The sequence below is a fragment of the Onychomys torridus genome, chromosome 5 (assembly GCF_903995425.1).
Source record: "Onychomys torridus chromosome 5, mOncTor1.1, whole genome shotgun sequence".
Taxonomy (NCBI): domain Eukaryota; kingdom Metazoa; phylum Chordata; class Mammalia; order Rodentia; family Cricetidae; genus Onychomys; species Onychomys torridus.
In genome coordinates, this window is record NC_050447.1 from 92,618,027 (window position 1) to 92,845,743 (window position 227,717).

Here is a 227,717-nt window from a genome sequence, read left to right on the forward strand (position 1 = left end):
TGACTACAAGAGACCATGGATGTCAGCCAAGACTAATATATCCAGCAAAACTGTCAAACACTGTAGGTGGAAAAAATAATGTGTTTCATAACAAAAATCAAATTTAAACAATATCTATCCACAAACCAAGCCATATAGAAGGTACTAGAAGGAAAACTCCAACTCCAGGAAGTTAACTACACCCATAAAAACACAGGCAATAGATAATCTCACACCAAAAAACCTAAAGAAGAGAAACACACAGACATACACAGATGCACAAACACACACACACACACACACACACACACACACACACACACACACACTACACCTACCAACAAAATAACAGGAATTAACAATCATTGGTCATTAATATCCCTCAACATCAATGGACTCAATTCACCAATAAAACAGCATCCAACATTCTGCTGCATACAAGAAGCACACTTCAACATCTAAGATAGACATTACCTCTGAGTAAAGGGTTGGGGTTAGAAAAAGATTTTCCAATCAAATGGACCCAAGAAGAAAGCTGGTGTAGCATCCTAATATCTAACAAAATAGACTTTCAAACAAAATTAATTGAAAGAGATAGAGAATGGCATATCTTATATCATTTTCATATCATCAAAGAAAAAATCCACCAAGATGATGTCTCAATTATGAACAACTATGCCCCAAATGTAAAGGCACCCACATTTGTAAAACAAATAATACTAAAGCATTAAATCACTCATAGAGCCTCACAGAACAATAGTGGGAGACTCAACACCCCACTCTCACCAATGGACTGATTATCCAGACAAAAACTAAACAGACAAATAATGAAAATAACAAACATTATAACTCAATGCACCTAACAGATATCTACATGTTGGGCACCATAAGGCCCAGGCTTGGTGACAGGCCTGTGTGAAACACAGTGTAACTTTCCAAGCCTAGCTCAAGTTTGGCGACCTGTCCTCATACATGACTTTCACATATGAGTGACTCAGCACTACCTGACCTAAAACTGCCCCTGCCTAGTAACTGCTGAGATGGCATCATCTCATTGGTCCGCTATCCTTAGCCATTCCCCCATCACCCCAACCTATATAAGTCCACTTCTGATACAATAACGAGAGTTCCTGCTTTAAACAGACTCCCGGCCCAGTGTACTTCTCTCCGGTGGAATGGGGAGGTCTGGGCCGTGGATACCCATCATCCTGTTCAGCCCCAGGGAGAGAGTGGCTGGACTGATCCTGCCTTCACTCTACCTATCTGTCGGTCAGACCAACATCTACAGAACATTTCACCCAAACTCTGAACAACTCTCTACTGAGTTACCACTGGGTCAAGGAAGAAATAAAGAAGTTAAAGACTACCTAGAAGTCAATGAAAATTATGCACAACATACCCAACCTTATGGGACTTAATGAAAGCTGAGCTATGAGAAAATTTCATAGCACTAAGTGCCTTCATGAAAAATGTGAAGAGATCCCATACTAAAGACTTAACATCACACCTGAGAGCTCTAGAACAAAAAGAAGCAGACACACCTAAGAGAAGCAACCAACTTGAGGGCTGAAAACAATAAAATAGGAACAAAATATCCCAGACCAGGGGAAGGCCAGCTCCCAGATCTGCTCCAGGGCTAATAAAAAGAAAGCCTCAGAGTACCAAGGGTTTAATAAAAATTCTTATCTGAAGGTTAGACTGTTTCTTTTTGAGGGGAAAAATTAAAGAAACACAGACACTTTCTGATGGTAGATTTCTCTTTACTTCATCTTAAACATTTCTCTCTAAAGAATCTCTCTTCACAGTCTCCTAATGGGCTCTTCACCCCTTCTCATTCCCTGCTCGGCAGCTTCACTACTTCCCTTTCCACTCCCTCCACATGTACCCTTCTACACCTTCCCTCGGCTCTCTCTCTCTCTCTCTCTCTCTCTCTCTCTCTCTCTCTCTCTCTCCTGCCACTGCCCTGCTCATCGCTGCTCTTCTCCTTCGCTCCTCCCTCAGCCAAACTTGGGGCAATTATAAGGTACATTTTTGAGGGTCCAATCCATCCTCATAACACAAGTAAAGTCCCATGGATTCTCTTAGGCTAGGAATGTCACATAAACCAGGCAGTGAGCAAGTGCATGTAGCTCTAGTTGGTGAGGGTTCTCAGGCAGTAACTGACTGAACCTTGAATTACTAAGAATGTTGTGTCTAATAAAGTTGCTTCAGTTTTGACCTTGAATTAACAATCAACAACACCGGGGAAAATGACCTCATGTATATGTCCTAGCGGCAACCAGATATTCATCTCCAGGGGCAACCGGCCTGCTTTGAATCTGCCCTGAAGTCCAAAGTTAGCTGTCTTTGTAAAAGACTGTCTTTGTGACTGAGAATGCTGTTACTTTCCTGTGTCAGTTAAGACAAATATTCTGGTATTATTTCTATCACCAGAATCATACAGCTTGAGCAGAAATAATCTTCCTGACTGTCCATAACTATAAATATGACCAAAGATGTAAAACACACTACCAATGGACAGTGGAAGGAACCCCACAGCTGTTCTTTTTAGGGAGTTAAGGTAGAGGCACATGAGAGAGTTACAGACAGAAAAAAAAAAAACAACTGGTATTCATAGCCAGTCACCCCATGGACTTTGCCAAGTGGGGCCACCCCAAAGACTTCCTCACAGACTGTGCCTAGTGGGGCTGGATGTTGTTTAGTGGAGCTGCTACATTGACCTTGCTAGTGGGGCCCTCCAACACAGGGCTACACATCTGGTGGGTCAACCTGTCAAACACTAGCTGTCACCTGCTGTGTATTCTCAGTATCCTTCACAACAAGAACAATACAAAGAAGCAATAAAGAGTTGGTTCTTTGAAAAAAAAATCAACAAAATAGATAAAACCTCATCCAAGCTAACTAGAAGGCAGAGAGAAAATAGCCAATTCAACAAAATCAGAAATGAAAAGGGGTACATGACAACAGACTCCAGGGAAATACAGAGAAAATTAGCACATTTGCATCTCATCTCTATAACAATTCTTACTACAAAAAGCTTGGTATTTAATTATTCTCCTTCACATGCTAAAAAATGAACATTAGAAAAATCCTCTGAAGGTGATAGCTTTCACTAGATTCTGTGTTCTTTTTCCCCTTCATTTTCTACCTACCTGTATTGTAGACAAGATGCTGCAGCTCTCACATCCATCTGAGAAATTAGAGTGCAGCAAGGATTAAAATCAGAAAATTAGATGGGAGAAAGAAGTGCATTGACATAGCCTCAGCCTATAATTACATGCTGTTCGGACTCATACAACACTGACAGTAGGAGTCCTTTATAAATGTATAATCCTTTAACCACTTTATCGTACTCATTCACTTAGCACTATGTCCTCTTGAGGGCCTAGGTCTGTCCTCAACAAGTAAAAATTTAGGTTATTTTTATATTTAGGCCATCATAAATATAACCACCATGAGCATGAAAATTCTGATATTTCTTAATACGAATTTTAATTGTATGAAAAATATATCAAGAAGACTGCAGGGATCCATGGCAATTCTGTCATTTTATAAGAACTCTGTATACTGTAGACACACATGAGCACATGGATAGAAAAAATGTCTGGAGAACATGGTTTATTCTTTTTTTGTCATAGTAGTGGGGTTGTTTGGGCATAGGTAATATGTCCAAAGGCATCAGAATACTTACATGAAATATATGCAGTTTTATATCAACTATTACAATGAAACATCTTTTAACTAATTTTATTTGATATTTGCAGAAAATCCCAACCTGCCACTATCAGAAATTATTCTGCATGCTGCCACAAAACCCCACATCACATTCAGATTCATTGTTAAATTCTGGAAGATGTTTCATTTTCACTCTTTTTGCTTTCTCAATTAAACAGTACTTAGTAGGATATCTTTGTGTGAATGTAACAATGTATTTTGTGTCATTAAACTATACTGCAATCCTCTTTCTATGTTTTTGTACATTATTTCAAATCAGTTTCAGTTTCACACATTTACTGTAGTTTGTAAAACAATTATTATATGGAATGGTATTTTTTTACCCTTTTATACTTGGACAAACATCACTATTAAAATTAAGTATTTTCAACAACAAGAAGATGTTGGGTTTGTTTAATTTACAACATAAATACAATATAATCCACAGAAAATTCCCAACAAATTATAATAGGAAAGCTGATTCCAAAGCTATATGCCATGTTTTCTTTAAAAACAAACAAACAAACAAACAAACAAAAAAACAAAAAACAAAAAACACAAAAAACAGAATTCACAATAGGATTAAGAAAGAATGGTGCACACAATGACATAATGTGACTTTTGTACTTAATACAATTCTACAATGAAGAATGTGGATAATATTTGTGAAAGAATAAGGGAATAGTGAGAGAAAGACAAGAAAGGCCTACAACTGACTAGCTCTTACATTTAAACTCAGCCCATTTTGGTTAATCTACATGTTGCCACATGTTCCATGGCTTTATCTGTGTGTCATTACATGCTGTTCCCTAGATGGCAGGCTGGAGTCTGCTGACTCAGCCTTCCAGCCTTTCCAAATTTTTCCTTGTTTGTTTATTCCACCTATACTTTCTGTCTGGCTACTGGCCAATCAGCATTTTATTTATCAACCAATCAGAGCAACACATTTACAGCATACAGAGCATCTCACAGAACCTCCCCTTTTCTGTCTAATCAAAAAGGAAGGGGTTTAACTTTAACATAGTAAAATTACATATAACAAAACAGTAATCAAGCAAGAATTACAGTTATAATATCTAGTCTATTTGTATTTGACAAAATTAAGGAAAATATTAAATATATCCTATATTTGTGAGCCTAAAATTTTATATCTAATTTATCTTTTATCATAACCAAGCATAATTATAACTATCTAGTCTTCAACTACATCAAAGACCTCAGAAGGATATAATACTACCTAAGTAAATAGGAAGAGCATTGTAAGCAACTTCCAAAACTCTAGAATGACAGAGACAGCTGGCTGCCTGGACAGTTACCCAAAGTTCCTCTGTAATGTTTGGGCACCCATCTTCAGCTTATAGTCCTAAAGTCTCTCAGTCGCTTCTCTGTGTTCTGTAGAATGTCTGGCAGTTTCTGCAAAGTAGGAACCTGAAGGACCATCTAGCCTTGCAAAGTTCAGTGGTCACCTTCCCTTGGGTCCTCCATGTCCAGTCGACATAACTAATTTGTCAAGCAGTCCAGGCAAGAACAGTTTCTCTCCTTAAAGGATGTCTTTGCCAAGAAGAAGATAAACTCCACATGGAGTGTCCTTAATGCCCATCCTCCTCTCTGAAGTAAATCAGCCCTGCCAGGAGCAGATGTGTCTCACTGTCCAGAAAGTCCAAGTTTTTAAAACATTTTAAATGTCATATTCTGTAGGTCTTTGAAGTGTTTGAAGATTACCTATCTATCTGAAATGTATCTATGTATACCTAGAAAACTTAACTAAAATGACTACAAGTTTGATTATCATAGATGATTAACTATTAATCTGTATATCCTAATTATACATTACAATTTAAATGAGTTACATAAACATAATACCTTAAACTAGAGTAGAAATATATACACACACACATATATATTATATATACATATATATAATAACAAAATTAACTTTAAATTTGTATCAATAAATTAAAATCCATAGCAATGCAAAATATTTTTAACAATTTTAAACAAGTTGTTGCTCTTTAAAAGTAGGTTCCTTAATCTACCCTCTCATCCTATCCTATCTATAGATACCCATTTACTGGTCTCTTTTTCCTTTCTATTGACCAGTTAAGGCCTGGCCTTGAAGCAGTTGCAGGACTTTCTTCCCAGCACAGGGCAGCAGAAGCAGGATTAGGTGTTAAAGCAATTCTCAACTCCATATTGTGAGGCAAGCCTAAACCACAGGAGACTTTACTCTAAACAGAAATGATCAAAAACACTTAAGAAATTATTTTTATTAAGAAAAGTTTTTCATTCATTTTACATACCAATCAAAGATCCCCCTCTTCCCTCCTTCTATGCCACAGCCTTCCCCTCCCAACCCACCGCCATCCCCCCAACAAGAAGGCAAGGGCCTCCCATGGGGAGGCATATTCAGTAGAGGCAAGTCGAAGCCCTTCCCCCTGCCTTAAGGCTGCATGAAGTGTCCCATCATAGGTTGTGGGCTCTGAGAAGCCCACTCATGTACTAGGGATGGATTCTAATCCTACTGGCAAGTATCCCCCCCACCCCCCGCCCAAGCAGATCAAGCTACACAATTGTCTCACCATGCAGAGGGCCTAGTCCAGTCCCATGCAGGCTCCACAGCAATTGATGCAACTTTCATGAGTTCCCACTAGTTTGGTTTGGTCATCTCTGCAGGTTTCCCCATTGTAATCCTGATGCACTTGCTCATAGAATCCCTCTTCTCTCTCTTTGACTGAACACCTGCAGCTCTGCCTCATGTTTTGCTATGGATCTCTTCATTTGCTTCCATCAGTCATTGGAGAAAAGCTCTGTGATGAAGGGTATTCACTGGTCTGATCACTGGAGTAAGCCAGTTCAGTTCAGGCACCCTCTACACTATTTGTAGTAGTCCAAGTTGGGGTTATCCTTGGGGATTCCTGGCAGCTTCCTTAGCACCAGGTTTCTCTCTATCCCCATGATATCTCCCTCTGTCTTGGTATCTCTTTCATTGCTTTCCCACTCCATCCCTGTTGCAGCTTGATCATCCCATTCCCTTATGTTCTCATCTCCTATCCTCCATTGCCCACTGCTCATACCCAGTTTACTCATGGAAATCTCATCTTTTTCCCTTTCCCAGGGCAATCCATGCATCCCTCTTTGGGTCTTCCTTATTAGCTAGCTTCTCTGGAATTGTGAGTTGTTGTCTGGTTATCCTTTGCTTTACAACTAGTATCCACTTATGAATTGGTACATACCATGTCTGTCTTTCTGAGTCTGGGTTACCTACCTCAGGATGATATTTTCTAGTTCCATCCATTTGCCTGCAAATTTCATGATGTCATTGTTTTTCTCTGCTGAGTAGTACTCCATTGTGTATATGTACCACATTTTCTTAATCCATTCTTCAGTTGAGGGGCATCTAGGTTGTTTCTAGGTTTTGGCTATCATGAATAATGCTGCTGTGAACAAAGTTGAGCATGTGTTCCTGTGGTATGATTGAGCATTCCTTGGATATATGCCCAAGAGTGGTATAGCTGAGTCTTGAGGAAGATTGATTCCCAATCTTCTGAGAAACCACAATACTGATTTCCAAAGATGCTGTACAAATCTGTATTCCCACCAATAGTGGAGGAGTGTTCCATTACTCCCTCTCTAACATAAGCTGTCTGCAGTGCTTTTGATCTTAGCCATTCTGACAGGTATAAGATGGTATCTCAGAGTCGTTTTGATTTGCATCTTCTTGATGACTAAGGATGCTAAGCAATTCCTTAAATGTCTTTCACCCACTTGAAATTCTTCCTTTGAAAATTCTCTGTTTAGCACTATAGCCCATTTACTAATTGGATTGTTCATTATTTTGATGTCTATTTTCTTGAGTTCTTCATATATTTTGGAGATCAGCCCTCTGTCAGATGTGGGGTTGATGAAAATCTTTACCCATTCTGTAGGCTGTTGCTTTGTCTTCTTGACCATGTCCTTTACCTCACAGAAGCTTCTCAGTTTCAGGAGGACCCATTTATTAATTGTTGCTCTCAATGTCTGAGCTACTGGTGTTATAGTTAGGAAATGGTCTCCTGTGCCAATGCATTCAAGTGTAACTGGTTTTATATTGAGGTCCTTGATCCACTTGGACTTGAATTGTGTGCATGGCAATAGATATGGATCTATTTTCAATCTTCTACATGTTGACGTCCAGTTATGTCAGCACCATTTGTTGAAGATGCTTTCTCTTTTCCATTGTACATTTTTGGCTTCTTTGTCAAAAGGTAGGTGTTCGTAGTTGTGTCAATTAATGTCAGGGTCTTCAATTCAATCCCATTGGTCCACATGTCGGTTTTTATGCCAGGACCAAGCTGTTTTTATTACTATAGCTCAATAGTAGAGTTTGATGTCAGGGATTGTGATGCCTCCAGAGGTGGCTTTGTTGTACAGGCTTCTTTTAGCTATCCTCTGTTTTCTGTTTTTCGAAATAAAGTTGTGCAGACATGAAGAGATTCTTAATGACCTGGAAACAATGGGAAATAGAAACAAATAAAAGACTAGGGTAATGATGCATTTAAAGAAATTCAAATTTAAAAAGTGAAACTAATAATTGTCTTTTTAAAAAGATAAATATAATTGAAAAAACTCATAGCTATACTGACTTTGAAAAACAGAAAATCATTCCATGATAGAGGAAATGGCATTAATAAGGTATTATTTTACCATGCCCCTATGTGCAATGTTAGCTAAGTCCAATGACCTGGCACACACAGCTACAGCTAATGGATATAATTTGTTACAAGCAGGATTGAACATATCTGCATAGAATTTCCCTTGTTGAAAATTCAATATTCCTTGGCTCAAGCCAACCTTCCCAAATTGTACATTAGCAATCTGGCCTGCCTTTGTTCACATGACATGGATCAGTACATGCTGGGAAATTACAAAATCTCTGATCCTGCCACAATCAGGTCCTATTTCATGATGGCGACTCCAGCAGCTGTTTGCCTATCCTGCTTCTCCCTACAGTGTACACAATAAACTATTTCTCCTATTCTGGTCTGAAGGCAGAAGCCATGTTCCACACACACAAATCCTTTTCCTGTTACTAAACTGGACAGTTTACTACATGACTCAAAATTGTAATTTTAAAACTCAGTGGCAGTTGAGTTCTTTAATCTAAGAATTTCATTGGTTTAATCACAAGAACAACAAGGGACTTCTTGGGAAGCAATAGGGGAGCAATAAAGTGGGATCAAGCCTACCTGATTCAACATTAAAAGAAGTTTGTTTCAGAAACATTTTTCTACAAGGCTGAAGATCCTGCTGTTCTAGAAATAATATGCCTTCCCAGGGAGAAATCATCCCACACACTTAAAAGTTTAATAAACAAAAAATCTCCTTAATAACAGCATGCTTCCAGAAGTGGCTAATGTTAAAAGAGGAGCCAGCTTGGCACAGATTTTGCATAAAACATATACTGTCATCCCTAAGACTATTTTAAGCTCAGGCCCAAGGTTATACTTTGAACAATTTAAATAGGTTTAGGAGAAAGTAAGTCTAGACACTTAGGCAGATGGAGATTTACAAAGCAAAACTATCTTTTAGAGTATGCATTATGATCGAAATATAAATATATAACAATGTATGGTTTAAAAGATAAATAGATCATAATGTATGATCTAAAAGATACAGTTAAAAGAAGCATCAATGCCACAATCTTCACACATACAAAGGACATAGAACACAAATACAAAAAATGGAAAAGTAACCTATCCACACTGTAAATGATGTTCTTTAATAAACACATATTCTGAACTATTCTAACCTCAGAATAATGCTTCTTTTTCCTCTGAGTAAGCTGGCTCAGAGGAACAACACAGCTACTTCTATGAAGGACTGAAAAGAGTTCATTTTAACTAGCCATGACTGCTGTTTGTCTCAAGGCTGTGACATTACTGTACAGAATTTCATTTTTAAGCTTTATTTTATGTATGTGGGTGTATGCCAGCATATGTCTGTGTGCAGTACCTGTAGAGGCCAGAAGAGGGATTCAGATCCCTTGGAACTGGAATTACAGAAGATGGTTAGCAACCATGGTTCTGGAAATGTAACCTGTGTCTTCTGCAAGAACATCCAGTGCTCTTAATTGCTAAGCTATCTCTCAAGCCACATATTTTACTTAAAATTTATTTTGATACATTTTAATTAAAGGATATTACATCAATTTCCCCCTTCCTTGTCCTCTTGCCACCCTTCCCAAATCTTTTTTTTTTTTTCCAATTTCTTCCTTGTGAATAAATAAGTAGGTGCAAATATTTGGATAAAACCTGATGGGTTCATTTCTGTTGGTTGTGATTTATGCTTTCAGGAATGAACATGCTGTTTTGGATACACAAATCAGAAACTCATCCCTACCTGAGGCTAATTCACCCAATTACAGGAGAATTTTACTCTTTACAGAGCAATATGAGTCTGATCCTAAAGTGACCTAGGCTACCTTGCAAGAAAACATTACCAACAATAGAAAACTTGGAATGGTAAATACCTCATATAACACTTGCTGTTGCCATGACCCTGAAGTTCTAGAGCTGCAGGGAAGATTGTGGACAGTGGTCTGAGCCAATCACAGTATCCCTGGTTTTCATGGTCCTGTGACCATAGCACATTGACCATTCTTATCTTGGATCACTTTTAAATCCTGAAATTCCTCCCTCCACTTTCTAAGTACCAGGATTAAAGGTTTATGCCACCATACCAGGATTAGGTAGCTTCCACTTCGTTTAGTGAATCATTACAATGCAATGATGGGATGAGTAAGATGAGCAGTCACACTTAAGTATATTCAAAGACCACTTCTCTGTGTGTGCCTCTGTTTCACCATCTGTAGGATAAGGACAGGATTCTGCCCTTGATGAATTGTAGTTGACTCAGGATAAAGAAGAATAATATTGGTTATAGTTGCAAGACAGTGGACTTTTTGGGGGGGAGGCTGCATTTGATGTGAGCTATCTTCTGTTACTGCAAATAGAACCAGAGCCTGTGTCCTGGCTATCCTAACCAACCAGGGTCAGGCCTCACCCTTATTAAACCAATTAAAAGAACCAAATTATACTAGGTGGTGGGGATACAGGACTTTAATCCTGACACCAGGGAGGCAGAAACAACTGGATCTCTGTGGTGGTATTGTGTTCCCCAAAATATTGTGCACCCTAATAAACTTATCTGGGGTCAGAGACAGAACAGCCACAATATTAAACATAGAGGTTAGGCAGTGGTAGCACACACCTTTAATCCTAACATTCCAGAGACATAAATCCCTCTGGATCTCTATGAGTTCAAAGTCACATTGGAAAGAGCCAGGCATAGTGACACACACCTTTACTCCCAAGAAGTGAGCCTTTAATCCCAGGGAGTGATGGCAAAATCAGAAAGATTTATAAGGCGTGAAGACCAGAAACTAGAAGCTTTTGGCTGGTTAAGCTTTTAGGCTTTTGAGCAATCTCAGCTGAGATTCATTCTGGATGAGGACTCAGAGGCTTCCAGTCTGAGGAAACAGGATCAGCTGAGGAACTGGCAAGGTGAGGTAGCTGTGGCTTGTTCTGCTTGCTCTGCTTCTCTGATCTTCCAGCATTCACCCCAATAACTGGCCTCAGGTTTGATTTTGTTAATAAGACTCTTTAAGATTCCTGCTACAGATCTCAGTAAATTCAAGGCCAGTCTGCTCTACAGAGCTAGTTCCAGGACAGCCAAGGTTACAGACAGAATCCCTGTACTAAAAGCCCACCCTCCAAAAGAACCACGTTAGTTGTCTGTGATGTGTCCACCTATAATTCAGGTACACTGGAGACAAGGTGGGCAAATCCCTCTGATGTTCTAGAAGAGCCTTGTCTATATAGTGAGTTGCAGGCCAGCCAGAGATTCATACTGAGACTATTTTTAAAATAAAAAGAAACAATAGAAAAGAGAAGAGAAAATCACTAATAAAAGTTGTAAACATGACATTTTTTCAGTGTGACTTATTTGCAACAGTAATGAAGATATAAGATAACTAATCCATCCTTGGGTCCCAACAGGTTTAGATGATGGCAAGTAATATGGACAACTATGTAATATAACTAAGGCATATAGTGAAAATTTTCTCATCTACAAAACACTTCTGCGACCTCAACCCAAGTCTCCCCTGCACGATGGTCAGATAAGGAGTAAATCTTTTTTCAGTAGAGACAGTCTCATCAGGAGTCAGACTTTTCCCAGGAAAATGAGAATTTCATGGTGTCTACTGTTTCACTATTTGTTAGACAAAGGAAAAGATATTAATGTCTTTTCAAATATCCTTATTTTTGTGGAAAAAGGCAGGTACCAGGGATTGATGGATGCACATTGAGGTGTGTTAAGGTCTCAATGGGGATTGCAAAGTGGGGGCTGCAGGGTACTGTCACTAACAGCTACATGAGTTGCCATAAATGCCAAGAGAGGAAGGCCTGGAGGGGGGCTGATTCACCACAGCGCAATGGATACAGAGTACAGTTCATGCCAGCTTGTCCTCAGCTACACCCCATGCACTGCTCAGTAACATTTGATCCTAGGGCTTTCACACCCAAGGCTCTCTCACTAACAATTCTTTCAGACTCTACAGATCATTGTAAATGCCTGATTGCCTTAGCCTTAGAGTGACTTCAGTTTAAGTCTCAGGATCTCCTGACAACCTGGATGTCATCTAGAGTCACCACCATTCAGAGGTCTTAACTGAAGGTTTTGCAGGCATCAGGGAAGCAGAATATGATCCCATTCAGACAAGTCAGACTTCATGTCTGCAAGTTCCTTTTCTCTCTTATAGGAGGTATTAACTCAGGCAGGCATACACCTGACATGTGAGCTTCTGGAATCCCATTGCTTCCAATTTACCAAATGGGAGATAAACTCACTCTGTGGCTTTGGTTAAATGGTCAACCACCATTCAAAGACTTTTATTGTGAATTTCTGTCCTGATTATTTTTTGTTCTTTTCCCTCATTTTGTGGAGATTTGGGCTTGGAAAATTCTTTAAGTACCAATTCTAACTTTCTGATGTTATCAATCTTATGTTTCTTCTGGGTCATCAGGGCTGAGGTAAAGATGAACTTAGGTCAGTCATTCACAACTTAGTGTTATTAATGACATGTTCATGGAGCTGAATAGAAGGCTCAGCACTTAGAACACTGGCTGCTCATCCACAGGGCCTGACTTTAATTCCCAGTTCCCCAAGACAGCTCACAACTGCCTGTACCTCCAGTCACAGGGATCAGACACTGTCTTCTTGTCACCACAGGTACACTGGCAATACTTATACACCTAAATTATATTTCATTCTTTAAGACTCATGAAGAAAACCCTTTTTACAATATGGAATTACATCTATATCTGTCTTTTCACCATTTGTATATCTGGTGCCCTAGGAGGCCAGAAGAATGCACCAGATATCCAGGACCTGCTAATACAGAGAGTTCAGACCAATCCGATGTGGGTACTAGGACTCCAACTGGGGTACCCAAGAAAAGCAGCACTAGTGAGCCAACTTTCCATGTCCCAAAAATGTCATTATAAAGCCAAAGATGAAGACGTCCCACTGCTCCTATCACTTGAAGGTGATGAAAGTACTCTCTAGATAGTTGTCAAAGCATTCAATGGATTTCTATACCTCTGTGAATGGACTCTCTATATTGCTTGTTTTCAATGTTAACACATTTCTCTTGATGTGAGTAAAAATAACAAAAAAAAATTTGTGGAACCAAGTCAGAGTCCCGCCAGATAATATTAGGAAAAGTTCCATAATTTGAGATATACCTTTATTTTGGGAATATTCATGAGACAGGATATATCCACACAGACATGGCTGCCCTAGAATTTACTGTGGGGACCAAGCTGGCCTAAAACTCAGAAAGATTGGCCCAACACAGTCTGCACATGCTGGGATTAAAGTTTTGCCCCTTGAAGTCCAGCTAAGAAATGTATTTTTAAGTCACCTCTCTTTGAATCTGAGAATGAAAGAACAAAAGAAGATTTAAAAAGGGACCAGCGTTGTTTAGATGAACGGTCCTAATTCTTCAAATTCTACAATTTAAATGGGCAAATAACTTCACAAGTTCTCAATAATTGGGTTATTTTCTTCACTTTTTAAATTTCATCCATTTAAAAATGTTTGAATTGTGTTGTGTGCACACCTGTGCCATGATGTGTATGCAGCACCAGGAGGACAGCTTACAAGTATCTATGATCTACTTTCCCTGCGTGAGTTCTAGATGACACCCAGGGAGCCATTTGGCTGCAAGTGACCTCAATGGCATTTATATGGCTTTTAAAATTATTTATGTATTTACTGACATAGAAATGTGCATATGCCACTGCCCAGGTGTAGAAATAAGAGAAAATGTGTAGAAGTAATGTACATCACCCAGAGATAGAACTCAGGTCATCAGGATTAGCAGCAATGAACTTTACTGAATGAGGCAATTATCTGGCATTCAATTATGGTTCCGAAAGAGGATTATGAACAAATGCTTAGTCTTCAGAATAAACACATTAAAATGAATGGTTATATATATATATGCAAAGAGGATTTATTATTAAATTGTCTCGTGTTCTTCTATCCTTGTATGAAATTATGTTTACAATCTGAAAAGAAGACAATAGTTTACTCATGTAATATTTCTACTAATCGTATTTGAGCACCAGTGAGAAAGCTCAGTTGGAAAGGTCTGTGGTGTGCAAGGCTAGAAACATGACCTTGATCAGCATATAAAAAGGATGAAAAGTAGACAACACAAAGCTGTCTTCTGATCATCACATATCTGTCATGGACTACAAATCCATAATTACAGTATATATGCACCATAAATATTTGTTACAAAGTAATTTTTATTGGTATAAATAGGGTTTTTCTTTTGTATGAATTTGCCCCTATTTCCTGGTTTCAAAATTATATAAATAGGCTTTAAAATATTTACAGAGCTAGAGAAATGGCTGGACAGTTAAGAAAAGTTCATTCACGGGACCAAGTTCTGATTTTTGACAATTTCCTGTAATTCATCCTAAAAGAGATCCAAGGGTCTAAACATTCTTAGGAACCAGTATACACATTCACATACACACACAAACACACATCATATCACATAATTAAAATTAAAACAACTCTTTAAACAATTTTTCACTGATAAAAGTTTTTCTCTTCTAAGCATTCATTACTATAAAACAGGTGTTGAGGCATCCAACAGCTTACTTATAGAATTTTTCAACATCATGAATTGGATCATGTAACAGAAAACAAACATGTAGACTTGAAGTCAGAGAAATCAACCCTTCTAAGTTGATGGTATCATTTGGGAAGATTTCAAAAATGCTGCCCTGCTGAAGGAAATATGTCACTGAGCATAGGCTTTGAGAATTTATGTCCACACACCATTTCCAGTTCCCACTCTCTGCTTCACGCTGCAGCTTTAAAAATGTGAGTTCTTAGACTCCCGTTTTAGCTGTCATGTGTGACATGTGTTCCCATGGCACTTTCATGGTCATCTTGTATCCCTCTGGAACCAAGAGACAAATTTAGTTCTTTTATAAGTTGATGGAGAAATTATATCACAACAGAAAAAGGAACTGATCCAAATTGACATGCCTGGATTAATTATTTCATGTAATTAGTGAAAGTATAAAATCTAAAAGCGTTACATTATCATTTAAATTTATAGTGCAAAAGCTAAATCTCTGAAGAGAAAGGTACCATGACTGCTGGAAGTCAGGCTGTACCTACAGCTGTGAGTAATAGCAATCCTGGACATCTACAACTTCGTGGAGAAAGGCATCCCGAGTTTTGGGAAGTCAGGCTACACCTGAAGCTGTAGAGGGAAGATATCCTGGATACAGCTCTGAAGACAAAGGTAGACTGTCACAAGTCAGGCTGTACCTACAACTGTGAAGGTAAGGTATTGTGGATACCTCCAGCTGTGAGGAAAAAGAAATACTGATGTTTGGGAAGTCAGCCTGTAGCTTAGCTGTGTTCTGGTGGGGGATGGTCTCCCTCCAGGACATGGTAATACTGCTCTTCTCTGAGAGAGATCCATTACACTTGGCCTCTGCTTCACTCTGGTAAGAGAGATGCCCAGGAGAGATGCCAATGGCTGCTCTGCTCCACTCTCCTAAGGGAGTTTCTCAACACAGGTGTCTACTGCTTCACTGCTCTGTTCCACTAGGGAATTTCCCAGCAGAGTTGTCCATTTCTTGTCAGCTGTCAACTTCTCTGCCTCACTCAACTGATGGGGAACTCTTATAGAAATGTAGAAGTCTGCTCTGGCTCTGGTGAAAAGTTGCCACATCTGCTCTGCTCCCCTAATCTAGTTTTCCAGAAGAAGTGCCCCTTGTTTCACTGTCCCACTACACTAGGGAGTTTCTCATCAGAGATGTCCATTGCTTCTCTGCTCTGTTTTAGTAGGGAGATTCCCAGCAGAGACACTGCTCTGCTCTGGTGAAAGGTCTTCACCAAAATCTATTTATTTAGGAGGGTGGAATCCAGAAGAGTGGCTGCCTCTGGCGGAGTAGAAAAGGGCAGCTGCCAACTGAAGAGGCACAGGGTGTATATGAGGCTTCTTAGGGGCTGAATTTTTACAGAGAGAAGATTCTAAGGGTGGGAATTGATCAGATTTCAATTGCTGAGATTGGCTAAATTCACAGATTGGCTGGATTTTGTGCTCAGTGATAGGTTGGTTTTCCTGATCAGGGATTTGTTTGTTTTGTGCACATTTGGTCAGGTATACAGTGTGTTTCTTTGGCTCTGGGTTCAGGCCAAAGTGTATGTTTTTTCACTGACTCTGCTTTCAGGCTCCCATGGGTTCCTTTGGGTGGTCCTTTTAGCCAACTCATAGGGCTTCATAATTCCCTAAATTGATCTCTTCCATGAGTTTGCAGGGGGAAACAATATAAAAAGGGACATCATATAATCTAATAGATTGCTAACACTGTCAAATTTTTTCTACAGAATAAAGACTCGCGTGTAACTGAATGCAATTGTGTTGGATAAAGATCTTACCAAATACCTTATAATAATAATCCCTCAATATTTTTACAGGTACTCAAGGACTATTATAATATACAAAGCCTTTAACATATTGATTGCACACAAAGTTTTACTCCTGCATAAAATGTAGATCATTACCACACTGTCTATATTTTCAGGGTTTCTGTAGTGGATAGCCATCCCAGCATTGGCCTGGAAGTTCCAACCTCCACTGAGGCTTCAGTAATGATCACGCCCACAAGGCGGGGCAGAGGAGGGAGCGGAAGACCGAGGAGCAGGAGGAGGTGGCTCTCTTGGTTCCGGGACGCGGGACACAGGACGCAGGAAGAGACCGAGCAGAGTTCTCCAGAGAACACCGCCGGACTGCCCTATACCTTTGCCAGACCCTGCAACCTACCCCTGCATTTGTAAGTTACCCCACAAAATAAACCTCCCTTTTAACTACGTGGAGTGGCCTTAATAATTTCACCAATAGGTTTCTCTGCAGTATGACTTTTTCTTATGATTTTGAAGATTATTGGTATATGCAAAGGCTTTACCATATTAATTACATTCATAGGGTTTCCCTCCAGGATGTGTTCTTTTATGTATTTGAAGATCATTGTTACAAGCAAAGGCTTTACCACACTGATTACACTTATAAGGTTTCTCTCCAAAATGTGTTCTTTTATGCATTTTGAGATACCTGTGATTAGAAAAGGCTTTACTACAAAGATTACATTCATAGGGTTTCTCTCCAGTATGCATTGTTTTATGCATTTGAAGAGTATCTTGCTTTGCAAAGGCTTTACCACATTCAATACACTCATAGGGTTTCTCTCCAGTATGTGTTCTTTTACATATTTGAAGAGCACCTTGTTTTGCAAAGGTTTTACAACATTGAATACTTTCATAGGATTTCTCTCCAGTATATGTTCTTCTATGATCTTGGAGATGACTGTATTTTGCACAGGCTTCATTACATTGAATATATTTATACGGTTTCTCTCCTCTCCAGTATGTGTTCTTGTATGCCTTTGAAGCTTACTGTTATGTGCAAAGGCTTTACCACACTGATTACTTTCATAGTGTTTCTCTCTAGTATGTGTTCTTTCATGCCTTTGAATATGACTGTCACATGCAAAAGCTTTAGCACAATGAGTATATACAGAAGAATTCTCTCCAGTATCACTTCTTTTGTGCCTGCAAAGAGAATTGGCATTTGTTAAAGCTTTACAAAATTCAATACATGGTTGAATCTTTTCATATATATGAATTAATATTTCAATTTGGTCTAATTGTAAAGACTAAGGTTTTATCTCCATGTTTACACTCATGTTGTTCCCTCTCATTAAGGGTTGTTTTTTTATCTTTGAAGATGTCTGTGATGGTAAGATCCTTTATTATATGTGGCACATTCACAGAACTTTTTCTATATGACATTTCTCACAATTTGAAGAGAAATGGAAAAACTCAGAGCTTTATCACCTTTATTGCACTTATGAATTTTATTATACTTTAAATCATACTACATTTGCAAAGTGGACTGGACAACCAGAAGGATTTACAGAGTCGTAGTACTCACAGGGCTTTTCTGCATTTTGAGTTTGTTGATATATTAACAATGAAGCTGCAAAATGAATTACTTGTATACTTGAATCAAGTTCAACAAGTATGCTCAACATGGGGACTGCTACATATCTTCTAATTATTCTGAGAGAGGTATGTTATGTCTCTCCATATCCCTATACTCATATACCTTGTATCCAGAGGGACATATGATATACTTAGTAAAGGAAGAATAACAAATAAAAGATTTCCCCATTGAATGAACAGTTTGACTTTCTGTTCCTCATAGACTTGTAGTATAGTGATTAAGGTTTCTCCACAAAAAAATTCCCTTGGACTCTTCACTCTAAGAGCTAATCTCACTGAACTTGGCCCAGTCACAACAAATATATGAGTAACACTAGCTTTACTATGGACTATTTGCTTATTAAAGTGTTTTAGAAATATACTTAGCACCTCTTCAGTATGTATACCTTTTCTAATATGAGTGGTATGAAATAAATAGATTGACAGTTCTACAGCATAGCTCTCATAGAGCAATGATTCAAATGGTGATATCTGTTAAGGCATTGCTTCCTTGTCTTCTTTCTTAAAAGAATGCCTTGCAAATGCAATTCACCTACCTGAAATTGAGGTATATGGTTTAGGGAGAATTTAATAAGCATCAATAAACATGAAGCTTATTTACACTGACGTTTTTGCTTAAAACTTCCAGGACACTCTTTAATCCCAGCACTCAGGAGGCAGGGGCAGGCAGATTTCTGTGAGTTTGAGGCCAGCCTGGTCTACAAAGTGAGTTCCAGGATAGATGCAAAGCTACACAGAGAAACCCTGTCTCAAAAAACCAAAGGAAAAAAAACCAAACAAACAAAAAACAAAACAAAAAACTTCCAGGACACATTAAAATTCCTTCAGGGGCACATTTGTATCAGCTGGCACTTGATAATTACCTTTCATGTCTTCTAGAACTCTGAAAATGTTCTTAAATATTATGATCTTCCCAACTGTATCCTAAAATAAAGTACCAGAAAATGTATGTTATATTGTCGAAAACTGTGCAAAATTGAAGTTACTATCTTCAGTGAACCTCAGAACCATGCCTAAATTATTCAACTCATTCTTCTTTCTCAATCAAATTATAGAAAAGCATCTAAAACCAGGGAACAGTTGTCTCCTTATTTGAAAACTTGAAGAAAATTCCCTCTTAACTATGGTAGTGAGGTTCCTATAGGTCTTCAGCATCACATCTTTGTAGAGATTCTTCTGGGAAGGATCCAGCAAAGCCCACTCTTCCCAAGTGAAGTCAACATGTACATCATTATAGGTCACTGCATTCTAAAATATCTGATACATGTGTATAACAGAAAGCATGATACTGACAACATTGTAAATATATACTTTTTTTTGGCAGTAAAGTCATATAACTCTGGTGTTTCCCACACTGATCCCATAACATAGACATTATAACATAATCACCAAGTTACTTTGGAAGGAAACTGAATAAGAGATTCACCTCTTGTTATTTCTGTATCCCATGAATAGGATATCATCTTGCAAGAGCAATACCTATTAAAAAGATTAATAAACAGATCTATAGTACAAAGTACATACAAGAGCAATTTTAGGAACAATTGCTAACTACAAAAATAGAAAAATAATTTGAACAAGCTGGGTCTATTGGCTCACACATATAACCCCTGCACTCAGAAAACAGACACAGGTAAATCTGCCTTGGAGTTGAATGTCAGATTAGTCTATGCAGTCAGTTCCAGGACAGCCTGAAGTACATATTAAGACCCTGTATCCTACGGGGCGGGGGGGGGGGGGGGAAAAGAGTCACACAAAACCAAAAAAAAAAAAAAAAAAAAAAAAAGACAGAAGGAACTCAGAGGTTTTTACTGATATTTCTACAAAGAGTCCTGTATTCATCTTCCAGAAACCTGAAGTACCCCAATTTAAACTATAGCATCAATAAGATGTAGTAAAAGGCACTGCATGTTTAAACAGTTACTTATAGAGAGATGAACACATTAACAACATAAATGTTAATCATAAATATTCAACACAGGGCAGAAGAGATGGCTCATTAGTAAAGAGCTCTAACTTGGGGGATCTCAACTCTCCATTATTCCAAATGCAGGGTTTCTGAGACCATCTTTTGATCACTGTGAGGACCAGATACTCATGTGGTACATATCCTTGTATTCGGGTAAAATATACATTCTCATTGCAATCCAATGACTCATAAGACTTGGGCAGTATTAATATCATAATTACATGTTGGTGATATGTAATACATATTGGAAAACAGAATGGTAGCTGCTGCCAAATTTTAAAATTACAGATATTACTGAAGCTATGTACAACAGCATGTGCTTAACATGGACAAAAAACCTACAGTCCAGGTACATCACACAATAATATAAAAACAAAAAAAAAATGCAGGAGGCCCCAGTCATATAATATTATTTTAAGAATTGACCTACTTGCTTCTGCTGTGGAACATTTGTTTAATGATGCAAAGATGTACTGTGGGATGTCATTCTTTATGCTGTGAATAAGTGTAAGAGCTAGTCAGTAATAAGTCGGAGCTAATGGCTGAGCAGTAATAATATAAGCCTGTATTTACTTGGGGGATGCAAGTGGGAGAGATTTTTCCTGACTGCTGGCCCACTGGGACACAGGAAAACTTCCAATTACACTTGGCTACCCAACATGGGGCAAGAGTTTCCATCTAAAACCTGCGATAGCTTTTAAAAAATAGATTTAAAATGGAGCTAAAACCAGCTTCCTAGTTGTGTTTCTCAGGCAAGCTATGAGTTACAGTATGTCAGGTTTGCAGCTGCATGTGGGCTTGACCTGCATCATGGCAGATTCTTGCTGGAGTACACAGAGGCATCTCCAAGCCGTGCAGTAGGCTGCCTGGTGGATTTAGCATTGGCTAGTAGAGACAAATAAAAAATGGTTTCTGGGCCACATACTTCTTTGATGGAGGCATAGACCCATTGCTTCCAAGAGCTGGTGGTAAATATACATATTGGGAAGCTGAAGTGGGCGGAGTCATCAGCCAAGGCTTCTTTTTCAGTACTAGCCACTGTAGTTTAAATCAATAGATTCACAAAAGCAGATTCAGATGCACTAAGACTTCAAATGGTTTGCATTATATGTAAAAATATACATAGGCTTGAAAGAGAGAAAAAGGAATATATTAATATATTAAAAAGTTTTTAAAAATAAAGTCTTTAAAGACACAATAAGAAAAATATAGAAGTTAAGCAACATAAGGATGAAAACTACACAAAGAATCTGGATACTGCATATTATTATATTGTCTTTGGGATTCTTAGCCAGAAAAAGACATTTGATTTTAAAGGCTGATGAGTTAAATCAGTATGTATATTTTAATGGTATCTTGACTTCTAAGGATATTTCATTGTGGAAAGGAGGCTCTGCTGTTGTTTCCATTGGAAGCAAGAGGCTATGGGTTTGTTCCAGGTTAAGATGGATCAGATTTGATCAAGCCAGACCTCTTGAATCTTAACAGATGGTACCTATCAACAAAGGTTATAGCCAGTGTTCCCAGGACTTGACCATTATCTCAAATTTTCTTGGGATCCCTATAAGACTACCAGTTCCCCCTATGGTGCATATCAGTACAGTGATATTTTATTTGTACTGAAATGTGATTTTATTTGTATGTTAATACATAAAGTTGCCTGGGGGTCAGAGCTAATAGCAAGCCATAGCAGAAGCTGTGCAGTGGTAGTGCACACCTTTAATCCCAGCACTTAGGAGGCAGAGCTAGGCAGATCTCTGGGTGTTCAAGGATACAGCCAGCAGGGAGACACACACCTTTAATCTCAATACCAACCATAGAAGACCTGGAGGTTAGTGACGAGGAGGTCATGTGGTTGGGTTTACAACCAATGAGAAAGCAGAACAGAAAGTCAATAAAAAGACAGATAGACAGGAAGTAGGTCTCTTGCTGAGGAAAGGACAGCAGTGGCAGTGAAGGGTAAGGTTTTTAGCTTTTAGCTATTGCTCTGACCTCTTGGGCTCTCAACTCTGCATTTGGCTCTGTGTTTCTATTTTAATAAGATGGTTACATCTACATATCAGCAGACAGTAACCTAAAAAAACTAGGTCCACATCCCCAAAAATCTAGATTGTGGATGTTTGTCTTTGTTTAGGTTGTTGGTTACAAATTGTTATTGGTCATAGTCAATATCTTTCTTAAAAAATGGAGATAGAATATTTATATGATAGGATGAAAGGGTAGACTATTTAATCTACTTTTAAGGAGCAAAAACTGTGGGGGCCCATTTTTAGGTTCCTTGTGACTTTACCCAGCAGGTCCGCATAGAGAGGATGATTAGGACCACGGGCCTGAGTGCAGGTGTCTGAGATGGTCTGCACTTGGCTGTGCTAGGGGAGGTCTTTTGTTCCACCCCTTGGCATCTCTATAAATACTCTGGTGCAGAGACAGGGCAGGTTGGAATAGGTTCCAGGCCCTCTCGAGGCTCTCCTGTATTTTCTATCTGTTTATCTCCACACTATAAATCCTTCTATCTAATATTTCCTGCTGCTCGCACTCAAGAAAACTCTGGGGAGCTGTGGAGTTGTTGGGTAAATGCCCTGCAAAAAAACTTGTTTAAAATGTTTTACATTGCTATGGATTTTAGTTTATTGATACAAATTTAAAGTTAATTTTGTTATTCTATATATATTTCTACTCTTGTTTAAGGTACTATATTTGGGCACTTCATCTGAAGTTGTAATTTATAATTAATAAACACAGATTAATAATTAGTCATCTATAATAATCAAATTTATAGTCATGTTAGTTAAGTTTTCTAGGTATACATAGATATATTTCAATTAGTTAGGTAATCTTCAGACACTTTAAGACCTGCAGAATATGGCACTTAAGATGCTTTAAAAACTTAAGATTTCTGGACAGTGAGACACATCTGCTCCTAGCAGCACCGATTTACTTCAAAAAGGAAGATGGATGATGAAGACACTCCATATGAAATTTATCTTCTTCTTGGCAAAAATCACCATTTTGGTAAGAAACTGTTCTTGCCTGGACTGGTTTACAAAATGTTGTATCATCTGGACATGCAGAACCCATAGGAAAGTGACCACTGAACTTTCTTTGCAAGGCAAAATGGTTCTTCAGGTGTCTACTTTGCAAAGGGAACTGCTAAATATTCTACAGGATACAGGGAGAAGAGACTAAAAAACTCTAGACCTATTGACTGAAGATGCATGCCCCAATGTTACTGAGGAACTTTAGATGACTGTTCAGGCAGGCAGCTGTCTCTGTCATTTCCAGAATTTTGGAAGTTCCTTACAATGCATTTACTGTTAGGTAATATTATATCCTTCTGGGGTCTTTGATGTAGTTGAAGACTAGATAGTTATAATTATAATTTTTCTTTGTCATGATAAAAGATAAAATAGATATTAAACTTTAGATTTACAAATATTGGATAGGTAAAATATGTTCTTTAATTTTGCCAAATACAAATAGACTAGATATTATAACTAATGCTTGCTTGATAACAGTTTGTTACATATAATTTTACTATGTTAAAGTTAAAACCTTCCTTTTTTTGATTAGACAGAAAAGGGGAAGTGCTGAGGGATGTCATTCTATATGCTGAGAACATGTGTTGCTCTGATAGGTTGATAAATACAACACTGATTGGCCAGTAGCCAGGCAGAAAATATAGGCAGGATGAGCAGATGAGGAAAATTCTGGGAACAGGAAGGGCTGAGTCAGGAGTTGCCAGCAGACACAGAGGAAGCAAGATGGCAAAGCAGAAATGAGAAAAGGTACTTAGCAACATGGTTAAACACAGATAAGAATTATGGGTTAACTTAAGTGTAAGAGCTAGTCAGTAATAAGCCTGAGCTAATGGCTGATCAGTTATAATTAATATAAGCTTCTGTGTGTTTACTTGGGGGATCCAAGTGGGAGAGATTTGTCCCAATCACTGGCTGGCCACAACACTGGAAAACTTCCAACTAAAAGGATGTGCTGCATTCTTTAATATTGCATTTGTCTGAAAAGCTGTGTTACTTTGCCTGTCTACAACACTCAAATCACTGAATGGCCAATAGCAATGCAGGAGAAAGGATAGGAAGGGTAATAGGAATTCCAGCCATGCCCCCATGGCCACACATGCCCTGGCAGGACACTTAGTCATTTCCGCCTAGTCATTTCCAGGTCATACGTCCTACGCAACCCATGTGCTGCATGGTCATGTAATCATGCATTGTGTGACCATGTGATCTATGGGCATGCATGGAGTAGCCACATGGGCCTGTGTGCACATGCGCAGGATGGCCCTTAAAAAGGCAGGCCCCATGTCCCCCTACTCCATTCTCCCACACATGTCCTTTCAGCAGGCCTGATCACATCTATCCCTTTCTCGTTGTCTTAATAAAACTCTTGTTAGTGGATTCTGTTGTGTTTTGTGGCTTTTCCTTTTAGGGTAAGAATGCCACTAAAAATCATCATTGATGCCATGCATAACAGGCACTCCTAGCACTTTGCACCTGGGAACCTATATCGGGGGAGTCTGCTCCATCCATGACACCCACTGTCCATTTGCCTGGCCACCGGATCCTGCACACCCCACCAGCTACTTTGATTGGTAAGTCCCCCACTTTTCAGTAAGCATAAACAGTCTCCTGGGTCTGTGATGATGACTGTTGACTGTCCAACATCCCACTGGTATCCCTGAGACTGGGGTTAACCCTGGCCACGGTCATCACAGGCTAAAATTTCTAGCTATCTCCCATATCTGAAGTTTTGAGATATAGTTCTCATGGTCAGACCCCTTTCTTCAGGTGTGTCTTCAGGCCGTGTAAGGCCAACACAATTTTCTGGCTTGACAAAGCAGTAAATGCTGTTGGATTCCAGGGAGTCCTTGCTTTCACACACCTTAGGCCCCCACCTTACGTCTGATGAGACATCTGGTGACCTGTGCCTAGTACAGATCCATCCTTGGCCTTAGGGACACCTGGGGCCTTGGCTTGGGATCACACTTTTATTTATTTGGTTGGTTGGTTGGCTGGTTGGTTGGTTGGTTGGTTGGTTGGTTTTACCTCTCTGCTGCAGACATGGGATAATAAGACTTGTAATCCTATCAGCCTCACCTCTCCCCTAGGATGCCTCTGGAAGCTTTAAAACCTCTCAGCTTAATGGCTTGCTTAAAGATTCCTATGCTTGTCCACCTCTGTAATGAGATGGCCCAAATATGCCTTACAAAATAGCAAAAAAAAAAAAAGAAAAGAAAAGAAAAAAAAGGAAAAAATGGCCACCAAGCGGTTCCTTAGACCCCAATATTTTATGGGAATTATCTAACTTCTGCCAGCGAACAGGCAAATGGAAGGAGTTGCCTTATACTGTAGCTATTTTTCTGTCTAAGTTCTAAACCTCTTCTTGATTCCTTCTCTCCTGCCCATATGCTCTTAGCTGTGTCTAAACCAGATGAATGTCTGACTCCGGAACCTCTAACTCTAGATTCTGCAAATGAACCTCTACCTATCTGACCTCCCACTTCTGCCCCCAGGGCACCTGTCTCTTCAGCTCCTCCTCTGGCTTCCTCCTCCTGTTCAACAGCAGGCATTTCCAAAGGCTCATCTCTGCCTCCAACCTTTACATCTCTTGCTCCCTACTCTCAGACTGCTAAATGGTCTGACCCCAGCCATTTAAACCCACCAACCATTCTCCCTTTGTGAGAGGTGGCAGGAGTGGATGGACTGGTTAAGGTCCATGTCCCATTCTCTCTCACAGAACTCTCTCAGATAGAAAAGAAACTGGGTTCTTATATCTCTAATTCTGCTTCCTTTATTAAACAATTTTAATATATTACCCAATCTTATAGTCTCACCCTTCATGATGTATATATGATACTTGCTAATAATCTACTTCCTGAGGAGTGCAGGCAGGTTTGAGAGCAGGCTAAAACACATGCAGATGAAGTTCACCAAACTAACCCTGCATACCGTCCAAGGGTTGAGGTGGTTCCTGATCAGGATCCACATTGGAATTATAACACCAAGGGTGGGTCTCTAGCCAGGGATAGGTTTATTACCTTCCTTCTGGTAGGCTTCTATAAGGCTGCTCTAAAACCAGTAAACTGAAAAACTAAAAATGATAATTCAAGATAAGGACGAAAATCTGTCTCATTTCTTAGAACAGCTTAAGATACTAGCCTAGATCCTGAAAGCCCAGAGGGCAGGCAGCTTTTTTATGACCCACTTTGTCTCACAGAGCTTCCCTGACACAAGGGTGAAACTTAAACGCTTTGAGAAAAACCCTCTGACCCCACAGGTAGAAGTGTTAGTGTTGGCATTTAAGGTGTACCATGGAAGAGATGAAAAAGCCCCCAAAAAAGGAACTGAACTGCCACATGCTGGCACATGCTGTCTGACTGGCTCCCAAAAGCCACCAGGTCCCTGTTTCAAGTGCAGCAAAATGGCCATTGGGCCCGGGCTTGCACCACCACCCCACGGGGTCACCAGTAGGGCCTTGCCCAAAATGCTGACAAAAGGGCTACTGGTCAGCTGCCTGTCCTAATGCACCTAGCAGTTCGGGAATGCCAGATCAGGACCACCCTCCAGCTGACTTCCTAGGCTCAGCTTTCAGCAAAGACACACTGCCCAGGTTCCACCCTGGCCACTCCCATCTCATACAGGGAACCCAGGGTAGCAATAATATCTGAGCAACCCATCTCCTTTCTTCTGGACACCAGAGCTACCTACTCTGTCCTGAGGGAGTATTGGGGCTCTACTTCTCCTTCTTGTCTCCCTATTGTCAGGGTGGGGGGAGAGCCTTACCTACCCCATCAGACCCCACCACTTAATTGTATTTTCAGAGGCATCCCTCTTATGCACACATTCTTAGTGGTGCCAACATGCCCTGTACCTCTAATGGGAAGGGATCGTCTAGCTAAGGTAGGAGCACCCATTTCTTTTGCTCCCCACATTCGCCTCACCCCAAACTCGCCAGCAACCCCTCTTCTTCTTCTCCTAGCCACCTACGCTACTCACTCTAACAGTTTCTTTCCCTTGCCAGCCTCTCAGGTAGACCCAAAAGTCCTAGACACCCAGAACATTTCTACCACTAGGCACTTTCTACCTATTACTATCCAGTTACAGGACCCTACCAGATAATTACCCAAGCTCAGTACCCTCTCACTCCAGAGCCTAAGAGGACTTAAGCCTGTCATTTCTGACCTTCTCAAGAAAAAGCTATTCTGCCCAACCTCTTTGCCTTTTAACACCCCCATACTTGCAGTTTAAAAGTCTAATGGAACCTACCACCTGGTTCAAGACCTTGGCTCATTAATTCTTCAGCGGTCCCTCTCTATCCAATAGTGCCTAACCCTTATACTCTCCTGTCCACTGTCCCTTCAGGAAACTCTCACTTCTCAGTTCTAAACACAAGGATGCCTTCTTTTTCTATTCTTCTCAGTCGTCGTCAATCTCAAAATATCTTTGCTTTCACCTGGACTGACTTGACACTCATCTGTCCACACAGTTGGCATGGACTGTTCTGCCCCAAGGATTCAGGGACAGTCATACCTATTTGGTCAGGCTCTGGCCTCTGACCTGCTCTCTCTGTCTCTGCCTGGCTCCAAACTAATACAGCAAGTAGATGACATTCTACTCTGCAGCCCCTTCTTACAAGTTAGCCAAACTAACACCTCTGTCCTCCTAAATTTCTTATCCAGTCGAGGTTACAGGGTCTCCCCTTCTAAAGCTCAGCTGTCTACCCCCCAGGTCACCTATTTGGGTCTAACCACTACTCCAACCCACAAGGCTATTACTGGAGATAAAAAGAATCTAACCCAGTCTCTTGCAGTCCCTTCTACTAAATAGGAGATCCTGTCTTTCCTAGGAATAGCTGGTTTCCTACGGTCTTGGGTTCCATCTGTTTCTCTCCTTGCTTGCCCCTTATATGAGGCAGCTCAGGGCTCCCCATATGAGCCCCTTCTTCACCCCATTACTAAACCTTTCCAGAAGCCCCAACAGGCTCTTCTTCAGGCCCCAGCGCTTCACCTCCCAGACCTAACCTGTCTCTTCTCTTTCTATGTAGCAGAGAAAGAAGGATTTGCCCTTGGAACTCTAGGGCGTCAGCTGGGACCCTCCTTTGCACCTTTAGCATATCTGTCAAAGAAGTTAGACCTAACCAGTCAGGGCTGGGCACCCTGTATTTGTGCTTTAGCGGCCGCTGAGCTCCTTATTCGGGAATCAAAGAAGCTAACCTTTGGGTCACCTATTACTGTCTTCTCTCACCATAACCTGTCCCATCTCTTAACTTATAAAGGCCTACAAACATAACCTCCCTCCTGGGTTCTTTCTCTCCAGGTGGCATTACTAGAAGATGCCACACTTACTTTCCAGACCTGTTCACCTCGTAATATTTCAAGCCTCCTCCCTCAACCTAATGCTAGCTATTCTCCTTCTCAATCCTGCACTGAAACCTTGGAGGAACTGTTACCTCAACCTTCACACATACAGGTGGGCACATTGTCTAAGGCTACTTATACCTGGTCAAAATTTTTCCCAAGCTCCAGAAACTAGCTTAAATCCATCTGGACTGGTCATATATTCTTCAGTTAAGTGCCAAACCCAAACTTTCCTGGTCTGGGAACACTCCAAAGAGAATAAAAATAATAATGATTATTTTTTCCTAAGCTTTGTCTGTCTCACCAGTCAGCAAAATAGTTCCAAGCCAGAAAAGATAAAAAGCTCCAGGGCCACAGACAACAGCCCATCATCCCAGGACACCTGTCTACTTAAGAAGGCCCCTTCCTTATTCTCTCTAAGAGCCAAGTGATGCCCACCAAGTCAGCTGGAAGCAGTTTTCAGGAGAAACAATGCCCTATACCCATTCATTCACCATCTTTTATAAAAACAAAGAGTTCAGGATAATAGGAATTCCAGCCATGCCCCATGGTCACGCATGCACCAACGGGACACTTAGTCATTTCCAGTTCATACATTCTATGTAACTTGTGCACTGTGTGGTCACATAATTGTGTGTGGCATGACTACATGATCTATGTGCATGTGTGGTGTAGCCATGTGGGCCTGTGTGCACATGTGAGGGGTGGCCCTTAAAAAGGCAGGCCCCATGTCCCCCCTGCCCCCTTCTCCCACACATGTCCTTTCACATCTGTCCCTTTCTCCTTGTCTTAATAAATCTCTTGTTGGTGGATTCTGTCATGTTTCATGACTTTTCCTCGTAGGGTAAGAGTGCCACTAAAAACCATCAAAGGGCTGGCAGGCAGAGAGAATAAATAGCAGGACAGAAAAAGGTGCGAGATGCAGGAGCAAGGAAGCAGGGGCCAGCGACCCAGCCACACAGGCAGCCACAGAATAAGAGTAAAAGTAAGATTACAGAAGTAAGAAAGGGGAAAAGCTCAGAGGCAAAAGTAAGATGGGATAATGTAAGGAAAACTGGCTAGAAACAAGACTAGCTAAGCATAGGTAAGTAAAAATAAGCCTCCATGTGTTATTTATTTGGGAGCTGAATGGCAAGTCTCCAAAAGAGCCAAAAGAGAAAAGAATAAAAACAACCAACATCAGGCCCCATGCTCTAGAGCTTTCTTGGCAAATGGAGGTATCCTACCATGCTTCTGCAAACTCTCATGGTCCCCTGTAGTTCAGATAAACCCAGCCCCATGATGTTCAATCATAAAACAGTGTGGAAGAATAATTTAATGCCTATATCCTGCCATATGGATTATGGCACATGATGTGAAATCTGCCCTATACACCTGCCCAACAATAGGCAAACCTGAAATGTCTCTATGGCTCAGAAACTTCTTTCTTTCCTAAAATGGAACTCCCCCGAATCAAGTCAAGCCTGGTATCAGAATTTTAAAATATTCTAATCGTGTATTGCTGAAGGATATTCCCCATCGTTTGTTCCTTTCAGTTTCTAAATTATTTGTAACATTTCATAAGACAAACCTGAAAGTTCAGAACTTCTAGAAACCAGACCTTCACTTTTCTAATCTGTCTTCCCACTTCCCACTAAAAGCAATGCCTATGTGTGCACACTGGACATGCATACTAAAAGCATCACATCCTCCCATAGCCAGAGCAGCAGAGTCTCCAACTTTTCAGGGAATCCGCTCAGGAAGTTTCAGAGGAGAAAGGCCACAGCCTACATCACAACATGAACCAACAAAACCACATGATACATCTCAGGCACAGCAGCTCTGACAGCTCAGCAGAACTGCTTCTTTTCTTCTGGGGACAGTTGTCCCCACACTCACCATGGCATGGTTTGTGGTTTCCCTCACAGCTGCCTACAGCAGAGGCAGAGAAGAATCCTGGAAAGAATCTGCAAGCTATCTCCCACTGGGACTCCTAGTTGCTATGCCTTCCCAGGGTCCCACATTAGCTAAGGTCACCCAGCTGGAACTCAGGACATGGAGATCCCACAAAGGTTTTCTAGTTATAGTTGAGCTTGCTTTGCACAGAAGGGCTGCATTAGGGGATGGCTGGACCTTGTGCAAGGTCATCAGGTGAATGGGTTGGTCTATATTTGGCTGGGATGGAGGAGGTCTTTTGCCACACCTCTTGGCATTCCTTTATAAAGCCCTTTATTAGAGAGAGAAGGGGCTGGTGGGTTGAGACCCAGGCTCTCCCAAAGCTATCCTATGTTTTCTATCTGTCTCTCTCTATATCCCTCTATCTACAGGTTCCGCATTTCTCCCTGCTCAAGAGTATCCTAAAGTAATAGGAGGGAACTGGTCTCCCTCAAGGACTGTAGCAGTACTCCTACTGGGTGATCAGAGATCAAACGACACAGAGAGCAGAGGGTTGCCCAGCTTTGCTCTTCCACCCTAGGGGAAGGTAGGGCCCTAATCTTTGAAATTTATATTTTAGGAGAAATTCTTCCAGTCTCCTAGAGCGCTTCCTGTCCCTTTTTCAAGGTACACAGTCGTTTGTGTACAAATTCCATTGCATACAGATTTCCAGTGCTGCCAACTCTTTGCTTCATAGCTGGGAAGTCCTGCAGCCAAAAACAGGTCACATTCAAACAGTAACTGTTGTTACTGTGCAACTGTTGTGAAAGAAAAACAGGCCATGAAATAGAAAACTGTAGGTGGTCAATAACAGGGCTTGAAGGAAGGAAAGAGACTGTGGACATGATGTACTTATAATCTCAAAGAATTATTTTGAAAAGTTAAAACAGAATTTTTGGCCACACGTTCCAGAGACTAGGGATTTATATGAGAGCAAATCAAGGATTACTCATATCTTTTTTTATCAGAGGCTATTCATCTTAAACCAGGAAAATAACAGTTGTGTTAGGCAAAACCACATCATTTTACCCAGATCTATTTTGGCTGCACTAATACAATGACAGTAATTTGATTTCATGAAAGTTCAGTCCTTTTTTTTCTTTTCTTTTTTTTTAAATTATATTTGTGTTTTAATTTTACATATAATATTAATTTTACCCCCTGTCCTCCCCCCTCCCACTCCCATCCCCGCCTTCCCCCTAGCCCCTCTCCTCCATTCCCATCTCCTCCAGGGTCAAGACTCCCCTAGGAATTCAGGTCAACCTGGTAGATTCAGTACAGACCCTAATGGTTGTGCTGGAACTCTCATCCAATAACTGATGGAAGTGGATGCAGAGATCCTCTGCCAGGCCCCAGGTAGAGCTCCAGGAGTCCAATTATTGAGAAAGAGGAGGGACTGTAAGAGTGTGAATTATTGAGACCAAGATTGGAAAAAGCACAGGGACAAATAGCCAAACTGATGGAAACACATGAATTATGAACCAAAAGCTGTGGGGCCCCCAACTGGACCAGGCCCTCTGGATAAGTGAGACAATTGAATAGCTTGAACTGTTTGGGAGGCATCCAGGCTGTGGGACCAGGACTTGTCCTTAGTGCATGAGCTGGCTGTTTGGAACCTTGGGCTTATGCAGGGACTCTTTGCTCAGCCTGGAAGGAGGGGACTGGACCTAAAATTTCAGTCCTTTACCCAGATTCTTGATTGTTCTGGTCTATGGGCACTAAGAAGTGGCCAGTCAGGACATTTATGGATCATCTAAAATTGATTACAAGACTCTACATTGCTAATCTCAATTACTGTTGAAGTAGGAAAGCTCTCACCTTCCTTCCTGCCCCTCCCTTTCTGTACTGTCAGTACACCAGCTTCACAGTCAGTCAGTGAACTGAATTCTTGCACGGGCCCCTCTTCAGTTTTAAGTCCCCCCCCCAAAAGGCCAGAGAGACTTGTGGACACTCATTAACTGGTCCAATTTTCCTTCTCAGTGACCAGTCAAGGCACAGCCTGGAAGGAGTTGCTGGACTGTCTTCCCAACACTAGGCTGCAGAAGCAGGATTAGGTCTTCAATACAATTCTGAATTATTTAACATGAGTCAAGCCAGAGCCCCATGTGGTAGGAAGAATTGGGTTCTCAGGATTTGAAGCAAGCCCCACCATAAAGCCCTGGGCCCACACCATTACCAGCTGTGGTGATATTTTATTTGTGCTGAAATGTGGTGATATTTTATTTGTATGTTAATACATAAAGCATGACTAGAGATCAAGGGGGAAAAGGCCAGCCATTTTTAAGTGGACATGGAAGTCAGGCAGTGTTAGCACATGCCCTTAATCGGATCAGGTGGCAGGGAGGGTCTCTGTGAGTTCTAGGGAACAGCCAAGTGTGGGGACACACACATTTAATCCCAGTACCAACCTTAGAGACCTGGAGGTCTGTACAGACAGGCAGTGACAAGGAAGTGAGGTAGCTGGGCTAGGAGCCAATGAGAGGGCAGAAAAGCAAGGCAATAAAGGTGCAGGTTAGACAGGAATTAGCTTGTATTTTGGTAGATGCAGAGATGGAGAGGTAAGGTTCGTGGCTATCACTATTTCACTGATCTCTAAAGCTTTCACCCCTATATTTGGCTCTGTGCTTTTTATTTAATAAGACCACATAGAAATTTGGCTACAACCAGTTCTCCTAAACCTATTTCTGGTTTAGACAAAAGCTCCTTTTCTCTCCTAAAACACCAAGCGCTTAGCAACACCTCCCAAGGCCTGGGTCTCTGGTCATTTTTGGCTCTGCCAAGCACGTTCCTTCCCGCTGTGTGAGACCTAAAGGGAAAGTCTGGATGGTCAAGCCAACACTCAATTTAACACTGACTTCTTTTTCAAATAGTTGTCACCTTTCCCGTCTGTCAGAACTATGCTATTCTTAAGAAGAAGACTGGACCTTAATGGCACACCTGGCCTGAATGTTGGTTGTGACCCTGTCATGCTCCCTTGAGCAGGTTGTTCAGGCCTGTTCTTTGATAGGGGCATGGGCCTAATGGCTGCTTGTGAATCAGGGTGGTCTCCTGTGTCACGACTTGGAGGCAAATGTCTGTCCTGCCAGTCCTGGTGAACAAATGTGTACCCTAGCATCCTAATAACTAACAGGCCTGGATGGCATATAGTTATATAGGAACATTATAGAATCAACCCTCCCTTAGTTAAATTCTACATTCTCTGACTTACTATCTCCTAAGCATTGGTAAACCCTTTATATCAACAATTCTACTCTTGAGTATATGGCTACTCAACATAAGAGATGCCATTTACAACATCCACAAAATCAAATGCAAATGCACCTTTCATCCAAATGTTAAATATGAAGTGCAGAACTTCCAGAAGAAACTAGAGAAACTAGACATCTCTGAATTTAGTGACTTGCTTCCATGGATATACCAAAGTGTGTTGACCTTGACTATAAAGATGTTTCTACACACAGCTCCCTGCTCCCCATGCTCTGCACAGAGGTAGATCAAGAAGTAAAGTTTTTCAGAGGCAGACATCTGGGGCCAGGGAGTTTCAAGGACCACATGGGACTTCACAGGACACTGAATCTGGCAGCAGGTTCCCAACAAATACCAGGGAGGACCACTACACTGGCTCCCTAGGCTCACGATCCACTCCTCCCGATCTGGGGAATAACCTTTTGCTCACCACATCAAGGGATCTCAGATTGTCTATGCTCCCCACTCAGCCCCCTGCAGCAGCAGTCACAACAGCACACAAAATCACAGGCGCCCACTCTCATACATAGCCAATCCAGCATCCTGGCCCCAGGAAGAGCCCTGCAACACATTTGACTGTCAGGTCAGAACAGAGGCACACACTAGCCAGTGAGGACTGAGCATCAAGAGTGAATCCCCTAAGGTCACAGTGTGCTTAAATGCACTGCACAATGGCTCCTGTCTGTGCTTTCCACTCCAGACCCATACTTTTCCAGATCTATGGAGATAAGCATTTCAATAGCACTAGCCCTGGCTCCATGCTATCTTCCTCCTGTACACAATGTGTCTAGTTAGCACAGCCCATTACACAGGTCAAAAGGTGCCAAAATTTGACAACTGAAGATAAATTTTAGGACAGGAAAGGAGATGTTTGTTCTGAGGCTTCAAGCTAAGCTCAGGTGAACTGAAGGTCCCTTTCATCTGGTTGTCATGGGGACTTCAGACAACCAGAAAAAAAAAAAAAACAGGAACCAGATCACAATCAAGATGAATGATAGGTCTTTCTGCCAACAGAAGGCTGGATGATGGTGCCATTATTTAAGAGTTTTCTTCTGAAATTCATTTCAATCTCTTGCCAATTTAACAATGATAAAAAATGTAGTCTTTACAATTGGTTGAATAGTTAAGAGAGAAATGGAGCAAGGAAGAATGCCTTTATTTAATGAACATTATTGGTAGCTAACACAACTTCCTCAGTGCGCAGGTAGGAAAAAAGACACAGAAGTATTAGTCAAGGTTCTCTGCTTGAACAGAACTGGTAGAATAAATCTCTCCATGATAAAAAGTGGATTTATTAGACTGTCTCACAGGCTTGAGTCCAGCTAGTCCAACATTGGCTGTCTACCAATGGAAAGTTGAAGAATTCTGTAGTGCTTCAATCCATGTGCCCAGATGTCTGAGATGGTCTTCAGCATATACCAGAATTCCAAAGAACTGGGATCTAAACAAAGTAACAGAATGGTCTTCTAGCCACAGCAAGGGTAAGCAGGCAAAGAGAAAGAACTTCCTTCTTCAGTATCCTTTATGTATGTAGGCTGCTACCTGAAGGTTTGACCTAGATTAAAGGTGGATCTTATTACCTCAAAAGATCTAGATTAGTGAAGGGTCTTCCCATTTCAAAACATTTAAATAAGTAAAATCCCTCAAAGGCATATCCTAGTCTTTGTGTGTTAGTTAATTCCAGAGATAGTCAGTTTGAGTACCAAGAATAGCCATCACAACAACCAAGACAGAAGAAATGAAAAAGATTTCTTGCCTGCAGGAGTCAAGGAAATCATGGGAGTTATTTCCAAAGCAATGTTTTTCCTAAACAAAGGAAGCATGGGGATTTTATTTAGGAAGTATGGACATGATCATGGAGAGTTCTCCTTTTTCCTAAGCGTGTTCAGGTAGGAAATCCACTTCTGAACATGATCACTACAGAAAAGTAGAGAAATTGGAGGACATTTCTTTCTTTCTTTCTTTTTCTTTCTTTCTTTCTTTCTTTCTTTCTTCCTTCCTTCCTTCCTTCCTTCCTTCCTTCCTCCCTCCCTCCCTCTTTCTTTCTTTCTTTCTTTCTTTCAACTAGAACCCTGAATCCAATCTCCTTTGTTCAGCATTTTTTCCTGACCATTACCAATCCAACTTGTAACCAACAACTCTAAACAATGACAAATATTCATTACCCATTGAATGACCAAAAACCACCCACCCCATCTCTTGGGAATGTGGACATAATGTTCTTATATTAACTTTCTGCTGTGTAGGGGTGATGACATCTTTAGGGGATCACAAAAAGAAAAATTTGGGTTAATTGTCAAGTCCTGGGAGAGGTAGCTGAATCATTTGTTGTCCAGTTTCTGCATAATTTGAAAGTGCAGGGCTTGTGCCAAGTCCTGGCTAGAGTAGTCTGTGAGGCTGGATCATCTCAGCTAGCCACCTCAAAACTGTCCTGAACATTTTGTATTCAAAGACAATCCTTGGGTGGTGGTTGTCCATTATTATATTCCAACTGAATTTATCATTGTTGGTTCCCATCACCTTTTTGGAGACCTCACAGATCACATTAGGTTCTTTAATTGCTCTGAGCTTCCTCCATAATAACAGGAAATGACTAAAATTTGATTTGGGGGCCTGTGAGAGGCCCCCCAAGGCATTTCCCAATGGCAAAGACTTACCTTGTCTGTTTCTTGTTGCTGTGAAATGATCTTACCATATGCTGTGAATGTTTTGCTATGACTGGTTAATAACAAAGCTGCTCCAGCCAATAGCAAGCCACATTATTGCTAGGCAGGAAATCCAAAGGCAGAGACAGGAGAGACACCAGCTCATCTCCAAGGAGCACCATGCCAGCAGACTGGTAACACCATAGCCATGAGGCAAAACATAGATTAATAGAAATGGGTTAATTTAAGATGATACATATAGCTAACAAGAAACTTAAGCCATTGGCCATACAGTTTATAATTAATATAAGCCTCTGAGTGATTATTTTGTATATGGCTGTGGGTCCACAGGCCTGGTAGGAATGGAGAAACTTCCAGACACATTTGGCTACCCAATGTGTTGGCTCAAGTTTCCACCTAAAACCTAAGAGAACATAAGAGATTCTAAAATGGAGCCCAAAACAGCTTCCTACTTCATGTTTCATGCAGGCCGCAAGATGCCACAGCACTTGGGCTTGAGTGCAGCATGGCAGATTTCCCCATTCAGTACTCAGAGTTCTCTCCAAATGGCGTAGCACAATACATGGTGGATTGAGCCTTTAACTCATATAGACAAAGGGGGTTTATGGGCCATGTGCATGCTACCTAAAGGCAGCATGGACCCTGGAGTTGGCAAGGTAAGCATGACTCTCCTGAGAAACTCTGCCATGTTGAAAAGCTGAAGTGGGCTGAGTCAGCACCAGGACTTCTTCTTTAATCTTAGCCATGTTTGCAATGATCAGAAAAGGATTATAGATACACCAAAGACAGATTCAGATGGAATAAACCTCTAAATAGTTTATATTATGTGTAAAAAATGTGCATAAGCTAGGAAGAGAGAGGAAAAGGAGGATAAACATTTATATAAAGAAAGTCTTTAAAGAGGATAAACATTTATATAAAGAAAGTCTTTAAAGAGACAGTAAAAGTAATATAAAAATAAGCCATAAAGATGGAAATCACACAGAAACTCTGGATTATATTGTCTTTGGGATTTTAGACTGCAGAAAAGCATTTGATCATAAAGGCTACACAGTTCAACCAATATATTTTAAAGGTAGCTTGACTTCAAAAATCATGTCTAAGGATACGTTGCTTTGGAAAAGAGGTTCTGCTTTTGCTTCCACAGAAGATGAGAACTTGTGGATTCCTTCCAGATTAATATGGTTCCATCAAGGGAGACCCCATTAGAGGTTTCCAGATGATACAATATCCAGAAGAGCTTCAAGGCAACTGGCTCAGAGAATACTGCCTCACAGACTACTCTAGTCAGGACTTGACCATAATCCTAAAATTTTCCTTGTGTCTCCATAAGAATACCAGTGCCCTAAATCAGCAGGAAGTAGCCTAAATCACTACCCTCACATTCTAAAAAAAATGGATTATGGATGTTTGTCATTATTTATGGGTTGGTTACAAATTGTTATTGGTCACAGTTAATCTCTTTCTAAAAGAAAAAAAGAGAATATAACATAGATGTGATAGAATAAAAGAGTAGATTATTGAATGTACTTTTAAAGAGCAAAAACTTGTTTAAAATGTTTTAGATTGCTATGGATTTTAGTTTATTGATACAAATTTAAAGTTAATTTTGTTATACTACATATATATTTCTACTGTTGTTTAAGGTATTATGTTTATGCAACTCATTTAAATTATAATGTATAATTAAGAAATACAGATTAACAATTAGTCATCTATGATAATCACACTTATAACCCTGTTATTTAAGTTCCCTAGGAATACATATGTAAATTTCAATTAGGTAGGTAATCTTCAAACATTTCAAAGACCTACATAATATAGCATTTAAAATGTTTTAAAATTTTAGACTTTCACCAGGCAGTGGTGGTGCATGCCTTTAATCCCAGCACTTGAGAGGCAGAGCCAGGCAGATCTCTGTGGGTTCAAGGCCAGCCTGGGCTACCAAGTGAGCTCCAGGAAAAGGCACAAAGCTACACAGGGAAACCCTGTCTCCAAAAACAAAAACAAAAACAAAATAAAATTTAGACTTTCCTGGATAATGAGACACATCTAGACCTGTCAGCACTGCTTTACTTTAAAGATGATGATGAGCATTGAAGAAAATCCATATGGAGTGTGCTTTCCTTATGGCAAAAGTTAGCCATTTGGGCATGAAATTGTTCTTGCCTGGATGGCTTGACAAAATGTTGTATTGACTAGACATGCAGGATCCATGTAAAAATGACCACTAAATTTTGCCAAAACAAGGCGAGATGGTCCTTCAGGTGCCTGATTCACAGAGGAAACTGACAGGCATTCTGCACGACACAGTGGGAGAAGTGACTGAGAGATTCTAGGCTGATAGGCTGAAGATGGATGCCCCAGAATTGCAGAGAAACTTTAGGAGACTGTTCAGGCAGCCAGCTGTCTCTGTCATTTCCAGAATTTTGGAAGTTGCTTGCAATGCATTTCCTGTTTACTTAAGTAATATTATATATATATATCCTTCTGGGGTCCTTGATGTAACTGAAGACTAAATATAATTATAATTTTCCTTTGTTATGATAAAAGATCAATTAGATATGAAGTGTTAGACTCACAAATAAGATAGATGATAGAGAATTTTCTTTATTTTGCCAAATACAAATGCACTAGATATTGTAACTGTAATTCTTGCTTGGTAACTGCTCTATTATATGTAATTTTACAATGTTAAAGTTAATATATCCTTTTTGATTAGACAGAAAAGAAAAAGTGCCTTGGGATTGTCTTTCTGTATGTTGTGAATATGTGTTGCTATGACTGGTTAATAAAGAAGCTGCTCTGGCCTATGGATAGTCAGGTTATAGGTAAGCAGGCAATCCAAGAAAGAGACTGGAAGAAGGAAGGCAGAGGCTGGAAACATGCCAGCCTGCTGCTCAAGGAGCAACATGCCTGCAGACTGGTAACACTATACCCATGTGGCAAAACATAGATCAATAATAATGGGTTAATTTAAGATGATAGAGCTAGCTAGCAAGAAACTTAAGCCATAAAGTTTACAATTAATATAAGCCTCTGAGTGACTATTTTGTAAGTGGCTGCAGGACTGTAGGGCTGAGGGGACCAAAGAAACTTCTGGCTACAATTTGTTGATCTACATTTATTAGTCCAATGCCTGCCTTTGCCTCATGGTCTGCATACTCCAGAAGGGAGGGGCATTCTTTTGGAATTATTCTCAGAAAAAAAAAAAAAAAAACATTGTTTCTAGGAACACACTGTCTACAAGGCATTTTTAGGTAACCTTGTTTACCAAAATTGAAACAGTTAACATTTTTATTTTTCTTCAGGCTTCTGGAAATCACATCTATCCAAGAATGACTATGAGATTGAATATTGATTGATTCCTCTAAGGGTGCTGACCTTGCCTTTAATGTCATAATTACCTTTTTTCATTGTGAATTAGCATTTTCAAAAGCCAGTGATTCAATTATCATTTTTCTAGCTTCTGAATTTGGTATTAATTTATTTACTGTTAAAGTCAATCTTTGTAAGAAATCAATAAAGGTTTCTTTTGGTCCCTGTTTGACTTTAGTAAATGAATCAATTTTCTTTCCTACTTCTTCAATTCTGTCCTAAGCATCCACAGATGCTGCACAGCATAAAGCCAGGTTTGGTTATCATATAGAGATTGCCTTTCTACATTATCATAATCTTCCTCTCCAAGAAAAAGATCTTAGGAGATTTCCATACCTCTATCCCTACTTTGTTCTTCCACCAGGTCCTCCATTATAATTGAGGACCAGCTTCCAAACTGATGTAACCAAATGTCTTTAGTCTTGAGGGATAATTCTATTACAAGTTGACCATGAGTTTAGTATCTTCTGCACAAAAGGTAAAGGAATGCCATATGAGACTATCACTTCCTTGAATCTCCTCAAATCTAACATTTGTACAGTAGTTCATTCAGCTCTTACCCAGTCTGGGGAATATGTATCATTTGGCAGTTCCTGTAGGTTACTGCAAAGGTTAAGGTTGACTGTTTGAAACTTTAGGCTGTTTCTCTCTAACTTTATAATGCAATGCTGAGATTGGTTTTCCTTCAAATTCCTGTGTCTGGGTCTGATTATCTCTGTGATCTGTTTTTATCAAAGTTACCTAAAACTTTTATTTTGGCATTCATATTAACCAACTTTTTTAATGATAAAACAAAAATGATCAAACAAATAATATTAATAATTGACATTATATAAATCCCATCTAAATTAAATATCCTGTCATTTAATGGCCACATTTTCAAACTGTCCAGAGTACTATCAAATGTATATCTAACTCTCTCCATTGTAATACTGTTTCCCATTTTTTAATGGGAAAAAACTCTCTCTTAAATAATTCCTCCATTTAAGGATTTCCAATTGACTCACTAAATCTGCTGACAATGATGATCCAGATGATGGTGTGGTAGCAGTCCAAGGACAGGGTCTAGGTAAACCACACCATGTACTGGAAGAGAAAAACTCAGAGCCAGCCATCTGCACATGGGCATGAAAGAAAGTGACTAAGTCCTGTAATTTTTGAAGCCCAAAACACTATGGAGTCTGCTGCAGAAACAGCTAAAACTGAGAAAAATCCAGACTCCCTCAGAGGGCTTGGGGGAGAAAAGGAAAATATAGCTGGCATGGTAGTGATTACAGCAGCCAGTAGTTCCACCTTGAGTTGGTAGCTGCAAAGCCACAGGCAAGTTGTTTTTACATGAATTTGTGCCCCAAAAGTTGGGCACCAAGTGTTACACAAATCCCAATTGGTCTTAAAAAAAAAAAGAAAGAAAGAAAGAAAGAAAAACCCAGAGTCACAAATTGGGGTTAATTCTGAAAAATCAAATAGACAAAGGAACAAGCCACAGCCACCTCTAACCTCACCAGCTCCTCATCTGAAAGGACTGAGCTCCTCTCTACTTTTGTCATACATTCCTTACTCCACCGAGCCATATCATTTCCTGTCACAACCTCCCTAGTGCTGCAGTTAGAGGTGTGTTTGCCTCCCAAGTACTCAGAGCAAAGGCATGAGATCCCTAGAGCTGGGATTAAATGTGTGTGCCACCAGTGCCTGGCCTCTATAGCTAACTAGTGGCTGGCTTTGCCCTCTGATCTTCAGGCAAGCATTATTTGTTAGAGCATAGATAAAATAAAACCACACCAACCACACAAAGCTTTCCTACTAACCCAGCTCTACTCCACACCTGCAGCTGTCTTTATTTTCCTGTGGCTCTAGCTAGAATCTACCACACTTTCAGGTGCCCACTGAAAAAAGCAGTGGCCTCTCAGGGCCTCTCTGCAGGTGTTTCAAATCTGTTACATGGCCAACACATCTCCATGAGCCCTTCAGTCTTGGATAGGTAGTCCAGACAGCAAGGCAAAAGATACCCAGCAAATTCCCAGTCTGAGCTCTAGCCAGACAGCAAGCGAGCACAGTTTCTATTCCTTCAGCCTACCGTATGTTGATCCTAGTATTAACCTGACAAATTACTGAATTTGAGGAGACACACAGGAGGAAAGAGGAGACCCAGCAGACAGGAGATCTGAAGGAGATGGGAGAGACAGGAGGAGACAGGAGAGGATGAGTGGCCCCAGAGCACTGGAGCTGCTGGCAGGTCTCTGAATCCCAGTATCTGCTTTCTGGAAACTCTACTGTCTAGGCCACCTAGTCATGACCTCCTGGAGATGGTGCACTGGGTGAAGCCTGATGAACTGTTCCTCGTAATACTGTGTGTGCCTCAACCAGCATGGACTGCCCTCAGTGAAGCAGCAAGGACACTGAGATGTGAGCAGGAAAGGGGCAGAAAGATTAGCCCCATCCAATGAGCTGCCTGGAAAAGTCTCCTCCCCATCCCCTGCCCCACACATCCTGAGACCCTGCCAATATAGAAATGTTGTGAGCTTGGATTTCAAGGCAACTGGGACTCACATCTCCCACAGCTCAGACCTTGGGATTTACATGACTCATGTAAGAAGACACCTTAACCCTAGGGCATGAGATAGTTCAGAGGCCCACAGGCTTGCTCTCCTCTGGGGAAGAAAGCAAGGGACAGTTCTCTGAAACCACCATAGTCACATATGTTTCTGGGGGGCTGCTTCCATACCTCATTGTACACTCAGTCCTTGGTGATGTTCAAACTTTTAAACTTCTCTCTCTGCCTCCTAAGTTTTGTAATCACAGGGTTGGGGAATCATGTTTAGCTTTGGGGACTTCTTATTCAACTTTACTTAGGATCATTGCATGAACATGTGGACAGTCAAAGAGTCAAATTTTAAAAGTGAGTAAAAAGAACAATTATAGAAAGTAGCCATGGTGGCACGTTACACTTGTGGATCACACTGTATCCATAGTCAGGAGCCAGAGATGATAAATATGGTGCACTGTTACATAACCCTCTACCAAACCCACAGAATGGATTGTTGCTATCTCTTCTGGGAGTGAAAATAGTTTTCTCATCTCAATGAATTTAATAAACAAGCTAATCTTTCATAAGCACACCCCAGAGAATAACATGTTCTAGATAAGCCCTCAAGGTATGCCTGAAGGGGAGTCCCTTGGTTAATTTTAGATCTTATCAAGTTGAAAATCAGTACTAACCATCATGCAAAATTAATAAAATTTGCTGTGTAGACAGAGAAAACATTCCTTTTTTTAGTGATACCTCAATTCCAGTGATCCATGTTTGAGGACAATGTATATAAAACATTTTGACTATGGACTTACTCCTTTCCCAAATGTAAGCAGCAATTTTCAGGGGATCTCTAGGTCACAATTATGAATCTCCTATAGTATAAGACACAGTGCAGAACTCTTCGGACACATGATTTTACCATATGAAATCTGAATCCTACCCAAGCCTCCTCAGTAACTGACCTATGATCTTATTACCAAAGAGGAGAAAGAAAAACAGAGAGAGAGAGAGAGACAGAGAGAGAGAGAGAGAGAGAGAGAGAGAGAGAGAGACCCTAAGAAACCATTGAAATGGAACTTACAAAGTCACCAAAACTATAACATGGCTTTGTATCAATTCTTAATCATGGCTCTCCCTCACAAGACCACACATTCCCAAAGTCCTTTTTTTCCTACTAATATCTGTGCTAAATCTATGATAAACATCTCTTTTTAGTCAGGTGTGGCCAAGTGAGCCAGAGGCAGATGGATCTCTGCAAGTTCCAGGTCTAGCCTATCTACTACATAATGAGTTTGAGGCCAAAGAGGGTTAGAAAGAGACACTGTCTCGAAACAAACTCACTTCAAAAATCTCTACTTAATAAACTTTAGGGCTTAGAAAATGGTTTAACAGATAATGTACTCACCTTGCAACTATCTTTTTACTTCTGCATCATAAAGCCAGTTGTGACCAGTGAATGCCTATAATCCAATGCTTTTAAGGCAAGATAAAAGGCAAACAGTAGCCAGGCGGTGGTGGCGCACGCCTTTAATCCCAGCACTTGGGAGGCAGAGCCAGGCAGATCTCTGTGAGTTAGAGGCCAGCCTGGGCTACCAAGTGAGTTCCAGGAAAAGGCACAAAGCTACACAGAGAAACCCTGTCTCAAAAAACAAAAACAAAAACAACAACAACAAAAACAGGCAGACAGTAGAAATTCTGAAAGCCTATGGATAGGTAATAGCAAACTGGAGACCCTGTCTCAAACATGCTGAAGGGAAAGGACCAACACCTAAGGCTGTACTCTGACTTCTACATCCATACTATGATACACATGCACACCTTTCCACACATAAATGAACACACATATACAAACAGCCTCAAGTAAATATGTAATAAAATTGCAAGTTGGCTAATGTGGCACACACCTTTTATTCCAATAATTGGGAGGTAGAGGCAGCCAGAATTCTGAGTATTTAGGGCCAATCTCATCTGCATTCTGAGTCAAAGAACATCCAGAAATACACAGAGAGACCTGTCTCAAAATAAAATTCTGACTTTTACTTCTATTGACTCATCTTGAATCCTTTTCCAAAGCACACTGAGGAATCCCAGCTTAACAACACTATAAATCAATTTCCTACAACACAGCATGAAGATGTTTCTCTGACTCTTTTACCTTTCCACAAACACACACTCATAAATATAGTTGAATATAATTTTGCGTTGTTGTTTGAAAAAAGATCTCATTAGAAAGGTCAAGGTGGCCTAGAACTCATAATGTATAGTTTAATTGATAATTATATATTGAATGTTTTAAATCAAATTCCATAGACATTTCATTCTATACCATTGGCACATTATTCAAAGCATGGCAGGTTTCTATACAAGAGAATTTTCTTTATATTTTGTAGTGGGTAGCCATCCCAGCATTGGCCTGGAAGTTCCAACCCCCATTGAGGCTTCAGTAATGGTCACGCCCACAAGGCGGGGTGGAGGGAGGAAGCTGAAGACCGAGGATGGAGAGGAGAGGTCCGTCTTGGTTCTGGGACCCTGGACGCTGGAGGTAGACCAAGCAGAGTTCTCCAGAGAACACCGCCAGACTGAGCCATACCTTTGCCAGACCCTACAACCTATCCCTTCATTTGTAAGTTACCCCACAAAATAAACACATGGGGGAACCATGGCTGATGTGTAAAATTTAAAAAAAGAAAGAAAGAAAAAAATACTATATAGCTAACATAAAAAAAAAAAGACACAGCCCAATGGTTGCTGACCCTGCCTTTCACCCCAGACCCAGACCTTTTCCAGAGATATGCATTTCAATAGCACTTGCCCTGGCTCCAGTTCCTGACCTGCTATCTTCCTGCACTCCATAGGCACTTCCCCTTCTTCCTCCTGGACACAATATGATTAATTTGCACAACCATTTTCTCAGTGTGGAGTGGAGTGATTCCCTGTCCTACAGGTGGAAGGGTGCCCAGAATATCTACATTTTTTTTTTTTTTTTTTTGGTTTTTTGAGACAGGGTTTCTCTGTGTAGCTTTGCACCTTTCCTGGATCTCAATCTGTAGACCAGGCTGGCCTCAAACTCACAGAGATCTTCCTGCCTCTGCCTCCTAAGTGCTGGGACTAAAGGTATGAGCCATGCACCGCCCAGAATATTCACAATTTTAAAGAGAGATTTAGGGCACAAAAAGAGATGTTTGTTCAGTGGCTTCACACTGAGGTCAGGTGAACTGAAGGTACTTTTTACCTGTTAGTCACAGGCACTTCAGAGAACAAGGAGAGAAATGCAGGGACCAGATTTTTTAAAAGATGATAGGTTTGTCTCCCGCCGGAAGGCTGAATGATGGCTCATTTGCTGTCGAAGTTTTCTTCCAGAATTCAGGGCAAAGTCTTGACAATGAATAATAATAAAAAGAGTAGTCTTCAAGGTAAGTTGAAAACTTAGAGAATAATGGAGCTAGGAAGAATGTCTTTATGAGAACTATTGTTATCCAGCACATCTTCAGTGGGCAAGTGAAAAAAAAAAAAGGCTGTATTATTCAAGGTTCTCTATAGGAGCAAGACTGGTAGAGATCAGTCTCTCCACATATGTAGGAAGAGGATTTATTGGAGTGTCTCACAAGCTGTGGTCCAGCCAGTCCTACAATGGCTTCTACCAATGGAAAGTTGAAGAATCCAGTAGTTGTTCAGTCCATGAGGCTGGATGCCTCAGCTGGTCTTCAGTATACACCAAAATTCCATAGATGTAGACTCTAATGCTAGTAAAGGATTGGACTTGGTAGCCAGGGCTAGGGCAAGCAGGCAAAGAGAGAGAGGGAGAGCTTCCTTCTTCAATAGCCTTATATATGTAGGTGGCTACCAGAAGGTGTGATCGACATTAAAGATGGATCTTTGTTTGAAGGTTTTTTGCTGTTTTTGAGACAGGGTTTATCTGAGTATCCTTGAAACTCATTTTGTAGATCAGGCTGGCCTCAAACTTAGAAAAGTTGACTGCCTCTGCTATTGTACCCATTTCTCAAAACCCCCAAAGACCACCAAGGAGCTGGTTTGTGATGCAAGCACATAAGAGTCCTTTTATTCAGGTTAATCCTGGACCACTATAAAGCAGAGGGAAGGAAATGCGGCAGTGGCCCAGTAGAGAGTTTGACAGGGAAAAACCATAAACTGGGAATTGGCGACCTGGGATTGGGTAGAAGGATATGGGGCAAGGTGATTTTTTGAAACTATTGGTCTAGACTTTGGGTGTGAAACCACATTTGAAAGCAGTGGGTTAGACTTTTGGTGGGGAACCACAACCCACTGAACAGGATTATCTGGATTGTTATCTAGATATCTCCAAGGGCCATAAACCAGACAGGATGTCTGCAGGAGAATACTGCTCCGTATCAGTTCAAGTTGTCATGGCACATTCCTGAGCCTGTAGTGTTAAGTCTGGGCCTTCACAGTCAACTACCATGTCAGTTCTGGGAATGGAACGTGGATCCTCTGTAACAACACACAGTGCTCTTAACTGCTGGGCCATCTCTTTAGCCCCTCCTTTTTATTAATTTTTTTTTTCTGTTAGAACATATTACATCAATTTCCCCTTCTTCTCTCTCCATTTCTTTCCACATACTTCCCTTCCAACTTCCTCCTTGTTAAGTATGTATGAATAAGTACACTGAAATATATGAATACATACTATCTAGTCCATTTTTGTTACTTGTATGTTTATGGTTTAAGTCTGACCATGTTGTACTTAGGGAGCTCATCCCTGCCTGAGGGTAATTCTCTCACCTGATGGAGAATTCAATTTTTAATCAGCATCAGGTGTCTGACTCTGACTAGGCTGCCTTGTACAGGAAACATAATCAAGAACAGAAAATTTGGATTGGAAAATAATTGAGTAGTTAAGAGTACTGAAGAATCTTCCAGAGCACTCAGCTTCCATTCCCAGTACATATGGAGGCTCACCACTATCTTTAACTCCAGTTCCAGGGGTTCTGACAGCATCTCCTGGCCTCCATAGTCACCAAGAATGAATGGGGTACAAAGACATGCATAGAGGGAAAGAAGCCATACATACAAAATAATGACTGAAATTAGATTTATTTTTAAAAATAAAACTAAAATAGAAAGAGTTCAAGAAGAGATTGTTATTGATTTCATACAATGATCAGATGAAAGAAAACAACCTATAGGCATGTACACAATGTAAAATTTCCCCCACTTCCAGTTCTCTTCAAATATAAGTAAATGTGAAGTAAAAATTGCTTGGAAACTCCCTCTTGTATAGAAAACTGTCATGCTTTGAATAATGAGCCAATGCTATAGAATGAATATTTACCAGAATTTGTTTTTTTTTTTTAAGATTCAATGTATATACTGTTCATTAAACTATACATAAGGAGTTCCAGGTCAGCTGGAGCTTTCTAATGAGATCCTGTCTGAAACAACAAAACAAAATTATATTCACACACACACACACACACACACACACACACACACACACATATATACACACACACACACATATATGTGTTATTGTATGCTATTTAGATATGTGTTAATCTCATACTCACTATGCAGGCTAAGCAGTCTTGAATTCCTGGAGATTGCCTGGCTCTGTTACTATGCTCCAATATGTTAATTTCTGAGAATGATTTAACAAGGGCTGGCAGCTGAAATGACTTTAAGAGATGTTGTCCCAAACCTCCTGTGCTCTTTATTATTCAATTTTTTTTAACATTGTGTGCATGGTGTATGTGTGTTTTGAAGTTCTCTATGTAGCACATGCTTTAAAACTCCAGTTATCTTCCTGCCTCTGTGTCTGGAGTTCTGTATTAAAAGAGTTCACCACCACACACAGTTTGAAAATTAAGTTTTATGATGCAAGTCATCTCTTCTTATGGTTTTTGTTGTTGTGGCTTTTTAAAAATAAATCTAATTTCAGTCATTATTTTATATGTATGGCTTCTTTCCCTCTATGCATGTCTTTGTACCCCATTCATTCTTGGTGACTATGGAGGCCAGGAGATGCTGTCAGAACCCCTGGAACTGGAATTACAGATAGTAGTGAGCCTCCATATGTGCTGGGAATGGAAGCTGAGTGCTCTGGAAGATTCTTCAGTACTCTTAACTACTCAATTATTTTCCAATCCAAATTTTCTGTTCTTGATTATGTTTCCTGTACAAGGCAACCTAGTTAGAGTCAGACACCTGATGCTGATTAAAAATTGAATTCTCCATCAGGTGAGAGAATTACCCTCAGGCAGGGATGAGCTCCCTAAGTACAACATGGTCAGACTTAAACCATAAACATACAAATAACAAAAATGGACTGGGTAGTGTGTGTTCATATATTTCAGTGTACTTACTCAGACATACTTAACAAGGAGGAAGTTGGAAGGGAAGTATGTGGAACGAAATGGAGGGAGGAGAAAAAGGGGAAATTGATGTAATATGTTCTACAGAAAAATTTAATAAAAAAAAGGAGGGGCTAGAGAGATGGCCCAGCAGTTAATAGCACTGGGTGTTGTTACAGAGGAACCAGGTTCCATTCCCAGAACCCACATGGTAGTTAACCAGTTGCTGTAACTCCAGTTCAAGGCATCTCCTGCCTTCTTCTGGCTTCTGTAGGTACTGTGCACAGACACATTCAGGAAAAAGAGCATATAACTAAATTTTTTTAAAAAGTTAGGAAAAGCTAAAAATGGAATTTCTATAGTGGTGTCACAGCTCTGAGACAGACAGCAACCAGGACTACGTAAAATGAACTGCTCTGGTCTTGCATAGAAGCAGCTGTGGCATTCCTCTGAGCCAGCCTGCTCAGAGGCAAAAGCAGCTTTGTTCTGAGGTTAACAGAGCCCATCATAACCACTCATCTAAGAGCAGAGTACACCATGCTGCTAGGTGACATTCCTTGATGTTGTCTGTATCTGTGTTCTCTGTCTTCTGTATCTGTGAGAATTGTGGCATTGGTACAGCTATCTTTCAGGTCAAACATCAAGGTTGACTTGTAGCATAGGCTCCAAAGCAATCTACTTTCATAGTGTCATTTACAAAATTTTCAGCTAGGACCTTGTGGTACAAGATGAACATACCAAAAGTCATTTCTTTCCATTATTTTGACAATTTATATATGTTCCGGCATGGCTTTGAGCTAAGAATGTCCCTAAATGTCCCTTGCATTTCCATTGTGATTATGTTCAGAAGTGGATTAGCTAACTGAGCATGCTTAGGAATAGGCAGAACTCTCCATGAACATGTGCAGACTCCCTAAGTAAGTCCCCATGCTTCCTTTGTTTACCTTACGAAAAGCACTGCTTTGGAAATGACTCCCATGCCCTCCTTCCCTCCTGCAGGTAAGAAATCTTTCTCAGTCCTCTAATATGTTGTAATGGCTATTCTTGGTAGTCAAACTGATTACCTCTGGAATAACTAAAACCCAAAGTGTTGGGTACACCTGTAAGAGAATTTTCTTCAAAGTTTTGAACTTAAAGACCCATCTTCAATCTGGATCATTTGAGATGATGAGATCTGCCTTCAGCATCTTGATGGCAGTGCACAGCTTTAACCCCAGCTCTCAGAAGGACACAGAGGCAGTCAACTTTTCTAAGTTTGAAGCCAGCCTGGTCTACAGAAACTGTTTCAGGGATACACAGATTATCCCTGTCTCAAAAACAGAAAAAAAAAAAAAAAACAAAAAACAAAAAACCTTCAGACAAAGAATAATATCCATCTTTAATGTCGATCACACCTTCTGGTAGCCACCTACATATATAAGGCTATTGAAGAAGGAAGCTCTCCCTCTCTCTCTTTGCCTGCTTGCCCTAGCCCTGGCTACCAAGTCCAATCCTTTACTAGCATTAGAGTCTACATCTATGGAATTTTGGAGTATACTGAAGACCAGCTGAGGCATCCAGCCTCATGGACTGAACAACTACTGGATTCTTCAACTTTCCATTGGTAGAAGCCATTGTAGGACTGGCTGGACCACAGCTTGTGAGACACTCCAATAAATCCTCTTCCTACATATGTGGAGAGACTGATCTCTACCAGTCTTGCTCATATAGAGAACTTTGAATAATGCAGCCTTTTTTTTTTTTCACTTGCCCACTGAAGATGTGCTGGATAACAATAGTTCTCATAAAGACATTCTTCCTAGCTCCATTATTCTCTAAGTTTTCAACTTACCTTGAAGACTACTCTTTTTATTATTATTCATTGTCAAGACTTTGCCCTGAATTCCAGAAGAAAACTTCCATAGCAAATGAGCCATCATTCAGCCTTCTGGTGGGAGACAAATCCATCATCTTTTAAAAAATCTGGTCCCTGCATTTCTCTCCTTGTTCTCTGAAGTGCCTGTGACTAACAGGTAAAAAGTACCTTCAGTTCTCCTCACCTCAGCGTGAAGCCACTGAACAAACATCTCCTTTTGTGCCCTTAAATCTCTCTTTAAAATTGTGAATATTCTGGGCACCCTTCCACCTGTGGGACAGGGAATCACTCCATTCCACATTGAGGAAATGGTTGTGCAAATTAGTCACATTGTTTCCAGGAGGAAGAAGGGGAAGTGCCTATGGAGTGCAGGAAGATAGCAGGTCAGGAATTGGAGCCAGGGCAAGTGCTATTGAAATGCATATCTCTACAGATCTGGAAAAGGTCTGGGTCTGGGGTGAAAGGCAGGGTCAGCAACCATTGTGCTGTGTCTTTAAGCACACTGTAACCCTAGGGGAGGTGCTCTGTCACTCAGGCCTTACTAGCCAATCAGGGCCTCCAAGCCAAACTGCCAGTCAGAGTGGTGCAGGGTCTTTCCGGAAGGCTGCTGATGCCAGTGCCTTTGTGTGCTGTGCTGTGAGTGCTGCTTCAGGAAACTGTGAGGGTGCAATGGGCGAACTGGGAAGCCACGACATGGTGAGTGAGGAGCTGCTGTCCCCAGATGAGGATGAGCAGATGGGGAGGTGCAGGAGCCAGTTTGGCGGGTCCTCCTCAGGGCTGGGTAGGAATCTGCAGCCAGATTCCCTGTCCTGTGCATCCCCACATGGTCCCTGCAATTCCCGGGATCCTGGCACAGGCCTCAGGATACCTTTGCTCTGTAGGCTGTATCTTTGCAGAGCATTGGAGCAGGGAGGTGTGTGTAGAAACATATTTGTAGTCAACAACACCAATCTTTTGGCACATCCATGGAGGGCAGGGTGCCAAACATGGAGAGGTCTACTTTCTCCAGTGTTTTCTAGACATTCAGCACTTAGCATCTAACCTTTACCTGTAAGGTCCATTACAGTTAATTTTGTGCAGGTTGTAAAAGGCATCTCTCGTGTTGTGTAGCACTCCACTACTTAGCTGTGGTGAAGAAGAGGAGAACTGGTGATATAAATGTTCTACAAATCTTGGTAGATAGTTTCACAATGTAGCATGTAGCTAAGGGAGGGCTGCCTCTTCAATACTCCAAAGATGAATCTATGCTACCCAGGCCTGGTAGAGGTAAGGACGCTATGATACACATTTTTTTTCACCAGGATTGTCCAGACATTTGGCTCCAAACCATCACAAAGGAGACACCCCTGACTGACCACCAGCCACTAGGCCCATCCCTACATCAAAGAACAGGCCTCTAACAGGCTGCTCAAGGAGGCATCACAGGGTCACAACCTCCCGTAAGGCCTGGAGGGCCTTCAAGTTCCACTTTTCTTGAGTAAAGCATAGTTCTGAGAGATGAGCAATATGACACCAGGTGACAACTATTTGAAAAGTCAAACACTGTTGTGTTAAGGACTGGCCTGGTCAAGCAAGGCTTTCATTTAGCCCTCAGGCAGGGAGGAAGAACATTCTTGGGAGAGGGAGTAACAGCTTGGGGCCTAGTCCATGGGAGCTTGGCCTAAGGCCTTGATATACTGAGAATCAAACAGCTCCTTCTCTAAGACCAGGACTGTAGCGCTGGTAATGGTCTGGGGCCAGGGCTGTTGTGGAGGGCTTGCTTCAGATCCTGAGACCCCAGCTCTTCCCACCACATGCAGCTGTGGTTGTCAGTCCCAGGGCCACTGTCGGCTGAGTCAGCGATGTCCTTAAGATACTGTGTCCCCTTGTGCAATACTGTTTGATTAGACTCCTCCTGAATTTGTCCCCTTGTATGACAGTTTCTGCTGACTTCATAGAAGTTCCCCATTTCCTTCCGTTTCCCCCTGGAAGTGTGTACAAGATGCTATTCTCATGAAGCTTACTTGGCATGAGACATAGCTTGTGCAAGACCTCCCCACCCCAGCTTTTATGTTTTCTACCTTCTACTTTTCCTGTCTTTCTCATTCCCACTTTCACCTCAGGACCCTGTCACTGAAGAATGACCTGCTGTGTCAGGTCACTGGTGTACTTCAGAAATAATTCTGATAATGTCTTTGCTGTGTGAGCATCCCATCTGCCTAAGTGTCCAGACTTGCTGTCCCCCGTCCCTATATAAGTTGTTCAAAGTGTAACCTGGAGCATGAACCTAAAGCAAACAAGGATGACAGCATAAGGGAAGTGCAGACTCTGTCCAGGCTGGCTCCTCTGTGAGCATTAGATATGATAGATGCATGCTATCATTAAAGAGACTTTTCTTTATTAATCTCCTACGTGTGTGGAGTGATTTCTCCCTGGGAAGGCATAGTATTTCCAGAGCAGCTGCATTTCCAGCCTTTAGCAAAATGTTTCTGAGACAAGGTCCCTTCTATTGACGCCTTGATTTCTGACTGTTGCACTCCAAGTAGTATCTTGTTGTCCTATATTACACCTCCAAAATTCTTAAATTAAATGACTACCACCTCAGAGTTTTAAAGTTCTCCATTTGAGTCATGTAATCAACTGTCCATTTCAGTTATAGGAAAAGGATTTGCTTGTGGAGCATGGCTTCTGCCTTCAGACCAGAATAGGAGGAATAGTTTATTGTGTACACTGCAGGGGGAAACAGGGTAGGCAGTCAGCTGCTGGAGTCACCATTATGACAAAGGTCCTGATTGTTGCAGGAGGAGTTAATTTGCAATTTGCTGGCATATATTCATTCATGTCATGTGAATGAAGACAGACCAGATTGGATGGGTGTACAATTTGAGAAAGTTATCTTGAGATAGTGAATACTGAATTTGCATTAGAGGACTCTCCTGTGCAGATATATTCAGTCCTGATTCACATTGTTTAAGTCAGCTGAGAGGTTTGAGAAACAAGCCACTGTCTGTAACTCTGTCAGGTTACAGATCTCAGCAGCTAACATGTACTTACAGGCAAGATCAATAAGTCCCTCATTAATGGCCTTCCCTCTACTAGGGAAGGACCTATTCTTTTTCCAAGTCAATATAGCTAAGTTTTTAACCATAAAAATACATTATTTAAAAAAATACATTATTTTTATCATTTTAAAAAGTTACTTATTAGTATCATTTTTTAACATTTTCTTCATGTGCATTATTGCTCTTATCTTTGTTTGTGTTGTCTAATGTTTCTTGATTATTAACAATGTCATTTCTTCTTTCTCAAGTACTGTTGATTTATTTATTTCTCTTTAGAGCAATATCTCCTGTATCCCAGGCTTGCCTGGATCTATGAAGTTGAGAATTGCTTTGAATACCTAATCCTGCCTCTGCTGCCCAGTGCTGGGAAGGCAGTCCTGCAATATCTTCCAGGCTGGGCCTTGACTGGTCAGTGAGAAGGATAAGAGACCAGTGAATGAGTGTCCTCAATCTCTCTGACTTACTGGGGGGTTACAAATGAAGAAGGACCTGTACAAGAGTTGAGTTCACTGGCCAACTTTGAGGCTGATGTAGTCACAGCCCAGAGAAGGAATGCAGGAAGGAGGGCGAGAGCTTTCCTGCTTTGGCAGTAGCTGATTTTAGCAATGTGGAGTCAGGTAATCAATTTTAGATGCTCCATAGATGACCTGACTGGCCATTTCTTGAGGTCCACAGACCATAGCAATCAAGAATCTGGGCAAAAGGACTGACCTTATCAAGTAACTAAATTCCTGCAGTTATAAAATCGAGGATCTTTGTAAAACGTTGTGGCCCTGCCTAACAGGACTGTTATTTTCCTGGTGTAAGATGTACAGGCTAAAGGGCAAGATGTGAGCAACCCTTGCAGTGCTCTCATATAAATCCCTAGCCTCTGGAGCATAAGGCCCTGAAGTCTGTTTGAACTTTTCAAAGTAACTATTTGAGAGAAAAACTACATCACATCCAGAGTTTTTTTGTTGCCTCCAAGCCCTACATTGACCCCTCATTGTTAACTTATTCATGGCCTCTTTTTGCTTTATCAATAGTCACTGTTTGAATGTGACCTGTGTTTGGCTGCAGGACTTCCCAACTAAGAAGCAAAGAGTTGGCAGCACTGGACATTGAGTGTGTAGTGGAATATGCACATAAAGGACCCTGTGCCTTGGGGGAGGAATGAGAAGTGCTGGGAACACCTGTGCTGCCTGAGTCATTTGATCTCTGCTCATCCATTCTGAGGCCCAGCTTGGTTGCCATAGCTACTGAGGGACTCTGGCAAGGCTTAGCAATAGCAGTACTAGTTTGCAGGTTCTTTCTAGGATTCTTCTCTGCTTCTGCTGTAGGGAGTTGTAAGGAAGATCAGAAGCAATGCCATTGTGAGTGTGGGGTGTTCAGAGCAGGTCTGCTGTGCTGTCGTTTCTGCTGGGACTTGAATGGACCATGAGTCAGTCTGTGGTTCTGTTGGTCCATGTGATGACCTTGGCAGTGGTCCTTGTCCTCTGAGCCTCCCTGTGTGGTATTTCCTGGGGATGGAGTGGCTGTTTAACTTTGACATTGGAGGATGTGATGCTTGTGATATCACTATCCAGTGTGCACCCACAAGCATTGCTTGTGTTGTTTGGTAGGAAAAGAAATTGGAAAAAGTGAAGGTCTGGTTTCTAGAAGTTCTGAATATTGCATTCCACTTTCAGGTTTGTCTTCTAAATGTCACAAATAGTTTAGGAAGGGTTTGAAAGAGGTGATGTGCATTATCCTTCAGCAATACATGATTAGAATGCTTCTAACTTTCTGCTACCACCAGCCACCATGGTGTGATTCAGTGAAGTTCTGTTCCAGGGGACAAAGGGAGTTTCTTATCTTTAGAGATTTCTCAGGTGTCCATGGTTTTGAGCATGTGGATAGGGCAGATTCCACATCCAGTGCCATGATCCATGTCGCAGGAGCAGATTTTAAATTATTTTTCTGTGTTGTTTTGGGATTGGGCATCAGTGGGGCTGGGTTTACCTGAACCACAAGGAGCCATAATGGGCTGCAGAGCCACAGCAGGAGATCACCTCCATTTACAGAGAGCGTTAGAGCATGGGGTTTCTGTCTTTGGTAGAAATACCAGTAGCTGGAGGTCAGAAACAGAACAACTTGAGGATCACTTTGAGTTAATATTGTGGAAGTATTGAAATCTGTGTTTATTTAATTTTTATACCCTTAGACTCATAGGGAGATGGGTAACATTAGTCAAGATTACATGTTTCCTGGGTGAGTTTCCTTTGGTTTTTTGATTAAAAGTTGACAATTTTCCTGCCTTTGTTCTTGGCTCTTTTTCTCCCTCCCCTCTGTTCTTTCACAAACATTGTACACGTTCTTGATTATTGTAGCTTTGTCGTAAGTATTGAAGTCATATTGTGTTTATCTGCGTACTATTTTTTCATAATCCCATTGGGCATTCTGAGTGTTTCTACTGTGAATGTAGCTTTGTAATCAGCTTTTCTGTTATAAATTGTTTGGCATTGTTGTTGGATCGTATTCATTTTATAGTGCAAATATACCATACACAGCATCTTATATTGATGCCTTATGTTCCCAAGGATCATTTATTTACTTCTTTGTTTATTTAGGTTTTGATGTTCTTCTTGTTAATCTGTGAAGAACTTTTAGTTTATTGGATAAAAGTATTATGTGTGTGGGCAGGTGGCTCCGCACATATTCCTCTTGGAGATGACCTGAGTTCAGATACCAATACTCAAGTTGGGAGGCTCATAAACTATCTACTATTCAAGATACAGTTGATCTGACACCCTCTCTTTTTATGTCACTTATATACATATAGAAGACATCCTCTCTCATGCACAAACATACACACAAAATAGTAATAAACTTGTTTTCAAAAGTACTTATGACTTATAAAGCAATTAAAGCAAAACAAGTTGCTTTAGACGTACACTGATTCTTTAAAAAATTGGTTATCTTGCATTTTGTGTTAAAAAGTTTTGATTTCCTCATTCTGATGCAGGCTTACAGGCCAATCACATACCACAGAAAACCAAATGATGTGCAAGTGATCCAAACAGGCATCCTTTTCTTTATCATAAGAGAATGAGGTCCTGTTAGTAGTCAAAACTATTTTCTATAAAATTAAAATATCAGAATGCTTCAAGTGAATCTCTTCAATTTTGGTGGAACAACTTCCTTGTCCAACCAATTTTCTATGATTGGCAAAGGAGAGAACTGAGTGTATAGGATGAATGGTGGCCAGTGATTTCTTGGAGTTTGATTTTGATTAGAATCTTGTAGTTCTTGTTTAAGGGACCATAATATTTATTTGTAGGTCTGTCTTTGTGTCCTGTTTTCTTAGTAGTGCCATCTATGTTGTTGATTTTATTCATTGTAATCAAATTATAGTTTATTTTCTGGAAAATGATAGACCTTCACCAATTTTTTATTTATAAAATTTCTTGCAGCCGGGTGTTGGCGGCGCACGCCTTTAATCCCAGCACTTGCAAGGCAGAGGCACGCAGATCTCTGTGTGTTCGAGGCCAACCTGGTAGCCAAAGCGAGTTCCAGGAAAGGCACAAAGCTACACAGAGAAACCCTATCTCAAAAAAAAAAAAAAAAAAAAAAAAAAAAAAATTCTTGTTATGAGTTCCTTGAGTTTTTGTTGGTTTGGGAACTTTCTGTGGAGAGATAGTTTTTGTTTTTTCTTCTGGATCTCAGAGGCTTGCCTCTTCCCATTTCCTGGCATATCTATGTTTTTTAGTTGTTGCTATGTTTATGTTTGGGTTTTTGCTGCTTAAGTGATTGGTATGATTAATATATGGGCTTTGGATCTTTAAAACTGTCTTGTATATTATTGTCTCTTTTCCTAATTAGTCCTAGCCCTCAACATGACATAGCCTAGGGTCATCTGAGGGAGCATCAATTGAGAGCATGCCAAATCAGAATATCAGGTTACTGTATCTGAGAGAGATTGTGTTGATTGTGATTGATGTGGGAAGACTCTTGCACTGAGTTGGCAGTGTCTCTAAGCAAGTGGGCCTGGGCTGGATAAGATAGCTAGCTGAACATAAGAAAGTGAGGAAGCAAGAGAGAAAGCCAGGAAACAATGTTTCCCCATGTTTTGCCTTCAGTTCTTAGCTTGAGTTTCTATCCTTAGCTTGCACAGGAGGGACTGACTAGGTGTATCAACCAAATAAACCTGGGTGACTTTTGTTTGGTTAGAGAATTTAATGACAACAACAGAGAAGAAAGTTGGAACAAAAAAATGGTACCTCAAATATGATTTTGTTGCTGCAAAGGACCTGAAATGCTGACTTGGGAGGAATATTGAAAATATTAGGACTTTAGATGGCAAAAGCCATAGAAAGCTGTGCACAGAACTTAATCAGCTGTTCTGGTAGGACCCGGGAGATTGGAATGTTGAGATAATGGAAGACAGTGGAGTTCAAGGTCAGGGTTTTAGTGGGTAATACAGGGAACTATGGAGTTGGCCTCACCTACCTGCCTTGAAAGACATGTGTCAGATTTTTCAAGTTAAAGTCCATGGCTCCTGGGGCACAATGTACCTTCCAATTTCTGAGAGACTGATGTACCCACCCAGGCAGTGAAGCATTCAGGCTGCTTTGTGTTTCTCTGCATGATCCATTAATATTCAAGGAAGCATAGAAGCTTAATAGGAAAATTGGTCTTAAATGTTAATCTCAGGTACCCTATACAACTTGCAAATGTCCTGTGTCATGGCAACTACAATTGTAATTATCCTGGAAATTGCCATTATCTTCTGTTTCTGATAAAGGCATAAAAGATCTGATTACTGTCAGTAAAATAGTTACAGCCTCATTTTGCTGTGGCCCCACTAACCAAAGCCTGGTTTTATGCCCAGATCATGGGGACTTCCAAAAAACCACCACAGAGACTGAATTCCATATGTAAAAGCAAAGAGCCTTTATTTTCAAGCTTGGAGCTTAGACTCCATCCCAAAGCAGGGGTGAGAGCAGAGAGCCCCAAGCATGGGTAGCGTGGGGTTTTTATCATAGCAGAGGTTGGGGTGAGAGGATTTCCAGGATTCAAGACTCTGATTGGCTAACATTTGTCTAGGGGTTGCTGGGAATGTTTGGAATATCAGGTATTTCCCCTTAGATGCAAGCCCTCCCTGGGTTGGGTCAGCTCATAGCTTCTCCTGGATCTGGGTGTTGCCTGCCAGTAAGCCTGTCACAGAAATTGTGTCTGGGTCTCCAGGCCTGTCATGTGAAAAACAAGTGGGCTTAGAAAGAAATGAAAAATCTGTTTTATAGAGAAAAACAGCGGTAGGTAGTTTCATATGACAGTCAAGTGGTGGAAAAGAGGCAGGAATTTTCAAGGAGTTTAACACCATTAAAGAAAAGGCCCTAGCTCTGCATTGGAGACCTAGGAATGTGCCCCAAGACTAAGACTCCATCCAGCCGAGCCTTTAATTTATGGAAGGAGTAAACAAAGTGATTCCTAGTCCCAGGAAGCAACTTCATACAGAATCTGTCCCAACTGTGGTCCAACCTTGGCAGGGTCCATCAAAACTTGGCGGGATCACGCATGTTGTACTGATTCTGGAAGCAAGAAAGATGCAAAATTTAAAGGTCATAGATTCCTCTTCTGTGGTCAGTTCATCACTATTGTGCCCATCTATGTTTGACAGATTCAGAGCCTCAGTGAAGAGTGGGAGAGTTCATTGCCTGAAGTGGTAAAGATGAAGGTGGGTTGCTTTTGAGACCATATGATGTTCTGCTGCATAAGGGATTGGAAGTAGCAAACAAGAAAGAGAGATGGGAATTTGCATGCCTGGAGCCATTTATACCCGTGGAAAATGAAGCTCCATTTGTCTGAGACAGAGTCACAGGATTTGGCATTTGCCCCATTAAGTTTTAGTTCTTCCTGGGTCCAATCTTCCCTCACTTGTCCACATAACTCTTTCATTTATTTTTCATTTAATCTTCTCTCATCCCAACTGCAGTGTCTCCTCACTCCACTCCTCTCCGCCCTCTACCTCTCTCCCACCCACTCCCACTTCTTCCATTTCCCTTTAGAAAAGAGGAAGTCTCTCAGATATCAACTAGACACGGTGTCTCAGTTAGGGTTTCTTGTTGTGATGAGACACCATGACCAAAAAGCAAGATGGGAAGAAAAGGTTTATTTGGGTTTCACTTCCAGATTGATGTTGACTATTAAAGGAAGTTAGGGCAGAAACTCAAACAGGGCAAGATCCTGGAAGCAAGAGATGATACCAATGCCACGAAGCAGTGCTACTTATTGACTTGCTTCAAATGACTTGCCCAGCTTCCCTTCTTATAGAACCCAGGACTACTAGCACAGAGATAACACCACTCTTAATGGGCTGGACTCTGCTCCATTGATCAGTAATTGAGAAAATGCCTCACTGATAGATTTTATGGAGGCATTTCGTCAACTGAGGCTTCCTCCTCTCTGATGTTTCTAGCTTGGTGTAGCCTGTATACATGGTATAACAAGTTACAATAAGACTGGGCACAAACCATCATATCAAGGCTGGATAAGGCAACCCAGTGTAAGGACCAGGGTACCAAGAGCAGATAAATGAGGCAGACACCCCCCCCCCACACACACACACACACTCCTCCTTTTAGGAGTTCTACAAAAACACCAAGGTATGTAATCACAGCATCTATGCAGAGAAGTAAGCACAGACCCCTCAGGATCCACGATTGCTGCTTCAGTCTGTGTGAGTCCCGATGACACCCGGTTATTTGATTCTGTGGGCTGTGTTCTCCCTACATCCCTCTGGATGCCACAATTCTTCCTCCCTCCTATCTGCAGGGTTTCCTGATGTTTGGCTGTGCATTTCTGCATCTGCTCCCATCAGTTTCTGGGTTAAGCATGTCTGAATACAACTGGGCTAGGTACCATTCTATGAGTATAGCAGAATGTCATCAGGAATCATTTCATTGATTTTTTTCCCCCACTAGACTTGTTTGGTCCTATGCTAGATCTCTGGACTATTGAGTTTCAGGTTCTTGGACATAGAAGCAGTGTTTGGCATGGGCTCTTTCACATGGAATGGGTCATTGGTTGTCCACTCCTACAAGTTTTGAGTCACCAATAATGCAGCATCTTGCAAGTAGGACTAATTGTAGGTTGAAGGTTTTGTGGCTGGGTTGGTGTTCTGGTCCCAGTACTGAAAGCCTTGCCTGGTTAGAGAAAGCTCCTCATCCCCCATTCCCAGGAGTCCTCTATAGGGTCATTTTCATAGCATCCAAGTTGCATCCAAAGAGCTAGGTTTACTTCTTCTTTTGGAGTTAGAAAGGAAAGTGGTTCCGCCAATGAGAGCTATATAACTGAGGCTGCAGAGACTGAGGGCATTTGTTCACATCCATTGAGCCATTCACACATTTGCAGGGGTTGATATGGAAGATTTAAAAACAAAAGCTCAACATGTGTGGAGTAATGGTAACTAAATCTAGCTGCTTGTCAGGATTCCAAGAAGATCTCACTACAGCTTACTCAACACCATCTGAGTTACTCTGAAGCATAGCAGTTAGGAGATGGAGCCTAGAAAATGGAATTTTAAGTAAAACTCGTTTAATGTAGGTATTTCTAATCTGCAGCTCTAGAGAGTTTCACAGAAGGAGGAACTCTCAGCTTGGCATCATGTGGAATCTTCACACTAGAGGGATTGTTTGCTCCTTACAGGTATTCTGTATGTTTTAAAGTTTAAGGACCTCCCTGTCACTTTCCTATACCAATGGATGATATTATAATTTGTATGCATCTTAAATTGCCAACTTTGTTCTGTGGCAAAGGCATCTAGCTAATGTTTAGCACGTAAGAAGTTTCAAACTGGTGTTAGCAACTGCATAAACAACTGGATATGGTGAATTTGGGTAATTGAGCCACTGTTGCTGTAGATAAAATTATTTTAAGCACTAAAATCTCCCAATTAATGAAGTTGACCCAGGATGGTTCAGCAGTAAACTTGAGTTAGTTCTTGTATGTTTGAAAAACAATCACATAAGACAGTATATTTTTCACTGACTTTAGATGCCAGCAATTATTTTATAAAGTTTATTTACATGTATTTGTGAGATCTTGAGATGACTCATCAGATCAAAGCACATTGCTATACAACCACAATAAGCTTGTTCCTGGGAACCAAGTCCTGAAAGTTTTCCAATTGTCAGTATATATGAGGTATAGCATGTATCTACACCCACACATCAAACAGACACCCACATCTCACACACATACACACACACACACACACACACACACACACACACACACATCTCTCTCACATACAAACACACACAAATACACAACATACACACAAATGCACACATTTCACACACATAAACACACACACCACACACACAAATACACACACACACACACACTCAAACACACACACACACACACACACAAATACAAATGGAAACATAAAGACACTCACAAACATAAATAGACACACATCACACAAACACATACACATAACACATACCCAGACATACACACCACACACACGAATACACACACCAACACATACGTCCACAAAGGAATGTTCAAAAACAGTATTGGTATTTAAAGAACACTTAGGATATATGTGGTGAATAAATTTACACAGGACTGAATTCTTTGTTCAGTTTGTTATTCTTTATTTGTATGACATAGCAACATGTTCTGAAAAGCTATGACCTCACAGAACTAGTGTGTTCTGGTAGCCATAATAGAAATATTTGCAAAGTATGATACTTGGAATACTTTGGCTACTATGAGGAGATGATGCATAAAATATTTTTGTATTTATTAGTGGTTTAGAAGAATCATTTTGAATCTTCATCAGTAACATAAAAGGCTGTGCCTGTTGGAGACACTCAAATTTTAAAGACCCTTGAGGGTTAAGTAATAAAGAAATTTTGATGTAATGATATGTAAGACCTTGTTTTGGTTTTTTTTTGACACATTCTTTCTATGTAGCCCTGGCTATCCTGGAACTTGCTATGTAGACCAGGCCGGCTTTGAACTCACAGGCATCCTCCTGCCTCTGATTCCCAAGTGCTGGGAATGAAGGCTTACACCAGCATGCCTTGCTGACTTTGGCTTTGGGTTCTTTGAAACAGTCTCAATATGTATCCTTGGTGGGCCTGGAGTTGCTGAGTAGAGCAGGCTGGCTACCAGCTCAGAGATATGCTTGCTCCTGACTCTGGAGCCCTGGGATTAAAGTATGTGCCACCACACCTGGCTGAGATCTTTCTTATATGACCACTAAATGCCAGTGTTGATTGTGCTTTGCAGAAGTAGAATAATATATGTGGCCCACAAATTCAGGCCAGACTTACCTATTTTGCAAACTGGTCTCTAGTAGTCCAGGGTGGCCTTGAATTCTACATTCACCTGAGGATGGCCTTGTCTTGATGCTCTTACCCCACACAACCCACTGTCCAGCCTATGATTAAACAAGTAAAACGTGAAAATGTTGCTCCTTTGTTCATCCTGCAGGGTTTGATTCAGAGTTGAAGAATAATCTTGTTTGTCATGCAGACCTGTGTGATTTCTGTTTACTTTTTGCCCTTTTAGGCCCAAGTCTTGACATATTACTTCTAAATCATGATTATCACTCAGCTTTCCTTCTGAAAAGTTTATTTGCAATTACAATTGTGTTTTGTTTTTTTTTTTTGCATATCTCAGATTCTCCATTATTCTAGATAATTTTCATGTTTTCTGTGAAACCCAGGCAGGTGTCATACTAGGCAGGAGTTCTAACACTGAGCTACTTCCTTCCTTAGAAATACTTGTCTGAGGTTTGAAAATATTTTTTCTTAGGTGTGATTTCAGTAAATAGATCAATCCCATTGCTTAACATCTCTTTTATATTAATTTTTACTTCTTCTGTGGGTTTTCTTGCAGTAGGATAATCGTACTCTTAGATGACTTCATTTCTTCATTTTTAAAGATTTATATATTTATTATGTATACCGCATGTATCATTGCAGGCCAGAAGAGGGCACCAGATCTCATTATAGATGGTTGTGACACCATGTGATTGCTGGGAATTGAACTCAGGACCTCTAGAAGAGCAGTCAGTGCTCTTAACCTCTGAGCCATCTCTCCAGCCCCATTTCTTCATTTTTAAGGCTTTTTTGTTTCATGTCTCCTATCTTTGAATAAAGACTTAGGCTTTTTTTGTGGAAAGTATTGAGATTGAGTGTAAGGAAGTGTCTTTCTTTTTGTCACAAAGCCTAAAAAAATAGTTTAGCTAAATTAATTTATACTGTTTTACAATTTTTAATTATTGAATTAATTGATATATTTGAGATAATTTGATGGATAGCTTTTCTGGAATTCATCTATGTAAACCATGCTGGTTTCACACTTGGGATAAACCTGCTGCATTCCAAGAGCTGGGATGACAGGTGTGTGCCCAGTAAAATATCATTTATCTTACAGTTTTTTTCTCTCCTAATATATATCTAAATTAATGATTGTGTATTGCAGCAAATGTGAAATCTGCTAACAAATGTGTAGCTCCTGCTTGCAAGTAGACAATCATTGGGATGGACATTTCTCCTTTTTCATTTGAAAGGATTTTTTAGTTCAGATTACTTAAATGCAGGATACATTTTCAGGCCTATGGAAGTATGGAGACATTATGTGTGTTTATGTTAAGAGAAGCTATTATTACTTTTCTGTAACAGTAACAATGTACCAGGAAGGTCCAGACAAATTCAAATAAAGAATAAAGTGTCCTGCAGTCCCAGTCTGTGTTCTCTTAGGCCCCTGAGAACAGGTTGTGCTTCTTGTAGGGAAAGCTGTTTTCTGGGTTTAAGAGTCAGGTTATTTTATCAGTTTCAAATGAGATTACTCCACCATCCTTGCTAACAGACATATCCAAGGATCACCTGTTAACTGCAATCTGCTCTAAACAACCAGGAGCTCTGGACTTGCTAAAGGCTGATGTAGACTAGCCTAGCCAATGTGATTGTTCAGTGTTGATACAGCTGAGTCAGATAACCACATGCTTCTGACAGATGCCCCATTGCCTAAATTCCCTCCTTACCTTTGACTAGCCTTTCAGTCTTTGTGGGTCCTGACCATGTGTGCCCTATTTCAGCTTAAGGTGTCTATAGAAATGAGTACATTGTCCCTTCCCCCTAAACAGGCTAAAAAGGGTAAGTCAAAGTAAAACTCCCTGGTATAGGGGACAAAATGTCTACCTATATTGCCCATTGACATATTAGAAAACTGAGCCTGCAGCTGTCAATTGATAGATTTATTAGCTAAAATGGTTCTGCTATAAGATAAGACACTTGACCTTCTTTATGCAGAACCAAAAAGGTATTATATGGCCTTAAGAAATCATTATTTCAGGAGTTGGAGATTTAGCTCAGTGGTAGAGTGCTTGCCTAGCAAGTGCAGGGCCCGGGGTTCGATCCTCAACTAAAAAAAAAAAAAAAAAAAAAAAAAAAAAGAATCGAGAAATCATTATTTCTAAACAAATTATTCAGGATTATAATCTGGCTCTACTCAAAAATCAGAACTACAGGACCTTAAAAATGACAGTAGATGCAGATGTTGCTGCCCTAGAAAATCTGTTACACATTTAGAGGAATTGCTTTCCTCTCTCTTGATTAAATAGTTTTCCAGGATAGAAGGGGCCTTGACCTAAAATTGTTCAATTGGTTCCTCTGATTATCATTTCTTCAACAAGAGGCCTATGCAAGGCCTTAGAAGAACAATGCTATTTTTGTGTACTGCTCGGGGCTTATTAGAAACTTCATGACAGAGAAAAGCAGTGGCAACAAGGAAACCACCTTGGTATCTTGTAGTTAGAGTTTTCCTGCCTGGCCCAGTCAGGACAAATCTCTCTTACCCGCCAGTCCCACAGTCACTCAGACCCAACCAAGAAAGCACACAGAAACTTACATTGTTTAGAAACTGTATGGCCGCGGCAGGCTTCTTGTTATCTACTTCTTCTATCTTAAATTAACCCATTTCTGTTAGTCTATACTTTGCCACATGGCTTGTGGCTTACCAGTGTCTTTACATGTTGCTTTTCATGGCGGCGGTAGGCGGTCTCTCCCTCCAGTCTTCTACTTCCCAGAATTCTCTACTCTCTTGTCCCGCCTACACTTCCTGCCTGGCCACTGGCCAATCAGAACTTTATTTACACAGAGCAATATCCACAGCAGTATCTGCCTAAGTAAGCCCCTTAATAATCTTGCTTCTTTTGAACCTTCTTATAAACGGAGCCTAGGACTACCTGCATCTTAGATGTTTGCATTAAGAGTCACAATAATGACAAAACTGCAATTATGAAATAGCAACAAGCCTCAAATATCTTGGATTGGTATGGACTTTTTGTATAATGATAGAAATGTAAACTATATTTGATTAAACTCTGGTTTATAATATGCTCTGTATGATAATAGAAATTAAATATTATAGAGATCTGTTCAGATTAACAAAAGCTAACTCAGAGATTTACACCTATGTCTTTGCCAAGTATTCCACACCAAGCTTCTGGAGAATTTACATAAATGATGGCCTAGGTTTGCTAAATCACATGTTTGATAAGCAAGATATATATTCTATAATGGAGTTTCTGGTCCCCTGAGATAAAAGGATTCCTTTCCCAGTGTTGGGCCAGACCCCAGTGTTGGGCCTAAGCCCCTTTTCTTAGTCTTATGAAAGCTGCTAACATATTGAAGATTTTTAGGGAACATAAGCTGATAGTCATTCATACCTAATAGACAGTCCTCAAATGCTCAGAGATCTGCAGAATATGGCATTTAAAATGTTTAATTAAAAACCTTTTTATGATAGAGAGACATGCTGGATCCTGGTAACACCTTTATGTCCTCCAAAGATGGGTGGTCACAGAAGAACTTCCACCCAGAACTTGCTCCAGAGTGGAAGCACCAGCCACTGAATAAAACTGCCTATTAGCTGTGGGGTGGTGGCACACGCCTTTAATCCCAGCACTCAGGAGGCAGAGGCAAATGGATCTCTGAGTTCAAGGCCTGCCCGGTCTACAAAGTGAGTTCAAGGACAGTCTCCAAAGCTACACAGAGAAACCCTGTCTTGAAAAACAAAACTAAAAACAAACAAACAAACAAACACACAAACAAAAACTTGCCTATCACCTCAACTACTGCCTTTTGCCTCAACTGCTAATAGGGCCTTCTTCAGAACATGGACAACAGGACTCAGAAATTTATTGCCTCACTTTTACCTAGACAAGGTAGGCTGGGCCTCTCCACAAGCACCTACACCATGACTGTCAGATCTTCTGAGGCCTGGCAGATCTAGGTCTGGCAGCTGAAGACTGATGTTGTTGCCCTGAGACCTCTGCTCTCAATGACCATGGAGGACCCTGAGGTGCTGTCTACATGGTCAGTAAGTAAGTCTCTGTCATGTTCAATCACTAACTTAGGTAAAATGTATCCTTCTCAGATCTCTGATGTCACTTGACAGTTCAACAGCAGCAACCAAGACTTCAGCTGCCTTCTCAGTTCTCTGTATAAAATCCACGGGTCTCACTCTCTTATAGCTAGTACTAAGTCTAGACACAGGTCACCTTGCTACTGGACTCAAAAAATGGATAAACTCACTTTGCAGTGACTGCTCTCAGTATCTCCTGGTGAATTAAATTTTAAAAAGGTGCTATGCCGTGGAGAGCTGCATGCAGGAGATGGAAGTAGGAGAGAAGAGACATGTATGGAAATTTTCAGGGATAGAGTTATCTGAGCCCTTTGAGAATGAAGCCCTACCTGTCTGAGACAGAGCTACAGGATTTGTTGTTTGCCCTGCTGAGTTTTAGTCTTGCCTTGGTCCAATCTTCCTTCACTGTGTCCACATTCCTTTTTCAAAATTTATTCTTCTCTCATTCAATATATTGTGACTGAAATTTCCCCTCCTTCCACTCCTTCCAGTCCACTGTTCCCTTCATCACCAGATCCACTCCTTCTCTATTTCCCTTCAGACTAGAGCAGATACCCCAGGGATATCAGCAAAACCCTGCATAACAAGTTACAGTAAGACTAGGCACAAATCCTCATATCAAGGCTGGACAAAGCTACCTAGTAGGAGAAAAGGGGTTCCAAGAGCAGGCAAAAGAGTCAGAGACACCCCTCATCCTACTGTTAAAAAACCCACAAAAACACCAAGCTACAACACCATAACCTATATGCAGAGAACCTGGTGCAGACCCCTGCAGGCTCTGGGATTGCTGTTTCAGTCTCTGTGAGTTCCTACAAGCCCTTCTTAGTTGATTCTGTGGACTGTGTTCTCCTGTGTCTTTTGTTTTTTTTTAAGTTAAACTTTATTTAAATTAACTTTAAATTTTCAATTTTTTTCCAAATATTTTCTGGGCCTTTGAGCTGAGATTTTTCTCCTTCTATTCCTATTATTCTTAGGTTTGATCTTTTCACAGTGTCCCAGATTGCCTGGATGCTTACGTTTCAGGAAATTTTTAGATTTAACATTTTCTTTGGTCAATATATTTATTTCTTTTATCATATCTTCAAAGCCTAAAATTCTCTGTTCCATGTCTGGTATTCTTTTGGTAAAGCTTACCTCTGTAGGTCTTGCATGATTGTGTAGATTTTCTTTTCCATAATTCCTTCAGTTTGCATTTTTTAATTGCTTCTCTTTACATTTTCAGGTCTTGAACAGATTCATTAATTTCCTTCACATTTTTTTGGGGGGGCTTTCTTTAAGGGATTTATTCATTTTCTCCAATATTTTATTTTTCCTTTTCTGATTTCTTTAAGTGATTCATTCACTTCCTTTTTAAGGACTTCTATTATCTTCATAAAGTTGGTCTTAAGGTCTCTTAATTGTGATTCAACTGTGTTGGAAAATTCTGGGCTTGCTATAGTAGGATAGCTGGAATCTGATAGGGACATTGGTCTGGCTGTTATTGATTGTGTTCTTATCCTGGTGTCCACATATCTGGTTTTGAAGTGATTGTGGGTCTAGGTGCCAATTTCTGAGTTTGTCTTTCGTGAATGGGTGTTTTGTTCCCTGGTTTCTATTTGCTCTCTGGTCTTCTGCTCTGTATGGCCTATGGTTAAATATGGCTTCTCACTGAAAGTTGAGGGCTGGAAATCTTGCAGTAGGTGTGGCCTTTTCCAGCAAGGAATATCTGCCCAAGTTTGAGGCTAAAAAAAGGGAAGTGGGGAAAGAGCTTGGGGATAGTGTTGAGGATGCACTGAGAGAATGGAGGAGATCTGTGGGCTTGTAGCCTACATGGACTTCTGGCAGATGGGTGTCCTTTGTTTGAGCAAGTGGTCTCTACCCAAGTTGGAAGCTGCAACACAGAGATGAGGGGGGAAGTGGGATTGGGGATAGTGTTGGGGGATTATTAAAAGAATGAAGGAGTTTGATAGGTGAGCAGCATACATGGATTTCTGATGGCTGGCATGGCCTCTGATCCAGCAGGGAGTCTTTGCCTCAGTTTGCTTACCTGTTCATCTGGCTGGTGTGGCCTGAACTTGAGCAGATGATATCCACCTGATTAGGGGGAGAAGATAAGGCTTTGGAGGTGACAGCTGTGGGGTTCATGGGGATTGTGTCAGAGGGAATGTAGGGAGAGTGAAAATTTCATGAACTGGTGGCCTGCTTACCTATTCATGTGCTGATGTGACATGCATCTGAGCAGGGGATGTCTGCCTGAGTTTGGAGCTGGAACATAGCCATATTCCTCTTTTTTCTGAATGGGAATATATCCTGTGCCGTTGTATGGTGGAAATCTTCAATTTGTTTCTTGATTTTACAATATGTGACAGTCAAAAGATTGTCTTGATTGTCAGAAGAGACTTTGGGCATTTGCATTATTTGGGCTGTTATAGATTATGAGGATTATTGAAGTTAGACTAACTGCCTTTTCATTTTTTTTTCCTTTTTTCCTTATATTTATTCTTCTCTCATAAAATACATCCTGATTGCAGCCTCCCCTTCCTCTATTCCTTCCAGCCGCCCCCAATCCACATTTCCCCAGATCCACTGCTACTCTCTTTCCCTTCAAAAAAGAGAAGGCCTTCTAAGCTATCAACCAAACACATCATAACAAGGTGCAATAAGACTAGGCACAAACTCTCATATCGAGGCTGGACAAGGTAACCCAATCAGAAGAAAAGAGTCTCAAGAGCAGGCAAAAGTCAGAGACACCTCAACTCCTACAGTTAGGAGTCTCACAAATACCCCAAGCTAAACAACCATAGCATGTATGCAGAGGAATGGCACAGAGCCATGCAGGCTCCATGATTGCCACTTCAGTTTCTCTGAGCCTCTATGAGCCCTGCTTAGTTGATTCTGTGGGCCATATTCTCCTGGTTTGCTCAAACCCTCTGGCTTCTACAATCTTCACCCCCCTCCTTCCACAGGATTCCTAGAGCTCAAGCTGGAAGAAGCCTCTCTGATGGCAGTTGGGCTAGGTACCAATATATGACTATAGCAGAATATTAGTTATGAATCATTTCATTGATTTTTTTTTCTTGGTGAGTAGTGTTTGGTTCTACCCTGGTTCTCTGGTCCATCCAAGTTCCAGTTCCTAGCCACCCAGGCAGTGTCAGGCATGGGATTCTTCTCACTACTTGGGCTTCAAGTTAGCTCAGTCATTGGTTGCCCAATGTTGCCCCAGCATAACTTACAGGCAGGAAAAGTGTGAGTCTAATGTTTTGTGGCTGGCTTGGTATCCCAGTCCCATCACTGGGAGCCTTACAGAAGATGGCTGGTTCAGCTCCATACTGTTGATGACTAGGAGTCCTCACCAGTGTCACCCTTATAGGTTCCAGGATGTTTGCACTGCACTGTTACCATATCCTGCACTTAAAGGTCCCCTATTCCAGTCATCTCTCCCTGTATTCACCCCCTCTGTTCCTTCCTTACTCACCTGATCCCTCCAATTCCCATCCCCACCTGCCTCCAGTGTGGCCACAGATTCTACTTGCTCTTCCCCGGAAGATCCATGTATCTCCCCTAAAGCCATTCTTGTTACTTACTTAGCCTCTCTGCATCTATGGATTGTACTGTGATTAACTGTGATTATTGTGATTGTACTTTACTTAACCGCTACTATCCACTTACCTATAAGTGAGTACACACCATTTGTCTATGTGCTTCTGGGTTGCCTCACTCAGGATAATGAGAACTCAAGAAACTAGATAACAACAAACCAAGTAATCCATTTATAATGGGGTATACCTCTAAACAAGTCTCAGTAGAGGAATCTAAAATGACTGAGAAATACTTGAAGAAATGTTCAACATCCTTGGCCATCAGGGAAATGCATATCAAAACTATTTTGAGATATCACCTTACACCTGTCAGAATGGTTAAGACCAATAACACAAGTGACAGCTAATGCTGTCAAGGACACAGAGCAAAGGGATTCATTGACTGCTGTTGCAAGTGCAAACTTGTACAGCCACAGTGGACATCAATATACAATTGTCAGAAAGTTAGGTATCAATCTATCTCAAGACCCAGCTATACCATTCTTGTACATATACCCAAAAGATGCTCCTCCATCCTACCACAAGGACACTTGCTCAACTATGTTCTTAGTGAATTTATTCATAATAGCCTGAAACTGATATGTCTATGAGATATTGTGTTGATTGATGATTGATGTGGGAAGGCTCCTTCACTGAGGGTGGCAATATCCCTAAGAAAGTGGGCCTGGGATGGAAAAGGGAGCTATCTGAGCATGAGATGATGACTAGGCAAGAGAGAACACCAGGAAACAATCTTTGCTCATGGATTTTGCCTTCAGTTGCTAGCTTGAGTTTCTATCCCAACCTTCCAAAATAGTGGGACTTTAACTTGACAGAATCAGCCAAATAATCCTGTTCTTTACCTAAGAATCTTTTGGTTAATGGATTTAATCACAGCAACAGAGAAGCAAATTAGAACAAAACTGGGATACCAAAAGTGATTTTGTTGCTAGGTCAAACCAGGGAATGTTGTCTTTTGGAAGAATGTACAAAATAGCAAGACTTTAGGTAGCAAAAAAAACGATAGAAACTTGTACACAGAACTTAATTGTCTATTCTTGTAGGACCAGGAAGATGGGGATGTTTAGAGTAATGGCAGGAAGTAGACATTGGGATCATAGGATTTCAGTCAAAAATAGATAGACTCCATAAAAAAATTGAGCTAGAGGTTATTTGTGTAATGCTTTGACTCCAACATCTTTCTTATTCTGTCTATGCCCTGGAAATTTAGTAAGGCAGAATTAAAATTTTCTTAAATGGAATACTGAATTTGTTGGATGGTCATTATCGATTACTCATTCAGGTCTACAGTGAAAAAAAAGACAAGTAGGGCAGAAATAAATGAAAATGAAAAGGTAGTTTCAGTTATCATATCTATATCTTTTTTTCAGAGTAGATTCAATAATCTACCCTTTTTCCCTATCATATCCATATCCCCATTTCTTTCTTCCTTTCTTTTTTTTTCAAACTAGAACCCTGAATCTAATCTCCTTTGTTCAGCTTTTTTCCTTACCATTACCAATACAACTTGTAACCAACCACCCTAAACAATGACAAATATCCATAACCCATTGAATGACCAAAACCCACTCACCCTACCTCTTGGGAGCATGAGTGTCATGTTCTTAAATTTACTTCCTGCTGTCTGAGGGTGATGGCATCTTTAGGGGATCCTGAAGAGAAAATTTTGAGTTAATTGTCAAGTTCTGGAAGAGGTAGCTGTATCATTTGTCTCTTTGTAATGGGAAAGTGTAGTACTCATCTCAAGTCCTGCCTAGAGTAGTCTGTGAGACTGGATCATCTCAGCTAGTCACCTTGAAATTGTCCTGAGAAGTTTGTAGTCTAAAGTCAATCTTTGGGTGGTGTTTGTTAGTTTAGTGGAATTATCATAGTCCTGGTGGAATCATAGTAGTGTGGCCTCATCATCTTTTTGGAGACCAGAGATTATATTAGGTCAGATTATTCCTTTTCTTGATAATTTTTTAAAAGTAGTTCATACTTCTTCTTTGGATGTTTATTTGTCCAAAAATCTTTAAGTTCCTCAAGATGGTTGTTTTTATTTTCCTAGAAAGACAAAAACAAAACCCTCTCCAACCCTAACTTTGGGGAGGCTCCCTTTTGGCAAGTTATATCTGATGAAATGAGAAGCGTTTGTTAATCTTATCAGTTAGTTTAGATTGAATGGCCATGCTGTTTGATGAACTATCACCTCTTCTAATCAAGAGGTCTCTTCTTGTTCAAATCTAATCTTTATCAGTTTTAATTTATGGTTTCTCTTGAAATTTTTGCTTTATCTTCTAAAGCTCTTCTATCATCCAGAACTATATGGTTTTTTACAATAGGCATTAGGTTCTTTAATTGCTCTGGGAAGGAATTTCCTCCATGATGTCAGGAAACAACTTAATCAAATTTGGCATGGGGCCTCTTGCAGATTTTTGACATGGGCAAAGGGTTGCCTTTCTGTCATTTGTACATCTACATTCATTGGTTCAATGTCTGCTTTGCCAAACCTTCTGCATACTTCAGAAGGGAGGGGTATTCTGTTAGGATCATTCTTAGAAAAAAACATTGTTTCTAAGAATGCCCTGTTTACAATCCTTTTTTAGGTGACCTTGTGTACCACAATTGAAACACCCAACATTTCAATTTTTCTTCAAACCTCTTGAAATCACCTCTCCTATCCAAGCATCATCGTGGTTATGAGATTCAATATTGATTGTATTGGGCAGTCATAGTGCACACCTTTAATCCCAGCACTCTGGGAGGCAGAACCAGGCAGATCTTTGTGAGTTCGAGGCCATCCTGATCTACAGAGTGAATTCCAGGACAGGTACCAAAACTACATAGAGAAACCCTATCTCAGATTCATTCCTCCAAGGGTGTTGATCTTGCCTCTAACAGCCTAATTACCCTTTTGTATTGTGCATTAGTATTTTCAAAAGCCAGAGATTCAATTATTTGTCTAGCTTCTGAATTTGGTATCATTCTATTTACTACTGAAGTCAATCTTTGTAAGAAATCAGTCAAGGTTTCTTTTAAGCCCTGTATAACTTTAGTCAATGACTCAGTTTTCTCTCCTACTTCTTCAATTCTGTCCCAAGCATTCAAGGCTGCTGCTTGGCATAAAGCCAGTGTGTGGCCATTATATAGAGATTACCTTTCTATATTAGAATAATCTCCCTCTCCAAGAAATTGGCCTTGGGAGATTATTCTACTTCATTGTTCAATGGTCTTAGCCTCATCTTTCCACCAGGTTCTACATTGTAATTGAGGACCAGGCTTCAAGACTACTGTAACAAGTCTCTCCAGTCTTGAGAAATAATTATATTACTAGTTGACCATGAGTTTAACATCTGCTTCACAAAAGATGAATGCATGCCATATGAGACTATCACTTCCTTGAATCTCTTAAATCTAACATTTGTACAGGAATCCATTCAGCTCTTACACAGCCCTGAGGATTTCTATCATTTGGCAGTCCCTGTAAGATTACTGGATAAATAAAGGTTGGCTATTTGAAAACTTCAGGCTGTTCCTCTCTAACCTTATAATGCAATCCTGAGCTTGGTTCTCCTTTAAATTTCTCTGTCTGGGTCTGAATATCTCTGTGATCTGTTTTAATAAGTTTTTCTAAAACTTGTATCTTGGCACTCATATTAACCAACTTTTTTAGTGATAAAACAAAAATGATAAAGCATATTTATAATTGACATTACATAAATCTCATCTAAGTTAATTATCCTCTCATTTAATTGCTCCATTTTGAAACTGTCAAGTATTACACAGAGACCTAATTCCCTCCATTGTAATAGTTTCCCAGTTTTTAATGTGGGGAAAAAACTCTTAACTAAGTCCTTCCTTTAAGAATTCCCAATTGTCTCACCAAATCTGCCAATGATGACAGTGAAGATGTGAGGCTGACTGCTCTGTGTAGTACAGTAGAAGCCCAAGCAGTTTTCAAGGCAGCTACCTAGTGTGGCAGCAGCTTGATGAGGGTGTCCAGGAAAACCCCACAATCTACTGGGAGAGGGGAGCCAAAGATCCAGCTGTCCACATGGAGGAATGTGCAAATGTGGCTAACTCCTGCAGTTTTTGGAGCCCCAAAGCCTAAGGAATTTGCTGCAAATAGGCTACAACAGAAAAATTCCAACTCACTCACAGGCTTGTGGAAAAGAAGGGAAAACCTTAGCCTGGGGGCTAGTGACTCCAGGTACATGTAGCTCCAGCCTGTGCCAGTGGCCGCAAAGCCACAAGCAAGCAACTTTTTCCTGCATTTGTGCCCCACATTGGGTGTCACATGTAGCTCAAATTCTAATTGGTCTTAATAATAAAAACCCAGAGTCATGGGCGGTGGTGGTGCACGCCTTTAATCCTAGCACTGGGGAAGCAGAGGCAGGTGGATCTCTGTGAGTTCAATGCCAACCTGGGCAACAGAGTGAGTTCCAGGAAAGGTTAAAAAAAAAAACCCAGAGTCAGATATAGGGGTAAATTCTGAAAGATCAGAGGGAAAAAGGAACAAGCCACAGCCACTTCTTACCTCAATAACTCTTCAATCTGAAAGCAGGCTGAGCTCCTTTCTCTTCCCACTTTATATTCCTCTTTCTGCCCAGCTATATCAGTTCCTGTCTCCACCTCCCTAGTGTTGGGATTAAAGGCCTGTGCCTCCCAAGTACTGGGATCAAAGGCAAGAGATCCTAAGTGCTGAGATCAAAGGTGTGAGCCTCTACTACCTGGGTCTTTTTCTCTTTTAGACTGCACCAGTCTGGTATAGCCCGGGGTGGCCTGGAACTCCTAACCTTCCTGCTTCCTCCTCCCAATTGTTGGGATTAAAGGTGTTTGCCCCCACTGCCTGGAGTCTATGGTTAACTAGTGGCTTGCTTTGCTCTCTGATCTTGAGGCAAGCTTTATTTGTTAGAACACAGACAAAATATCACCAAGTAGGGATTGTTGCAAACTGTGAGGATCATTGACATGACTAAATGCTTTTTCTTCATGGATAACCATTATTCTATAGTGACCTGGGTCTGAATGTAGTTGATTGAATGTAAAACCTCCCAGATAATATGATGTATTTGAACATGTGTCTCTCTTTGGTGACTTTCTTTTGATTGCTTGTGAAACCTTTAGTAGAAGAACACTTTCAGGATGACATTCATCATTGTGCATGTGATATGAGTCTCTATGCCCTCAGCCCATTTCCTGTTCTTTGTGTCTACTGTGTAGTGGTTGAAACTAATCACCCAGCTTTCTTCTTCTGCCTTCACCACCATTATAGACTCCTTCCCTAAATCACAAATTTAGAATTGCTATTGCAATTGCTATTCAGTGCTAAACAAGTTTGCTAGTCTGATTTTTTTTATTTGTTTATTTTTTAAGACAAGGATTGTCTCTGTAGCCTAGGTTATCCTGAAAGTAGCTCAAACTCAGAGATCCCTTTGATTCTGACTTCCAAGTACTGGGATTAAAGGTGGGCCAACATTCCTGCTTTTTTGTTTTTGTATTCTGTGATGGGCCTGGAATGTAAATTTTTTTCCCATGGCAAGCATATGCTGTTGTACTGAGCTTCACTCATATCTTGAATTTTAAAATTTGGCAGATCGTGTCATTCTGTTTTCCAGGATGGCATGTATTCATGACATTAATACTGCCTGAGCCTTCTGAGTAATTGGATTGCAGGTATATCATCTTCTTCCTGCCTGTTGTATCTATCTTTCTTTCTTTCTTTCTTTCTTTCTTTCTTTCTTTCTTTCTTAAATGAAATTGAGTATTTTACCCATATTCATGGATATGAACCACATGGGGACCCGGTCCTCACAGTGATCAAAAGATGGTCTCAGAAACCTGGAACTTGGAATATGAATAGTTGTGATCCCCTGAGTAAGTACTGGCAATTGATCCCACCTAGATGTAAGATCAGCAAGAGCTCTTTACTATTGAGCCAACTCTTCTGCCCTATGTTGATTATGATTAACATTTATATTGCTAATGTTTTTATCTGTCCATTTGTAACTGTTTAAACATGCAGTGCCTTTTAGTAAAATAGTTACACTTTAAAGTGGCCATTCAGTTTTCTGGAAGATGAATATAGAACTGCAGTGAATGCATAACTTTTTCCAGAAATGTCACTAAAAACCTCTGAGTTCTTTCTATCTTTTTTGTTTGTTTGATTTTGTGCATGGGAGACAGGATCTTAATATGTAGTTCTGGCTGTTCTGGAACTGACTGCATAGACTAGGCTGGTATTCAACTCCAAGGCAGATATACCTGCCTTTGACTTCTGAATGCAAGGTTTAAGGGTATGAACCAATATACCCAGCTTGTCCATCTTTTTTTTTTTTTTGTATTTAGTAATTGTTCATACAATTTTTCTCATGTGTACTCTGTACTGTTGATCTCTTTACTTGTTTCTATATGTTTTTTAATGGCATTTCTCTTGCAAAATGATATCCCATTCCCAAGGTATAAAAGTGATGAAGGTGAACCTTCTATTTGGTTTCCTTTTAAAGTGACTTGCTGATTATATTATAGTGTCTACATCATGGAATCAGTGTGGGGAGCACCAGAGCTATATGACCATACTGTCAAATAAGTATATATTTACATTGTTGTCAGTGTCATGATTTCTGTTGTACACATGTATTGGATATTTTAGAATGCAGTGACCTATGATGATGTGCATGTCGGCTTCACTTGGGAAGAATGGACTTTGCTGGATCATTCCCAGAAGAATCTCTACAAAGATGTGATGCTAGAAACCTACAGGAACCTCGCTACCATAGGTAAGAGTGAATTTTCTTCAAGTTTTCAAGTAAGGAGACAAATTTGATTGAGAAAGAAGAGTGAAGTGAATAAATCAGGCATGGTTCTAAGGTTCACTGATGATAGTAACTTAAATTTTGCACAATTTTTAATAATATACCATACATTTTCTGGTACTATATTTTAGGATACAGTTGGGATGACCATAACATTGAAGAACACTGTCAAAGTTCTAGAAGACATGAAAGGTAATAATCACCTGCAAGCTAAGAGAAATGTGCCTCTGAAGAAATTGTAATATGTCCTGGAAGTTTTAAACAAAAGCAACAGTGTAAATAAGCATAGCTTAATGTGCATTGATAATTGTTAAATTCTCACAAAACCATATACCTCAATTTCAGGTAGGTGAATTGCATTTGCAAGGCATTCTTTTAGGAAAGAAGACAAGGAAACAATGCCTTAATAGATATCACCATTTGAATCATAGCTGCATGAGAGCTATGCTATAGAATTGTCAGTCTATTTAGTTTCATAGCACTCATAATGCAAAAGGTATGCACATTGAAAAGGTGATAAGTATATCCTCCAAAACCTTTTAATAAACAAATGGTTCATAGTAAAGATAGTGTTACTCATATCCTTGTTGTGACTGTGATAAGTGACTGTGAGAAGGGCAATTATAGTGAAGAGTCAAGGGATAGTTGTTGTAAAGAAACCTTAATCATACCACATGTCTATGAGAAACAGAAAATCAAACTGTGAATTCAGTGTGGAAAACTTTTAGTTTTTATTCTTTCTTTACTAGGTATATTGTATGTCACTCTAGATATAAGCTTTATGAGCATAGGGATATAGCAGGTGTAATATACCTCTCTCTCAGCACAATTAGAAGATATGTAGTAGTTCCCATGTTGAGTATACTTGTTGAATTTGATTCAAGTATGCAAGTAATTGGTTTTCCAGCTTCATTGTTAGTACATCAACAAACTCACACTGCAGAAAGCCCTATGAGTACTAGGATTGTGTAAAGACTTATGTTTGTCCTAGTTTACTTAGTAAATATAGGATGACCCACAGTATAGGAAAATTTATAAATTCAGTAGGGTAGTAAAGCTCTGAGTGTTTCCAGTTCTCTTCAGATATGTGAAAAATCTCATATAGAAATATATTCTGTAAATGTGAAACCCATAATAAAGGATCTTACAATCACAGGTGTCTTCAGACATTTAAAAAAAAAACACCTTAATGAAGGGGAACATGAGTATTAACACAATGATAAAACCTTAAGATCTGATTCCTCTTTACAATTGGACCAAATTGTAAAATTAATTTAGATGCAATGATTCATCATTGTATTGAATGTGGTAAAGCTTTTACATGTGCCAATTATCCTTGCAGACATGAAAGAAGCGATAATGCAGAGAAAACTTCTGTATATACTCAGTGTGTTAAAGCCTTTGCATATGACAGTCATCTTCAAAGACATGAAAGAACACATGCTGGAGAGAAACCCTATGAATGTAATCAGTGTGGTAAAGCATTTGCTTATGACAGTGCTCTTCAAAGGCATAAAAGAACACATACTGGAGAGAAACCCTATGAATGTAATCAATGTGGTAAAGCCTATGGAAGTAACAGTAATCTTCAAATGCATACAAGAACACATACTGGAGAGAAACCATATGAATGTAATCAATGTGATAAAGCCTTTACATATGACAGTCATCTTCAAATTCATAAAAGAACACATACTGGAGAGAAACCTTATGAATGTAATCAATGTGGTAAAACCTTTGTACGTCACAGTAATCTTCAAATGCATAAAAGAACACATACTGGAGAGAAACCGTATGAATGTAATCATTGTGGCAAAGCCTTTGTACACCATAGCAATCTCCAAATGCATAAAAGAACACATACTGGAGAGAAACCCTATGAATGTGATCAGTGTGGTAAAACCTTTGCTCATCAGAGTATTCTCCAAATACATAAAAGAACACATACTGGAGAAAAACCCTATGAATGTAATCAATGTGGTAAAGCCTTTGCTCATCACAATGCTCTTCAAATGCATACAAGAACACATACTGGAGAGAAACCCTATCAATGTGACCAATGTTCTAAAGCCTTTGCAAGTTACAGTAATCTTCAAATGCATAAAAGAACACATACTGGAGAGAAACCCTATAAGTGTAATCAATGTGGTAAAGCCTTTGTACATCACAGTAATCTCCAAACTCATAAAACAACTCATACCGGAGAGAAACCTTATGAATGTGACCAATGTGGTAAAGCTTTTGCACATCGCAGTATTCTCCGAATACATAAAAGAACACATACTGGAGAGAAACCCTATGAATGTAGTCAATGTGGTAAAGCCTATGCCCAATATGGTAGTCTTCAAATGCATAAAAGAACACATACTGGAGAGAAACCTTATGTATGTAATCATTGTGGTAAAGCCTTTGCTTTTCAAAGTGCTTTTCAAAGGCATGAAAGAACACATACTGGAGAGAAACCATATGAATGTAATCAATGTGGTAAAGCCTTTGCTCATCATAGTGCTCTTCAAATGCATACAAGAATACATACTGGAGAGAAACCTTATGAATGTAGTCAATGTGGTAAAGCCTTTGCACGTCCCAGTCATCTTCACTTGCATAAAAGAACACATACTGGAGAGAAACCCTATGAATGTCATCATTGTGGTAAAGCCTTTTTACATCATGGTAATCTCCAAATACATAAAAGAACACATACAGGAGAGAAACCCTATGATTGTAAACAATGTGGTAAAGCCTTTGCACTTCACAATGCTCTTCAAATGCATGAAAGAACACATACTGGAGAGAAACCCTATGAATGTGATCAATGTGGTAAAACCTTTACACAGCATGGGAATCTTCAAATGCATAAAAGAACACATACTGGAGAGAAACCCTATGAGTGTAATCAGTGTGGTAAAGCCTTTAAACTCAGCCGTAGTCTTCGAAATCATGGGAAAATTCATACTGCAGAGAAACTCTAAAAATAATCATTGTGATAAAGTTTTGCACTTTATACAGGAATAAAACTTTTTGTGCTCAATCTGCTCAAGCCTTTACATATTAAAATATTCTTTGAATACCTGTAAAAAATACCGGGGTATTATTATTATAAAGTATTTGGTAATGTCTTTATCCAACACACTTGCATTCAGTTACACAAAGGTATTTATTCTGTAGAAAAAAGTTGGCAGTGTCAACAATCTGTTCAATCTTTATTTTGTCTATTTTTACATTGTTTTCCCCTGCAAACTCATGGAAAAATGAATTTATCAATTTATGAAGCCTTATTTGTACAGTAAAAGGCCAGCCAAAGAAATGCACCCTGATCCTGAAACCAGAGCCAGTGAAAGACACACACTTTGGCCCTGAAACCAGAGCCAAAAGAACATACTCTAGCTCTGAACAACTAACTGAGCATGAAACCAACAAATCCCTGATCAGGAAAACCAACCAATGCTTGAGCAGAAAACAACCAATCACTAAGCTGAAATCTGGCCAATCTCTGAGCTTATTCAAGCTCAGGGATTGAAAATCAACCAATTCCCACCCCGAAAACCTTATCCTAATAAAAACTAAGCCCCTAAGAAGTCCCATGTAAACCCCTCAGCCTGTTCAGTTTGGAGCTGCCCTTTTCCACTCTGACAGAGGCATCCACTCTCCTGGATTTTTCACTCCCAAATAAATCTCTTGAATGAGTTTTGGGTGAAGACCTTTTACCAGAGCTGAGCAGAAACTTTTCCAGGAACTCCCTATTGGAGTGGAGCAGAGAAGCAATGGACACTTCTGCTAGGAAACTCCATTATGGGAGTGGGGCAGAAGTAGCAACTTGTCACCAGAGTGGGAGCAGACTGCCTCATTTCTGCAAGGGTTTCCCCCTTAGTAGAATGAAGTAGAGAATTACCAACTTGGTCTGAAGCTGAGAAGAAATGGATATCTCTGCTGGGAAACTCTCTTAACAGGGTGGAGCAGGGTTGCCACATCCTGAAGGGGGACCATCCCACACTGGAACACAGGTATGGCCTGACTTCCTAATAGTATTCCTTTCTCCTCACAGCTTTAGGAATCCAGGGTACCTTCCCTTCACAGGTGCACATATAGCCTGACTTCCAACAATCAGGGTACTTTTCTCTGCAGAGCTGTAGGTTCCCAGTATACCTAACCTCCACAGCTTCAAATCTGTCCTTCTTGGCTCTGGCCAACTTCCAATATCTTCTCCATTCTTGTTCCACCTTTATTTTTCTTGAGTATAACATTTGATGGTCAGCTGTTTAATAGCTTCCCATAGCTTTGGGTCATATCTTGGTGTGCCTTTTCTTTTTTTTTTTTTCTCCTCATAGCTTGTCTTAACACACCATATGTGTCTATATCTTAGGCATTCTTTATCCATTTTTATCCTTGAATGTATCACATTTCTTTCTTGTCTCAGGACCTTTATGTGTGCTGTTTGTTCTTCCTGGGGTGTTTGGCTCCTTGTTTTCTTTACCCACTGTCCTTCCAAAGCATTTGAGGATGTCAGGAAGCCCAGTGGTGTGGGCTGTTTTTTGGTAGTTCATCAAATTGCAAACATCCTGGCTTTGGATGTAAGTTATAGGTGGATCCCTGAGCTTGGGGACAGAATTCCTCTTCACATCAGCTCTGCAATGAACCCTAATGAACAGAGTCTAGACCAGATTAACCTCAGGTGCTTCTGGAGTTCCAAGGCTGGCTCCCACCCTCAGTCTTCCATTTCTGATATGAATCAGGACTGTAGCATATAAAGTTTCAAGTTTCTCTTTTTCTACATAAGCAAATGATTTCAGTATATGGTGATGTTTAATTGATTGATGGATAGGTAAGCATAACCAGAAATCCTTGAGACCAGGTTTTCCATATAGCTTAGTCTTCTCAGCTAAGGCCACTGTCTAGGTTTTCTGGTTGGTCCTCAAGTTGTATTTTTCGTGTTTTCTCCTTTCTTTTTGGTGTACAAGGATGTGTGTGTGTGTGTGTGTGTGCTTCATGATGCATCTTTATGCTATTGAAATGTACTGAGATGTGTGCTAACATTCCTTTCCAGTCCATAGACCTTGCCCAGGTGAGCTGCCCTGGTAACCCAGACAGCATAGAGCATGCCACATATACTGCAGCCTCTTGCCTCAATGGGTGTGAAGTTGTTTCCATAGCTTTGTTAGTACCCCCCCCCGAGGGTGCCCAAGTTGTGATCTTCACAGCATTTCCTGAAACAAGGTTGAACTACACAGAGTTCTGCACCATTCAGCACCCTCAGGATGGTCCTGACCTCTGTTCTGAATGACTGTTGATATTAGCCTGAGGGAAGCTAAGACACCTTTGTGACATAGCTACTGTGTCTAACAATTTCTTTATTAAGCTCTTATAATCATGTGGTACCATAACCTGCTATGTTTCTTAGCTGAACTTGCAAAATGAACAGGCAGTTAATGGAGAGGCATTTTTGCCATTCTTTGGCTGCAAAAACTCAAGTTCAGTGTTACTTGCACGTGGTTCTGTGTGTTGCTGGATGTAAACGTGAAGGTACATGGACTTGTTTATGGCCTTTCCTGCCCACATCAAAATCCAGACTGGCTGGGACCGTGTTGGTTGTGTATGGAGCCACCTAAGAGCTCTTCCCCTGGTCACCTGTAGGGCTTGTCTAGCTTTGTCAAGGAGCATAGGCCCAAGGCCTAGAAAAACAGCGGTGTGGGTGTGCAAGAATCACAGAGACATTGCAAGTAGGTCCTAATTGCCTCTCCAAGGTGGCCTTGATTTTGACAAGGTGATGACTGGCAGGTTTAAGAAAACAAACATAGCACCAGGCTGAGTGCTGACTTGGAGCCTTGTTGTCTGCTCACATCCTTCTGCACTTCTTGCTCCTGGGGTCTGGAGCTATTTTAGTACCTTTCTTTGGCTTAGAGCAGATTGCAGGTACCTCAATGTAAAGGCCTGGTCTTACTTCTTTTGAGAACTTCTTGGACTCTAGACATTTTCTTTGCTTAGCAGGCATTTTTAAGGAGCCTGACTTAAAATAGACACAAATAGGATGATGCCTCTACCTACCTGTCTGCAGGCGGAATTACTCTCCCGTCTATCAGCTCGGGCTTATGAGAAAAGTGAAAGGTTTCTGGTGCTGCTCATGGAATGCCAGCTTGAAAGAGCTTATGGATGTTTTTGTTCGTTTTTTATGTATTGCAATCCACCCCTTGGCTTTCAGTGAAGAGACTAGGGCTTTTCCAAGCAAAACTTGAAAGTAAAATGAAAACAAAGACCACTAACCTCATCTGGAACAGTAAAATTTATTTAAAAATAACATTTCACAAGGAGCAGCCTTCTACAACATTTGGGAGTTTTTGCAAATTAGTGTGGCCAGCAATACGTTAGGAACATTAGCAAACAACACAGAACACTAGAACAAATACGAACGGTCACTGTTGCTGAAGGCTAGTTAAAACAGACACCATTTTATCTAGTGGACAGAGATAAGACTATATGGTACTGTGGCTGGTATAGCTCTTTATGCTGCTGAAAGACAGACCTGCAATGATTTGCTGGCAGGTAGTTAGGAAATCATCTGTGGGTGGAGTGTGTTGTTTGTATGCATACTCTGAATCTACACTAATGTTCTTAGAATATTTCTTGCTGCTGGCCCCACATTCACGGGTGGATGTATTCAACATGCTTGTTGCAGCTTTGAAAAGCAACAAGCTAACTCTTAATGACTTGAGTGCCTATAGATCAGGGATTAAGTGCATTGATTTAATAGTATTTCCAGGCATATATATATATATATATATATATATATATATATATATATATATATATATATATGTGTGTGTGTGTGTGTGTGTGTGTGTGTGTGTGTGTGTGTGTGTGTGTGAAGCACCTGGCAATGAGTTTAAGTGATGAATTGGCATACAAGGAAGACAGTACAGCTTTTTCCTTAACTGTCTGATTTTTGTACTGTGTGTATTTGTTTCTAGTCTGAAAGTAGCCAAAATGCTCAGAGCAGAAGATGCTAATGAGAATATTAATGAGTTTTTCTTTTTCTTTCTTTCTTTTTTTTTTTTTGCCTCTAGAACCTGATAGTATAATTGAAAAGGCCTCCCACTCAAGCATGATAAACCTCAGCTAGCAATGGCAGACACTGAAACAAAATTCACAGATTGCCCATTTTGAGTATCAGATCCGAGTGACCTGTGATATCCACTGCTATGACTTCCATTGCAATAAGTTCTGTCAGCCTAGAGATGACTCTTGGACATTATGCCTGTGACCAGAATGGCAACAAAAACCTGCCAGGAGACTGGATGGGTCCAGAGTGTAACAAAGGTATGTGTACATGCAGCTGGGTGGATTGACAAATGCTATTGGCCTGTCACTTTTGATGCCAGGTTCTCACCTGACAGCAGTCAGGTGGCAAGATGGGATAATAAATACTGTTATTTTGGACCAAAGCATGAAGATGCTGTGTATAGAAGATTCTGTTGGTGCCTGTCCAGATCTCCTCTACCAGTTGGTGTTCCCATTCCCCAGCTGCTGTGAATTTTGGCCGCTAACAGCTTGCAGCTGCTCCTTCTCCACGGAGTTGTCCTCGGCCAAGCAGGAGCCACTTTTCCCATCCCTGCAGCAAGCAGTTACTAAGTGACCAACACAGGGAGAGGGTGCTTTAACACTGTGGAATAAGATTCACACTCCAGAGGTTCCCCTGGGATCTGGCTGAAGTCAGACCTCAGCTGAGACCACATCCTTGCTCAACTCCTCCTTCAGCCTCATCTGCTTCTCCGTTCCTTTATCCTGTTACCACATCTCCTCAGACTCTGCTTCTAAGGAGCCTGATGCCAAACAGGAACAGACAATGCCATGAGGAGTAACTACCCTGAACTCATGTGTCACTGCCGCAAGTTTCACTGGGCATCTTTGAGGTTGTGGCATTAAAGGGGAGAGGTGGTTACCTTGTACTTTCATATTCCTTATAACTGAACCCATCAAAGGAGTCTAAGTTTTTTGAGTCCCTGCTGTCCTTTGTCCCTTATACTACTAAAATTAATAATTTTGGTTCCTAGCAATAGACTTGGGGATCCCAGCTCATACGCTATCCCCTCATGGACATATAATGTCCCTTGCTGATTTGCACAATAATTAGATAAACTCTTTTTTCTTTGAATTGTGAGGGATGGGGCATGAGAGGGCGTGTGGTCTCCTGAGCAGTATTCCTTTCTTCAGTAGCTAATGTGACAGTAGTTTGTTTAAAGGATGGAATTGAGGACAGCAGGAATTTCTCTGACTATTTTAAATAATTGTATTTTAAAATTAAAAAGAAATTACATAAATTCTCTAATGTCAGTGTTTTGTTTTATCCTAAGCGTCTACTTGATTTCTTTCTTCCTTTCTTATGAGCAAGTATAGATTGCTTTGTGAGGCTACTTGGCTACAAGATTAGCCTGCCTTGTTCTTTAGCCCTGGGGGATTGTTGAAACTAGGCATTTAGTGGGAGGCTCACCTGAAGATCCTGTGGTGGGATGGTGTTTGAGTAGGGAAGGCAGGATGTCCTTATCTGTTTCCTGGTGAGGGGAACATGGTCCAGGCAAGGGTCAAGGAATAGACATGATAAGGGATTTCCCCCATCATGTATCTTCATTTTGTTCCTAAACAGTTCTGTATTTTGAAGATCTGCTAACATGGCCTTGAAATTTAAACCTGGATTTGTTATTTGGGTCCCCAGTTTTATGTACTAGGCCATTCTCATGACAGTGGCCTGCAAGGTATACACAGTGTTGTGTACTAGTGAAACTTTATGTTTCTTACAGCTATATGCAGCCCTGTCAGCATATAGCTGTAAAATCCCAAGCATAGTTCTTGCAAGCTCCCAGGTGACTGTAGGTAAATGACCAATGGATCTACAACAACTTCTTCCTTTTTTCTTTTTTTCCTCTTTGATGCAACACAGAGACTGACTTCATTGTGAATGTGTCTCTTTCTTTGGAGGATGAATAATGGGGGGGGGGGCAAAATAGGCATATCCAAAGGTTATTAAATCATACCAGCTATCTGATGGAATGCACACTTTCCCTTTAGTGAAAAAAAATCCAAACCAAAAAAACTTCACGGTCATAGCTGGCATCTTCATGTATTAACTGTTCTGTAATTGATAGGATACGTTTGTAATCTTTCATAAGTGCTGGTGGACTGAACTGGGATGTAGCTTTGTTTCCTTGTCTCCTCCTCCACCCTGGCTTTTCCTCTGTCACCCTCCCCCACTTTTCCCATCAGTAGGCGAAAGTCCAGCGTTCTTTAGAATTGGATCAGTACAATCTCCTGGCCCCTTTGCAGGCAGGAGCTGGGTCTGTGCTGAGAGGTTCATGACTTTGCTGGAATCTGCTCAGTTGAGTCTGATGAATGTAGACTTTGCTGCTGGCATTTGAAGTCTGTTCTTTATGCTCCAGGACAATACTGAAACCAAATGGAAACCTAGCTTGCCTGTTTCCCCTTCTGATGCTGGTTTTGGAGGCTTTTTGAAATGTACATTATGCCAATTTGGAAAGGCCTTGTTTCAGGAAATACTTTTGGTGTTTGTGGCATTTTGACTGGCCGCACGCTTTATTCTCCCCAAGCCTTTAAGAATTAGCAGATCCAATGAGACACTAAGTAGACCCTTCAGTCCTGTTGCCTTTGCTCTGGAAGGCTGTGCTGACTTGAGCTAAGGACAGTTTTTAAACAGTCAAAAGGCACATGAGTGCTTTTACTGGTGCTCTTACTGAAATGTGGTAATTTTTTATTTTTATTTTTGAGGGTCTGTGGTGGACCCTAGTGAGTTGTATTGTCCTAAACTATAGAATTAACAGAGAACTGTTAGAACTATACATTCCTGGTGCCACTCAACTGTCACTGACTTCCCAGCACTTGGTTGGGCCTAGGAGTGTGCATTTAACAACCATACTGAGTGATTTCTCCCTTAGTCAACACTAGGGCTGCTGCTTTAACAGGGTCACCTGTAGGCTTGACCTCGATGACTCTTAACTGCAGCCTGTGTTCTCTTCCAGAGCCATGGGAGGGCTGACTTGAGGCTGAAGAAAGATTCGAGGCAGCTAGTAAACTAAGAGCATGTTGTCCTGGAGTTGTTTCTTCCTGCTTTCTGAAAGGTGTTTTGCAAGAAGCCTGAACAGGATTTGCCCTCTACAGACATGCCTGGTTGCAGTTGACTGTGGCATCTAACATCATCTTTGTCCAAGACCAAGCAGAAACCCACCTACAGTGACTCTGTAAAGAAGGCTGTTCTGGAAAGTAAGAATGCCAGTTATAATAGAGCCTTGGAGCATGCTCCCTGCTCAGATGAGTATCAAAGAGGTCAACTGTCATCAGAATAAACACACTGCTGGAAAGGAGAGGTCCCTCGGAGCAAGAACAACAGGCTTTGTTTCCAGAATTGAGTCCTTTTCTCTTTCAAAGCCTCACCTCTCACTTCCTGCCAAGACACTCACCAGTGCCCTTGTCTACTTAGGGCGCAACTTTCCCACATGCCCATTTGTGTAGTCTCCCAGCCCAGTTCCTTCTCTCTGCCTTGAAAGAATATCAAAACAGGACCTTCCAGCTATGGAAGTTCAGATTGAGTCTGAAAACCTCACTGGTTTTGTTGGGCCCAGGTAGACTTGGCTTGCCCCTTCCTGGGTGTACAGGCTGGGTTAGCCAGCCTGTCAATAATATGAAACTTAATTATGAGGGTTGGGGATTTAGCTCAGTGGTAGAGCACTTGCCTAGCAAGCGCAAGGCCCTGGGTTCGGTCCTCAGCTCAAAAAAAAAAAAAAAAAAAAAACTTAATTATGAATCTTCATCTCAGGAAAGTCATTTTCTCATGAGAATGCTAATCATCTGTCATTACACTGGGATAGCTTGGTAGATGTCTCCATTAGGGTCAGGATTTTTATTTGTTTTCGTTTGAAGTCATGGACTTCCGTGGTTGCTTTTTTTTATGCTTGGTATTTGAACCTCATTAATTAGAAGGTTAGGTTTGGTCCTCAGCTGTTCTGCTTGGTTTGTTTTTTTTGGTTTTTTGGGTTTTTTTGTTTGTTTGTTTGTTTTTGTTTTTGTTTTTGTTTTTTTCAAGACAGGGTTTCCCTATGTAGCTTTGTGCCTTTCCTGAAACTCACTTGGTAGCCCAGGCTGGCCTCGAACTCACAGAGATACACCCGCCTCTGCCTCCCAAGTGCTGGGATTAAAGGCGTGCGCCACCACTGCCCGGCTTGGTTTGTTTTTTTAAGATTTATTTATTATGTATACAGTGTTCTGCCTGCATGTATGCCTGCATGCCAGAAGAGGGCACCAGATCTTATTATAGATGGTTGTGAGCCAGTGTGTGGTTACAGGGAATTGAACTCAGGAACTCTGGAAGAGTAGCCTGTGCTCTTAACCTCTGAGCCTCAAACTGCTTGGTTTTATTAGGCAAACTGAAGAAGCATAACCATCCTTCACTTGGGACATTGATGGAAGACAGTTTTGCTGTGGCCCCCATTAGTTCCCTTATGTCTTCTAAGCCAAGAATAGTAATCTAGCAGAATGGCTCCCTACCCTCCTGCCTCCCATTAACTTGGTTGTCTGCTTCTGAAGGAAATTATCCCCACCAAATGACATACCTGTTCTTATGTCAGTCTTTTAAGCAGTCATTTGTCATTCAACTGATGGTCCAGTTTTCAGACACCGGAAGCCTGTGTCTGATAAATTTAAAGCCCCACATTCTAGTGGCTGTTGGTGTTTCTCAAGGGTTCAGTGGCTTCTCACCAGGGTGATTAGCTAATAGCTAGATTTCTGTAATTTTCCCATGGCCAGGATTTGCTTTTTGCCTCCAGCTCTCTGGAATTGAAAGCTACTCCTTCTGGTTGAGGAGGGAAGACCACCAGGGGGTGGTTTTGCTTTGTTTTGTTTTGTTTTGTTTGTTTGTTTTTTCCCCCAGAGTCACAGCTGAGGCTTAGAGAGAGTTGGATCTGACCCTGCATTTCCTCAGGCTCTGCTCTAGGCTGATCCTGCAGGCCCTACATTTGCTCCATCTTCATGTGCACCCTTGGCTACTCAGAAGGCTAAGGGAGAGTTATGCTATCTGTATGCAGGTGCCAGTATGGTTGGCAGGGCCTGTACTGTGATAAGTGCATCCTGCACCCAGAATGTGTCCACGGCATGTGCAATGAACCCTGGCAATGCCTCTGCGAGACCAACTGGGGTGGACAGCTCTGTGACAAAGGTACAACCACTGAGGAGCCTTGGGGTGGTATGAGGATTTGGCAGGGGTTGGGGGACAGGTTATTCAGTAGAACAACACTAAGACCACGTCTATTTCTTGGGTGTTGCTGGAGCTAAACCCAGGGTCTTGTGAATGCTAGTGCTCTACTACAGCTCACCCCTGGCCCGAGTTAATGTTTTGCAGGGGCTTTTATGAGGACTGTTTGAATTTACCCTCAGTGTTGTGGGTTGATTGGTTTATTTGGGGATAAGCCATATTTTTAAAACAGGCATGGCCTGGAACTGGGACCAGTTTACAGTTTTTTCTTTTTTCATAATTGTGGAGTCTTTGGGCAGATCTGAGTTACTACAGACTCATCAGCCTTGTCTCAACCTGGTAACTTATAGCAACACTGGTCCTGACACACACCAATATTCCTGCCCTGAGGATGACTCAGGACCCAACTGGTAAGCGGCTATAGCTGGGTGGGACCCCTCTGCCTTCATTTTCTGTACACTTCGTTTGAAAATCAAATTGGCTTTTGTTTCATTCTTTTTTCAAGTTATTTATTTATTTATTTGTTTGTTTGTTTGTTTGTTTGTTTTTTGTTATCAGCTTGATACAGTATAAATTCTTATCTTAATAGTGAAATGTTTCATTGAGGCTTGCTCAGTAATTGAATAAAACCAAAACTTATAAGCCACGGTCATCCTAGGGTCCCCCCTACTATATATAGTCTCCATGGTTCTGTGTGTTGCAGTCTGATTGTTCTTTGCTTTCTATCTAGAATCCACTTATGAGTGAGTACATACCATGTTTGTCCTTTTGGGTTTGGGCTACCTCACTCAGGATGATTTTTTCTAGTTCCATCCGTTTGCCTGCAAATTTCATGCTGTCATTGTTTTTCTCTGCTGAGTAGTACTCCATTGTGTATATGTACCACATTTTATTTATCCATTCTTCAGTTGACGGGCATCTAGGTTGTTTCCAGGTTCTGGCTATTACAAATAGTGCTGCTATGAACATAGTTAAGCATGTATCTTTGTGGTATGATTGAGCATTCCTTGGGTATATGCCCAGGAGTGGTATGGCTGGGTCTTGAGGTAGATCGATTCCCAATTTTCTCAGAAAATTGGGAATCCATCTACCTCAGTGGTTCCACAGTGGTTGTACAAGTTTGCATTACCACCAACAGTGGGAGGAGTGTTCCCTTTGCTTCGCATCCTCTCATTGGATTGTCTGTCATTGACTGTCATTGGTGTTTTTGATCATAGCCATTCTGACAGGTGTAAGGTGGTATCTCAGAGTCATTTTGATTTGCATTTCTGTGATGATTAAGGATGTTGAATATCCTTGTAGCAACACTGGTCCTAACACACACCAATGTTCCTGCCCTGAGGGTGACTCAGGACCCAACTGTGAAATTAGTAAGTGGCCCAAGTTGGGTGGGACCCCTTTGCCTTCATATTCTGTACACTTCGTTTGAAAATCAAATTGATTTTTGTTTGTTTCATTCTTTTTAAGACACAAAATTGGGTGGGTAGGAAAAGGGGGTTGGATTTTGGAGGATTTGGGGGTACAGGTGAATATGATCAAAAATATATGGTAGGAAATTCTCAAAAAACTTAAAAGATAAAATTTGGAGCTGGGAAGTGGGAGCTAGAGGACACCTACTCTTTCTTATTTAGCCAGCTTTTTAAAATGTCTCCTATTTCAGACCAACTCTATGGTGTTTCTTTTCAAGGGGACTAGAGGGGAAAGGGGGCAAACCCCCGTTTGTCACTGCTCATCCTTGCTTTACAGACGCAAATGAATGCGAGGCCAAATCTTGTGTAAATGCCAGATCCTGTAAGAATCTGATTGCCAGCTACTACTGTGACGGCCTTCCTGGTGGCTGGGCCAGAATTGTGAGATAAGTGAGGGACTTGGTGTCTGTTTTGATTTTTGTGAAACTTGGATGTTGATGGCTCTTATCTATTCACCCCCCTGCTCCATTTCTGAGACTTCTGCTTCTCTCGCTTTGTGGTGCTGGGGTTGGAATCCACTGTTTTGTATGAGCTGTTTAGGCACTCTCTGGCTGAATAGAAGGAAAACCTTATATTATAGTGGGCACTGATTGTTTTTGGAGAGGGAGTGGTCAGGCTAGCACAGCAAGGAAAACATACAATTTATCAGGCTTGTTAGTGTTGTTGATAGGAAATTACAACATGTCCACATAGTTGGGCTTGCCTGGCGGACCGCCTAATTATTTCCGGTTCAAAATAGCCATTTCCAGGTCAGAATATCTCGCGTGGCTAGGACTCCGTGGCTTTACATGGTTGCGTAAAGCGCGCGCGGCCATGTAATCTATGCGCATACATGCGGTCCTGTACGCATGCGCGGCTCACTCTTTTTAAAAGCCAGTGCCATGTTGCACAGGTCTCTCTCTTCTTCTCTTCTCTCCTCTCCTCACTCACGTGTGTGCTTCACACAGGCCTGTCACATTTCTATCCTCTTTAATAAAAACTCTTCTGTGGTCTTGTCGTGTTCGGGACATGTTCCTCCCAGGATAAGAGCGCCGATAAATAATAGTTGTGCCCAGGTTGCAAGTCCCCCCAAGCAAGATCACCACAGAGCCGATATCCAACGCTAGCACACAGAGGTTTTTAATAACAAAACAAGCAAGCTTGGTCTGCCATCCAACATCCAACACAGCGGGTCCTATGTCCTGCTTTTGTTGAACCCAGGATATAGACATTCAGATTTATTGTTTCAGTCCTACTCTCCTCTGAGGTCAACTTCTGGTCAGTTGAGCCCATTACTCCCCATCTTGTTTTGCCAAGTCCAGGATACATAGATTTATTGTCCCAGCCTTAAGTTCAACTTCTGATCACTTCTAAAACTGCTGGTCAGCAAATACCCTTGGAGGAGAGGGGGAGAAGCATCTCTCAAGATGGCTACTGACTGTTCCCTTTCAGTAGCTGTTAAAATTGGGCATATCTGATAAGGTGGTTAAAACAATGATGTGAAGTTTCACTCCCCTGTCTGGGAGGACTTGGGAGGGCCCCCACCCAATGTGATAACTTTATTTCCCTGGAAGCACAGGGAAGCCTGATTGAATGTCACATGCCTCTTTAATGTGATGACTTGTTTATTATTTAGATAACAATGACAGCCATGACCAGTTTCAGAATGACATCTCTTGTTGGGCATGTAAATCATTTGCTTAAATGGAAACAATCTTAAGATTTATGTGATACTAGGGGAGCCTTGTCCCTGTGGGATTAAAAATGTAGGTGAAAAGCCAAGTCCCTCACCAACCCTAGCTTCCTGTGAGCCATTTAAAGGCATGAATTCAGAACTGCTAGTCCATGACAGAGCTAAGCATGTGGCCACATCAGTGAATTGCCAGAGCCACAGCAGCCACGATAAACCACTGATGTTCTGGGTTTGTGAATACATAGAAAGATACCCATGTGTTTCTTGCCCCTCTCCTTTTCCAGGATTTGGTTAATGGCTATCCTGGCTATGCAGGTGATCACTGTGAAAGAGACATTGATAAATGTGCTAGCAACCCCTGCTTGAATGGGGGTCACTGTCGGAATGAAATCAACAGATTCCAGTGTCTGTGCCGCACGGGTTTCTCTGGCAACCTCTGTCAGGTGAGTGGAGGTGAAAGCTGCAGATCGCCAAGCTTTAATGTTGAAACCTTTCCTCCCCCACCCTCCCTTGCCCCCTCCCCATTGTTCCTTGCCTCCTCCCCCACTCTAGTGCTTAGACCTCTGACATCCTCTAGCACCCTGCTGACTTGGGAATTTCTGCTGGTAGAAAGGGGCATTGATGAATGAGTTTCTTCTTGATGACTGTGGCCTGTTTGCTTGGCTTTGAGTTGCATTGCGTAGCCCTGTTTCTGCTCTGTCACTCTGCCCTGTGATTTCATGATTTCCTGGGATATGGCAGGCCCTAAGGGTTATATAGGTCTGCTGTGTATACAGTGCCTCCGTGTAAAAGTGGTTCGAGGGGTCAGTTGTTTACTGCAGAGAGACGTGATGGTAACACCCTTGCTTTACTTTGACCCTCTCCTTCGTACTCCTGTTGCTTGACAGCTGGACATTGATTACTGCCAGCCCAACCCTTGCCAGAATGGTGCCCAATGCTACAATCGTGCCAGTGACTACTTCTGCAAGTGCCCTGAAGACTATGAGGGCAAGAACTGCTCACACCTGAAAGACCATTGTCGCATGACCCCCTGTGAAGGTATCTCCCTTCCCCTGGACCTGTCTGTCTCTAGACCATCTCCTGCCACCTCCCCTTGAATAGTGGTTATGGTGAGGAGGAAGGCTTGCTTTATCTGATCACTTAGGAAATCAAGAACATATGGAACTAACCTAATGAAGACTTAGAGGTCCAGCGCCTTATATACTTTTCCCAGAGTTCCAGAAGAGATGTATAGATATTTACCTTATTTCAGGAGACTAGCAAGTAGTCTGAATGCTTATATATCTGCAGCCTGTCCTTGGATGTTTGAGAAGTATCTCAGATAAAATACTTCTGTCCAGCCGGGCAGTGATGGTACACACCTATAATCCCAGCACTTGGGAGGCAGAGGCAGGTGGATCTCTGTGAGTTCGAGGCCAGCCTGGTCTACAGAGCTAGTCCAGGACAGGCTGCAAAGCTACAGAGAAACCCTGTCTGGAAAAACAAACAAACAAACAAACAAACAAAAAAACCACTTTTGTCCAAAGATGACCCTGGCCAGATACTTAACTAATGAAGATAATTACAGAAAAGCAGACTTCTGAGTCTAAGTCTAAAAAGGAGAACAAAAGCCTGAAAAAAATGGGTCTTGACTATGTGACTGTTGTCAACACAGTTGGGGGAAGTTATCCAAATACCCCAATAGTATAGGGGAAATTGTGCCCAATGAATGATCAACCACACTGTTAGAAGTTCTTAGAAAAGAATCAGATGGGAAAGCTACAGTAGTACACAAGAGATTCACTGTAGGAAACAGCTAATATTCAAAAGCCAATATCACCAAGACTCCTTGAGTCTTGGCTTCATCCTCTGGAGGGCCCTTGGCTCTTCCAGGTATTAGCTTTGCCATAATAAGCTGAATTCCTTCTTCATATTTCTGTGGCTCACAGCACTAACCTGTCAGGCTGCCAGTTGAGAGACCCACATGTATGAGTAGCCCAAGGGAGAGAATGAGAAATCCATTTGTCATTCCATTTCAAAGGTGGCCAAGTTTGTGACAAAAAGAATTGCTCTGAGGGGCGCTGTCAGTGGCGCTCTGCAGCAGTGGGGAAGTTTGGGGTCTGCATAAGTTATGGTAGCCGTAGCTGGGTGTTGACCACTAGCATTTAGAATGTCACTAGTGCTTGACACTGTGTGTGTATGTGTATGTGTATGTGTGTGTGTAGTTCATTTAAAAATAAGTACATTGGAGCCGGGTGTTGGTGGCGCACGCCTTTAATCCCAGCACTTGGGAGGCAGAGGCAGGCAGATCTCTGTGAGTTCGAGGCCAACCTGATCTACAGAGTGAGATCCAGGAAAGGTGCAAAGCTACACAGAGAAACCCTGTCTCGAAAAAAATAAAAATAAAAATAAGTACATTGGCCTATGGCTACTATATTGGGTAGTATAACTTTAAACTTGGATAGCTGTGTTCTTCAACTTTGCTTAAGATAGAGACTCTGAAATTGTCCCTCACCCTGATCCAGACTCTCTGGGACCAGAAACAACCCCTGTCATGTGGAGCTGGGAGAGACCATGTCTGCCTGGTGCCTCTGGAGACAACTGTCTTAAAAGTCCAGCATCTCAGCCATAGCTTGCCAAGCTGTAAAATGACAAAATGTGGCTGCGGTTGTGAAAAGGGACTTGTCCCCACAGTGCCCCCTTAGGCACTGAATGCAAGAGAACCACTCTTGGCAGTCTTCTGTTCCCATGGTGATAGCTCTTCTTCTTGAGTTCACTGGTCCTTTGCCTGTCTTACAGATTTCCTGGTTCCGCTGCTGAGCTCTGTCGGAACAGTGGCTTGGGTCTGTTGCTTGGTGACAGCCTTGTACTGGTGTGTACAGAAGTGGCAGAAGCTCAACAGCCACGCTTGATCTGCCTCCAAAGACAGCGCCTCCAACAATGTGTGGGAACAGCTGAACCAGATCAAAAATCGCATTGGAAATGCTTTTCTTCCTTAATGTTTCTTGCCAAGGTTCCCCGGTGTAACTCTTGGTGTGTTGGAAATTGTTCTGTAAATCAGGGCGTCCTCATTCATGCACCATCCAGGAAAGTGTGGGAGACATTCTGGCCTTAAGTTCCAGCCCTATGAAGGCACTGTGGCCATTTCCCGTTATTGCTGCTTATCTTCATGCTCAATGTCTTTTCATTTCTTTTTAAATCTGATTCATTTTACATGTGGGTCGGTTATGTGGAGAAAGAGATTTTACTATTCTGACAATTTCCTCTAGGTAAATCATTATCCTTTATCCTTCAACCACTGCACTTAGCTTTTCACACTTAGTGGATATTTCACAAGGAATTTTCTTCTGGTGTTTATGCCAGTCTTTTGTTCCTGGGTTTTTCCTCCAGGAATTTTTTTCAAGGGAATTTCTTTAATACTATTCACTGGGCTTTTTGTTCTAAATTTTCCCTTTAGACTTTGCTTCTGCCTCTTGTACCTAGATTTTTCTTATGGAGTCTCTCCATGAAAACTGGGAAGTCTTCATTGTCTGGCTCACCAAATCTCTTTGTACAAGTAAGTGTACTGCAGTCCTCTCAGAGCCTGGCACCATCTGTGCCCTAGAAGATGAAGAGGAGGACATGATACAATAAAGAAAAGGCTCCTCATTACTGCTCTTAAAAATAAATACATGAAGCTGGGGGTGGTGGCACACGTCTTTAATCCCAGCACTTGGGAGGCAGAGGCAGGCGGATCTCTGTGAGTTCGAGGCCAGCCTGGTCTACAGAGTTAGATCCAGGAAAGGCGTAAAACTACACACAGAGAAACCCTGTCTCGAAAAACCAAAAAATAAAATAAAAAATAAAAATAAATAAATACATGGATTCTGTTGGGTTTAGAAAAGAAGAGCAATCATCCAGGAAGTGTTTGTGCCAGAGGAAGAAGCCTGCACAGCCTAGAAACAAGTACCCATAGGGGAGTGATATGGTCAGAGCAGTTCACAATGTGACTAAAATCTGTTATCAGCCTGTGTGAAGTGGGGTGATGTCTGTAGTACTGAGTACTTCAAAGTTGTCTGTTCTTAGTGGGTAGTAAAGATGGACAGAAAGCTGGATTCTGCCACAAAGAATATGAGTTTCCTTATTGGCAAAGACATTCAGGAAATTCCTTTGCAAATCTTTTCATGTTTAGGAGCATTCAGCCTAGGATCCTACTGGAGATCCTGGATCAGTGGTTCAAAATCTTCCTAATGCTATTACACTTTAATACAGTTCCTCATGTTAGGTGACCCCCAACCATAATGTTGATTTGTTGCTACTTCATGACTGTAATTTTGCTACTGTTATGAATCATAATGTAAATATATGATATACAGGATATCTGATGTGCAACACCCCCACCCCAAGAGTAGTGAACCACAGGTTGAGAACCAAGGCTGTAGATGCAAGGCACAAATATGTTCAAAGCCTGGCAATGATGCTAAGGAAGTGTGCTTGTTAGTTTTGTTATCAGGCTGACACAAACTAGTCACCTGGAAAGAAGAGCCCTCAATGAGGAATTACTTAGGTCAGATTGACTTTAAGCATGTCTGAGTAGGATTTTATAGTCTGTGGATTGAGATACAAAGATCATCCTAAAATGGGCAGAATCATTTCATTGGAGAGGCCTGAACTATGTACCAGTGAAGAATAGAGTCTAGGACGAGGCAAGTAGGCAGCATGGGTACATTTGTTTCTCTCTGCCCCTGACTGTGTTTGCAATGTGACTAGCTAAGTTCCTACTTGACTCCTGCAAAATGGACTATAACCTGGGCCTGTGAACTAAAATCAGTTCTTCCCCCACTAAGTTGCTGTGCCTGGGAACTTAATATATTTATGATGCTGAGATGCCACTCTGTGACACAGGTGTTGTCACAGTCAGAGAGATGTGAAAGTAATTCGGAGCATGTTCAACATCAGCATATTCATCCCAGAGCAGGAGATTCTGCTTCCCCTTGGGCCCAACCCTGTGTTTTCCCATCAGCAGTTTTGCCTAGACAAACACACACCCATTCACTCCCACACCATGTCACCCTGTCAACAAACAGCTCCAGATAGTGTCTTGCCATATCAAGTGGTAATCTTTTAAATAAAACAAGCTCACTTCATTGGAATGTATTTTTCTATGGATTTTGTGGCCATTATAATGTTGAGTTACGGAGCAACAGAAATGAAATCATAACCCTAGAGATGAATGTCAACCTTATGCTAAGCTCTTCCTTGTAGATCAAGAAACACTCCTTAGCGTTCAGACCATAGAAGCACATAACTGCCAGGTATGCCAGGTGTACAGAGTGTAAGTAAGGAGTAGCAATCTGTCCAGTATTTCTTTAGTGCAGAGTTTAATAACCCCAGGTCTGATGCACTCACATCCCTTTGAGGAAATCTTATCTTGTCTTCGGTGCTTCTTTAGAAACACTTCTGGAAACAGACCTTTGACACACTTCCACCTTCAAAAACAGATACAAGTAATGAAAAGGGAAAAGTCACCATGATGAGGTCTTTCAGGACATATAACAGCCACTTCTGGGCAACTTCAAAGGCTATCCTAGGATTCTACCACCTTTGCTCATGAACTATAATAATCACATGTACAGAAGTAGGAGGCAGGCAGGCCTGAGCAACAGAGTGCAAAAAACAGAAGTCCAAGGAGGGATACAGCTGGGTCACCCAGGACATGCTCTGCTATGAGGTAGTGTCACAAAAACAGACATGGGGACTAATAGAATAAAACAGAAAGCCAAACATGAGTAATTGTACTACAGTCACTAACAAAGACTACTGGGGTCCAGCTCCTCTATATACAGTCTTTTCCCAGAGTTCCAAAAGAAAAGCTACCAGCAGCAAATTAATTAATCTCAGGGATTCTCGAATAAGTCTATGTATACGAAACTCTTCAGTCCATTCACTCTCTTCTTCTGAGTCAGATCTCTCTCTACACAGCTTCTTCTCTGCTCTTCGTGCTTAGTTCCTTTCTTGCCTGATTTTCGTCTACTCTTTTCTGCTGTTCTAAGTTCTCCGTTAATTCTCCCATCTAGTTTTTCCCCATAGAGTGCTTTCTCATCTTATTCTTTTCCGTCTAGCTCTTCCTCAACTTCCATGTCATTCTTCTAGTCCCTCCTCAAGTCTCTGAGGTTTCCAGTTATATATCCATACAAGCAGCAATTCTCTGGCTAAGTCAAGATGACACAGGCTTGAATTCTTACAGGGTCAAAAAGGAAGTGATAAGGTCTACACAAAGAGCAGTAATTGTCAGCTATCTATATTCTTAGAAGTGGTCAGGTAAAATGTTAGGAGTTTTATGTCACTAAGTCATGGATAAAATAAAACTGCCTTTTTCCCCCCTCTGGAGACTATCTGTCTCAGCCTATTCTCAGTTGTACCATTTTCTGGCAGGCGGGCGGGGGAGGGAGGTAACTAGGCAGCCTGTGTCACAGCTTGATGTACCTGGTATGTAAAACCCCTTTTGTTCTGAGATCACCGTTAAAGGGGAAGTCTAGAGGTACCACTTGGGCTATGGGAGAAAGGAGGGTTTAAGCTTAATTTGCAAAAAAAAAAAAAAAAAAAAAAAAAAAAGGCTTTGGGGTTGAGGATTTAGCTCAGTGGTAGAGCGTTTGCCTAGCAAGCACAAGGCCCTGGGTTCAGTCCTCAGCTCTGGAAAATAAAATAAATTTTTAAAAAAAGAAAAAGAAACAAGGCTTTGTACCTAACATCCACCTGGCCTTGGCTCCATATAGATATTTACCTTGTTTTCAGGAGACTAGCAGGGAAATGGATGCTTACCTATCTGCAGTCTGTCCTTGGATGTTTGAGAGCTATCTCAGATAAAATGCTTTTGTCTGGAGATGGCCCTGGCCCTGGATGCTTGCTAAGGGAGATAATTACAGAAGGCAGGCATCTGAGTCTAATACTAAAAAGGGGAAACAAAAGCCTGGAAAAAAGAAGTCTTGCCTGTGTGACTGCTGTCAACATAGTTGGGGCAAGTTATCCATATATCTTAATTGTATAGGGAAAACTGTGCCCGATGAATGATCAACCACATGGCTAGAAGTTCTTAGAATCAAATGGGAATGCTATAGTACCACACAAATTCATAGCAGGAAACAGCTAATATTCAAAATCCAATATCACCAAGACCTCTTAAGTCTTGGCTTTATCCTCTGGAAAGGTCCCTTGGCTTCTTCCAGGTATTAGCTTTGTCATAGTCAGCTTAATTCCTACTTCATATTTCTGTGGCCCGCAGCAAGCCACTTGATATTTGACAAAGATGCCAAAAATATATACTGGTAAAAGACAGCATCTTCATCAAATGAAACTGGAAAAATGAGATGACCATAAACAGAAGTGTTGCTGACTTTGCAGCTGGGGTCACACTGTCTCTGATCCCAGGGGCAGGGAGTGGGCAGATGCAGAATCAATGACTCTGATTCTGGGAGGTATACAGGCAATCTCATTTATTAAACAAAGGGCTGAGATATTTATGTGTGTACTTTTTGGTGGGCCCTGCTTTCAGCTGCCATGGCGTTTCTTATTTGGCTCTAGGCTGCATGTCATCATCTTTTGGTCTGGAGCTTAAGGGTCAGGCTTCCCCTGTCCAGAGTGTTCTCTGTGTGTGTCACAGTTCTTTGTTTGCTTAAGGTATGGCCCAGCGTTTTGGCCTTACCTGCCTCACAGAAGAATGAAAGTAGATCCATATTTAACAACTGTGGAAAAATCAGCTCCTAGTGGATCAAAGACCTCAATTTGAAACCTGCAATGATAAAACAACTAAAAGGAAACAAAGACAGGAGTCTACAAAATATAGGTTGAAAAAGACTTTCTGAATAGGACTCCACTTGCTCAGGCATTAAATCTCACAATCAGCAACATGACCTTATAAAGCTAGAATGCTTGTGTTCAAAAAAGAAAACAACTGAGTGAAGAGGGAACTCCCAGAATGTGAGAGACATTGTCAGATAAACAGCTGACAGGGAACTAATATCCAGAATATACAAAGAAATAAACAAATATAAATTAAGTCAAGAAAACAAATTACCCAATTAAAAAATGTGCTAAAGATCTAAGTAGGAATTTCCCAATAGAAGAAATTTTAAAATGGCTAAGAAATACCTTAAAAGGTGTTCATCATCCTTAGAAGATAGGAAAATGCAAATTAAAACAACTTTTAGATTTCATCTTACCCTACCCTGGCTATTGCCAAAGAACAACTAACAACATAAGCTAGGAATGTTATAGGAAAGGGGACCTTTATTCACTCTTGGTGGACAGCAAAGTAGGGAAGCTACTTGGGAAATCAACACAGAGAATTCTCCAATTCTGAAACTAAAATTTCCGTATGGCCCAGTGATAGCATGACTTGGTTTGTACCCAAAGGATTTGACATCTTAATTTACAGATATTTGCTCAGCAACATTCATTGCTACCCTACTCACAAAAGCTGGGAATAGAAACAATGCAACTGTCCTCTGTCAGATAAATTGATAATGGAATACATACAAAGTGAAGCAAATGAAATCATAAACTTTTGTGGGTAAATGGATAAACCTAGAAAAGATTATATTAACTGAAGTAAAATCATACTCAAAAAGACAAATACTGAATGTTCTTTCTCATCTATTGTGCCTCCCTCCAAATCCTCAGATGTAAGTATACAATGGAGTATCCACCAAAACCAAAAAAATATAAAGAAACTATGGGGGACAGATAAGAGGTTAATAGTTGGATACAGGTAATATGAAGTGGGAAATGTTATTTTTTATAATGCCTGAAGGAATTTTATTTTATATTTACCTATAATTATACACAATACACATAAATGTACATACACACACAGACACACACACACACACACACACACACACACACACACACACACACACAAACTTTAAAGGAACTTATGCCACTTAGACTGACAATATGTTCCCTAAGAAGCATAGACTAACAAAACCCTAGTATCAAGCATGAGAAATTTCCTTTCAAATGGTTGTCAGTGTAGTCCATGTGACTCACAAAACAATACAGACTATGGTGATTGTCCTTGGTTGTCTCTCAGAGGTTAAAAATAATCCCCTGATATTTAAGATGCCACACCCCTATGACATGGGACTTGGATTATTCAAGGTGGAACTAACTTGAATGTTGCCTTCTCACAGTCTTGTTTCCATGGAAACATTTTTTTGAAATATCCCTATCCATAAGATTGGCCTTTTAGGTTCACAAGTAGATATGTTCTGATTTATTTTGGGGCCACAGATTTATTAGTGTAAGAAATATCTATTTGTCAGAAACACAGTCATACATAAAAACAATATATATTAATTATATCCACCGCACACCTCCTCACTACAACTTCCCACTTCCCAGCACATCTCCCCTCAACTTCATGTCACATATGTGTATATATAATGAATTTTTAATTAAAATATAATTACATCACATCTTTAATCCCAGCACTCAGGAGGCAGAGGCACAGAAGGGTTCTATCAACCCCTTTGCTTCATTGCTGTCTTTTGATGCTCCCTACAGTATCTATCTTCTAATTTTGCTTTATTTGTAACTATTACACAGGCTTATATAAAAGAAAAATATCTTTCAAAAGAATATAATGGGAGGTAGAAGCAGGTGGATCTCTGTGAGTTCAAGGACAGCTTGGTCTACAAAGTGAGTTCCAGGAGAGCACTAGCTGTCCTGTTTCAAAAAAACAAAATAAATAAAATAAATAATAAAAACTTAAAAAAGAATACAACATTACAAACAAAACAATCAATACAGCTCATAAATTTATCCCTTTTCCCACTTTCACAAGAGTATTGGTGTCAAAATAATGATTCATACTTCACAAGTTCTCCAAACATTTCATCTCGTGGCTTCAATTGTACCCTATTTATAAATGAAGTCTTTATTTGCTGAAACAAACTATATAATTTCCCAACTTTAAAAATGTGTTCTTCAATTATCTTTTACTAAATTATTAGACAATTCATTTTCATTGTGATGTATAGTTCCACCCTTATCTATACCATGCTCTAGATTTCAATCACACACACTCAACTGGCTTTTCCTCCTTGCACAGAGAACAGGAGAGCTAAGGCAAATCACTAAAAATACTATGGTAAGCTTCTTCCATTCAGGTCTCTGGCCAGAAAAATAAAGTATCATTCCTTCAGGATCTCAGGGGAGGCACCGAAGGCCATCGTCATGTGCTATGCCTCATGTTTGCCAGCAGCCTCATCAATCAAGCTAGGCTGGCTGGTTAGTAAGCCAAAAGTAATCCTGTGTTCTCCAAGCCCCCGGTGCTGGTAGTGCCAGTGCACATCACCATGCCCAGGTTTGTTAGAGAATCAGCAATCCATCCCAGGATACCATGATTATAAGGCAAGTGTTTTACTAGTTTCTCACCCTGTGACTGGTTTTTTTTTTCTTTTCTTTCTTTTTTTTTTTTCATAAGAAAAATAGTTTTACCTACATCACCAAGAAATTTATGTCACATAAAATTTTACAAACAGCTGGGTGGTGGTGGTGGCGGCGGGGGCAGCGGCGGCGGCGGCAGCGCACGCCTTTAATCCCAGCACTTGGGAGGCAGAGCCAGGCGGATCTCTGTGAGTTCGAGGCCAACCTGGTCTAGAGTGAGATCCAGGACAGGCACCAAAGCTACACAGAGAAACCCTGTCTCGAAAAAGACCAAAAATAAAATAAAATTTTATAAACATATATAAATACAGAGAAAGTTAAACATGTGTTTTCTTCAAGAATTATTAAGCATGTAGATTGTTCATAGTATTCTAAAAATAATGTAATAGTGATCTCTTAACTCACTTCCTTGACCAATTGTTCTCTGTAATAAATTATTTTGGTACAAATAATTTTAGTTATAGCATAATACTGAATTCATTTTGGTTGACAGTTTGTTTTTGATTTTGAGACAAAATTTCAAGTACCCTAGGCTTGTCTCAAGCTTGATATATAACTGAGGAATGCTGTAAACTCCTGATCTACTGTCTCTACATTCTGAGCTACTGGGACTGCAAGTATACATGATCTAATCAGGTTTATATGATGTTGGATATTAAACCCTGAACTTTTTGTAGATTATGGAAGCACTTTACTACTGAGCTATATCCCCACCCCCAACATTAACAGAAGTTAATCATAAGCATTAAGTTAAAAATAACTGATGGTAAAAATTTTCTATCACACACACACACAAACCAGATTAATACATCCAAATCCTAGTGTCCTATCCATAGGTGACCACGTGTATATAAGTACAATCATAACTATGCATGTATATTAGGTACATATTTCTAAACTTGTTCAACAATGTGACCCAAAAGTATGTAAGTTTCAAGCTTGGAATATTGCACACTACAACACCAGGTAACTCTTTCATAGAGTAGATGTGGCAGCCATAGAACAGAGGACAAAAAATTCAGGAGAAACCATAAAGCAATATTTGGACAAACTTCTATAAATGAACAAAGACCAAAATTAAAAATATGAATAAATGATGTTGTCATTGAAGGTCTTGTAGACATAAGTGCAGTATAACAATAATTGCACCAGAATCTTGGCATTCAAATTGGCCTCCTTGGGAAGTAAATGTTAAGCTTTAAGGGATTGGAACACTATCTCAGGTAAAACAGAGTATGAGATGGGTTGAATGTATAGGGCCAGAAGGACAGAGAGATAAATTAAAGCCATATGTGGCTAACATTGCAATGAATTTATGGAGACATGATTTGTTACAGTAACGGAATACTCAGATTAACAATCCTCTAATCTCAGAAATAAACCATAAACTAACATATGTTTCTGGAAAAATATTAGAAGTTATTATAAAGAACAGTCACTGACCATTCAGGCTGTACAAGAACAGGGCACAACAGCTGCTGGTCTTTCAAAGGCACCAACAGCCCTACCTTTAAAATGGTTAATAGACAAGCCTGTATGGGTTCAGCAATAGCATTTCTACATGGACTGTGATAATGCCACTAAGCTGACAAACACACCTAAAGATTGACTTTGGACTACAAACAGCTTAGGACAATTTCAAGGTGGCTAGTTGTGATGATCCAGCCTCACAGACTACTCTAGCCAGGACTTGAGAAAATCCCTGCACTTTCCCATTTTGCAGAGATTGGACAACTGTCCTGGAACTACCTCTATAGACAAGGCTGGCCTTGAACTCACAGAGATCCACCTGCCTCTGCCTCCCAAGTACTGAGATTAAAGGCGTGCACGACCACTGCCCAGCTTGGAAATGTGAATTTTTAAATGCTAACAAACTAATTTAAGGAAAGCAATGAGTAAAAAAGTAACTTAACTTTTGAGCCATAAACCAAAGTTTATGAAAACTACAATAAAAAGCTGGTGATGAAAAGTAGCCAAGTGAGACCAACTCAGTGGTGCATGCATTTAATCCCGGCACTCGGGAGACAGCGGCAGGCATACCCCTGAAACACTGCCTCAAAGAAAGAAAGAAAGAGAGAGAGAAAGAGAGGGAGGAAGGGAGGAAGTGAGAGAGAGAGAGAGAGGGAGGGAGGGAGGGAGGAAGGGAGGAAGAAGAGTAGCCAAGGGAATAATGTTTGTATATTTAAGTCACATATACTCAGTTGATACAGTATTAACATTAATATTATTGTCTACTTTTTAAAAAAGATTTTATTTATTTATTATGTATACAGTGTTCTGCCTGCTTGTATCCCTGCAGGTCAGAAGAGGGTGCCAGATCTCATTACAGATGGTTGTGAGCCACCATGTGGTTGCTGGGAATTGAACTCAGGACCACTGGAAGAGCAGTCAGTGCTCTTAACCTCTGAGCCATCTCTCCAGCCCTATTGTCTACTTTTTTAAAAAGTTAAATGTATATGTTTACATACCTGTCCTGCCCATCAACTAGACTCTGCTCCTTCCCACTCCAAAGGCAGTCCAATTCCTCGGAGTTCAATTTTCTGAGCCTTGAATGTCCTCGGAGTTCAATTTTCTGAGCCTTGAATGTAGCCAGATAAATCTCCCTCCTGCCACTTCCTGAATAATCATTTGGAAGCTTATATCCATTATAATTATTTGGGCAATGGCTTAGACTTACTATTAGCTAGCTCTTACATTTAAATTAACCTATTTCTATTAATCTATATATTGCCATGTGGATACGACATTACCAGTCTGCTGGCATGTTGCTTCTTGGGCAGTTGATTGTCATCTCCCAGACACAGCCCTGCTTCTACGGTTATCTCTGAGTGGATTTCCCACCTGTCTCTATCCTGCCTTGCTATTGGCCAAAGCAGCTTTTATTTATCAACCAATGAGAGGAACACATATTCACAGTGCACAGAAAGACATCCCACAGCATTTGCTAAGATGCCAGATAGAAGGAACTATCAGAAGATAGTGGGTTTGTTTGTTTTTTTATAATATTTATTTTACACCAGGATTCTTTTTTTTAAAGATTTATTTATTTATTATGTATACAGAAGAGGGCGCCAGATCTCATTACAGATGGTTATGATCCACCATGTGGGTGCTGGGAATTGAACTCAGGACCACTGGAAGAGCAGTCAATGCTCTTGACCTCTGAGCCATCTTTCCAGCCCCAGAAGATAGTGGTTTTATTCCCCTTTCAAAAAATGTAGGTTCTCCGGGGAATTTTTTCTTATTGCATTCTACCTTTGAGGAATGTTTTTGTCTTAAAAATATAATGTAGCACATTAAGTGGCCTTTGTATTGGATTGTTTTCTGAGTGTGATCATTCTAAAGCTGTGCAGGTAGATGCTGGCTCTAGGAGTAGGAGTTGGCTGTAACCTTCTAAAGACAGCTCTGAATTTTGAGTTTACAGATAGATATTCATGTGGTTCCTTTTCCCCACTTCAAGCTGACAGCCTGGTATCATGGCATGTGCATTTGTCTGCTCTTCTCAAAGTTTGTGTCCTCTGTAATCCAGTCATGAAATACAGTAGAGTTTTCTTAGTCTGATCTTCCACTTGCTTCCTCTGTGTCCTTTGGGGAATATTTTTATCATATTTCAGAATATTGGTTTGTTAGTTTATCCTTTGCCAAGTGCCTTGGAAAGGTAGCCATTTACTTCTTTTCCTTCCTTCCTTCCTTCCAAATGTAGTATTGCTGTATGTAGCCCAGGTTGTCCTCTATTAGGGTCCATGAGAAGTCCCATAAAAGACCACCAGTCACATATATAATCAGCAAGAACATTCATTAAAAATTACCACCGGTTGTGATGGCACATGCTTGTAGGATTTGCTGAAGGAGGCGGAAGGCAGGAGGATCATGATTTTGAGGCCAGCCTGAGCTACACATTAATAGAATAAAACAAACAAAATGAGCTGGGCAGTGGTGGTGTATGCCTTTAGTGCAGAGGCAAAAGGATCTCTGTCAGTTCGAGGCCAGCCTAGTCTACAGAGTCAGATCCAGGGCAGGCACCAAAACTACACAGAGAAACCCTGTCTCAAAAAAAAAAAAAAAAAAAAAAAAAAAAATACCAACATGGTTAAACCTAACCATCTGACAAAGTGGCAAATGGTGAGCCCGAGAGAAGCTCACCGGCCCCTTTTAAGCAGGGTTAGGGGAATTCCAGGGAGGAGAGATTAGTCTGGGGGCTGATTGGTGGGTTTAAACAAAAATTTTACTGGGTGTTATAGGATTGGTAGGTGGCTTTAGTGGTTAGGAACTTTCCAGCGGCAGGGTAGGAAAAGCTATTTTTAGCTAGCTGTGGGGCACCTGTTGATTGGCTGTCCCTGAGTTGTGGTTTTCCTGAGAACAGTTTGCTCAGCTCTGGTCTCTGGGAGGGGTACTAGGAGCCAGTCACTCAGAGCAGAGGGGTCCGTGCTGGTCTCTGGGAGGGGTTCTGGGAGCCAGTCACTCAGAGCAGAGGGGTCCGTGCTGGTCTCTGGGAGGGGTTCTGGGAGCCAGTCACTCAGAGCAGAGGGGTCCGTGCTGGTCTCTGGGAGGGGTTCTGGGAGCCAGTCACTCAGAGCAGAGGGGTCCGTGCTGTGGTTTGAGATGCCATCCCACCACACACAGTCCAGTCCAGCCGCGAGAAGGTCGCGCCCAGACCCTTGGCTCTTCCTTGATGGGGGCAGCGTTGGGTGGGTGCATGGCCTGGTGGCCGGGTGGCACTGAGAATGACAGCTAGCCCAAGAGAATCCTGGCCCCATGACCTGCCTCTACCCACACAGTCCACGGAGCCGAGCGCAGAGACCCATGTCCTAACTTCCATCGGACACCCTTGCCCGTTTATGTGTGTGTGGCTAGGCTTGGGTTTTGTGTCTGGGTGTTTATGTGTGTGCACGTAACTCTGCATGTTTGTGTGTCTGGTCTTTTAGGCTCTGGCTTGGCTGTGTGTGTACATGCTTGACCGTCCGTCCAGCCGTCCCTCCTTTCTCAAGCACGGGTGCGCCATACAGTGAAGATAGACAGACTTTCTTGCTGCAGGGCTCTTATCCATTGGAAAGGGAAGATGTTCCCGAGTTAGGGCCTAGACACAAGCTTCCTTCATAGTCCCAGGACTCTCCATAGTACAGTACTCTCCACAGGCAAGGTGGGAGGCCGGACGGCCCGGTGGGACTGAGGATGGCCCAAGAGAGTCCTGGCCCGGGCGTCCGCCTCTGCCTCCCCCCGACCCCCTTACTCCCCCATCCCCAACCCCAACCCCCGTGCAGGAGCTGAGCCCCAAGACCCAAGTTCCAAGTTCCAGTTGCGGAACCCATTCCAACCCCCTAGAGGAACGAACTGCCGGAAGTGATTGACAGCATGACGTCACCACAGACCACTCAACCCTACTGTCTCCCATCGTCCTTTCTGCTGCACTGCTGTAGTCCATGTACTAAGTACTAAGCACTCAGCACCCACCCAGCTGCTGATAGTACCGAGTCAAGCTCCCACAGCCCCTGCCCTAGACCCACATAATTGACAGAATAACTGACTTCATGAGAGACACCAGGTCATACCCACCACCTCTCACCCTCATCTCCCATCACCTATGTGCGGCAGATGCCATAACCGGCTGCTCAGTCTTCTCTCGGAGATCAGGCCTCAATTTCAGGTTCCTGCGACTTGAGCCAGCAGTTTCTGGGAGGGCCGTGAACAAAAGGCAATCACTGATGCCCCTGCCAGCAGGGACAGGGAGAGTCACTGAGCAGCCCCACAGTCAGTACTGCTGGGCCAGCCTGCCCCAGGGCAGCTCAAGGACAGTCTGGGACTTGTCCAGGACAGCCCTAGAATGATAACTGTGACCCCCCAACTGACCCAGCCAACTAAAAGTCGCTAACATGATTGACACTCGCATAAACCAATCCCGAGTCTGTTCCCATGCTGACCCCCAAGTCCCTTCGCTTTACCCCCTCCAAATACCCCGCCCCCTTGCTCCTTGAGGGTCTCCCCTGCTCTGCTGCTAAGTCAGACGGTCGGAGAGGCCCGGGTTAACTCGAGATAAAAAGACTCTTTGCTTTTGCATGTATTTGGTCTCTTGTGGTCTTTGGGGGACTCTGGATACAACAATAAGCACCCAGCAACCACTGCCATCGTCTTTATACTAAGCACTCAGCACTGCCATGGTCTTTGTGCTAACTACTCAGCACATGCCACGGTCTTCCCACTAAACACTAAACACTCAGCACCAACCCCGCTGATAGTCTGGAGCCAAGCACCCACAGCCCCTGCCCTAGGTCCTAGACCCACGAGATTGACCTAATGACGTAATGAGACACCAAGTCCCACCCCAAGTGACCTCTCACCCTTACCATCTCCCATCATCCTACGCGACCCACTGACAAGGCCTTTGTAAAGAAGCACTCAGCACTCACTTCTGCTAAGTACTGAACACTGTAATGAGTACTAAGCCCAGCATCCACAGCCCCTTTCGTGTGTCACAGACCCACGTGATTGGCACAATTCCATCACTAGAGACACCTCGGCCCACCCCAGGCCAATTCTCACCTTCACCCATAGTCCAATGCGAGCCACACCCAAGGTCCTCCTACTGAGTACTAAGTACTCAGCATCCACCCGCTGATAGTACCAAGCCGAGCACTCATAGCGCCTTTGCTACATCAGAGACCCACACGACTGACACAATGACGTCATTAGAAACACCAAGTTACACCCCAAGCCAACTCTCTCCATGTCCCATCACCCTATGCAATCCACTGCTACGATCTTTGTAACTAAGCACTAAGCACTCAACACTCACCGCCACGGTCCTTCTGCTAAACACTTAACACTGTAGTGAGTACTAAGCTCTCAGCACTCCCCCTACTGATGGTACCAAGGCAAGCACCCGCATTTCCCACCCCCTAACTCCCTGGCCTCAGACAGAATCAGAGCCGGGTGCAAACCCTCCGGTGAGCGACCAGGCAGAAGCTCCCTCAACCTCCCACCTGAGACTCGGGCAAGGCGCCAGAGCATGCTGGGAGCCGCCCCCCCCGAGCCTCACCTCTGTGAATAGTTACCTCCCCGCGACTGGCATCATCCGCACCTCCCCAACCCCAAATAACGGAATCATTTCTCCCAGAAGTTAAAGGAGACAAGGAGGCGCAGAGGATTGTGGGTAGAGTGGAGGGGGGCCCGGCGGATGGGAGGGAGGGAGAGGGGGAAGTGAGGGCTAAGTGGGGAGCGCTCGTTAAATGAAGAATAAAAAGAACGACTCGGAACAGAAGAAAGGGAGAAAGAAAAGGGAAAAAAAGTAAGAGGAGGAGGGTGTGGGGGAGGCGCAGCTGGGGAAGTGACGCAGGGAGGTGGGGGAGGCGCAGGGAGAGGGCAAAACCCAGGTTCCTGCGCCGAGGCGGCTGAGTGCTGCATGATCAGTGGGTACAGTACTGATGACTCAGTGGGTAGAGTGCTAGATGCTGAGTAGTTATTTTCTGGGCGTGTTCTGAGCGATGATTGACAGGTGCTGTGGGTATGTCCTGAGTTGACAGGAAGGCTGTGGGCGTGTCCTGAGCAATGACTGACAGGAAGGGTCCTGAGAGTGGATTGCCAACTGGGATCTTAATCTTTCCTCCCCTGCTTCCAGTTCAGCCACAGTCAAGTGACACAGAAGTGTTCTCTGTGCCCTGCCCCTCACCTGCCCTTCTGTTCCGGCTCTGGAGGAGAGGCACCCCGACGGCCTGGACTCAGCTCACACCTGCCGCGGGTGCCCAGGGACCGGGCTCCACAGCATGCAGCAATCCCGCTCCCCGCGGAGCTTTGCTCCACCCGAGGGGCTGCCCAGCCCAGCTTCAGTCTGCGGAAATGGAGGACCTCCTCGGCTCTGCGGAAAGTGCTGCTTTTCCTGCTCAGTCCCCTAAGGGGCGTGTCTCCGCAAGGTCCTGTGCTCAGTCCCCCTAAGGGGCGTGTCTCCGCAAGGTCCTTGTGCTCAGTCCCCTAAGGGGCGCGTCTCCGCAAGGTCCTTGTGCTCAGTCCCCTAAGGGGCGCGTCTCCGCAAGGTCCTTGTGCTCAGTCCCCTAAGGGGTGTCTCAGCAAGGTCCTTGTGCTCAGTCCCCTAAGGCGCGTCTCCGCAAGGTTCTTCTGTTCCGCTCCGCTGCACAGGTGAACAAAGATCTTCACCCAGGGGCCCGGCTGCCCCTGCCAGGGCGGGAAAGCAGAGCCCAGGACTGGACAGGCAGACGGGCTTAGCTGGGGCTCTTAGGGGCGGAGCTTCTCCAGGGAGAAGAGTCCTGCTCAGGGATTGGTTGGTGTCCTTGTCAGGGCAGAGATGGCTCTGGGGTCAGGGTGGGTTTCTCTCACTGGCCCCTTTTCCCTGCACCTTCCCTCCTCACCAGAGGCTCCACGAGGGGGCGCAGTTTCTCCAGGGTGATGGTGTACTTCTACCCCATGATGTCAGCAGCCGCGTTCCATGTCAGAGGCTTCCTCCTGGCACCAAGGGTCAGGTTCGCAAAGGGCAATGCCCTGTCTGCAATTTCCGGTCCCCCAGTGTGAGGTCAACCTCCTGGCCACCATCTTGGTGTTCATTGACTGACACTCAATCGCTTCTTCCTCCCAGGACTGAAACCGTCCAGCCAGTGGGTGGAGAACTAGATTGATTGCCGCTGTGCCTGTCAATCAATGTCCTGAAGACAGGCCCACACATGCAACTTCCCGTCCCTCAGTGTGACGTCAGCCTCCAGCCTGCCATCTTCATGTTCACTGGCTGACATCTGATCGCTTCCACTGACAAGACCAGAAACTTGGCCTGTCCATCGTCGCCCTGAAGACGGGACAAAGTCCGAACGCACTGGACAGGTCTACCCTTCACACCAGTCTAGCCTCGGCTCCGTCCTGATGACATCCCCCTGGAGGCGCCCAGTCTCACCATCAGTCAGTCAACAAACACTGACCTCCATCTCACCCTCCTGGAGGGCTGCGCAAGCCTCTGGTGTGGTGCGTGATGGTCAGAATCATGCAGGGCAGGGCTGACCTGAGCACGCCAGAGGCAAAGCCCACATCATGGCTGACCCCTGACCCCTGGACCCAGAGGCCTCCCTAGAAGATCTGACCTGGCGAGGGGGGGATTCTGGGAGGAGGCAAGACTCACTGGTCCTACATGGCCCGCCAAGCTCTGTTGGTCCATCCGTCTGTCTGTCCCAGGTTCCAACAGGCCTGGTGCCCCACAGTCCATCACATTGGCCCAGACCAGAAGTCCAGAGCCACTTGTCAATCACCTGCTGCCCATGGCTTCAGCTTCCCCTTTCTGCTGTCAATCAATCCCCTAGCCAGCCAGACTGAGTGGGTCACATGACCCTCAGGGACCCTTCCTGGGATGCCCCTGGGTGTCCAGCTTGCCAAGCCTGTGAGACCTGAGTCATCCCCCTGTCTCGCTTGGAATCATGTGACTGAGAGTATGATGTCACAAACACACCCACACCCGGGTGACAGGATGACCTCACAGTCATGCCCCCCAGGTGATGTCCTGGACACACCCACCCCATGTGACTGACACGGTGACATCACAAAAGATACCCTCATGTTGCTCACAGGACATCCTGGTCAGCCCCTCCCACCCCAGCTGTGACGTTTCCTGATACTGCCCCTCACAGGCGCAAGGCCAGACACATGACAGTGACGTCATGCTGATGTTATTTTCTGATTTAATAAAAAAAACAAACAAACAAAAAAAACAAGAAAGAAAAACAGCTTTAGATTTGAAACTACTTCCGGGTGTGGTGGAGCTGCCCACGTGCTCCTGCAGTGTGGGCAGAACTTCCTGTTGACGTCACAGCCTAGTTGGCCTCCTCGGTCTGCAACAGTAAGTCCTTCCTGAGGGTCTGGGGGGGAGCAGAAGGCGGGGTTAGGGGCCAACCGGGGTCAGGGGGGTCAACTGGGGTCAGCAGAATCAGGGGTCAACCAGGGTCAGTGCGGGTCACCCAGGGTCAGGGAGATCAACTGGGGTGTGGAGGTGAATTGGGGTCAAACTAAGTCAGAGAGGTTAAAAGGGGTCAGTGGGGGACAATGAAGGTCAGCTGGGGTCAACTGAGGTCAGCAGGGGTCAACCAGGATCAGCAGGATCAACGTTAGCACGGGTTAACTGTGGTCAGCAGGGGTCAACCGGGTTCATATGGGTTAGCAGAGTCAACTGGGGTCAACTGGGGTCAATGGGAGTCAGAGGTCAACAGAGGTTCATCGGGGGTCAACTGGGGTCACTGGGGGTCATCCTGAGTTCAGCAGGGAGGGAACTCAGGGGTTTTCCAAGTGGGCATGGCTGTAGGCCAGTCCCAACAGATGACTGACAGGAGGTCCAGACCCCCTCCCCCCTGGCGCAACCTCTGACCTCTGGGTTGACTCTGTCATCATCAGTGATTTTGTCCTTGATTTCCGGGATCGGGGGGAAAAGTTTCTGGATCCTGACGAACCTATGGAGTCAGGGGTCAGAGGTCAGGGGTGGTGGCAACCACTTTGACTTGGAACCTTAAGGTCAGGCAGGAGCAAGCAGTGCTTGCTGGGAGTCTCACCCATCACGCATGCCCCTTAGGCCCGCCCCCTTGCACATCCGTCACCAGTCACGTGTCCACAGGCTCCATCATGGTCATGCCCTGGCCTCTGCTTACCTCTTCCACGCCAGCCCGAGGCCCAGGGCGCACAGTAGGGTCACAGTCACAACGGTCAGGTACACGTGCAGCATGGGGACCCCCCGGTCCTCAGAGCCTGTGGGAGGGGGGGCTTAGACCGGAAGTGGCATGGGTCAAAGGGCAGTGTCTCAGAAGGCCGGGAGCCTGAACCAGAGATGGTCTGGCAGGGTGCACACGCCCCTCACCGAAGGCCACGCCAGGGCTCCACGCGCTCCAGCGGTCGCTGCGCACGTCCCCAGCACGCACGCTGACCACGTGACCCAGCCTGGGCTCGGGACTCGGGAACTCGTATCTGTTTTCCTGCTCACTGGAGATGCACACCTGTGGAGGGGAGGAGGAGGGTGGTCCTGCGGTGGCCCCGCCCACCCCAGGGGTCGGCAGGCAGTCAGCCGCGGTCACCTCACCTTAGGGTTGGCACTTCCGGGTTCTGCGTTCTAGGAGAAATCGGAACTGGAAGTGGGTTCCCAGACTGGAGGGGGGCGGGGAAGCCCCCTCCCCCATTTCCCATGATGCCCCGGGGTGCGTACCTGTCTCTGGATGTCCACCTCATACCGAAAGTCCGAGAAACTCATGTGACTCCACGTCTGTGGCTGGGACCATGTGACCACGCAGTGGGAGGAGTTACAGGCCACGGTGATGTTCCACGGGGGGCTGAGACGCTCTGAGAGGAGGGCAGGGATCAGGAATGAGTGACAGGAACATGTCCCGCCTACTGGAAGTGACATGACATTACAGGCAGGCTTCTGTGATCACCTGTCACTCACACCCGGTATCCGCCCCCTCACAACTGTCACTCACACCTGTCCCTTCCCCACACGCCTGTCACTCATCTCCATCTTCTGCCTCCTCACACCTGTCAATCACACCTGTGTCCTGCCCTCCTGTCACTTGCACCCGTGATCCACCCCCTACATCTGTCACTCTTCGCCATGTCCTGCCCCCTTACACTCTCCTGTCACTCACCCCCATGTCCAGCCCCCTCATACTCTGCTGTCAACCACCCCTGTGTCCCTCCCCCTCACACCTGTCACTCACCCCTGCGTCCACCCCCTCATACTGTCACCCTGACATCACACACCTATGAGCTTGGTGTTCAGCGTGATGTCATAGAACATGATGTCACACATCCGGCTGGATCCAGTCACAGTTATGTGCACATGATGGGGCAGCTGAGTCAGATCCTCCATGCGGCAGCCCGTGTGCACATGATCACCCAGGTAGGTAGGGCATGCCATCAGCATGTGACCCCTTTGGGGGATAGCCCATAATAGTCAGCCTGGGCCCAAGGCCATACCCCCTCTTCCCACCCTCTTTGACATTGGTGCTCACGTGGTGTTCCGCATGTGCAGGAAGTACTGGATGTCCCTAGGTGCCGCAGGCCCCACCTCCCAGGTACACGTCATTACACGTGCATCGTGGATGAAGCATGTGAGGTTCTGTGCTGCCGACCCCTCTGTACCTGCAGAAGGAAGAAGTGACATTGGGTTGCTGCAAGCCGCAAGAATATATTACAGAGACTTGGCTGTATATAATACAGCTATACCTAGAGAGGTCAAGGAATCGTTCTAGAGGAAAGCTATTTATCAGGCAATATTTGATGTTATTCAGCTTTTAATATATCAGCTGTCTTCTGCTATGAAATTCTTGTGCGCTCATATACTACTAGGCCATATGGCAAACAGTATAAGCTTCTCAGAGCTTCTGCTCATCTACTAGGTAACCCCCCTACAGAGCCTAGGAGACAAGCAGACTGTAGATGCATAGCTTTGTTTCTTGTGCAAATGAAGCTCAGACCATCCCCTTCCCTCGGGTCTAGTAGCATGCCAGAGCTACTGACTGGAGACAAAAGAGTTGTTTGCATAACAGCTGCTTTAAAGACTGAAGCAGAATTCCTGGTCCTGCCAGAGAGAAGAGAGGAAAGCAGAGTTTCTGTAGATGGTAAGCCAGACTGGCTCGGGTCCAGGAGTAAGGGGCAAGGAAAGGTTTTGCAGACTCTAGGTGGATTTGATTCCGATCAGGAGAGTAGGAGAGGAAGGATAGATGGAGGATGAAGGAACAGAGGACGAAGATGAGATCCAGAGCATAAGAGCTTAGTTATTACTAGGGCTATGAGCGGACAGAAAAAGAAGGGAAAAGAGGAACTGAGGGTCAGAACAGAACTGAAGCTGTGTAGAAGTTTGTTATAGAGAAATAAAGTAAATGGATGTAAGAAACTGGTTTGCATATGTTCTTTTCCCTCAGATAACACCATGCCAGATGTAGCATCCTCTCCAGGACTCTGGGAAGGATTTTCTCAAAGCAGGCCCCTGGAAAATTCCAATACAGCTTTACGTAGCTTGGAAATCACTATCAACCTCGAAGTTCATCATTTATCTGAAAGGCTATGATCAACCTGGAAGTCCATCATCAACCTGGAAGTGGATTTTCAACCTTAAATGTTGTCATTACCCTGGAAGTTCATCATCAACCTAGACATCTTTCCCTCTGTGGGGTGGTGACGTCAGCACATGTGTCAGCATCCAGACTGACCAATCCACAGCTGGTCTATCACCTCTTCTCAGACGTCACTTTCTGTCTCCTGCTCCCTGTCAGTCATTCGATTATCACCTGTCTATCGATCATCTACTGATCATCTATTAGTTGATTACATATCCATCTATCGATTGCCCAATCATCTCTCCCTGTCTGTCTCTCAGGTCCAGCCTCCCTTAACCAAGTGACCGGCAACTACTTCCACTGTGGGTGGGGCTGGCGCAGAGGGACAGAGCTCAGCACTTGCGTCCACTCAGCCCCCACCACCCTTAGAGTGATGAGGATACGGTGACCAAAGCCATGATGGAAAGTCACTATGATGGACAGGCTCTGTGACTGACAGGCACCACATCCCACCCCTGAGCCCCGTGATGACTGACAAGCACCAGGCCCTGCCACCCCTACCCCATACCCCTTCCCCTCCCCCACCTCTGTTGACGTATCTCAGCTTCTCAAGCACAGGCATGTGATTAACAGTTGCATTGACCTCCAGCGTGACCCCAAGGTGAAGGGTCAGGGATTTGAATTGGCAGCGACACACAGGGTCCTGGGGGTGGGTGGTGGGCGGGGATGTGATGTCATCAGAGACCTCTGATGCCGGCCCCGCCCCTGCCCCATCCCTACCCACAGCAGGCCCCGCCCCCCACCGCAGACCCGTATCTTCAGGTGCCCCGGTCTCCCGTTCCTCTTGGTGTAAGTTGCAGTGCATGACTTCACGATGACGTGCCCTCCGCAGCTCCAGGTCAGGGTCCAGGTCCCGGGGTCAAAGGTCACGTTCAGCACCGAGGCTCCCCAGCGAGTCAGTGCTAGAGTATGTAAGGCAACCTCTGACCAGACCCGCCCACCTGTGACTTTGGACCCGCCCCCTAAGGATAAGTGACATCACTTCCAGCACTGTTCCAACATTGCCTCTCTGGCTGCCAGCATCTCAGGAAATGCGGGAGGATGCAGTGATGTCATCATGTATAATGGGGAAGGGGAAGAGAGGATCCCTACTTCCTGTCTAGATCTGTCAATCACTTCAGTGTGGACAGGCATTTGCTGATGTCTCCTCACATGTGTTGATGTGTCATGGGGAAACTGAGTCACCGAGGAACCACACCAGGTGCGTGGGGGGGGGGGGGGGGGGAACCAGGGACATGTGGGGTCGCACACTCACCTGGAAGCTCCTGTGCCATGGAGTTGGAAGCCTGAAGCAGAGCTGCACACAGTAGGGCCTGGCCCAGTAAGGCCACACACGGCATAGGCATGGCTGTGGAGAGACAGAAGGCATTTCCTTGGCAACATCCTGTACATCAGGTGTCTGTGGTGTCATCCTGTCAGTCAAGTGTGGTGTGTGGGTGTATCTGACGTCATCCCCTGAGTTACACGGGATGGGCAGGCATGTCTGTGAAGTTATTTGTCAGTCACCCAGAATGGGGCGTGGACATCATTGGACCCGCCCCTTGCCTCTGCTGTGTTCCCTGCATCACTACTCTGGCACGAAGTCCCCTGATGTGGACCCACTATGCACGCACACCCTGGTTATGGGGATTTCCTCCTCATCCCTCCCTCACCCTACCCTGCCCCCCCCACTCCCAGCCATCCTCCTGCCTCAGCTCCCTCTGCCCTGATGTCACAGGCCGGGAGTTTTCTACCATCCCCTGGGTCCCGTGGGTTGCAGTCTGACTGTGCCCCACTTGCTCCCTCCTCCCCGTCAGGACAGACTTCCTCTTCTCTACCTTGGGTTCCCTGCAGTGGGTGACTCATGGAACATTTTTTTTTTTTTTCTGAAATGTACAGCGAATGATTGGGGTGCTGCAGAGGCAGCCGCAGACCCTCTCATATGCAAAGATCCCGGTGGGCAAACAAATACCCAACAGCACCCCAGTGCATGCTGGGAACGCTCATCCAACACCCTCAGGTCTCCATATTATTTTTCATTTCTGCTATCTGTGGACCCCGTCCACTTCTCCCCCATTACCCCCTCCCCCTCCCCAACTCCCAGGATTCATCATCATCCATCTCTCTTCCCTGAAGGCAGCTGAGAGGCCCCTGGGGACTTCTAATTAGTTAGGGGGACCCAGAAAGGCACTGACTCTCCATGAAGGTCGTGGGGGAGTCCCCAGGAAGTTCGTCACTCACCCCCTATCCCCCCATGCAGTAAACTGGAAGCATTCTAGGATCCGGGTCTACGATCTTCCCAGCTGGATATCAACCCACAGTACCCCAGGGGCGAGGCCACTTTTAATCTGGAGGAGGTGGGGAGGGTGACAGGGAGGGAGGTCCCTGTCTCCCCACTTCCGGTCTCACAACCCCTGCCCCTTGACCCCAGCCACTTGAACTTTGACCCTCCAAAAAAGATTTTATTTATTTATTATGTATACAGTATATTGTCTGCAGGCCAGAAGAGGGCACCAGGTCTCATGACAGATGGTTGTGAGCCACCATGTGGTTGCTGGGAATTGAACTCAGGACCTCTGGAAGAGCAGCCAGTGCTCTTAACCTCTGAGCCATCTCTCCAGCTGGACCCTCCACCTTTTCTTTTTCTGTTTTTGAACCCATAACCTGGGGAAGGAGGTCACTTCCAGCCAGTGCACACAGTAGGTCAGCATGTCCCCTCAGTAGCCCATTGGGAGATTCTAGAATCTCCCAAGATGCCCCTGCGGCTCCCCCTCCATCTCCCCCCCCCCCCCCCCCCCCCCCCCCCCCCCCCCCCCCCGAGTGACCCTAGGGTTGGGATCACAGGGGTGATGTTAATACAATCCCTCCTGATGTCACCAGGAACCATCCCCTCCCCATCCCCAGGATGACCTCAAGAAGCAGACCCCAGACCCACCGGAAGACCCACAGGGTGACTTCCGGTCTGGGGTCACCATGCCCGGACACCCACCCTAGCCCTGGTCTACACAGACCACGCCCCAATTGAGCACGGGAAGCCTGGAGGAAGTGGACTTACCGACACGGATGGCAGGGGATTGCCCACAATGATGGCCCACTCCTGGTGCCCCTGCCCAGGCTCGAGGGTGAGCAGCCCTGAGCCGTGGGGAGAGAGGTGGGAGGCCCGAGGGGACCTCCGTAAGTCTGCCTGTCTTTCAGTCTGTCCCGACTCCCTCCCAGCTTCCTCATCTGCAGGTTGGGAAACCTAGAGGGGAAGGAACAGGCGCGGTGATTGACAGGCGTGCTGAATGACTGACAGTAGGAGCCCAGGGCCCTGCCCTGGGGCGGGGGGTAGGGGGTGATTGACACCTGGATCCAAGTTGTATGCAGAAGCCAGCTGTTGGGATTCCTGGGAAAGGTGGGCGGGGCCCAGTGTTTATTGATCAACTATTGATCAAGGATTGGTTGGGGAAGGGAGGGAGAACACAGTGGGGCTTCAGGCTCACAGTGTGACGTTCAGGGGAGCTCAGTGTGACGTTCAGGGGCACAGAGTATGACATTCAGGGAAGCTCAGTGTGACGTTCAGGGGAGCACAGTGTGACGTTCAGGGGAGCACAGTGTGACGTTCAGGGGAGCACAGTGTGACGTTCAGGGGCACGCAGTGAGGCTCCAGGCTCACAGTGTGACGTTCAGGGGAGCTCAGTGTGACGTTCAGGGGCACAGAGTATGACATTCAGGGGCACAGAGTATGACATTCAGGGGAGCACAGTGTGACATTCAGGGGCACAGAGTGTGACATTCAGGGGCACAGAGTACAACATTCAGGGGAGCACAGTGTGACGTTCAGGGACACGCAGTGAGGCTCCAGGCTCACAGTGTGACGTTCAGGGGCACAGAGTATGACATTCAGGGACACAGAGTACAACATTCAGGGGAGCACAGTGTGACGTTCAGGGGCACAGAGTGTGACGTTCAGGGGCACACAGTGTGACGTTCAGGGGAGCTCAGTGTGACGTTCAGGGGCACAGAGTATGACGTTCAGGGGCACGCAGTGTGACACAGACAGCGTTATGTTCAGAGGCACACAGTGTAAAGTTCAGGAGCACGCAGTGTGACCCTCAGGGGTGCACAGTGTGACGCTGAGGGACGCATAGCGGGGCTACAGGAACACACAATGTGACTCTCAGGGGCGCACAGTGAGGTCTTTAGGCGAGGCTCAGTTGCTGACTGTGGGAAGTGATGACGTCACTGGTGACCATGTGCCAACATCAGAGTGTGACAACAGCATCCTGACACCATGGGGTATCTGCTAGGGTGAGAGTGAAGCATCAGGGGAGGGAGGGACAGTGGCATGAGACAGGTGATGCCTGATGTGACCCTGACCTGACCCCAGAACCTGATGACAAAGTGGGCGGGGCGGGGTCCATCACAGCTGTCCTGACTATACTAGCCACGCCCACCCAGGCCAGCCGCATCCCATGAGCCTCCATGCCCTCGGCCCGGGTCCCGCCCCTTACTCCAGGGAGCCGGGCTTGGAGGTGACGTCCAGGTTTCTGGCTGTCATGAGCCCTCTACTTGTGCCCCATCCCTCCCCTCCCATGATGCTTCACTCGCACCCCAGCGGACATCCCATGATGTAATGAGTTCCCGACATCCTCTGGGAGATCCAAGGCCTCTGCCAGTGATGTCACCACTGCCCAGCTCCCACCACAGAAACCGAATAGGGTCCTTTGGGCCACTTCCAGTTCAGGGTTGTGTCTGACCATCAAGGCCTCCATCACTGCATCCCATGATGCTTTGTGGGTGTCGAAGTGTGGGAACATGATGACCTGTGACCCGGAAGTGGAGTACTGATGCGTGAACTAGAAGTGAGGTGTGAATATGTGATCCAGAAGTGGGGTGCTGACCCGTGTCCCTGAGGGCTCCACTCACGTGCACAACACAGGACACATCACGTGGCACAATCCAGACCAGAAGGCACAGTGCTGGAAATCGTGGAGCCAACACCTGTCAATCAACCACCTGCTGTCAATCACGGACAGAGCGGAAGTGACACCTGCAGCGATGGGAAATGTGCAGCACCGTTATCCTATCCCCCCCCCCCCCCAATGCTCTGTGCCAGCTGTCAGTCACATGACACGTCCGGCCCAGACCCCTCCCATGACCCTTCAGGCTCCCCCTCACAGACACCTGGTGACATCATGAGGTCCCATCATGCTCCGGGTTGGGGGCATGAACACTTCCGACGACGTCATCACTCAGTCCAGCTCCGTCCACAGGGCGATTTGGGTTCTTGGAGACATCGGGATTCAGTGGCTTGTCTCCCTCCCAAAATCCTTTGCTCCCCGTCTGCTTCGACGTGATGACGCCATGAGGTCCCATGATGCTCTGGGGTCCAGACAAGCCAACTTAGTGACATCATCACTGAGCCTGGCTCACCCACAGGCTCCACTATGGCCCCGCCCCTCCGCCCACTCCGCCAATCATCCCTCAGGACACACTCACATGCGCTCCGTCTGCGGCTCATCAATCTGTCATCTCCATCCACTGAGCAACCAGCACCCCTTTCACTCAGCCCTAAGCACCCCAGTGACTGAGCTGGACAGGCACCACAGTCAGCAAGTCGCAAGCACCCACTCAAAAAGTCACAAGCACTCACCAACTGAGCCACAGGCACCTCAGCTGAGCCACAAGCTCTCCGTAAAACCAGTCACCAGCACCCACTCACGGAGTCGCGAGCACCCGACCGTCCGCCCCCGCTCCCGCCCTCCTCTGGAAGGGGAACAGGCTCCTTCCCCTTCTCCCCACTTCCCCTTTTTCCGAAATCCCCCGCCCCCCTTGCCCACACCCCGCCGGGCCTGCGGGGGAGGGTCGGTCCGCGTCCACGCTGCGCGGACCGGCCGCGGCGGCGGGGTCCTGCCCGACGCCGGTGTCGTCGGTGCCCACGCCAGCAAGGCGGGAGACCGGGGACCCGGCCTCGCCGTGTCGGTCCGCCCGTCCGTCCCCCTCCCCCCGCGCCCCCTCCCCCAGCCCCACCCGGTTATCGCCGCGGCGATCGATTAGTCAGTCCGTTATCGCCCATCAGCTCGTCAGTCAGCGCAGCTTCCGCCGCCCCCGCCGCCGCCGCGACTTCCCCAAATGAGAAGAAGCCCCGGGGGTCGGGGCAGACGCGCGCGACCGGGTGTCCGTCCGTCCGTGCGTCCCCATGTCCGTGTCCGTCCGACCTGCCGCCTTGAGCGTCCCGACCTGGCCCCTCGCGGTCATCCTCCTGCTGCAGCTTCCGCGGACCTCGTGGGGAGACAGCGCGGGTAAGCCCGGGGTGGGGGGAGGTCCAGCGGGACGGGGGCGCCCGGGTCACGTGGTCGGCGGCAAACCCACGTGGCGTCCCCTGGGGGCTCCGGGGTCGCGGGGGTCGCGGAGGGCGCTTGCGACGTCAGCTGTCAACCGCGCTGGGATAACAGCTCATCTGCATATGCTCCTCCGTTAATGCCTGTCGGAAGGTGGGCTTCAGGAGGGTGCTTGTGGCTCAGTACATAGGGGCCTGCAACTCAGTACATAGGGTGCTTGAAGCTCAGTACATACTGTGTTTGCAGCTCAGTGCTGCGGCTTAGTATAGGGTGCCTGCGGATGAGTTGGCAGGGTGCTTATAGCTCGGTTTATGAGGCCGTAGATCAGCGGGCAGGGTGCTTATAGCTCGGTTTATGAGGCCGTAGATCAGCGGGCAGGGTGCTTATAGCTCGGTTTATGAGGCCGTGGATCAGCGGGCAGGGTGCTTATAGCTCGGTTTATGAGGCCGTAGATCAGCGGGCAGGGTGCTTATAGCTCGGTTTATGAGGCCGTAGATCAGCGGGCAGAGTGCTTATAGCTCGGTTGATGAGGCCGTGCATCAGCGGGCAGAGTGCTTATAGCTCGGTTGATGAGGCCGTAGTTCAGCGGGCAGAGTGCTTATAGCTCGGTTGATGAGGCCGTAGTTCAGCGGGCAGAGTGCTTATAGCTCGGTTGATGAGGCCGTGCATCAGCGGGCAGAGTGCTTATAGCTCGGTTGATGAGGCCGTGCATCAGCGGGCAGAGTGCTTATAGCTCGGTTGATGAGGCCGTGCATCAGCGGGCAGAGTGCTTATAGCTCGGTTGATGAGGCCGTGCATCAGCGGGCAGGGCTTTTAGCACGTGACACGGCCCAGCACCCGCCCCCGAGACCACTTGGTCCCGTCACTCACCCCGAGGTGGGCGGAGCCGCGCGTCCTCAGTCTCCTGGTCAGAGGTCAGCTTCCGCCCTGGCGGCTGATGGCACCGCCGGGCCCCGGCCCCTGGCGCATTTCTCCCAGAAACCGGCCGAATCCGGTTCCGGCTGCGGTGGCCGGGGGTGGGGGAGCGGAGGCCGGGGAATGTAGATGGGGCGGGGTCACGTGAGGGGGCGGGGGTGGGCGGTGTTCCGCACTTGGTCTTGCGTGGCCGACGGTCCTTCCTTCTTGCTGGGTCACTGGGTGCTGGGTCCTCCCGGGGCTCAGTACTCTCGAGACTCAGTCCTCCTGCGGCTGAGTACTCTCCGGGCTGACTACTGTCGGGGCTCAGTCCTCTCCGGACTCAGTCCTGCGGGGGCTCGGTACACTGTGGATTCAGTCATCCTGGGGCACAGTACTGCCAGGGCTCAGTACTTTCCGGGCTCAATCCTCCAGCTGCTCAGTACCTCTCTCACCCGTCACAGATTTCGATAATAGATTCCTGGAAACTCCATAGTTAAAGGTCAGAGGTTTCCGGACGCAGGAAGTCCCGCCCCGCAGGGGCCTCAGAGTGACAGGCCAGTGGTGTGAGTTGACAGAGGAAGGGCAACTGCTTGTGAGTCCGTCAGTAGAGGGCTGGGTGCTCAGTGGGTGGAGTGCCGGGGACGCAGTGGGTGTTCCGGCTCTGGAGGAGAGGCACCCCGACGGCCTGGACTCAGCTCACACCTGCCGCGGGTGCCCAGGGACCGGGCTCCACAGCATGCAGCAATCCCGCTCCCCGCGGAGCTTTGCTCCACCCGAGGGGCTGCCCAGCCCAGCTTCAGTCTGCGGAAATGGAGGACCTCCTCGGCTCTGCGGAAAGTGCTGCTTTTCCTGCTCAGTCCCCTAAGGGGCGCGTCTCCGCAAGGTCCTTGTGCTCAGTCCCCTAAGGGGTGTCTCCGCAAGGTCCTGTGCTCAGTCCCCCTAAGGGGTGTCTCCGCAAGGTCCTTGTGCTCAGTCCCCTAAGGGGCGTGTCTCCGCAAGGTCCTTGTGCTCAGTCCCCTAAGGGGCGTGTCTCCGCAAGGTCCTTGTGCTCAGTCCCCTAAGGGGCGTGTCTCCGCAGGTCCTTGTGCTCAGTCCCCTAAGGGGCATGTCTCCGCAAGGTCCTTGTGCTCAGTCCCCTAAGGGGCGTGTCTCCGCAAGGTCCTTGTGCTCAGTCCCCTAAGGGGTGTCTCCGCAAGGTCCTTGTGCTCAGTCCCCTAAGGGGCGCGTCTCCGCAAGGTCCTTGTGCTCAGTCCCCTAAGGGGCGTGTCTCCGCAAGGTTCTTCTGTTCCGCTCCGCTGCACAGGTGAACGAAGATCTTCACCCAGGGGCGCGGCTGCCCCTGCCAGGGCGGGAAAGCAGAGCCCAGGACTGGACAGGCAGACGGGCTTAGCTGGGCTTCTTAGGGGCGGAGCTTCTCCAGGGAGAAGAGTCCTGCTCAGGGATTGGTTGGTGTCCTTGTCAGGGCAGAGATGGCTCTGGGGTCAGGGCCAGGGTGGGTTTTTTTCCTTTTCTTTAATTTTTTTTTTCCCCTGGAGCTGAGGATCGAACCCAGGGCTTCTACCACTGAGCTAAATCCCCAACCCCCCAGGGTGGGTTTCTTTAGCTGGCCCTTTTTCCCTGCACTGGTAACTCAGTGTATAGAGTGCTGGATGCTATGTGGCCTCTTATATCACTGGTCACGTGCCCCCCCAGGTGATGACTTCCGGGTCAGCATCGTTTGTTTCGATCTGGACACCATGGAGGTCACGTGGGATCCTGCCTACTATGTGGGGGCCAACCTGAGCTTAGCGTTCCGGTGAGTGGCTGCCTCCCATGATGCTCTGCTCTCTGGCCTGATGCTCTCGTCCCATGATCCCCTGCTCCCCTCCCATAATCATCCTCTCCCCTCCCATGATCTCCCACTCTCTTCCCATGATGCCCCACTCCCACAGCTACAACCATGATCCCCTGCGGCGCTGCCCCCGCTACTTCCTGTCAGGGGGAATCACTTCTGGGTGCATCTTCCCCGCCCGCCGAGCACTACTGGAGATCCACATCCGGAAGGGTGAGGTGTTGGTCTACATCCGGAAGCGACTGGCCACAGCCTACCGTGAGTACCGGAAGTGGGGGTAAGGCCTGCCGTGGGGCTTACTGTGAGTACCTCAAGTGGGGTCAGGACCTCCATGAAAGTGACAGCCGGACCCAGATGTGGCAGGGGGCGTGGATAGGGGTCACACAGGGGTCGCCTGGCAACTTGGGGTCATGCTTGGGTCACATGGGTTAGTAGGGGGTAACAAGGGTCCCCTGGTTGAGTTGGAGGTTATATAGGGGTCACATGGGCATAGGGGTCATGCAAGGGTCATGCAGGTCCTTTGGAGTCACACAGGGTCACACAGGGGTCTCTAGGTACCTAGGGTCATGACCCCGGGGGTCTCCCAGCATCCGCTCTGACGCCTCCATCCACCAGTGACTGACAGCCATCCCCCTCCCCCAGTGAAGCCCGGTCCCCCAGGGAACATGACCTTCCATTGGCTGGAGGACTCCGTCCAGGTCACGTGTCCCGACCTTCCCTACAACGACCTAGTCTACGAGGTCCAGCACCGAGGGGCCAGAGACCCCAACTGGGAGGTGCGTGTCATCACCGGGATCCCAGCATGCTCGGGAGTCCTCTGTCAATCATTTGTCAGTCAGTCACCTGTCAATCCGTCAATCATCGGCATATCTATTGCTCATGCTGTGTCCTGTCAATCATCCATCCATCGATCAGTACCTCTCTGTCATTCACCCGCCCATCTGTCAATCACTCTCTTAGTCACGTCCCATTCTCATAGTCCCGCCCCCATGCTCATTCATGTGACCCACCATCTGGGTTCTGACCCCGAGGTCCTGACCCCTCCACCCCTACTTCCAGGTCGGGTCCTGTTTCCGGGACAGGTGCTCTCCTGAGCCATCTGTCCTGGGGACAGTCTGGGAGGGAGACTGAGTCACAGCACCATCACATGACCCGTCCACAGACCTCTTCCGCGAACACATGTAATGTCACAGTGGCCGGAGTCGACCACCAGCGCTGCTACGACTTCCGGGCCCGGGTCACCACACAGGAGTCCACATATGGCCATGAGACATACCCAAGCGACTGGACCCCCGTGACACACTGGCAGGCTGCAAGGCGCACAGGTGACTTGACGGGAGGGTCAGGAGTCACAGGAGCAGGTGACTGACAGGCAGTAGATGATTGACATGTAGCCGCTGCCCTGACTCCGGCAAACATGACTCTCCTTGTCGGTCGTGTGACCCGTCCATCTCCCCCAACCCCAGAGTCCTGCCAGGAGCCTGCTGCCCCGGCTTTCCCGAAGCTCCTGGTTGCATGCAGCCTCCTGACCCTGCTGACTTCGCTGCTGCTGCTGCTGTCTCTGTGGAGGCTGCGGAGGTCAGGGCGCAGGGCTGGGGGAAGGGCGCGGGGTCACATGGTGGAGGGTGGGGTCGCGGTCACATGCGGACCCACAGCCCCCCTGGGTGTGTCTCATGGTCATCTCTCTGCCTCAGTTCCCCCTCCCTGACCTGTCTGGGTTACGCACCATACAGTGTCTGCCCGTGAGAGCACGTCACGGCCACCCTGTGTGACGTCAACCCTGCCCCCCCAACTCTGCCCCTGCCCTTGCAGGTTCAAGAACATGCTCATGCCATGTGTGCCCGACCCCAAGGGCAGCTTCCCCGGGCTGTTTGAGAAGCACGGTGGGGACTTCCAGGTGATCTCCAACCCAGCCTCCCATGATCCTTCACTCCTTACCAACCCCACTTCCAGTTACTCCCGTGATCTTCACCCTATTTCCCAACTTCCTGTTCATCCCTCCCATGATCCTTCATTCTCTCCCAACTTCCCTTTCTTGGGGAAACAGGTGTCATTGTGGCCCCGCCCCTAAAGCCATGATCTTTTACATTCCCAGGAGTGGATCAGTGACACACAGCATGTGACCCTGATGGCAAAGCCAGAAGTCTGTGACCCCACAGAGGAGGCACTGGTCCTGGAGCATCACGGAAAGAGGGAGGAGCCTGAATGGGACAAGGATGCTGGGTTTCCTGGCCTTCCACGAGAGGGCTTGAGGGTCGGAGACCTGGTGTCTGTGGGTGGGGTCACTTTCATGATGGACAGTGATGCCTATATGACCTTGTGACCCTGGTGTGACCTCGGGCACTGTGATAGTGTCACAGCCAAGGAGAGTGCCCACGGTGTCAGTCATCATTTCCCACCCACATCCCCTGTCAATCATCACTTAGGACATGCCCACAACCCTCCTGTCAATCATTATGTAGGACAATCCCAAAGCCCTCCAGTCAATCATCACTCAGGTCATTCCCACAGGCCTCCAGTCAATCATCACTCAAGATACTCCAACGATGCTCCTGTTAGCCCCACCCACAACGTTCCGCCCCACCAGTCAATATTTGGGACTGTGAGGAGACCAGAGTTCCAGTCCTCCCGAACATGGCAGGTTCATGGCTCGGGTGAAATCGCTCCGGGGCATCACAAAGCCTCTGACCCATCCCCCAGTAGGGAACAGACCAAGCTGAGAGCAAGAATGAGGAGGCAGCAAAGATGTGATCACATGACCCTCCAGGACTTAACAGGGCGACAGTAAGGCCCCTTATGAGTATTCCAAACTCAGCACAACATACTGGAGTACTCAGCATCAAGCACTAGGAACACATCCTTAGCGGCAGTTTACCAAAATCCACAGGCCCCTAAAGGGTACTCAGAATTCAGCAACATAACCTGGACTATTGAACCACAGGGTCATTTCTCTCTGTTATAAGAATTTAAAAGTCACTGTACAGTAATCAGCATGCAGAACTACACTCAGGAGTATTCAGAATCAAGTACTATGTATCCTTAGGAGTCAATAACCTAGATGTGACCTATGAAATTTCACACATTTAAACAATTCTGACGTAACTCCAAATAACAGTCACAAATGCCCCAAAGACTCACTTCTGTATTTCCTGAGGATCACTTTCCATACTAAGGAATGAAAGCCAGATGTCAGGGTCGGACAATCAACCACACCCGCTCTAGCATCTCTTCATTCTGGCACCAGACACCACTCCTCATGTGTCTTGCCCTAGTGTGTGATCGTGAGTGAGAATGGGTCCACATGCAGCGGTGCACTCCGGGTTGTGGCATGCTGGTGGGTGTGGCTGTGCCAGGCGAAGGATGGGAAGGTGTTCTCCCAGGCAGGCCTGCTGGTCTGCCTGCCTGTCTGAGTGTAAATTTTGGGTGCCTGCATTAGTAATCAGGTCCTTGTGAGTGTGGGAACATTCCTGTAGATGTGTAGCATCATTCCTACATGATAAGAGCTTGGGGGGGGGGTCACCGGTGTGTGTGTGTGTGTGTGTTACTGCACAAAAGTGTGTGTGCGAGCACCCTAGCTCCTGCTGGCATACCTGTGTGTGATTCACTATCGGTGAAAACACATGCCCAAGGGTGTTTCAGGATGGGTGTGCGTGTATGTGGAGGCACACGTGTGTGTGCGTGCATGAGTGTGAGTTCAGGAAATGTCCTTCCAAGTTCCAAAGAGAGAACCCGGGTTCATCCTGGACGCCCACACAACCACCCACCGACAAACCACCAGCGCTCTGGCTTGTGACTGTGTCTGTGTGGGTGGGTACGCATGCCCGAGTGTGTTTGCGTGTGTGGGCGAGCATGTATGTGGAGGCCCGCGTGTGCGTGCATGAGTGTGAGTCCATATGAAGTGGTGCCCTCAGGGGAATGGGACGTGCTGGTGGGATGGGATGCCAGAGAGCCACAGTTGGTTGCTTCCCAAGCCCGACCTGAGAGCCCAGGGCCTGGGCGCAGTGATGGAGTGGGTAGGGTGGTGGCCGAGCAGAGCACCCAGGTCCAAGATGGGCCCGACCTGGAACCTGGTGGTCCCAGGGCAAGAGGAAGTCAAGGGTCGTTCAGGCGCTGTCCCACTAAGCCAGTGGAATTATCTATTGGGGGAAGCCAGTCACCTAGAGTGGAGGGGTGCGTGCTGTGGTTTGAGATGCCATCCCACCGCACACAGTCCAGTCCAGCCGCGAGAAGGTCGCGCCCAGACCCTTGGCTCTTCCTTGATGGGGGCAGCGTTGGGTGGGTGCATGGCCTGGTGGCCCGGTGGCACTGAGGAAGATAGCTAGCCCAAGAGAATCCTGGCCCCTTGACCTGACTCTACCCACACCGTCCACGGAGCCGAGCGCAGAGACCCATGTCCCAACTTCCATCGGACATCCTTGCCCGTTTATGTTTGTGTGGCTAGGCTTGGGTTTTGTGTCTGGGTGTTTATGTGTGTGCACGTGTGTCTGCACGTTTGTGTGTCTGGTCTTTTAGGCTCTGGCTTGGCTGTATGTGTGCATGCTTGACTGTGCGGCCGGCCAACCGGCCGTCCCTCCTTTCTCAAGCATGGGTGCGCCATACAGTGAAGATAGACAGACTTTCTTGCTGCAGGGCTCTTATCCATTGGAAAGGGAAGATGTTCCCAAGTTAGGGTCTAGACGCACGCTTCCTTCCTAGCTCAGGACCCTCCATAGTACAGTACTCTCCACAGGCAAGGTGGGAGGCCGGACGGCCGGGTGGGACTGAGGATGGCCCAAGCGTATCCATCCGGGCCCGGGCGGGGCCTTCCTCTGCCCCCCACCGTGCACGCGCCCAGTGCCAAGACCCAAGTTCCAAGTTCCCAGGGACCCATGGTCGTCTGCCCAGCGTGCAAGAGCCCTTCTCCCTTCTTTGGGCGAGGCGGCCCATCGCTGCCGCTGCCTGGGGAGGGAGGCCTCTGCCATGAAGGAATGGATGGACCGGTTCGCGGTGGGGGGGGGTGGGGGCAGAACCTGGAGCCCAGGAGCTGGCCTTCCAGGTTCCAAAGAGAGAACCCAGGTCCCTCCTGGAAGCCCACACCCACACACGCGCTCTCTCCAACGCGATCCCAGAGATCCCAGACGTCACATCTTCCTGGAGGCTCCAGGAGGTAGGGGAAGGGGGTGTTTGTCCTGGGGAGAGGAGGAAGAAGGAGCATTGGGAGGAGGAGCCGACTGTTAGTTGCCCAAGGGTGAGAGATGACAGTCGGGGCGAGCACCCCATCCCCACCTCTGGGGAGCACCGTCGGGACGGTGTCCACCCTGTCTCTCTCTCTCGGGGGGATGGCTGACCCGAGCGATCCGGCCGCCTTGCCTGCGCCTACCTGGGCGCCTCCCCTCCCCTGGAAGGCAGGAAAGAAAGCGGCAGAGCACAGCAGCCCGGGCAGGGCCATGAACCCCACCTCCCACCCTCACCCCCACACCCGGAGCCCACCTCCGTCGGCACCCAGCCCTGCACCTCCCCACCAGAAGGCCCACGGGCACAGAAATGGCCTGCAGGTCAGAGGAGGGCTCTGACCTGCCCAAGGGCAAGGGGCTGGCTGCCTGGCCACAGGCCCCGGGTGGGGCGAGTCGGGGGACCCAAGCCAGGCCCTGCCCTGGAAGGAAGGCCCCGGGGAGCGGGAGGTGCGGGCGCGTGCACACCGGACCCGCCCGCCCCGCCCGAGGGGCGGAGGCCCAGGGAGAGGGAGGAGCAGGCTTGCGGGCCAGCCAACCTGCCAGGGGGGCCCGGGTGGGTCCGGTGAGCGCGGCCGGCCGATGAGGAACGGGAGAGGAGAAGGTCCGGGGGCAACGCTGGCCAGTGCCGGCCCTGGGTCCCCTGTTCCGGGCCACGGGCCACGGAGCGGGACAGAGGGCCGAGGAGGGCCTAGCTGGCGGGCAGGCGCGGAGGGGTGGGGCTGGAGGGGGGCTCGGGGACGGTGGGTAGGTGAGCTGGGCTAGGTGGGTGAGCTGGGCTGGGAGAGCGCAGCGGCCAGGCTCTCGAGGCTCCCGGCGACGGGCTCGGTCGTCTACGTCCATACCACCCTGAACGCGCCCGATCATCTGATCTCGGAAGCTAAGCGGGCCTGGTTAGTACTTGGATGGGAGACCGCCTGGGAATACCGGGTGCTGTAGGCTTTTTGCTTTGCCCCTTTTGGGGCCCCTGGGCCAGCCCAGCACAGACTGGACCCTCCCCTCCCCGTCGCCGGCCGCAAGGCTGCCAATTCACCCAGCGCCCGCAGCCCTCGGGCGTGCTGCAAACCCACCAGGGGAAACACCCCAGTGGGGGATCATCCCAGGACCCCCGAAGAAGCTAAGAATCGGATGAGAGAGGCATGTCCTGACTGACATGCAGCCCAGGCTAGCCTTGCCCTCCAGATCCCGGGCCACCATCGCACCTGGCTGCCTGGTTCCACAGGCGGTGGGGGGTCACGGGGGGGACTGGGAGGAGGCTCCCCGCCCGCCCGGACACGGGGCAGGGGGGACAGATCCGCACCCACCTCCACACACCCCACTCCTTGGAAGCAGTCCCAGAGGAACAAGGCTCCCACCCGAGGCTTCCACCACCCCCACGGTCCCCACCCAGGGTCCCCACGGGGTCGGTGGGTTGTGTGTGCCTGCCTGCCCGCCCGCCTGCCTGAGTGTGTTAACTTTGGGTGCGTGCATAGGTGAGTGGGCACGTGTGGGTGTGTGTGTGTTCGCCTGTACTCCAACTCAGGACATCAGGCTTTCATAGCAAAAAGGACCATCTCGTCAGCACAACATATATTTCTAATACTAACACAGCAACAGGAAGCCCTTCGAGAGTCCCATACGTAGGCTGTAGGTTAAGCCAGTGATAGAGTGCTTACCTGATAGCAGACCTGAGGTTCTAACCCCAGCACTGTTTTATCACGCAACTGATTGATTTAAGTTTCTAGCTATAACATTAAGGAGCCACACAAGTGGGTTTTTATGATTCAGTTTTCCCTCCTCAAAAAACTCTATTCTTCTGTAAGGTCTGTATCCTTTTAAATCCCTAAAAGTAAAGGTAACCAATATTTCTGGGCGCAGGTGACAGACAAGAGTTTTGGTTTGGGGTTGTGCCCTTTGCAACACACACCAATTCTCAACTTGCAGTCTATCATAACCTGCTACATGGACATTTGCTATGAATGGTAAGAGCAGGCTCTGGGTCTGTGAACTCTATCCTGAGAGCCCTGGAAATGAGCGCTCCCCAAAGACCCTAACAATGTCCACTTACCACCCCTGCCCCCCCCCCCTGCCTCTCAGCAGGGTAGGTGCACCAGGGCAGGGGCTGGAACTCTGCTGGGATTGTGCCGGGGAGCTAAAGCATCTGCTTTTCCAGTTCTGATGCTACTTCCCTTTCTGTGGGACTTGGCTTCCTCAACTGCAAAGTACAACTGCTCTAATGTCTTATAACTCAAATTTCAAATGCTTGTAGTCTAGCTTCTCAGATGAGAAATTAAAGGCTCCAGAACAGGAAAAAAAAAATGCTTTAAGACCCTCCCATGTGCAGCAAGAATAGTATTGTTTGAATCTTATCTTTTTTTTTTTTTTTTTTTTTGTACTCAGTGAATTTCCTTTGGCATGTATGCCTGTTTTGATACAAAAACATCTGCTTCAGGGTTGGGAATTTAGCTCAGTGATAGAGTGCTTGCCTAGCAAGTGTAAGGCCCTGGGTTTGATCCTCAGCTCAAAAAAACAAAACAAAACAAAACAAAACAAACAACAACAAAAACCCACATCTGCTTCCTATTTTGGATGTTGGGTGTGTGCTTGTGTGAAATAGACTATTCTAATTTTTATTTCATTAATCAGAAAATATTTGCTAAAGATGAAAATGATCCATATTCACCTTACTAAAGCATTTCAACGGTGCTCTTATACCCAAGCCTTGTTTAGATTTTGCAGAGAAGCAAAAGAACTGTCTGAGGTCAAGTGATTGGTCTGCAGAGAAAAGGAAGCAGGAAAGGGAAGTGTGTATCTGGTGAGAGGGCTTAGCAGGTATGTGACCTTTGGTCAACCCCAACAGCCTGTGCCTGGTTCCTGAACCCATAAGAAGGTGACAGGAGAAACTAGCTCCCAGAAGTTGTCCTCTGAGCACCACCTGTGTGTGCCACAGCACGTGCACACCCATACTGTTTTGATAAAAAAATGAAGCCAAGTAGAGTGGTGTACAACTATAATCCCAGCACCAGAGATGGAGGCAGGAGGATCAAGAGTTTAAGGCTTTCCTTAGCTACACAGTGACATGGTGGCTAGCCTGGGCTACATGACACACTGTCTCAAAAATAAATGAGACAGTGATTCAAGCAGTACCTAACTGTTTATTAACCAGACATCTAGTGTGAGCAGGAGGCAATTTCACAGAGGACCAACGGTATCATAACAGCAATTTATTTTTGAAAGTATCTTTAAAACTTTCTAGATGAGAGCTAACATGTCACGCCTACTACTACATGGCAGGCGCTGCTCTAACTAGACAAGCTCACCACTGATTTGATCTTCACAAATCCTCCTGGGAGGACACCGTGTCACCATCCCGATTTTACAGAAGAGGAAACTGAGGTCAAGTCACTCACTCAAGGCCTAGGTCTTAGTTAGCTACTGTGCTGGTTACTGGATGATTGAGCCTGTAGGTGGAGATTCTGACAAATGAATGTTGAATCTTCCAGAACCATTCAAATTACTTGACAAGCCTCTACAACACCTGACACCATTGTGCTGAGCTAGTATTTCCTAAAGCGAGTTCATGGTTTTGGTAAGAGTCAACAAGACTGGGGGAGGGGCAACCTTCCTTGAGACTTAGAGAGGTTCTGTAAAACAGTCACAGGTAAGATAGCCCCTGAATTTTGCTTGACTCAGCTGTGCCAGCCACACTTACCTCTGAGAATCCTCTTCCCTGCATGCCAACCCACATCTTTTATAATGCCTATTCATATTCTGTGTTAAGGCAGGCAGGCTTTCTAGGCTAGAAATGACAAACATGATGCTATTCTCTGCTAAGTTGTGCACTAACGTTTCTAAAGCGTGTTTCAATGTTCTGTAACTTACCAACGTCAACTAGTCACCGATAGAAGGGAATTCAATGGGAAGGCCTGACTTCAGAACTCAGGCTAATCTGCAAGGCCATCTTGGCATAGAATGACAGCTAGATACCTTCCTGGACTTGAGATGTACACTATCCCATAATGAGATGCCCCTTCAGTTTGGCTACAAATTCTTTTACCTCAAAATTCTACTTGTTCTCTAGGGCAAGTCCCCTCATCCCTAGCACACACCTCCTGCTAGTCCCCACACCTCACTGTTATAATTGTCCACACCCAACTACTGCTTTCCTTGGTGCTCAGATTTCTGAGGTGACAGTCTCCCTTTAATTCCAACTGAGTGGCTGATCTTAGAAGCCACAGCTAACTGTGCCTGGTACAGCCGTGCTCGTCGGAATTCCAGTGTCTGCAGTCACTCTTTCCCTGGGCTGCTGGAACTATGGTTGATAAAGCAGTGTCCGTGTAGGAGGTGAGCATCTAGCTGAAGAGGCCAAACTTACCTGACACACAGGAAACAATGTACAAAGTACAGAATCATCCAAGTTCAAGTCAGGCTGGGAAAATTGAAAAGAACTTGGGCTGGATTGGAAAGACAGTGAGCTGAGAGTACAGGGGACCTAGAATGTGGCAGGCAGGCAAATGTGCAGGGACCAAGACTCTGAGACAGGATGGCCAGGCGTATGCTAAGGACACAATCCCCCCAGTTCTTAACTCACAACTGGCTAGGGTGCACAGAGTATGCTAGTATGCTAGCTTCTGCCACCAAGACCAAAACCAAACAAAAACCAGGAGAAAATGAACTTGTAAGGACAGGTTTATTTCAGCCTGTGGTTTCCGAGGCTTTAATTCCGCGATGCATGGCCCCACTGCTTCAGGCAACCTCACATGGAAATGTCAATTGTAAGCAGAAGTTGTTCGCCTTATGCTGTCAGAAACCGACAAGGTCCAAATGTGCCTTTCAAGGCTACATCCCTAATGGCTTATGTTCTTTCCACAAGGCCCTACATTTTAAAGGTCCCATCACCAACAGAACCATAAATAGGACCATGCCTTCAAGATATTTACCTGTAGAGGTCATTTGAGATCCAAACTATAGCAGGTGGGGAGGAAGATATGAAGAGAGACTGGAGGCTCATGTTCTTGTCCTCCAGAAGGCAGCAGGTGTGACTTATTGTCAACTTGACTGGATTTAGAATCACTTAGGGGGCATAATTCTAAGCATATGTATATCCAGTAGGACAAGACCCACTGTTTTAGTTAGGGTTTCTATTGCTGTGAAGAGACACTATGACCAAGACAACTCTTATAAATGAAAACATGTAACTGGGGTACTGGCTTGTAGTTCAGAGGTTCAGTCCAATATCATGACAGGGAGCATGGTGGCAGTGCACCCCCACAGTGATTCACTTCTGCTGTGGATGATTGATTGATAAATAAAATGCTGATTGGCCAGTAGCCAGGCAGGAAATATAGGCAGGACAAAGAGGGATGAGAATTGTGGAAAGTAGAAGGCTGAGGCAGAGAGATGCTGCCAGCTGCCACCATGAGGAGCAGGATGTAAAGTACCAGTAAGCCACGAGCTACATAGCAATGTATAGATTTATAAAAATGGGTTAATTTAAGATATAAGAACAGATAGCAAGAAGCCTGAGCCATTAGGCCATACAGTTTATAAGTAATATAAGTCTCTGTGTGTTTACTTGGGGGACACGAGTGGGGGAGATTTGTCCTGATCATGGGCCAGGTAGGACCAGGAAAACTTCAGCTGTACAGTTCCTCCAACGAGGCCACATCTACATCAACAAGGCCCTACCTCCTAACAGTGCTATTTCCTTTGGGGGCCATTTTCTTTCAAACCACCCTTAACATAGGCTGGATGCCCAGACTGCATTCAAAAACAAAAAACAAAACCAAGGCAAGAGAGCGTGGCGTGCAACACCATTCATCCCTGCTTCCTCACTATAGTGCACTGTGACTTTTGTGCCTCTTGCACCATAGTGGACAAAGAAAGCCCTTCCTGAAGTGACTGTTGTCGGGTATTTTATTATAGTAATGAGAAAAGTAACCAATACAATGAAGGGATTAACACACCCCATCCCTGCCCTGTTGGAATCCAACTCAGCAAGCATCACTACCACTGAGCTACACCCTCAGCACTAAAACTGCTTTCTTCTGCCTCACCACACACAGCCATGAGGTCAAATCCTACTGGCTCTGCTCTCTATGCGACCTTGCGAGACTCACAATCTCCACACCTGTGTCCTCCTCTGAAAAGTAGGACAATGGTACTAGTACTTCATAAGGAACTATACAGATAATTATGTTTTATCAACAGATTAACTATCTGGATAGAGAATATTCAAAGCTCTTTGTTTTTTGTTTGTTATTTGAGACAGGGTTGCTCTGTGTAGTCTTGGCACTCACTCTGTAGACCAGACCGGACTTGTATTCACAGAGATCTGCCTACCTCTGCCTCCTGAGTGCTAGGATGAAAGGTGTGAGATACCACCACCCGGTTCTACTCAGAGCTTTGAAGTGCTTTATCATTCCATGGCACTGTACAGGGTAAAGGAAGTTGCTTTGAGAACCATGTGTTTAGATGGCTTTTCAAGAAGCCGCCAGACAACCTGACTTGATTACAGCTCTAGCTGGTCCTCCACAGCACTGCCACTGCCACCTGAGGCCCAAATATTTCCAGTGCTTGTGTGATTTGTAGTTATGACCTAGTCATCTGGGTAAATCCAGGGCACTTTCCAAATGTTTACTTCTTTAGGACTAGGAAAAATGTCATCTTCTGCAGAAAATATAGAAGGCCATCCATACTGAATGAAAGAGACTAAAACTCTCCTTTATAGTTCAGAAATTTTTTTTAAAAAAATGCAATTTGTGTCTGGAGACATGGGTCAGTTGTTAGCATGTTTGTCCATCATGCAAAGCCCTGGGTCTAATCCACAGAACCACATACAACTGCACACAGTAGATCATATCTGTAATCCTAGCACTTGGGAAGTTGAGGCAGGAGGATCAGAGGTTCAAGGTCATCCTCAAATACACAGCAAGTTCCAAGTCTGAGGCCAGACTGGGAAACCCAGGACACCATCAACCTTTCCAAAAAAACAAAGTCTAAGAAGGAAAGAGGATGAGAAGGAAGAGAAGACAAGACAAAGTGGAAGGATTAAGGTAAATCACAATGTATTTCTTTACTTCTTTCCCAAAGTTTGTTATAGATAAAAATCAAACTAAACTTTAAAGGAAAAGGATGATCCAAGTTAGAGGAAGATCAGCATGATGTAGGAGGATAGTGTGAACCAAGTTGGTGATACATATCTGTGAAAATACCAGAATGCAACCCATTACACGGTACATCGCCAACAGAAATGTCCAGTAACCAGAGATCCAAGAAACCGTAAGGGTAGGAAGCCTCCCTGTTAGTCTGTCTTGGGTTCCGGGTCCTGGGGTCAGTCTGGATGTTCGTCTCATTTCAGCCTGTCCAGTGGTGCATAACTGCTTCCTTACCTCTGTAATGGGTTTGCTTACACCACGATTCTCAACAACAGGGAAACATATGGAAATGTTTGAAAAGGTCAGTGTTGTGGAAAGCCATCCTGTGAGCTTAACAGCCGTTACCGTCTTCATCAGAGCTGCTGAGGCTACTCAAAAGCCACCTTCATCTGGGATTCTAGTCACTCTTTGCTACACCAGGGAGCTATGTTCTCCTGGTTAGGCTTAGGTTATAGAGTATATACAGTGTGGATGCCATCTTCTATGCTCTGATTTTCTGGTAGTGTGGCTGCTTTGGGTCACCCACCATCCTTTAAGTAAGCTCAATAAACTCACTGGCTCACCAAGCTGGACTTTGGGGTAGAATTATTACTTTGGTCCATTGTTGGTGCCTTCTCCAGGGTGAGATGTTTTTCATGTCTCTACTGTAGTTCACTTGACACTTAGACACTTGCAAGGTATGTCTGGAGCCTCTCCTGAGACCGAGAACCAAACATGTAGTCTTGTATATGAGAATCCTGAGGCCAGAGACAGAATTGCCAGAAGCAGGTCTAATCCCAGGCCACCTGACTCCCAGGCTCCTTTCTTGTATTTCTAGGCTTTGGTTACAAAGGCTGCCATGTTCTGAGAATCTCCCTCTTCCCATTCTCCCATTCACAGGTAGACTTGGTAACTGCTCTTGACTCTCTGCCAAGCTGGTTCTGACAGACTAATAAGGGGCATCCTGAAAGCATAATCCCCACACAACAGACTAGAAACAGGCTGGTTTAAACTTGCTACTTTGAAAATGTACTTAAGGGACTGGTGAAATGACCTGTTTCCAGCACCTGTGTAGGGAGGGTTATACCCACCTGTAATTCCAGCTCCAGGGAATCCAGCGCCCTCTTCTGGACTCTGTAGACACCTGCACTCTTGTGCATCTATTTACACACATATACCCTCTACAAAAATAAAATCTTAAAGGAAAGGTGGAGCAGACTTACAGAGCATGATCAAATCTGGGTTTTAAAAAGCTCATAGTCTTTGTTTTATCTTAATATATATATATCTCATATTTCCATACACTCTGTTCCTTTAAGAGCCTGATAATAAGTGTGACATATCATCTAGTCATCTTGATAACAAACTGTCAGTAACTCAACAGACACTCAAAAGGGAACCAACTAAGGAATCCATGAATATATGTGTAGGTCACTGAATTTTCAAGGTCAATTTTCACAAACTGTCTGGCTTTCTTCAGAAGCAGCCCCAATCACACTTCTAGAAAGCTGATCGTAAAACTCATAGGAAATGAAATTTGAATCTCAGTAAACGTACCCTGGGAGGCTTGTTTTTTGAGATACTGAGGAATCAAATCTCCAGGCAAAATTATCTTGGGTCTTGTGATCTCTGAGAATAAATGCAATAAATGCATATGGCCTTTACCTAATTTTAATAAAAAGGATGTTTTACATGTAAAGTTAAAACTCAGCATAACCTAGGTACCTAACTTTCCCCAGAGTGTATTAGTTACTGCTTTGTAAAAATAAATAAGTCACAGTGCTTAAATGACAAACTGACAAACACTATGATCTGCTTCTGTGGCTTTGCTGGGTAATTTAACTCAAAGTCTCATGAGGCTGTAGTCAGTGTCGGCGAAGGTTGCAGTCTAAGGTGTCCCTAGCACTGGAGGACCTGCTGCCAGGGTGGTTCCCTAACATTTTGGTTGGCAAGCACTCTCTGCTTCTGACCCCTGAATCTTCTCCATGGAACTGCCTGGGTAGCCTCAAAATTCAACAGCTGGCTTGCCTCAAAGTGAGTGACTGGGGAGAGGAACAAGAAAAAGCAATGCCTTTTAATATCCCCTTCTGTCTCTATTCGTTTGATGCCTCAGATTTTGGGTACAAGAAGGAAACTGAAGCTCCATGTCTTCATGAGAAGTGTATTAAAGAACATGGACAGAAACGTAGAACCAGCAGTAGCAAGCGCATTAGCTTTTCACTTGTAATGCACCAGGGCCCACTACACTGTTTTCTTCTCCTTCCTTTTTTCTCTCCCACACCCAATATCTAGCACACCCCCAGATGTGTACTCATATTTTTTCTTTCTTAGACAATCCAAGGCAAAATAATATTTAATATTCTATCCCTACCTAAGAACTACATAGATAACATGTCTGCAATACATATATATAATACATATATACAATGTATACATATACACATATATAAACATGTATTCAATACACATACCCACCTGTAAGAGCAAATGAAAGGAACAGGGGACACAAAGGGATGTCAGCAAGACAGGACTCTGATCAAGCTGCAAATTTTATTTTCCTCCACATAGCTTATATAGCATAGGAGGGGAGGGGGCAGGAAGGAGGGAAGGGGAAGGGTCATGGAAGGGGTGCAGAACGTGGGAGACGTGCAGATCGTGCAACTGCAAGATGTTGGCTAAGGTCACTGGTCAGGGGCCATTTGTTCTGTTGCTAGGCTACCTGACCATGGATTGCTCTTTACGTTTGGTTGCCATGGCACCTGACTGTGGACTGTCCTCTTATCTTTGGGAGCCTCTGGTTAGTAAACAGGTGTTACTGCTCTGGGGAAGGGCAGTGGTCTTATAACTTGTTCTCTGACCTAGCTAGTATTTTTCCATAGTTCATGTTTGGTTCCTGACATCTTGGTCCCTAACACATATACACATATATAATATGTATACATGTATACAATACACATATATAATAATTCTTTTATTGTTGTTTCCATCTAGTGGATGAAAATGTTATGAAAGGGGATTGAAAAAAAATAAAAATGTTTAACTCAAAGCCAGCGAGATGGCAGCAGGTAAAAGTGCTTGCCACCAAGCCTGAGCACCTCAGATTGATCCCAGGAACCTGTATGTTTAAAGGAGAAAACCAACTCTTGCATGCTGTCTTCTGACTGCAACAGGTGTGGCCCCTTCTAACACACACACACAAAAAAAGTGTAAATAGTGAAAAATTTTAAATATTTATTTCAGGCTGGAAAGCTGGCTCAGCATTAAGAGTATTTGCTATGCTTGTAGAAGACCTAGATTCTGTTCTCAGCACTCACGTGGCTGCTCACAACCAATTTTAACTCCAGTTACACACGCGCGCACACACACACACACACACACACACAAGCAAGCGTGCGTGCGTGCGTGCGTGCGTGCGTGTGAGCACAGACACAAATGGCCCCCTAGTGGCCACTTCCTCTAGCCAGGCCCCATCGCCTAAGATTCCACATACTCCCCAAACAGGATCAGTGACCAAATGTTCCAAGAAGAAGCCCTGTGGCACATTTCACTGCTTCCACATTTTCTGACCCTGAGATGACAAGACAGTAAACTTGGATTAGGATAATACTGCAACAGGTCTAAAATTAACAAAGGAAAGCCTGACTGTAAATGGCTTGTTTAAGCGTTATACCAGGATTTTTACATGGGATTTGGCCTCTGCAATTCTTTAAAATGTTTCTTCTTTTAAGATAAAGTAGTGGCTGGGCTGTGGTGGCACGCCTTTAATCCCAGCACTTGGGAGACAGAGCCAGGTGGATCTCTGTGAGTTCGAGGCCAGCCTGGGCTACAGAGCTAGTCCAGGACAGGCTCCAAAGCTACAGAGAAACCCTGTCTGGAAAAACAAACAAAACAAAACAAACAAAAAAAGCTAAACATCCAAACTGACTTTTGGGTTGGGGATTTAGCTCAGTGGTAGAGCGCTTGTCTAGTAAGCGCAGGGCCCTGGGTTCGATCCTCAGCTAAAAAAAAAAAAAAAAAAAAAAAAAGATAAAATAGTGTAGAAACTCATAGTGGTCCTACTTAGACCCTAGAAGGTTAAAAAAAGAAAGAAAGAAAGAAAGAAAGAAAGAAAGAAAGAAAGAAAGAAAAAGAAAAAAAAGAAGGTTGCTTTTAAAATGAGGAAGGAGGAGGTGGGAAGATGGCTCAATGGTTAGAGCACTGGCTTCTCTTGCAAAGGATCCAGGTTTGGTTCCCAACACCCACATGGTTGTTAATCACCCTTAACATTGTTCCAGGGGATCCAATGCCCTCTTTTGGTCTCTGTAGGTACCCAGCATGCAAAATACATATATACATAAAACAAAACTCTAAAAATCTTAAAAACAAAATCAAAACTAACAACAATAAAAGTAACACACCCAGGGAGAGGAGGTGGACCTGGTAAAGAGATGCTCTCCTAAAATCCACAACAGCACCGTAGCTTTGGAGAATGTACAGACTCCTCGGGTCATCTAGATAAGTCAAAAGTGCAACAACTAGCTAGGTGTGGTAGAGCATGCCGAATCTGAGCACTAAAGGCAGGTGGAGCTCTGCGTTTGGGTCCAGCCTGGTCTACACAGTGAGTTCCAGGTCAGCTAAGGCTACCTAGTGAGACCTGTCTCCAAAAACAGACAAACAAGAAAAGTGTAAGAAATCATTTTGGCTTCGGTGCCTACAGCGGTCACTAGGAAACGTGTTTTCATTGTGTGCATAAGAACTCCCCAGAACCTAGCAATCTGTCCCTCCTCTTCCCTTCAGAGACAACAAAGGACCAGGAGGCAGAAGGGTACAGAATGCTAGTGTGAGCAATGCTTTCCTACCAAATCATGTATTTACGCATGCACACGTATTTCTAGGTTCTTCCTCCCACCCCCAAGGAAAACATTTCCTTTGTTTTCAGGCTGAATCTGCAAAGATGCCCAAATCGCTAGGTAACAGTGTCCTTACATAAATAGAACCAATGAGAACCTGGAACAGTTACTGAACCTGGATTAGTACTAGATTGCTAGCAAATAGCTCAATATGTTGCTTCTTGCTTCAAAATGTAATAATTTAGATGTGAAAGTTACTCATTTCTGATGAAAATTCTGGAATTCATTACAATAGAATAAAATAATATTTATTGTTTTTTTCCTTGTGACATGACATCATTTAGTTTTGCTAGCTCTTCAAATGACACAGTTACAGAACCTCTTTCAGCTGGCCTTGCCTGAAAACAATAACACGAGAAAGATATTAGATATAGATAAGCCCCGCCCAGCACAACCCCAATCATGTTATGCATAATAGAATATACCCTAAGTTAATCAGCAATGGAAAACAAACAGAAACACAAACCCTCTAAGAAAAGTGATGTCTTAATAAGGCTACCTGAGAGTCATGGTATTTCCGTCCTATCATGTGGTAGATCTGGTATGTGGCAGGTATGGAACCATCTCATTTCCGTACATTTCTAAAAAGACACACACGGTTAAATTCTGGAAACAATCAGGTGAGAAGAAGTACCTGCTCAAAAACAATCACCTACTTCAAAGAGAAATGGGTTCTAGCACAGCCGCAGGACTAAGAATGAGTGCCTCACCCAGGAAGTCTTAACACAGACAAGCAACATGATGGAAACGAGCTGTGTGCAAACAGATACAGAGATACAGGCTCTGTGTTTGGAGAGGAAAAAAAACCATGAAGCCTGACAGTACCTTCCGAGAAGGAACTAGCACTGCGGAACAAACACTGCTCAGCACAAACCCCTCCGTGAGTGCAGGTAGAAAGAGTGGGTGGCTCACCTCTGTAAACCGCTGCAGCTCGGTGCAGCAGAGCTTTTCTGTTCCAAGAACAGTTGCTCTCACCCATACCTAAAATAGACTGACTACTCCTGGCAAGGTTCACTTCAGCTCCAGAAGCAGCCGGAGGGTCTGTGGCGTTGGAACTGTGCCCTCAGGCCCCTGGCTCACAGACCTGTATATCGGGTTCCATGGTCAAGTTAGTGATGCCCTGCTGGGTTCCTAGGTTTGTGTGGTTAGGATAACCACAGTCTCGGTGCACCCCGAAGAGCTCAAGCGGGTGTGGATGGGGGCCAGCGCTGCGTGGCGCCAGGGAGCATGAGTGCAGGATTAGGGCACTTTAGGGACCCTCCTCCCGAGGATGACACAGCGTTTCCCCGTACCTGGCTCTCTCCCCGTCCCAGCCACATCCTCGCAGAGCGCTTTAAGAGGCTAGCAGAAACTGTTAAGGAACCCTGGCCTTTTTGCTGGCATCTGTTATTTATTGACAATGATTCAAGCCTTTTGAATTAGTGAGAATGAACTTGGACATGGCAAATGCATTTTAGGTTTAAGTTTAACTGTGATTCTGGTGTCCCTAAGTCCTAATTTTCCAAGAAAATTTTACTTTCTATGAGTAAATGTTCATTTCTCAGAGATCTATGTGGTTTCTAACATTCAGCAAAACATTGTAACTCCCCAATACTTGTCGGTTTACTCCAAAGGGAACCAAAAACTCCAGACTCAAGAACCAGGGAAGCAGGCTCAGCTGGTCCCCACTGGTTTGAAATGGTTTAGCTTCTTCTCACCTCACTATGACTTTAGGTCATATTTATGCCTCTGGAAACTGGGGACATGCCAACTATGGAGGTTAGCTTCCAAAAGCAGCAAGACATTTAAGTTTCCAAAGATAAAGCTACTCAGATGACCTAGCCTGTATCTTTTGCTTCCTAAAAGTACAGAGTGACTCATGGAAGACAGGGAGCATTGTCATGTACTCCAACAATTCTACTCCTAAGAGCATACTCAAAAGAATCAAATCAAATGTTCAAATTGGTGTCTGAGTGTTCATAATAGCGTCATTCACGATAGTTCAAAGGGAAGTCACCAAACATCCGTTAACAGATAAGTGAATAAACTAAGGGTGGCCTATCCATACCTTGAGCTACCCAGCCTCGAAGAGCAATGAAGCACTGAGACATGCTCCAATACGGAAGCATTTTAGAAACACCGTGCTAAGTGAGAGAAGCCTAGTAGGAAAGGGCTCATATCATATGGGTTTCTGAATATGAAGTCCCCAGAATAAGCAAATCCATGAATACAGAAAGCATGGTCATCACTGCTAGCGTCTAGGTTAAAAGGAGGAAATATGAGCGACTGCTTAACGGAAACAGGATTGGAGTAATGAAAAAATGTTCTATCACTGAGTTGTAGCCGTGGCTGCACAGCATTGCATTCAGGTCATTGAATTGACATTTTTAAGATGGTTATATGATAATTTTATGTTCTCTCTATTTTTCATTACTGATGTATGTGTATTTGTACACATGTGTGCATTTGTGTGTGTGTGTGTGTGTGTGTGTGTGTGTGTGTGAATGAGAGCATCTGTGAGCCACAAACATGTGGTGGTCAGAGGACAAACTTCACTTGTTTCCAAGAGCCTTGTGTTGTTCTCTGGTGTGATTTCCCAATTAGATGACCCCCGACCTCCCAGGATCCTCCTGTCTCATTTCCCATTTCCCCCACAGGGCTGCTGGGATTGCCGATACTCAGGCTATCCCTCCAGATTTGACGTAGGTTCTAGGCAATGCTTCTACCACTGAGCCACCTCCCAGCTGCTGTTTTATTCCTTGTTATCATGCTCACATAAAAAAGACATGGGGTGCATTGGGGAAGATGTTTCAGGGAGGAGCCGTATCTCAAACTCACATGCCTTCCAGGCAAAGCAGGCTAAAGAAAATTCCTGCCTGTGCTGGCTAGTTTTGTGTCGACTTGACACAGGCCAGAGTCCTCTCTAAAGGACTAAGGGCAAGCCTGAAGGGCAGTTTCTTCATTAATGATCGATGGAGGTGGGCCCAGCCCTTTGTGGGTGGTAGCACTCCTGGGCTGGTGGTCCTGGGTTCTAAAAGAAAGCAGGCTGAGCAAGCTATGAAGAGTAAGCCAGTAAGCAGCACTCCTCCATGGCCTCTGCATCAGCCCCTGCCTCCAGGTTCCCGCTCTGTTTGAATTCTTGCCCTGACTGCCTTCAATGATAAGCAGTGATGTGGAGGTCTCAGCAAAATAAACCCTTTCTTTCCCAAGTTGCTTTTGGAAATGGTGTTTCCTCATAGCAACAGAAACAATAAATTAGACACTGCCATTGTGTGTGTGTGTGTGTGTGTGTGTGTGTGTGTGTGTGTGTGTGAGAGAGAGAGAGAGAGAGAGAGAGAGAGAGAGAGAGAGAGAGAGAGAGAGTCAGTCTATGGCCCTCCCTACGGAACTTAAAATGAGGAATTCTGAAAGGAAGTATGCTAATAACACACCAAGAGCTTGCTGGTGTTAGATAAGCCAGGGGCAGCAGACATCCAATTGAGGCAAGACTCAGCAACTCTCATGGCAGAAGCCAGTCTCTCCCCTGAAGCTTTCTGGGCAGTCCAAAACTTAGATTGTCAAGTGCCAGCAATGGTTTGGACAGGCTTAGGTGACAACGCAGATGGCAGAGGTCTACCTTCCAAGTGGAATTTGTTGTTGGAGTGACACCTGCCCCTTGTTCCGTTCTCCTTTGCTGGATTCTGGAAGTAGTCAGGTATGACAGGGCAGGTGACTTAGGCTCCAGTAGTCCCAGGTTCGTCATTTACGAATTGGAGATGCTAGCCTTTGCTCTTTCGTGCTGTGCAGATGTCCCCTCTACTGTCCACCCTTGGTACTCAAATAGCTCCTTCCTGAGAACCAGGCAAGTCCTGAGTATGGTCACCCTTGTCCATCAGGACCTACCTTCAGTTGGAACTCGGTGGAGAGTTTTGGGGAGTCTAGAACTGAGAAGAGTCTACCTGCCAGAGGCCAGGCTGTCAGACTGCATACGCCTGAAAGTGGTTTAATTGAGAGTGAAAATGTACCCTTAGGGTGTCCTGGATAGAAAGGAGACCAAACAGCATCATCTGTGAAGTCATTATTTTAGTTATTTAGGAGATATGATGAACAACTAGGCAGGTGATGACCTTCCTGGTCCTAGAAGTGTTTTGATGCCGCCATGGCAACCAGGGAACACAGTTTCTTTTCTTCTTTTCTCCTTCCTTCCTTCCTTCCTTCATTCCTTTCTTTTTCTTCTCCTTCTCCTCCTCCTCCTTCTCCTTCTTCTTTCTTCTTCTTCTTCTTCTTCTTCTTCTTCTTCTTCTTCTTCTTCTTCTTCTTCTTCTTCTGCTGCTGCTTCTTCTTCTTCTTCTTCTTCTTCTTCTTCTTCTTCTTCTTCTTCTTCTTCCTCTCCCTCTCCTTCTCCTTCTCCTCCTTCTTCTTCTTTCTTCTTCTTTTTAGACATTGTCTCTCTGTGTAGTCCTGGCTGTCCTAGAACTCACTATGTAGAACAGGCTAGCCTCAAACTCAAAGATCTGCCTGCCTCTACCTCCTGAGTGCTGGGATTAAAGACTGGTGCCACCACGCCTGGGGTTGGCCCCTTCTTCCTCTCCCTCCAACCTTCTTCTTTCCTTACCCCTTTCTCTCCCCACTCCCCTTCTCCTCCCACCATTCATACCCTTCTGTTCCTCCCTTCCTCTTTCCTCCCCATCCCCTTCTCCTTTCTTTCCTATTTTTTTCTTCAGTATTACGGATTAAATCCAGGGTCTTACACATGCTAGACAAGTGTTCTACCTCTGTGCTACATCCCCAGCCATGGGTTTAGTATTTGAGTGAGTGTTGAATTAAAAAATTAAATTAAAAAAAAAAAAACCTTGAAAGCCTCATCCAAGCTAGTGTTCATTCATTCATCCACACTTTCATTTCTTCACTCAGACAGACATGTATGGAAAGCACATCCCTGTGCTGGGGATAAAGTTGTCGGATACCTACATAGAGACCGTCAATGCCTGGGGATCTTGCCACTTCAAGAGCTGTCTAGCCAAGTCATCAAATAACTGCAAGAAACAGAGTGTGAAGCTGTTTGTCTCTTGCAGTGCACCAAGTCATGTGGAGAAGGCTCCTGGCACCGACAGGTGATGTGTGTAGCCGAGGACCAAAGCGAGGTGCACAGTGCACATTGTGACTCGGACCAGCGGCCTCCAGACCAGGAGAGCTGCAGCCTGCAGCCCTGCAAGTATGTGTGGATCACAGGAGAATGGTCTGAGGTACTGTCCTGGGGCATCTGTGATGCTTTCAGTATAGCAGCAGCAGGGTGACAGGGCAGGGAACCTGCCCTCCAGGTCTACGTCTGAGGATCATGTGTTCTCACCCAATGCCAAGTTCTCTGCCTTCTGCCTTCTGCGAATCACCTTGATTTCCTTTTAATACAGATAAAGGAGAAATATTATAGGGGCTGGAAATTCATAGGATGCCTTCAGGTGCCAGCAGGAAGTTATGCATAAGAATGTATCTTGGGGCTGGGGAGAAAGCTAAGTGAGTAAAAGTGTTTGCAGAGCAAGCATGAGGACTCAAGTTCAAATCCCAGGAACCCAGATAGACGCTGGACCAAATACATATCTAATGGACCTCAAGCCTCTTTTCTCCTGATAGGCTCCTGAGGGTAATGCCTACATAGACACTTTTAGTTATTAATAAGCCAGTATCAACAATAGCACAATTACCTCATCTTCAAACCTCACAGGATTTCAAAGTGCTAAAAGGTCTAAAACTTCACAATTGTTGCGATTGCCCAAAAGAACAGAGATTCAAAGTGAAAGCACCTTGGTTCGCAGTAGAGGTGATAATGATGGTAGATAACATATGTGTTCACATGGAATCTCCTCATACAGGCCAGAAAGTTCACCCTGAATGACATGAATGTTTGCCTCTAGATATATTTACTGTGTTGAACTACACCTTCACTCAAATTGGTCCAAAAAGTCTTTCCTAGCCATGTCTCCCCATCCTGTCCTCTACAGCACTGATTTTCATCCTCTGAGGGGGCATTTGTCAATGTCAGGAGACATGCCTGTGCTGTGGGATGTTCAAGTATGCCAAATGTGTTGCTCTGGTTGGTTAAAATAAAACACTGGTTGGCCAGTAGCCAGGCAGGAAGATAGGTGGGACAAGTAGAGAAGAGAATTCTGGGAAGCAAAAGGCTAAGGCAGGGAGACACTGCCAGCCGCCACCATGACAAGAAAGATGTAAGGTACTGGTAAGCCATGAGCCATGTGGCAAAGTATAGATTAATAGAAATGGGCTAAATATGAGAGTAAGAGCTAGACAATGGTAGGCCTGAGCTAATGGCTGAGAAGTTTAAATAATATAAGTGTCTGTGTGTTTATTTTATAAGTGGGTTGTTGGACTAACAGGGCTTGGCGGGGGCTGGAGAGAAGGTCTCCAACTATAAATGGTCTCCAACATGGGGCACAAGTTTCCACCTAAAACCTGAGAAAAAAGATTGTAAAACGGAGCTAAAAACAGCTTCCTAGTTGTCTCTCTCAAGTTAGCGGTAGCCTGCCGGTTTGAGCTACTATGACAGGTTCCCGGCATGTGCGTCTGACCTGCAGTATGGTGGGAATGAGGGATCTACAAACAGCACTTTACTCTGCTGTGTGGTGGATTTAGCCTTTGCTAGTTAAAAAAAAAAAAAAAAAAAAAGTTTCTGGGGCTTGGGGATTTAGCTCAAGGACAAGGCTCTGGGTTCAATCCTCAGCTCTAAAAAAAAGTTTTCTGGGTTATGCGCTGCTTTGATAGAACTGCTTCTGATAGTTGATGGTACACATGGCTCCAGACCCAGAGCTGGCAGTAAACTGTACCACTGCCACTTTGGGAAGCTGAGGTGGGCGGAGCCAGCAGCCACAGCAGCGTTTCAGTCTTACAAAGCTGGATATTACACAGAGAATCTGGTTTATGTTGTCTTTGGGATTTTTAACTACAGAAAAAGATTTGATCATAAAAGCTGTTGAGTTAAACAAATTTGTAAATTTTAAAGGTACCTTGACTTCAAAATTTGGATATAAGGATATGTTGCTTTGGAAAAGAGTCTCTGCTTTTGTTTCCACAGAAAGCCAGAGGCTGTGGATTTGTTCTAGATTAAGATACATCAGGTTTGTTCAGCCAAGACCACCTGAAAGGTCTCTGATGACACCATGGCCCAGATGATCCAACATCCAGAATGGTTTCAAGGCAACTGGCTCAGAGGTTTACACTCAAGGACTACTCCATAATCCTAAAATTTCCTTTGTGTCCCCATAAGATACAGCGCCCCCCTCCAGCAGGAAGTAGTAAGAGAAACTACGCCCAAATTCCCAAAATTATCAAGCTGGCTTTGGAGATGGAATTGGCTCACTCCTTCTCTAAACCCAGGCATATTGCTAAAAGAAAAGGTTAAGAGATTCTTATGTCCCAAATCAGAAGAGCCCTCTGGTGTGGGACAGAGAAAAACCAATATTTTTATTTAAATCAGGTTGATTATAAATGTGATCTCTTTCTAAAGAAGAAAAGGGGATATGATATAGATATAATAGGATAGATAAAAGGATAGATTAAGGAACTTACTTCTAAAGAGCAACAACTTGTTTTAGATGTCTTACATTGGTATAGATTTTAGTCTCTTGATACAAACTTAAAGTTAATTTTGTTATACTGTATATATGGTTGAAGACTAGATAGTTATAATTTCCTCAGTTATGATAAAAGATAAGTTAGATATAAAACCTTAGACTCACAAATATAAGACAGATAGGATATCTTCTTTAATATTGTAACTGTAATTCTTGCTTGATCATTGTTTTGTTATCTGTAATTTTACTATATAAAAGTTAAAACCTTGCTTTTGGAAAAAAAGAAAAGGGGAAGTGCTGTGGGATGTTCAAGTATATCAAATGTATTGCTCTGATTGGTTAAAATAAAACACTGATTGGCCAGTAGCGAGGCAGGAAGATAGGTGGGACAAGCAGAGAAGAGAATTCTGGGAAGTAAAAGGCTGAGGCAAGGAGACACTGCCAGCCGCCACCATGACAAGAAAGATGTAAGATACTGGTAAGCCACAAGCCATGTGGCAAAGTATAGATTAATAGAAATGGGCTAAATATAAGAGTAAGAGCTAGACAATGGTAGGCCTTAGCTAATGGCTGAGCAGTTTAAATAATATAAGTGTCTGTGTGTTTATTTTATAAGTGGGTTGTTGGACTAATAGGGCTTGGTGGGGGCTGGAGAGAAAGTCTCCAACTACAATGCCTGGTCATCACAGATAGGACAGGGGGTACTTCTGATATCTGGCAGGTGAAGGCCAGGGTCATTAAAAAGTGATGCACCATGCACTGGACATGCCTACAGCACACACTTACATATCTGAAGTCCAGAGTTCCAAGGTAAAGAACTCTTCTCTGCCGTGTCCCACATGTCTCCAGATGGCATGAAGAGCCTTTAAACTGTGAAGGGGGTAGGAGGACTGGGGAGACAGCTTAGTGGATGAAATGCCTACAGTGTAAACATGAGAAGCAAAATTCAGATCCCCAGCTCTCGTGTAAAAAAACAGGCATGCCAACACACATCTGCATTTCCAGAGCTTGTGGGCAGCGACAAGAAGCTCTCCATGGATCCCACTGGCTGTCTAGTCTATGTTTCAATGAGAAACATTTCAAAAACGATGGTGGACAGTGATAGGAAAAACATCCAGCATTGAACTTTGGCAGCCACATATGTACCCATGATCTCTCTCTCTCTCTCTCTCTCTCTCTCTCTCTCTCTCTCTCTCTCTCTCTCTCACACACACACACACACACACACACACACACACACACACACACACACACAGATAGAACATTACAATATACATTTACACAATTGCCAGCCAGGAACAGGTGAGTCCAGAGGAGTGTTCAGAAAATTCACTGACTAGCTTGGCACAAAATCTTCCAACTATTCAGATCCCACCAAGGGAAAGTTGGGTAGGATTTCTGGACACACCCCCTCTCTTTGTGCGTCTGTTCCTCATCAGGCATGGCCTCTAACTTCCGGCTATTGCAAGAGCCCCAGCTCCCCTGGCTCTCGGCATGGGGAGAGCTCTCCCTTGTACCCTCCTTCTGTCCCTCCACAGGTCTCTTCATCTCTGTACCTGTCCAGCCTTCTGCCTCCCAGCAGACTCTTCTTCTTGGCTCTGATTCCTGCTTATCTGGCTGTAGTTACTATGTTTCCCACTCAGCCAAAACTGGCATCCCCTTCGTGGTCAACCTCTTCTATGGGTTTTATTATACTGACAGGCTTTTTTTTTAAGATTTATTTTTTATTTATTATGTATACAGAATAGGTTGCCAGATCTCATGACAGATGGTTGTGAGCCACCATGTGGGTGCTGGGAATTGAACTCAGGACCTCTGGAAGAGCAGTCGGTGCTCTTAACCTCTGAGCCATCTCTCCAGCCTGCTAACAAGCTTTCTGTCTTTCTGAGAGCTGTGTTGCGTCTGTAGCTTCAATGCAAGCTCAACCATCAAGAGTTGAGAGGAAGAATTTCTTTGTGTGCATGTGTGTACATGTTTACAAACACACATTGTTTAAGAGTGTGTGGTAGAGGCTGGAGGACAGCCTTGAGGGTTATTCCTCTGGCACTGTCCACCTTTTTTTTTTTAAACCCTTTTGGTCGCCAGGTCTTTCACTACACTAGAAGTCATCAAGGAGACGAGGCTGGCTGGCCAGCAAACCCCATGAATTCACCCAATTTCCTCCACAGTGCTAGGATTACATGTGCATGCCACCACCTCTTGCTTCTTCTGTGTGGGTTCTGGGAATTAAACTCAAGTCCTTTTAATGACACAGCAAGCATTTGACTCACTGAATTATCTCCTCAGCCCTAAAAGAACATCTTTTGGAACATGGTTTTCCACACTTCCATAGATTTTCAAGTATGTTACAGACTGAAAGCAATCCCATGTATGTCTATAGCAAAGGGTTGGAAACAGGTTTGGACACGAACACAAGGACCACAGGACCAGGGTCTGCAAGGGCATAGGCAGGGAGAGGCTGGCCCCAGAACTCCTTCTAGAAACTGTGCTTGAAGATGCTACAGTCACTGCAAGGTATTCCTTCACTTTGGGACCTTTGCTTCTGGAGAGTTCTCTGTGTTATTCTCAGCATTCACACCTCCTAAGTGTGCAAGGCCTAGAACAAACATGTGAAGAGCGGCTGTAAGGAAAACGTGCATCTCTAGCGTGCCTGAAATACAGTCCTGGTAGGCACGGGGGTCTTTATGTTGCTTTGTTTCTACATTCTAGTTAGAAAAGGAAACTTTACCTGTGAAGAGCTGTACACGTAGCTCCACACCATTTGGAGTCTACTTACCATGCAGCTGCCACTCATACACTTCAAAACCCTGGCTTCACAGGGCTGGAGAAGCCATCAGTTGTTTCAAAGGGCTGCCGTCAACTGACCCAGTTGTTTTGGAGGCTCTTCAAGGTTGTAAAGGCTTCTGGCCCTGTCTGTGGCCCAGGTTAATCAGCATATGTGTGTCTCCTAAGATGTCCAAATAGCTGGCAGGCTGCCTTTGCTTTTGGTGTCTAAGGGCTCAGGTCTCAGCATCTGCCTTCTCCAGCATACAGCCTTGAGGAAGTCGGTACAGACAGAGGCCATAAAGGCATGAGACCATACCCTTTAGAACACCCACAGCTCAGCTAGGCAGAGCTTCTCAGCATGTCTCCACACTGAGACACTGCGGTAGTCCGAAGCCTCCTGGCCAGAAGTCAGCTGGGTCCTCCAGCATGTGAGCAGGAACAGTCAAAGAAGGAAGAAATGAGGACGGCACGTTTCCAGCTCTCCAGCTGGGAGGGAGGGCTCAGGGATGCTCAGCATGGCTCTGGCCATCTTTCTTCTATCTCGTTGCTAGGATGCCTTCCAGGCCAGCCCAGAAAGGTTAAAGGAAAAGGAAATGGAGTAGCTTAAAGCCACAGGGCATGAGACACAGGCAGACATGGTGACTGTCAGTTATCCTCAGGGATTAATGAAAATTGGACCCTCACCCTGGAAAAATCCATGGCATACATGCGACATGCTATTTCCAGGAGCTCCTCTCGTGCCCTACAGTCTAGGAAGGGGTCAGAAGACTGACTCCACTGTGCATTTGTGCAGTGCCTTTACAAAGAATGGTGTTCAGTCGCAACGCTGCCTAGAAGTGTCATCCAAGTGACGTGAGTTGTGACTTCATTCTATTTTATTATTTCTATTAGCATATGTTAATTATAAATTTAAAATGGGCCTCATTATGATAATTTCATCCCAGTATCCTCTCTCGTCCTCTCCTAGTCCCACTGATCCCCTTATCTTCCCTACTAGTCCTCCATGTGTGTGTGTGTGTGTGTGTGTGTGTGTGTGTGTGATTATAGTTTCACTAGAGTTGCTTAGAAAAGCATGGGTGAGAAGTTATTTACAGATATAAATGGTGGGCTACCCCACTGAACAAAATGTTTCTCTCTCTCCCAGCAACCATTAATTTCCTACAGATCCTCAGAGAGGGGTGGGACTCATGAGCTCCTCCTCCATAGCCAGATGTTGACAGATTCAATCTTTTTCTTTAAATAATTTATTTTAACTTTATTTTATATGCATTGGTGTGAAGGTGTCAGATCCTGGAGAACCTAATTTACACACAGTTGTGAGCTGCCATGTGGGTGCTGGGAATTGAACCTGGGTCCTCTGGAAGAGCAGCCAGTGCTCTTAACCATTGAGCCATCTCTCCAGCCCCGACTGGCTCAATCTTATTTAGCTCTAATACAAATCAACACAGCTACTGTGCATTCAAGAGTGCTTCAGCCATGCCGTGCCCAGAAGGTTCCAGCATTCCATGGAACTCTACCTCATCCTCTGGCTCTTACATTCCTTCTGTTCTGCCCTCATCTGCAATCTTCCCTGAACCTTGGAAGGGGTAATAGGATGTCTTCTTTATGGCTGAGCACCCAACGGTCTCTTATTTTCAGCACTTGACCAGTTATGAGTCTAATTACTGTTGCCTACCCAAAAAGAAGCATCTCTCCCCAGAGCTGAGGACGGCACTAAACTGAGAACATAGATGCAATTATTTAGGAGGCAATTGATGAGCACGCCCTGGCCACCAGTGCCCAAGTGGTAGTGTATAAGTAAAACTGCTGTTGACAGTTCTCCCCACCCGTAACCTGCACAGCACGTCCCTCCACTGTGAAAATAGGGAGGAAGCTTCCAGCTCTGTTCCTGTAGGTCCTGCAGCCAAAATGTATGGTGTCTTCAGTCAGTGGGGTCTTACCATCCAGTTGTGGTGGGCAACCAACCACAGCGGCCATTGCCTGTATTATTTGGGGCCTCTTGAAAATCTCCCTGACCAACAGCTCACTGGGAGGTAGCCCACCCATCCCTGAGCTTTTCATTTTTGTAGTTCATAGGGTCAGCTTGTCTCCTCTACTCAGGATTCTGTTTTGAAAGCTTTTTATTTTAAGGGTTTCTTTTTAATTAGATTACCAGGTTCCTTGTACCTTTTTCACATAGCCATAGTTTTCATTGCCCATCTCCCCTCTACTCACCCTTGTCTCTTGGAGCATTCCACCCCAGGATGCTTCCTTCTGCTTCCTGCATTCTATTACCCTCCCCTGTCCCACTCTTGACACCATGTCCCCGCCCATGGTCCCTTTCTAGTTTCCTGGCTTCTACACATACTCACTCCCACAGGAACTCACATATGTAAAAATTAGCAGCTAGGACCTGCATGTGAAAGACGACATGCAATATTTGTCTTTTTAAGTTTGGATTACCTCACTTAATAGAATGTTTTCCAATTCCATCCATTTTCCTGAAGAATTAATAATTTCATGTTTATTAATGGCTGGATAAAATTCCATTGTAAATGTTTACTATATTTTCTTAAAGATTTTATTTTTCATTTTTAAGTATGTGTATATGTATGAGTCTATGGGGGACTGTTCACCTGTGTGTAGCTCTCTCTCAATGAGACCAAAAGTGGGTGTCAGATACGCTGGAGGTGGAGTTACAGATGGTTGTGAGCTGCCTGGTGTGGGTGTTGAGAATCAAGCTCAGATCCTCTGCAAGAGCCCTGCATGAATCTATCCTTCCAGCTCTGCCCCACATCTTCATTATCCATCATTCAGTTGACAGACAACTAAACTGATTCCATTCCTACCTATTGTGACTAGAATAGCAATAAACATAGGCATGCAAGTCTCTGGGTGATAGGGCAGAGTCCTCTGGGTGACAGGATAGAGCCCTCTGGGTGACAGGATAGAGTCCTGGGTGTCCTTCCACAGCAGCATGTCTGGGCCATGTGGCAGTTCTTGCTTTGCTTTTTGGGGAAATGTCTACACTGATTTCCATAGCAGCTGCATAGTTTACTCTCCCATAGTAAGTAAGGTGTTTCCGTTCTCTACACCCTTGCCAGCATTTGCTGCTAATTGGTTACATTACAGTAAGAAGTTTGACATGGAGAGAGGAAATCTCAAAAACTTTTAATACACATCTCTCTGGTGGAAAATGATACTGAACACTTTTTAAATCTTTACTAGCTATTAATATATTTTTTTTTATTTTGAGAATTCTCTGTTCAGATCCAGAGCCCATTTTCTTTTAACTTTTATTGATTCTTTGTGGATTTCACCTCATGCACTCAGATCCCACTTATCTCTCTCCTCGAATCTGCCCTCTGCCCTGGCAACCCCCTCCCCCACCAATCAAAAACAAATTTAAAAAGAAAAAACAAAACAAAACAAAACAAAAACAAAACAAAAAACAAAATCAAACAAAAAATCTTGCTGTGGAAGCTGTAATGTGGTCCGTTGAGTCACACAGTTTACCCTTTAGTTTATTCACCTTGACTTGCAAATGTTCATGAGTCATTGGTCTGTCTGGAGGCCTCTGGTTTCTGCTACACTACTGATAATGGGCCCTCGCTGGGGCTCTTCTTGGATATCCTGTTGCTGTCCTGTGTTATGGAGATCCTGCCTATTTTGAATCTGTAGGTTCGTTCCCTTCACATGCTCCAACAGTTCATAGATTCTCTGGATGCTGGGGTGGGCCAACTCATAGCCCTGGTTCTGGGCCTGGGTGGAAAGCTGGGTTGGTCAGCCTGCCAGCTTTTCCTCATTGTCACTACCAAGGTAAGCTCTCCAGCACAGCCTCAACTAGCTCACCCAATGCAGACTACAGTAAGGAGCAGGGCCAATTCTGCATTCATATCACCAGGGCCAGAACTGTTTTGCCCAGACAAGATGCATGACCCTCTCTTCTGATTGCTGTAGGAGGAATACAAGGCGGGCAGGGGTCAGCTCTCCTGCCCTCATGTCCTCAGGGCTGGCTCACTTGTGTGCCCCCCCCCACACACACACACAACAGGGTCAGCTGTAGTGTGCTGCCCAGGCAAGGTACAGGGCCTGCTCTCCTGTGTGCTGCAGCTGGTGAGGGTCAGAGTTAGTTCTCTCACTCTTGTGACCCTGGGGCCAGCTCGCTCACCTGCAGATGGTAATGGGTTAGGGAGGGAGGACATCTTTCTCTTACCCATGCCACCACGTGGCAGATGAGGAAGAGCTGGGTCAACTGTCCTGCTCTCACACCCTCAGGGTCTGCTCACCTACATCCCTGACCATAGGGTCGGCTCTAGTGTGCTGCCTATGGGAGGTGCGAGTCTGTAGTGAGGGGTGGGGTTATTTTTCCTGAGTGCGTGTGGGAGAGGCACGTTGTCCCCTAAGAGGTAGGGCCAGCTCGCCTGCTGCAGTATCCAGTGAGGAGCAGGGCCAGCCATCCTAGGGGCAGTGAAGGGTGGGGCTGGCTCAGCTACAGCATATGCTAACATGGGACATAGACATCACCATAGATCCCAGCTGCAGCAAGACCACAAACCCAGATATGACCCTCTGGCCCTGGTGGCAGCACAGGTCACCCATATTATCATGGCCCCGGCACCAGCATGGTTCCAAGTGGCTGACTAGACCCCAGCATCCACAGAGCCCTCGGTAGCAACAGGAGCCACAGTTACCACCCCAGACCCTGACCACGGCAGGCCCATGGACGCAGACATGGTCCTAGGTGGCAGCCCATGACAGAACATCTCCATGGATCCAGGTGGCAGTGCTGGCCACCCAGACCAGCTTAGCTCTACAGAGTCCATTTTTGAATTGGTTGTTTGATTTTGTTTGTTTGTTTAATTTTTTGAATTCTTCATATAGTCTTTATAACCATCCTCTACCAGATGTATAGTTGGTAAAGATTTTCTTCCCACTTCACAGGCTGTCTCTTAATCCAATTAACTGTTTTCTTTGCTGTTCAGTGTTTTAATTTCATGAGGTCTCATTGTTAGACTTATTTTCTGAGTGACTGGATTCATGGTCAGAAAGTCTTTATCTAAGTCTATACCTGGGAGTGTTTTTTCTAAATTTTTCTCTATTAATTGCAGTTTGGGGTCTTACATTTAATGTCTGTGATATTTGGAGTTGGTTTTGTGTGAAGTGAATGGTGGGCGTCTAGTTTCATCCATCTAACCTACTGCAATCCTGTTTTCCCAATGCCATCTTTGGAGCAGGCTGCTGTCTTGCAAGTGTGTATTTTTGGCATCTTTATCAAAGATCTGGTGGTTGTAGCTGTGTGAATTCTATGTAGATCCTATATTTCAGCTGTTCTCAACCAGTGGGTCATGACCCCCTTGTGGTCATGTTATCAGATATTCTGAATATCAGATATTTACATTATAATTCATAATAGTTGCAAAATTACAGTTACGATGCGGCAATGAAAATAACCTTATGGTTGGGGATCACCACAATATGAAGAACTGTATTAAAGGGCCACAGCATTAGGAAGGTTGAGAACCAACGCTGTAATCTATTTGACTGATCCAGGTGGGTCTCTTTCCATGCCAGCACAATTCTGGTCTTATTAATGTGGCCCTCCAGCCTAACTTGAAGTCGGACATGATGATGCCTCCAGCATTATCCTTTTTTCTAAAGATTGCTTTGGCTCATTGGTGCTTCCATGTGAATTTTGGAATGACATTGGAATTTTGATGGGGCCTGCACCGACTCTGTAGATTGCTTTCAGTGGGGTGGCTATTTTCACACTATTAACCCAATCCATAAGAGATCTTTCCATCTTCTGGCATCCTCCTCTATTTACTCCTTCCGTACTTTCAAGTTCCATCGTGGAGATCTTTTGCTGCCTTGTTTAGGTTTATTTCAGAGTTGGTTGGGTTTCTGTTTGTTTGTTTTTTGTTTTTGTGTTTGTTTTTGTTGGCCCTCGCCAATGAGATTGTTTTCTTGCTTTCTTTTTGCACGTGTGGCATTGGTAGACAGGAAGGCCACCGATTTTTATATGTTAATCATGTATCCTGCAGGTTTGCTGGATGTGTTTATCAGCCACAAGAGTTTTCAGGAGGAATCTCTGGAGATTCTCTTTAATGTATAGAATCATATTGTCTACGAATAGGGATGGTTTTACTTCTTCTTTTCCTGTTTATCTCTCTTTCATCTTGTCAGTCTAACCCACCAGCATTCTACTGAGTGCAGAGATGGACAACCTCCTCTTTTTCCTCATCTTGGAGGAAATGCTCTGAGTTTCTCTGCTGAGTATGTTTGGCTGCAGGTTTGTTGTGTATAACTTTCACTGTGTGGGAGTGTGTTCCCTCAACTCACAGCTTTTAGCATGAATGGATGTTGGATTGATGTCAATGGCTTTTTCTACATCTACTGAGGTCACGTGGCTTCTGTCTTTGAGTCTATTTATATGATGTATTGCATTTATGGATCTGCATATGTTAAACCATCTCTGCGTCTCTGGAATGAAGCCAAGGCAATCATGACAAGTGATAACTTTTGATGTGTTCAAGAACTCGGTTTGCACATATTTTATTAATTTCTGTGTCTGTTTACATCTGGGCTGTTGGTCTGTCATTTTCTTCTTGTTGTTGCTGTGTCTTTTGCCATATATTTACAAGGAAAGACTCACATGATGACGTGATTTAGAAAGAAAGCAGAAAGGTGACTTGGTGACTGAAATACATAGCGAAGGAGAGAAGAGAGGAGGAAACTGGGGGAAAGGTCCACAAGCTGAGCACCGTAGAGAGCAGGAGACTGAATGGGAGGACTCTGAAGTCTCCTGGGAAAGTATTTACATTGCACTCTGAGAATGCCACTCACAGGCTGGCCGAGGGGCCCTGATCCTCTCCACACTCAGTGGGTTACTGGCATGGTCTTAGAGGTTGAGAAAGGGGGAGTTTGATGGCATATGGATATCTCAGTCCCTCTCTGGGAGCCCCAGACAAAGAAGGATTTTGAGATGCCTGCCTGGGGAAGCCCCAGTTTGGGGAGTTCCTGATAGAGCCTGCTGTGGCCTGAGATGAAGGCTTCAGCAGACAAATAAATGGAGCATTCTGTAGCTTCCACAGGAGGGCAAACTTGGTGTGGAGGGTGGGGCTTTCTGTGGCTGCCACAGGAAACCTCTGGAACATCCCCTCTTGACCCCTCTCTTCTCAGTGCTCAGTGACCTGTGGAAAGGGCTACAGGCAGAGGCTGGTCTCCTGCAGTGAGGTTTATACTGGCAAGAAGAACTATGAATACAGCTACCAAACCACGGTGAACTGCCCAGGCACACAGCCGCCATGCGTCCATCCCTGCTACCCGAGGGACTGTCCTGTCTCAGCCACCTGGAGAGTTGGTAACTGGGGCAGTGTAAGTAGGAGGCTGGGTTGTCAGCTCTGAAATCTCAAACCTTCTCTGACCCCCTCCTGCCTGCCTGCAGCTTGGCCTGGCTGATGGGAGGAGAATGGGCAATCTAAATATTTTACTTACTTACTTACTTACTTACTTACTTAATTAGTTCACAGAAGAGGGCACCAGATCTCATTACAGATGGTTGTGAGCCACCATGTGGGTGCTGGGAATTGAACTCAGAACCTTTGGAAGAGCAGTCAGCGCTCTTAACCTCTGAGCCATCTCTCCAGCCCCCAGAATGGGAATCTAAATCCAAACAGATGAGGCTCACTTTGCCTCATCCCAGGAAAATACAAGTTGTCCAGTTTTGTGCCTCGGTTTCTTCATTTATAAAATGGATTTCTATGAAGATGATTTGAGTTAATGTATAAAAAGCAGTTAGATTACTGTGGTCAATTTTAAGTTACATTTTGCTATTTCCTATGGTCTTTACCACCCTTTTTTTGAGTTAGCCTTTAGAATCTGGCCTCTCCTAAGAGTTGCCCGGGAAACATTTTGGCTGCTCCCCTTGTGGAGGATTCCACACTCTAGTCTGCCTGTGCAGGAAGAACTCTGTTTGCTCAGGACACCAAACAGAATATTCCAAATTAAGTGTGTTTGGCAAAATCACAGTCTTCTGGCTTTGGGCTACGAAGCTCTCAGGGGAAAGTGTGTGATGTGATGAAAGCCATTAGGATCTGAACCCCAACTTCACAAGGACCTTGAACAAATTCCTTCCTATCTGAGCCCAGATCTTCCATCTGTAAAAAAAAAAAAAAGCAGTGACGGTGCTGTCTCACAGGGTTATCATGCAGCTTAAATGGGGGAAAGTGGTGCATAACTACATACAGGGACACATGTGTCCAAAGGTTTTATATAGAATGTGTGTTTACATATACATGGTATGTACATATATATAAAATGCTTCAGTGTGTATATGTGAAGCTTAACATGACAGCTAGTCATGGTAAGAAATCAATAAATGACGGCTGTTTGTCACACAGCCCCAGGCCTCCAAGCTCTGTGCCATGACACTCACACCTCCCGGGCTCAAGAGCCACCCACTGACTCCTCTTTGCCTTCCAGTGCTCAGTGTCCTGTGGTGTGGGAGTCATGCACAGATCTGTGCAGTGTTGAACCAACAAAGACCAACCCAGCCACTTGTGTCCCTCGGATCTCAAGCCAGAAGAACACAAAACCTGCCACAACGTTCACAATTGTAAGTTGCTCGACTGACGCCTTCTTTGTCTGAAGAGCAAAGCGTCTTTGTTTGTCTATTTGTCTGTCCTCTTTAGAAATGTGGTAATTCTCTGTGTGGTTGTGTGGCGGATTCATGGCAGTGTGTGTGTGTGTGTGGGGGGGGGGGTGCCAGCACTTTCCTGCTCAAATTTTTGGAGGCCAGAGATTGATCTCAAGTGCCCTTCCTCTCCACCTTCCTGTTGAGACAAAGTTGCTCACTCAACCTAGAGCTCACTGATCGACCAGGCTTCTTGCTGATGGATCTTCATTGTCCTCCTGTCTCTACCTCCCCAGTTCTGAGATTCCACAACGCACATTCACAGCCAGCTTTTTTGTGTGAGTTCTGGGGCATCAAACTCAAGTCTTCGTGTTTGCCTGGTGAGCAACTCTACTGACTGGACTACCTCTGTCTCCTTGTCTCTCTTCTCCCCCACCAACCTCCCTCTTTCTTTAATCTACCCCTTGGCCACTTCGTGCAGACAGTGTGATGTTTTCTGTTGGTAGATACCGAACATCTGAGATGACTGCACCCATTTCTGTGATGTGTGTTTCCTAGGTGAGCTACCCCAGAACTGCAAGGAGGTAAAAAGAGTCAACAGTGCCAGTGTAGACGGAGAATACTTCCTGATTGTTAGAGGGAAGCCCCTAAAGGTGAGTGTTGAAGTCAGTCATTGTGTGCAGACTGTTCTCACGGTCACGTCTGCTCTCATCACTCCTCCTGAGTGTCTCTGTTGGAGTCTCCCTCACGAATCTTGTAGGTATTCTGTGCAGGGATGCATTCTGACTATCCCAAGGAGTATGTGATGCTGGCCCATGGTGACTCTGAGAATTTCTCCGAAGTTTACAGGCACAGGTAAGAAGCTCAGTCCCAGAAGAGCTTCAATGCCTGCACGTCCCTAGAAAAAAACGTTCTGGGGAAGTACATTCCTCCTCTCCACTCGGGGTCACAGGTCCCGTGAGCGGGTAGATATACAAGGGAGGTCACACAGGGTGACCACAGTCTAGCAGTGACAGCCCTGCCATATGCTTCACAGGTCAAGGATTTGTCCTTTATGTTCAGCGCTGACTTCCACTGCCTGGAGTGTGGCTGGCATAGATCGGGTCTCTGTCTGGTTTATTGAGTGAGGGAAGGAAAGAGATAAGTATTTGCTCATGGAAGTTTCACCAATGTGTGTTGGACCTTGGGGCAGCATCCTAGTAGACATAGTCTTGGGACCAGGACCTTGAGGATGTGAAGGGATTAGCCATCGGGTGTCTATAGAGGGAAAGGAACAGAGCAGGGAAAACGCTTCTGGGGGAGAAGGAACAGCAGCAAAGTCATTTGTAAGACACATCCCCCTCCAGATGGCTCTCCCCAGCACAGAGCACATGCACACATAGGCAGAAAACTAATTTTATCTGATTGTTGATTTATGGAAGGAAAATGGCTCCGGAATTCCCTTTCCTAACAAGCCTGCCCATGGCCTGATCTCATACTCTGGCCAGCACTCTCTTCCTGCTGAACACATTAATCATTAGAGCTGGCAAAGACAACTGAAATATCTAAACACGTTCTCTTGAATAGAGGAAGAACAGAAATAATGAAGAATTACATTTTTTCTTATTAACATTCCACCCATAATATTACCCTGGTTTCCTCTTGAGTTAGATTTAAGTGTGATTTGTACGGAGATTTTTTTTTTTTTCTGTCAGCTATATGGATTAGGGTTAGATGCACTAGTTCTGTGGTTTCTTTGTTGAGAAAAGTACCTCAGGTTTAGTTCATCAGGGTGCGGCTCCTGACCCTGTCTCCCGAGCAACCTTGCCTTTCAACCCTAGTCCACTGAGGACTATGGGCAATTAAGTTGCAGTTAAGTTGCTAAGGGAGGGAGACACATTTTCTTTAGTGGTGTGGCCATGGATAATTTGCCCTTTAAATAACCTCTTAGCCATATTCCTGTAAGTGAGTGTAATGAAACTTATGGGGTCACACACGCACAAGAGATACGAAAATAGGAAAGTACTTGGGAAGAAGAAGGAGTTGAGTAGGCATGAGGGAGGAACAAGGGAAGTAATGGGGTAAATATGGTCAAAAGATGTAATGTGTGCACATGTGTATGTGAAGGGGCCATAACCCACGATTATACATAATTAATATATGCTAATGGAAACTTTAAGAAGAAAAGACCGACCCCAGCGAAGAGCCACTAAAGTAACCAAGGATGTCTTTGCTTAAAAACGGGAGTCCCAGATTTCTTTCCCATGAAAGCAGAGTTTGCTGTGGAAAGAGTTAGGCCTGCAGCAGTTCCTGGAAGGGCAGAAAGATTAAAAACAAAAAACAAAAACCTGCTGGGCCACCCCAGCCACCCCAGCCACCACCTGCAGCCCCTCTGCAGTTCACTGTTTATCCTCCTGTGCATTGTGGAGCTTCGAGGAGCGGCAGCGGGTTAAAAAATAACTGTGAATCAACACTGTTTTTAGTGGCTTTTCTCCCCACTTTGAAACTGTAAGCTAGCCCCGAACTTGAGAAGTGCCGTTAATAACTTCAAGATGTGTGTTCTAATTGTTCTACATTCTGACAAGAATAGGGCCTAGGCCACAGGACAGAGGAAACTTGGGGGACAGCCCCTAAGTGGCTGGAAATACTTCCCTGGCTTCTTGCCCTACCCTTAAGCCGGGCATGCAGGGTAACAGGAGGTTCACCCGTGCTCAATTACCACACTTAAGTGATTCCTATTTATGTAAGAATCAATTCTAAGGTCACGTTAAACCTCTTTTTGGCTCCCATGCTCTGTGGAGACAGCAGTCAGTGCTGACAAAGGCCAGGGAAAGAAGCTGTCAGAACCACTAATGTGGTGGGGAAACACCAGTGCACATCTGGATCCATTTGCTCACTAATAATTTGAGTTATTTCTTTCTCTCCCATCCCTTCCTCCTCCTCCTCCTCTTCTTCTCCCTTCTTTTTTTTCTTCTCTCATCTCCTTATTAACATCCCGTCCCTTCCACACTTCTCTCCCGACTTTCTTTCTCTCCCTTAACCCTTTCCCCACCCACAGCCACTGATTTATAGTTTGCAAGAAAGAACAAGTGAAGGACATGCCATCCCTTTCGCCACGGCTGGGGACTGCTGCAGCGCCAAGTGTCCACAGCTATGTCCTCAAGCCTTCCCGCTTACCCGGAATCCTCTGCTCACCCTGCTTCGGAGGCCTCTCTGACCCTGTGTTCCTACAGGTGGCATGGTTGATCACGGGGCAGTTTGGCTGCACTGCATCAAGGGCCTCGTAAATGCTTTTGGAGTCTAACCCAGGAGTGTGACTCCTAAGAAACGCTCACAGCCACAGGCATAACTTCTTCATTCAGCAAAATGCGTCAGGCATCATGGCCAAGACTTAAGAACGAATCAGATGTTGGACGGCAAAGACTGGGTTCGATGGATAATGGCTCAATAAATGAATACTGCAGTCAGTAGAATGTTGGTTAATGCTTAACGGTGGACTTTCCATCGACAAAATTCATGCTTTGTAGCATTTTCCCGTTTCTATGGTATAAATATTCCCCTGTGACTGATTTAAACTCTCACTGACAGTATGTCACTAAGTGAGAAGAAATGCACAGAATTGACTCTAAAAAAAAATCAATATACAGTCAAGCCTGGTGGTACAGACCTGAAATCTCAGATATTTCGGGAGGATGAGGCAGGAGGACTGGAAGTTCAAAGCCTACCTGAGCTACAAAATGAGTTACAAACCAACTTGGCAACCTAGTAAGTTAGACCTTACCTCAAAAAAAAAAAAAAAGCATTAGCATTCATACGCAAGCACAAATCCATCCCCAACACCTACCCAAACAAAGAAAGAAAAGAGGAGAAAAATATTACATGTGAGCCTCAGCATACTGATTTGTCATTATAAATATAGAAAAACACACATGGGATTATAGGAGAGAAACCAATGTCAAAAATATAGCATGTACCATGATCCTCTCTGTGAGCTTTGGGTTGCTTTTCAGTGTGTGTGTGTGTGTGTGTGTGTGTGTGTGTGTGTGTGTGTTGTATATGTATATGTGTGTGTGATATATATGTGGTGTATATGTATGTGGGTGTGTGGTGTATGTGTGGTGTGTGTGTGTGTTGTATATGTATATGTGTGTGTGGTATATATGTGGTGTATATGTATGTGGGTGTGTGGTGTGTGTGTATTTGTGTGTGTGTATGTATGTATGTGTGTTGGGTGTGTGGTGGGTATGTGGGGGTGTATGTGATATGGGTGTATATATGTGTGTGGTGTGTGTGTATGTATATATGTGGGTATGTGGTGTGTGTATGTGGTGAGTGTGTGTGTGGTATGTGGAGTATGTGTGTGGTGTGTATTGTGTTTGTGTTGTAGTGCTTGGAATTGAACCCAAGGCCTCTTGCATGGTAAACACCTGCCATACAGCTGAGCTACACCAGCAGCCTCTGTTTTCTCTTAAAGTAATTTCTTGAGAATTTCATGAGTACTGTATTTACATCATTCCAACCCTGCCTTCTCCCCGGCACTTTTTAAAATGTGTATCGGTACAGAAAAGATCTGGAAGGAGGGTGTTGTTTTTTTTTTTAAATATCAGTGGGGTGTTTAATGGTTTTAAATAAATAAATATTGGAACCAGAGGTCTCAAGATTTACAAGGCATACTTAGGTCTCCTCTGACTCCGTAAATGTTGAGCTTCTAGAACAGTCTCAGCAAATGAGCTGCCCCTTCTTTTACACTAACTCTGAGCCAGGTCATGTCTTTGTTGTTGGAAACTCACAATGTCCAAGTCCGAGGAACCCATCGCTCATGAGGAGAATAAAACATCAACAACCATGACATGACATTCTAAAAGTCCCCTTCGCCTGAGGCTTTGAGGCTCTGGAGGTGTCTTGATTCCATCTGTTAGCTCTACTGCAGATGTATAAAATTTGCAGTGTTCGTACCAGAAATGCAAGCTAAGTGTCTTCCCCTCCTCTGCCCATGCTACAGTCACAGGCTTTCTCACCTTTTCCAAGCCTTTGGGGAAATGCTCAGTTTTCAATTGTTAATCAGCCTGGACTAATTTTGCAAAATGGCCAGTAGTTTTTGCAAGAAGCATCAGCATGTGGTATATGCTGAAAAATCCTCTTCTAGACAGGAAAACATAGCTCACTGCTTCCTTTGACTCCCATGAGTCTTGGCAAAACTGCCATTAGCCTGGGCTGGGAATTTCCCACCTGTGAGCATTCAGAAGTCTGGGCATTAGGATTGGAGGATGCGTTCAGAGTCCCAGACATCATCTCTGAAGGATGGGTGGCTTTGTCCCCAACCACAGATTCCTCCAAACTCACCTGTCCTCAACGTATTTTGTGAGCCGTCAGCTTAAGGACAGCACCAAGCATTTCAGAGGCGCGGCAGGGGGCACCCTGTGGGAGAGAGAAAAGCAACAGAGGACGGAATGGTTAGAGGGGATTTTCCTCCCTCATCAAGGGATTCTAAAAGTCTGCAGTGCAGTTTCTTTGGAGCATGGATGGCTCCAAGCAACCTTTCTGTGTGGCTCACATTTCAGTAGCTAAGAGGCTGACCCAGTCCTTTTTGGCTATCTCAGAATTTTCTCATTTCTATTTGCATATGCTTTAGGAAGTCAATTCTTCAGTAAGTGAAGGGTAATTTGTTTTTACTTATTTTGATCTCATCTACTAAACTCTAATAAGAAGCGGTTGTTAAGTAGGGAAACTCTATGCCACAGAGAGGATTTCTATTTTTCCCTCAGCCAATTCTTCGGACTCTATTGGGTTCCTTCAGGGTTCCTTAAAAATCGATTGAGCATTGACCATACTTATGAAAAACCTAAGGGTTGTTGTTTTTTTTTTTTTAGTTTTCAGTTTTCCAGGGAAAGGTTCATAGGCAGCCTGACGAGGCGCAGCCTGCAACCTCTTGTCTGCATTGAAGTCAAAGCAGAAGGAGGCTCTGTTCGAGCCTCTGTTTCCTGCTCTTCATTTTGTCTTTGCTTTAAAAACTTACCTTTCAGTCCAAGGAAATTCCTGGGAGCATCACCTCCACAGAATATGGTTGTTTCTTGTTTTGTTTGTTTTTTGTTTTTGTTTTTCGAGACAGGGTTTCTCTGTAGCTTTGGAGCCTGTCCTGGACTAGCTCTGTAGACCAGGCTGGCCTTGAACTCACAGAGATCCACCTGCCTCTGCCTCCCAAGTGCTGGGATTACAGGCATGCGCCACCACCACCCGGCCAGAATATGGTTTTTTATGCTGATCATGGTAAACTCAGCATTGTTTCCACAGACATTGATATTAATCACTCACCTTTATTGAGAATTTTCTGCATTGTGCTTAACATTCGTAAGACATTAGTGCGGAGTCCCCTTGAGATGAAATTCTAACTTTTCCAGAGCACACAAATGTCTCTGGACAGGTTGGATTTGATTTCAAGCTGTCTGAACCCTCTCCACTATGGTAGATGTGTCCTTCTCACCCTGTTACCGGGCAGATCCTGCCACATTCATGCCTGCTGGACAAGAATAGGACCGCTCTTGGTCTGAGTAACTCTCCTGCACACCTCTGGAGATCACCTAGCATGTGTATAACTCTCCCTTCTAAATCAAGAGTCAGTCGTTTCAAGTCTTATGCTTTTTAGATGCCAAAGACAAGATTGGAGGTGCAAATATATCCCACAACAGAGACAGAGAGACCATGAGGTCTTCTCTTCTCCAGGGTTCTGAGTTTTCAGAGTGCCAGTCAGCTAGGATGTGTATGGAAAGTGCAGGTCCTTCAACCAGAAAATTCGGAAGAATGAGGAAGACACCTGCTGTTGCCTTCAAATGTGTTCCCCTGCTGAGAGAATGGACCCACAAGGTTACAAGGAGCACGCTCAGTCACAGAAGGCCCAGAATGTTAGTGACATTGTAAGAACAGCATCTGCATTCTGACCAGACATTGTTTCCACAGTGCACAAAACGGGGGTAGGGGGTGGTGGAGGGGAGGGTGGGGGGTGGGGGGCTGGGGTGGGAGGGGAAAGCGAGGAGCCCTGGGTGACTTGTGATGTGGGACACTATGGACGTGGGTCCTGCCCCTCTGAGTAGCAGTGACCATGAGATGAGGAAGTGACCAGTGGGATCTGAGCATGACAGTGTACACACCTGCACTCTCAACGCTCAGGAGGCCAAGGCAGGAAGACACTGCATCCCAGGCAGCCTGGGCCACACAATGAGACTTTCTCTCCAAACTGTCTTGTTTTTTACATTTTTAAAACTTAGGAAGGAAACCGAAAGGCCAGTAACAGAAAATTGTGTGAGGAGACTGGCATGGACCTCTCGGTCTGGTTGTATTCACAAACACCTGGATTGAGGCGACTCAGTATAAGGACTGCTAACATCTACACAATATAGTCATTACAAATATCTAGTAATATCTCCTACTGTCTGCCAGGCCAGGGGCTAGGTGAAATATGGGGCGGGGGGAGGCTTCCATCCCATAACCTCTTTTTCAAAAATTTGGTCTTATTAACCCATTTTATTGATGGGCTGGGGAAGTAAGCCACTTGTTTATAACCCACTGAAGCAGACACGGGTGTGTGTGTGTGTGTGTGTGTGTGTGTGTGTGTGTGTGTGTGTGTGTAATGAATCCATTGTTTACTCCCGAGATTTCTCACTCTCGGCATTTTGGACCTTGAAGATCAGGGCTGGATAACTCTCTGTCCAGGACAGGGGGCTGTCCTGTTACTGGCAGTCCCACAGAGTCTTTGGTGTCCCCCTCTCCCGCCACCATCTGGGATGGCTCCAACTGTCTGTAGACATTGCCACATTTCTTCTGAAGACGTATCACCCTTACCGTGACCACTGGCTGCTCACCACAGAAGCCCTCTCCTGTCTCGTGTGCATGGTGCCCCAGCTCCAGAACGGTTTGCGACTTTCATTTGCTTCTATTTAAGAAACCGGTAGGAAGAAAATCCCAGTGCTACACCTCATCCTGGAGCTTCAGCAGAAGATCTCGGATGTGCTACTTACTGGAAAATCTATCAAGTGTCAGTCACGTTACTGCTGATAACTAGTATAAACAAAGTGATACTGAGCCCCTCCCCTAAATAATTATGATTATATTAGGCAAATTAGAAAATGCAGGAATGATGCTTGAATTTTGATTATAGATATTGGTATTTATACTATCCCACCATTGAGGTTTTATTTTATATATTTTTTATTTACTTATTTCTCCTAGGGTTTTGTTTTTGTTTTGAGGTGGTGGTGGTGGGGTCCCCAGGTAATGCAGATGGCCTGGATCTGACTGCCATGCTCATGTCTCAGTCTCCTGAGCATTGGGATCACAAGCAGGGACCACCACACCCAAATTATATGTGGCTAATTTCATTTATTCCTCGCTACAGTAAATGAGGGAGGTATGTGCATTACCTTCCATTTTACCCGCGGACTAATGGAGATCTTGAGAGGCTGGGATCTCTCTCCAGGATCTAATCACTGCCGAAGGAGTTAACTCATTCATACCCGGGTTTGGTTGTGAGCGACATCTACCTCTGTGCTTTAACTTTTTGTTGTTGTTGTTTTTGTTTTTGTTTTTCGAGACAAGGTCTCTGTGTAGCTTTGCGCCTTTCCTGGAACTCGCTTTGTAGACCAGGCTGGCCTCAAACTCACAGAGATCTGCCTGCCTCTGCCTCCCGAGTGCTGGGATTAAAGGCGTGCGCCACCACCGCCCGGCTTTAACTTTTGACAAAGCTGTGGGTTCTCAGTTTGGGGAGAAAGTAATCCTGAGAGCATGTACGCGTAGAACATTCTCAGCTCGGAAACCGCCAGTGGTGGAGATGGTTTTGAAAGAAAGGAGAGGCGGATGCACTGCACTGGCTTCTAAGAGATAACTATCAAAGCTTCAGACCTCACACCCTGGGGGCCTTTGGGAAATCTGTCCCTGGAGTAGGGGAAGCGGGTACAGAGGTTGGGGGTGGGAGCTTCTTCAGCAGGCCAAACGCGCCCTCTCGTGGACGCTCTGGGAAACGCTCCTCTGCTTTGAACTCACACCCAGCGGGTGCCTGGTGCACAGTGTGCTCGCCCAGGGAACTGGAAGCCCAGGAAACTCTGGCAGCTAGATCTTGTTAGAAAAATTACACTGTGGCATTTTGGTCGTGAAGGAATCTGATAATTGTGAACAACATCAGAGTTGCTGTGCTACGGAGGCCGACTGGGGGAAGCTGTGAGAGAGGATTTAGAAGTCAGTAAGAGATGACCTGGGCGCTCACTGTGTTCTAGAGATCGCCTGCGACCCTGAGTTTCACCATCTGTACACAAAATCCCCACCTAGAAGTCATGAATGTAAAGTGTGTGGCTCTGGCAATGGGATAAAAAAAAAAAAAAAAAAAACCCTTCAAAGTGGCCATCAAAATTAATTAGCACCTTCTCCCTCCCAAAGTGCCGTTGAAAGTGTCAGCTTTGCTTTGTGTGGTATGTCACGTGGGCTGAAAGTCTTTGGCATTTTGTACCTTGTGTTCCAGGGGCGTTTTAGTATCAACCTTTATGGGACCGGCCTGTCTTTAACCGAGTCAGCCAGATGGACATCACAAGGGAATCACACCATTTCGGACATCAAGAAGTCTCCGGTAAGACTGTGTATTGCTTGGGGTTGGGGGACGCCCTTGCTTTCATATGAATGTGGTGGTGGCTGTGGACTGCAGGAGCCAGTGTGATTTCCCTCTCTTCAAACCTTTTTTCCCCCCCAAAGTGCCAGAGAGAAAATGTAGAACGTAAATTCAGGAAGGAGTGAACAGGTGTGTTGGAGGGTAACGACACCGTCTCATCTCACCTGGTTGGAGCTTTTCCCACCTGGTAAATGCTAATCCTTCCAGGCACCTGGGAGGACCACCTAATCAAAAGGGGACGGGGGTGGGGGGTGTCTAGAATACACACAGCCCAAACGTCTTTACTAGTCAAATGTAACTCACCTATATGAACCTAGGAAAATGATGTTTTGTTTGCTCCTGCTTGGTTCTGCTAAAAAACAATTGCAGTTCCGATCGGAAGAGGTTATGGGGTGATATTTTCTGGGAAGTTAGGGATACCCACACGGCTTCTACAATAATCCACTTGGGGGCCACCCTGCACCTAGTGCTCACCGCGTGCCAACAACACCAGAGCGTATTGGAATGCAGGCATGGGGGCCCTGGTCTGCTGGGTCCAGTTCTGGAGCTGAACAAGCTCCAGTGATTGAAAAGCTCAGCACAGCCAGAGAATCAGCCATCCTGTGTACAGTGGAGCCACCTGGGAAGTTGAAATGTACCGTCTGGTCCCTGTGACCAGGTTAAGGGATCCAAACCTCCAGGGCTGTGTCTCCATGGTGATTCTGATGGGCAGTGAGGCAGAAACTCCCCCAGCCCTTACAGCCCTTCCGTTGAGTTCCAGTGCAAGGGTCCCCTGGAGACATAGGAAGTTTCCCCCATTCCTGTTCAGTTGTCCCTGCACATGTGAGTCATGAAGAAAAGGAAGAGGGTGAAGAAAACAGCCCCGAGTCTAGAAGAATGCGGCCAGATGAGCCGCAGCAACCTTGTTAGGACCGCAAGGCCACAGGGAAATGGAGTTTTTTCCATTTCATTAAGATCATACAGGATGTTTATATACTTTAAAATTTGGTGTCTGCGTTTTCTCTTGCTAAATTTGGCAATCTTTTCAAGCATGCTGCCTTGGGTTAGAACCAGAAGATGAAGAAGCAAAGCCCCAGGATGGGGGAGGTCCCATTCTGACTTTCTCAGGAAAATGTATTTCCTGACCCTCTTTTAGACTTCTGGAATCCTATCTGCATCTCAAGTCCTCATTTCGCCACCAAGCTAGTCAGGGATCACGAATCTGAGTCAACGGCCACATTGATTGCTCATGATTTAATCCTAAGTGTTGCCCTCCCACTGAGAGGAACAGAGATAATTGAAATGGCACAGTGACCTTTGACTGCACCCTGATATTACAATGTCCTTCCCTACCACTCCCCCGACCCCAGATCTATAGCGTTTTTTAATAAGAAATAAAATTAGTATGTTTTATTGTGTTCATTTTTTTGACATGTGTAATATGTCTCAATGACCAAAATTGAAAATTTCAACTGTTTTAGATATGGTTGAATGAAATCATCTTTGTTTTATATATATATATATTTATTTTATATTTGTTTTATATTTATATATATATATAATTACAATTCTGCTAGACTATTTCAATACTGAAATTTCAGTCAGAAACTAAAAATAACTAAAGGCTGTGGTGCCATCTTATGGACATGTTGAGTACTGCAAGGATGTTTCCCACCCTCAGAATTTTGCTTGAGCTGCCGTGCTCCCTCTCTCCCCCTTCCCTTCCTCCTTCTCCCCCTCCCCCTTCCTCTTTCTCTCCCTCTTCCTCCCCCTCCCCCTCTCTCCCCTCTCATATGTATAAGCTGGTTTCCCACCTCCTGGCAGTCTAGAGCAGCGCTGCTGTTTTAGCTTCAGAACAGCACCCCCTAGGGGTGATCTATGAAAATGGACTCCCAAAACTGTTGTGGCTGGGAAAAAGTACAGCGGGTGTTCTCTTCCTGAAGAACACCTCCCGCCTCCAAGACTCAGGGATCATCACAGAGCAGGAAGTGAAAACATTGTAAGAGCCACAAGGTGTGGACATCTGCAGCAAACGTGTTTGAGTTGCTCTCCGTGAACTCACAATGGCTGTGGCTACATGCACCAGTGGTGTGGGCTAAACCTGGATCTGTAGTGCCGCCTGAAGCCAGAGAGGACACCTCACCCCTGGGGACAGAGTTTCTGTGCACTTCCTTGTACACAGTGGAAAGAACCCTGACACCTGCCTTTACCTGAGACAAATCATGCTTGTCATTCAAATGCAGTGCTTTGCTGGCCCTCTGCAGATGCCTAAAAACTTAGGAAATACCAAACTCTATACCTGCTTTCCTCTGTCTGTTCATTCCTCTGATGGCTTCGTTTATAAGTAGGGCACAGTAAGAGATGAACTACAGCTTCTAATAAAATAAAAGCAATTAGAACAACATATTATAAACAAAGATGTGTGAATGCATGCTGTAAGGACACCCTGTGCTTGCCTCATCGTGTGATGATGTCGCATGGGATGCCTACAAGATGAAGTGAATGAGCAAGACCTGTGATGGAGTGTTGGGCCGCGTCAGAGCTCCCTGAGCACAAACCGTGATAGCAGAGCAATTGACGTGATAGCGGGGATGCTCTGGGTTACTAAGGAGCAGGTGTATGTACGCCCTGGGTACATTGGAGAAATGAATGAGTCCCGTGCCAAGTGGGGCAGAGCATGACAGTGAGAAGTTTCATCATATTTAGAGAGGTATGTATTTTAAAACTTAGGAATTTTTTTTTTAAATGTCTGTGTCATGTTTAATCCATGAATGACTGCAGGTAAAAGAAACTGCAGGTACTGATAGGTACAGGGCTTCCAGGGCTGCTCTTTGTTTGCAAACTTCCACATTGACTCTGGACCCTTCCAGCTTAAGTGGGACAGCAAGTGAGAAGGAGGGTCAAATTCTCAGGTGTCAGATTGAGAATGTGGGCAAAGAGGTACATGACTGATCGTCCTCTGTTGTGGGTTCTAACAACAGTACAGCCATTGGCTGCGTGGTGAAGGCCCTCCATAGCTGCTGAGAGAGGAGGTGGCCTCCATCCATTCTGGAGGTCCCCCTACAGAGTGTGGGTGCTCATTGACATTGTCATCTTGGGTTTTGGGAAATCAGGGCAGACAGACAGCCGCTGATGCCGTGGCATCTTTGCAGACTTGCGGCTTACTGTTCATTTGCAGAAGCTAGCTGAGGCTGCCTTCTGGAACGAAGGACACTGCAGGCTGTAGGTTGAACCTGGAGGAGCTGTCCACACCCCACATCGGACTTGCAGGCCAATGCTTGTTTGAAGGGTCTGAGGAAGTCTCACTGTCTCGGCTTTGAGCCCTGCATAAGACTAAATGGACAGACGCAAGACCATGAATGAGAGGAAATGTCCAAGTTCTGAGCTCGGGGGCCAGGAGCATTCTGGTCCCCTAACTCCAAATGTGCTCAGGGCATAAAAGGGCTCTTCAGGCCTGTTCAGAGGTCTGCCATTGCCCAGTTCACCATCTTCAGGACTATCTAGGGCCAGGCAGCTGGAAGGGAGCCCACTTCTGGCTGGTTAGGGTTGGTGCTCAGGGTTTTCCCAGCCTTCCTTTTGTGCCTGTGGAATTTTAAGGAGCAGGGAACCTGTTCTCTGGGCCTGCCATCTACCAGAGATTCCTTGTGCTATAGAAAGGATTGTAAATAAAACAGTTGCTTTATAGAGTAATGAAAGTTATGTTGTGTGGAGCAAACAGGCTCTTCCTACCTCTGAATTCCTTTATAACAACTGAGTTAAGAAATGAACATACATGTTTGCTCACATGTGTACATGGTATAGTAGAATCTCATATAGTGCATGGACTGCCCTCCAACTTGTGAAAATCCACTATTCACCAGGCACTCAAAGCATTGCACAGACCTGAAAAGTGGAGTTCTGTAGATTCACATTTTCTGTACATATACATTTCAGTCTGCACGTTCCTATGGAAACCATACAATGTTTGTGCATTTATATGTATGTTGTTGTCTGAGGACTGTGTTTGGGGGAAAATATATGTGCTGTGTTTTATAGGAAGTTTCAGAAAAAGTTAATTTGACATGTCATCTTAACCCTAACATTTCATTTTAGGTCCTAAAACTATGTCTTTAATTGTTAATATCGCCTCCTTTCCTTTCCACTAAAGACAGGCAAATAAACATACTTCCATCAAAGATAGCCCCCACTAAATCTCAGGCATCAGCTTCTGTAGTAGGAATCTTAAAGAGTCTTATTAATAAAATCAAACCCGAGGACAGCTATTGGGGTGAATGCTGGAAGATCAGAGAAACAGAACAAGCCATGGCTATCTCACCTTGCTAGTTCCTTGGGTGATTCTTGTTTCCTCAGACTGCAAGCTTCTGAATCCTCATCCCAGTGGCTCTCAGCTGAACTGTGCTCGAAAGCCTGAATGCTTAACCAGCCGAATGCTTTACTCACTACATGCTTTTTTCTTCCCTAATTCCTGGTCCTCACGCCTTACATACTTTTCTCTTTCTGCCCCCACTCCCTGGGATTAAAGGTGGTGTTTCTGGGATTAAAGGCGTGGGTCACCATGCTTAGCTGTTTCTAAAGTGGCCTTGAACTCAGAGATCCAGCTAGCTCTGTCTCCCAAGTGCTGGGATTAAAGGTGTGTACCACCACCGCCCAACTTCTGCTATAGCTTACTCTTCCCATTTTCTAGCCACCAATTTTGGCTTTGTTCTAGTGGCTGTCTGTTCTCTGACCCCAGATATGTTTATTTCAGGGAACACACAATATTTTGGGGAACACAATACCACCACAAGCTTCCCCAAATCCTATCCACTGAGAAAAATTAAAGACTTAGTAAAAGCTGAGAATACAAACTATGCCTAATGAGGCAGTGAGTCATTCAGTTAATTTATATGCAACAGTTGGAGCTATTATTAACAAAATATTTATTTAAAAGAGAATTAGCCTGTAATAAAGAATAAAAACCAGAGTTTCATTGCATGTCAGTGAGGGCTTCTAGTTCCTTTTTTTTTTTTTTTTTTTTGGTCCTTTGAAAGAAGCTGTCTCCATGGCAGCCATATTTTTCTTACTGTGTGGTTATGGGTTTTATTTTGTTTTCCGCCTGGCAGCTGCTGGGATGCTGACATGCTAGGACCATCTTCAGCATCATCAGAGGTTAGTATCATCATAGATAACTTAACTTAGCTCAACTTCTATCTGTTTTGCCTAAATTAGCAGAGTCTCCATGGAGGAGATGGTGTGCCTACTGTGAAGCCAATATCAACTTTATTTTCTTTTCAATTTATGACTGCCCAGGCCTTTTCTATTCAATGAAGGCAAGCTAGGATGGAGGGCCTCACAAAATTACTTTGTAAGGACAGAGAGTAGTAAACAAATTGCTGAGTTCAGTCCCCAGAATCCACATAAAAGTAGCTGGCTGGGCATGGCAGAACGCACAAACCCAGCACTGAGATGGGCAGATCCCTGGGCCTCACTGCAAGTCTAGCCTGTTTGTTGAGTGCCAGGCCAGTGAGAGCACCCTGTTTCTGCAAGTATGTAATGATACCCAAGGGTGGCCCCAGGTTCCACACATACACACAAACTATGTGTGTTTACCTGCACACACGATACACATACAAATGCCTCCGTGATAATGATAAGCACACAGGTTAGGAGGAGTCCTGTGCCAATGGATGATGTGTGTTTCACTTCAGCAAAATATGAGGACAGACCTGTTTGCCCATTTTACAGATGCTCCAGGAACCCATGGCTTCCAGAACTTCTTTAAAGAGGCCGATCCTGCTGGGCGGTGGTGGCACACGCCTTTAATCCCAGCACTCGGGAGGCAGAGCCAAGTGGATCTTTGTGAGTTTGAGGCCAGCCTGGTCTACACAAAGCTACACAAAGAAACCCTGTCTCGAAAAACCAAAAAAAAAAAAAAAAAAAAAAAAGGCCAATCCCAAGCCAGTGCATCAGTAATCCTAAACCCTGCAACCCAACCAAAGCAACCAATGCATCAGGAAAGAGGCCCTACTGGCTACAGACCTGCATTCCAGAGCCTGTCCTCTGATGGATTGGGAGCGTCTAGGCTCAGCTTAGTGTTGATGATGCTGAAGATGGTTCTAGTATGTCAGCATCCTGACAGCCACCAAACCTCTGCTTACAGCCAGTATTCTGCTTACAGTTCCTGACTGGAGAGCCAGAGGCACCTACATCCAACATCTACTCCCAGACCTAGCTCACCACTCGGGAGCCAGGACCAAATGGGTGATGGGATTCCTTTCCCATATCAGTCACACCCAAAATCAAATGCATGAAGAAGAGAGAAAACATTTTGTTCTCTCACTTTGTTAAATTAGCAGTATTTTTCTTTCTGGGTCGTTCTTCTCAGACTCCTCCTTGCCACAAAAACAAAAAACAACAAACACAACAACAAACCTGAGATGACCTTTTCTTTCTTTCTTTCTTTCTCTCTCTCTTTCTCTCTCTCTCTCTCTCTCTCTCTCTCTCTCTCTCTCTCTCTCTTTCTCTCTCTCTCTCTCTCTTTCTTTCTTTCTTTCTTTTCCCCCTGAGACAGGGTTTCTCTTTGTAGCTTTGGAGCCTTTCCTGGAACTCACTCTGTAGCCCAGGCTGGCCTCGAATTCACAGCGATCTGCCTGCCTCTGCCTCCCGAGTGCTGAGATGAAAGAAAGGCATGTGCCACCACTGCCCAGCTGAGACGACCCATTCTTTGCAAGAAATGTCACAACTGGGCTGTAGGAAGCAGGTCTTCATGACCCTTGCCCTGGCTCTGGGGATGGAGCCCACAGATATGAGGTAAAAGTGTGTTTGGATCATTATCCCCAGTCACGGAGAAGGTATGGTTTCGTTCAAGGAGGCTGAGAGGCAGGGTTTACATGACATGGTCAATACAGAGAGTGGAGTGTGGTACTGCACTGAAGCAGGGGATCTTTTCAAAGTGTGGGAAAGCATTAGCGAAACTAATTAGCAATACATTTACAGCTCAAAAGAGAATCGAGCTTTGTTATTCAATCATCCATCTCATCTATTTAATAAATGTGTGATTAGCCTCACTATTAGCCTTACACAGCCCTTGGTCCTGGGTGCTTCCAATTTTAGAGAGATGTCATCTTTACATCATGGGGCTTACATTCTAGCATGAAAAAAATGTCAAAGGAAATTATCTAGTTGCAGAGGACTTACAGCATACAACTCAGCCAAGGACGTGTCCCAGAGGGAGCTGTGTTCAAACCCAGTTATGATGAGTTTACCAGGATGGGGGGGACAGATAGAAAAGAACAAAAGAGCATCCCAGCCAACAGAGAATGACATGTGCAAAGGTCCTGTGGAGCAAGGTCATGGAATGTCAGAAATGGCAGTGTGGAAAAGAATGGCACAAGACAGATGTACCTAGGTGGCCCAAGGCTGACTATGTGGGCCTTAGAGCAGAGATGGCAACCCTTTTCAGTGAAGGGCCAGGTAGAAAAGATTTAGGGTTTTCAGCCAAATGACAGGGTTAGGTATATCATATATGTATAACATATGTTTATTATTATATGAACATTTATATACATACATACATATACATACATACATACATACATACATACATACATACATACATGTATATATATAACATGCACAGAAATGCTATTACTGGGGCTGGAGAGGTGGCTCCATGGTTAAAAGCACTATTGCTCTTCAAGGGTACTCAGGATTCATTCCTAGAATACACATAGGGCCTTCTCACCATCTCTGACTCCAGTCCCGGGGGATTGTCTGCCTTCTTGTGGCCTCCTTAGATGCACACACACGCACACCTGTGTACACACACAGAGAGATACATACATACATACACAGAGTGTGTACAGACACACACACACACAAATCCTTTTTCCAAATGTTACTGGTTGAATTCTAAATATACTAATAATTGAGTAACATTTTAAACACAAATCTACTGAGGGGAGAATGGAATATTGGAGAAGAAATATATTTGGTCTCACTAGTGTTTTCTTTTATCAAAGATTATGGTAAATATTTGATTGTTGATGCTGATGGGAATGAGGTGTTGTTACTAAATGCCTTTTTTACATAAATAGATATTGCCAAACACCGTTATCTGTTCACAACTATACAATTTTAATTAAGTTTGCTCTTGTTTGCCAGGCATTTGTACAATTTTACAAGAGTTTTCTTTTGATGTTTGCTTGTTTAAAAAGGGTGTTGATTTGTTTATGTGTGTGTACCTGCCTGCGTGAGCATTACTTGCTACATGTGTGCAGGTACCCATGAAGGCTCGAAAGTGTCAGGTTCCTTAGAGCTGAAGTTAGAGGCAGTGTGAGCTGCCTGATGTGGGTGCTAGAAAGCCAAATTTGGGTTCTCTTAAAGGGCAGTAAGCAGTCTTAGCCGCTGAGCCATCTGTCCAGCACCGTGATACCTGCTTTTCCATTAATCATTTGCAACTGAAAATTATATGGAAGCTTCTTGTTAAATAACCTAGTTAAATGGATTTTGAAATATGAAAGTCTTTTCTCCTCACATTAAAGTCCAGCTCACACTGTTGGGCCTGCAGTTTGTGCTCAGGAAACAGACTCACTGTGAGTGTGTTCGGAATAGAGATGCACACTGCTTCTTATCCTAACTTGTGATGGCCCAGGAAGAGTGCTTCAAAAGCTTAACATCACTTGCTCTTTAAGCAATATTACCTTAACATAGTGTGTTTGATATATTGTGCACTCCAATAAACTTATCTTAACTTAAACATAGAGGTTAGGCAGTGGTGGCGCACGCCTTTAATCCTAGCATTCCAGAAGCAGAGATCCATCTGGATCTCTGTGAGTTCAAAGCCACACTGGAAACAGCTAGGTTTGGTAACAAGAGCCTTTAATCCTAGGAAGTGATGGCAGGAAGCAGAAAGGCATATAAGCTGTGAGGACCAGGAGGAACTAGAACTGGTTAAGCTTTTAGGCTTTTGAGCAACAGTTCAGCTGAGATCCATTCGGGATGAGGACTCAGAGGCTTCCAGTCTGAGGAAACAGGATCAGCTGAGGAACTGGTGAGGTGAGGTTGGCTGTGGCTTGTTCTGCTTCTCTGATCTTCCAGCATTCACCCCCAGAACCTGGCTTCAGGTTTGTTTTTATTAATAAGACCTTTTAAGATTCCTGCTACCTCATAGCATAAGTTTTGCCTATAAGGGTCATTTTCCTCTATTTTTACCTATCGGGAAGTTTCTTAAGGACTGCTATAGACTTGGCAGCAAAGATGATGTTCAAAGCCACTAAGGGTCACTTGGAGTGACAGAGAACAGTTTTCATTCTCATCTCTCACCTCAAAAAAACTTACTCAAAAAAATCGGCTGATGCTAACTTCTTCCATTCCTGTACAATGGGATAAGTCCAGTGTTCGGGCTCAAGGTCTAACAAAACTAATCTCAAAACTGGGTGGTGACATCACATGGGCTGGGTTCCCAGACTGAGAAAAGGAGATTGTGAGCTGAGCACCAGGATTCGTCTCTCAGCTTCCTGACGGTGGCTGCAGTGTGACCAGCTGCCACACTCCCCTGCTTCTGTGCCTGTCCAAACGTGTGGGACTGTACTCCCAAACTGTATCCCCAAACAACCAGTTCCCCTCCCTGCAGCTGCTTTCCTCGGGTGTGTTGTCAGGCCATGAGAAAAGAGACCGACAGCTCAGGCCCTCTGCTCTGGTTCTCTCAGCATCTTGGACACTTTGCATCTGAGTCTGTTCCACAGAGACAGGGCGCAGACGTCCATTCTAAGAGACCGCAGAATGAGGACTGCCTCCTCAGATAAACAGCTAGATCCGTCGACTCGCCAGGAGCCAAAAACAAACAAACAAACAAACAAAAACCCAAAAAACAAACAACTACACAACGTGATCTATCTGCCTTGCTCTTACCTGATTGATGACCCGACTCCCATTCTCAGGGCTTGCAAGAACCCCTTTCTCTTGCCAGAGGGGTGATTTTTTTTAAGGCCAAGTTATTTCCTCTGTAACTGCTTCTTCAGTTCTTGCTGTTAAACAAAACATATTTAACTCAGAAGGTATATCATTTTTCTTATTTTACTAACAATTGAGCACATGGAATGTACCTATTCTTGCAATTTGTGTGTGTGTGTGTGTGTGTGTGTGAAAAAAAGCATGCTGTGTTGACATTCTGTCTTAAATTTTCCACATTCTGGCCACCGCTTTTTCGTAAGTTGGAAATGCTGTGGTAAGAGCTTAGTGTGGCTGTGCCAGCCCATGTTTTATTCCTTAAGCACATCTGTACTGCCGCTGTGCAACAAACACAGGGATTTGTTGCCTGAAATTGATTACAGAACACGCCACATGCCCTTGTCTATTAGAAGCAGGACATTTAAAACCCACTGTCCTTATCTTGTTCTTGATGAATCACAGGGCAACAGCCTGGTGGATTAGTTACTTGTCCCACGACTGGGACAAAGTATCCAGCGAAAGCAAGCCAGAGGAGGCAGGGTTTGTTCTGGCTCAGTCTGAGGGTACATACAGTCCCGTCATGGTGAGGAAGGTGTGGTCACAGCAGCGACAGCGATCACATTGCATCCCCGGTCAGAAAGCGCAAAAATGGATGGGAAAACCACCATCATGTTTTCTGACTCTTCTGGGCTGTGATTCAGCTCTGAGCCTGTATTTAGAGTGGGTGTTCCCTCCTCTGAAACACATCCAGAATTGTATTTCCAGGTGATTCTAAAATCCAGACGCGTCGACAACGGAGATTCACCATCACAACTGTAGTATGAAATGTTATAATCTCGCAGTCCACCTCACACTCTCGAGAGCTGGGTTGTGCTCTTGGGATTCATGGTGTGCTGGGCAGCAGCATGAAGCTGGAAACTACTCACTCCTCTTATTACAGCGTGAAAGCAGCTACAGGCTGTCGGTACATAAATGGTGCGTGCTGGCTGTGCCAAAATCTGAATTTTATGCAACTTTCAGGTGTCGAGACACATAGTCTTAGTTTGATTTTTCTCAACTATATAGAAAAGTCAAAACTAACAAGGCATGGAAATCTATACCTACAATCCCAAACCCTGGGAGGCTGAGGCCAGCCTGGGGTACATAGCAAAACCCTTGCTTTATCTCAGACAAACCAACAAAAAGGTAAAAACCACTCCAGAAGCAGGTGGTAGGTGTCTGGACTTGACCCTGTGAGCCTAATCTGCTGGCCTATGCAATTAGACCAGCATGGGTGTGCTGAGTTTCATTTCAACACTTACTATGGGTGCAAATATTCATTTCCCCTCCAAACCATGGCAAGTCCCCCAAATCACTAACCTCCCAAGTCATCTAAGAGGATACCTGTTTTTGCAGGATGGTACCCGGGTTGTTGGGAAATGCGGCGGTTACTGAGGGAAGTGCACTCCATCCTTGGGCATGGGCCTGGAGGTGCGAGTTTCTTTACTAAGGTAAGGCCTCCCCCTCCCCCTTCCCCTTTCATTTTACTCTGTAGCCTAATGATGAACAAATATGAGCGAGTGTCCTTCCCTCCGGACAGGGCTACTGTCAAGTATCATGAAGCTGGTCCAATAATAACATTCTTGTTTATCTGTCTTTCTGTGCCTTGCGGCCATCTGTCCCTCACCCTTGAACCCAAGTCCTCAGGCCTCATACATTCAGTTCCTCTGTTTTCCTAGTTGAAAACGCTGCCTGCTGGGCCTCACCTCCAGAAAGTCTTACTTCCAAAGGTCTCTGGTATATCCAGAGATCTATATTTTGAATATTGGGAATTGTGATGTAGGGGGCTGAGATAAACACTTCGAGAATATAATAATCACACTAGTGCTGGTGTTTGTCAGGCTCCCACTGTGCTGAGCAACTTACAGGCATGGTTTCATCGAATCCTCGCAAGGAAATTATGAGGTAGAGCTCTTGTCTTATTTTGCAGTAGAGGAAGTTGAGGCTCACAACCATTAGTTTCCTTAAGATCACAGTGACCTTCCCTTGCAGGCCCCCAGTGACAGCTTACGCCAACAGCATTGCTCTCAATGACTACAGTGTCACAGATTTTCCATTCACAGTGGGGCCAACAGCTTGGTGTCATCTGAGATCTTGTTATAAATGCAGATCTTAGACACCGCCCCCCACCCGCCCCATGCATAAAAGAAATCGGAATCTCTATTCTTATCACAATCCACAGACTTATGCCAACAAGTGCTCCCTCTGCTGGGCAAAAGACTAAACTGCTCACTTTTCATTATCCTGGTGCCTTCGGCTACAGTTGAACCAACCTGTGCGGCTGTCTAACACCTTCCCTGTGACTTCCAGTAGCCTATTCAGTTCCCTCCATAGCTCGTCCCTGTTCCAACACACCAGCTACTGTTTGGCAAATATTTAAGTAAACATCAGTATTGAAAGTATTCTTTTTATGTATTTTTAAGAACAGGCTCTTGCTTATTAACCCAAGCTAGACTCAAACTTGGGGTCTTTGTGCCTGTCTCCCAAGTGCTGGGATTGCAGTTGCACACCACCACATCTAGGCAGAATTGAAATCTTAAATTAGTACTGTTTCTGTTGCAAAGGGGAAAGAAAATATGTTAACTAACTGAGATGCTCGTGTGCTGGGCTCTCTTCATAGCTGCATAGGGCTCCACAGTGTTGTCCTTCTCCATCGATCAGCAGGGAGCCCCTCATGGGGCTTCTTCTCAGCATGCCATCTTTCCCACACCCAGGCCTTGCTGAGATTACATCATCATTATAGCTCCTGATTAAACTAAATGCTGTCCACAACCAGTCAGCAAAGTAACTCTCCTCGGGCTGGAGAGATGATGGCTCAGGAGTTAAGAGCACTGACTGTGTTTCCAGTTGACCTGGGTTCCATTCCCAGCACCCACATGGCAGCTCCATCTGTAACTCCAGTTCAGAAATCTGATACTCCTTTCTGGCCACCAAGGGCACCAGGCACACATATGACACCCAGACATACAGGCAAGCAAAGCACGCACACACACACACACACACACACACACACACACACACACACACACACACACACACACGCACGCACACGCACACACACACACACACGTACACGCGCGCACACACACGCACATGCACACACACACACACACACACACACACACACACACACACACACACGAGCTGGAGGGTGGGGAGACAACTTAGGATCCCAAAAGGGGAGATGAGATGAGGTGGAAGTAGGCAAAACTCAGCAGATATACACTAGAGACCCCTTTTTCATATGCATTTTATATCTGCTTTTCTTGAATATGTTATTTGTCATAAAATGAGTACATATGTACGAAATTTACACATATGTAAGAAGACTAGAAAGAAATGTCCTAACACTTGGATGTTATCGCAGATGAGATTTCTAGGCACTGAGCTTTTTTCTCTTTTATTCTTTTGTGTAATCATTTTTTGTTTTGTTTTTTGTTTTTTGTTTTGTTTGTTTATTTTTTTGAGACAGGGTTTCTCTTATGCCTTTCCTGGACCTCGCTCTGTAGACCAGGCTGGCCTCGAACTCACAGAGATCCGCCTGGCTCTGCCTCCCGAGTGCTGGGATTAAAGGTGTGCACCACCACCGCCCAGCTTTTCCTTTCTTTTTAAGTTACGTTCATTTATTTATGCGTGTATGTGTTGGTGCGTGCACACGCCTCCACTTGCCTGTGGGTCTGTGGACAGCCCACAGGAATCATTTCTCGCCTTCCAGCAAGTGCCTCTCCTCACTATGCCGCTTGCTGCTCTCCTTCTGTTGTGCTGGAGGTCAAACCCAGGACCTGACACTCCTAGACAGACCCCACCACTGAGCTGCATCCCCAGCCCACTCCTGTGTTGCTCAGAGCAAAGAAATAAGGAAAGAGATAACCAAATAAGTAAGAGTTCACTTTGTAACCTGGAGAAGACCCTAAGTGACACTTTGTAACTCTGCATGTGAAAGTGCCTACTCACCTGCTCTTGGCTTTCAGCCTTCGCAGGTGTGTAACTCCTGGTTTTTTTTTTCTTTCAGGGCTCTGAAGAGGAAGCCATTATGGAATGGATGAAGGATAGTAATTTAATACCTCCACCTTAACTCTAGGTGCATCTGTATGTGTGTGTGCACGCTTACCTGTCTGCTTACATATGTGAATGTGTGTGTATATGAGTGTACATATGCATATATATATACAAGTTGAGCATCCCTTATGCCAAAATTTAAAGTCTGAAATGCTCCAAGTTCTGAAACCTTTTGAGTGCCAACATGAGATCTCAAATGGAAAATTTCATGCCATGAAACATTGTTTCATACACAAAATTTGTTGACATACCATACAAAATTACATTTCTGTCATATGTGAAAAGGTGCATGGGAAACACCAATGAAGTCCCACATTCTTGGGCAAGTATTGCTCTCTACCTGAGTACCCTACTACTTAAAAGCTATACTAAAACCTCCTAGTAAGCCCCAATGCCACTTAAAAGAAAGAAGCATAAATGAATACCATGTCCAGATTTGAGTCCCATCCCCAAGGTATCTCATTTTGTATATGAGACTATCACCAAGTCGTTGAAATGTCTGACATACACACTGATGGTCTCAAGCATTTCAGTAAGGGATACTCAACCTGTGGAATACCCTAATGATGTAAAGTTTAACATTTATGTTTGAAATTATTTATTGTGATGTAATATTTGAGATAAATTTAAGCATTTTTTTTTACCTTAAATTGATCTCCTCATGAATAAAAATGATAGGCTTTTCATCAATAGCTGCCATAGACCTAGAGATGCTTCCTGGGAATAAGATATGGAGTGTGAGGCTGTCGGTGCGTCTGTTCATTCTCCTGGAGAAACCATTAGGTGATCCCACACGAAGTTGACACAAGCTGTTGTGATGTCTTTCCTGTTGCTATCCCAAATCTAGTGGCTTTGTATCTTGGTCTTCTGGATGTCAGAGACTCCCTTGTCTTCTCCAGTTTCTAGAAGCTTTTGCTTAAAGCTCTTCCTTCGCCTTTGAGATCAGAAGTGTCACACCTTCTCATCTGTCTCTTCTCTCACCCACTCCAGAGGTTGACCTACATGCTTCCTTCCTATACGGGCCCTTGTGAGCACACTGAACCTGCCAGATGAGCCAGAAGAGTCTCTACATCCCAACATACTTCATTTAGTGATGTCTGCAAAGTCTCCCTTTGCAGTGGAAGATAACACAGAAGCTTCATAAGTATCTTTTAAGGGCCATTATTTGTTCAACACCCCTTCTCCAAACACACAAGAACTATACACATTGGTCTGATGCTGCCATGATTGTCCAGTTTCCCAGTGGGCTACACTGAGCTTCAGTTCAATGATCAAATGTAGGATAGAGCTTCATAGCCCAGGTCCATAGAGTTGGATTCCACACTGTATTATTCAGGGGTCTCTAGAGGAACAGAACTGATGGTGTGTGCTCGCGCACATGTATCTTCCAGCCTAGGTACACACACACACACACACACACACACACACACACACACACACACACTTATTAGATGTTAGGGACCAAGAACCATGGAAAGTAGTAGCTAAGCCAGAGAACAAGTCATAAGCCCAACCGCCCTTCCCCAGAGCAGTAACACCTGTTTACTAACCAGAGGCTCCCAAAGATAAGAGGACAGTCCACAGTCAGGTGCCATGACAACCGAAGGTAAAGATCATTCCATGGTCAGGTAGTCTAGCAACAGAACAAATGGCCCCTGACCAGTGACCTTAGCTGACATCTTGCAGTTGCACATCTCCCATGTTCTGCACCCCTTCCACGTCCCTTCCCCTTCCCTCCTTCTTGCCCCCTCCCCTCCTATGCTATATAAGCTATGCGGAGAGAAATAAAGATTGGCAGCTTGATCAGAATCCTGTCTTGCTGTCAGTCTCTCATGTCCCCTGTGTCTCATTCACTCCCACAGGTGGGTCGCCCCCATTGAAATCCCACTGGCCGGGGCAATTAGAGTAGCTTACAGGCCATGGTCCAGCTAGTCTAACAATGGCTGTCTATCAGTGGGAAGTATAAGAGTCCACACCAGTTGTTTAGTCCATGAGGCTGAATGTCTCAACTGGTCTTCAGAATCTCAAAGGTTTAGGCTCCAATACCAGTGAAGCAAGAGTGAGGGCAAGCAGGCAGAGCCACACTTCCTCCCTCTCTGTTTTTTATATAGGCTGCCATCTGAGGGTGTGGTCCAGATTTAAGGTGGATCTTCCCACCTTAAAAGAGCTGGACTTAGGGTGGGTCTTCCCACTTAAAATAATTCCGCCAAGGGAAAAAAAAATATCAACAGCCTTATTCTTCTGTCTGCATTCCACAGTATGCAGCGACATGATTGTCTGATAGGATTTTGCATGTTTCTTCCAGCCTAGGTCCAGAGATTGTTTGTTTCATTGTGGCATCTTTCTCTTTCTCTCTTCCTTTCTTTCTTCCTTCCTTCCTTCCTTCCTTCCTTCCTTCCTTCCTTCCTTCCTTCTTTCCTTCCTTCCTTCCTTTTCTGTTTGTTTGTTTATTAGTTTTTGAGGCAAGATTTCTTTGTGTAACAGCCCTGGCTGTCCTAGAACTCACTCTGTAGACCAGGCTGACCTCAAACTCACAGAAATCTGCCTGCCTCTGCCTACCAAGTGCTGGGATTAAAGACACGTGCCACCACTGGCTGGCTGACATTTTTCTTTCTTAGCATACTTTTATTGATTAAGAATTTTATACATGTATACATTGTATTTTGATTATATCCACCTCCCCCAACTCTTCTCTCTAGCTCCTCCCAACTTCATGTCATTTTTTTTTTTAAACTATTGAGGCCCACTTGCTCTGTCCATATATGCACGGGTATGGGGCCTTCTATTAGAATATAGTCAACCTACTGTGAACCATAACCTAAAGAAAACTGGCTTACCCTCTGAAGGGATCTAGCAGGCCCACTCATGGCAAACACAGACTCGAACACAGTGAACATGGTACCAACAGGTTTTGCCTTATACCCTTTTCCACCTTGCTAAACCATTAGATCACATTCTTACAGCTAGCCACCAAGGTCTATTCCCTTAGTTGGCCACTGACTCATTCTTGAGACTGATCACCAGGGTCCAACTATCAAAACCTCATGGTTCAGTAATCAAAATTTATTATTATTTTTTGGCTAACCTAATTAAAGTCCCAATCAGAATTTACCAACATTCTAACTAAACCATAGAAGGGGAGGTCATTCTAATATAGACCTCCCCCTTTTCCCTCTTGAAATGAACACTTGCAAAGCTGTTTGCTGCTGTTTCTGGGATTCAGATTCAGCCAACTTGTCTCTCTGCCTTGCTAAATAAGGGACCTCTTTACATTTGGTTTTGTTGGGTCATGGAATTGCGCAAATAACAGGGAGCAGACCACTGAAGTCTATTAACCAGAAGCAATTTTATTTAAAAAAAAAAACAAACAGACAAACAAAAAACCCACCCTGGGAACAAAACTTCTAAGTAGTTAGGGCCCCAGAGAATTATTTGGTTCTATGACCCCCAGAACCTCTATTTATAGGCAAAGGTTATTCACAGGGCAGAGAGTACATATCAGGATTTACAGCTTCTCAAGCATTCATTTTCAGTGTTAGGATTCACAACCCCTGTGCAGTGCACCCTTGGTGTCATGATTTACAACGTCTGATTACAGGGTGTTAGTCTAAGATGTTTACATAGCCTGGGTCTGTTCTAACTGCTTTCCTGTATCTGGAAGAACATAAGGCAAAGGATCAGGTAGCTTGTTTTAAAGTCATTATCAGGCTATTATCATACAATTTTTCATATTCCTGGACTCTTCAGTTTGTGCTTGGTAACTGAAGTCTGGGTGTGGTCTGTGCCTAATCCAGGGTCCAGAGGGGAGCACCCTGTATGTGGATCTCATCACCTTCACCCAAAAGCCATCAACTGTTAATAGATGCTGGGCTAGTTAGTGTTGGGGGATCACAAGTCCCTACCCCTCTATATTGGAACCTTGACTGGGTTCATCTTACGCAGGTCTTGTGCAGGCAACCACAGATGCTGTGAGCCCATCAGTGGAGTAGTTCTGTCATGTACAGAAGACACTGTTTCACTCAGTCTGTCCTCAGTTCTGACTCAATTTTTCTGACCCTTCTTTCATGATGTTCCTTGAGCCATGGAACCAGGGGGTATGATATAAATATCCTGTTTATGGTAAGCATGCCACAGACACTTATTCCCCGTACTTTGACCAATTGTGAGTTCCTGTGTCTATTGACCTATACTGTGCAAAGAAGATTCTCTGATGGGGACTGAAAGTTGCACTAATCTATGGGTATAAGCATGTGCATTTCAAGGTGAGCTTGATTCTATGTCCATTTTGTGAAATAATAGTAGGTTCATGCCTGGGGCCTCTGAGCTCTTCAGCCATGGATCCTTCATCAGATTTGTAGTACCCATAAAACATGCATTTCCTTCTGTGAATCAGGCCTTAAAGCTAATAAGAAAGTGCTTGGCTACTCCAATAGCGTCCATGCCACTATGGCACCCACAGGCTTATTCTACCAGGCTAGTTGTTACTGTAGCTCCAAGTGTCACAGCTGGAGAAGATTGCTGATGACTTTTCTCCTCCAGAAACCTGCACTGCACCTTCTCCTACTGCGAAATCTAGCCAGTAAGGAACACAGATGAGAAAAGGCAGAATAAGAGGGAGGGAGGTTTAAGTGAGGAGAGGAATGAAAGGTTAGAGCAAAGGAGGGTGGGAGGAGAAATAACTAGCAGTAAAGATGTTTAAGGAAGCCATGCAGAAACCCACTATGGTGTAAGCTTCACACACACACACACACACACACACACACACACACACACACAATTAGAGTAATCAGAGTTACCTTATACAAGGAATAAGTCTCCTTCCATCCATAGGCTGCCAAGCAAAAAAACCAGTAAGATGCTTCCCCTTGAGTCATGGGTTGCTAGAGCTGCCCAAAATAATACACACTATTGCCTTTGATCTTGGTTGCCCCCCAGAACTTGACAATAAGGCCTTGTTGCACCACACACTTTACAGAACTTGAGCATAGTAAGCTAGTACTGGGTCTAGAGACTTTTGAACTTTATAGAATTTTACATTCTTCCATATGCTTTCCAGGGCATAGACTTCTTAAGGATATTAAGGGATGACCTAGTGTATGCTATGTGTCTGTCTGGATGTCAAAGCTTGGAGAGCCTTTTAGGACATGAGCAGTCACTAAGTACAGAAACTCCCATGTATATATGTGATAGCAGAACCTTCACCATTCTGGGTGACCTGAGAGACACCCATCACTGAGGGGAGGGGAGAGGAGAGGAGGGGAGGGGAGAGGAGAGGAGGGGAGGGGAGAGGAGAGGAGGGGAGGGGGGAGAGGGGGGGGGGAGAGGAGGGGAGGGGAGAGGAGAGGACCTTTAATCCCAGTGCTTGAGAAGCAGAGACATGGGAATCTCTGTGAGTTCAAGACCAGTCTGGTCTATAAAAAGAGTTTCAGGACACCCAAGGCTGTTACATGGAAAAACCCTGTCTCACAAAAGAAAGAGAGACAGAGACAAACAGTAAAGTGTAATGGTATTTGCTCCACCCATGACCTTGGGCTATAGGGACCAAAGGAGGAAGAGCTTCTTGCCATTGTGCTGACCTCTTATAAGGAAAGGCAGAAGAGTGACATGCCCCTTCACCCTGCTGCCTTTGAGGTGGATTCACTCCCAGTCAGATCAGAGGACGACTTCAGCTGTCTACTCCATTCTATATTTCTGAGTCTATTTCCTCAATTTATATCTTAATAAATCCCTATTACCCATTAAATAGACTCATGTGGATTGATCTTAATAGAAAAGAAAAAGGAAAAAGTAGGGAGTACCCTTAAGATATAGATAAGGACTCTCTCCAGTTGCTCAAGAACTAAGGTCAATAATCAACACACGGAATCTCATTAAGTTAAAAAGCTTCTGCAAAGCAAACTGACAAATGAGTGAAGAAACAGCTTTTAAATGGGAGAACACTCTTGACAGTGAAACATTTGGCAGATGATAATCTAGATCATATAAGGAATAATCAATCCAATCAAAAAAGAAGGATAGATAAACAGAGTTCTCAGAAGAAGACACACAAGTGACTAGTAAACATTTTAAATTGTTTAACATCATTATTCATTAGGGAAATGCAAATTAAAACTAATTTGAGATTCTGCTTCAGACTAGTCACATTGGCCACCATCAGGAAAATAAATGAAAGTCCAGGCATAGTGGTGCACGCCTTTAATCCCAGCACTACAGAAGCAGAGGCAGGTGGGTCTCTGTGACTTGAAGGTCAGCCTGATCTACTACATAAATGTTCAAGACCAGCCAAGGCTACATACTCAGTAAGACCATGTTTCCAAAAAGAAAAAAGAAAAAAGAAAGAAGAAAACAAATGGCAACAAACGCTGGCATTTGGCCACGAGGAAAGGGGAACTTTCATCTGCTGTTGGCGGGACTGAAAACTGGGGCATCCGCTAAGGCAATCAGTGCAGAAGTTTCTCAAAGAGCTAAATGTAGGACTACCATATGATCCATCTCTACCACTCCTGGGAATATACTCAAAGGACCCCATATCCTCAACAGAGATATTTGCACATCCATGCTAACTGCTGTTCTGCACACAACAGCTAGAAGATAGCCAGCTCCCCTCTCATCCTGTAAGTTTATCTGGTTCAATATAGTGCAGGTTTTGTGCATGTTGTTACAGCTTCAGTGAGTCCATTATGTGCACCAGCCCTGCCCTGTCCAGAACACACTGTTTCATGATAGTCACCTACTGCCTCTGTCCCTTCAAAGCTTTCTGCCCCATCTTCCAGTGTTCAGCCTATATGTTTATCAGTGGATGAATGGATGATAAAAATGTGGTATGTATTCATAATGCAATTGAATTCAACTGTGAAAAAAATGAAATTAATTTCTAGGTAAATGAATGGAACTGAAAAAAATCATACTAAGTAAAGTAAAACACAACATCTTCTCCGATGGCGGTGGCGCACACCTTTAATCCCAGCACTCAGGAGGCAGAGTCAGGTGGATCTCTGTGAGTTCAAGGCCAGCCTGGGCTACCAAGTGAGTTCCAGGAAAGGTGCAAAGCTACACAGAGAAACCTTGTCTTGAAAAACAAAACAAAACAAAAAGTATATATCTGTGTGTTTAATTTGAATTCAATGTAAAGTCAGAAAGCTGAAAAAGGACCATGAGAAGTGGGTTAGTAGTGGATAGCTGTTCTATGACCTTGAAGCATTTCTACAATTATGTTACTTATGTTTCCAGATTTACAGAAATTTATATCAGATTGATAGGTAATCTTCAAACACTTCATAGACCTAGAGAATATGGCATTTAAATGTTTTGATAACTTAGAATTCTATTGACATGAGACATGATTTCTCCTGGCAACACTGATCTACTCCTGAGAGAATGTTGGGCTTCTTCTTGGCACAAAATGGCCTGCTGGGCAAAGAACTGCCTTTGCCTTGACTGCTGACAGTATGAACAGGATGAGCAGGACACAAGGAAAAGTGAGTACTGAACCTTGCCAAGATAGGGTAAGATGGTCTTTCAAAATTCCTGCTTCTGAAAATGGTCTATCAGATATTCTAGGCCAGTAGCCAAAATGGATGACTCAACAATGCTGAGAAACTTTAGGTGGCTGTCCAGGCTGCCAGCTGTCTCTGTCTATTCCCACAAAATTTTTCAGAAACTACTTGCTTGCATTTTCTGTTTGCTAAGGCATTATGATGTTCCTCTCAGGTCTTTGATGGAGTTGAAGACTAAATAGTTACAGTTATGATCCTCTCATATCTTAACTAAAAACATTTCAGATAATACTGAAGTTAGATTCTTTAGGATAGGACAACTATTGGAATAATCTCTCTAACATGCCATTTATCTATGTTCTGGACATCTTTGGATTTTAGTATATGTATTTTGTTTGGTATTGTTCTTCCTGGTTGTATTTCTATTTTTGTTTAGGTTATTACCTTTCCCCTCTCCTGGACAATACTTGATAATTGTTCCTATTGTATATAGTTTTATATTAGGTTAGAACTTTCTTATTTAGACAAAAGGGGGAGATGTAATGGATAGCTGTTCTATCTATGACCTTGAAGCACTGCCCCTAGAGATGCAGCTTATGACCTTAAAGTACATGCCCCTGGGGCGTGGCCTCTCGGCTACCTTTAAGACCTGGGATGCAGGTAGGCAGTTTCTCGTGGGACTTGGATGCAGGACTGACTCAGTAGGTCAGAACAGCATGAAACTTTGCCCCAGCATTCCAGAACCTGCAACAATTCTGTTCTGTACAGTGAGTTTTTCTCCTCTAATAAATTCTTTTGCTCTTTAAGCAGATTCTGTGGATTTCTCTAATTATGGGGTGGTGGGGAAAAGGTACATAAGGGGTGAGGGAATAGGATATATGTGAGATGATTTATGAAAAACTCTTATGGAAACCCACTATTTTGTGAAGTAATTTTAAAATACAATTAAGGGGATGGAGAGATGGCTCAGCACTTACTGCTTTTGCAAAGGACCTAGGTTCAGTTTCCAAATCCTACATTGTTTTACAATTTTTTATAATGAGGGAAGGGGTAAGCCCTGGGTTCCAGGCACCTCCATGCCATTCAGGCCTCCCTCTTTTTTTTTTTTTTTTTTTAAAGTAATTGATTTATTTTTATTTTATGTGTACTGGTGTTTTGCCTGTGTGTATGTCTGTGTGTGGGTCCCCTGGAACTGGAATTACAGACAGTTGTGAGCTGCCATGTGGGTGCTGGGGATTGAACCTGAGTCCTTTAGAAAAGCAGGCAGTGCTCTTAACTGCTAAGCCATCTCTCCAGGCCAAAGTTTCACAATTGTCTGTAACTCTAGTTATAGGAGATCTGATGACCCTTTTGACCTTTGCTGTCCCCTCTTGGGAACTGGGTACACACAGGCAAACACTCAAACATTTAAAAATAAAAATGAAAAAAACAAGACCAACTTGGCAAGAGATGCCTATTGGTGCAATACTGGCACAACTATTATGGGAACCAAACACTTTCTAATTGGTTTGAAGGCCTACTCCATAAGACAGAAACCCGCCACTGTCATCAGGGCCAAGAACTTGTGGCTAGACAGGCCAGGGCCTAGGAGAGAACCTACTACTATTTTACTAAAAAGGACATAGTATTAGCCAACTCCTAAAAACTTTTTGTTACGCCCATACATGAGTGTATCTTTCAACCTTTGTCAGAGAAGCTTCTTTCTACAGTATATGTCAAGTAATACAGATACACATCTGGTCAATGTGCAAAGTGACCTATGCTAAATGGAACATCTACATCACACCCCTCCTCCCAGGACTTGGAGATCGTCTTGGAGAAGGGAGTAGAAAAGATTTTAAGAGCCAGAGTCAGTGAATGACTACAAGAAAGGTGTTTCCCAGACTATGAATTCACAGCAGTTGTGACAGCGTACACAAGACCCGGGCAAGATCAAGCCAGACAAAATACTAAGTATGGACTAGGAAAGTGAGCATGAAGTCCTGCCCTTGACTAAGAAGCTGCTGGCAGTGGCTAGCTCCCAGGAAAGGGAAAGTCAGTTTCTTCAAGGATTTGAGACATGAGAGGCTACAATTGTATTTTTAAATTCTTTACAATGTAGTGGGTTTCCATAAGGGTCTCTCATAAATCATCTCACATGTATCTTATTCCTTCATCCTTAAGTACTTTTTTACCACTCCACTTCTCATGGGCCTTTTTCAGCTTCCTGACTTTACACTAAATTCAAGTTAAACGCACAGATCTTAAATCTGGAACTAGGGTCCACATATGAAAGAAAACTTATAATAAATGGCCCTACTCCCATGAACATACAGACAGTATTAATTGGACTCAGTGGGTTTTCAAAAACAAAAAGCAAAACAAGCTTGGTGGTGATGGTGGTGGTGGTGGTGTACACCTTTAATCCAGCACTCAGGAGGGAGGCAGAAGCAGGTGGATATCTGTGAATTCAAGCCCAGCCTGGTCTACAGAGCAAGTTCCTGGATAGCCAGCTATACAGAAAAACCCTGTCTCAAAAAAAAAAAAAAATCAAAACAAACAAAACAAAAAACAAAACAGAGCACATGAAGACAGAATTAACTTTTTTCTTTAGTTTGTTTTTGAGACAGCGAGACTTTGTAGCCCTGGCTGGATTGGAACTCCCTCTGTAAACCAGACAGACTAGCCTCAGATTCAGAGATCTGTCTCCCATGTGCTAGTAGGAATGAACGCATGTGTCACTACACCTAGGCACAGATGGCTTTTAATAGTTAAGCTTACTTTGAAATTAACCACAAAGAATTTCTGACGATTAGATATAACATCATTTAAAAAAATTAAAGGGTTGGATGACCAGCACTCTACTGGCAGCGGCAGGAGGACTGCATGGATGTTTGAGTAACCTGGTCTACACGGTGAGCGCCAGGTCAGCAGACACATATGAAGTATCACCCAACGATCCCCTGCTGTGCAGTCTCTGCAATTTTATAAATATTGCCACATTGGAGATTTTATTGACCAATAGCTTTGCATATGTTAGCAGCATCAAAGAGAATTTACAACAGACCGTTTTACTTGAGATTTGGCTACTCATTAGATTTTATTTGTGACCCCAAATTAATAGGTCTTTCACAATTGCTTTCACACATGCCCAGCACAATGCAGAGGAAAACCAAACCACCAATGCTCACGCTCCCATCTGAAACAAACAAGATGACTTCATCCCTCTTGTTTCAACCGTTATACCAGAAAGAAGAGTCCATTTGGCAATGTATTTCATAGTTTTTTGCTTTTTCATTGTTGATTTCACTGGTTAAACAACAAATATAGTGGTAAAGTGGTATCTGATATTGCTGACCACGTGAAGGATATGATCTGTGGAGAAAATGCACATATTAGCTAAGCTGAATTCAGGTATGAGTTAGTGTTATGAATTCAATACTGATGAATTAACAGTATGTTACATAAGGTTCTTTAAACAGAAACATTTATTAAACAAGGATACATATTAATACACTGATGAAATATGTGAGCAGTCTTGAAGGACCCTAACCTTGTGTTTGCCCTGGAAGCAGGTTCATTATTCAGCATACACTACTACATGAATCACCTGCCTTATAGAACATGACTACTGTGGAAATATGAGGATTAGTTCACCAGCACATCTGAGCAAGCCTTAGGAAGCCTACAAACAAAACTGAATGTATTATTAAAATTCAACTTGGGGACCACCAGAGTTTGGTTCTAAGCACCCATATCAATGGCTCACAACAGTCAGTTCCAGAGAACCCACAGGCATTGCACATGCTTGCGCCTGGGCATGCTAATGAGCACACACTTGCACACACACACAAACACACAAATACATACACACAAAAAAAACTTTAAAATTTAAAAAAACAAGCATGGTATCACATGCCTGAATTCTCAGCACTTGAGAGACTGGGGCAGGAGGACTGCCATGAATTCAAGGTCAACATGAGCTATATAGTGAATTCTATTCCAGCCTGGAATACAGAGCAAAACCCTGTCACTAAAGTCCATAAAAAATGCTTAGGACAGGTTGGGGATTTAGCTTAGCAGTAGAGCGCTTGCCTAGCAAGTGCAAGGCCCTGGGTTCGGTCCTCAACTCTTGCCAAAAAAAAAAAAAAAAAAAAAAAAAAAGCTTAAGACATCTCTGTTGTGGGATAATCTTTTTATACACTGTGAAGATGTAGCTCTTCCAAAGCTCCTTCTGATTGGTTTAACAAAGAGCTGAACAGCCAATAACTAGGCAGGAGAGGATAGGCAGGATTTCTGGGGAGAGAGGAACTCAGGGGAAGAATCTGAGAAGCACGGAATTCACTAGTGATACATAGAGGAAGTCAGACATACACTGTATTGAGGAAAGGTAGTAAGTCACATGAAAGAATGTAGATTAATATAAACAGGTTAATTTAAGGTATAAGAGCTAGTTGGGAACAAGCTTAAGCTAAGGCCAAGGTTTTATACTTAACAAGAAGTCTCCATGTCATTATTTGGAAGCTGGTGGTCCAAAGAAAGTCCAACTACACATCTTCTCATTATCAGGAAAAGAAACAGAAAGAAGAATTAATAAATTTATTTTAAAACTCATTTTGATGAGTACATTATCAAAAACTGTCAGTAAAATTATGGGATTTGGGAAGGATACTTAGGCTAAGAGAATATACAATATATTATATCAATATAACAACAGACAATTGAAGCTGAGCAGTGGTGGCTCATACCTTTAATCCTAGCACTTGGGAGGGAGAGGCAGGCGGATCTCTGAGTTTGAGGCCAGGGGGTCTACAGAGTGAGTTCCAGGACAGCAAGGGCTATATAGAGAAATCCTGTCTCAAAAACAAACAAACAAGTGAATATATATACATCAAATAATAGGGAAATAAGCATAATAGAAAAATGAAATACTATTACACAATGAAGAAATTTCAAATGACTGAGGAGTGTTAAATTATAACATTATTTTTCTTTACCATTTTGTAACATTTAAAAGGTTAACAAGGCCATGCATGGTTAAGGGGATACTTTCACATCTTTAGGAATGGCAATCAATTACCTTGTATGAAGACAACCTGGCAGTTTCTACAAAACTTTAAAATATGAATATTCTACAATTAACTTTTCCTGTTTACAGAATTTAATTCACTCTAAAAAACAACAACAAAAAACAAACAAAAAACAAAAGAAACCCTTTACAGCCAAGTGTGGTGGCATATACCTTTATTTTCAGCACTTGGGAAGCAGAGGCAGGTGGATCTCTGTGAGGTCAAAGCAAGCCTGTTTAGCAAGCTCCAGGTCAGTCAGGGATAGGCAATGAGACCCTTTTTCAAAAGCAAAAACCAAAATAGAAATCATTCCACATGTATGCTAAGAGATAGGTGTAAACATGTCCATTGTGGAGGGCCTGGGGAAATGACTCAGTTGGTGAAGAGCTTGCTTTATAAGCATGAGGAACTGAGTTAAATAACCAGGACCCACATGAAGCTGAACATGGTGCCATGTACTTGTAATCCCAGCACCAGATTGCAAGTGGAGATATGTAAGACGAATCTTAAAAGGTCTTATTAATTGAAAACCTGGAGCCAGATATTGTTCCTAGTGTAGCCTTGAACTAACAGAGATCCAGCTGGATCTCTGCCTCCCAAGTGATAGGATTAAAGGCATGTGTACCACCATTTTCTGGCCTCTATGTCTAATCTAGTGGCTGTTCTGTTCTCTGATCCCCAGATAAGTTTTATTTACTAGAGAACAAATAAAATATCACCACAGAGATAGGAAAATCTATGATGATCACTGACAAGCCAGCCCAACTTACTTGGCAAGTTCCAGGCCAAGACACTGAGAGATCCTGTCTCAAAAAGAGGTGGACAGCACCTGAGAAATGACACCTCATGCAGTTTTCTGGGTTCCATACCCATTTACATATACATGAACAAGTGCGTGCTCTCTCTCTCCTCTCTCTCTCTCTCTCTCTCTCTCTCTCTCTCTCATACATTGCAGGAATTTTTAAAATATTTTTTGCCTAAGTCCATTTCAGGCTAGATAGAATGTTTCACTGTCCCTTTAAAATCAGCCTTTTCCAAACAGGCTATATAAAGGCTTTATGAAAGACTACATTAAGAATTTTTAAGAAATCAATTCCAAATCAACTTGTACTCATGTGTTTCAATAACTGTTAAGCTTATTTCATTTACAAGCCTTCTCCCACTCTGAAAAAGGAAGAAACAAGTTCCTCACACACTCCAGCAGCTCACTCTTGCTTTGGTTCATGTTGAAAACATGTATTTACATGATGAGAACTGCTGCCTAGAGAGCCAGCTCTCAGCAGGTCAAAGACACTGGAGAGGAGATGTAGAGTAGGTGAACTACTGGACAGACAAACAGACACACAGGGACAAAGCTTAATTAACAGTTACAGAATTTATAACCCAAAGTCAACAAGCAATAGGAAAAACTGTACAGCTGTCCAGGCTTCTCCAATAGGGCATTTTAAAATCAGCTGCCCAGAGCCCAGAAACAGCTGAATCAGAAACTGGTGAGGAAAATGACTGATGTTCACAAACGCTAGACATCCTGAAAACTCTTGATGTTGGTACAGCTCTCTGGGAGAATTGACCAAAGAGATGCCTGAGCAAATTAGAAAAGGGCAGCCCCTGTAGGATACAAAGTAACAAAATAGAGTGCATTCCTACACATCTCAAACACCCCTCTAAGTACTAGCAGACTTATTAAGGAGCACAGCAAAAAAGAAAAGTGTGTGTGAGGTAGGACAGTGGGATGTTCCACTGTTCAACTGAATGCAAGAAGCTCCTTTTGACAGGCCCAAGTGGTGATCCAACTACTATTACTTTGCTGAATGGACATAGAATCAAATTGCTCTCTAAATTTGTATATACACTCATACATTAGCACAGCTCTTAGTACTTATTGAAGGAAATTTCTTTGTGCAGATGCCAGCAGTTAATACAGAAACTCACAACTGATCAAAGTACAGAGGGAGATCAGTAAGTGTCCTCAACCACAAGTTGGGCATCTACATATACACACACACAGATACATACAGAGAGGGTAGAGAGTGCATGCATGCACACATCCATGGGCTCAGGAACCCTCACAGAAGAAGGGGCATGGAAAGACTGTAAAAGCAAGAGGTCAGGAAGGCCCAGAGCAAAACAGTGTCCTCTGGACATGACAGGACCACCTATGGCACTCATTACTTCATAGCAGCTGTGGATGGCTTCACAAGACCTGCACAAGGTCAAGCCAGTCAACATTCTAGCGTGGAGTGGGGAAGAGTTCCTGAACAACCACCTGTAGCTGAAGAGTTAATGGCTTCTGACATGGGACAGGAGAAAAACCAAATTAATTAAGGGACTATTCTATTACTAATCTCAATTCTTTGATTCTATTCTGATTCTTTAAACTTTTCTTAAAGTATGAATTTTATATCAAAATTTGCAAGATTAATATATATATATATACATTTTAAACTTCATTAAGATAATAATAGTCATAGAGTACTAACTAACTGTAGAAAAAAGGCTTCAATTAGCTGCCTATATGCATGTCTTTGTCTCTTATCAGTTTTCTGCAGGAAATCGTGGCCAGGCCTAACATCAACTGAAATCTCCAGGAAGAAGATGGGGCACCACAACAATAATTCCATGTGAACAATAATAATATCACTAAGATGACAAACATCATCTACAGATCAGCTTTGGACTACAAAGTGCTCAGAGCAAATTTGAGAGGGGTAGCTGAGATGATCCAGTTTCAAAGACTACTTGAATAAGCACTTGAGATAAACCTTGAACTCTGGCATTATGAATAACAAAGGATATAAATACCTTTCCTAGAATTTGACAATTAACCCAAAATTTTTCTTTTCAGAATAAAGATACCTTCACCCATACCCAGCAGGATACAATTTTAAGAATACGACGCCTACATTCCCAAAGGGGTGGTGTGGGGCGGGTGGTTTTTTTTGGTCTTTTAATGGGTTTTGGGATAATTTTCGTTGTTTAGGAGGGTTGGTTACAAGTTGTTGTTAAAGATTAGTAAAAGGGCTAAGCAAAGGAGATTAGAGTTAAGGTTATTGTTTGAAAAAAAAGACAATTACTAGTTTAAAATACTTTACATTGGATTGGATTTTTTATATTATATACAAATTTTATATATATAGATATCGAGATTGAGATTGTTAGAATATGCCATACATATATTTCTAATCTTGCTCAAGATATTGTACTTATACCATTCATTTAACAATGTAATGCAATTTACTGATCCTTGAATGTTATTATTACCAACTATTAGGACATAAAGAAATGAAAATTAGTAGTTAGATACTACAATTAAACTTGTAGTCATATTAAGTGTGTTTTCAAGATCGAACAGATATATTTTAGATAGACAGGTCATCTTCAAACCCTTCAGAGATCTACAGAATATGGCATTTAAAATGTTTTAATAACTTAGAAAATTTTCCTTTTTTGTCATGACAATGAGACATGTTGGCTCCTGGCAGTACCAATCTACTTCAGAGAAAATATGGGCATTGAAGAAACTGCTTGTGGAGTTAACTTTCATTGTGGCAAAAGTTAGCTACTGGACAACAAAGTATTCTCGAATCAACTGCTGACAAACAGGACAGACAGGACATGAAACAAAGGACTACCAATTCTTGCCAAAAACAAGTGTGGCTGTGGCTTTAACAAAAGGCATCTTCTGAGGCCAGGACAATATGGCACCATCCCTGAAGTGAGTGGCCTTTGCAATCTAGAAAAGGTACACTGCCCTTTTCTTTGAAGACAGCTGAACAGGCAGTGGGCCAATGGCTTCTGATGTGCAATGGAACAACACCCGAAACAGTTATTCTTGAAGAGTAACTAAGCTCACCCCTCTCAATAATAGACTGGCATTTAATAGAGGGATGTGGAGAAGAATGGGATGCCAAGATGAAAACACACACACACACACACACACACACACACACACACACACACACACCCCTAAGAAGAATGGACAGCTGAATTTAAAAAAAAAAACATCAACAATTTCCAGAATTTAAAATCCTGAATCATGACATGACACTAGTGAAATTCAGGTGTTTCTGGTTCATGGACTGCTCTCACCAAATGTGAGGTCAAACTGTTGACCTTGTGAACATCCTAGTTTACACAAATGAGTCTGTCAGATACACTAAGCCTATAGGCTGAAGATGATGCCCCAACACTGTGGAGAAACCTCAGATGACTGTCCAGGCAGCTGGCTATTTCTTTCAACTCACATTTTTTTTGAAAGCTGCTTGCATGCACTTCCTGTTTTTATTTTTTATTAGGTAGTATTATTTCCTTCTTGGGTCTCTGAGGGAGTTGAAGATCAGTTAGTTATAGTTATAGTTTTCTTTGTTAAGAATTTCAGAAAAGAAACTCACTAAAGAGGTGTAAGTGTATAAATTTGAAATGGAATTATTTTCTCTGAATTTATGAAATACAAATGGACTAGACATTTTTTAGGTATTTATTGCTTGTATATAGTTATTGTACTTTTGTATATAGTTTTTCTTATATTAGTTATAACTTTTTTCCCTTTTTTTCTTTTTATTAAAATAGAAAAGGGGAAATATGGTGATATTTTATTTGTGCTGAAATGTGATTTTATTTGTATGTTAATAAATAAAGTTGTCTTGAGGGGGTCAGAGCTAATAGCAAGCCATAGCAGAAGCTGGGCAGTGGTGGTGCATGCCTTTAATCCCAGCACTTGGTAGGCAGAGCTAGGCGATCTCTGTGTGTGTTCAAGGACATCACCAGCATGGAGACACATGCCTTTAATCTCTTTTTTTTTTTTTTTGAGCTGAGAATCGAACCCAGGGCCTTGTGCTTGCTAGGCAAGGGTTCTACCACTGAGCTAAATCCCCAACCCTGCCTTTAATCTCAATACCAACCATAGAAGACCTAGAGGTCTGTACAGACAGGCAGTGAGGAGGAGGTCATGTAGTTGGGTTTACAACCAATGAGAAAGCAGAACAGAAAGTCTATAAAAAAGAGAAAAACACAGGAAGTAGGTCTCTTGCTGAGGGAACAGGAGCGGCAGTGAAGGGTAAGGTTTATAGCTCTTAACTATTGCTCTGACCTCGTGGCTTTTAACTCTGCAATTGGCTCTGTGTCTCTTATTTAACAAGATGGTTACATCTACATTTTGACAGTTAATGGCTTCTGGAGGAGGGAGGGTCAGTTTTCTTTAAGGGTGTGGCCCCTGCTAGGTTGCTCAGGCACCAGTGCCACACAATAAGTGTGTGGGCAGCACAATTTGGTACCACAGGGTTATAGAAGAGGAAGAGGAGGAAAGGGAGGAGGGAGGGGAGGAGGAGAACAAGAACAGGAAGGGGAGGATAAGAGGAGCGGAGAAGAAGAGGAGAAGGAAGAGGAAGAAGACAAAAAGAGCTGGCGGAGGGGGGAGATAGATGAATCTGGAAAGAGTTAAGGGGCAGCGAGGGGAAGTAAATATGTAACAACAATTAATGAAAAAAGAAGTCATGAGGGCCAGGCAGTGGTGTCAAATGCTTTTAATCCCAACACTCAGGAGGCAAGGACAGGCGGATCTCTGTGAGTTTGAGGCCAGCTTGATCTACAATGCAAGTTCCAGGATAGCCAGGACTGTTACACAGAGAAACCTGTCTTGAAAAACCAAGAAAAAAAAAAAAATAGAGAAAAAAGTCACAAATTAGAAAGAAAACAAAGATGGGTATATGGGAGGGTTTGGAAGGAGGAAATGGAAGGGAGAGAGACACAACAGAATTATACCATAATTTCAAAAATAGAAGAAATAAAATATGCTATATGAAGTTCTCAAAGAATGAAAATATAATAAAAAGAACATTGAGCCCTTATTTCACAGAATATTGCACATGTGTAGCTCCAAAGAATATTCAAGGGAGAGCAAGGGATTGCATTGAAGAAATGTGGGAATGAATATGTCTGTGAGATAGAAGGTTTTATTTGACTTGTGATAGCTTTCAGTAGGTAACTGTGAAGAGCAAGAGAGATGTGTAGAGATACTTTGGGTATAAAGGATTATGGCATCTTCCCAGCGTCTTGGAATAGGAAAGGTAAAGTTAATGTTTAACAAGGCTTTTAGAGTTTGGGGAAATGGAGCAAAAGCAAGGAGTTAGTATTGAGGTAGCCTCACTATGTTTACATGATAAGTGCTTTAGAACTTTTAATAGATATTATCAAACTGTCCACCAGAAAAGTTTCATTCATATGTACTGGCACTAGCGGTGTACAAAGATAATGTTTTCCATCATTTCCCATATCCTGAATATAATCTTGATTTGGGGTTTTTGTTTTCGTTTGTTACAAATCTGACAGTTAAAAATTTGAGTACTACTATCATTAGTTTATACATAGAATATTTTTGCAACTTTTCTTATAAATTACTCCTGGCTATTTGCTTACTGTAGAGAAAAAATGAGTAGAATCATTGTATCTAGGGTAAACATTAGAATGAAGTAGCTGTTTTCACTGTACCCAGGGTAAACATCAGAACAGGTGTTTTCTGGAAGTACTTAGACTTGAAGGAATCATGGTGGAAAGCAGTGACTGTTCTCTGTTATCTACAGAGTTTTCTGAAGTAGCTTTACAGTCTTTGAATGGCTTTGGTCACAAGACAGTCCTGGCACTCCTGGATCATCTTGTATTACTGGGTACTGCAAACAACACACAATAAGGCTAAAGTGGCAGGGATGTGATGTTTTCCTCAGAAAACATATAGATTAGGTCAGGGGCTTTGGTACGAGGAACTTGTTTTACCAAAAAAAAAAAAAAAAAAAAAAAAAAACCAAAACCAAAACCAAAACCAAGTTGGTTAACTTTTGTGTAGCAATCAATAAATAAGACTTTGCACAGCTGTTCAGGGTTCAGCTCATGGAAACTGTTTCTGGCCCCTGCTGCCAAAGAGCCTAAATTACATTCTGAAGTAATCCTCTTTCTTTTCTTCAGCTGACCCTCACAACATCAAATACCCTAACAGCTCATATTTCAAAAAGCACCTTAATCTTTTTCCTTATTGATTTATATAGGTTTTGGTAGCAAAAATATTAACCTTTAGCCAGACGTGGTAGTACATACTTTTAGTCCCAACACTGAGAAGGCAGCAGAAGGCAGATACCTACAACTATGAGACCAGCCTACAAATGGAGAGTTCCAGGCCAGCCAGGGCTCCCTAGTAAGACCCTGTCTCAAAAAAAAAAAAAAAAAAAAAAATTAACCTTTTTTAACCAGTCATTATTCAGTAGAAATAAATAATGCACAGGTTGAGGTTTTCCCAATCCCAGATTAAACCATTTATAGTTGATTTGCCCATTTAAAAAGCTTCTATTTCATATTTTAAAAAGATCTGATGTTTTTTCTATTAAAATATCAAGTAGTTGCTTCTTGTATAAAAGTTTGGTATTTCTCTTGCTTTTTATGTTTCTAAATCTTTACTTTTCGTGCAAAAAAGTGCTTTATTTGCTGGTTTTCTGCTGCTATAACAGAAAACTAGAGACTGGGTGATTTGTTTAAAAATGAGATTATTCCTCATAATCTAAGAGCTGGGACATCCAAGAGGGGGCGTGCCTACATGTAGTCTTTGTATTCCATTCCCCATGGCAGAAAACAAGAGGCCAGCAACAACAGGGATAACAAAGCTGAGTTTGATTTTATAACAAACCACTCTGGTAATAACTAACTTAAAACCAGGCTAACCCTTCATGAGGGCTGAGTCCTCAAAGTCTAAACATCTTTTAAAGGCCAACACTATTATAGTTGTGATTAAACTTCAACTTGTGTTTTGGAGGGGACTCAAATCATGTATTTATAGTTGGAAAACTACAAAGATAGATTCCAATGATATTACAATGTTATCTGCTCATCTTTCAGTGTTTATTTGTAGAAAACATGACTCCCACTTCTAATGTTAGGCTCCAGCCAGACTGATGTTCAGGCCACAATACCTGCAGAAGCATCACCCCTTTTACATATACTGGCAGGCACTCTACTAAGAAACTGAATCTCTAGCTAATTTACTTCCAGGTGCCAGGAGTTCTCACCTGGGGTACTGATTGACAAAGGTTGGTATTGGTAGTCACACATATATTCTGCCTTCTGCTGGAAACCAGAGAGCCCAGATGCAGGCTTGTGCTATGAAGTCCCCACACTTCCTCAGAGACCTATTTTTTAAAAAAAGGCCCCAACTCCTGCCTCATGAGCCTGATTCTGTTGCAGAGTACCCACCATGTTCTCTGTCTCTAAACTCTTCAGAACCTATGCCATGCTAGTATCTATTTGTTCATAGTATTATTAGCTCTTCTTATAAACTACTTACCCTCGGCCAGGTCATGTTGGCGCACGCCTTTAATCCCAGCACGTGGGAGGCAGAGGCAGGTGGATCTCTGTGAGTTTGAGGCCAGCCTGGTCTACAGAGTGAGTTCCAGGACAGCCAGGACTGTTACACAGAGAAACCCTGTCTCGAAAAACCAAATAAAATAAACTACTTACCCTCAACAATCCATCTCAATGTTCCTTTGAAACTCACATATAGTCCTTTCAACTCTATTTCTTCATATAAAACTATTTCTGTCAGTATTTTTATTAATTTCAATGGAAACTTCTGTTGGTATAACTGCATTAATACATGTATTATGCATGGGTGGAGCATATTAGTCTGAAAAGAAGTAAATATGTATAATACATTTCTCTTGTGCTTGACCACTATACATGCTTAGAAACGAAAAAGGAATAAATTTTAACAAAGCAATGGAATTTGACTCCTGAGAGCCTTAAAAACCGTTCTGTAAATCTTTGTCAATGGTAATATTAAGTGATTTACTGTGTTTGAAGTAGATTCACTCCTTCCTATTAATGAATGAGCTAATCATACATTCACTTCTCGATAACCTACATTACAGGGGTTGAACCATAAGATTCCAAAAATTATGAATCTAGGAGTTTGTGCAGGATGATAGTCCAGCTGCCACCTTCCTCTGATCAATGGGAGCAGATACTCCTGGGGGGGATAAACTGATGCCTGAGATCCTACCCTGTGGGATATAGCCTTTCCAGGGGGACAGCAACCTCACTGAGTTTGTAGTCCTAAGAATGCATCCATGCCTCTCCATTTGTAGACCTTTAAATATAAACACATACTACAAACTACCTAATCAATCATCTTTTTAACTTCCAAGGCTTGTCCTTTAACCCAGTTTCCATTTTAAAAGCACTAGCAATGCAGAAACATGTAAGTATTTACTTTTTGCAGACACAGTAAAATAACCAAAATATCAATGAAGCACTGATTACTGCCATTTACCTAAAAGAGGGCTGTTCAGATACTTTTTTGCTGAGATCTGGGAATTCCTCAGAAGGGTTCCAGAGTATCTTTGCAGGTTGGAAATGGACACAAGGTGAGCAGGATTCTGGGTTTCTAATCTGTTGTAAGCATTATTCTTCTGCTTTTATATATTGGGCTCTCAAATAAGTTTTTGTTTGTTTTGAAGATACAGCATGATGAAAAGAAATGAAACTGATATCCACTGTGCGTGCGCGCACACACACACACACATACACACACATACACACACACACTGAGATAACCTAATGATTACAACCTTATAGAAACAAGCAGAGTCAGTTCAGTTACCTTATTATTTTTTTTCCAGAGCTGAGGCCCAAACCCACAGAGCCTTGTGCTTGCTAGGCAAGCGCTGTACCACTGAGCTAAATGCCTACCCTGCTCACCAGGCGGTGGTGGTGTGTGCTTGTAATCCCAGCTCTTGGGAGGCAGAGGCAGTCAGGTCTCCATGAGTTCGAGGCCAGCCTGGTCTACAAAGTGAGTTCCAGGACAGCCCCGGAAGCTACATAAAGAAGCTCTGTCTTGAGAAACAAAAACAAAAAACAAAACAACAACAACAACAAAAATTATATATTTTTCCTAACTTCGTCAACTTCCACAAGAACGGAAACGCAAGGGTCAAGTCCAGCAACAATTAGTACAGGCTCTTTAAGTTATTAAGTCAGCAGTCTGCTTTCTAAAACTCAGGTTTGGGGAGTGCTTTTTTTTTTTTTTTTAAGTTACCAAAACTTCGGAGACCAGAAGGTTAAGGGTGAAGAGGAGAAGCAGGGCAAGAACGCGGCCGCGAGCCCTGCAGAGTCGCCTGGCCTGGGGAGACGGCGGCCCACGACAGGCGCTCCCCAGGCGCGAGCACTCTCCTCAGGGAGTCTGGGCGCTCAATGTCGGAGGGTACCTGACTGCAGGCGGCCGGCCCACAGCCTCCTCCCGCCGGCCCGGCCTCGGCCGGGTCTCCGAAAAGCCAAGCCCCTGGCCAGCGTCCACAGCCTCGCAGCCAAGAGAACAAATCTGCTACCTCCCACCTTGACCTCAGGACCCTGCACCAGCCCCGCCCCGTCCGCCCGCCCCGCCCCGTCCGCCCGCCCCGCCCCGTCCGCCCGCCCCGCCCCGTCCGCCCGCCCCGCCCCGTCCGCCCGCCCCGCCCCGTCCGCCCGCCCCGCCCCGTCCGCCCGCCCCGCCCCGTCCGCCCGCCCCGCCCCGTCCGCCCGCCCCGCCCCGTCCGCCCGCCCCGCCCCGTCCGCCCGCCCCGCCCCGTCCGCCCGCCCCGCCCCGTCCGCCCGCCCCGCCCCGTCGCCCGCCCCGCCCCGTCCGCCCGCCCCGCCCCGTCCGCCCGCCCCGCCCCGTCCGCCCGCCCCGCCCCGTCCGCCCGCCCCGCCCCGCCCCGGGCTTCGGTCCCGCCCCCCTTGGACTCACCCCACCCCTCCGCTGCCCCTGGGCACTGGTCTCCAGGCCCCCTCAACCCCGCCCCCTCGACTCACCCCTCCCCATCCCATCCCCGTGCCTTGGGCGCCGGACTCCGCCTCAGTCCCACGACTCCCACCCTTGGCGGGGCCGACGCTTTACGCCCCGCCTTCCCGAAGCCTCAGAGCCCGTGGCCCCACCCCTCGGACACGCCCCCTCCGGGACCACCTCCTCCGGCACGCCCCCTTCTCACGCAACCGCACTGGCCCACGCCCCACACCCCGCACAGCCCATGAAGCAGGTCGACGCGTTTTGTGTCTTCCGCTTCTGCCTTCGTGTACGTGGATCCAACCGAAGGCCGCTGGTGGCAGTGTTCTGGCTGGGGTCGAGGGTTTGATTTCCTCTTTACAGTCTTTCCTCCTCTCAGACATACCCACGGTCCTCCTACTTCAGTGACCTACTTACTCGCCTTCCTGCGGAAGCTTTGTGGGGTCGGAACCTTTGTGCAGCCGGAACTAAGGTGCCGTGCGGTGCTGGCAGCCGGAAGGCTGCATATATAGAGGAATACCAGTTTTCTGGCGGTCGATCGGTGGAGTTCCGGTGAGAGTATCGGCTAGCGAGCGCCTCAGCTTCATTTCCTGATATGCACCGACCGAATTTTCGACCCCCAACGCCTCCGTACCCCAGCCCGGGGATAGGAGGCTGGGGTGGCGGAAGCAGCTTCCGGGGTGCCCTGGGCGGGGGGCCGCGGCCGCCCTCCCCGCGGGACGGGTACGGGAGTCCGCACCACACTCCGCCGTGTGGGCCCCGGGCTAGGCCGTACGGGAGCAGCCACTCTCCGCGGCACGGCGGCAGCTTCTCGGGGCCCCGCTTCGGGTCTCCGTCCCCGGGCGGCTACCCAGGCTCCTACTCCAGGTCCCCCGCGGGGTCCCAGCATCAGTTCGGCTACTCCCCAGGGCAGCAGCAGACCTACCCCCAGGTAAAGACAATAGCTAGCGTTTGCCGAGCTCTTACTGTATGGCAGGCGTGATACTAAACTTCCCTTTACGTGGATTGATTAATCCTCTGTGAGGTGACATACTATGTTGGCCCAATTTTGCAGATGAGTAAACTGAAGCGTAAAGAAATTATTTAAGATTACCGTAAGTGGCAGAGCTATAGTTAAGTTCTCTTCCACAGAAATTGTGCTCTTAACGAGTATACCATATTCATATACAAATTATCTTAATCCTCCATTTCTTCTTCTTCCCTCCCTTCCCACAGGGTTTTTTTTTTTTTTTTTTTTTTTTTTTTGTCAGTTATTTTCAGTAAATAATCCTGGATTCCTAGGGAGAGAACATGAATGATTCCCTACTGTTGTATGGCTTCTCTAGACTATAGTCCACTGCCATTTCCTACAGATGTCCATCCCTTGGTTTTGCTTTCTTGCTCTTTTTTTTTTTTTTAATCGTTATAATTTTCTCCCAAGATATATTAACCTCTACTCCAAGTTCTCTTGAAGGAAAAATCAAGAATTGGGGATTGTGGAAATTTCCCTTCCTCATAATGAGTGAACACAAGGCAGGAAATAGCTCTTTGGTTAACAATTTGAATCTACGGTGTTTTGAAAACTTGAATATTCTCACCCAATTGAATCCCTTGAGTTGGAGTTAAAGAGTATAGGAAATTTTCATGCAATATAAAAGTTGTAGAGATTTGAGACTTAGCAGGTTAAAAAGTTTTCAAGAAAAAACGAATACAATTAATTTGATCACTGCTTGTACTGGATTTATTTGTATTTAATAGCTGCAGGGTTATCACATTAGAAACTCAAAAGGTGAATAGGCATTTTTTTTTAAACGAAATATACACTTGGTTTTAGTAATTATTATTTTTATTTTATTTTTCAAGACAGGGTTTCTCTGTGTAACAGCCTTGGCTGTCCTGGAACTGGTTCTGTAGACCAGGCTGGCCTCGAACTCAGAGATCATGCCTGCCTCTCCTATTTACTGGGATTAAATTCATGGGCCACCAAGCCCGGATGGTTTAAAAAAAATTTTTTTTTTACAACTGAATATATTGGGCTTCAATTTTCAACTTTTCATGTGATTACCACTAATCTTCAACTAGAGTCAAAAGTACCAATTATCTGTATTAGATGTTTTTTAACTGATGATTTTTTTCCTAAAGGGTTCTCCAAGGACATCTACACCATTTGGATCAGGGCGTGGTAGAGAAAAAAGAATGTCTAATGAGTTGGAAAGTTATTTTAAGCCTTCAATGCTTGAAGACCCTTGGGCTGGCCTAGAACCAGTATCTGTAGTGGATATAAGCCAACAGTACAGCAATACGCAAACATTCACAGGCAAAAAAGGAAGATACTTTTCTTAACTTTTCTGAAATTCAACTGGAAGCTTCATGTGTCAGGAACATCTTGGACAGAACTTTACACAACTTGTACTTGTGTAAATGAGTTGAACCCAAAGATGATGACTTTGGATAATGAATGATTATCAGACCCTTGGGACATCTCTAACTTTGTCAAGTATTGTTGATGTTAGAGGAGATGATAGGATCATTTGCAGGATTTAGTTATCTGGGAGTATGTACCACATTCAGAAGACCACAGTTTCCATAGTTAACATTTCTAATATAACACATTTGTTTTTTCAGCTGTTTAAAATAAAACATTTTTGTCTTCCTAATTAAATTGTGATTTTGTAGAACTGCTAAAATAATGCTTCATAATCACTTAGAATTTGAAGGTAAATGTTTTGTAAACTATTTTTTTAGTGAAATAGATAAGCTACCCAAGATAGTTCTCTATATATTTATTAATAGAAAATTATTCTACATTCATATTTACTTAGTATTTTTGTTAAAATATTGAAACTTAAAAATCACTAGAAATCACCCAACATAATTTATATGCCTTTAACCAGAAAAGGCAAGGATAAATTTTATATATATATATATATATATATATATATATAAAAATAGGTCAGTGTCCTACCCAATTTTCTCTATATTTTGAGCATTGTAGATTTATTTTCTCTTGAAACCAAATGGTTTGTTGATTTGCTGTCATTGAGATAAAATGCCAGACAAAAATAAGGGAGGAATTTTGGTTCATAGTTTCTAAGGTTTCGGTGAAGGTCAACTAGATCCATTGATTTGGTCTTGAGGTGAGCCAGAATATGGCTGTGGACATGGCAGACACTGCTCACTCTTGGTAGCCAAGCAGTAGAAGGATAGGAAGGGGTTAGGGAGAAGAGAAGCCTTTCCAGAGCACCTTTGCCTTCTACTTCCCAATAATACCATCATGTGAACCATTAAGGTATTAATCCACTGATACATAAATACTCTGATGGAGCTGGGCAGTGGTGGTGCATGCCTTTAATCCCAGCACTTTGGAGGCAGAGCCAGGAGGATCTCTGTGATTTCGGGGCCAGCCTGGTCTCCAAAGCATGTTCCAAGAAAGGTGTGAAGCTACACAGAGAAACCCTGTCTCGAGAAAACCAATAAAAAATACCCTGATGGATTAGACAGGTAGGGAGACCCTTCATATCCATATATAACAAATAACTAACAATAATCTCAAATCACTTCCACAGCAAAGTCAAATACATATATTTGATTCCATCAATCCCAAAGAAGACATGAAGCCAGTTAACTATGACCTAGACAGGAAGGCCTAATTACCTTGACTCGTGGATACATTTCTAATCTGGGGGAGGGTTTTATGAACTTGAGCTCAGTTTGCCTACTTGGAGTAGAAGGGAAGGGATGCTGTGTATAATATATACCTATAATAATGAGATAAAATGTGGAGGAATATCCTCAGTTATTTAAAATCAAGTCTTGAACTGTGCATTCTTTTGAGAAATTTGTCAACATTGTCCAAAAGAAAAATGAAATGGTTATTCCACCTAGTTGAGCCATACCTATTTGTTGATAAAGTCTTAAAAAGGCAATATATATATATAAATACTACAAGGATTTGTAAAACCTCCATTGGAGCCAGGACTTTAAAATTTTTCTACAAGTTTTTAGCTAGATGCCTCAGTTTTATCATGCAAAAATGAGGAAATTCATAGTACTTAAGTTCATTTATCCCTGTATTCTGAGTTTTTAGAATAGTGCCTGCAAAATAATAGGTACTAAATAATTAATAAATATATAAATTTTAGTTAAAGCTATTTTATTGCTCTGCATAGTCCCCCCTGTATAAGGGTTAATACAATAATATTATATGGTTATTTGAAAGAAAACATCCATATTTAGCATCATGGGTTTTTTTCATATGTTGTATTTGATGAAAAATGAAGGTATTTTGTAAAATGCTTATTGAACTTCATAAATAAAAAGTAACAGTTGAAAACAATTACTAAACAGTCTCTTAGGCAATTAGCAAGACCTTACAAAAATAAGTTACAAAAGATTTTATGTGTTGTGTTTGTACCATGTTTGGAAGACAATCAAATACAACTCAGAATTCACATTTTATTTTTTCTGCTGGACTTTAAATGAATTTTTTTAAAATTTAAATTCTGTTATCTACTTCCAGAGGTCTATCTAACCTTTTCTGACTTTTTAAGAAAATTTTGTCCTCAGCAAAAGTGCATACACTATTAGTCATTTATTCAGAATTAGGTTTTTGATGGGGTTTTACTTTGTTTCTGCATGAGAGTCTGGCTATGTAACTCTGGCTTTCATGAACCTAACTGTAGATAAGGCCAGCCTTGAACTTAAAGAGATCTGCTTGCCTTTGTCTCCTGAGTGCTGGGATTAGTGGAGTGCACTACCACACTAGCTATCTTTAAGAATTCTTGAAGGCCGGGGCGGCAGTGCCGCACGCCTTTAATCCCAGAACTTGGGAGGCAGAGCCAGGCGGATCTCTATGAATTCAAGGCCAGCCTGGTCTACAGAGCAAGATCCAGGACAGGCACCAGAACTACACGGAGAAACCCTGTCTCGGGAAAAACAAAGAAGGTTCTTGAGCTGGGCATAGTGGCCCACACCTTTGGCCACGGCCCTTCGGGAGGCCAGGTCTAGTGAATCTCTAAATTGAGGCCAGCCTAGTTGGTCTATGAAATGAAGTCCAGGACAGCCAGAGCTACATAGTGAGACCGTGTCTTGAAGAAATAAAGCTGAATAACTTTTTAGTTACGTCTCAGAAACGGGTTTTAATTAAAAACAAGAGTATAGTCGACATAGCATTGTCTTCAAACAAGATTATGAATTCTTTTGAGGTGATTAATTTTCCAAGGGATAGATGGACATGATAGTTTTAAGAAAATCGAAATTCAGATCCTTCATTCCCACATCTCTGAAGAATACATTTACTTAAGAAGATGCCTGTGCTAGGTGGCAATAGCACATGCCTTTAATGCCAGCACCCACAGGCAAGCAGGCAGGCGATCTCTGAGTTCAAGGCCAGCCTGGTCTACAGAGTGAGTTCCAGGATAGCCAAGGCTACATAGAGAAACCGTGTTTCAACAAACCAAAAGAAAAAGAAAGATGCCTGTGATCAAGGGAACACAACAATTTCCTGTTTAATCTGTCTTCCATTTTACAAAAGAATGAGAAGATTTGTTTTAAAAAAAGAAAAACGAGCCCAACAATATTTCTACTCTTCCAGAAATCTGCCTCTTCCCTATCAAGAGGATGTGTCCTTTTGGACTTTTATCAATTATTTCTTCCTGTCCTGATTAAAGGAGTATGATGAAATTTAACTTATTTTTATTATGAGTAAAATATTTCATTCAAACTGTTACACTTGCATATGAAAATGTTCAGAATTCAGATATTTTGTCAAGTAAAGAAAGTGGCAATGTTTGTTTAATGACTTTGTCTTTTTTTGTCCCCTATTTTAAAACTAGTCTTCGGGTGAATCGCATAAAGGAAAACTAAGAGTATGACTATAACATAAAGGAAAAGATGCCTTTTTAGGCAACAAGCAAATGGTAAGGCTATTTGCCTCATCTAAGAATATAACTATGATTGATTTTGGTGAATCAGGTTCTGTGTTTCCACCATGCTGAACAATGATGAGTTTGAAGGTGGGTCTCAAACTCTCAAAATTTCTATGATTTCAAGGAGGGAGAAGTTAAAAGTCATGTGTATTTCTTCTATACTAATATTACATTTCACGTTAAAGGAATGTGGCTTAAGTCAGACAAGTATAAGTCTGTAGTCTCAGGACTCAGGATGCTGAGGCAGAATTACAAGTTCAAGCCCAGCTTGGGCTATATAGCAAGACCTCCTGTTCTTGCTCTCCAACCCCAATCCCTTTCACCCTCAGATATTTTTCAGTTGGTGTTTTATATTTTCTGGAATTTCTTTCAGACTCTTGAAACCTTTCAGTAATTTTTGCCAGCCCATTAGATGATCTGTAAATTCTCATTATTTTCTCAGGTCTCCTCAGCTTCCTGTCATGATTCAAACCACAAGTGTTCACATTTTTACCATGAACTTCCTAGTATCATTTCCTCTATATCCAGTACTTACCACCTAACCCAAGATTTGTCAGTTTATAACCCACTTAGTGAAAACACTGCCAGTTAACTTATGCAAATGCATCTCAATTCCCACTTTGACAAAATACCATATATAATTAGTAGAACCTGCCCATTAAAATAGGAGTAGCCAAGCATGGGGACATGCCTTTAATTCCAGAAATCTGGAGGCAGAGGCAGGTGGATCTCTGTGAGTTAGAGGCTAGCCTGGGCTACAAAGCAAGTTCCAGGCCAGCCAAGGCTGCATATGTAGTAAAACCCTGTCTCAGAAAAAAAAGGGGGAGGAGGACGACGACCCTATAGAAATGTCTCCAAAATATAGTCTAGAACTTAGTGTATTTAACCAGAGAATCAGATGTCTTTATTCTGTTCTAATGCATTAAAAAGCATAATCAGTTATAAAATTCCTACTCTGTATAATTATCTTCATGAAATCTGAGATTTAAACTTCTTAAGTAAAATGACTCTTAAATATAAGGATTATGGACAATGCTTTTGTAAGGCCTTTTGGATTACTCTCAAGGGATTGCAGAATATGATTTGAACTACTAGGTCTTCATTGGAAGTGGTTTTCAGGTTTGTGTACAAAAGTCAAGGTAGTTTAAGATGGATGTGTGGTAAATGCCTGTAATCTCAGCCTAAACACCTATACTCTAGATATATCAGATGCAGTAGGCAGAGAGACAAGAATTAGGAGTTTAAGGCTATCCTCAACAACATAGTGAGTTTGAGGTTACTATAGGCTATGAGACCCTGTCTCAAAAACAAATTTAAAATGATTTAATGCTAAGTCATCTTTTGTCTTTTAACATATAATTAGGAGTCCAAGAGTATCTTATATAAAAATATTTATTTTATGTGCTTGTGTCCGGGTGTATGTATGTGCTCTATATGCTTGCAGGAATTAGAAGTATCATATTCCCTAGAACTAGTTTCAGAAGGTTGGAGCCACCATGTGGATGCTGGGGACCAAAACTGGGGAATTTTGCTTTCTTTTTTGAGGCAATCTCATGTAGTCCAGAGTGACCTCAAACTTACTGTGTAACCAAGAATGATATTGAACTCTTGATCCTGCTTCCGCCTCCTGAGTGCTGGGATTGTGGGCATGTGTAGCTGTGCCTGCATGACCTTAGTGTATGTAAAGGAGCAGATTTGTCAGAGTGTCAGGGTAAAACCTGGAGTTATACTTCCTTACACTGAGATGAAATTACTTGGGTAAGGAAGGGAATTGCAGGTTTGGAATAGATAATGCAGTCTCTTACCTATTAAAGAGAAGCTTAAGAATTTTAAGAAGTGGTGGTAAATGTTAAGTTTCTGTGAGATCTAGATTCTGTTCAAATAACTATAGTAAAGTAAATGTATCTTAAAATAATAGTGTTAGGGGGTTGGGGATTTAGCTCAGTGGTAGATCGCTTGCCTAGCAAGTGCAAGCCCCTGGGTTCAATCCTCAGCTCCAAAAAAAAAGTAGTGTTAGAGAGAAATGACCAATTTTTAAAGTGATGAAAAAAAATTTTTGAGACAGGGTCTCACTGTGTAGCTCTGGCTATCGTGAAACTCAATGTATAGACCAGGCTGGCTTCAAATTTACAGAGATTTGCCTGTCTGTGCCTCCAAAGTGCTGATTTTAAAGGCGTGTGCCATATATCTATACTTTTTCAAAATTACTCTAAATAGAGTATGGGACCAAAATTTTTAGTGATCTCAAATCAGCTGAGGAAGGAGGGAAGGGAATATAGTAAACTCAACCCAAGAAAAATGAAAGAAAAGGATGTAAAAGATTCAGGGATGGGGATGTGGGTCAGTTGATAGAGTGCTGGCCTATGAGGCACAAAGCCCTAAATTTGATCCCCAGCAAATAATACCCCTTTAATCCCAATCTCCTGGGAAATGGGAGGCAGGAGAATTAAACCAAAGTCCTTAGCCTCACAGCTTGAATCCAGCATGGGTTTCATGAGACCCTGTTTCATAAGTCAAAAAGAAATAGAAAATGTAACATCATAGTGGAGATTTTAGCACATCTCCCACAAAAACAGCTCTATCAAGAATGAAGAATTTCTCAGAGTATAAGAGATTTATACAAAATGAACACACATATAATGTATACATACTTTTACAAGTATACACATGTAATTCATTTTTAAAATTTAAAATTGGTACAAATTTAAGAGTTAACTGATAGATTACATTTTTCTCACCAAAGTATTAATAAATTTCAAAACAAAGTACTCCCCTCCTAAGAAATATAAGTCTATGAAATAAGACAGCCTATATAAAGAATGCCTATAAAAGTAATACCAATAAAGATTGTGAATTGATATTTGTAAATTCTCTCTCCACAGAAGAGTAGACTTCCAGGCTGTCATTGTATGTGTAACTCTTGTATTATATGAACCTTTCGTTGGTGGAGGAATTATTCAGTATATCTTAAACTTACATTTATCTCAAAGTTTCCAAGAAATAGATAGAAATTGTAGATTATTTCATTTATAGACATTATCATCAAAAGTCCTAAACAAAATTTACCAGAGCCAGCTGCAAGTGACTACTAGTCACACTGGTACTCGAGAGACTGGAACAGTCTGAAAGCTACCCTGGGATTAAGTCCCTGTCTGAACAAGAAAAGTTAATAAGAACTAATAGTGCTTATTTCACTTCTCGCTGGATTGCGGTGAAGGATCAACCTTTCAGAGTGTTTTGGTATAATATACCTTATTACCCAGTTAAAGACCAGGATCCTGTGTTAATTGGTAAATAAATTGAAGTAAAAAATCCTTAAAACTAAATACATGTCTTAGAGAAGTGGGAATAGAAGAGATCCCATCTATTCAGGTGCAGAGGAAAAGATCAAGCTCACATGGACCAGGAAGAGGAAAACTTGAACTATCACTCTCAGTCCAAAGCAGTTCTGCAATTATAGTTCTCCAGTGTACCAGTTGGGGAAAATGTAATAAATAAAAATGCTCTAACTCTGTAGCAAGCTGTAATCTTGGAGGAATAGAGGAAAAGTACAAAGCATATTTGAAGGACTTTTTAAAGTATAACTAAATGGAGAAGTAGGTGCTCAGTACTGTAGAACTCTCCCCCAATCTACAGGTAGTGATTATGAGATGGGCTTATAGCTACAACTCATTATGTCATTCATACTTTTCTAAACTTGGAACTGAAAATACTAGCCATAAAATATTTGCAATCTCAGCAAAATATTTTTCTAATATTTTAATTTACATATATATAATTTTGAAGTACAGTGTTCTTTTAATATTTGTATATTGTGTAAACTGATTGGATGAAGGCAATTGGCAAATTTATCAGAACATTTGTCTCATCTTTGTTTTTACCACTACTTACTTTGAAACATGCAGTTATTAACAGCCATAGTTACCCTCCTGTGTCCTAGGGTTCTTATAGAACACAGAAGTCACTCTTGCTGTTCAGCTGCCTCTCTGTTCCTGTTAGCTCTGTTTACCCCGCCTGTCTCTTAGTCATCCTTCCTAGTCGTGATCATCTTTTTAAAATACAACATCCCAGTGAGAACATGGTATTTGTGTTTTCCTTGTTTCATTAAGGAATGTTATTCAAAAGACTGGGTGGTGGTGGTGCATGCCTTTAATATGAGCATCTAGGAGGCAGAGACAGGTGGATCTCTGTGAGTTTGAGGCCAGCATGGTCTACAGAGTTCTAAGACAGCTAGAGCCACATAGTGAGACCTGTCTCAAAAAACAAAAAGTCAACCAGGCTTATCTATTTTGCCACAAATGACAGGATTTCGTGGTTTTTATGACTTGTTAGTGTGTATGTGTCATATTTTCTTTAGCCATTCATCACTTGGTGGAGACCTAGACCAGTTTCATATTTTCACTATTCCTAGCAAGTTGTTTTATTTAATGGACTCTAAATTTTAAAACAAACTTTTATTTTGGGGCCACACATGTGCCATGGTGCCAGTGTCAGAGGATAATTCATGGGACTTGGTTCTCCTTTCATGTGGGTTCCAGGGGTCCACCTTGGGTCATCTGGCTAGGAGGCAAGCCATCTTTACCTGCTCAGCCACCTCACTGGCCCTGTTGAATCTGAATTTTAACTGTGAAAGCAAAAGACCTAGAATAGCCAGTTCAACAGAACATGAGCCTACAAAAGAGGCTAGCAGAGAATATGAGGGGCTGGAGAGATTCTCAGCAGTTAGGAGCACTGGCTGCTCTTGGAGAAGTGGAGGGTTTGGTTCCCAGCACCTATATGGTCACCCACAGCTGCCTGTAACTAGTGGTTGGTTCTCAACCTTCCTAATGCTGAGACCCTTTAATACAGTTCCTCATGTTGTGCTGATCTCAGCCATAAAATCCTTTTTTTTTTCCCCCCGCTACTATATAAATGTAGTTTTGCTACCGTCTTTCTTTTTGGGGTTTGTTTTTTTCAAGACAGGGTTTCACTGTGTAGCCCTGGCTGTCCTGGAACAATTTTGTAGGCCAGGCTGGTCTCAAACTCAAAGTGATCCTCTTGCTTCTGCCTCCCAGAGTGCTGAGATTAAAGGTGTGAGCCATCACTGCCCAGCTTGCTACTGTTATGAATTGTAATGTAAATCATTTGGTGCAGGATATCTGATATGCTGCCCCTATGAAAGATTCATTTGAATGCTGCAAGGGGTCACGACCCACAGGTTGAAAAACGATGCTCTCGTGGATCATACACTCATGCAGGCATAAACACATAAAATGAGATTATCTTTTTTGAAAAAAAGAAAAGAAAATCAGACATCTTAAGCATTCTGTCCAAAGTTCTGCTTCTTTGCCCAGTTCCTGCCTGGTGCCAACAGATTGGTGCTGTTCTCAAACTTGGTCAGAGAAGCTTCGTATTGCAGAGAGTAGTGATAATATAGAGATTCATTAACTATTCAAATGCTGAGAATAAGGGGCTGTGACTTAGCAGCTATAGATGGAACATCTGTATCAACCAAGCCCCCAAGGCTCAGGGGACACTGAGGAAGATGGGTCAGAACACATGTCAAAGTCAGAAGAAAGGAAGGAGTACTGTGAAAGACTGGCCTCTGGATATGCTATAGCTGTTGCTTGCAGGAAATCACCCAGATGTGGGTACCAGCACAAGATGAAGAGTTTAAAACTCCAGCTTTAGAGCTGGAGAGAAGCTCTGCTGGTTGAGCACTGGCTGCTCTTCCATATGACCACTGGAATTATTTTCCCAGCATCCACAGTGTGGCTCACAGCTAGCCGTTACTACAATCCCATGGGACCTGAAGCTCTGCTGGCCTCCAACAGCACTGTGTGTACATTACATATATGCAGGCAAAACCCCAATGCACTTAAATTACAGCTGGAGGGGGAGGGGCTAAAGGCAGCTGATGACTGCTGAGGGAATGATAATTTAAGGTAGTGAAATTATAGGTAATGATAATGGAGGATGCATGTTAATTGTATAACCATGTGTCCAAACCCATAGAATGTTAAAAGTGCAAAACATTGAAAAGTCACTTTGAGGTGGAGGGTTAGGTCGGTTGCCCATGCCTCAGTGGAATACTTCAGACAAGTGCACATAACTGGACTTGGTGAGTTTAAAAAATTTTGTTAAGAACTTTTTAAAAAGACATGGAAGTGAGATCAGAGATGTTGGGGGAGCTGAAGGGAGAAAATAGGAGATGGATATAACTAAGATACATTGTATACTATGTATGAGATTGTCAAAAATAAGTTTTTCTTTATATAATACTATTTAACAAAAAGAAAAAAAGGAAAGAAAATTTGGTCGACCTTTGGATTGGTGTTGACTTTAAGATAATTGTACTTGTAACATTAAGAATTGAAGGTTGAGTTGGGATGTTTGTACCTTTAATATGTCCACAATTTGGAAAAAAAGAAACTAATTTAAAGGGCTGTGCTTGCTGGGCGGTGGTGGCGCACGCCTTTAATTCCAGCACTCGGGAGGCAGAGCCAAGCGGATCTTTGTGAGTTCAAGGCCAGCCTGGTCTACAGAGCGAGATCCAGGAAAGGCACAAAGCTACACGGAGAAACCCTGTCTAGGAAAAAAAAAAAAAAAAGAATTGAAGGTTGAACCTCACAAGAATAGATATTCTGCTCTGTGGAAAAATGCTTAAAAAATTAAGACAGTGAGGGATAGGCACATGACTTTCATCCCAGTACTTGGAAGGCAGAGGCTGGTGGATCCTTGTGAGTTTGAGACCAGTCTGGTCTACATACCAAGTTCCAGGACAACCAGGGTTACATAGAAGCTTTCTCAACGCTCGCCAAATAAGAAAGAAAATGAGAAGTCGAGACATGGACTGGAAGAAAACACTTTCGAAACAACAGTATACCATTATATACCTTTTACAGTGTCAAAAAGAAAACATGCCGATGACAGATGCTGGCCAGTGGTGGTGCAGTGCCAGCTGAAGCCAGAAGAGGTCATTGGATCCATGGGAACTAGAGTTGTGAGCCACCAAGTGGGTGCTGGAATTGTCCCCTTGCGTGTAAAAGCAGCTAGTGCTCTTAATTGCTGAGCCCTCTCTCCAGCCACGTTTGCTGGTTTTGATGATAGAAATTTGTGTTCCTAGTAAACAAATTAAAAATGTGGGTCAGCAAGATGGCTCAATGCATGAAGCACTTGCCACCAACCCTGTTGATCTGAATTCCATCCCTGAAACCCACATGGCAGGAGAGAGAGGATTGACTTGCACGTTGTCCTCTGAACTCCACAGGTGCACTGTGGCATGTTTGTGGGCTCTCACATACAAATGCTAAATAAACGGGAAATGTAAGAAATGTGATCTTGTGACTAGCTCTTGTAACCCCAAATCCAATTCAGATTAGATAATTCTAAAGATTTTATATGCATATTTTCACACAGGAAATTTGTATACTATTCAGAATTCCTTCAGATAGTAAGATTCAGAAAAAACAAAGGTTTTTTTTTCCTTAAACACCAGATACCAATTTAAGACCAGGGGTTGGCTAAGTGGAGGAGCTCACATGATGCTGTCAACTCTTGCTCTTTTGGTTGTGGTACTATGCTCTCATCCTTGCTCTTGTTTCCCGTAGACTCTCCCTCCTGAAGACAGTAAGATTGATAAAACCTCCCCTTAGCGACCTAATGGAGAGACTCCAGGTTCCTTAGCAGTCTTGCAAGAGTCTTGGAATTGCCTCTTGCTGGCTCTCTGTCACATGTGCATTTCCTGATCCGTAACTGACAATATGTGATGTTGCTCAGGGGGTCAGACCTAGGTTCTGTGGCCTCCATAGTTGCAGAAGTGAAGGGGGCACTATTCTGCACCCCAGAGACTTAAGTATAGTGAGCCATGTAGTTTCCCAGTAGAAAGCTGAGGAGAAATAGTGCTACAGATGAAAGGCCATTTTATAGGTATCTTTTTATGCATACTCTACTTTGTAACATTTGCAGAGAAGTTGCAAAGATAGTACAGAGCTAGTTGTCAAAAGCAAGGGTACTAAACACATGAAACTATAGACTATTAGATTTACTGATGGCTCATGGAGTAAACATGCTTCCTGCACAAACCTGACAACCAGAGTTTGATCCCCAGAACCCAGCAAAGGTCCAAGGAAAGACCAATTCTACAAACTTTGTCTACAATGTTCTCTGACCTTGACATCCATGCTGTGGCCGTAGTTCTTTTTCTCCTCTCTTCCTCCTTCCCCTGTCTCACACAGAATAATGAAGTTTATAATCCTTTTCTGTTCCATGGTGCAGTGTAAAATTTTACTTAACATTGAGCACCCACAAACTTAAGAGCCATGGCTACTAAGATCCATAGGGAGACAAACTGAAACTGAAGTCCAAAAACCTCTGTATGAATTGTTTGTCCTTTTCAGCTCTAAATATACAGCTCACTGTGACCCATTATTATTACATATCTAATTCCACCAACATCAGTTTATAGTGATAGAGAAGAATAATTACATTTTAAAGGGAAAAAACTCTCCCATTAGGATAGGAGAAAAATAAAAACAATATTCACTGGTCGAACTGCATACTTGTGCTTACAAATATCGAAATGATTTCCTGGAGGGGAAGTGAATTTTCTTATCAGCTAGTCTGGTTCTATCAGAGAGAACTCCCTTTGTCTATATGTTTTTCATATGGCTAAATCTGAGATGGGATTTTTATTATTGCCTTTCTTTAGGTGACTGTCCTTGGCAACCTAAGTCTTGTTCTTATAAAGTATGTTGGATATCTTTGATTAAATTGTTGTACAATTTTATTGTAGTTCTATGATAGTTCAGTATCCAGGGACTGGTTTCCCATCATGTGCTTCCCTTTTAACATACACATATACAGGTTGGATTAGCATCTGCTCATTAAATAACGAAGCAGGTATGCCAGATATAGTTCTTGATGCTGGACCACAAAACAACAAGCCTCTCTTGTAGAACTTTCATTGAGGTGGACTTCCAGCCACCAAAACTGAGAGAAAATAATATGCTGTTAGGCCATTCGAATTGTTTCTATCTAGCAACCCTAGCAACAAATACAGAAAATGTGCTTGTTTTAGAATTGATGAAATACTGTGTCACAGTGATTAGGCAGCTTTAGGATACAGGAGGTTAATGATTGTGAGGAGAAACTGATTGGCATCTTTAAGCATTTCTCTAGCAATGACCAAAGAAATGCAGGCTCAAAACAATATTTGGGGGTTCTGAATCTAAGCAGGGTTTTAGCTTTGTCTAGAGGATACAGGGAAGTAAGATGTAACAAGCAGCTGGAAGTGTTTGGGAAGTAGAGACATTAATCATGAAAAAGCAGGGGAGTCAGTGTTTCCAGAATTGTCAGGGTAAAGCCTGAGTTCCAGCAATTCCAGCCTGTCCCCAGTATGCCACTTAACAAGCACGAATGCTGGTGAAAAGTAGATTTATTCATTGGAAACATGGGGAAGAGGATGAAGTAGAGGGGTCTAATGATCCCCTGCTGTCTGCTGGATACCGACTTGAGCTTTGCGGTTAAACGGGAAAAAGAAAGAGAGCAAGACACGGATATAGTTATAGCAGTCCTGGTTTAGGTGTGATCTCCTTGATCAATCTCAGCTCCAGTCTGCAAGATGGTGGTGGTGGTGGGGGGAATCCTTATTGCTTGAACGGACAGGATTGTTCTTTAGACATATTACTCATGGGGAATTTTCCTCAGCTGGGGTAGGGAGATCCCGTATCTTGCTGTAAGCTACCTTGTGGGCCCAAAAGAGGTGTCAGTGCTTTTCAGGGACACACACACACACACACACACACACACACACACACACACATACCACAGTTTCTCATGCTTATTTCAAGACTATTAAAGGGAATGGTGCTGCAAACCTAGGAGGGAATTTTTTAGATTCTAAGTAATACATTGAAATTGAGGTCAATGTTGATGTAAAGCCTGGTATGAGGGGCATGAAAGACAAGAGTTCTAACCTCTGTCTATGAATGCCAAAGAAGATACATACCAGAAGACATACACTCAGAATACATGAAAATAAAGCTAAGGGTTGAAGACTATCTACTTGGTGGTTAAACAGGGCCTGTACAGGTTTGTACCAGGTCCTCTGTACATACAGTATGGCTTCCAGCTCTGGTTTTATGAGATTCCTGAGTGCAAACAAGTGGATCTCAGGTTCTTGTGCCTACTCTTAGGCTTTTTTTCATTCTGTTGGCTTGTCTTGTCCAACTTTGATATGATAGTTTTTGTTATATCTTATATTTTATTTTGTTATATTTTTTTATTATCTCTTAGAGGCCTGTTCTTTTCTAATAGCAGAAAGGAAGTGGATCCAGATGGGAGTGGGGGTGGAAAGGAACTGAGAGGAGGGGAAACTATAATCAGGATATACCATGTGAGAAAAGAATTCATTTTCAATAAAATAAAAGAATAAAAAAAATCCCCAAACTAAAACAAAACAGACTACAAATTAAAAGGGTAATATTTTGTCTTATGGGTATGGGTGTTTAGCCTGCATGCATTTCTGTGCATCAAGTTTGTACCTGGTACCCTTGGAGGCCAGAATTCATCAGATCCTCTGGAACCATAGTTATAGGTGGTTGTGAGCCACTGTGTGGGTGGGGATCAAATGACTCCAGTATGAGCAGTCAGTGCCTTTTACTGACAAACAATCTCTCTAGTAAATTTTTGAAAAGACTAGATAAAAGGTGACTGAATGAGAAAAAAAAAATAGAAAATAGTGAGCCTCTGAGTATGTTGGGGAGGAAAACAGAATTGCTCAGTCAGGAAGTGTCTGCAGCAGGTAGTTAATAGTTTGGTGAATTAAGAATGATCTGAAAATGAAAGAATTCAGAACACCTAGTTTGACTCAAAGCTGCCCTCACTTGATAAGGCTAAAGCACATGGTGTCCAGTGAAGATTTGGTGAAAGCAAAAGCCAAGGAAATAATTCAAGAAAAGAGCTGATTCCTCATACCTCATACCCAAGCAATACTTGAACACACTAAGATTAAAAAGAGTTTTCTGGCCGGGCGGTGGTGGCGCACACCTTTAATCCCAGCACTCGGGAGGCAGAGCCAGGTGGATCTCTGTGAGTTCGAGGCCAGCCTGGGCTACCAAGTGAGTTCCAGGAAAGGCACAAAGCTCAAAGAGAAACCCTGTCTTGGAAAACCAAAAAGAAAAAAAAAATTCTTAGATTTTGCAGAAAAATCTTTACCATCCAGTATCAACATGGAGTCAGGTATTTTTATAAGCAATCATTTGCAAACAAAAGTACCTTTAAAGTAAATGTAAAATTTTGGGGCTGGAGATGGCTCAGCAGTTAAGAGCACTCACTGGCTGGCTTCCAGGAGTCGGGTTTGATTCCCAGCACCACATTGCAACTAACTACTATCTCTTAACTTCAGTCTCAGGAGATCCAGTGCCCTCTTCTGGCCTCAGTGGGCACCATGCAAACACACAGTACACCAGTATGCATGTAGACAAAACACACATTTTAAAACTCTGAAATTCTCATACATTGTAATTACATATCTTTTGTTGTGTATGTTGCTTAGCATTCTGTGAACATGTTAACTGGCCCATTTTCACTGAGAAATTTTCTGCAAATATTTGTCTCCACTCTATTTCTTCTTCTTCTAGCCTGTTGGATGAAAGAGAGATATCAGGATCTACTGCCCACTTACAGATTCTCCATTTGTACTTTACTCCAGTTTAATTTTTGCAGTGAACTGTAGAAAGGAGCACCCGTTAAAATGATGTTTAGGCTTGCTTCTTCTTCAGGTGGAGATAAGTGGTTTTTAGCCTGCCCACTTTTTTGTTTGCAGTTGTTTTTAATGTCCCATAGCTCTTTCTTTTTCAAGTCTTTCTTTAGTGATAGCTTTAGTAACTATTATAGGTAACCTTTCAAGATTCCCTTCAGCTCAAGTTATGGAAATAACATTCCTGCTTTCATCAATTGTTTTGGCAATATGTGAATAGCTTTTATGGATAATTCTTGCCCTAGAGGGCTTTGTTCATCTGATAGAATTGCTACTGTGCTGAAGATGAAGCCAATACAAAGAGAAGTGAAGCAAAATAACTACAAAGTAGTGGGCCTGATGCCCAGTGGTCCTTATTTGAAGCCTGACCTTCTTGAGGTATAAGAGAAGAAATTCTCTCGTCTATGCAACTTTCAGCTAAATTTTCTGGTGTTTGCAAACCCACACATGTTGACCTAATAGAGGATTTGGCTAAAGTGAGGTAGTAAACTCAAATATTTGGAGTTGACAGAAGGAAGGTGGAGAGTTGGATGTAATTCCCACTGTCCCAGGCATGAGTGGCCTTTGCATTTGGCCATATTGCTACCTTCTATATTAAGCTACTAGCCCTGTTCTTATATAAGGGCAGCAGTAAGGGACGTGAAAGAGGAAGTCCAAAGGATAGAATATATTGGCTATTTCTTGTGGTCCATAAGAAAACTATTCATTTGGAGGTGGCCTGGCTAGAAGCAGAAGTCCTTTCTGACTGTTATCTACACTCCAAGTGGACATTTTCAGTTTTTGAAAAGCTGGATTATCCAGCTGGGGAGAACAGCATCACTCAGTTGGTAAAGTGCTTGACTAGTATGCAAAACAAAACAAAACAAAAACCAGAAAAATAAAACAAAAACCTGGTCTGAATCCACTCCCTGTTCTCAGGAAGTGGAGACAGAAGAATAAAAAGTTCAAGGTTGTCCTCAACGACATGAGTTCAAGGCCAGCCTGGGCTACAAGAGACTGTGACACACACACACACACACACACACACACACACACACTTAAAAACAAACAAAATGAAAATAAAAGAACAGCTAAATTATCCTCAAAGTGGGAGGCATAGATGATATGACTGTGGGAATAAAGTTAGCATCAGTCTTTTCAAAATTAAAGAATTATGAATAATCTGTTCTCACCCAAAGCTGTTGTTTCTCATAGCCTCAAGGGCAGATCTTACTAGTGAAAGATAAGAGTAACTAGTAGGTTACAGAAATAAAACGTGAAGGAAGTTCACTTAGGACTTTTTTTCAAAATTGGATTTTGTGATCTTTATTTCCAACACACATGAGAGACATTGGCTTGCAAAGATTTGCAAAGGCCATGCCGTATTTTTGTGTCAGGTTTACAGAAAAACAAGGGGGGACATTTCTTCTTTCTCTAATCTCTAAGAATATGTAGCTATTATAATTTATAAAGAACATTCTCAGCCTGCGCTGGCAAGATTTGTTTCTGATTCTGACATTTTAACAGATTTTCTGAAATGGACAGTTTTTACCTGTGTCTGTTTAATCCAACTTATCAAGGTATTGAGAAAACACAGCCTGGCTCTGTTAATATGAACCTTACAAAGCAAACCTAGCTTAGGATAGAAGTTAGTAGTGG

At 43.6% G+C, this 227,717-nt stretch overlaps 4 protein-coding genes, 3 long non-coding RNA genes and 1 pseudogene across 20 annotated transcripts; 6 read left to right on the forward strand and 2 right to left on the reverse strand.

Annotated features, from left to right (window-relative positions):
* Positions 1–51,192: 51,192 nt before the first annotated feature.
* Positions 51,193–96,487, forward strand: LOC118583995 (zinc finger protein 431-like). 6 transcript variants are annotated; one of them, XM_036187871.1, is made up of 11 exons: positions 51,193–51,290; positions 59,274–59,330; positions 77,255–77,381; positions 77,549–77,609; positions 78,760–79,431; positions 79,852–81,421; positions 84,476–84,728; positions 87,440–87,680; positions 93,090–93,248; positions 93,693–93,843; positions 95,584–96,487. In XM_036187871.1, the coding sequence occupies exons 1-6, from the start codon at positions 51,264–51,266 to the stop codon at positions 80,387–80,389; spliced, it is 1,482 nt and encodes a 493-aa protein (XP_036043764.1). In that variant the 5' UTR covers positions 51,193–51,263; the 3' UTR covers positions 80,390–81,421; positions 84,476–84,728; positions 87,440–87,680; positions 93,090–93,248; positions 93,693–93,843; positions 95,584–96,487. The 6 variants fall into 6 exon arrangements, with proteins under 6 accessions (XP_036043764.1, XP_036043760.1, XP_036043761.1 ...); XM_036187867.1 differs by having other exon boundaries at positions 78,760–81,421; XM_036187869.1 differs by lacking the exon at positions 51,193–51,290 and adding an exon at positions 61,216–61,300 and having other exon boundaries at positions 59,281–59,330; positions 78,760–81,421.
* A 13,908-nt stretch (positions 96,488–110,395) lies between these two features.
* LOC118584002 lies at positions 110,396–113,040 on the forward strand. Of its 3 annotated transcripts, none has more exons than XR_004944992.1 (3): positions 110,396–110,494; positions 110,825–111,680; positions 111,794–113,040. It is a non-coding gene; the product is annotated as an uncharacterized LOC118584002 (long non-coding RNA). The 3 variants fall into 3 exon arrangements; XR_004944994.1 differs by having other exon boundaries at positions 110,825–111,675; XR_004944993.1 differs by having other exon boundaries at positions 110,825–111,339; positions 111,573–113,039.
* Positions 112,862–124,967, reverse strand: LOC118583997 (granulocyte-macrophage colony-stimulating factor receptor subunit alpha-like). Of its 6 annotated transcripts, XM_036187877.1 has the most exons (16): positions 123,464–124,967; positions 122,283–122,736; positions 121,437–121,634; positions 121,179–121,302; positions 119,326–119,511; positions 117,547–117,639; positions 117,042–117,193; positions 116,817–116,934; positions 115,185–115,314; positions 114,934–115,103; positions 114,383–114,516; positions 114,260–114,289; positions 114,041–114,176; positions 113,835–113,931; positions 113,558–113,639; positions 112,862–113,054 (listed from the first exon to the last, which is right to left on the reverse strand). In XM_036187877.1, the coding sequence occupies exons 6-16, from the start codon at positions 117,635–117,637 to the stop codon at positions 113,010–113,012; spliced, it is 1,185 nt and encodes a 394-aa protein (XP_036043770.1). In that variant the 5' UTR covers positions 117,638–117,639; positions 119,326–119,511; positions 121,179–121,302; positions 121,437–121,634; positions 122,283–122,736; positions 123,464–124,967; the 3' UTR covers positions 112,862–113,009. The 6 variants fall into 6 exon arrangements, with proteins under 6 accessions (XP_036043770.1, XP_036043768.1, XP_036043769.1 ...); XM_036187875.1 differs by having other exon boundaries at positions 122,493–124,967; XM_036187876.1 differs by having other exon boundaries at positions 122,471–124,967.
* On the forward strand, positions 122,119–128,439 carry LOC118583999 (cytokine receptor-like factor 2). Of its 2 annotated transcripts, XM_036187882.1 has the most exons (9): positions 123,668–124,411; positions 124,767–124,793; positions 125,183–125,285; positions 125,422–125,579; positions 125,964–126,097; positions 126,484–126,646; positions 126,788–126,899; positions 127,134–127,218; positions 127,417–128,439. In XM_036187882.1, the coding sequence occupies exons 3-9, from the start codon at positions 125,227–125,229 to the stop codon at positions 127,642–127,644; spliced, it is 939 nt and encodes a 312-aa protein (XP_036043775.1). In that variant the 5' UTR covers positions 123,668–124,411; positions 124,767–124,793; positions 125,183–125,226; the 3' UTR covers positions 127,645–128,439. The 2 variants fall into 2 exon arrangements, with proteins under 2 accessions (XP_036043774.1, XP_036043775.1); XM_036187881.1 differs by lacking the exons at positions 123,668–124,411; positions 124,767–124,793 and adding an exon at positions 122,119–122,554.
* A 2,923-nt stretch (positions 128,440–131,362) lies between these two features.
* LOC118584966 lies at positions 131,363–131,473 on the forward strand (annotated as a pseudogene).
* Positions 131,474–142,817: 11,344 nt separating this feature from the next.
* On the reverse strand, positions 142,818–143,757 carry LOC118583514. Its single transcript, XR_004944951.1, has 3 exons — positions 143,448–143,757; positions 143,035–143,116; positions 142,818–142,873 (listed from the first exon to the last, which is right to left on the reverse strand). It is a non-coding gene; the product is annotated as an uncharacterized LOC118583514 (long non-coding RNA).
* A 3,653-nt stretch (positions 143,758–147,410) lies between these two features.
* Positions 147,411–162,258, forward strand: LOC118583513. Its single transcript, XR_004944950.1, has 5 exons — positions 147,411–147,739; positions 160,007–160,201; positions 161,309–161,441; positions 162,018–162,112; positions 162,220–162,258. It is a non-coding gene; the product is annotated as an uncharacterized LOC118583513 (long non-coding RNA).
* A 46,390-nt stretch (positions 162,259–208,648) lies between these two features.
* LOC118584119 (M-phase specific PLK1 interacting protein) lies at positions 208,649–211,074 on the forward strand. The gene is made up of 2 exons (XM_036188124.1): positions 208,649–209,364; positions 210,555–211,074. Exons 1-2 carry the CDS (start codon positions 209,029–209,031, stop codon positions 210,753–210,755), a joined length of 537 nt encoding a protein of 178 aa, XP_036044017.1. The 5' UTR covers positions 208,649–209,028; the 3' UTR covers positions 210,756–211,074.
* The last annotated feature ends 16,643 nt before the right edge of the window (positions 211,075–227,717 follow it).

Coding starts and splice junctions, on each gene's coding strand:
- LOC118583995 (XM_036187867.1), top strand. CDS start 51,264: ATGGGCGAACTGGGAAGCCACGACATG. Junction 51,291..59,273: donor AACTGGGAAGCCACGACATG/GTGAGTGAGGAG, acceptor TATGTTTGACAG/ATTCAGAGCCTCAGTGAAGA. Junction 77,610..78,759: donor AGTTCTAGAAGACATGAAAG/GTAATAATCACC, acceptor TTATCCTTGCAG/ACATGAAAGAAGCGATAATG.
- LOC118583997 (XM_036187877.1), bottom strand. CDS start 117,637: ATGCCTATGCCGTGTGTGGCCTTACTGGGCCAGGCCCTACTGTGTGCA. Junction 115,315..116,816: donor GCTGAGATACGTCAACAGAG/GTGGGGGAGGGG, acceptor TTCCTTCTGCAG/GTACAGAGGGGTCGGCAGCA. Junction 114,290..114,382: donor AGGTGGACATCCAGAGACAG/GTACGCACCCCG, acceptor GATTTCTCCTAG/AACGCAGAACCCGGAAGTGC.
- LOC118583999 (XM_036187881.1), top strand. CDS start 122,452: ATGTCCGTGTCCGTCCGACCTGCCGCCTTGAGCGTCCCGACCTGGCCC. Junction 125,580..125,963: donor GCGACTGGCCACAGCCTACC/GTGAGTACCGGA, acceptor CCCCTCCCCCAG/TGAAGCCCGGTCCCCCAGGG. Junction 126,900..127,133: donor TCTCTGTGGAGGCTGCGGAG/GTCAGGGCGCAG, acceptor CTGCCCTTGCAG/GTTCAAGAACATGCTCATGC.
- LOC118584119 (XM_036188124.1), top strand. CDS start 209,029: ATGCACCGACCGAATTTTCGACCCCCAACGCCTCCGTACCCCAGCCCG. Junction 209,365..210,554: donor AGCAGCAGACCTACCCCCAG/GTAAAGACAATA, acceptor TTTTTCCTAAAG/GGTTCTCCAAGGACATCTAC.